This window comes from Oreochromis niloticus, linkage group LG17 (assembly GCF_001858045.2).
Source record: "Oreochromis niloticus isolate F11D_XX linkage group LG17, O_niloticus_UMD_NMBU, whole genome shotgun sequence".
Classification (NCBI taxonomy): Eukaryota; Metazoa; Chordata; class Actinopteri; order Cichliformes; family Cichlidae; genus Oreochromis; species Oreochromis niloticus.
Window position 1 is genome coordinate 8,503,454 of NC_031981.2, and position 202,635 is coordinate 8,706,088.

A 202,635-nucleotide genomic window follows, 5' to 3' on the forward strand; every position below is an offset into this window, starting at 1 on the left:
CATTACATTTGGCTTACATTCATGCACCGATTAATCTGTCATATTTGATTGCTTGTTACAAAGAACTATGTGAGAAATTGTCTTTGGAAACTATTTGACAAAGGGCAGGTGTTTTCACAAACAGATGACTGAATGGATCTTCTATTTGTAACCAATCAGCAGTGAAACATTGGGTGCAGAGAGCATCAAAGAAGAAAACCAAGCTGCAATCTAAGAATTCAAGAAAATTAACAAGCAGTTTGTGTTGCCAGCTGTGTATTTAGTATATAATCAGATCATTCTGCACTTGTCCATAAAAAGCAAGCAAGCCAATATATTCTACAGGTTGCTGAATGGCAAGAACCTGCAGCAGTTCAGCTCTAAACACATAATCTCGATTCAAGATGGGTTCTCTTCTAACACTGTCTTGCAAATTCTGCAAGAATCCCAACCACAAGTAAAGCTGCTCCATCTTGACTTCTAGCACGATTCTTACATTAAAATTGTAGTCAGTGTGTTAAAATACTTGAACCATGAATTTCTGGTAGAGAGCAGATTTCATGGTTCTATCAATAGCAAGTGATCCAGGCCCTGAAGCAGCAAAGCAGGCCCAGACTATCACACTCCCATCACCATGCTTTGCTACTGGTATGATGGTCTTTTTATAAAATGCTATATTAGCTTTACACCAGATGTAATGGGACTCAAACCTTCCAAAAAGTTCAACTCTTGCCTCATTGGTCAACAGAATATTTTCTCCAAACTCTTGTGCATCGTTATTTTTGGTCAGCAGTTGTTTTCTCCTTGGAAACCTGCCATGGATGTCATTTTTTCCCAGTCTATTTCTAATTGTTGAATCATGAACACTGACTTCAACTGAGGTAACTGAGGCCTGCAGTTCTTCAGATATTGTTCTGGGTTCTTTTGTGACCCCCTACATGAGTCATCGATGAGCTCTTGGAGTAATTTTTGTAGGCCGGCCACTCATGGGAAGACTTACTACTGTTCCAAGTTTTCTCCATTTGTGGATAATAGCTCTCGTCATGGTTCACCGAAGACCTAAAACCATACAAATAGCTTTATAACCCTTTCCAGACTCATAGATGTCGATAATTTTGTCTCTCATCTGTTCTTGAATTTCATTAGATTCTCATATAATATATTTGTGGCAGTGCGTGGTCTGTGGCGCTGCAGGGGAGGTGGACGCACCTGAGCTGCGTCCACAATCGTGCTGAAAAGCATTGAATTGTGGACTGGTCTGCAGTGTGTTTACTACAATATTGTTTACTCAGATCGTAATAAATAAAATCATCATTTAATAACTGCATTTTGCATTATCATCTTATCATCTTTGTCTAACATTAAAATTTGTTTGATGATCTGAAACATGTGAATGTGACACATATGCAGCAAAATAAGAAGCTTACACTTCTCCAGCACAATTCTCACATCAGCAAAAATAAATGGGCACAGACACTCTGCAGTAGGGAGTTCGGAGGGTGAAGACTATTTAAACTCTGATAATACTGCAATGAGCATCTACATTCTCACATGCAACTTAGGACTGCAGTGGATGTACAAACAGTGTATTTTTTGCTTTAGCACTTCTGTAACACAAGACTAAACGGGCATTTTTAATAATTTCTTTGATAAATGTTGACATTTTTGTTAAATAGTAAACATAGTAGCTTGACACACTTTGTAATTTGTTGCAAACATGAGTAAGAAAACAAAACAGAATAGTGTTTTGTTGATCTGTGAAGTTTAATTTAGTAGGAGACAAGTAATCCCTGATAGTCAACATACTGCTCAGCACTTCTGGTCTCTAGATCAACACTGAGTGGAACAGTTCCATATTAGGACCACCATTCTGCAGCTTCTTAAAGGGATTGTTTACTGCCAAACACTTCAAAAGGCCTGGGGGTACTTATAACAGAACACTTATTTTTAGTATGTAGGACAGCAGGTATGGGGACATGCAAAGTGTTTTTAGTTTCTCAAAAGGCTATATAACCTGTCTACTTAACAGTGGTAAATGAACATACACTGAAGCTAATTATATGCACACACATGCACAAAAGCAGGCATGCAGGACAGTCAAAAAACCTTTGCCTGAGTGTGTGTTTGTTAATACCCAGGAATGAGAAGGTCTGTTTGTGTGCCAGGCCAGCTGTGCTGCCAGTGGGGAAATGAAGGATGTGTGCCTTGTTAAAATGTCTCAAACATTCTTTGAGAGCCAGGTCGACCTGAGAATCCATTGCATCCATTTAAAACTTTTTTACAACCTCCAAACGGTGTATAAACTTCCAAAATAATCTTTGATGAAAGCAAAATGTGTGAATATTTAATTTTATTAGACAAGGCAGCTACAAGTTGTGTTTATACTTGGTTATAGCTCTAAAAATAAAGCAGTTAAAATAGATGGCTTAAAAAAACAAAGCAAAACAAAGCTTATAAAATCACTCTATATATTTCTATTCTACTCTATACAGGAGTAAATGGGAACTAAAGGCTTAAATCAGTGAAGAAATTCATCTAAATCAATTAATGTTTATTCTTTTCATGGCCTTTTGCTTAGCCACACAGAAACAGCTTTCTAATTAAGCTTATGTGTAAGTTCAGCAATTAAGATCTGTAATCGCTCATCTACCTGCTTTTCTGGGTGTTCAGCTGCTAGTCTCTTCTTCATATTACTACTTTCCCACGCTGTCTAGCTCAATACTCTGCTCCAATCATCTTCTTGCATGCCTGCTTTGAACCAATCAGCCTCTACGCTGCATGGTTTATGCTCTCTGTCATTCTCCCTTTGTGCAACTCATCTCCTACCGGAGTCTAATCTCCAAATACACTGATTAATTACATTTAATTTTTCCAAATGATCTCTCCTCATTCAAATGAAGTTAAAGCTGAATTTCATTCAGACTTTTCCCCTGCAAAATGGGGGTGTGAAAGATACACAGAGAAGCAGGAGCACTGAAAGTAATTAAAGAGTTGCACAAGGACACATATTGGATGTTGTTTTCTTTGCAACATCAGCAGAGATCTTGGCAAGCTTTTCGTATTGTACCACCTATGAGACAATCTTCAATAACCTGCATGTTTAGTCACTTAACTCTGCTCTCCTCTTCTCATTTTTATTGCCTGACTTTATTTGACCTTGGTTCTGTCTGTCTGTCTAACTCCCTCTGAATTTTTTCAGAGTCCCATGCTTCTCTACCTGGCCGCAATCCATAACAGTCTGGAAGCATGCTGAAGCAACACATGTACATGCTGTTCATGCGGATGCAACTATTTAGACAAACCAGATGACCCTGTATCTCCATCTGCTCTGGCTATAAATGTAGATCCAATTTTAATCAAAGCACTGCACACTGAATCCCTTCTGTTACACTCCGTCAGTGTACAGCAGTGATTCAACACAAACTCCACAGGTAATTGCTCACTTCAAAGACAAGCATTAATAACTCCTTTGCTCTGGAAATCACGTCACCTTCTTTCCCCCCCCTTCTTTATTTCCTTACTGTTTACATGCCCCTTTCCTCCTCTTTCCACTCCTTTAGGTGATTAATTTGTTTTGCGTTGTCATTTTTCAGCCGCTTCCGCTTTTCTTCTTCACTTTTCTTCTCCTGCTTTTTTTCACCCCCCTTTTGCTTTATTGTACCTGAAGAGCAGTTTAAGAGAGTAAAAGATGCCGGAATGGTGGAATATGGCTGTTTTACTCAGTGAAAGAGAGAGAAAAACACTGACTCGAAGAAGTAAAAAGAGTCATTCTTATACTTTTTGCTCTCATATGGGTAATTAACTGGGTGTCTATGACAGTGTGTTTCTCTGGATGTCATTGTGGATTAAAAATCATAACATTCCGCAAACAGACAAATGAAGGGTGGACCGAGAATTGAAGAAACAAATAGACACCAATAAGAAAATAACACAACTGCCTTCGGCTCAGTGCTCTCCGACAATTAAGACATTGCTTAGCTGTAACTGCGTTTAGCGTAATATTGACCATTAATCGAGGCTAACAGGAGGGTGGAAAGGAGATTGTTTGGATATATTTTCTTCATCAGCTGCTGTCACAATTTGTCATCCCGAGAGCCACGGCAGATGTGAATCACATCATGATGAACCATAAGTAATATTTTCTGGAATTTGGCAATGATTACTAAATAAGTGACAGTGTTGGTTTAAACCCTCGGTGGTGGATAATTCCAGACAAATATGAGCAATGTCTCCATGGCAGTACGTTGCAGCTCTCAATATAACTCCAAACCATGGTTCATCCCTAAAGTATTCCTTAGAGCAAGGTGAATAATGACTACTGACAGCATTTATGGGCTGCAGGCCTCATGCTCCTCTGTTCATTGTTTATTTGAAAAATTAATACAGTGATGTTGTGAGCCATCTAGCTCCGTAGCTCAGTTGGTATGCTATACCCAAATGGTAGGCGGTTGGCTGCTAGCTAACGCCTAGCTTTAACCACTATCTAGAGAACACAGTGGTAGATTTAGCAGGAAAGAGCCTTATTTTGTACCATGGATTTGATGGAGACCTAATCCAGAGATAAAACTAGAGAAATAATTATTCTTAATTATAAACTGTTCTAAATGTACGTTCTTTTCAGTGTCTTCATTATTCGTTATTCTGTGTTCTGCCAAAAGGTCAATAACAATGAAAAATTTGTAATTTGTAATAAAAATCAAACACATTATTTTCATAAACAACAATGTGCCTTGTATTGAATTCAAGATGATATGTTTTTATGAACAGCACTGTGCAAAATTCTTGAGCCACCCCATTTCTTTAGATTTTGCTTGGAAAATGGGAAATAGGTGATTTATTGAAAGCATGCAAAGAGATACAGTATGTCATGCAAAAGCAGAGTTTGTACAATTCCAATGAGCTTGAAAGTCAATATTTGGTTTGACCATCTTTTTCAACACAGCCTGAATTTTCTCTTTTATGTTTGGCATCATTGTCATGATGAAAAATGAAGCCACTGCCAAACAGACGCTTTCCAGATGGTATTACATGTGGATCATGTAATACCATCTGTTGGTACTTTTCTATGTTCATTATTCCATCATTTTTGACAAGATCCCCAATACGTATTGGGGCCTTTACAGATGGCTGTGGACACTGTTGTACGTCCCTTTTGACCTCCTCCACAAAATGTTGACACTGACTTGAACCAGAAATTAAATTTGGATTCAACTATCCATGAGACATGTTGCCACTAATTTACTTCACTGTGTGATTCATAACTCATCCTTTCTCCCTTTTTTTCTCTTGACAGCCAGCCTCCGACTGAGACCATTTTCTGATGAGGCTTCAGTGAACAGCAGCTGGAGCCGCTGCAGGGCCAGATGCATTTCTCAGGTTCTGTGTCAGGTCTTTGCTGGATTTATTTCCTATGACTTTTAAATACTGTTCATCTGTTGTAGATGGATTTTAGGCTTGACAATTCTTCTCTTTAATCCTCAATTTGTTCACTCTCCTGTTTTTCTAAGTATGCTCACCACCCTCTGATATGCCAGTGTAGCCGTCATTTTTGGTTGCATTAGTATTCTGCGTGGGCTGTGGGTGTATGGTGGGCTACAGTTTCTCTTAAAAGTATCACATAAATACCAAAAGGGCAGGACAGTGTCTACTCTACTCTAAAAACAGGCACTACTAGTTAGGAACCAAATTTACTGCTCAAAAGGGGCCATAATAAATACCCTAAATGTTACACATAAATTAATAAGGTGAGGTAAATGATAGTAAAGTAAGTAATTATATAATAATCTAGGATATGTACAAATGATACAATAATAGTGCAAAACATATTATGAAGCATACATTTATTTTATAATCTACACAACTTCAGTGTTACTAAAAGCCAAAACAACATATGCCAAAACTAAGGTTACACCAAGTTTTTAGCTAATAGCTCTCTGGGAATCACCGTTGGTGCAAAAAAGGTCTAACTGTTTTGGAGATGACAAAAAAACCCCTATTGCTCAAAGCCAAGAGTCTGGAGCCCAAGATCAAGAGTCTGGAAGTAAAATATCAAGAAATGAGGGGTGGCTAAAGACTTTGGATTAGTTTTTTAGATTAGCTACTGCAATTATTTCCATCTTACTACTTGAGGAGTTGATACATATCACTATTAGGTAGGCACAACTAAATAAAAACCAGACTGGACATAGTAATATAATCATCACACTGAGTTCTAATAAAAGTTCCAAAGTAAACCAGCATGCTTTCTATTGCTCCTAATGGCCATATCCCATTTCAGAGTTGTTACCATCATTTCAGCGCTTTCCTCCAATGAGATAAAATAACAAGCCAGAGAGGCAGGCATGGTTATCGACTTATCTTCCTTTCTGTTTTCCCTCAGGAACAAAGATTATAAAATGGGAGTTTGAACAAAGACAATGCAAACTTTAGTCAACCTGACAAAAGCTTAAACTAAGGACATACTATCCCTTAGGCAACATAGCTGCACTCCCTGTGTGGAGTGCACCATGAGGTCACCATGACAAGTTATCCAGGACCGGAAATTTCCTCTACCAAGCCAACATTATTCCAGGGAAGCTCAGTGTTTTCAGTGCTGAAAAAGAAAATATAGATACATTCATTTAAAAATAATCTGCACAAATCATTTGACCCCCTTCTAAGGAAGCTGCCAGATGGGTGGTGTTAAGAAAAGACCCTTGCAGATAATAAGGAGTTTAAAGTAGTATGTGCAAGCTGGGGGCAGATGTATCTTGTTGAGCTGTATCTTTCCCCAACAGAGATAAAAGCAGGAACATCCAGAGTAAATCATATTTAAATACAATTCTGACTGGCTGCAAATGTTTCTATCATTGATCACAATCTGTATTAGTAGTCTACTTTGTACTATGTTTTCTATTTTCAAGATTTAAAAGATTAAGACAACAATGCTGATATTGGCTGTGTCGCCATTTACTATTCCATATAGGGGGAAAACTGGGGAAAGCAGTAGAACGGTTTTCCACAAACCCCAAATAGCTCTGTCTTGGAGATATCAAGGCCAATTCCATAACTTCTTCAAGATGTCAAAATAAATTTCAGTGTTGTTGTGTAAAGCAATTTCAGCATATGAAACTCTTTTAATTAGAAGGACTGTGGTTAATTACTGCTTTGGTGTGTTGTTTTAAAAGCGCTTTACACTGAGCTGTGAATCTGAAAATATCACAGACTTTATTTATTTGCTGGGGTTTAATTTCCATTTGAAATGCTTCATCTTTTATAACTTGACTTCACTGAAAATGTTGAAGAAAATCCTGACGCTCACATGTGCCCAAACTCTACCTGACTTTCTATATCAGCTCAGTCTGAATATTTGTACGACTATGCCTCAAATAATTTGCGAACCATAAACTGCTCTCATTCCACATTACTTTATTTCACAGCTGCACAAGAAGCAAACCAAAAGTGACAGCATTCTGGAAAGAGTAGAAGGAACATCTTTGTAGTTTGTTCCAAGGAGAATTGCATTGACCTAAGAATCTCTGCTCCCTCTGCTCCTCTGCAGTAAAGATGAGTTCTTCTTAACGTCAAAGATAGATTGAATTCAAATAGAACACAGAGCATTTTATAAAAGAAATAAAAGCTCACATTGCCTCAATGCAATTTTTTTTGGTTGGTTTGGTTTCCTGTTCTCATGATTTTCCTAAACTTTCTGGATTTTTGGATATTTTGGACACAGTATCTTCTGGATTATTTTATTAAAAGTCCACTATAAGTTTTCATTTTGCCTGTTCGTATATAGGTCTGCATTTACTTATTTTAAAGGTCTTGTTGTTGAAGCTTGTGTCAGCTTATTTATAAGATAATGGTGATGAGTGTTGGCTGGAGATGCCCCCTAACAGACTCTAGAATCGCCACTGCCTAGAGCCATGCCATCAAATATAGATAATAATCTCCTTTTGACTAAATGATGAGTCATTCTGAACTAGCTTTGTCTGCAGAAATTTGTGGTGCTTGTTGTCTCCTGGTTGAATTTTTGTGTTGCTAAGCTATTCTATGTCTAGGAAAATGATAGAATGGGCTATTCTTACTCAAGTATAGCAAGGAGCTGCAGGCTATATTATGTACTGCACTGAGTACACCCAGATGTGTTCTCTGGCTCTCAACTGTCTTACATTTAACTTTAAATGGTTTCAATCACCTTAAACATTCAAAAGTTGCATCAGCCCGAGACCAGTAATGAATTCTCCACTGTGTTAACTATCTGGTTTCAGTGTTTCCACTCGTTTTTCTGATGTAATGGCCCCGTCAATAACTAAACCTAAGCATGAAATGGAAATCTTCAACATGCCCCCTTCAAAGAGTAAATTTGATTTAACTAATGACACAATAGCACATGCTAGATTGAAGAATCTGTGGAAGGAAAATAAACCTTCTAGGAGTGGGGTAGAGTCTACGTAGTGCAGCAAAGGGAGAAGGGTGTCACCTTTTGATAACAAATAAATATAAATATATGTATATCAGAATCTGAATGTTACCACTGATAGCTGGGATAAGCTCCATGGATACATAGTTTATGGATATTTACGAGTTTGAGGCAATGTGGGAAAATGTGACATTCACAAAGTTTAGGTTTTTGACAAATGTTACACAACAGGGTGATGAAATAGCATGCTGCTTTGCCTGCCGATAGTCCAACACAGATAAAAAAGAAGAAAAATAATCACTTTCACTTCACCATCACCTTCTGTTGTGACGTGGTAAAAATCCCACTTAATCCTGATGTTGCTAAAAGTGCTCACAGAACCTCTCTTGCACTTCCTTCTGCTACCAAGGAGACCATACTGAGGAGGCCAGCACTGTCCAAACATACCACAGCTGTTCATCTGTCTGTCCACATTACAAGGCTGCTCTGCCACTGATAGGCAGATGGGGAGGATCAAGAAAGAAGGAAACATGCTGTGATGAAGAAGAGGCGTTGTTACAAGAAGCGTTGGGTTCATTATTCTTGACCTGTAGTCTTGTTTGAAGAACTTAAAGCTGATCATCATGTTTTATGTATCTACACAGGCTAATGCCTGATAGCAGGGAGAATTCTTACTATTGTTAGAGGTTGTCCTTCTCTTGTTGTCTGACAGCTGAATTTAAGTGTAAACATATACTTTAATAATATCCTCAATTTATTGTCTACGAATTCTTGTCTCTCCAAATCAAGACCAATCATTGCATATGCAATCTGAAAGCAGTTTTAATTTCAAAACTACTAGTGCAATGTTACAAAAAGATGAACATAATTCTGATGTTTTCCTTTGAAGCCAACATTTCAAGCTGAAACACGAGCCTTGCAAGCTGCTATCACTATTGCTTTCATTGCCACTAAATGCTTTTTTACCCCATTTTCCTAACTAATTCCTGTTTAAATCAGAGCTGCCTTGTCCAGGTTTCATTTATCTCTTTTGTCTATGATGACATCGTTAAGCCTTTAATCCAAGGACACATAAAACAAGGAATATGCTCTGCAGAACCCAAATTACTTGTTGAAGATGTATCACATGTCATTCCATTTAACTGAATGTTTCAAGAATCATTGGTCTGTATTATGAGTCCACACATAAATACACGGCTCCAGAGGAAAATATGTCTAAATTATCTGCAAATGCAATAGATTTTAAAGGCTGTGGATTATTAATAAAAACAAAATTCAATACTTTGTATTTGTTGTTGTCCTTGGTCTGACTTCTTATTCCCTGTTTTCCCACTGCTCTTTTTCCTCGTCTATGTGGTTCTCGGCATTTCTTCCCTTCCTGCTTAGCTTAATTCAGGCATCATATAGGAAATCTCTATCACTGTTGCTTCATTTTATTCAGGTTTGCAGGCATTGCTAGTGCACAGCTTTCCCATAATACCATTTCAGGCTAAGGTCTGAGGCCTTTTACAGGACCATTGCAATGCCTTTCTTTATTCTTTGTTCACTTTCAGCTATTCTGCTGTAGATTTGCTATTGTGACATTTGACTCTAGAGTAGTCAAATGAGTACAGACTACTAGAAGTACAGAGGACTTCATTGTCAGCTCAATGACTGCAAGGTGCCCAGGTCCTGTGGCTGCAAAACAAGCCCAAATCATTATCCCTCTACCATTGTGCTAACAATCAGTACAGCGTGTTTATGCTGATATGCTGTGTTTAGATTTCTCCAAAAATGGTGTTGTGCCTTATGGCCAAGCATCTTCACTTAGGTCTTGTCTGTCCAAAGGCCATTGTTCCAGAGGTCTAGTGGTTTGTTCAGATTGAACTTTGTAAACCTAAGTTATGCTGCCAAGTTCTTTTTAGAGAGAAGAAACCTTCTCCTGGCAACCCTTCCAAACAAGCCAAACTTGTTCAGTCTTCTTCTAATTGTGCTGTCATGAACTTTAACATTTAACATGCTAAATGAGGCTTGCAGAGTCTGAGATGTAGCTTTTGGGTTTATTACAGTTGCACAGTCTGGCCTTGGGGTGAATTTGCTTGGGCTTCCACTCCTGGGAAGATCATCAGCTGCCTTGAATGTTGTCCTCTTGTGAATAGTCTTTCTCACTAAACAATGGACTGAACGATGGACTTTATGGAAATTATTTGGAAATGATTTAATAACCCTTCCCACACTGATTGTTTCTAAGATCAAGCACACTAATTTTTTTCCTCCTTGGCACTCTCCTAATGCACACCTGATGCACACAGAAACTGTCCGACAGTTTCTCAAGTACACTCTACACTCTGCACTGTGCATTTCATTTTTCATCTTTATTATCATGAAAATAAAAATGAAAAAGCTCTTACCCTGTGCAATATTGTACTAAATGCCACTTTAAATGTTGTACTGCTCTAAAAATTTGCACTGCTGCTCACTCTTGCCACTTTATCTCATGTGCAGTTACGTTAGTTGTTTGTTTTTAATAAATAATGTCAAGGTTTGTGATGTTGTATTTACCTGATTTGATCACCTGCTAAAGACCAGATTATATACCAGTATGTTCATGCACAATCTGTGATTTAATCAAGATCACAGGCCTGAACTGCTGTGGGAAGCACTCTGATTTCTGCCACCCAATGGGCCATTTGTCAATGTTGCCAGCCAGCTTTATACAGCAGCTGTCACAGTACAGTGGACAAAAACATAACAAAGAAGATAGAAATCATCCATATATACACACACTCATGCAGTCTATTTTAAGAACCTCAAACAGTTTAGTTTATGGGCTTACTCGCTGTAGTTTTAAGTAGAGTAGTCTTATAGTTACACCTTAGCTAAACTGCAGTTGTCATGCATGGATATTTTTGGAATAATTACTTCAAAATATTAAGTGTGATCTTTGGAAATAGTTTCCATGGGATGTAATCATCTAACATCGGTGTTCTGTGTTAGAATAAGAGCTCAGCAGAAGCCATAAAAGGAGGCTGTTTATGTGATTTTATAGTCTACAAATCATTCACCGCTGTAATAAACGTGAGTGTGGTTCAACTGTATTTGCAATATAGAAAAGAACTTGTAACTTTGCATGGTCAAACTGTGAAAGAGTAAATGGTCTGTATGTCTTAAGCCAAAGAGGATGTTTCTGCTGATTCCCATGAAAGTTTAAAATATGTCTGCAAAACATTCTCCTCTCTTCTGGAGGCTGTTTCTTCCCCCCCCCCCCATCCCAGCTATGTCCAAAAACATTTATTCAACCCACATCCCCTCTCATCACTGTTGCCATCTTTTCCCCCACTATTTTCACTCATCCAGTTTCCATTTGTACATCCTAGACTCTGCATGGATTTTATTTTATTTTTTTGTCTTTTTTTAAATCACTTTATTCCGTTTATTCTTTTTCTGACCCTTCATTTTAGCCTCTCTTTTCTATTCTTTCTGTTTACCTTCCAGATGTCTTTGAACATGTCAAATTTCTACCAATGGTAAGCTTTCATCATACTCCCCTGCTTCTTTTTTCCACAAAAAAGACAAAGTTTTCCAAGCCAAGCCTTTTGGGGGATAGAAGAGAAACTAGCATGAGGGGAATCCAGTCTACTTTTAAAACTCTATCATGCCGATGTCCAGGTGCGCATTATGTTGTCCAATAAACCCGCTCACATTTCTCTCAGACAAGCCAAATCTTTGGGGAGAAATGGGGGCTGACAGTTGTTGTCATGTCATTACTCTGCTATAACTTCTGGCTACGATACCATACATGTCGTAATGTGATCCAAACTGAGATTACTCATAATCTGAATGTTGCAAATGTGCACGGGGTGTCTTTAGTTTTAGTCTAGAAATGGCTGCTTAAACAAAAGAAGAGTAAATTATGACCAACATTATGAGATGTGTGAAAATGTAATAATGCGCCAAGCACATGTAATGTGCCACATCTGGCACATTAATTTAAGAGGCCACCTAAAACTATTATGCTTGAAAATCAATGTAGCATTTGCACTTTATTTGTGTTTCATTACATTTACAGAGATATTTTACAACTGTTTTACTAGCTAGTAATCTACAGCTTTGATAAGGCAGAGGTAAAATTGTTGATATTGGCTGGACTCTTGCAAATCTCACTCTGGTGATAAGGATAAGGAGCATTACTGCATTTCGGAATTTTTCTAAGTTTCTCTTACCCATGAAGCCCAAAGCTGTTTAAGGCATTATAAACCTGACTGCACAGTATTGTAAGTCAATGATGATCTGAAGCCTTAAAATATAGTCATTAGACTCTTTCCGTTAACTGGATGGCTGTTTACAACAGTGAAAGACCTGAACATAGCCGCGTTGAGCTGGAGAAAAAATTTCTCCTTTCAGATATTGCAGCACGTTTTCTGGTAAATTACATATCTGATAAACATGGTGGTCAAAACTTTAGCATTATGCCAAAGAGCCTGTGTAACAATTTCAAAGCCACAGGAAATACATGGCAGACACCAGAGGTCAAAAAACATGCAGCAGTTGCATGACAAACTGTGCATGTATATCGAGCAACACTGATGGAGTTGTTGGTAAAAGCATGTTCAAATATAAATAGTGAGCCTGTGGCATCGCATATGGAGGAATACATTTGCAGTGTGGTGTATTTATTTTTGTTTGATTGTCTGATTCCTGTGCAACACGCATTCTCACCTGTCGTCAATGTAGAGTCAACAGTTAATGAACTGAGGGCGGGATGCTGGGACAGCAAGAACATGCATACTCCACACAGAAAGGCTGCGTGGCATTACAAACCACTGCACCTAACCTTGATTTCCCGTGTGGTATAAACTTGATTCTTGTTCAATAATCCAGTTAAGGAAATCCCAAAAAGTTTATTCCATTCATCTGGACGTAGCTACATCCAGATTCTCCTTCCCTTATTCTGTTCATCTCTCTGGTTGTTACTACATTATTTCACTCCTATATATGAACATTTTCTTATATTTCCTCTGTCACTTTTTCACTTTTAGAAATGGAAAGTAGATCAAGCAATTTATTAAAAACATGTTCTCACATACCAGGTTTGTACAGTTCTAACATCCTTGAAAGTCAATATTTGATATGATGACATTCCTCAACTTTAATGTCATGCTAGAAAACCAAGGTGTTGCTGTTCTACATTTATAATTTGATCAGTTTTGACAAGCTCCCCAACACTAATGGCTACAGTGTATCCCCGAACCATAATAGAGCCTCCACTGTGTTTTAAAGTTCGCTTTAGACACTCACTCATGTACCTCTCTCCTGACTTTGTACAAAATGACAATTTGAACCAAAAATTTCAATTCATTTCAATTAATCACTCCATAAGTTATCACTGATTTCCAGTTCAGTTCTTGTGTAATTTGGGATACCTCAGCCTTTTCTCCCTGTTTCCCTCCCTTAAGATTGGCTTCATGACAGCCACCCTTCCACTGAGACCATTTCTGATGAGGATGAGGTTTCATTAAACTGTGGATGGATCAACTGAAGGTGCAGATGCATCTCCAAAATCCCGTGTCAGGTCGTTGCTGGTTTTTCTTTTCCTTAAGTGCAAAATTTCTAGCAGCTATGTTTTCAGGCCTACCATTTCTTCTTTTGCTCTATACTTTCAGACATTCAGATGTCAAGACTGGAGAACTATTGTTTGAGACGACTTTAAAATAATTACGAGAAAGTTCAGCTCCTTGGAAGAATAATATAAACGAATGAGGGAGACTCAAGACTTTTGCACAAAGCTTAATTTCATCTAAAAGACTGCAGCGTGTGTCTCTGTGTGTGTCAGCCACTGTGTATGAACCTAGATCCAACACAACTGTTTCTCTTACACACATCATTTGAGAGATTAACCAACTGTTTCTTGGCTGAGTGCATCTCCCACCGTCTCCATCGATTACACTCCACTTCAAAATAAGCCGGGTCAGCACCACAGACACTGCATAGTACGTTTTTTGTGTTTTTGCAAAATCTCCTTCAACTTCCAAAGAAACCTATCAGACAGTTTCCCATAGTTTTTATGTGTTCTGTGGGAAAATTCCCACTTTTTTTCTGTCTTCCTCTTACAGACAAAGAGTGAAACAGTTTAGGCATTAAGTAGAAAACTGTCCCACATTATTGTCTGTCTATACAAACTGCTTATACACCTCTGCTCACATGTTCTGTTCACTGCTGTGAGATAAATAAATCAATTTGTTATATGATATAGGATCTCTTGGTGTTTTTCTCAAATCTGTTTGTGATTTAGGGTGTACTCGGCCTCAGTATTTGCCAGAGTGTTTGCATGTTGGAATGAAGTACATTCATGGTGTGTCAAATGGTGATTTATAATCAAGGATAACTTCTCAATAGAACATCTGCGTTCCAACACTAACAAGCTAAAGTCTGCACATATATGTGCGCGTGTGTGTCCACTGTAAGAAAGCAGCAGCTTTGTGGCTTGCTTATTTTTTTCTTAAAGGAATATTCTGACAACTCAAAATTCTATAAAATCTGCCCTGAGAGATAAATAAGGTAGCAAGAAGAAACTAAAGCTTAGCAACACATTAGTCAAACTCAGCCCCCAATCCCATTACATCAATTTATAACAGCTGATCTCACAGTCAGAGCACACCAACTGAGGGCTCCACTCAAAAAAAAAACAAAAAAAAAACAAGATTTTTCACCCGCAATAAGCATGAAGCAATAACTTTGAGGACAGAGCTGTATGAGGAGCAAGCATCACAGGGGAGGAGTTCACTCAAAGAAGGGAAAAGCAGATTAATCTGGGGCATATGAACAGGATGTTGAGGACAGTATTTTCAGTGGTGTGAGTGAAATATAATGAGTGTCAGGGGGGAGGGGAGTAATGGGAAGCCGAGATGTTCGACCTTTTCCTTTTCCAGAGGATTGTTGCTAGCAGGATGGCAGGCAGTTAAGTCTCCAGTTAGGAGCGAAGTGGAACCGCATCGTGAAACCAGGTGAGCAGCAGGTCAGTAGCAAGTACTAATCTAAGAGTGTGGATAACTGGAAAAATTATGTTAACATGAAGAGCAACAAGAACATAAGATATCCATTAAAGCCAATTGATCTGGCGGAGGGTGAAAGCTTGGGCTGGCCTTAAATACTGGTAGGTGATTGCTGATGAAGATCTGTGGGTAAGGCGAGGCAAGAGCGGGAAAACTGGAACTCCGGCCAGGAGTAAAGTAAACATCAGTATATGTGACATAGGATAACTATTTAAGTTGCTTTAGCAGATATTGCTGTCTCTGCAAGCTGCTTTGCAACCTCTGTCTCAGGTCCTGTTTTCATAGTGAACCTAAAATGCTTCCTATGGTAATAGCAATATTTGTTTGACTAAAGTGGTCCTGACTGAAATGCAGTCATGGTCTCTGAGAATGATGGGCAAATATATTTCATTATGTGTACTCCAGAAAAATCTAAATACAATTGACAGAAGAGCTTAAGATATGAATAAAAATACAAGATTGCTAAATTGTAAAATGACTATATACATGTATCTTTCTAGTCTTCTAATGCACAGTTTTTGTACTGTATATATAACTGTATTGCTTTTAAGTACTATAATTGAACAATATACCCCAAATGACCCAGAATTTTTTACTATTCTGCTAATATTCTAATTAACTACGTCAGTATTCCATTGTACAGTGATTTTAAGGTATTGGTTGTCCATCCAGCCCGATATCATGCCAAAGTAATACTGTTTTATGGTAAGTGCTTTTGGTGATATAGCCTTTTAATTCAAAAGTCCCCGTTTCTGTTTTGTGTGGCTTTCAGTTCAGTGTAAGTCATGTGACATGCATATGGTGGCGGGCATATGGAATTACTGCAGCAGCAATGTAATGGATAGATCATGTGGACCGTTCCATGAAAAATCAGTTTGTTAAAAGACCTACAAAGAGAGGTGGCTTAAAATTTCAGCATTTCCTTATTTTTCTAACATTTTTGAGTCCCCATAAACTCTTAAATAGCTAGCCACATTTTCAGGGCTTGATAACCCAAATAACTTTTGACTTTTTTTTTTTTTCAGTTTTTTCAACACTCTTTTTTTGTATGTGTGCTGTTACTGTACTACAAACTCAGTCGTCTGTATTTAATTTGTGGTGGAAAGCCTGAACAACAGGAAGCATCTTTGAGTCACAGAAAGCCCAGTTCTTTATATAGTAATATACATGTCTCCATACACTAAACTGTGGTTCATCAAAGACACCACAATAAATAAAAATGATTGGTCAAAGGTTGTAATGATGTCAGTCAACATGTTTCCATGCAACATGATGGAAAACAGGTCAGAGAGAAACAAAGGAAGAGCAAGAGGACTTAAGTGACCCAAACTAAGTTTTGTAGCCATCATTGTTTCCTCTTGCCCTAACAAAAAGCCGTAACCAATCATTTCACAAGCAATTCCTGTTCTGTGCCATAGAGCTTGAAAATTCCATCCATCCACTATTTTATTTCATTGGATTCTGGGGGGAAACTGAAACATTGCCAAGATAGCCAAGATCACCTTGTTCATATGACGTGGGGAAGCCCCCTGAAAGGGCGACCCTGTCAAAAGCAACCGATTCCTGTGACTTTATCCTTACAGTCACTAACCCTATATCGCCAGTTTGTGCCCATAACTCAGGATTGAAACATTTTTACCCTTACAGTTGGTGGGCTGTTTCTATTTATATGTACAATATAGTACACATACATGTGAACTATAATATGTTTGTTTGCAAATGTCTTTGAACTAAACCAATACTGCAAAAAAAGCCATAAAATAAAAGCCATAAAGTGGAACCAAACCACTAACATTCCTTCATTCACATGTTTTCATGGAAGACTTTGAGTTATTTTTTTTCTTCTTCCAAATCTCTAATATTTTAATCAAAATTCAAGTCTTGTTGTCCTTCATTGAGCTCATGAATGGCTGCTAAGTTAAAAACTGAAACAAGGCCATTGTTCATGAACGTGTAATGACATTTTACAATTTAAGACTCAAATTACAAACATCAAACATAAAAAAAAAATTTTCCTGAAGAGACCTTTTGAGCTTCATTTGGGATAGCAACAGAGGAAACGTACAAACAAGCATAAACAGGACATTATAACGAGAGTGGTTAAAGATTTTTTCCATCAACTAACTAAAGGAAAGCAAATGAGTGATGTAAATAATGCAGCTATATTGTTTTCCAGGCTTTTCATAAGTTTCAAAATGGAATTGATAATATGAGCCAAGAATGCAAAAAGATTCTGCTATGCTTCATAAGGTGCAGTGTATCGAGCTGCATATTACTTTACAATAAAGGCAGACGTGTTTTTTACATGCATGAGCTTTGAATTGCATGGCCATAACACGTTCCCCAGATAAATAAGGGTTAAAGATTAGTAAGGGATCCCTTAGTTGACTTACATTGTGGACTTACATCTGTCACTTCAAATACAATTCTTCCTACAAAACGATTTCCCCGTCTTAACACAAGCTGGTCATTTGGTCGTCTGTTATATATTTCATGCTCTTGTTTTGCCATGGAGAGACCTCAAGAAACCGTTCTCAAAACAGTGGTGGCTGAAGGATTTGGGAATGCGCATAACAGCGCGAAGACATGGTCGTTGTGGGGGGTCGGTTTCCAGCTCAAACTGAGAGACAGACAGGCAGTGAGTCATAACCCATTTAAGCCTTAGTGTTCTCACTGAAGAGGTCACAGATACGTATAGAACCATTCACATTTATTAAGTCGTCTATTGGCTAGTTCTCTTTATCGCTCTCTGTTTAAAAGTTCAGGCTTCTCACAAGTGACTGATGATATATAAATTTCTTTAAATTTAAGAGCTTAATTGTCCTTTGAAGGTCAGATGTTTGCAGCATTGTAGCAGAGCTTTCTCTGTCTCCCCCTCAATCTGAGCACTGCAGTCTATAATTTTGGTTTTGGAGTGCAGGCTCCTCCCTGAGGGCTAAACAGAAAACCCTCCTTACTACCTAGAAACAGCTCCAGTATTTTTTTTTCTGACCGCAGGCAGGAGAGACAGAGCGAGAGAGAGAGAGAAAAAAACACATTTAAAAAAGTTGCGGATGGATCATTATAAACTAAACTGTGCCTTCTTCAAAATGGCACAGCTGACCATGGAAAATTATAGTCTGTCCCTGTGGTTTGTACATTTTTGCAAACTATATATGAAACAAAGGAGAAGAGAAGATGGTACTTTTGGGATGTAAAATAATTTACAAAAGTTTAAACAAATAAGAAACAGAAAAAACCCACTGGTTGCCCTGAAAGTTATTCCTTGTCAGTGCTGGAAAGGCTTTTCTTTCACCGTTGTGATTTAATACACTTCGATCATAGGATCGTGTATTAGTTTAAAATTCATCAGTATCATTATCTATTGAGTAGTTTATATTGTAGTTGCCAAACTCTGCAGCTCACCTCAGCTTGAATATTCAAACATCTTTCAGCTCATCATAATTAGCATTTTTTTAGCACTAGCTCATATTAGCACTGTGGTTAAGGCAGAAGTAGATAACTCCAAATGATGATGAGCGCAGCTAACACACAGCTCCAAATGCTAAAATTGTTTTATGTGAGCAGATGTGTAATTAGCCTCTATTAGCTGATATTGTGCTTTGCTTAGACTGTGTTTCCATTGCCTCTGGGTGGCCAAAAATCTGTTATTGCAAGTTGAAATTTTGGGATATCGGTCCCTGACGTTCCTGGTCCAATAAAAATCTTACAGCTACTTAATACTGCTTTACTGAAAAACCTCACTGCGTATAGTACTATATGATTTCATTTAATAAGAGGTATTACGGTATCACTCTGTGGCCACTGTGCTGAACACACATGCACAAATTTCCACAACAGTGAAGAGGTTTTCCAACATGGACCTGGAGTATAAGCCCAACTGAACCTTTTAAAGGAACATCTATTTTTCCTCAAGGGATTTTCCTATCGTCTTTTATATTTGGTGGTAGCTGTTGTGAAGGCAGGTGCGTACTTTCATGGTGTGCACAGTCACATAATCTGTATTTGCCTTCCTTTTGGGGACATAAAGCAAGTCCCTGTCATGTTACAAATGTAATTTTAGGTTGAAGATTTTGTTTTAGGTTATGACAAGTTCAGGTTAACCTTACACCTTATGGTGCAGGTTAGCATTAGATGAGTAATACTAGGGCTCAGTCTCTGGCAGGGAATTAATGTAGTGTAACATGTGTGGATAAATTAAATGGAGAGAGAGAAATGGATTTATCATGAGGGACATGAAGGATAAAAAATGAGAATTTATAAGGATAGAAATAGAAAACAGTAGGAGAAGATTTGTATCTTAGATGTTCCATAGTCTTAACCAACTTGACCAGCAAGGGCAGCGTTTGCGAGGATGTGGCTGCCTGTTGACGACTGTGGCTGGGATAAAAGGGAAGGAAGCCAGACGGTCCTGGAGGATTTCTCCAGTGGATCTGTGGGAAACACACACACACACACACACACACACACACACACACACACACACACACACACACAATTCTAAGACATGAACATGTATGTAAAGAGAGGCTATCCTCTAGATCTGGTGAACAGATGAAGCTAATTGTTTCCATCCTTGTCAGTGTGTCACACTCATAGAAGCCAAATTACGCTCCACAGACACACATCATATGGCCTTTCTTTCTTTCGCTTACTTTCCTCACAGGGCATTCCAGTGTTAGCAATAAAGGAGACTGATACTCTCAAGGAGGGGTCAGCTACAGATGTTAACAGGTCATTAAATTTCGCCTGTGGTGACGAGACATCAATTACTGTGTTTTTCCACTTTCTTCTGTCTGTTGTGATTTTTTTTTTTTATTACACTGCACTGTGAAAACTCGTAACGATTAAATTATGGCTACAATACAGCAAACCTATTCTGATTCCAACCATTTTTACATTTTAATTTAAGGTTTTACATGTATCCATTTATTTGGCTGTTTCTCTGACCCTTGCTTATTGATAAGGGTTATAAGAGACAAAACACAGTCTTTTATGTGTCCAGCAGAAAGAAGAATGGCAGCTGAGAGGAAGACAACAAAAAAACCATGTGCAGTGAATCTCCAAAAAGTTGATTCTATTCTGAGAATGCAGAACAGAATTCTGAGAATGCATCAAGACATGTGCAGTGAAGGTTTCACAAGATCAAATTCTGTCTGTGTATTTAAGTAAACCCTATACACACTATATCAAGCCATGGGTCATACTGTGGTTACAATGTAACATTCAAGGCTTCTCTGAATGAACAAAGGTAACTTGCTACATTGTAAAAGTGGCTTTAGTCGCACTTAGTTTAACTCGTCCTCAACTTGTCCTTGAATTTTTGTTCAACTTTACATATTTTAGTGGCCTATTTGCTATTAACTGTATTCCGATTTAACCTCCTTGGTTGTAAAATTTATACAGGTTTCTGGGAAGCCATAAAATAGATAGGGGACCCTTTATCCTTCCCTAGTGGAAACTGAAAGGTTGTGGTAATTTCACTCTAATCCCCAAGGCCATTTTGTAGTGTCCTGGAGGAAATCCACTTCAAAGGTCATGGGGAGTGGGGGGGTCCAGATACCTTTACAGACGAATGTTTAAACTGAGGATATAGGAGCTCATTATCCAGAAAAAGAAAGTTTTCTCTGTGGAAACTCTTTGCATTCCAATGAAAAACAAATACACTCCATGATTCAGTAGCTATTGGTAGTCAGTAGCAAGAAGCAGAAGTAATGACTTTATCAGTTTCTCACATGGTGGAGGAATTTATGCCCCATGTTCTTTACAATGTTTCTTTAGTTCATTGAAGTTTGTTAGCATTCATCTATGCACAGCTCTCTTAAGGTCCCATCACAACATTTCAATCACACTGAAGACTGGACCTTATAATGGGCCACTGAAACACCTTGATTATTTTCATTTTCAGTCCTGTTGCATGAGCCAGTTTTGGCAAAGCTTTGGCTGTAGCACAGATGGCCTCACATTCGACTCTAGAATATTTTGATATACAAGCCTAAATAATCACCCTTCGCCACCATTCTTGACAGTTGGTACGTATGACGTATTTGTGCAGAAACATGGTGCCGTCCATTATGGCCAACATTTCCACTTTGGTCTCGTCTGTCCAAAGGAAGACCAAAGTCTAAAGTCTTGTGGTTTGTACAGACTGAACTTTCCAAACCTAAGCCAGGCTGTAATGTTTTTTGGAGAGGAGCGGCCTTCTGCTGGCAACGCTTTGAAACAATCCGTTCTTCAGTTAACTCTTTTTCTGATTGTACTGTCATGGACTTTAGCATTTATCATGTTAAGCGAGGCCTGTGGCGTCTGAGTGTGTTAAATCAAACTTCGTTTTCCCCCTTGGTGCAGCTCGTTTGTGCAGGTGTGAACACAGTAATCGCACTCTGGTGAGGACCAAAAAAACTGAAACTGAGACCCTTTGGAGGAGGTGGCCTTGGTACTTTTCCAAACGAACTCCAGAGTGGTTCGTTTATGGCTTAAATGTGTGGAAAAGTAGAATAAAAGTGCAAAAGTCTGCGCTGGCAACTAGCAGTGAAATGAACATAAATTCTCCATTTTCTCACACAACAACTTCTCTGTATTTACTTATGTTGCGCCCACTCCAGATACATCTGGCCAATGAGTGGACCCAACATTCTCACATGGTTTTTAGTGAAGCATTTTGGTTTCCTTGGAGTTCAGCTGGATTTTTCTCTATGTGAAAACAAAACACATAGAGAAAAATCCAGGGAAAAGCTACAATTTCTCAAACTCATCGACTGATTTGGACCAGAGTAAGTGAAGTATAGGTGTGAAAAATCATCTGTACCTGGAGGTGAATTTGGTGGGACCTCCTCTTTGGGGAATGCCTTGTGTTAACACACACCTGAATACTCTAGATCAGCAAGCTGCCAAAACCTCTGCTTTTATAAGGATTTACTGACACATTTACTGATGATCAGTTAATCAAGTGCATTCGATTAGCAGAACCTGGCTGCTACTTCTTAATTCCTATTGAAGCAATGCTTTGTTTTTCAAAGGACTGCATAGAGTCCTGTGAAAACTCTCTTTTTCACACGACTGCATATAATGGCATGAACTACTTTGATCTCCTGTTGTTGATAGCAGGGTTTTTTTGCCACACCGTTCTCCTCTATAAAGACTTGTGGGATGAAATCTATTTTCTTTACCACACACGGCTCCGCTTACAATCCCAAAACCTTTGTGTGAACAAAGACAGTGATTCAGTAGACTCCAGTTTTATATATAATTAGAGTGGGCATTTAAAGTGAAAGGCAATAACTGAAGTAGATTCAGCCTTTCAATTAGTGGCAAGCTAGGCCGGCATTCTTTACCCCCAGAAAGATGTGTAATTATCGTTTAAACAATGCTTTTTCCATTGATTTGCTCCAGGAATTAACATTTATATGCACCAAGTATAAATACAGTCATTGTTTTATGCATTAAAGGTCAAAATGAGCTGGATTATCTAATTGAGGGAATTTATGTGGCGGGAGAAGGCATTTATTTATGAGGAGACACAACAGAAATCCAAAACACAAAATTGCTGATGTGAAAAACAAAAAAAGTGAAAATTCCAAAGTGTATCAGCAAAGTGTCTAATGATAGAAATGCATCAAAAAATGCATAAAATGCATAAAAAATGCATAAAATGCACAAAAAATTCCTACCAAGTATAAACTAACATGACAGTATGACTATATACTATATATATTTTGTTTTTCCTTGTTTTCTTGTGATATAAAGTTTATACTCTTAGAGCGGTGGATGCTCAATCCAAAAGGTTCAAAAAATAGGATCAGTGTATGTAAAAGCAATCCTTAATTGTCTCTAAAGGCTCTGTTTCAGATTTTTCTAATTTTGGATCTGCATGATGTCAGTGAAAAAGATTGTCCTACGTACGGCCATCTCTGGCACAAACGTCTGGATATTTGCCTGAAATGTCCGTCCCACTTCCTGCTCAAATCTGTTTGTTGTACATGGCCTGAGTAAAAGAAATATAAATGCATGTGCAAAGCGTTTCCATCAGACTCCAAGAATAAAAGTATGGCTGAAGACAGATGAGTCAATATTTGTTATATGTGCACCAGGAAACGTTAGCTAATTCTCTTAGAAGTGGAACAGGCTTTCTGAGGAACACACAGCAGCCTAAAATGGCAAAAAGACATCAAAGTAAGGAATAGACTGATACCATTAAAATTTTACTTTAACACTACCACGAAATGACCCTAAAACACGTTAAAACTAATATAATTCTATTTCTAACATGTCTTTGCTTGTAGACTTTCTGAATGAGGGAATCTACGAAGATATTACTTCATCCTAAAAGCCTGTAATAGCAAATCTCAGCAATCAAAGACCTTAAAGATTTGTGATCACAAACAGCAGATGTTGGTTAGTAGTATTAATAACTGAAGTATTCTCTTTAAAATGAACAAGCAAAGCACTTTGACAGGTTTTAATGGTGAATATTTTGAATATTTTGACACCCATACAGATCCAAGTAAAGATCCAGTGCATCCTGTAAGGCAGGGGTGGGCAATTCACTTCCCCACTGGGCCACATGATAAACTGGAACTGTTGTGAAGGGTCGCACCAGCAGACTTAAGATCAGTTTATTGGTGCGGTCCTCAACAACTGTCCAAGTTTCTTATGTGGTCCAATAGGAAAATTAATAGGTATGGTAAACTGCATTATGTAATCCAGCATAGTAAGGTAAAGCTGTAAATGAAAAGTGCATATCTGACTGATTGGACATGATAAGGACACCAGATGTAATTCTTCTGATATATTATACTTCAAAAACTACATTTCAAAGATGCAAATGATAAAATACAAATGAATGATTAAACATTCTTTAAAGATCATACTTGTGTCCTAAAACGTACACAGATACTGACTCACACATATGGCCTCAATTGCAAGTTCCTGTAGACATACTGAAAACACATTGAAGGTTGTCCAATATAGCTGATTTTCTTTTCTTTTTTTTCCCTTTTTTTCATGAGAGCCAGTGGTTCAAGCTGAAGGGGGTCTTACGGTTTGCATTACAGCAGAACAGTTTTCTTCTTAGCCTTCTCCCTGTTCACTGACTCACTATGGAACAATATCCCGGAATCTCCACAGAGATCCCACCGAGACTCTGAATAATGACATCAGCCTCACCATGTGCCAACAGCAGTTCTGAGTTCCTCAGTGATTTATGTTTTAAGTAGTCTGCTCAACCGAGATTTGATGCTGCAAAAATATTTACACTGAATGCCAGCTCAGCAGTATGAAGTTTGATCCAACATTAAAGACAAAAGGAAGCTGGATGAAGTTTAGATCCCGGGAGTGAAGCAAATTACAGTAATCACAACACCTCTATCATCTTGTGCAATATTGTTGCATCTTATTCTATCATTAACATTCAGGTAAAGATCTCTCATGGAAACAAACTTTATTTTAAAAATGACTCTGCACAAAAGCTGGTTTCACCGTCTGTTCAAAACTTGTCTCCAGTCGTTGTCTACAAGGCTATTGGACAAGAAAAAGCTAACAGCACACTAAATGTACAGACAACACACATTGAGTGTGTGTGTCTGTGTTAATTAAGTTATTTAGAAACAGTTTTCCAACAAGGAAAGCGAGGGTTGTGGTGGTGAAGGGTTTTGTAAGATTACACCAAATCCCCAAGTTGCATTTGTTGTGACTACAGTACTGCAATAAAACAGAGGTCTGGAGTCTGCATGTTGCATAAAAGTCACTTTTTCCTATGGCCTGATTTGTACGTGGGCTCTGGAGCAAACAAACACAGATGGGACATGCATGCACATTGTGCGACACCCACGGTAACATTGGTTTTTCACCTGTTTTACAAAACCGCAAGAGAGGAGAAGCAAATACCCCTGGTACCCCGACTGTGCTCGGATTTGCTGTCAGCATAGATTTTGTTTGAGTATTTCACATCTTATTCAGGTGGATGTTTATTTTCCTTCACACAAGACTAGCATCGATATCCATAATCCGATCTTGATCACTTGCACATAGTGTGTAATCCTTGTTTCTGCCTTGTTAAGTCCCCCATGTTGCCTGACACAACATGCATCATCAACATCTGTTGTAGATTGTCGAACTTTACAGGAGTTACTTTGAACTGTGGTGAAAAAAAAATCTAACTCATAAATCCCCAGCCAGCAATTATGGTTAGGTTGATGAGAAGACATGGTGGAACAGACTTTTATAACATGTGTAGTCAGCATATTTTGACACTTGAAAAGTTAGTTACATCAGCAAAATATGAACAAAGTCAAAGGAGCCCCCCCACCCCCAATGTAAAGCACTGACTAGCTCAACAGCTAAAGAAATGTCAGCTTTATGCACAAATATCCATCATTCCCACAATACACGGCAATCCTGATTTATTCATCCCAGAACAGATTATTTTTGGGTCATGTTTTATTTACCCAAATATGGTGTACTTAGGGACATTTTTTTTTTTAAATACCAAAATAAACTAAACCCTTCCAGGACTGGAGAGATAACATATCCAGACTGTTGGAGGCTTTTCAAGGTTAATTTGGAAATGTGGCTGTGTCAAACATGAGGGGGTGGTTATTAAGTTATTGACATGTTTGCTTAGCAAGTAAGCTAAAAAGAGAATTTTGTTCTCTAAGGGGCTGCAGGTGGTATTATCCTTCATCTCTCCAGCTTTTCACTTATATGGGCTATGCTGTTGTCACTGATCCTTTCCCCTGTTTTGTTACATCTGTAGCAGAAAAAAATGTCACAAATTGGAAAGATCTCATTTTAGCTGATGACTCTGAAGACAAAAAAACCCTTGAATAACCAACTTTTTATCAGTTGATGGGACATGATGTTGAAATGAGTAACAGGCAAATTTGCTGCTGTATTGATGGCAGTGAAAAGTCTAGTACATATCTGAATGTAAGTATTACTGCATAATTGAAGGGGCAGCTTCTGTTTGTGTGCATTCACTAACTAACACTTACAGGCTGCTTCATGAGTTATGCCTGTTCAACTGCGTCTTATATCTAATCAGCTCTGTCACATGGCAGCAACTCAGTGTGTTTGAATATGCTCAAGACGACCTGCTGAATTTCAAACTGAGCATCAGAATTGGGAAGAAAGCTGATTTAACTGACTTTAAATGTGGAATGGCTGTCGGTGCCAGATGCTGGTTTGAGAATTTCAAAAACTGCTTATCTACTGTCAATTGCTTGCACAGTCACCTCTAGGGTTTGCAGAGACTCATCTAGAAAAAAGGAAATATCCAGTGAGCAGCAGTTCTCTGGCTGAAAATGCCATTTGACTGCCAGAGATCAGGGGAGCTTGCCCAGACTACTTTGAGCTTGATAGGATGGCAACAGATAAGTACTCATTATAACTAAGGCATGCAGAAGAGCTTCTTTGAACACACTGCAACAGAAGACCACACTGCGTGGCATTCCTGTTAGCTAAGGACACGAAACTGAGGCTGCAATTCACACAGCATCGTCTATTGTTGCTGACCATTTCCATCACTTTATGATACACTGTACTCACCTTCTGATGGCTGCTTCCAGCAGGATAACACACCATGTCACAAAGCTCAGTGTTGTGTATCAGTTTTATGGTGTATTTTTTCCACTCTGGCTCCTGAAGCTGTCTTCCTCTTCTTACCTGCAGTCCATTGGCAGCAATCAGCCAGGCTGTACTTTGGGACCAGCTCAGTCCTCAACATTCTGGCAGATTGTTAGCTGATGGTGTCATCTTTGGCCTTGGATCAGCAGTCACACTCTTCAATCATTCTCCTGGTTTTCTCTGACACTGGTCTTCCTTGCCTACTGGCTACCTGTCAAGCACTCACCTGCTGGCTTTTGCTGCTCACTCCTCCTCGGCTGTCGGGAGCAAAAAGAAAAGGTAAGATACCTCACCTGCCTGCCCTTCTGCTCACTGCTACGCCCCATCACTCTGAGAAAGAAAAGGAAAGGTCAGACATCTTGTTTCACTCATTCAGTCACACTCTCTGACACTCACCTGGAAAACCACATCACCGTCAGGAAACTTGGCTCTCTGCGACCCCAAGTAAACAACCATTCATCACTCATCTTTGTAAATATTCTCACCTCAATCCTGTGTGCAGAAATGATTCATCACTGCCTCTGCAATAGTGGATCGCGCTCCTGTGAAGCCTCTCACTGCCCTGTTTTAACTCCAATGATCCCTGTGTTCAATAAAGTGTTGTGAATAAGAAAGAAACAGTCTACTGAATCTGCGTTTGGGTTCTCTTTTGAATTGCTGCTGTCTGTCTGACACTCAGATCATTTTTAAACTGGGGCCTTGAACATGACAATAAGTTCGCTGTACTCAAATGGTCTCCACAGTCACCAGACCTCAATCGAATAGAGCACCTTTGAGATTTGAGATTAGCATTATGAATGTACAGCCCACAAATCTACAGCATGTACATAATGCTATCATGTGAATATGGACCAAAATCTCTAAAGGAATGTTTCCTGCATTGAATCTGAAAGCAAAATGATGTCCAACCCTACTAGCAACATTTACCTAATAAGGTATATATGTGTGTTGTCAGGGCTTTGCATCTCCACTGGGTGTACACATGGCATTGTGAATGCACATGACTGCATTACTATTCCAAATTTATGACTTTTCTAGACAAAAAAAGAACTCACACTTAGAAGATGAATTGGTTTTTGTTTGTTTGTGGTGTGTGTGTGTAGCCAATGGACATGTTGGACATGCCAAGTAAGTGTAAAATAAAATTCAACAAATAACAAATGTTTGAGGATTGCCAAGCCCCTAAAGAAATGAAGTCCAAGAAGGTTTCTCTTTCCTGGTGCCAGTAAACTCACAACTTTTGTAGTAATATCACATCCTTTCCTAATGGAACATCTTTAACGGATCACATACCAGCATGCACACGCACATACATATACTGCTGAGACAACACATCTCAGCAGCTGTTGCCGGGAATAAGTTACGGGTCATGCCACCTCCCACAGTACAATGTGGGGAAAAAATTTTCAACACCACAGGAGAACAATGGCTTTGAATCACTGCCATCTTTCACCCTGGATATCATTTTAAGGTTTTCAACACTCACCAGTTCAGGGTGTTCAGCCAGCTGGCCACTGATGTTGTTCCATGGAGCCAATTTCATTACACACGGCGATTACGCGCTAGAGATAAAAAGGCTTAATTAACCTGTAATTTAACGCCATCTGCTGGACATGCGCTGCAAGTGTAAAATGAGTTGTTGTTTTTTTTAATTCTCGGATTGAATGAGGTCCGTTGGGATTTTTGTGTATTAATAAAACAGGAGAAAACGGTAGATAAGTAGAAAAAATAACCATAGCTTGCGCATTACTTTTCAGTAGAGGTGAAATTCGAGGCTTTCTCCTTATATTAAAGTGGACGTATAGCGTCGTTGTTATGGTAACCACAACACACCACGAAAGTGAAAAGTCGGTGATTGGGTTTTGCTGAGATTGGCTGTGAAATTATTTAAATATATATATTTTAAAAAGGCCTGTGAAGACTCCAGAGATATAAGAGTAAGGAATGTGTTTCCTAGTTTATCTAACAAACACCAAAAAACCGGACACAGCAAGTAAACTGGCTAATAAGTAAGTTTCTGCATGCTTTAATTGAACAACACACTCGTTGCTGTATTGTTATGTCGTATACACCTTTTTGTATCACATTAGCCCATTTTTTCTATTTTTATGGCCTTCTCGTGTGCTTTAACAGAATTTAGAAGCAGAAACTAAGCTGGAGTCGCTTAGCACCAGTTATAGCCGATAAGCTGTCATAATTTGGTCTTTTTGCGTTTTTCGAGAAAGTACGCTTTCTGTGTGACGTTTAGAGGTCAAATAATATACATCATCTTAAAATGTTTTGAATATGTTTAAGGACAGTGCTCACAAATTACTTTGTGGGATCTACGTTTAAAAAAATATTTATTGATTTTGATTTCCGGCGGAAGCGTAATCCTTCAGAATAAAAGCAGGCTTTTGCATGGCTAATTCGGTGTATTCCGCACATACAATACTTCTATTCATCCCTCCATCCTCTTCCGCTGATCCTTCTGAGCGTCCCAGTGGGGCTGGAGCCAATGCCAGCTATCATAGGGCAAGAGGCGGGGTACACCCTGGACAGGCCGCCAGTGTGTCGCAGGACTAACACACAGATATAGACAACCATTCACACCTATGGGCAATTTAGAATTACCAATTAACCTAACCCCATTAATTGCATGTGTTTGAACTGTGGAAGGAAGTCGGAGTACCCGGAGAGAACTCAAGCAAACACGGGGTGAAAACATATAAAAACCACACAGAAAGGCCCCAGCCAGATAGTGGAGTCAAACTCAGGACCTGTTTGCTGTGAGACAACAGTGCTAGCCATTGCACCGCTGTGCTGCCCACCTTTAGTCATATTATGTTTTATTTATTGGTAAGCAAGCATAGGGAAGGGCATTAAATGTTGAAACTGTGTGCCAGGACTTTGGTGTAACAAACATTTAGATATTTTCGGATTCCTGTCCCACGCAGCTTGTGGGATACTAATGTTTGTTTAGTGTGTTTCTGTCCTAAATATTATTATGTTTTGATCCAATCATTAGTGAATCCATCCGAGGAGGAGACAGAATGCAGGCCTCAGAGTGCAGAAGTTGAAGTGGAAGAGCAAGATGAGGATAAGGGAATGGAGGAGGACGCCCCTCTAGTGGCCGTTGCACCCGATGCGTCACTCCCAGAAAAGCAGCCCTCAACCTCCAGTGAAGTCTCTGCTAGTCCTGCCTCCCAGTGTTTAGATGAGGTAACAGTCATGTGCATTGTTGTGTTGTTATTATTTTGTGAATGGCATTTTTAAATTGTTTTCAGAAAGATAAACATCCCTATTTGATAGTTATAGTGAGAGATTTAACTCCCATAACTCAGAAGAAAAGAAAATAGTATCAGATATGATATAGATGCATGTATTTGCACAAGGCTAATGTTCAGGACTATTATTTCCTCCATTCTTTTGCAGTTTAATTGCTGATATCAAAGTATTGCACATACATAATGTGCGATAAAGTGTTTGTCATAAACATTAAGTGTAAAAAAAAAAAAAGTGAATATTTAGGACTTGAAGTCATCCTGTGAATGAGCACAACACTTTTATTAACTTTATCATCACAGACAGTAAACAGACAGTAAAGTCACAGTCCCACAGTTTTATCATCTTCTGTGAAGCCGATATGAAATCTGCCTTTTATTTAGTGGCTTTATTGGTTCAACACCTCGTAAACCCATTTGTTATGGGCATGCAGCACCTCATCCTGCATTTTTACAAGCCTCATTCAGCCTCGGACACTAGACGGCAGACACTTTCAAAGACACTCATGCGAAACTTGTATACAGTTTTTGTATACATTCATTTGAAAGGCGATTCCAGTACACAAGTGGAGCAGGCATGAAAAGGATTTTAAACCGATGGAACATTGAAATCTGCAACACAGCCATGGAATATTAATTTTATTTTTTTCCCCAATATAAAAATTGCATATCTTTTGGCACAAGAGCTGAATATGAATGATAGAAAAGATCAATCTGATACACACAAAGAATTTCAATTTTACGCAGATATTTACTATGAATGATCACAATTATGCCCAGTCCTTCTCATTACTCAAATGTCATCAATCATTAAACTCTGTACTGCATGACCATTGTATCATATAAAAGCTATCATACCTCTCAAAGTAAAATAAATACTGTACACATCCTCATAATGAAGCATTTCTTTCCCCAATCCTTCCCATTTACAGTGTGTATAAAATGAAATAAATGGTGCTATACAGTTTCCTAGCATTAGATAGCAGTATTGTACAAGAGGAGGATTTTACAGGTTATGGCAAAGAGAAGTGTGCAGTAATTCGGTGCATCCAAAGGTTGGAAACACATTTTTTTTCCTCACTGCAATGTCCTGCTTTGTGGCTGCTCTCAAGAAGAATCTAGTAAAACATCAATAATGCAGAATGCACACACATACATGACTAGAAATTTATTGGATGCTGCGTATTTATACTGGGATGTCTTCTGTGGTATGGGATAATGATAAATCAGCAAGCTGACCCAGAGCAGTGAGATAAATGCCAGAGAAGGGCCAAGTAAAGCTATACATTTATTACTGGCTGTAATTTTTCTAACAGTTTGACTCTCCAGCTTGAGGTCTTTCGTAATGATTATCGGACCCACTCAAAACTGTATCATCAGCTCTCGTATACCTCACTTGGGTGGCTGCTGTTAATTACAAAATCATTTACAGCAGAGAAAGTGATAGCTCATTAGTTTTTACTACTAGTATGTGCTGCGCTGTGTTTCTACGCTGGGTTTATGGCAGGAGGCAGCAGGACAGAAAGAGAAAAAAAAATGTCTAAGACCAGTGAAAAAATCTCTTCTGGTAACCCTCAGTTTAATGTTATGGCCCGCATAGGAGGCTGGCCTACACTGCATGGGAGTTTTTTTTATTTTTTTTATTAGTCCATCATTGTTCATAGTCCATTGTCCTTTATTATCATCATTTTAATCCAACATTTTGAAGGCCACACTCACTAGAGTGGAAAAGTAATAGCACACTTAAATTTTTCACAATTATTGTTATCATTAATGCATCCAAACTACTTATAGTCCTATCGGTGCACACGTACGCATGTGTAAATGTGTAAATGCATGACTACTCGTGAGTGTATGAGTCCTTATGTACTTGCTCTTCCATTTTCTTTGTCTTTGCCTGCATGACTGCACTCACAAATATTTACCTGTCCTCTTAAGGAGCATAGTTCTTGGGCCGTATCATCATTTTGACAGTTTTAAAGGCCTGCCTGTAGTTGGTGGGGTAGAACTCGGTCGACATGTTGTGCCACGTTCCCCAGAAGATCCCGTTCCTGACTCCCTTGTACCTCTTGTGATAGTACTTCCCGTTGAGGTTGGCTGACATGCAGGCGTCAAACCACCAGCCGGAGCTGTAGTAGCCACCGCAGTTCCCAGAGGGGTACATGTCGTTGTCGCGGTCGGGTGTGGAGAAGAACTTCTGGTCGTGGTTGAAGTGCTTGTTGAAACTGAGGGCATTCCCAGCCGTCCCACTGTAATGAGACATTGATATATAAGGTGTGCTGTTCCAGTTTAAGGTGTTCTAGCAGCAACTGAGAGTGAGAAATATTGCATGTACAGAAGTGAACCCTGTACCTGTATCCACTGACAGACAGACGGTAGCGTAGGTATTCATTGGCCACATAGAACTGATCATACTTTGCATACTCCCGGACACCCTCAAAGTCCTCTAGCTCGATACGCAGAATCATATCTTTTGCTTTTGTCAGCAAATGGATATGGTCATTGCCCAGCCAGAACTCACCTCTGCAGGATAGAAAGGAACAAAATGAGGCATGCTGATATATATATAAAGCTCACATACTGGGTTAGAATTTCAATATGGGTTTTTTTTTTAGCAAAATGCATGTGTACTCCAATAGAGGAAAATAGGAAAGGAGGAAAGGAGACATTCTTTTAGTGGGAGTTTAAGCCTGGATATTAAGACATGCTTAGAAGGTTGTTTTGAATAATTTGTTTAAATCTGCAACTTTATGATCAGTTGAAAGGGGATCAGATCATCTACTGTGGTCATCATTTCCCTAAGGCCTAGTCCACATGTAACTTGAGTCTTCTTTTGAAAATGGTGCCTTTTCTTCTTCCTTTCTAAGTAAATAAGTCTGCACAAAAAGATAAAAATGAAATGAATGGGGTTTAAGAGCATGCCAAACCAACAGGCAGTATTACCCTGACCTCAAAGCCATAAACCCTTGTTGGCTTTATGGCATGAGCCAAAAATGTTGTTTTTGTACTCGTGATCATTCACTACTCTCTACTCCCTGTATAAGGAGTTTTATGTAGAGAGCTAAATAGCGAGCCCATTAACAAAATGAAAAATGCCTTCTGATAATATTTGCCTCATTTTCTCTGTCTTGTTACATCAACGCTGTCACACAATTAGAGCTGAATAGATCAACATCGGTTAGATAAGTGACTAATGACATGCATATTTCTGATAAGTGCATTGAACAGAGAGTAATTCCTCAAGTTGATGAATCTAAATACTTTGTGGCAGTTTATTTAGTGTTCTGCTTTCTTTTGTTTCATTACTCTGTCTTTTTTTACTTCAACACAATGCATGATGGAATGCAGCACTTGGGTTTTCCACTTTGAATACTTTGAATGCACTAAATAGGGTATAACAGTCCTTCTGTACATACAACAGCACTACAAATATGGCAGACTCAGTGTTTTCATGTGGACCAAAGACCAAAACACAGAAAAAGTTATGATTTTTTTTAAAAATATCTCTATCTTTGCCCTTAGTTTTATTCATGACAATCAATCATTGATAATGAAAACAGGTGTTGAACAAACAGTGATATAGAGAACAGGTGTGCATCATTAGCTCCTAAGTACTGAGGGATTAGACTCTCTCAAGTTTTGGTAAAGGTATTCTGTAGCACATGACATTAAATGAGCTCTGATTCACTGGTAAAAGAACAGTATAGATGAACAATTTCCTACTAGCAAGACAAAAAATAAATACATTGAACAAACTGCTTGTTTTTGTGTATTCTTTAAAACTGTATAGCTTGCAGCTAGTTAGATGAGCAGGTGGTAGGCTCTAGTGTAATGAGGGTCCAGAAAATAGTTGAGTTTGACTCAATGCAGTGGTGTGTAGTGCTGACTTAAAATGATACAGGCTTGACTTAAAACAATGCATGCTGATTAAAAAAGTTGTCCAACCTTTGCTGGCACTGCTTAATGTCACTATGTCACATGACATTAAAAACTCGCAGGAGTTTTCAGTGTCAGTCGTTGCATTTGCAACCAGATACATTATGTAAGGAGTTTGGTTGCAAGCCGGCAGCGTAAACTTTGAAGCTTCTCTGTGAACAAAGAACCTTGCTCTCACTGGCTTAAGGCTTCACTGATACACATGATGCGTGGCACATTTTGTTATTCTAAGAATGTCTTTCAAAAGGGGATGCTTTTGTTTCTTTTATCTGTTGCTTCTGACAGCTAATGCTATTTCTACATATGGGAAAAGTATATAGATTAAGCCTTTTATTGGCTTTTTGAAAAGGTTTATATACATTCAGATTCAGACTGTAAACAATAACTGGACAGATTGCTGTACTAAAAAGCAGTTTTTGGACTTAGCATCTGGTAACTTCTGGTTTTCTGGCAGTTTGCTTCTTACCATTGTCATGGTAACTTGTGCTGCAGACCTAACCTGCTCCGCAACAGGTTATGGTCAAGATAAGAGGTCCGCGTGTATGAACTCACCATCTACTGACCAATCAATTCCCTGGAAAATAGGATCACCATTCCTGGAGGATCGCTTAGACCTAGGTGATCAGATAGTAAGAGGGCCTAAAGGTTTTATGATCTAGGCATTTAGGATCTTTTTCTTTACTCGATGAGCCTCAGTAATAAATCTAGATTCATAGAAGCAACATTGTTCCTTCATTTTCTTTTTCCTTTGCTGCAGGCCATTTTGAAACCATTTTATTGTTCTATAACCCTTAATATATGGTTGGGAAACATGGCTCTCAGACTGCTAGGCCTCCAGGTGAAAGAATGAGGCAACCACTGTAGTATATACACATCTAAACCCTAATTTGAGTGAATGTCTTCATATATTGGAAAGCTCTGGGTTTACTTATCCAGTTCATAACCACCGTTGCGTGACTGCTTAGGCTGATTGCTGATGTTTGAATAAGTGAAGCCAGATAAGGAAACGATATCATGGGTATGCTGAGCATGCTTTGTAGTACAGACCCCAGGAGTGCTTTGCCTGCCTATACGTTATCCTGATATCCGGTACAGCAGAAGCCATTGGCTGTTTCCTCTAGGAGCTAAATTATCAGAGGAATGCCCAGTTGTGGGGGAGGAGGGGTAAAGAAAATAACTAACCTGAGGTTCCCAAAGCCTTTCTTATACTCAGCCCAGGTGCGGTTGAAGCTGACGGACCCATTGAGGCGTTGCTGTATCACAGTCCAGCCACCTCCGAAGGACTCCATGTCACAGAATACCTCAAACGTCCCATTGCGGGCGTCAGGTGTCACGCGATATATACCGTTCTTCCTCACTTCCAGCACATTGTAGTCTGAACAGTCCCGAGGGGCTAAGATGACTGCATGGGTGGCAGTGAGAAAGAGAGAAGGTAGTTATAAGCAGATGTTACTGGATGATATTCAGTAATATTTTCACTCTGGTCTGGCATTGTTCCCTGAGACAGTAATAGAAACAGGCCCTGAGGCTGAGGAAGGCTGGAGAAAAGAAAATGAGATAGGTTAGTAGGAAATCCAATGTGGAAGTTCTCATCCCTGCCTTCATTTAAGAGGAATGCATTCAAACACAAAAACACCACTTCACCACATTCTTTTTGCCTGTCAGACATCTTCCCGTAACCATTTCTTATGTATAAAACGACATTAAAAACAAGCTGATTGTGAAATATGTATTTCACAATATTTCCATGCTTATCTGAAATATAGTATTTAGAACCATTGAAGAAACAGCCTCTGCCAGGGGATAAATTCCTCTAATCTTCCCACGTGCAATAGCACAGGTCCATTTTGTATACCTTCAATGCATTCTGAGCACTTTTTTTTTAACCTGGCCACTTATTCGTCTACCTCTTCCTCCTGTCCCTGTGTCGCACTGCAGGCTACCGAATCAATCCAAAACCAAGGTCCAAAGACTCCTGTCAGTTAGGATTTTGGAAGTGAATGGAACAGTCTTGTCAAAACGTGGGAAAGTGTAAAACTGGATTAGTGAGCCATACCCCCTCCATGCACACTGGCACCTTGGGTCTAAATTGTCCTGACACTGGGCAGGCAGCATGTTGGACCCCTTTTGAGTGTTAGATGCGCTCCATTGATGATACAATGTTCTCATAGTCCTTAATCTCTCTAGAGGTGCAGTAGATTATAATAGTGTTGGGGTAGGCGGTGCTCATACCCCAGCAGTAGTACTGGTATAGGAAGGAAAACAGGTGTAGGGAGTGAATAGTGTTTGTAGAGTGAAAAATACATGTTCCTGTGGATAGTTGTATTTCTATTTTAAAAGGAACTGAACTAGCAGATGGAGCGCAAACATTTATTTTGCTCACTAAATAAGCAACTTCGTTTTCTGACAACATTAGACTTGAATGCTTCAAGTGGAAAATAGCTGCAGATGGTAAATCACTCCATATGGGAGTTGATCGCAAGGTTGAAATGTATCCTTGTCACCTTAACAGCTCGGTCGGCATTTGGCAACAAAAGAATTGACCCGTAAATTCTTTCAGTGTCACACTCACTTTCAGCGTCTGACTGCAGTGTCGCCACTTCACATCTTCTTTTCTATTTGTCCCCATCTATCTGACTGGGCAGTCAGTGTCCCGAGACAGACAAGAGCGATCTCCATCTCAGTACCTCTGGCAATGTGCCTGACCTAAATAACTCTAATATCAGCCACTTACTCGTTCCTGAAAAACTCTTGGCTGATGGGCTGTCTATGTGACTGTTGAGGCAAATTAATAGCTAATTGGTCTGGGACAAGGAAAGTGATATCTGTCATTTCTGAAAATGATCCCAAAACAGTGTATGTTTACAGTAAAAGGGCAAAGCCCACTAGGGGATGTACTCATTTCTGAGTTGTTGTTTGTGGACAGCAGAGAAACAGCGTGAGGTAAAAGCCTGACTGGTACCCACATTACTATTCTAACCTTGACAACGAAGGCCCTGTAAACTCATCAAAGCAGTAATTTTAGCCTACATCATGATTTATCCCCCAAATCCCACAGCAGCGAGAAGTCAGAAGTCAAACAAAGCACTGGAACATGACTCATATGTTGTTTTGCTCTGAGGGGAAAGTTCAAACAACTTTACCAGAGCAAAGTTTCCCCCCTTCTTCTTCTTTCTTACTCACTTGTTTGACTGGCAAGTCGACTGACATAGGCTGATGAGTCCCACGACATATTGACTGACATGCTTTTTATAGATGACATTTTGACAGACTGATTTGACTCTTGGCGCTTTGCCTGTTTGACTTCAGACCACACAAGTGATTCTCATAAAAGGAAGACAATTATTATCAAGAAGTACGCCTCATGTCAACTGAGGAAATGTGTATCGAAAGTGATAGCATACTACTGCTTATACTACTTCAGTTTTGATGGAAAGAAACTCAAAAAAAAAAATGCGCTTCCCTTATGAAGTTGCCCGACACCAAATTTCCAAACGAGCAGTTCTTGATGGAGGACTGAACATCCATTCTCATTTTGTATGATTGAGTTAATGTAGCTGAACAGGGACATGAATTTCTATGCTTCCTGCAGGAGTGAAAGTGAAGATCAGTGCTCGCTGCAAAAATGGAAATTGGCAAAATGAGCGAAAATGAACGCTTAGAGCACTTTGAGTGATAACAGCATCTTGACAAATGTAGTTTTACTCCCTATTAATGGTGAAATTGCAATTCTACATTGGGTTAAATGATGGTTACGGTCCTCACAAAGTTGGCATTTTTTTAATTTGCTGTGTAGTTTGTGTAAAAGGCCTACAGCAATTTTTTAACCTGCCAGAAATGCCTTATATAGCTTTAGTTCGAATGCTAGATAGTTTATTATTTGCTTCACTAAACACTTTTGACATTGTGGTAAATAACCAGCAAACTCTTATCAGTGAAAGTCTATTTTGCTCTGCCCGTTAGGAGCTCGCAGAGGAACATGATCAGCATCTGGTTCTAACATGGACCTATTAAAGTTTTCAGACAAGAAAAATTCTAAAAGATGTTCATTTAGCAACTTTTGGAGAAACTTTTCATCACAATTTCTAGTTTGAGTGATCTTGTGAAACACCCTAAAACAACATATTGTTCGCTGTCCTAAGTAACAGCAGCTGTTTCTTTTCTGCTACATTTGGATGGAATTCAGACACCATTAGGCACAGTTTCCTGAGCTGAAGTCGGATACTTATCCAGTTCTTGACCTGAACAAAGCAGATAGATGTACAAAGACAAGTGCTACTGACCCTGGGTGCCATCCGTGACTACTGTAGTGTCAGGAAAACCGCCTTCATTATTACTTGTGGTATTGGCAAGAGATAATGAGAGCTTGTCTTTTTATGCAGTAATGAGCATCCAAGAGCATGACCTCCAGAAGGAGGCAGGGAGGGAAGCAGAGAGAAGGGACTAGGAAAGCGAATTAAAGTGGGTGAGACAGTAAGAGGTAGGGCAATAGAAAAGAAATATGAAATAGAGGAAAAATGAGTAGAGGGTATAGATGCTTTGAGGATAAATGCATAAGGGAGGGAAAAAAACGATCGGGTTTGAAGGAAAAAGAAGCAAGTTGGAGAAGCAAACAGAAGAGAAAGGGATGGGATTCCCTTCACACCACTGTTCCAGCTAATCTGCTTAGAAATAAGCTCACATCTGTTTTCCACATAAAAGCCCCAATATAGTGTAACATTCATACTGAAGTACTGGATAGTATTTGCTTTCTGAAAGTGCCCTGCATTTCTACTGTGCTCTCATCCAAAAGAGCTTTTACATCAATGTAAAGTGGGGTATTTGTTTTGCTTAGCTTGTCTGCAACCCCCACTGTTTCTAGATACAATATCACAGGCTTGTTTAAACGGTCATAAAACTTCCAAGCAGGGAAGCACTGATTAATCTGCAAAATATCGATATCAGCTAGTGTTGGTTTGTTGGCTGATATCTCAAGTACAACAGCATATACTGGTGTCAGTGATATTCATCTATTTTGCTCGAATCAATTTCATGCTGGCTAATTGTTCAAAGATAGCGTGATGCTGTTACACTTTAAAGCATTTTACTGTCGATCTGTATCGGCCCAGAATTTCACAATATTTGCATTCCTACTTTCAAGTGTGGGTCTTTTTCTGCCTTCCCTTTTTGAGTTTGTGCACATGGAGAGTAGTGAGGGGTCACTTCGGTTAGTTATGTAAGAGTTAAAGTGAATTCTCACTTTGAACCAAGTTCTATTGCTTCACTCCAGTACAGTATGTGCTCAACTTAAAGCTATTTCACTCTGTCCATTTGTGCACCGGCTACTCTGAACCAGCCACTCCACTCCAATAATGTAATGAATACAGTAACCTTTTGGTACGCATTAAGATGATGGAAAATTCCATTTCTCAAATCTAGACTACACCTAAATATATAATATTCTTCATATCAGTAATGGAGAAGACATGTTGCAACAGACCAGTGAGTGTGGTTGACAAGGACACTGGCAACATAGAAGATTTCACTTTTCATTTCCCAGGAAGAAAGGTCTTGCTGGGTGAAAGTAAACACCCTGACTCTGATTATTTTTGAAGTTGATTATAATGTCCACTCAGGAATGATTGGATGCAGCCTATGCCAGAAAATATATCCCCCTGCAACCCTGCTGCTAAACTTATTTAACCAACAGAGTTTTATTACAATAATAACATTTTTTGGTGATTTTTTTAGGAAATGAAAAATGTAAAAGTGCACGCTTGATCATGCTCAGAAGGATTACAAAAATGTATGAGAAGAACAGAAGAGAAAAGGGGGGGGCGAAACATGAAATGGCAAAGATATAACAGAATAAAACATAACAGAAAAACACATTCTCTTTTAACTGAAAGCCCTTGTCACTGGGAAGATGGAGAGGGCAGATCAGAAGATCAGAGGAAAAATAACAGGACTAAAGGAATGGAGGGTTAAGTGTAACAATGTAGAGAATATTATTATTAATTATCTTAATAAAAGCAAGCTTACACTGAGGGCCAGTCTGGGCTGGACATTCAGTGGTACAGCTGGAGCTGAGCTTGTTGACCGCTCCGGTGATGTTCTCCACTCGCCTGTCCACCATAGCCTGCACATTCTCCATGTTAAGGAGGTTGATTCCCTCCAGTCGACCCTGCAGAGCTGAGATTTGGTTCCTGGCATTGCGCAGGCTGGCTGACATCCTATTCAGCTTCACCTGAGAAAGGCCAGAGCAAGCGTGAAGGAAATTATTTTTGGCATGCACTACAAAGCAGGCAGATTACCGAAGTCACCAGCCCCCTTCATTGTTTCACCAGCCAATTTGAATTTTAGAATGGAAACAAAGTCTGCGTTACGATTGGCTGTCTGCCAAAGTGGCTGTGAGAGTCCATAAGCTTACCAGACGGCAGAAATTTACTGTCACTGGGCTGGTGTCTAACTCTGATTTTCCCACCCTGCTTATTGTACCAGAAATTTTCCCTGGCGGAGTGGCGCCAGGTAGGACTTTGCGCGTCTTTTAACATCTGGTCGGTTTGCATTCCAGCTGGGCGCATCTGACTGGAAGCATGAAGCACGCTTCATATCAGTGTCCCCTAACACTTTCACAAAGCTGCTAAAGATCTGGCTTTCTGACAATTTGCAGGGTTTTGATGGAAACAGAGGAAATGGTGCAGTGCTTCTATTTCACATGTTGTACACACCTCTGTGCTCTACAGATATAGCAGAAAATCCACACTGAATTGAACTATACCAAAACAATCTTAGATCAAGGTGAAAAAATGATAAATTTGAGCTCAACCAAGTGTGTTTGTAAGGTAAATGATTTATTCCTTGGTTCAGTCCTATATTTTTTCCTGTAAGTGTTAACTTTGCCTCTTACCTGCATCTCCTGCATGTTTTGGCTCGGAGCAGGTTTCCCAAAAATTGAACCCGGTCTTGCAGCATCCACAGTAACTCGAGGAACCATCCCATCTCCCCTCTCCTCTTGGCTGGATCCACCTTGCACCTCCTGCCCCGTCACTTTTTCCCCGGCATCCCCCTGAATCAGGATTTGGTCTGCCTGCTGGTGTCCAAAACCTCCGCTGCCCCGTGCCCCACGGCACTCCTGGCACCCGCTTTTCAGCTTGTTCACTACCTCCTTCAGGCTCTGCAGCTCCTTCATCGTCTTCTCCAGCAGCCTGAACTGCTTGGGCAGCTGGATGGTGAGGGGAGGCAGAGTGATCTGGTAAGGGCAGTCCTCCCCATCCTCTGCCCCAGAGCTCCCACACTGGCCCATAGGTCTAAGTTTGACAGGGCAAGAAGTGGGAGTGCCAGACTCAAATCCCAAATGGTAGGATCCTCTAGAGTCCCATCGCTGGTGAGAGTTACCAGGAAAGTCTGCTGCCTGGCTGATTCTGAGTAATAAGGTGCCTGTAAGCAGGAGACCAGCACAAACGCAAAGCCCAATTGTCCTCATTCTTCTGTGAGATTTTTAAATAAGTGTGTGTAAAGAGAAAGCGTCTGTGTCTGCCTCTGATATGAACTTGGAGTGTATAGTAGTGTTTTTGTATGTGTGTGCATGTGTGTGCCTGCAGATTTCCTGTGTAAGTGTGTGGATGTGTGTCCAGTATCTTATTTGGTGTAAGAGAGTGTGTGCATGTGTATGAGTGCAGTCTGCAGGAGGGAAAGAGCGCAGGGGAACTGCCGCTGCCTCAGATAGCTGTGTCATTAATATCAGGACAAGTGAGGGAGGGAGGGAGGGAGAGAGAGGTAGAGAAAGGGATGTGAGAGAGGGAATGTGCTGATTTTCAGAGGATGGGAGGGGCAGCACTATTGCGTAATGCAAAACACCATATCAACAGCACTGTAAAAAAAAAAAAAAGATTGGTGGTGGTTGGTAGATAGAGAAAGAGGCAGAGTCCTTTGCCTGCAGTCCGTGCCATTCTGCCTTATTCTCAAGTCAGCTCATTTCCCCGAAGAGCAGAATGACTCAGTCCACAGGAACTATTCACGCACTGTTCTGTTTTTTCATGCTGTGTTTTTTTTCACAGTTTTTAACATTTAAAGACCCCTCGTTGACCTGGTTCAGCTTCCAAAGCCTTACTGAAAACACTGGATCACATCCACTGTGCTAAAGTCTCTCAATTGTCTCCTTATATATATGGTTTAGTACCACAGAAAAGGTTTGTTTCAGTTTGTTTAAGCTGGCAATTTCTTTCATCTACTGAGCCTGCTTGGGATCTTGCAAATTGAGCATAACATTCATTAGAGACTTGTATAAAATGAGTTTCACCTGAATGCTGAGATTTTCTGAATATTGAGTGTGTACTGATACGCTGTCATGATAAGATTTAATTTTTGCACTATAATACACTTGCAGACTACAAACCTACATTAACATGAAGAAAAACATTTCAGTTCAAATAAGACATGGCACTAGAGAGCTTCTATAACCATATCTTAAAGGTGCCCTTTGGATTGTCCTTGGAAACAAATTCAAATACATATTCATATTTAACGTTTCTTACTAAAGCCCATTGTTTATACCTGTTCTGAACACTTGTTCGATGACTGGATAGCTGCAGGTTTAAACTTGTTTTTCATTTGTTACACAACTATTTCTATGAATGTGTGTGTGAATGGGTGAATGACTGGATATGTAAAGCACTTTGGGGTCCTTAGGGACTAGAAAAGCGCTATATAAATACAGACCATTTACCATTTACCATTCCCCAGTACTCTGTTTCCACCTTTCTACCTTTTTTTTTTTTTTTTTTTTTTTTGGTGTTCAGTTGCTGGTGATTATGAGTCTGGAGCATTTCTGACACAGTGCTTTTATGTGTCATGTCAGGAAATGTTTGGAATGGCTATTCAATTCTTTTTCTCTAGCGTGGCGAAAATATGGTAATGAAAAGCACGTTTTGTGTAACAGCAGGCACGTTACGCATGCAACATTGTACTAAGAATAAAACAGCTTTTTATAACCGAAGTAGCTTCACTTCCAGTCAGGGTGAACGTGATTAACTGAAGGTGCTCTTTATTTGACCCGCTTAATGATTCATCAGGAAGAAGGTCTAGTTTTTTAATGAAGGAAAATGGAAATGTTATAAATACAAAATCAGGAATTTGCAAGGCTTAAGTTTAATGAACAATGCTTTGGCTGGCACTTCAGCAATATGTTTAGGCATTTATTTTCTCATTGAAAACTTTACCTTGTCTCCTGTAGTGGTGGTGATCACAGAATAACTTAAGATACACTCCTACCATAATACATCCCTATGATAACGATTTTATGGCGATACAGTGATTCAGTAGAAATTGTCATTTTCATTGTCATTTTATTATTCAGTTTTGTGTAGATTCCCTTTTTACCTCTGACTTTTGTTTTCCATTTCCCTCCTGTGTTAATTACCCTGAGATCACCTTATTCTCATTCATCTAATCAGTAGCATCTCAAACTCGCAGAGTAAAGACAAAAGTCGAATCACCAAGAGAATCTGTTTAGAGCGTCTGTATGTTTGAATAAAACTATTAACAATTGCATATAATTGGCAGTATACCAGTTATTCATTGCCAGCTGAAAGATCACTAAGACAAAACTAGGCATGCTGTCTGAACTACAGATACTACAGTGAGTTTCTGCAAGTAAAAGTCCTGCTCATGTTCTCCATAGGGATTTTGACCACAAGCCATAATGTTGTAACCATCCAAAGCAGCATAACTTCGAGTTACAACATTGTGAAACAATGGGACGTGCTCCCATAGCAACCACATGTTTATGTGATAACAACCTTGTTTTAATCAAAGAAATCGTTTCATTCGTGATGTTGCGAAAAAGAACTACTCTGTCTACCAACCTAAATTGAAATTGCGAGGTCTCTGATTGGTGGAGGTCGCTGTTATCATGGAGATGTTTAAAACTGAATCGCTTAGTGAGTGTGAAACTTCTAGAAACTTTGATACGATGACTGCACACAATTCAATTAAATTGTATTTATATAGCACCAAATCACAAGAGCAGTCGCACTAATTTATGACATTACCAAATTATCATCTACAGAGGAGAACAAACTTTTTTATTAGACACCATCATAGTTTATTCGTTTTTATTTATTATTATTTATCTGGTGAAAACAGACAGCAGCTAGCTATCGGGCTAACAAAGCTTGCATTTGTGTGAAACACCATTAGCTTGCATGCCTAGTGCATAATTCAACAGTGTCAAAGCAAAAATTAGATTTAAGAGTTAGTCCTCATGAGGATTTATATTCCTGACAGCTGAAGAAAGCGAGTGAACTGCTATCCGTGGAGGTTTGATGTGTTGAGCTGTATTGGACTGTCACTTGCACTGACTAGTGAAGAATTGGACCATGTCAATAACTAGGTTATACCTTACTAGACACACACAACACTCACTATATTATAAAGTCTTTATATAAGGATTTCACTAGAGAAAATGAATTTGAAGTTCACCTCCAAAACTGAAGCCCTTAAAACAGCGGTCTGTCACTCTATTACAATAAATGTATAGGAATGGGGCTGAATGAATCTAACCAAACTGCAGTCACATCCATGAGCTTGCACATGGTTTATGTGTTTCAAAACTGCTATGAAGTCGCCAATAATGGATTTATGAATGTGTCTATAGTGTTTATTTAAATATGTTAACAGATAATGACGCCTTTCTTAATCAGCAAATGAACAATACACTTGTTTTTGTATGTAATGAAAAAGTGGTGCTGTGGTTATTTTCAGTGGTTTTTGTATGGTCATAATTAATATTGCAGTCATACTTCATCACAAACATTACTCATGTATGAGCCTCCCTCCTGGAGCATCTTATAGAAATTATTAAGCAATGAAAGCCATTAGCATGAACTCTTTAGGGCTCATAGTGACTACATGAGGCTGGAGGCTTGGAGGCTTCTTTTTGTGGGTTCATGAACTTGGCACTGATTGTTTGTTTCTGGGACGTAGCTATGGTTTCAATTTCTTATGTGATTCATAACCACAAGATGTGCAGTTGTTTTTTCTTACTCATTCTGGAGCATTTTTTGCCTCGTTACATGTCTTATTTCTGCAGAAGTGATGTCACATTTCTACAGAATAAGTTTAAAAACCTGGCACTCCAGGAAGGAAAATGTTCCTGAACAAAACTTCTCCTGACAAAGAGATCCAGCTTGGCCGTAGGCTCCACTCCAGTTCAGACAGTCGATATGAGGAGATGACGGTAGAAATAGAGAGCGACAGATCATGCCATGGAATTCATGGCTTTGCCTCGTAGCTATTGTCATTATTTTTCTCCCTGAGGGTGCAGAGTATTAAAGCCCACAGTGTCTTTTTGTTACACACTCCACATACCTGCTGCACTACACACTCATATTCCTGGAAGGTTTTACTGCTGTTCTGCAGCACAGATCACATGCTCGCTTATGTGTGCGGAGGTTGGGGGAAAGATGGACAGCCACTGGATGTGCGTCCGTATGCCTGAGTAAATATCTTCCAGTAATTGTCTCCACCTCTCTTCAGAGATGCTTTGCCACATGTGAGCCTCATGCACCCACCCCTTAAAAGCCTCCAGTACCCTCCGCTGCTCAAGATAAGTCTTGGCACCAGAATTAGAGAGTCTGCCTGGAAGCGCTTCAGGCTGCTTCTCTCAGATAAATGCCCAGTGTACAGCCAGGATGTTTGTTCCATCACTGGTGTCATCTGTGCTGCTGACAACACAAATGGCTGTGTAGAATTTAGCGTCAGATTCTTTTTTTTTTTTAAGTGAATTAGTTTCAATTTCGCAATTAAGTCATTATTAAAGAGTAGTTCAAGACGTATTTTGGGATGGTCCACCTGCCACAGTTATAGTTACACTGATATGACCTTGGGACTGACCCCACCCCTTTCCCCCCCAAAAAACCCCCCAGAAAAAAACAACATTGTAATAAATCATATTAACCAGAGAGTCCTAATCTAAATCATTCACAACATTCATATCTTTGTCCTTTCGGACCTTGGAACGTGGTTGGGTACTTCAAGCACTTTTGACAATAGCCAGATAAACAATATAATAGGATGAATCTGAAAACATAATGTTTGTAGTCGAGTTGAGATATCAGCCCACGTGCGTGTATATATATGATCAGAACGTTTGTGTGTGTTCATTGCCGTTAGATTACTTGCTACACAGTCCGACCTGAGATATCCTCTGTTCTGCAGCTCTTTGATACAGACAAGGCTATCCCTCATTACTCCCTCCTCTCCACCAACCTGGCTCTAAAGATAAGCCCGGAACAACACCTGTCCTCTGTTTCTATCACTGTTACACACACACACATACAACTCCCTTTGCGAGGAGAGAAATTTCACAACTCTTGCAGATTATTTCCCTTTTGCGGTGCTCTTGACCTGATGCGCTTTGTTTTGTTTTGCTGGTTTCCAAAGTTCCACAGCTGTGTATTTTTTTTAATCTTAAACCTTTTTTTAATCATTCAAGGATTGATTGTCTTCAATTGCTTATAGTTATTATCATAAATGGTCCATTTTCAGTGAAGGCTCTTGTTCTTTTGAGACTGGCCATAGTTGGATGTTTGTTTGTTTTTTTCTTCCTGATCTCGATAAAGTGTTCTGATTTTCTGATATCTGCTGCGGTGATAAAGGTTTATTCACCCCAACTCAGGATGAATCCTTTTACGGATATCGGGCGGTTGCGCTTTGTTGTGGTTGATCTCATTTTGTGTTTGTGCAAGTCCAAGCAGATATAGAAAAAAAATATTGTTCCTACAATAGTAAGTGATGCTTTTGCACACTGCAGCACAGAAACAAGTTTTTTTTCTTTCTTGTTTCATTTTGGACTACTCTGATGTTTGAAGCTGGAATCTCTATTGATTTAGCTTTCAACTTCTTGGACTTAATTTGTCACAAGATATATTAAAGAAAACTGCTTACTGGTCATAAGTTTTGTTTTTTGTTCTGTTTTTCTGTTTCCTAGCAGTTTCACCTTTTTGGATATTGAATCAGGGGGGGAAATGGGGACAAGAGGTTTCTGCAGTATGTGATATTCTATTAATTTGTCCTTTTGAACAGGCAGCTCTGGGTGCAACCAGATTTTCTGTGATAATGACAGCTGAGCTGGCAAACCCTAGCAGGAGGGTTTGAGCCCGAACAGTCTAAATGCTGTTGTAGCTCTGATATCTTTCTTCATTCTTAATTTCATGATGATGTTCAACTAATATTCTTTTTGTGTTCTTTAGTTGTTGTCAATGGGCAGGATCAGCCAGACCAAAGCTGACAAATTGAATTCCACCTACAAGCTCCTCCATGATACCTTGAAGAGGTATGTTTGATAAACCGTTTTTTTTGTGTTCTACTTTGGAATCATTTTTTGACTACAGAGACTTTTCCTTGAGCAAAACCAGCACTTTGTCAGATCCAGTTATGCTTCACTGCTTACCCTTTAAAAGCATCAATGCAGTTTCAGAAGAGAAGAGCAGGTGTGTTTACGTTTATAGAGAATTGGTGAATGCAGGTGAGGATGTGTGAAGACGTTACTGACACTACAACTGCTGTATAGGCTGAAACTCTTGTCAGTGAGAGAAAAAAGCCTTCAAGACATATTTCTTTTCCACTGTTATTGTATCCTGATTTGAACAGTAGTTCTGATTAAAACTAGTGCTGTCAGCATTAATCTCGTTAAAATGACGTTAACGCCATAACCTCATAATGCGGCAACACTGCACAATGTGAACGCGTCAGCGCAGTTTGCTCGTTAACGCGTTAGCGGCGTGCAGCCCCACGCACGGGTGGATCGGCATTAACTCGCTAACGGAGATTTGATGCATTAATGCAGTTATGGCGTTAACGTCATTTTAACGAGATTAACGCTGACAGCACTAATTAAAACATTTATAAGTTTAGTTTCTTGGGACAGGTGGTTATGCATGTTGAACTTTATTAGCTTAAAAGTAAATCAGTGGCAAAACTAAGTACGCCCCGGGATTCAACATCTTGTAGACCCACCTTTAGCAGCAGTAACTTGAAGCAGTCATTTTCAGTAAGACTTTATCAGTCTCTCACATCGTTGTGGAGAGATTTTGACCCACTGTTCTTCACACTATTTCTTCAGGCATTGATTTATGCATAGCTCTCTAAAGGTCCTGTCACAGCATTTTACTCATGTTGAAGTCTGGACTTTTACTAGGCCTTTTCAACACCTGTGCTTGAGATCGTTGACCTGTTGCCCTGGTCCAGTTTAAGCCAAGCTTTGGCTGTCAGACGGCCAAATATTTTTCTCTAGAAAATTTTGTTTTACAGAGGAGTTCATGGTCCACTCAATAACTACAAGGTGTCCAGTATTATGTACTGTAGCTGCACAAAAAGCACAAATCATCACCCCTCCACCTCCATGCTTGACAGACGGTGTGAGTTGCTTTTCTCCAAATGTGGCTCTGTACGTTTTGTTCTCATCTGTCCAAAGGGCATTGTTCTCATATTCATGTGACTGTTGTTCAGATTTAACTCTACAAACTTAAGCCATGCTGCCTGTGGTTTCCTCCTGGCAAGCCTCCCAAACAAGCCATGCTTGTTCAGTCTTCTTCTAATTGTGCTGTCATGAACTTTTAACAGGCCTGCTAACTGAGGCCTGAAGCTGTTCGGCTATTTTTTTCCACTGGATTCTCTTTATGAATGATTGTGTATAATAAATTCTGATCAGACCCATTAGGTTTATATGGATTTAAAGCTCACTTATTCACAAAGAGTCAGCACAGCAGGTTGCGTTTTGTGATTTGGCAGATACCCTTCCTGATGCAAACCTGAAAGGGATTTGTATCTCCTCCTGTGATCAAACTGAGGCTATTTTGCTTATTAGGTGAATATGTAAACCACTGCACTATGGACCTAGGTTTAGAAGGATTTAAATGGATTTTGCTAGCTTAAAACAAACAGCACTAATAACTGCATTATTAACTGAAAGCAGAAAACTTGGCATGTCCTCGTGGAGAATATGTGATACTGAACTGAAATGATACTTGCTATTTAATGACAAAATAAAACCACACATTTGAATCACTCTGCCGTACAACAGTGCCCAGGATTCTGAAATCCACCTTTTAGAAGAGGCAAAGAAATGTCGGGCTGAGCTGAAGAGGCTTCAGGTGGAGGTGGAGAGCATAGAGGAGAAGAGCACCTCTGAGGAGCCAGGAAGTGAGGTCAATGAACTGAGGCAACAGCTCCTTCAGGCATACAATGAACTAAAAGCTGCTGAGGAGAGAGAATATATGGCACAACACCGGCTAAAGTGGTGAGTGTATCTGTGTGTGTGTGTGTGTGTGTGTGTGTGTGTGTGTGTGTGTGTTCATTTACACACACTGTTACTACAATCAGCGAGGCTACACATTCAATTTTCAATCAGGTATTGAATCAAAAGCCAAATTAATCAAACAAAGATACAGAAAGTTACATATGCACACCTACGCAAAATAGTGACACACTGACAGGAAGCAAGAGCGTAAAAGGAAACACACAGAAGTGAAACTGCAGTGGTGGAGAGAGAAGTGGACACACAAACTGACTGAAGGATACACACAAACACGAGCGCGCTCACATGCACACACAACACACCCGCAGTAGCACACAGAGTCAGGTAACTGGGGACCAAACACTGAAGTGAGCTACATGAGGCAGCATCTTTTTATTGAATTTAGAAGGTGAAAGAGTAGAAGACACAAACACACTCAAATCAAATCGCTGCTGTGTTTGTGCAGCGCTTGGCCAACAGCGCACTTCCACACTAATAGAAATAAAAACATTGCTTTAGGACGGAACGTTATTGCATTTACATCATTTCTATTGCATTCCTCAGTGTTACCGCATGGTGAAAACTTGATGTACGCAATTACTGATACAAATACCAGCCTCAAGTGGATTTGTGTTCAATCCGGATGTAACATGGTTACTCATCTGAGCTCTGTACGCTGTTAGTTTTCTATTTTTTATTTTTATTTTACACCAGTCTGGTACTTTCTGTTCCTCATCTCTTATCCTTTTCTTTCACACCCATAAGTCTCTGTCCTTATCGCAACCAATTTTACTCTCACCCTGCTGGCTTCTCATGGCAGGCTTTCCTCCCAACTACTCACTCACTCAGTCCAGCTTGTGCAAAAGGTCAAACACACCCATAGAAATGGAAAATACCAGACTCGCTCGAGTATCTCCCCTTCCTCTGTACACAAACTCAACTTTTTTCAAGTGGCAAAGGGAGTTTAGAGGAACATTGCTAAGCAACATTATAACACTCACTGGTGGTTCCCAAACATTATGAGCATTAATCCTCAAAACAAAGTTAAAAATAAATGCCAGGCAAAGACATTCAGCATGATTAAAGAGCAAGAAAGGGGTATCTGAAATGTATATGAAAATCAGCTTACTAAAAAAAATAATGAAAACCTTAAACCTGCATTGAAGGATAAAAGTTGACTGATTAAAGTTTTCTGAAAAATCTAAAGAGTTTTTAAGTTTGAAGAAATAACTGTGTGTGGTGGAGACTGTATATAACTGGTAGTCAGATTTATGGTAGCCTCCCAGGTCGGCTATTGGCACCGAACCCCTCACAAATACTGTTAAGAAACACTGTATTTAGAAAGAACTCTGCAGAGACACAAATAAAACGCAGTCAAAGGTCAGACGAAGATGGAAAGCTCGTTGTAATTTTGCTAAAAGATCTCATTTACTCAATCCCCACACTTATTTTTCCTGCACTGCAGTGACTCTAGATCACCCCAGCAATATAAAACCACTCACTGCACATAAACTCACCACTCCGCGGCAAAGATACGATCTGTAGGATACAGTGATTTTTAGTGCTGACACCCAGGCAGAAAGTTGTAGTCCGGACAGTAATTGAAATATTAAATGAAAACCAATTGCAGAGCATTCTCCCAGGATGCAGTCATAGATATTATTACATTCTGACTGTGCATATTGTTTGTGACAGCATTTGCTGGTGAACTCTGTTGCACTCCCACCGTCTCGGTTTCTCCCGCCACCCTTCCTTTCATCGCCTCCAGCCTAAGATTTCCTCTCCCCCCATTCCCGCCTTTTCTCCTACTTATTCTCCTTTCCCCTAACTTGTCCACATGGCTATCAGTCTGCATATGACAAGCAGATGCTCACCATGCAAATATGCCTTTTAAAATCACTGCGTCCTTCATCTGTAGCCAAACAGATACACAGGAATTCAGCACATTTTTCTGGTCACATTTTGCAGCCTTCGTGCATTTTTCTCTATAGTTTTTTTTGTGTATAAGTTAATATCCAATATATCAGCTTGTCAGGAAGATTAATATAATTTACTTTGTGAGCTGTACAGTATGTGCTTTTGTAAGGTTTTTCATTATGACAGAGCTGACTTGAAATTATTTCATACAAAACTTTAATCAACTGCTAAAAAAAAAAACATCTGCCGCGGGGAGATGAAAAATGCAAAGAAATTATATTTTATATACACAGTCAAACTTTGCTGGACACAATTTATCTGTTTCTATAGGATGAAGCATATGCTCTAAGTGTTTAGCACTGTTGGTGTATTTGCCAGTATAGAATAAAGTGTTCTATATTAATTCACTAATGCAACTTATTTGGCATACTCTTTAAGAATATGTTGATTCTGCTTCATTTGCTTTTTTGGAAACTGCACATTAGTCAAGTTTTAACAATATAAATGCAGGTTTGTGACAGTGTGTTCCTCTTTTTGTTGAACTGAGAACTGAAAACGATTATTTATGTCTCTTGAAATTCCCAATAATTTTGTTTTCTTCTTCACATTCTCCTGTATTCTCATGTGATCTACACTTTTCACCTCCCCTCACCGGCCTGAAGTCTCTGGGAAGAGAAGCAGTATCTGGAGAAAGAGAATGAAATTCAGATGAAACCTGCTGTAAGTTTCATTATTGCACCATCCAGTTCTAGTTTCAGAGGTGTGGATTACTATTCCAACAATGGTCTTGAAAGAGGATAAATGTGAGTTTTACTTTAAGCCTCTATGCAGGCGTAATCCCTCCATATGAAGAGCTGGAACTGTCATTTCAAGCAGTATGAAGCCAAATCATTTTTATTCCAGTGTAGCAAAAAGGAGGGCAACAAGTGGAATGAGATTTAATCCTTGATAACAAATCGACCTAATAGGCCAAATTCTTATTAACAATTTCACCATAATGTAGCATTTCCAACCCTTAGATTTTATTTTAATCATAAACAATAACAAGCAACACTTTTGGTGAAGAACATTTTATCAGATGTTGCCAAACAAGCCCGAGGGTTACTCTCAAGGAGCGCTACATTTATAAATTTCATCAAACTTTCTAAATTTTATTGCTGATGCTGCTAATGGCAAAAGAGTCTGAGCTTTGCAAAATTTACTGAATAAATTCAGCAGCAGCGCTAATAACATTTGCATGTGTTTATATGCTACCATTTTAATTGCTGAGTGCAACACCAGATCATTACAAATGAGCCTGAACTCAAAAAGTGGTTTTAATGAGTCAAAGAGGCTCATGGGTAGTATTTAACCAACCAAACAAGTTATTAAAAAATATAATAAAAACTCTAAACTCAAAGATCATCAGGGCCAAAGAAGTAATCAATTCCATTGCTGGTGGCGTGCTTGCTGTTCAGGTAATTTGTTTGCTTAAGTGCTTTCTGTCTAACACTCACACTCTGATGGATGCATTAGAGAGCAACTTGGGGTTACTATCTTGCCCAAGGGTATCTGGCTTGCCTGGCTCCCTGGAGCCAGGGATTGAACCACCAACCTTCCAGTTTACAGATGACCTGCTCTACCTCTACGCAGTGATTTTAAAAATGTTGAATTTCAATTGGTTTGTTCTGAAAAGTTTAGATTTAAAAAAATCTGAAAAACTCTGGCTTTTTGATTTTGTCGGTCTGGGTCATTAACTTGAAATACTTAAAAACGTCCACTGTGTATAATAAACATTTTTATCCTTTCACCCATCCACCAGTTTGAAAAATATGAAGTGTGAGCTTCAATTCGTTATATTGTACCTGATATTCTGTATTATCAGTCTGTGGTTTACACGGTTTATGGGTCCTCTAGGAGCAGGAGGACAAGACAGAGGTCATGCAGGATCTATATGAGGATCTGAGGAGAGAGGTGGCACAAAGACAACAAGAAATCAGGTATTATATCATCAAGTTTTAACATGCATTAGCCACTATCTGTGTTCTGTGTGAGTTTTTGTTTTGCGTCTAACTGCAGATATTATCACTATTGTGCCTTTAATGAAAATTGTTCCAGAGGTTAATATACTTGTGTTTATACCTCACAGAAGTCTGATGGAAGATATAGAAACCCATGAAAAGCAGATATTGACAGAACAGAATGAGCTGGAAGATAAGAAGGCTCTCATAGAGCTCAAAGAGGTCTGTGCGAATGAGGGGGGAATAGCTTATAGGGTACCATCAATAAAATAGCAAATCATCTTCCTTCTTACATGTGAACGTCTCCATATGTATCACAAGGCTGAGAAGGCCGAGCTCATCAGAATACCCGGCCAGATTTTAAAGGAGACTGAAAGGAAACGCTCGAAGAAGGAGTAAGTATATTAGTAAACTCCTCCTAATCTTTGCTGGGGAAGAGCAAGGAGAATATAGTTAGAAATTCCAGGAATGTCAATGAGACTGCTAGGGTGCTTCAGAGAGACAGAAAAGAAAAGACAGCTGGAGCAACTTTCGAACAGCCACTGCTCTAATCTGCCTCCACCCCTTCATCTGGAATTCGTACACAAACAAAATAAAAGTATCTGGATGAACCTGTAAGATTCATAGTGGAAAGATTTTCTGTTTTTAATTGTTTATGCTCAGTGTAAATGTGTTTGGATATCAGTCCTTTTCTTTTTTTTTCCCTACTGAAAACCATTTTCCAGTTTACATTTCTGCAGATTCTCTGGCTTTTGATCTACAGTAGTCTTTTTGTGTCTCCATAAAAATTAATATTTTTTACCAAATAAAGAACTGAAATGAGGGTTACTTTTTGTTGTAAACCCAAATTGTCAAAATTTTTTAGGCATCAGTCTTTCTAATTTGGTTAAAAATAAATGACAGCCACATGTGTCAGGCCTCAATAATTTTTTTTTGTAATTCAAGTGCAGCTGCGGGATGGTTCACTTGCTGCGTCACTGCAGTTCCTTTTATGTTTCTTTTAAATTAATATTTGGCTTGCGAGTATTGCGGTGGAACTGTCTGTATAAGCTGTTTGAGCACTGACTTGTAATTTCAAATTCACAAAGCTGAGGGGTACTGTGGGGTGTATGTAAAAGATGCATGCGCATGCTGTTATTTCATAAGATATGCACTACAGCACACTTTTATCGTGTTCTCATACTTGCGTTCGTTCTTTATTTTTTACATTTCTTCCAATTCCTGAAACACAAATACCAGAGCTGCGATGAAAAAGATGAAAATACTAAATGTGGAGATTTCAGAAATTGAGCAGCAAGTAAAAGCGGTGGATGAGCGAAACCATTCTCTCAGGATGAAGGAGGAGGAGGTGATGCAAGAGCTGGAGGGTCTGAGGGTCCAAGTAGAGGCTGGTCAGAGGATTCAGAGGCAGCTGCTGAAAGAGCAGGACATCAAGAAGGAGGAGCTGAATGAATTTATGGGCAACAGGTACATGTTTGTTTGTTTTTTTTTCATTTAGTCTGAGCGACTTTGACTATTCTTAGGGAATTTGTAAGAAGTAAATTGAACATAGTGCTTTTCTGGTATTGCTAACAACTCATATCCCTTTAATTGACACAGTTAACCAATCGTAGGACCGGCACTAGGAGCACACTGGCTTGTGGATGCCCCCCATGGCTGGGTTTCTTCATTAGATAAATAATGTATGTTCAGATAGGATATTTGTCATGCATGTCACTGTGTTTTCCCATTACCAGAGGCATCTTGGAAATGAAACTGCAGAACATCATGTGTGACAGAAAGCATCTGTATGAGAGACGGTCTCTGCAGCTCAAGGAGAAAAACAGGTACAGAGTGATATCTCACCAGTAATCTTTTCCACATGGAAATTAGTTCGTACATACTGAGAACCTTGAAGTTGACCTTTTTCTGAACACAGAAATGCTATGTTTGCATTTAGCATTTGCGTTAGCGTCTTCACGTATTATTTCAGTAGTTTAAATCAGTCTTCTTTGCCACAGCTGGTGTCTATGTCATATATGTTCTAACATACAAGGTCTTGAATAATCAGGCCCCATCTTATCTTAAAGACCTCATAGTACTGCATCACCCCAATAGAGCACTTAGCTCTTAGGTTCCTGGCTTACTTGTGGTTCCGAAGGTATTTAAAAGTAAGGTATTCAGTTTGATTTATATAGTGCAAAATCTCAACAACAGTCGCCTGGAGGTGCTTTATATTGTAAGTTAAAGATCCGACAATATTAGAGAACCCCCTCTTTTAATTAACCAGCTCCCAGTTTGGACTCAGGAGACAGACACCCTCTCTACTTTTAGATTGTGCTTGAAACTTTCCTTTTGGTAAAGCTTATATAAGCCTGGGCTGCTGGAGCTTCTTCTGGAGGTGTTTCTTCTTCACTCACCTTTTTTCACTAACTATGTGTTTATACACCTCTCTGCATTTAATCTTGAGGTTATTATTAACCTCTGGCTCTCCTCCACAGCCTGTCTTTTGTCCTGTCTTCCTCCCCTAATCCCCAAGCATTTGTGGCAAGTGGCTGCCCCTCTTTGAGTGTGGTTCTGCCAGAGGTTTCTTGCTGTTGAAAGGGAGTTTTTCCTTCCCACTGTTACCAAGTGCTTGCTCACAGGGTGTCATCTGATTGTTGGGGCTTTTCTCTGTAAAAGGGTCTTTGACTTAGAATATATAGGCTGCTTGAGACGGTTTGTTTGTCAGTTAGTCATGACTAGGGAAACCTAGTCATGCTATAAATCGTTTAATGATACACCATAATGTGAAAGCTTTAGTGTTTATAATTAAACATCCTTTAAGTATAAAAAAATACATAGTTTTGAGCACTATTCAAAGAGGTGTGGTTTTACAGTTTTTCAGCATCAGTATGCATCAGTATGTAAATGTTTTAAAGTTTAACAGCTGTTTAACAAGAGGTGAGTCTTTAGCTGCATTTCAAACACAGTTCAAAACCATCATATTTGACAGCAAACCACATGCAGTGCTGTATAATTAGCTAGATGTGAAACAATAGATTTTAGTGTTGGAGAGTCGGTGTCATGATGATGAAATATTTAAAAGGTGCCTGTTTTTTATCCTCAGGCAGATGCAAGCCCTGAACAGGATGGAGCATGCACTGACTGCAGCCACGGAGCAGCTCGAACACACGCAGAATATCTACGAGAAGTTAAAGGCTCAGGTGATCTGTGAAATGTTGCTTTCACATGAAGACATCCTAAGCAGTTAAAGTGTCCAGTCCGCTTGCTGTGGTTCATTTGTACATGTAACACCTGTAATTGCAACTTAAAAGCTTCAGATTTCAGCTCTAACCTTCACAGTGCTATAAATAACTAAGTTTACTACTTTACTAAATATAAATAAATATTAATTCTCTTCATCTTCTTACTGGAGTTAACAGCGGATTTGGAAAATTTTCCAGGCTTTGACACAGGTGTTGTATTGTCACAGTGCCAGTAATTAGCACATAACTTGTCGCTTCCTGTCATTTTCCTGATGTGCACATTTTTTTACGAGAAAGTGGAAAGAAGAAGAGCGAGCGGCTGATTGGAAATGCATCAGCACATCTCAAAAGGACATAATAACATGAAAGGAAATCAATATGACACATCTGGGAATTTGCACATTGAGGAAACAAGGAAACAACGCTTCTGAACGATATGATTCATTCAGTTTGCTAATCAAGAATGGCTCACATGAACAGCCGCACGTAATAAAACTGAACTGTTTGGAGGAGTCTGTGGTTTTACCACAGAAATTCATCACATTTACATCGAACGTTATGTGATTGATGGGTTTAATATTTTCATACTGTTGTGCTCAAACTTTACCCAGCAAGAGGGCTAATAATGAATATTTATTGCTTTATGTATGCAGATGAAACTTAATTATGGTATTGCATTATCTTTTTTGAAGTACTTGAACTTACTGATGTAGTCTTCTTCTCCTTCCAAACTTTTATAAAATATGCCGCTGCGGAGATCAAACCACTGAAAACGAGACGGTCTTATAAGATCAAATAATGTAACACAATGATGTGTTTGTTTTGTAGTAAGCCTTTTTGTGGGATTGAATATTCACTGACCGAATTAGATATCGGGTGTAGGAAGATTAGGACTCAATCCTCATGGTGTTTTTTTTCTTTACAATGTGGTCTGAAGAACATTGCATTTGAACCCAATTCAAAGGATACTTGGCAATTTATACTGAAAGAAAACTCTCATTTTCTGAATTTTCAGTTAGATGCTGTCCCCAAAACAGAAGCCAGCATTCAGCAAAGGATGGAACTTCAGAAAGAGGTTGATGCTCTCAAAGTCAGCTTTGAAAAGCAGGTGGGCATGTATGGGCCAACCATCGATCCATTTTCTTCTGCTCATTGAATTCAGGGTCACAGTTTGAGCTGGAGTAGGACGAGAGGCTGCGTACGCCCTGGATAAGTCTCCAGCCTATCACAAGATGTGCTTTAAATACCACATAGATTTTATTAATCCGACACTGGGGGAATTCACATGTTATAGCAAGAATAAGTGTCAGCAAAAAAAGCAATAGAGCAATAAATAATAAATAGTGTTTAAATACAAAAAACAGACAAAAAAACTACACAAGAGTAATTTCTGTTATTCACAAATGGTTGCTACATTATAAACACTCACAAAGAAATTTTCATATGTACATTGTACTGTGGGAGTGATAATATTAAGTATAATATGCTATAATATTAGTTTGGTTTATTAGCTTTAATAAGAATCTCAGGCTTTTTTCCACTTCCTGTGTCTTGCACTTTTAATATTAAAGTTCTCTCTAACTCGTTTTTCATGTCCTTGTATCTTTATTTCAAGAAATGAGGGACAAAATGAGATTTCTGTTTACATATTTTGTTCATGACACACAATAAGAGAAAATTGATTCCAGTGATCCCCTCGGGGATCCATAATATCATTAGGTTTTTTTTGTTTTTGTGTGTGTGTGTTTTTAAACTGTGAACAGCCCCTAAATTGTTCCCCAACAGCTATCGGTGGCTGAAGAGGAAAGCGAGAGAAAGCAGCAGTATCGGGTCATTCAGGAGCTGCTCAGTGACTCAAACCGCCTCAGAGAGGAGGTCCATAACCTGAGATGTTTAACACAAATCAAAGCAGAGGAGAGAGGCCAGAAGCACCGTGAACTGCTCAGGGTCGAGGTGAAGTTTAAACACACAGACACGCGCACAGATTTATTTACATTTTATGTCATCATTAGTGCATTTTAGTGCATAATATAATCATTTATGCAGACACCGAGCAGTTCAACTAGACATGTGTGAGAATCAGTGGGTTTGTATTTTAGATACTTTGGGATGTTCACAGCCGAGAAACCAGGGAGCAAGAGCGCATCTGTCATCTACACTGATAATATTGGAAAACTATGTAAAGACTTGTTTCTGCTGAAGTGATCAGTCTGGGGGATTGAGGAAAAAACATTTTATAAATTCTTAAAGTTTTTTTTAATTAAAAAAAGATTCATGGACTCTTTCTTAATTAGTACATAAGAAAATCCTGGATCAACAGCAACCAGCTCGGAAATAAATGAGAAATTCTTAAAAATAAAAATTAAAGGAGGGACTAATTACAAAGAAAACAAAGACTGTTAGATCAGTTATCTGAATTTTTGTTTATCCATTTACTTACAGTTTAAAAATGGAAGCTATTTTAAAGGCACAAGGGAAGCTTGATATCTGGCACAAACACGCACACGTGCATACACACAGCAGATGATGATGCTGTTCCTTGTTAAATCTTCCAACAGCAACTGAACGAGCACATCCAGCACGAGCTCAAAGAAAAGGACCTGATCATCATGGACCATAACAAGCTCAACACTATGCTACAGCGCAGGTGCACCAATTTTTGGGGGGGGAAGATATTATAGTGTTGTTAATTATGTTGTCATTTTCAGAAATAAACTGTAAAACAAACAGTTTATTAGGGAAATAAACTGTTGTTACTTTCATTACATTACAACTCAGCAGAGGAAGACACTGTTAATGTTCATATCCTCTCACAAGATTTTTGGATAAATTTGACATTTTAAGGGCCATTTACTTCCATTAAACTAAAACAAATATCCATCTCCAAAAGCACAAAACTCACACCAAGTATGTAGATTTTGGTTTTCCGTGAAATATTCCTTTAATATAACCATTTTTCACGACTGATAATTGATTACATGTTATATGTTTGGCTCCTCTGATCTGCAAAATATCTGCAGCCACAATTAATTCAGACATCTGTGCATGTTGTCTGGGTAGAAAACCATTTCTTTCTAATTGGTCATACTTCAGTGTTCAGACACAGACTAATGCATAAAGCACCACCCAGTATAAAAGCAGATTTTTAAAAAATGCATTCATTAAGGTCAAAGCAGCAGAGTTCAGTTTGAAGTGGTTGCACTTGACATGGAATCAGACAGTGTATCTCCTCTCTATTCTCATATTTAGCTGTCGTTCGTCACAGCACACACGCCCTAACATGCATTTTAAACCACGTGAGACTTTGGTTCTACTGATCACTTATAATGATTATGAGTCACTGATATTAAGATTACTCTGTTGGGAGTATAGCATCTGTTAATGACAACATTTCTGTCCATACTTTACTTAACAAGCGCGCATAGACCTAAAAGTCTAAGAAGAATAAATACAAAACATCAGTGTAAAATGTAAAGAAGTTGTTCTGGATTGGGAGTGTGTGTTGTAGATAAATAACGTGTTCATTACTAATCTGTGTTTTGTTACCTTAGAATATTACAGTACTCTAAGCTGTGCGATATGGTTATGGAAGAGAAGAAAAAGTATGTCAAGCTGAAGCAGATGGCCTCACAGACGATCACGGAATTGACGGAGCAGATTAAGGTCCTGGAAAATGAATCGGAAATCCAGCGCACCATTGCCATCAACAAGGACAGGTGTTTAGGATTCGTGGTCATAATCAAATACTATAATAGCATTATAACAGATCCTGATTCTTTAAAAGTTACAATGTCCAGCTGTGTGCAACCAGTTATGTTTGGACATCATTTTTATTGAGTTCCTGTGTGTGACTTTTATATTTTTCCCTTTATATACGTCTATTTCAGAGGACTGTCAAAGGCTCGTATGAAGATCTCTAATACTTCGAAAACAAGGGACAAGCTACGCAATGACATTTCCAAGGTTCACAGACACACACACACACACGCTTTGCAGTATGGCGGTATCACAATTTAGACAGTTTAAACAAACATTAAATGAGCTGCAAGACATCCAAAGTTGTATACAGACACAGATAAGACAGGGGTGAAGTCACTGCTAGCATTTTATATTAAAAAGAGTAAAGATTAACGTGTGTTTTTTTGTTGTTTATCACTGTAAACAAAAAAGGTAAAAAGGTTTTTAATTTGCTGGCTCTCGCAGTCCTCTTTGTTAGGCATAGCTAAGAAGACATCAGAAAGCAGAACAAGCTGTATGTAGACGACGATGATGACAGTGATGGAACACCTGTGGACACTTATATTGATCATTTATTTAAAACATTTTAGAAAATAACATTAATTCCATATGTATAGTAAATATTTATGAAAAATGTGATTCCTGACTTTGATTACCCAAATGACATTTTAAGAAGGTTTCTCTCCTGGATGTTTTAATTGTACCATCTTTGCTGTTGCAGAATTCTCCCACAGATTTAGATTCAGGATTCTTTCAGTGCTATGTCTGTGTTTTGTGATACCTCTGGCCCAAAAAACCTTCATCGCAGAGCTGGCTTTGAGTTTGATGAGCGATGACCAGTGGATAACAGTGATGTGTTTTTGAAATGACCTGGGGTTTTTTGCGTTTCGGTTAGTCTTACTTCTGGTCTTTGTTCTGGTCTTCCCTGTTTATTTTTGTTAGATTTCCCTCCAATTAGGTGCACCACCTGTTATTTAGCTTCGTTTTGCCAGCTTGTCCTGTTACTTCTAATAGTCAGAGGACACTGACTAAATGGTCTGTGCTTGACCATGGCCTGTTCTGCATTTCTCCCCATCACACTAAAGGACAACACAAGTATCTAAGAAAAGGGCAAACATGGAAGAAATACTTTAAAAGAATGAATGCATAACATGTATTAAATGTATTAAATCTAATACGTCCAAAGTTCTGTCACACTGAACCCCACTGACCATTAAAATATAAAATAATTAGAACGGACTTGCTGAGGGTCATTAAGTGCTTTGTGCCGATCTTGTTTCTGATGCTGTGAACATGCTTATTACTTTCTCTTTCTCTCTGACTTGTTGTAGGCTGCCGGGAAGCAGTGCCAGATAAATCAGGAGTGTGAGGACAACAAACTGGAACTAATGAAGCTCACACAAATGATCAGCCATCAGCAGGAGACTCTGCTGGAAATGAACAAGAATCACGAAGCTGCCATACAGCGGCGCAACTTCCTGTATGTTCATAGCTTAAAGCTCAAGTAATTGCTACCCGAATGCTTACATGATGACCTAAAGCTCGTATATACTATATGCACTTCTCAAATCTACAGAGGAATCCAGCTCCTGGAACATGAAGAGATTTTGTGTAGCTACTATGAGAAGGTGAACATCCAGGAGGCAGCTATCACTAAAAGAAACTCGATTCTGGAGGCCCTGGAGAAGGACATGAGAGACTTGGAGTTAGCGATTAATGAGGAGAAGAGGCAGATAGACCTGAAGAAGAAAGACGTACTCCTCAAGAGGAAACTGGAGGAGGAGATTACAATGCTCCAAATAGAGGTAGAAAAACATTAGATAAACCTACACACTCATCCTCACACAGACGGTTGACAGTCCTTCCACAAAGGAAGCAATTACACCAAACTTGTGGAAATGCATACTAATTACCTGAGAAGTTATAGAGTAGGAGGAAAAATGTGTCTACTTATTGCATGCTTAACAGGTTTTGAGAATGCACAGATTTCTATGTAGATGTAGAAATCCTTCATTAAACTCATTTTTCTTGTGTAAACAGTGCTGACAGTGTTCCGGCAACAGTCTCACAACACCCACTTCTCTTTTCTCACTATCTTCTTTTATTCCTTATTAACAAGAAATGAAAACTGGAAATGAATCATACTGTACAGTTCAAGACAGTTTTGCATTGCTTAATGTTAGAGCCACCCATCAGGTATATAATCCTGAATGAGCACTGCATCCTATAAAATGCCCCTGCGCTTTCCATAGTGGCATTTTGCTGATATATCCGCTAATTGGTGCCTGAAGTGCAATACGCTGCTGCCCACATTTCTCCAACAGTACGACCATGACTATATCATGAAATGCCTTTGCTTCGTGGATTCAAAATCCTCTCTGAATGTAGTTAAACCTGCCAATTAGCATGAAAAAAAAAGAGATGCCGTGAAAGTACAGATTTTCCTGAGAATCTTCTGGCACATGTGGTGTCTGTAGGTGTGTTCGCGTTAGCATGCCTGGTCCATCTGCAAACCAGGGACTTTCTTCAACAGCGCTTCCATGCGTTGTCCAGCTAGGTGTGTGTGTTCCCATTACTCCTTGTCATAAAAATAATATACGTGATTTATTTTTTATCCGTAGAGGTCCGAGGGAGTGTACGGCTGCGGGTGTATGTGAGTTGAATGGTGTCAGAGATTTTACAGATTATTGCTCAACTTTTACTGTCTCTGTCAAGCCAGGGGAACTCCAGCAAGAACAGTTAAGTGCAGTGCTCTAGAATAAAACCCGTAGAGCGGTGGAGACACTCAGAACATCACTAATAAGCAGGTCCTTGTTTTGAAACACGTTCAGCATTTCATCTCACAATGAGACTTCTGAATTACTCTAGTAAACATGCTGTGTGGGAAGGCTTTCGCTTTACTTTAATGACAGGGCTCAGTGCTCATTAAAGTGTAAACATTCTTAGTTTGACCACAATCAAGACTGATTATGTTTGAGAAGTGTCTGCTTAGACAAACTAGTGGAAGTATGCATGCATCTATTCACAATTTAAAACAAAATATTTTGAAATAGCCACACAGGGATGAAGATTGGGGGGAATTTTCTTCCCTATTGTCAGATGAGAGCCTCATTTTGCTGAGCAGATCTTAATGGAGTGAAATTTTAAGGATGGACACTTGCCAAATAAAGTTCAAGACACACACGGATACTCAGAAAGAAGATAAGTATCTAAAACAAAGGGGAAAAACCCAAGCGATAACACTGTGTACACAGAGACGAAGAGAAATTTGAAACAGGCACACAAACATGCACCGAGTTCCCCTTCCAGCAGCTACATCATGGGACTGGGTGTGTTACCTCTCTGGATCAGAGTGATTGGCTTACAGTTGCTGCTGGACCAGACGTATGTTATCCGAGTCTTATGCTCTTTTGGATGAACATAGCGTTGGATAAGACTTCACCGTGTGCTGCTCATTTGAAAAACACCCCTCTCCTTTTTGTCCATCTGTTTACTCCTTCTGTTGTTTATCGTTTGCTACAAGTAGCCCTGATGATGCCATCTTTTTGCTTTCACTCATGTTTCATTAGTTTCTTTACTCTTTCCCACACTTTTTTTTACACAAAATTCTGAATTTTATTGTTTCCACCAGGATTTTTCTTTCACTTGTGTGCACAACTTCAGCCTTTTGTTATGTTCTTCTTCCTCACACAAACTATGTATTTGGATATTTTCAGCGATGTTAGGTCTCTGACTCTGAGGATTGCAGTGCAGCTTGCCTGGTCTATTTGGGCTAGACTGAAATATCTCAGCAACAGTTGGACTTATTAAAACTTCATACATATTTTTATGAGGCTAGAGCACAAATCCTGCTGACTTTACCTTGACCGGTACCATCAGGTTGGCATTTCTGGTTGTTAGTAAAGTTTAATTCTGAACATTGTGTCTAAAACATATCTGACTTTCACTTTCAGCACTTTTAGGGCGGGGAAGGTGATCTGGAACTTTTTGTTATTCCACTGCTGTTTCAACATGGTATTTATCCTATAAATATTCTTGCTGACTGTAAACCAGTTGCCTAATCAATTACATCATAATTTCCTACAAACTTGAATTCTGAACGTTTTTATTAAACTTGTTGAATTGCAGTTATGCACTTGGGCTGTTGTCGATGGCATCCTGCAGTTAGAATACCTGCCTATGAAGGGCTGTTCTGAAAAAAAATGATATGCACAGTTTGGAAGTTTTGCTGGAGATGCTATAATCGGCCAATAGAGAGGAACGGCCCCTCTTCTGTGCGGACAGCCCAACCCTGACCTGACTATCATTCACTGCATCATTCACACTTAAAACCTGTGACCAGCACATTACAGAGCAGGCTTATTTTCACACATCTATTGAGTCAAAACCAAAACTCCAAAAGTATGCTGCTGATGTTAATAGGTGGAACCAGCTTCCTCTCGTCCTGTCCAAAGATTTGCTAATGTGGGTACAGGAGCGTGACGCACTGCAGGTGAGCAGAAAACAAAAATCACACCCTGGGTGTATCTAACTGAGAAAACAGAGGACACTGTCTGCTCATAGGTTAGCATATGTCAATCACAAGGTAGCCACACTGTAATGCATACCCATCTTTCTCATGTATTTTACTTAAAATGGGTCTATCATTTTACAAAATGAACTTTACTATATCAAATAAGATTTGAAAATAGCAAGTGAGACCAATAAAGTGTTTCCTGAGGTCATTTATAAGTTTTAAAAACAGACGTGCTACTTGATAATAGCTAATATCCATCTTTCATATAAGGTCTATGTTTGATTCACAGGTTAATGAACAAATACTGTTTCCTTCAGCCTCAGATGTACTTTTGCTCTTTAGCAAATGTTAACATGCTAACATATTGAAGTAAGATGAGAAACACTGTAGTGAAACACCATTTTAGCAATGTTAATATGAGCATTTTATCTGAAGCCTTGCTGTAGCTGAGCACACATCCTCACAAAGCTGCTGTCATGGCTATAGACTAGCTTTATCACGTTTGAATAGACGTGCTTCTCCTGAAACTTTTAGTATCAACAGTTATCTCCTTGATTAGTTTATCAGTCCATGTTTGTTCCTCTCTCTTGCCATTCAGCCACCCAGTTATTTAATACTTCTCCCTCTCATCTGTGTGTAAACAGCAAATCATTTTCTAAATTACAGTTTTCACTCGTACAGCCGTCTAGCTCCCCCGGGTACAAAAAAGTGAATCATGGGGGTCTCTACTTTTGCAGGAGGCTCACCAGCTCAATTCATTCTCCCTGCAAATTCATTCTCTATGCGAATTCAATCTCCATGCAACTGCCTTGCTGTCGATTTATCATATATATTGTGTATTTGTATTCATCTGTGACCAGTTTATCTGTTCATTGCAGACAGACCCCCCCTTTCCTTTGATGGGAAATTTTGACAAAGATAGATTGGGCCATCTGTGAAACTATTGAAGTTCAATATACTCTGAGGCTTCCATTTGCTCTGAGGAATTTTAATTGCAGCAAAATAAACAGAGGTTGGGGTCGGAATCTAAATTTGCTGCTTGTTTATGAGATGCGTCGACGTCTCAAACGCGTACAGGTGCACACGCATCAGTGCGCACACCGAGATCTGCGCAGCGTTTGTGTAATCTAAATGTCGATGAACAAACAGTCATCTAATGACTGGTTACACTTCTGTTATGCACAGTTGCATGAGCAATCCCACAGACATACAAAGACACAGTCAGTTGTGGATTTATAATAGGGTGGAGCTGGTGACAGATAGCACTGTCCCTATGGTGGTGAGTCATATTCTGTCCCTCTTAAATCTTCGTCCAATCTGTCTGGAACCAATTACTACTGGGAAACCCTTTGCGAATAAAATCGCTTTGACAGTATGCGTGTGGAAGTTCATGTATATTGGATGGAGGGAACAGGTAGTGAGCAAAAAGAGCAAGAAAAAACCCTCAACTTTGTATAAATTCTGAAGAATAAAAAGTCATATGATACACAAAGAAAGATAAGTGGTGAAGCAAGTACTGGATTAAAATCAAGCAAAGACAATGTATAAATCAAACGGGCACATAAACAGAATAATGTAGTGAGGGTGAATCCACTTTCTGTGAGTGCGCAAGTGTACCAAAGCCTGTTCACATTAAATCAAACACTCGTGTGAATGTGAGAGAGGAAAATCGTAGTCAAGTATTAGCAGTTATGAAAATTCCGTTCACATGGATACCAAGTGTGTCATTGAAATTCATGAGGGAATTAGACTGAAATGCAGTGTTAAAGTGTTTTACCTTCTAGGTCTGGATTGTTTAGTCTCTTGAATGTAATATTATTTCCCAGTACTTATTATTTTTGATATCTATGTTTCTAGTTCCCTTTCGTACCCAGGCTGTCCTAGTCCCATTTCTGTTTTGTCCTTGGTGTGTCATATGTGAAGTCAGTGATTTCTCAGTATTTGTTCACCTTTCTGTCTGTCATCTGCTTAATTACTTCCTGTCTTGCTTTGGTGGTCTTTTACCCTCTGTGCTTTCATGTCTAGTTTAACTCCCTTTGTCTCATCTTCCCTGATTATCTGAGTTCCTTGATGTCCCAGTCTCATCTGTATTTTCTCCCCTGTCTAGTCTTCCTGCCTTCTTTAAGTTAAGCTGTCTTCCTGTGACTTCCTGTTTCATTATGATAACTGTTGCCTTCCGTGACTTGTGCTCATGTCTGTAGTTTTTGTAGTTTTGTCTATGTTCTCCCATTCTTTGTGCCTCATTCCCACTTGCTGTGTGTATGTTCCGTGTCTCCCATGTGGTTTCCTAGTTAGCAAATTCCTACTGTCTGCCCAGGTTAAGTTCCTTGCTGCTGCTTCAGAGTGGGCCTTGATCAGTGGTTGTTGATCAGTGGTCATGAGAATTTGCATATTATGATTAGGAACTGACCTCACAGCCCATTGTTCCTTCAGTGGTGCTAGTTTCAGTCATTATGCAAATGTACTGTTTATAAGATTGGGGAAACTTGCAGTCAGCTGAGACTGAAGAAGTCACTTGGATGAACGTTTCTCCCACTGAAAACGCTACGTCCCAATGAACAAAATCAACTTTTGGGGAGCTTCAGAGTCGTGCATATTTGGTTTTAATCTTGTCAGCCACACAGCAACACCATGAAATGCCACTCTTGAGAGTTGGGATGTACGTTAAATGTATTTCCGGTACAGCGATACAATAATTCAGCAGTGACATATTTTTGTGGAACCATCACGAGGTTAATTCATGGATCAAACAACAGATTTCCAGTCACAGTTTCTCCATCTGTTTTCCAAACACAATGAAAAACCCAAATTCTTTCAGTACAAATTAAATGCTTTTTGCTTCTTTTGTATTGTTACAATGTTATCAGGTACTCGCCACTTTACTTAGTTGGTTTTGCTTGTGGTTAAACCGTGGGGTCATTAATTCTAAATAACCAGTGATTATTTTAAGTTATGTATGGTTTTACTTCACCCTAGTTGTCTTTCTATAGCCTGAGGTTGTCTGCAGGCCTAACCCATACTTTATAACCATTGGTACATCTCACAGTGGAAAGCTGGGGCTTTTTCATTGTCAGAGTCTTCAAGGCTGTGGAATAACTTGCCTGATAAATGCATGCTGGCAGAGTTTGAATCGTCTTGTAAATCTCCTGTCAAAATGTACATCTGGCTTTTATCTCTTCCTTCCTAGTTGCATTATGTGACCCGGTCAATGTGGTGGCTATATTTCTTCATTTTGATTTCATTGTTTAGACATTTCAAAAAAAAAGAGAGAGAGAGAAAAGAAAAAACCACCTCTATTTGACATTGTTTTAAGTTGTACTTGTACTTGGTCCTCATAAATATATAAATATTCCTTTGAGCTGCTCTACTCCCATATTTTTCTAATTACCCTTACATCATCTTATTATATTAATATGATTTTCCTCCTGTTTTAACTTGCTGACCTTTATGCTTTACTGATCTGTCCCTTTGTCTCTTATCTAATTACAAGGCTTTTTGTAGACCAATCTGTGGATGTTGTATATAAATAAGGTCATTATTTGTTTTTTTATGGTTACACTTTCAGGCATTCGGTGTAGCATCTATTATGAAGCTTTTTAAGCCATCATGTTAATTTCAACCTGAGCTGAATTTATGTAAATGATATGCTAATGGTAGGCTGCTCGGATGCTGTCATATCTACAATGTTTTACTGCAGTCATGAGCCAAGAAAGCAGCTATTATTTGTGACTGTCAGATGAAGAATACAGAGGCAGGCAAGCAGGCAGAACAGAGACAGATGAATACAAAGGGAAAGACGAACGTCAGTGTGTATACGACTAGAAGGAAGAGGACGGCTATAAAAATGCTACAAGAGAGGGCACTACAGAGAAAAGAGAAGATTGATTGAAGAGTGGGGAGAGGAGAGGGAGGGTATCAAAGACACACTTTGTGCCATCCATCATGTACTGTTTAAGTGACTTAGGGTGGTTACATATGAGGGTGCAACACAGATTAATCAGTCAAGTCAGAATCGAGTACATATTTGTCGCAGTCGGAATTTGACAACTAAAGAAGTTCATTTAAAGCTCTGAGTTAAAAAAAAAACAACATTTCTTGAGTAAAAAACTTTTCTTTCATTCTTTCGTCAGCCATTAAACTGTAAAAAGATCTGGATTTATTTAGACAAAGACATTTTTACAGATTAGTTTTGTGTTTGCTGTGACTTGTGGTGTATGTGCTGATTTTGTCAATATTATTGTCGTGATTCCTGGGTTTTGATAGTTCTTTTCTGTTTACTTTCCTCGTCATTTCTTGTTCTGAGTTATTCTTGACTATTACTTGAAATTTCAATGTTTACTTCAGCCCTATTTTACCAAGTCAGTTCACCATACACAGGAAATGTTTCCATTATCTGGATTCACTCACCCTAACATTGGCAATCAGGATTAAGAGGTCACAAGAAGCTGGTTACGAACTGCTAAGTTATCCTTAGATATAAAATCACAGAGAGGTGTCAGCAGATGCTGAAGCACATAATGCGCACAGGTTGCCAACTTTCTGCAGAGTCAGTCGCTACAGACCTCCGAACTTCATGCGGCCTTCAGGTTAGCTCGAGAACAGTGCATAGAGATCTTCAAGGAATGGATTTCCATGGCCGAGCAGCTGCACCCCAGCCTTAGATCACCAAGAGCAATGCAAAGTCTCAGATGCAGTGGTGTAAAGCATGCTCCCACTGGACGTACTATATTAATTAAGTTTAGCCTATTTGAAAGCAGGAAGAAAAACTAGCTAAAATGCTCACTGTGTAAAATAACAGAAAGTATAAAGTTATCAGTGTCTGTCGTGGTAGCATCCTGCAGACCCGCATGGCTGTCAGTCTGCTGAAGGACACTTTCTGTGCTTGCTTGGCCATGGGGTCTCCTGAAGCAGTAGACAGGCATCAGAGAGACTGTGGCTTTGGCACTTGTGGAAGCAAAAGCTCAGTTGTGAGAGGAGTCCATGGGAGGCCACAGAAGAGGACTTTCAGCAGGTCTCCATGAAGAAAAGCAGGGCTTTTCTGCTGAACTAGACTGGGAATATCTTTGGGCAGTGAAAAGAGCACTCGAGGAACTGTTGAACCCAGCCAAAATCTCCTGTGTGGAGGAGACAGACCCTGAAGAATAAGGGAAAGCCTCACCGGTTGCACTGGCAGAGGTCACTGGGGTAGTTAGAAAGCTCTCTGGTGGTATTACACTGCTCAGCCTCCTAGGGAAAATTTATTCCAGGGTGCTGGAAAGAATGTTCCGACTGATTGTTGAGCCTCGTATTCAGGAGCAGCAATGCTTCCGTCCTGGCCATGGAACAGTGGACCAGATCTTCACCCTATGAGATGCTTATATAACCAATCAGCGCTCTCAGCTGATTCTAAACCCAAACTCTGAACACATAACCTGGTTGGGAGCAGGTTATGTGTTTATCATGAGTTACTATGGTGATACAGCCAGATAAAAAGAGAGCCTTAAAGCTTGGTACAGTTCACTGACTCATTAATATTGCTTTATAATACACCCCTCAGTAATCAGTGTGCATTTAACAACTCTAATTGGACCTCTTGGTGAAATTATTCCCAATAAACACAAAATACTGATTAGTGCAAAGACGTTGCATCCATGAAACAAAATGCAATAGGCTGTAATAGCATCCAGCTTGCTGACATTGCGAACGGAATACTCTGTATTCTGCCTCTGTAGCCATATAGCTGTTTCTTGATTCTGACTATCTGTGTTTTATAATCCCCAAAGTCTTCTTTTTCATTTCAGTAAAAGTAACTGTTGTTAATTATTTATTAGCTCCAACTCTTAACACGATCAGCTCAGCACTGAGAAAAAAAACTCAAGTGCACAGAAAGCCCACCACCAATCTAGTACTTTGTGGACGGTCTCATTGTGGATTCATCACATGTAAAAAATCAAGCTTAACGCAGTAGTCAGGATCCTGCCAGTGTAGCCATCAACCGTTTCCAGTCGCAATTCATTCCCTCTTTTTTTTTTTGCGGTGGAGTAATTTCAATTAAAGTAAAAGTCGTCCAGCATTTATTAGCTCCAATTCCAACATGATCTGCTGAGCTCAGTTGCAATTGTTTAAAGCAGACGAAGAACTTGAGCGTAATAATACTTCTGAAACGCTATTTGGCATTGGGTACTATGCGGTACTATATACTGCAATTAAGCACTTTATTTTAAGGTTTGTTTGAGAAGCCTGACATCAGAATTGATGGATTTCTAAGTCTTACTTCAGCTCGTATTCCCACTAGATGATTTGGTGACCTTCATTTGCATGTCGAGCTGGGAACAGAATCAGATATGTTGCTTAATTTCAGCTTTCAGATGATGTAATCACGTATTCAACTCCTCATACCACGAACAGGCTTTTGTTGTCAAAGTCATATTCTCTGTGAGAAGTGCACATTTCCCGGGTGCCTCTTGGTCAGCCCCAGTTCCTGTTTCTCAGCATCTCTTGTCTTTTTAATTCTGCCTTTCTTGTCTGCTTTCACATCCTATCGCTCGCTCCTTTTTCTGACTCTGGCCTTTCTTTTGCTCCTTCTCACTTTATCTTCCTCTGTCTGTCAGTCTTTTATCACTTTCTCCAAGTACATTTCCTCCACTCTTATCTCTGTCTTCGCTTTTCAGTAACTTTAACCCAGCTCACACCTTGGCTTATCACATGACAGCTTTAATACTAAGTTAAAACCTGAGTCATATGACAGTAGGCTTTTTAATAGGCTGATCACCCATGTCTGTTTTAATCAGACTCGCTGCCCAACTATAGGAGAGAAGCTTCATTAATCCCATCTATGAAGGACGGGAAAATGGGAATCATCACTTTGTTCCGGACTGTCTTTCTTCGCTCACATTAGATGCAGGCGCGTAAACCTACACTGCTGCATATATCCACACACAAACACACACACCTCTATACTCAGTATGGTTGACTGGGCTGAAACTGCTGTTTCATAAGGCAGGTCGTGTCAGGTCAGACCGCCTCTGTACTTTATTCCACGTGTTCTTTTTCTTTTTTCCAACTCTTCTCTCTTTACTTCGTACTGTATAATCAACCACTTCTTCTTCTCTTATATTTGTTTCAGTGTCCGCACGCATCTATTAATATTTCTCATGTATTTTCCTTTTTTCTGTCTTCTATCAACTGATTGCTTTTTTTTTTTCATTGTTTCTATTTTCTGCTTACATTCATTTTATTTTGCCTGTCATGGCTCCTTGATCAGCTGAGATTCATATTTTTTTTATTTGAATATATATATATAGCCTGCCTTTATCTTGCTTTAATGGGGCCCTGGGCATTTATATTAACTTCACTGTTAAGATACTACAGCTTTCTTAATTGCCCATTTCCATCTCAAGCCCCCGCTGAGGTTAGGTGGGCACCTGAGTTACTATTTATCTTTGTCTTAATAATCAGAACAGCCTTTTTCTCATGACGTTGACTGACCAGTCGTAGCTTTGAGGTAACATTGTGTCTTTATGATTTTGTTTCGTTCCTGGCTTGATCCCTCTTTATGTGGAGTTTGCATGTTTTCTCTGCACCTGTGTGTGTTTCCTGCAGGTCCTCTGGGCCATGGATGTAAGATGCATAAAGTGCTATGGCATTCATTTAAAATGCTTTGAGTGCTCAGTAACAAATCCGTAATACTTTCTCCTGAATTCAGTCTGGTTTATTTGGTATTTTCCTAAACTTTCCACTGTAATTTTTAATTCTTGTTAGCCTTTTTCTGCCTTCCAGTCTTTATGACATTGCTGCATTTCATGGTGCATTTCCAGTCCTGCATGTTACTCGAGTAGCGTTAAACCAGTGGCACTGTGTCCATGTGGACCAGACCAGAAAAGCAAAGCAGGCACCCATTCATTATTCTTAGACAGGTCAAAACTTTAATTAATGTTCTATATGTTAATTTTCTGTCATTCATTTAAGCACTTTGTAGGTCATGTGCACTTTTTTTTTTACTCTGGCAAACCTCTAACTCGCGTCTCCACTCGCTAATTGCAGCTGTTTCAGAATGAGCATTAGCTAAAGGCATTGATCGAACATGCCTGCCCTGCCCCTTCACTTAACTTTAACGCCTTGTCATCCTGTCTGCTTCTGAGCCTTTTGCCTCATCTTCTTTGTGTGTTTTTTCCTTTTGTGTGTATCCTTGCCTCCCCTTCTATTTCTGCTGTCTTTGGGGATGTCAGAGAAAAAAAAAACAGGCCCTTGGAGGGATGTTGTAGCTTTTTAAACTGTGGTTTCTCTTATCACGGTTTGCCACTGGCTTGTCATGTAGCAGGAAGTAGCTTCCATGTAGGCACTATGTTTAGCAAAGAAAGCCCTTAAATCCCCAGTGCAATGAGTACCTTCCATCCATGGAGGACAAAGCACTCAAACACACACAGACTAATTCTAGATTCTTACTGTGTATTTTCCGGTTATTTACCTTTGGAAATTACTAGATACAAGTGACAATGGCTTATTGACTTCTGCCACAGTCAATTTGTTGTCTGTTTTCGTCTGTAATTCTCTTATTTTCTGTCTCTCAGCTGTCAGAAGCCAGGGACAAGACACTTGAGGGTGTGAAGCGAAAAGTTGATTACAAAGAGCTAAAGGGCAAAGACCCATCAACGGCAGAACTGGCCAAGAAAATTGAACAGGTACGCGACACTTTTAAAATACTACTTTATTGCAAACGTTTTCAAAAGGAATACAAAAAAGGTGTGTCTCCGCTCTGTCTCTGCACTGTAGCTTGAGGTGAATCTAGCTGAGCGCGAGAGGCAGTTGCTGGAAAAAGAACTCCTGGTGGACCAGGTGACCCGGCTCTCAAAGCCACTCAGCGAGCAAGCTGAGAACTGCCAAGAGGACAGACTCTCACTGGCAAAGAAGGTAGACTCTTGTATATACATATAGAAGAAGCTCTGCTCATATAGACACAGATAGGATGATACAGAGACAAACACACACACTCCCACACAATGCAATATACTGTCAGATACAGAGAAACATATTATTCACCCGTTATCTGCAGCGTGGTCTTTTATCTCTCTCTTTGTCTCCCTCACGAACACACTGACACATTGTTTGAGGAGCATGTGCAGCCCATGTGAGGAGCGTGCAGAGTGAGCATTTGGGAGTTCACTGAGCATTACAGTTTCTTTGCACTCCCACTTGCTCCTCTTTTCCTCTTCGGCTATAAATACCCTCATCAAAAGCTAGTGGAACAAGCTTCGTAACCCATAATCATTTGTAGAAATAAGTACCAGTAGCACTGAAAGGAATTTAATTTGAAATGAAGAAAATCTTGAGCTCAAATGTCCTCACACGGCAGACAGGCAACTACTGTAGTTGCAGTTTACATCCTTGCTTGAAGACCTTAAGGGGATCTATTAGGCGGAGCACAGAGATTAGTGTCATTCATTCAGCATTCATCCAAATGTGAAATAAGGTCAATGGTCCTGGGTGGTTTTGCAGAACGTCATGGTGTCACATTGTAGTTAACCTAAAAGACCATCTCTTCATCATTTGTCATCTTCTCAGACAGTGCTGTTATATTTTGTTGAAACCAGTCTATTAATTCTTAAGTGAAGGGAAAAAATGTTTTTTGTATACATGATATTTGACCACCAACTTCTCATCAGTTCATCCTCGAGTCAAACTAACTAGATTTAATGAAATTCCCTCCAGGTGTACTGGGATGTTGCATTCCCAAGAACGTGACAGTAAAATTCCTTTGCTAAGTAAACGTTAACATGAGAAAATCTTGGGGTGTCATGTATTACTGTATGGCATGCAAGGGAGAACCCAAACACAGGACTTTGAGTAGCTCCTTTGCTGTGACTACTTAAACATAAGAGCACTAAAAAAGGAAAACTCAGAAACAAGAAACTAGGAACAAAAAACTAGAAATAAACAACTAGATATTTGTCACTAAGAATTAACAAGAGAGATGAGGGAAACATGGAAACACAGCAAACAGGGACGGCGTGACAATGATCAGAGCAAAACCACTGAAACAAGGAGCACAAGAGTCCAAAACAAAGACCTAGCAGTTCAGAAGGCAGGAGGTGTGCCCTGCGGCAGAGATGGACCAGTTCAGGAGGGCACACGAAGGAGCTCTGCAGGATGACCACGTGGTCCAGAAACTTAGAAACACTGGGTCACAGACCCAGTACTATGACATGGGGATTTCTAACTGGTGAGGTTTGAAAGTTAAAGAAGAAATTCATGAGGTCTCATTGACCCTGTTGTTTGACCTTAATCAACAATGAAAATCAGTTTTAGTTTAAATTGGTTTACTTGGATCTCTGAGAATAGGACAAATGACCTGAAAACATTATCCCAGAGGCAAGACAAAGTACACTAGACCTGTACACTACATTACACTCTCTGATTAGCTTGACACTGAACATTTATGAAGAATGATCTGCTCTGTGCCTTTGTCTATGTGTTCTCTGCTTCCAGCTGAATGAGCTCCGAACTAACATAATCAACACCAACCACCGTATGATGGCCATTTCTGCAGAACTTTCCATGAAGCAAGCCGCTGCTTTATCTCTACAACAACAGATCAAAGAGAAGGAGCTACAGGTCAGGGGGGGACACATGTAGCCACAACAAAGGGATCCAGAAATCTACACCGAGCTCTTGGATGTCCACCTCCACAGTGTCCCACTGGTTTTCCCATTATTTTTATTTCTACTCACTGATCATGATCGAAGGGAGCACTGGCTCATCATATCCAGTCTCAAAACAGCGTAAACTTTCAACTCGAGAGTTCATAACTAGACCTTACTCATGGGTGACAATGTCCATCTTTTATTAAGAATCTGTGGGATCAATATCTAGCAGTTCAATATTTACAGAATTTATGTATGTTTTAATCTATGGCTTTATAGTATACTGGTTTATATATTTGCTTGGCTAACAAAAGGTTGACGGTTCAATTCCAACTAAACATCACAAATCTTTTTGGTATATTATTGCAGGTGCCTGGTGTGAAACTGCCAAATCAAATCAACCGAATCAGACAGAAAATAAAAGTTTGCTGCCTATAGCCTTATCTTGCCTATGTCCTTAGAATAACCTTATGTCTTTCTAACTGAACCTCATGGGTGGCCAAGTTGCTTTTCTGTAAAGAATCTATGAGAACAATATTTAGCAGGAAGAAAATGCCTGAATAGATGGACGTATTTACACATTTGAAATGTGTAAATACACTTGGTGATCCACTTTAATTATTATTTCATTCCCTTTCATCAATTATTCATATTTTAGACCAAAGAAGGAGGTTTTCAATCAGGCTAACTGCAAGCTAAGTACTAACAAGTAGCAGCTAGCATTACAGTGTATTCTGTAACTATAGCAACCAAAGAGGCTTATTACATTTTTATGCTTCCATTAAGGGTAAGTAATGTGTATGTAGTGGCTCTGACTAACAGTAGCTCGACTATCGATTTAGTTATGAACTGCTGCTGTTTGTCATAATTTAGCTAAATCAGTCTCTACATGTTCACCAGGTAGAGGTTAATGTGAGTTCAACAAATGTACAACAAAAACTATAAGCTAAAAAAGTGAGAATACTACAGAAAGCTTACTCTTTTTTTATAGTAAATATTTGATCACATTATATATAATGTTGCTGCGATAGCCATCAGGACATTGTGGACTGCTACTTTGAAACCTCAACTTGACCATTTGATCATCAACATCTTGTCTACTCATATGTATCTATTTTAGTAAAAATGGTAGAGCGGTTTACAAAATGAGCAACATGTCGTATAAAATAGGAATTGAAACGGCATCCATAAATTATTTAAGAAAGTGTTTATTGAGGTCTTACTAATGAGTGAAGACAGTGTGTACTGAAGATGGAAGGAGTCCTTTGAGGAGCTCCTAATTGAGGAAATTGTGAGAGAACGGAGGACAAATTGGAGGAAAGTTTGTGAATCAGGAAATGCAGAGGATTAGTAAGGATGAAATGAGGGCAGCTATGAAGAGGATGAAGAGTCCCGATAACCTACCTGTGGAGGTGAGGAGTGGACTTTCTGACCAGATTGTTTAACACGATCCTGGAACGTGAGAGGATGCCCAGGGATGTGTACTGGTACCGATTTTCAAGAACAAGGGTGATGTGCAGAGGCGTAGTAACTAAAGAGTGTAGTCACTAATGAGCTGCCAGGCAGGAGGAAGACTGCAGAGACGATTCATGGGTGTAGTGAAGGAGGACACGCAGAGGGTGGGTGTGACAGAGAAGAATGCTAGAGATAGGGTGAGATATATAGAGATCATCTACTGTGTGACCGCTAAAGGAAGCAGCCGAAGTCGGAAGCCGTTTACTGAGATCATAGATCGCTTCAGGGTCATTTTCTTACAAATTTCATGAGAACTGGACTTTTTTTTCTTTTTTTTTGGAAACTACAAGAGCCACTCCCTGCTGGCAATTAGGGAGAATGCAAGTTTAAGGCACTTCTTCACAGGCTTTACTTTTCATACATGCTTTAGTGACTCAGCAATCAGTCCATTATCATAATTAGTATAATTGTTGAGCTTAAGTATGAAAATAATGAGGCACCATCGCGTTATTCAACCAAGAAATGCTGAAAATCAGAAACTGGTGTCAACAGAAACCCCACTGCTGTCTTTCTCAGTAAAAATAAATAAATAAACAGGTAAAAATGACTGGATTTCCCTCATTCCTTCTATATATTTCAGGAAATTTGTGTTAATAACCTGAAGAATCCCTGCAGTTGTCTGCCTGCAGTGCACCGCAGACACAGCTAGAAGCAGAAAATGCCAAGGCTTAATTTTGCCTGGATTCTGACACTAATACAACCATCTGTTTTTGGGTGCAGCTTAAATTGAATCAGGCCAGGAGAGTGCAGAGTGGACAAAGTGAAAGGAATACAAAGTGAATGTTCCTTGCATTTGTCCTGTGTTTCCAGATGGACAAGTGCCAGCGGCGGCTGGAGCAGGGCCTGTCACCATACCCTGAGAAAGAGGAGGAGTGGAGGAAGATGCTCCGGGACAAGAAGAGGAGACAGAGGGACAAAGAGGAGAAAGAGAGGGTAAAGAAACACACAAGACTCACAAAGATCACTGGTCAGAAATTGATTAGAGCACTGAGGGACAAGAAAAGAAGATAGAGTGGCAAAGAGAAGAGTGCAGCAGGGACACATTGCAGGGGCAGGAGTCGATTAAGACTCTCCAGAGCAAAAAGGCTGTGAGTGAAAGCGTGAGCGAGAGCTACCCACACACAGACTCGAACTAGAAACTGCAAAAAGACAGGAAATGACAGGCTGAACGGGTGACAAACAAAACTAGCGGCTGTCTACACAAAGAAGGAGAACATACACAGATCAGCTCTGTCTGAAACCAGTCCAGCTGCCTGCAGCCATTTGTTTTCTCCCCTTTTTATTATAGCTACTGATCAAAAAATACACCACAGTAAATTGCAAGCACATAGCCAAAACAAGTAACAGCAAGGAACCTGCAGATGTGGAAATATTAGTGTGTATCTGAAGAATTTTGGAGGGGTGTCATTGTTAGTTGTGCATTTTAAACTTCTTAAAATGTCTGCAGATATTTCTTCTTGTTTATTTTTTGGCAGTTTCTGATATGTTTTTCGCGGTCAGAGCCATTATTTCTCGCTTTGTGTGCCCTCCTCAGATCACATGCCAGCGGATAAACTTTATGCATGAGAAAATCGCCATCTCTTTGAAGTGTCCGTGAGATTTAGGCACAGTTAATTTGCATGCTGTGGTGTGGTGAAAGTCAAAGAGAGGACTGGAGTGTCGTGAGGATGCGTGTTCACTTGAACTTGATTTTTTTTTTTCTCTTTTTTCTCAGCAGGAGCTCACCATGGTTACAAATATGTCCATCAGCCACAATAGGATCAAATCAATTTTGTCAGCCTCTTAACAGTTTCAGTGACTTCACCCTGGTGCTAGTTTTTACCACAGTATGCAAAAAACTTTTAAGGTCATGTGTCATTAACTCGAATAGGAGGCTGTTGAATATTAACAGTACAGGCAAACAGCCTGGGTCTGTCCCTTTACAAAATATCCCAGGGAGTTATCTGAGGCTCACTAATAACACATTAAATCTTGTTGTTTAATCTGCACACAGACCCATATATAAAAACTGAACTTTTTGTGCTTTTTTCTGTTTAGCTAATAAGGTCACAAGTAACAAGAAAACAGTAAGTAGCTGTGTGGTGATAAACAGTCACAGCATGCACTGTAAATCCTCCCCCCCCCTACACAAAAACGAGAAATAAATCTGTCCAAGTGTCCTTGAGCGAAGCAGCAGACCCCCAAAAGCTCGTGATATGTAAAATGTAAGCAGCTTTAAAGGAAAGAGCTCCAAAAATATGCACAAGTATTTGCACAATTTGTTGTTTTACCAATCTGCATTTACTCATAGAAGTACTATGGGGTGAACACAGTACTATACCTAAACTAAGCCAACTCTCATTTCTTTATGTTTTGTTGGGAAAATGGGAAAAAGGTGCAGCGATTTATTAAAAAATGTCTGAACCCTCGTAGGCACTTTATTGTCTTTTCTTTAAGTAGTCTTCAGGAATAGTTCTCCAGGCTTCTTGAAGGACATTCGGGGCTCTGTTTAGGTAATGAGGTAATGTTGAGGTCCAGGCTCTGCGGATGCCAATGCATGACTGATAGTGTTTTTATGTAGGTATGTATCCAGTGTGTTTGCAATCATTTTCAAAATGGAAAAATGAAACTAGCTAATCAGATGCTTTCCAGATGATATTGCATGGTGAATCACAGTATGACTGTGCTGATCTGCTTTCACCTGATTTCACCAAGACCCCCAACGCCACTGGCTGAAGTGCAGCCCCAAACCATAACAGAGCCTCCGCTGTGCTTTACAGATGACCTCTCTCCTGCCCTTCTCCAAACACACTGGGGATTTAAACCAAAAATGTCACAGTTTTTGGCATAACTTAAAAGGTGTGGAGAACTGAAGACTGCTTTAAAAAGAAAAAGTTACAAGAAAGTCTGGCTCCTTGGGAAAAAATACAAAGAAATGATGATTGGCTCAAGACTTTTGGAAGAAAAAAATGCTGTTTTGATAGCAGAGAAGTAAGGGTGGCATATTTTCATAGGAAGGTAGGTAAACTGGTCTAAATTCCTCACTGCTCTCCACACATCAGTGCTCCAGGATGCACAACAAGCAACATCAGCAGCTATTCCTTTTTATTTTATTATACCTACTGTTATTAATAAGACTTTAAGAAGAGGTAAATAAAGTTGTTAACAGCTTGTATATCAAAGTGAATTCCCCTAAATCCATGGTTTGGTTCACACACTGTGTGCCAGGGCGCACAGATGGCCTCATGTCAGCTGTAGTTCCTGGTTTAAGATGAAAATGAGCAAACCAAAATGACTGTACTTTAGTCGGCACGACCACCTTTATTCTCAAACAGGCAGGCCTTGCTTTGTGCTTTTCAGTTACACAACATTCCTTTTGGTTTTCGTCATTTGAGGAAAGGTTCACAGGAACGTGCACTCAGTGATCCAGTGGAGGTTGTCAACCTCATTAATAACCAGAAATGTGGACCGTTTTTTCTTGATATTTTTTTTTTTGTTTAAAAAATAAAATCATAATATAATGAGTAAAATTTAAAAAATAGTAATAATTGCAAGTGCTGCTGTTCTCAGGATTTAATCCAAAATGTGAAATTCTGCACACGTCGTGTGTGTTTTCAATCACTGGAGGTATAATATGAAGAAAAACAGGAGGAAAAAAACGCAAATTAAACTTTTAATCAGCTTTGTTGTCCCGAGCTCATGCACTCGACTGTTCATCTTTGCTTTTGCATTCATGCTGAGATATAAAAAAAAAATGCAGAACTGATTATTCCATTTACTTGATTAAAATTCAGGATCATTTGAAATTGAAGTATTTACTCCAAGGTCAAGCAATCTTACATCAAATATTAAAACTGCTTCTGGTACATTCTTGCATGTGTGTGTGTGTGCAGCTTGCTGAAAAGGAGTGGAGGCAGTTACCTAATGGAGAGTACACCACAGCCGAAGCACGTCCCAACGCGTACATCCCGCTGAACGCTCGGCTGCCTCTGCCCAAACCCTACGGAGCCCAGGCCCCCTTCAAACCCTCCCAACCAGGGGCCAACATGAGACACTTTCGCAAACCTGAGCTCAAACCCATAGAAATATAGAAGACATGTCTGTGGACAAGGACGACATATTGATAACTATATGACTGTTCTGTTTTTATTGGCATACTTAAGGCACACACACACTAAAAGAACATGTGTTTCATTGATTTGTGTTATTTATTTCCACACTCCTTCTTCCTGCTCTCACTAACATGTGCATGTTTGTGTCCTGGCTGCTCTGAGCTTGTTCTTGTGGTCTGCATCTGGTTGTAATTTTGGTTCCTTTACTGGCACTTGGTTGTTTACAGTAAAGCTAAAAAGTGGAAGGGAGGACAAGGAGACTCGGTAATGTATTTCTGTATTCTTTTCTCCACCTAGCTAAAGCATCATCACACTTTTACCATCTTTCTCTAGAAGATAAATTCATTTCTCAGGGCCACTGGAATATTTCTACGTATTCTTCACTCTTGTTGTTTCATCCCTCATGCTTGTAATCTCCGAATAAATTGCAATGGGTTTAAGCTCTATGCAAGGCTGGGAGTGTCTCCTTTAATGCCTGAAATGATAAATGTAAATACGGAGAGGAAGCTCAAGCACTGAAAGAGCATAGAGAATGACAAAGAGAGAGGAGAATTTAAATGAAGGGGGAAGGCAGCAGAGGAGAGTCAAAGGAAAAAAAGGGATAAAAGCGGGGGATCTAAATTGGGTGGAGAGTTCAGAGATGGTGACTAGTGACCGAAAACAAAGTCAACTGCCTTTGAAACTAAAAAGTTACCAGAAGTTTTCTTCGATCTTAGTTTGAGATTAAAGCAGTTCTGGTATTAGCTTGTTTTGCAGATTGTAAGCATGTGACTGCCCTGAAAGGGTCTAAATTGGTTGCTGTTGCCAGACAGACTGGTCTGAGTATTTCGGAAACTGCTGATCTTCTGGGATTTACCCACACAAGCCATTCCGGGGTTTACAGAGAGTTGTCCAAAAATGGGCAAAATGCCTTGTTGATGCTGGAGGTCAGAGGAGAATGGAGAGATTGGTATGCAGAAGAGCATCTCGTAGCAGCAGAAGACCACACTGTTTATTTGCCTCAACCTACCTGAGTATCACTGCTGGAACGCTGCTTCTTCCAGTTGCTCCCTTTAGGGGTCAGCACAGTGGATCATCTACATCAGCGGTCCCCAACCTTTTTCGCGCCACGGACTGGTTTATGTTTATGTTTATGTTATGTTATGTTATGTTTTCACGGACCGGCCTTTAAGGTGTCATGGATAAATACAACAAAATAAAACCAGTAACAGAAACAAAAAAAGAAGATTTATTCATAACACACGGGAAAAGACCCAGGGAAACCGAGTTAACGATAAAAACCCTGAAAACCATAAATTTCACACCCGAGCCTCAACTCTCGCCGCCCAGTACCAGATGAGTCATGGACCAGTCCATGGCCAGGGGGTTGGGGACTGCTGATCTACATATCCGTGGCATCCTCCTGTGTCACACCAACCCTCCGCATGCCCTCCTCCACGATGTCCCATGAATTGTTTTCCTCCTCCCTGGCAGCTCCATCTTCAACATACTTTGCCCAATATATCTACTCTCCCCTCCAACCATCTCCAAATCATCTCAGCCTTGCCTTTCTGACTTTGTCCTCAAAGCGTTCAATATGAGCCGTCCTTCTGATGTACTCATTTCTAATCTTGTCCAATGTGGTCACTACCCGTGAAAATCTTAGCATCTTCTGACACCTCTAGCTTGTGATCGCCACCATCTCCAAACTATACATCACAGCAGGTCTCACAACCATCTTGCAGACCTTCCCTTTCGCTTCTTCTCCTGTCCTGCTGTCACACTTTTTTCCACCCATTCCCCCTGCCTGCTGTTGAGATTTATATATATATATTTTTTAATGCGTATTTGCTGATTAGATTGTTTAATGAGAGGCCCAGACTTGACCAGGTCACAGGCAGACAGGAACTTCATGTTTTTTCTTCAGCTCTCTTTTGGACTCTCCATTGCTTTTGATAGTTGACACCAGGTATTTAAACCTGCCTGCTTTCACCACCTCTCCTCCACGAATCTTCACTGTTACACCAGTGTCCCTCTCAATCACACACATACTGTATACCGACTTTCATTCCTCATCTCTCCAGTTCATACCTCCACCTGTCCAGTGTCTCTTCCACCTGTTCCCTACTCTCAGTATAAAAGCTTAAAAAAATGCTAAACAAGTGGTTTTAATGAACTTGAGCTCATTTGACAGGAAATGACTGGCATAAACCAGCTTTGCGCTACACTCTGCGTGAGTCAACTTCCGAAGGAGGTGACCTGCTGATGTGATGTGTGTGTGTGATCATCCATCGCACGCTGACGCTGAGGGCTGTCAGATTAACTTAGCCCCAAACTGTTAGCTGCCTACATAACACTGACTGCATAACAGAGTGCGATAGGGGCAATCAGGTGAGGAGTGATCACATTTAAAAGAGGAAATGCCCACAGGAGAAAGGACTGAAGGTGAAGCAGCAAAAGTGATGAAGCTGAAAGCTGCTAATAAAACATTGTGGGTTATGTAACGAAAAAGGGGAAAAAAAGCTTGATGGGTGTGTTCCTGATTAAATGTGAGTCAGCGTGTGATGACTGACGCTGAGATTATTTCCTGACTTCACTGGAGGTCTGCTGAGCCTGTCCAAAACACTCAGATATTCTCGAGAATCAGAGTTCACTTCCACAGAGTCTTTCATGCTACAAATTATTTCACTGGAAGCAGACATCTTTTCCTAATTTATCCCTGTGCTCCAAAAGTGCTAAGTTCATCCCATCATCAACATTCATTGGGAAACAGTGCACAGAGTGCCTACCTCAAAGCTTGTGACTCTGCCATTTTCTTTTAAAGTGAGGCAAAAAACGAGAAAAAAAACACCATTTTAAAAAGACAAAACATTTATTTACATTTCGGTGTAAACACGAGCGATTGAGAGATCCCTTCTTCCAGAGTACTGGTTTTGCAATCAAAACACAACATGTAAATAATCTGTGGAATGCAGTGCTGGATGATGCGCAGGGTGCAAACATCCAGGCACTGAAAGGATTAGGAACATTTACAGCACGATTTTTCAAAGCACACGTCTGAACATGTGTGTGGAAGCAGACTCTTACTGCCTTCTATGGAGTGATTTTGTATAAGGTGCCTATGTTCTCTTTATTTAGGTTTGGTAACAGGAGCTATTAAGTGTTACAAACAATGAACATATAGATATGTAGTTGTGGTGTCAGAGAGACAAATCATTCTGCATAAATCAGCATTAAAGGGGACCTATTATGCTAATTTCCAAGCTTATATTTTATGTTATATTCTTCATTTTTGCATGAGTCACAGTTCTGAACAATAATAATTTCTTATAGTGGGCCTTTAAGAAGCTCTTCCGATTGGCTGCTCCATGTACACAAAAGGTTTGAACAGCAGGTGGGTGGGGCTAAACCTACGTTCGCAAACTACTCTGATGGCTGAGTTCTAGTGATCTTTGTACCACGGGGTAGCTATTCAGGGGAATCGAACCTCCGACCTTCCAATCATGGGGCCACCACTCTACCTATTGAGCTATCCCTGCACCTTACAGGGCAGAAAGCGGGAACTCCTAGTGTGGGGCCAGGGGCTCTTATAAAGGGGGTCAGTGGGGGCCCAGTCTCTTTGAAGTGATTAGGCTGTGCGTGGTAATAGTGGAGCTTACATGATGGTCACAGCAGAGGGCGCTTCCCATAGGGAGATAGTGAATGATGCTTGAAACAGAACTGCATGTATACAAAGACCAGCCAATCACAATGCTTAAAAAGTTCTGTTAATTTTCTTATGTAAGTTGTATTTGAAATTCTGAATTCTGAATTTGAACTTGGAAACTGTCTGAGCTTTTGACGCTTACAGAAAACTTGCACATATGCTGACTTAATCATTCGAAACTCCAGCCATGTTTGATGTGAGCATCCACCACTGTAACAGCACATGCATGACAGACAATAAGGAAAAGCATAATAGCTCCATTTTAAAACCAAACTGACCACATCAAACCACTGTGTCTGCAAAGCTTTTTTCAGCATATAATCAAGTTGATGGGGTGCAGCAGCATTACAGGAAGCTTGGCAAGTTAAACAAGTGATTTATAATTACCATTCACAGCATTTGACATCAATGTTCATAAATTGTATGAAAGCAAGAGGAGAAGCTGAGGAGACGATGCAAATAACTGCCTGCAGTTATCGATTTAAAAAAAAAAAGTTTCCCAAAGTTTAATTAAACCGTAAGTGAAGGTGTACCCGTCTTGGTTATTGTATTCTAATTTCTGCTGTTGCCAACAATTTGTTTGGTTTGCGTAAAGCTGCAGCTGTTCCTCGCACATCGCAACCCATCTCAGCTCTTTCCTGAAAAGCAGGTGGGAAAACTGGGGTGATGACTCTGCCTCCTATTCTGAGCATCTCCATCCATCTACCCCTCCGTCCCACCCTAATTCATCATCGCACTGTGAGAACTTGTTTATGTCTACGCCTCTGCCTTTCAATCCCGCCGCTCATTTTTCATCTCTCGCCCTCCCTCCTTCCATCATCCATCCATCCGTTACTTGTCCTCGAGGCCCCTTCGATGATGACTGGTCTCTCAAACACATTTTCCTCCCCATCTCTTTCCCTCTCAATCCATCCGCCCCGCGTCCCTCTCCACCTCTGCGCGTTTATCATTTTCTCTCGAAGCCCAGCAGAATTAGCGTCTGTTTCAGAGCCGTCTCCTCCACAAACCTGGCGTCCACGTTCTCCTGCTCCTCGAAGGGGTTCGGAGCTGCTCAGAGTCAGAAAGAGACAGAGATTCTTATAGAAAACAGAACAGCAGACTCTGTGATACACAGTTGCTTTCTGGCCAGGCATGCACGCACACATGCACACACATTCTGTTTTAATCCTCGAAAGGCCTCTATCTAAACACAAAAGCGCGCACACACACACACACACACACACACACACACACACACACACACACACACACACAATACCTTCTTCCTCTATATCAGAGAGTATTTTTGCCAGGTAGGTAAGAGGCACAAACTCAGGTCTGAAGCCAGGCTTGTCTTTGCCGGTGAATGCAAGTCCCTAAGGAGGAAGGAAAAACAAAAGCACAACTTCAGGGTTTTTTTATGCCTTTTTTTTTTAAGAAAACAGTCAGACAAATCTGCAGCAAATCCAGAAACTGAGTCACCTTAGCTCTTCTCTAAGATAAACTTGGCTGCAGTTTAACTTTTAAGACATCAACAGACTATCATTGCACCAAATGTCACAGGCTCTCCACGCCTTCTCTGTGAGCCAATTAGCTGACTGAGACTTGGCAATAGCATCACATCCGACTAAATCAGTGGGTGACTGCTTTAACACGTTCAGTAATGATGTCTTTTTTTTTATGTCTGTGCAGAAAAAAATGAACCAAAAAATAAAACTTTCTGGTAGTAGTTTATTTTTTTAAAAATGAGAAAAAGCCTATTTTTCTGTATAATTATTTGATTAATATAAACAAAGATAGACCTGTGGGTCTGAAAGATGCCTGTTCAGTGAGGGTTTATAATTGATAAGACCATGCCCTAAGCACTAAAAACTACTGATTAAGAACATACAGTCATGGTGAAAAGGAAGTATACCTCTCTCAGTTCTAAGGTTTTAGACAGGAGGTGGTAAAAACAACCTCAGATGACTGACAACATGTCATTGTTTATTGTTCCAGTGTTGCTTCAGTTCACGGAGGTTTGTGGGCATCCATTCATGCACAGCTCTCTTAAGGTCCAACCACAGCATTTCAATCTGAGTGAGGCCTGATCTTTGACTGAGCAACGGCAACACCTTGTAGATTTGCGCTTGTGTGCTTGTGATTGCTGCTCCACTGCATGAAGCTAAAGCTTAGCCCAAACTGGACTCTAGAACACTTTGGTATACAGAGGATTCGTAGTTCAATCAGTGGCTACAAGGTACCGAGGTTCGGTGGCTGCAAAATTAGCCCAAATCTACATAAAACTATCCCAAAGCTACATAAAATTAAACTGAATTCAACTTCCCCCTACTGACCCTTAGCATGAGTCTATATTTATGTTCAAAAACCCACAAAATTGATGGTATTTCCCTAAAGTAAAGGTCAACACCACCCTGTTAGCACAATCGCTTTGAAGCATAAAACAACAGCCTTACATAGCTCCTGGTATGGTTACATATTCCTCATTTTGGATGATTTAAAAATGATGCATCTATTAACAAAATCAAATCATGGCACATTCCAGCGCAGACATTTATCTCCGTGTTTTGTATTTTTAAATGCCTGAATAACTTTCTAAAAATGTTTGTGAGATTAGGGTGTGTATGAGAGTTGGCATGTGTGATACACTCTTCTGTGTTACCTTATTTTTGTTGTGTTTCTCCAGCAGAGTCTTGACATAATCTCTGGAGATTGAAGCAGAACTGACAGGATGATCCCACATATGGTAGATCCTCTTCACCATAGGCTACGCATACACACAGACACACACACGCACACACATAACCGAGTTTATATTTTAGGCATGTAGTTCATGCTGTCAAAATAAAAAATATCCCCGGAGCTTATGAACACCTGTCCCTTTCTATTTTGCCAACTGGAACACAAAACCATTATTGAGGAGTGAACTGCTAATGAGGGGTTTCAGAGAAATACGCATCTGTAATTTTTAGTGTTTTTGTCGCAATTTCAACACAACTTCTTTCCACACAACTGCACTCATTACTTAATCACAAAATAACTAAACAGGAGGCTGCACTGGGCAACTTACAAACTTCATACCTGACTGGAATATATGACTGAACTTAGTATAGGGATTATTACACCTATAGAATACTTCAAACTGTGAATATGAAGAAATTAGTTTTTCAGGATGGAAATAACAAGAGGCTGTTAATTCTGCTAGGGTAGTCTACACTTACTGACCACTTTGTTAGGTACACCTTACTAGTACTGAGTTGAACCGCCTGTTGCCAGGACTGCCTCAGTTCTTTGTGGCTTAGATTCAACAAGGTTATGCTGCCAAATGGCGCTGCTGGCGTGCACTCCATGGGTCAGAAACTTTGGACATCGCAAACGTCAAGGGTTTGTGGTCCACATATGCAGTAAAGTCACGACCCTCAAGAAAAAAACGAGAATGACGCATTGCCAGGTGGAGAACCAGTAGCTCCCTGTCAAAAGAGCTGTATTTTCACTTGTTGTCATAGCACTGCACCCACCGCTATGTCCGACGCATCGGTGATCAATGCAATCTGCGCCGATGGGGACGGGTGGGCCAGTAGGGCAGCATTAATTAATGCATACTTAGCATCAGAAAATGCCCGGATGTGTCTGGCAACGGAACTGCACCCTCAGCAAAAATACAGTGCCCCAGGAAATCAAGAACCGGTGTTCTCACAAACCATCCTACTTTGGCAAACCGTCCTACCGGTAGGATCATTTTACAGTGATGTCTGACAAACCATCCTACTTTGGCAACCTTCCTACTGTACATTGTTTATGCACATTTCTGCTGTCACACAATAATTCCAACATAAATTTAAATTGGTAGGACAGTTTGCCACTTATCTTGACCCATCAGACTCTCTAGCTCATCTTCATAAAGGTAGAATGGTTTGCCATCCACCATCCAGTCTCAAATTGTAGCCTCTGTTTCCTGTTCTTAAGTGAGAACAGTGGCACGCAGTGTGGTCTTCTTCTGCTGCTTTAGATCGTGTGCTCAAAAGTTCAACATCTTGTGAGTTCAGAGATGCTCTTATGCGTAACTTGGTTGCAAACAGTGGCTAATTGAATTACGTTTCCTTCCTATTAGCATGAAGCAATCTGGCCTTTCTCCTCTGACCTCTGGCGTCAAAAAGGCACCTCTCACAAAGAGAAATGCTGGTCACTGGAGATTTTCTCTTTTCTGGACTATTTTCTGTAAAAATGTCATTGTGCTGGAAAATGAGAGTAGATGAGCATTTTCTGCAGGGTTTTTGTGGCTCGAGAGATATGGCTGAGTTGTCTGTCAGTCAGGTTGGTGGCTCGATCGCCACATCCTCCAGCCTGCATGTCAAAGTATCCTTGTGTAAGATACCGAACCCCAGGTTGCCCCGATACATTCGTCTGAGTGCGAATGTGAGCTTACAGAAGGCGCTTAGGCACAGAATAAAGCACTTTATGAATGTGGGTGTTTAACTGGGTGAGTGAGGCTTGTAGTAAAAAGGTGAGCGAGTAGTAAAAAGGGGCTTTGAGTGCTCAGAGTAAAAAAGCTGCATCTAAGCACTAATCCATTTACCATTTTTCTGAAATACCCTGAAATACAGCCCACCTGACACCAACAGCCACTTTCAAAGACACTTAAATCACCTTTCTGTTCAGTTTGAACTTCAGCAGCTTGTCTTAACCATTTCTACAAGCCTAAACGCTTTGAGTTGCTGTCTTGTGAAATTTGCTTTAATAAGCATTTGAATTAGTGTACCTAACAACGTGGCCAGTGAGCATATTAAAAAAAAAAGTAAAAAGGTCATAAGGGAGGAAATTAGCAGCAGAGCAAAAACATCGCTGTACCAGGCTGTAAACATGTTAATTTCTGCTGTTAACAAGGGAGCCTATTTGGACTGACTCATTTTTGAACCCAACCTCAGGAGGCTATTTCAGTAAACGTAGGTTGGCTTAATTTTTTTTGTCTCTGAACCTCTCTGACGCGTGGCATTAGGTGAGACGTGTCGCCACATTTAATCTTGATTGATGCAGCAACAACTTTATCAGTTAATTTTAGTTAGCCAGGCCACAATTACATCTGGCAACTGGAGCATTTCATTAAAAATTAATTCTTGCAATGAGTTTCTGTGGTGTATCCTGTTTTAGTTTAGTCCCACCACAATAACTGTAGTAAGCATTTATAATATACCTGCATGAATTGACAAAAGAGCTGGTTCAACTGCATTCTGATCCCTGGTGTTCCTCTTACAGTGCAAATATTGCTTATAAACATTTAATGGAAATCCTTGGTGGTCGGGGGTGGGGGGTCAAGCACACACAGGATGGGAGTCATGAGAGGTGTTGGGCTTAGTCAAGGTGAAATCTCCTACATCTCCTGTTTTCTAACTCAGTGTGTGTGTGCTGTACCTGCTAAATCTCTTCTGCCCGCCAAACCCAACCAGCAAAAGTGTAACAGGCAGGAAACAGAACAGAGAAGCTAAACACTGAACATTCCTGTGATCACAGTGCGGACGTAATGCACACACACACACATGCACAAACACACACGCAGCTACAAAAGAAATATACTGTACCCACACAGGAACACGTGGAAGTTACACAAGGGCTAGAACATAAACAGACACAGACTCAGTAGACAGCTATCTATGGAAACCCTCTCCCCAACCCTCTGCGCTCACATGCGCCTTCACTCTCGTACCAGCTGGTTACACAAGTGCTCTGTGATTGGCTTGAGGGGAGCTTGAGGGAGATGAGACCTAAAATAACTTCAAAATCCTAATTGGACCGGAATGGGAAGTCTGGGTAGAGAACCATTCGAGAAAAGATGACAACTCCCCTCCACCCCCACCCCACTAATAAAAGGGATGAGAATAGCCTGTGCATCGTTATATTCTTTTACTCCTTACTCCTTTCAGGCTGTAACTTCCTAGTTTGCAGACTTGGAGTTGTAACATTTGTTTGAATGTACTGTTTTAGGAATTAAGACCCTGGAAAAAAGCCTTTGCAGAGATGCACATACCTCAGGAAGTCTCTTAAGGATGCTGAATTTCAGCCTCTCATTGGCATCACTGTTGTCCAAATCTAAACACACAGAGGAAACAGAGAGATGACATGGTGCTAATTAGTCTACTGAAGACAAATCCCAAATGCTAGGAGAAATAACACAACACCTCACTTGAAATAAATGCAAATATCACCATCAAGATTTCCACAATCCTCAGCAATCAGTCTAGACGGCATGTAAAACTCTTCTTAATGCTCCTTCAAGTGCCATATTTATTGCAAGTGATTAAAACGAATAGAAAATATGAATAAATAGTCAAATATCTTGATGCATGCTCAATTATCCAGGTAAGGAAATCTAAAAAAGCTGATTCTGTTCATATGGATGTAGCATTTTCAGCGGGAGAAACGTTTCTTCAGTCATCCAAGTGGCTTTTTTAGTCTCAGTCGAATCCAGGTTTCCCCAACCTTAAAAACAGTAGTGAGATCGCTCATAGGGGACATTTAAAATTTGATGTGTACCATAAACCAATGCATACAGATCAGTATCAATGGTTTTTGATCAGTGGTTGATCAGCTGTCATGACAACTTGCATATTAATGATGAAGAAACTGACCTCACAGCCCGTTGTTTGTCAGTGGTGCTAGTTTCAGTCATTATGCAAATATACTGTTAAGGGTTGGGGAAACCTGGATTCAGCAGAGACTGAAGAAGTCACTTGGATGAGAGATGAAACGCTTCTCCCCCTCAAACCGCTACGTCCAGGTGAATAGAATTAACCTTCTGGGTAATACTAAAATATATTTTAATTTTAAACAAGCAGACAAAGCTTCACACGTGAGTACTAATTACTAAGGTAATTCTTAGAACCACTTGCGACAGCAGTTTCAGCACAGACATAACACCACACATTCCAAGCAGCAAAACAATATCAATATCTAATAAAGTTAACGATACATAAATAAATAAAACAGCCAATAACTAATGTGAAAATATGCAAACATGTGGCTAAAATTAGATTATTATTAATGTGCATTAAACCTTATTATAGCAGCTGTTATAAAGGAGCTCCTGAAGCACTCAGACTTGCACTTTGGAGCAATCAGTCTTTGACTGAAGGTTCTGCTGTTGATAACCTCCAGGGCCTGGAGCAGGTGTGTAGGGTTGATCATAACTTATTTCAGCTTCTGGAGCATTTTTCTCTCCACCACCTGCTGGACTGTCTGAAGTCCAGCAGGATCCAATTATTTTACACATTGCTCTTAAATGGCACGTAGAAGTGGGACTACAGAGCTCTGCACTGCACCTAGAGAGTACAGTACCATGCCAAAGCTTTCAGGGGGCTGAAGTTGGTGGGTGGTCAACCCACCATTTATGGTTTGAGCTAAAAACCACTGGATGTACTACCACTAACTTTTATATATGACCCCAATTGAACATTTATGTGATGAACTGCCTTGAAATTGGGTAAAAGTGGCATTAATAGCTTTCCAATGAGCCTCAGCTATAATTCTTGGTTTTATGCTGCTTTAAATTAAGATGGTGAAACTTGCTTAACAGCAGGATTTTAGCATTGTTATTCTGAACACACAGCATGCTAATCTTACAATGTTGTAAATCTAGAACATATATACAGTATATTGATTGAATGGGGAGAACTTTCAGTAAAAATATACTAAGAACATGACGCAGAGCCAATTACAACAACTTTGAATACATTCAGACTGTTTGAAATATTTCATCTTCAGATATTTTTGGGTATGTTGATCTTTGTGACAAGTCTAAAATGTTTGGCCTTTAAACAATGCACTCTTCATGAAGTCAGATACCTGCAGCATCTTGCAAACATGCTCCCTTAATACCCACATCTCTGTGGTGTGACCTCTTTAACAGTTTCAGTGGTCTCGAGCTACTTTACTTTACATTTAGGTGGCATTCTGACATAACAGGTGTGTGTTTGTCCAACTATTCCTCATTTCAGCTTTTCCTCATAATAGAATCAATCATTTAACAAAACCTGCAGCATGTATACGTAGCTGAAAATGATTTACTGATTACAGATATAAGTTGACGCCTATCTGGTTTGAGTCATTATCTTTGATTGAGCTTCAGTTGGCTTGCAGCAGCAGGTAGCAGCAGGAGGTAGGTTCATTAAACACACCTCGCTCAGGAGTGAAAAACACACAGTTTGTCCCAAACCAATACTTCATACTGATCGCGAGAAAGGTTTATGATTAAATGAAAAAACACAAACAAACATAGATCACCCACTTTTGAGAGCGAGTTGTTGTACTCGCAATGCAAAGCACAAACTAAGTTTTCTGTTCACAGCACTGTGAGGGGTTACAGTAACCTGTGGGAACATACAGAAAACCATCAGTACTGAAACTTTAAAAAGTCATCTTGTTTCTGTTTGCAAAGGTTAGCTGGCAGTGACAGTTCAGTAAAGTGAAGTGAAAGTCAGTTTTAAGAACATCTAAAGGTATTTCGAGGCACTAGTTGTGTCAGTTCCTTTTACTATAAAGCTGTTATGTCATGTTGATTTTTGTGTTATACATACACACTTTTATAGTTTTTATACAGTGCATTGGTGCGTATAAACATGGTGAAGACGCTTCAAGATGATAGGAAGGCACTTGTTACATCTAAGGTATCCAGAAGAGCATCTCTGAACGTACAGCAGCAGAAGACCACACACCATGTGAAACTCTTGTCAGCAAGGAATAGGAAACTGAGGCCACAGTTTGCATAGGCTCACCAAAATGGGACAAAGAAGATTAAAGCAGAAACGCTGTTTAGTCTGATGAGTCTCGATTTCTGCTGCAACATTCGGACTATATAAACATGATCATTCCTTGTATTAACAGTTCAGGCTGCTGCCGGTGGTGTAAAGGTGTGGCGGATAATTTACTTCGAACTCTTTGGGCTCCTTTGTACTCACAGAGAATCGTTTAAACACCACAGTGTACCTGATTATTGTTGCTGACCATGTTCATCTCTTTTGACAATATATTCTGATGGCTGCTTCCAGCACGATAATGCAACAAGCCACAAAGCTCAAGCTCTTAAACTGGTTCCTTTAACATGAAAATGAGTTCACTGTACATAAATGGTGTACCTTGTTAAGTATATATATTAAATGCTAAAAATGCTGTGATGACTGCGATGTAGTGCATACTGTGTAGAATTAGTATTATGGATTTGGACATATCCACAAGTCCTGGTTAGTGCTAGTTTAACTGCTAGGAAAAGTATTTCGCAAATATATTTTATCTGCATGAAAGCTGGTCTGCATGTACATCTGTTTGTCACTGTATGAATATTTTCTAGGTTTCTGGGGTAATTCAGAACGTAGTTTACAGCAGCTGTGATCTGTGGTGACAGTGGTTTTGAAAATAGCAAATATAATCAGTTGCTGAAGTGATCGAAAAGACAAGCTTTTTATTTCAGGTAAAGAGAATTAAAAATGTGTAGTATTTACAGTAAAACAGTTGGGTATTAGATGAAAGAAAATAAACACAGAAGCTTACTTTCACAGATATGGATTAAAACTAATCCTAGAATAAATACTTCTTTTTCTACACTTAATCCATGGCTGGCAAAACACCTGCAGAAATCTACAACCACATTAAGAACTCTGAGAAGCTGTGTTCCTTCGTGCTAAATGCTATTGTCAACACACGGAAAAGCAGTCGTTTTTTTTTTAAAAAAAAAGCAAACTTTTGTTCCTCAAAAAAAATACACTGCATAAAATGTAAATTATGTCATCATTCCAAACTTTCATTGTCACCTTCAAATACACCTCGTCACTGGGGTTTCTACTTAGGAGTGTCTTTCGTATGGATGCTTGTGGATTTAAAAAGCTCTCTAATTAATTTCAATCTGAATGAATTTGCCACAGACAGATTCAGCCTGTGTGCAGACTGTCTGGCGTTTGTCTCTAAGAGATTTCTTCCCAGGATCTGCAGGTGATTGTACTGCAGTAACAATTTTGACCCACATGGGAGACCCACACTAGAAGAAATAACCCTAAAAGTTTGGTAAAAATATAAAGACAAGGCCTTGTTGAATAATGTACTCTGGACAGACAAATCAAAGATAGAACTGATAGAAAACATGCAGGAGGAGACTTTCAGGAGGATAAACTCATACCAACTAAAATGTATGGAGGTGGTGGTGGAGGTGCTATGTTTTGGGTCGCTTTGCTTCCACTGGGAGCGGACCTTGAATGAACTATGAATTCTGCATCAGATCAAATACTTTTCAAGGGTAATATGTAAAAAGAAAAAACTTTCCTTTTTACATAATTTGTGGTTGTATCGCTTCTTGTCACTAAAAATTGCTAAAGGACACTGACTTGTGACTGGAACATCCCTTCGACTGTCTTCTTGTGTGCATACAGCTTAACTTTAAATATCCCTTGTGAAGTATTACACATAAACAAAAGAAGAAAAAGAAGAAAAAAGGTCTTGTTTACATGTGTTTTTTTCCCCCTTAAATATACCTCAAGACCACAAACCACTAGGGTGTGTGCAAAACAGCATGTAGGTCACACAGCTGAGCTGGATACAACATGGGCTATACCTCTTTCAGATTTAATTAAGTCTCACTATTGCTATATCTTTCTCTTTCAACTTCACAATGAATACCGAAGACCATTCCAACATCTCCTCCATCCTCTTCTTTTTACCCACATTCCACAACTGCTTCTTCCAGGAATCGTGCCTCGATCGCTGGTACATTGCTGCTGGTGTGGTTATTCTATTAAGCTCCATACTTGGCATCTTGGCAAACATCAATGTGACATGGAAACTCATTCAGAATTTGCACGGTTCCTCCATGTCGCAGCACCACATCTTCAACCTGGCATTGTCGGACCTCCTCTGTCTGCTCATCCTGCTGGTCGGCAGCATCGTTTTCTGGACCGGGCTACATTTAAACCATTCAATCTGTCAACTTCTCATTTACCTCTTATTTTTCTGCAACACCACCAACTTAAACGTTCTGGTGCTGATAAGCATCCAGAAGTACTACCAGGTATGTATTTATCAGTCTTTTAAATATGTTGTCATTTTTTCTGAAAATAAGATCACAAGTAGTACTTTTGTTTGAGTCAATTAAGAGTGTTTCTTATCTTGGGAAATAAAAAACAGATGTACAGTACTGTCTATAAGTACTGTCTAAAAGAGCCACCGCACATTTGTTTATATTTTCCTTCCAATGAGCCAGACTTTCCTAAAGTTTTTAAAGTGGTCTTAATCAATTGTTTAAGGCTTTCTGAAGGTCTTTCAAAGTTTTGCTTTGGATATTGGCAGCTTTTCATTTACTTTCAGTCCATTTGCAGACGATTGTTTTTGTTTTGTTTTTTTAAATTTAGCCTCTTAACACTGATCTTTGAATCATTCAAGCATATGAAAGTTACTGTTATTGCTGTGTCTACACATCACAAAAAACTGAGCAAAGAACCAGTTTTTATCTTTGGGTACTTTGTTACAAGCAGCCTATCACAAAAATGCATCATTTATTCCCATTCCTCTAGCTGAATCTATAAAAAATACCAACAATAACACAGTTTGACAGGCATAAAATAGTAATATTGCACCAACAATGTGATTCCTAAAGATTTGTTAGATGAAATCTATATAAACTGAAAAAGTGGAGCACAAAAGTAAAAGTGCTAAAAACTATCTACAGATGATATTTGAAAGTCATGTCTTTAAGATATAGGGGAAAAAATCCAGCAAAGACCTGACACAGGACCTGAGAGATGCATTTGGCCCTTTAGTTGATTTATCCACTATTCACTGAAACCTCATCAGAAATGGTCTCAGGTGGCTGTCAAGAAACCATCCTTAAGGAAGGGAAACAGGGAGAAAAGCCTGAGGTATGCCAAATTACACAAGAACTGGGCTGAAAATCAGTGGCAACAGGTCCAACCTTGGAATATTTTTGTTCAAATCATCCTCAGTATATTCAGAAGAAGAGGTCAAAATGAAGCTGTAAAACGCAGTGGATCCCTTATCCCCTGGTTTGGAGATGGATTTTTTCAAAATTGGTGGATTGAAAAATACAAAAAAGATACCATCAGATTTTGATCCATCATGAAATACCATCTGGAAAGAGTCTGATTGGCAGCAGCTTCATTTTTCAGTACGACAACAATCCCACACCCACTGCCAATGCAGTAAATGCAAACCTGTATCAGTCATGGATTGGCCTCCCCAGAGCCCAGACATTAGCATTTTTGAAGCGGTGTGGGATCATGTTGACAGAGAAAAGAACAAAAGGCAGCCAACATCCAAAGAACAGCTTTGAATGTCCTTCAAGAATCCTGAAGAACTATTCCTGAAGACTACTTAAAGAAATTACAAGAAAAATTTCCTATGAGTATTCAGGCTGTGTTGGTCATCTATAATATGGACTTTCAAGCTCATTAGATTTGTAGAGCGTCTGCCGTTGTTCACATACATTAACCAATTATTCTAAAAAAAGGAAAGAAAAGAGAAAGGTAGCCAAATAAAAACAGTAAGAGAAACAAATAAAGATCTACTTTGGCATGCTTAAGCCAAGCCAAGCACCTCCTTTGGCTCACATACGCGTAAAATTATTTCCAACGTGAAGCATTTGTCATGCTTCCTACATGACAGACTCAATAATATTTACTCTTCCAGTTCCACTACTGCAAATGCACCAAAGAATAATCTTAATCTCCTCCTGGTTCCAATATACTGTACATACATTCTAATAAAAACCCCATTGAGACGAGATAAACTTTACAAGAGAAAATAATCCCTGCCGCTCAGTAATGTACCTCACTGGTCCCGCCGGCATTTTAACCAGATATGGTCTGTAACAAATAAGCCAGCAAGACAAAGCTAAACGAGAAACCCAAAAGACTCCCCAGTGGGGCGCAGGAAAGCTGAACGAAAGGCGAAGGGGAAGAGCTGTATTGCATTAGGTGAACATCATATTCTGAATACACAAACACTGATATCGCTAAATGCGTCTTATATTCCCCTGAGGATACTATTATACCCAATTTCCATTCATAAACCCACTTTAAAATCGTAGGAGCTTGTCTTTGTATCATTATTAACTTTTCTTTCTTAACATCAGAGTTATCCAGTTGTTTCTATATCCATGCGCACAATGCAAACAGAAACGCCTAATATTTAATCCAGCACAGTACTGATGATGCCAATTTGATAAAATGTATATAAATGTAAAAAGAAAAGGTACAAGCTTAAAAAATAGAACAATACCCTTTAAAATATGCCACTGCAGGCAAGATTTAAATAACAGTGACTATAATTCTTATTGGTGTGGGGATTAAAACCGCTGATCGCATAAAGGTAATATTTAATATTACACCAATTCTTCTAGAGAATGAAATCCAGGTTGAATGGGTCGGCGTGGGCTCAATACCCACGAACACATCAGTGAAGAAAAAATGCAGCAAACTTTAATCTAAAAATGTCCTTTTCATTTGCCAGATTCTGCGCCGTGAAAAGTGGATCAAAGTGACCCCGACACAGCAGAAGATTTTTTTGTCCTCTGTGTGGCTACTCGGAGCCCTGCTCGGTATATTTTTCCTAAGTGAGGTGAAAATTAAGGGGAAGTGGACGGATAAGGGCTCCTGTGAGAATTTCAGCTTCTCACCGGTACAAGAATGTATCTACATCGCATTCACAGTTATCAGCCATGTCGTCTCGTTGGCCTGCTACTCACTACTTGTTAGAGGGATGAACCGAATTCAAATCTCTGACAAGAAAAAGCTGAGGATTACCAAGTTATTTCTTCGCATCATCGCTGGCTCCCTGGTATTTGCTGTTATTGCTCTGATATTTCGCACAGCGTATGTGACTGTGCGTCTCGCAGCACCGGAAAAACTGCTTTACATCAGCAAAATGTTCATATTTATGGAATGTTTTTACTTTTTCAAGCACTCTCTGAACCCATTACTGTATTACTTTGCCTCTCTACATGAAAGCACCGATAAGGAAATCCGCTTCTTCATGTCTCTTGATGACAGCTCCTAATATGTTCTCCCATATTTTTGGCCTCCTCATACTAATGTGGCTTGATAGCCATGAAAACTGATGGAAAAAATATGGATCCTTTTTCTGGACAAAAGAATTTGGATCTTTTTTACTGGACTGTGTGACTAAATGACTAAATGTATCAGGTTAAATACTAAAGTGACTCATTAGCTCATTTTCCTGCTGTGTGATTATTCTGCCTTCATAGACATTTTATCATCCATTAGGCCCGAGCCTAAATCCAGGGTACACCCTGGACAGGTTGCCAGTCTATCGCAGCGCTAACACATAGAGGCAGACAACCATTCACACTCATATTCACACCTACAGCCAATTTAAAACCCAGTTAAGCTCACTCATCTGAACTGTGGGAGGAAGCACGGAGAAAAAACACGCTACCACAGGGAAAACATGCAAACAAGCTAGCCAGTGGATTCAAACCCAGGACCTTTTTGCTGCAAGGCAACTGGACTGCCACCATCCTGCTCTACAGTTTATTACATAATATATAATAATGTAGCAATGTATGTCATTGCATGGCCAACAGAACTGTACCACATCCAAAACTAATATATAGATCTGCTATTTTGGTTCTTTAAATCTCAAACTTAGCTTTACTGAAAATATGGGCACATAAAAAAATAAAACTATCTAATAAGGAGATCTGTTTGGAGATGAGACTTATTGTGTTTTGAGCAAATAAAATCAGATTTTTAATGTTTATAGTGCATTTATGTGCTGTTTAATAAATGCGAAATCTCCAAACACGTCACGTGAACCCTCTCTAACTGAGTGAGCAACTTAGAAAGACTGTAAAATGTTTTGTTTGGTTGATAATCAACTTTTAATTTTGACTGGTACAAATTCATGTCTAAATTTTGGACCAGTATTTATTTTCTAACGCAGTTTTAGGTTGTAACTGCCGCACTAGGCACAGACAAGTTGTTTTTAACAGCAGCAAGTAGTGCAGCAATATTTATTAATCACAGGCTCTAAATAGCTAACATCATGTTGTTTAAAATACAAAACATCTTTGTAGCATTAATGTAGTTTCCACATTATGACACGGTAAACTTCCTGACTTCAAATCTCATAATCCCATATTTTATTTACAACAGAACATCAAAACATGTCAAACGATTATTTAACAAAAATGTGTATTTATCTGGGAACTGAGGAGATCAGCTGCTGGAATTTGGGGAGAAGAATATTTTTCATTTCATAATGCTCCAGATGTTTTCAGTAGGTGAAAGTTCTGGACAGCAGGCAGGCCAGCTCGGCACCCTGACTCTTCTACTACTAAGCTATGCTGTTGTAATAAATCCAGCATGAGGCTTAGTGTTGTATTGCTGAAATGTGCAAGGCCTTCACTAAAATAAATGTTGTGTGGATGGGAGCATATGTTGCTCTGCATTTGTGGATGGCACTGTGACAGCAAAAGCTCTTTTTTGGGGGATGTGTTGCTGCCATCAGATTCAAAATGAGCTAATATTTGTCATGTAGTAGTAAAACGTTCTAGTTTAAATACTGTCTGTGATTCACTGTGAACAAAATATGGTTTCATGAGGTTTGCAAATCATTGCATTCTGTTTTTATTTGCATTTTACACAGTGTACCAGTATTGTGAGAATTGAGTTTGTGTGACAATCTGAGAAGAATGAAAAGTTACATTTATAGTGTTAGTTTGCAGGTTAGCGTGTTAACATTAGCACTAAATGCAAACTGCACTTGAGGCTAATTCAAATGCATTAACTACACTCAGCAGTCACTTTATTAGGTACAACTTGCTAGGAGCAGGTTTGACCTCTTTGTCCTGATGGTTGGATCTGTTGGATCTAATTCTAGCGACTGTGAGTTCAGCAAATTCACTGTTATGCTCAAGAAACCAGTTTGAGATGATTCAAGCTTTGTGACATGGAATGATATCCTGCTGGAAGAAGATGGGTGCACTGTGGTCATAAAGGGATGCGCATGGCCAGCAACTATATTCAGGTAGGTTGGGCATTTAAATGAGGCTCAGTTGGTACTAACTGTGCCAAGGAAATATCTTTACACTGTAATCAGCAGCCTGAACTGTTGATACACGCTGGATGGGTCAGTTCAAAACAGTTTGCCCATTTCTCTTCTGACCTCTGACTTCAAAGAAGGATATCTGCATAGCTTCTCTTTTTTACGAAATCAGTGCAAAATTAGAAACTTTTGAGCATTTAATACAAAAGAGAGCAAGCACCTACCCGTCATGAGGCGAGACACAAAGGTCTCGGTGAGCTGCAGGAAACCGTGGTCAATGTACTGCAGAAAGGTGTGATGAGGGAGGCAGCGCACAGCAAACACGGCAAACAAGGTGTGATAGCCTGGAGAAACACAAAGGAGGCATCGGCTTTTTATGTTCCTAAATGCTCCTGCATGCTGACTTTTTAGCCCATTTTCATGTTTACCAGTTTTATGTGTTCAGTCTTTGTATTGTATTGTAAAAAGCCTGGCATAAAACAAATGGAACAAAGCATTCAGCTGACTGCTCAGCTTCAGAGTGCATTTCTTACTTTTATTTACCAAAGGGATACACGCTCAGTATGCCTGCTGCGTTACACCTTCACTTCATTTAGACGCATTTAAACCTCCAGCCTCAGTGTTAAGGGTGTGTTGACATCTCGCATTCATCATCTCCTCCCCCATTCCCCTACAGTTTATGATCCCAGCGCAGAAAGCATTCGCTGGTGCTTAGGCTCCAGAAAATTCGTCCAAATGATTAAAATGTATTCACACTTTCTTACTCATGTCTGCATATTGTTAAGTGTTTAACATATTTTTGGTTACATTAGCGCAGAGGAAAAACACACACATTGTTATGCTGGCTGAGGCAGAGGCAGACCGGATTATAACAGCTAGTTTAAAAGTGTGTGATACCGGGTGGGAGAGGCAGGCAGAGACTCCGGGTGGATTCCAGGATCCGTAACATGAAGTGAAAGACGGACCACTCGGCCGGACTGCCCTGCTGCGTCCTGGAACGCATGCACACACACACACACACACACACACACACACACACACACACACACAGAAAATTCAGATAAGAACGTTACATAAGGTGAGTACACATGTGATGAGGGGTTAACACAAATTCACACGTGGGCACACACGTGGCGGGGAATGATGGTGCACACATACCTCGAAATGATTGCACACCTTCAGTCTGCACTTTACATTACATTAGTTAGGAAACATGACTGATTTGTACTCACAAGCACAAAACACGGGGGCCGAGTTTGTACTTCAGCCAGACTGACTCCAGCATGTGTCTGATGAGCTCCAACTAAACACACAAACACACACAGATACACACCTTAGCACTTGAGCCGCATATGCCCGATTAGGTTCAAATGAAATGAAACTCGGATGACTCGCGAGCCTGGAAACTTGTGCACAAAGTGGGGTGTTTTATCTGAAAACAGTTTCGACATGTTTTTCTGCTGTGACGACAGTGATGTTCGCTTCATGGAAATTTACATTTGTCCTATGATCAGTTTCCTCACTTCTCCCTTTTCTTTCCTACTTCCCATTTTCATCGCGAGTAAACAAGTGCAACCCCGGTGCACCAGGATGTGAACACATGTTTCACACTCGCCCATATTATTTCGCCACACGCTTGGGATCATATGAACGCACTCGACCCGTCCTCAACGTGTCGGCCCGTGCTGAAAGATCCACGGGCTTCTTTCCACAGGTGACCACTCTCCCACCTCTGGTACAATAACAGGAAAAACGATCTGCCTCATCCATATCCTGGACACCAGTTGGAAACCTTCCGCCAGCCGCTCCATGCCAGCAGCCAACATCCTCCACTCACCTCAGGGTGGGAATTAGCTGCACTTATGTAACAGACTAGCCCAAAAGTCAAAAAGGTGTTCAGGATAAACATAATAATAAGCTCCTCTGGGCTTCTTCCCCCACTTCTTGACGATGCTTTATTAAGTTTTAAATAATGTTAAACTTACCACTGCACCGTCTGTGCTAAATAACACCATAAATCGCCCCCAAACCCTGTATCTTTAAAAGCCATGAAAAAAATGAAACCCCACTAGGGATGATAACAATTTTAAATGGAAACTATGACAAAGGAAAACTATTAATTTTTTTTATCTCTTTAGGTGTTTTTTTCTAGTTTCCATAGTGGATTTAAAAGTTTTGAATGAATTCTGATTTAAAGTTGCAGGGGTGTAGAGTGAGGTCACTTTAACAAGCCATTAAAAATTGGCTTACATCCACCAAGGTCTTCAAGGTCAACTTAATGATTTATTGGTTGAAAACTGACAAAAAGCCTTACAAATGTGGTGTGTATTGTCAACATATATCTATACAGATTTAAAATAATATGTCACATTTGACCTCTAACCTCTCCTTCAATGTCAATAGATTGATGTAAAGGCCAAAATGGTAATATTACTATATACAGCTATATAAAACTGTGTCTTACTGCCATTGTTTGACAATATGGAGACATAAAAGGAACGGTATATGTGGATTCTAAGTATCACATTACTTTTGACCTCTGACCTCTTCTTCAAGGTCAAATAAGGTCAACTCTTCAGAAAATGTCTTTTATCTTTAAAACTGTTCTTATAAATTCTACTGCCTTTGTTTGTAGGGGCAACATTTTGGAAACAACACTGGTGTATAAGGATTCTAAATATCACATTATAGTTTGCATCCAAATATGAGGTCATAATTGACCTTTGACCTCACTTTTACGTTTCGCATCTGCCTTTCTTTCATGCTGCCTAGTTAGTTAGAAATTATATGATAAGCTCCAGTTATTCGTGTCCACATTATTTATGAATCAATACCTATTATCTACACTTACATAATGTTTGTGTAATTAAAGTAAACATCTGTCATGCTACCCTTATTAAAGATCATTTAAAAAGAACAAAGAAAACAAAATGAACATATAAAAATACAATATTATCTGCTTTAAAGTAAATACTGCTCAGGGAGTGAGCTGCTTTGGTGGAGGGCTGAGCTCTCAGAGTGCTTCTTGTTTGGGGATTTATTTCTTTATTATCTTTAATTTCTTTTAAATCCATATTGTTATTTTTCTCTTGTTTCCTCTCCGTTTCCTTTTGAATTTTCTTAAAGCCCATTTTGTCAGCACTGTAAGCACAAATTAGGAAAGGAATGCCCCAAAAGACCATTGCATTCATCACGCCTTTTAAAGTATTTTTCTGCAAAAATTAGAAACTGTAATCGGTTGTCAACCTTTCAAACAAAACAAATTCCTAGAAGCTTAAGCAGCTCCTTGCTGATGCAGTATGCAGGATGCAGGAGCAGCGTTTTTGTGGAGAAAATGGTCAAACAAAAGGCAATCAAGTGATTTAAAGGCACACACAAACACAGTTATCCCTCTGTGGCCTTCTGCTCCAATTTATAAAGTCGCCAATTTGTCTTAATGAACCTCAGCCCAGACAGGAAGCTGGATTTACCCGTGTGGGTCTCCTGTTAGCAAAAAGTTTAGTAACCTTGGGTAGAGAGCAACTTTTCTACTGCATAGTAAGTATATTCCAGCCTATTAGTTGCAATACTTTTTTTTTTTAGCAATTCATATTCGGCTATTAGCGAGGTTGTTCTTTGCCTTGACATTGGCTGTGTTATAAAAAGGAATGCATCTCCGTTGTCTGTGGCAACGGGGACAGGAAATAAATAACTATGACAATAATGTACTGCCGAGCTGTAATCTATCATAACAGAAGTTCCCCGGCTCTTAAAAGCTGTAATCTTTTTCACCGCCAACTTTTCCCCTGTGTCAATGCAACCATTAGTCTCAATAAGCACCAACAAGAAGGGGAGATGTTCTGTTTTGTAGTACCACCCTGAGTTTTTCCACATGAGTCAGCTTGATGTGAGTCAGTCTGCCCAAGAGTTAGTGAGCTTAAAGTCAAATGTGGCCCCCTGTTTCTCATAGGTGTTTGAGCTTCTTTTAAATAAGTCCGTCATCCAAATTTTCACTTTCACGCAACCAAAGAAAATAAATAATTATTTAAAAAATCATTTTCAGTCCAAAGGCGCAGGTTAAAGCTCGCGAGCCTGCCGTACCAAGCTGAGCCACTGACAGATCCAACTGTGAGCAGATGAACAGAGAGGATTTCTCTGCTCTTCTTTTTCTTTACTCTGTCATTTGCAATTCCACAATGCAATGTCCCAAAACATAATGCATCCTGCTTTCTATTTAATTCCCGCCTTACCCTTGGCCTGATTTAACACTGTTGTGTTGATATATGCCGTATGTCTGCTTTCAAGGGGCTCCTAACTGTGAAGGGACTCACCCCCCAGGAATACTAAAAACTGACTTTACAGAGCCGAGAACCTCTATTTGATACTGAAACAGAGGTTGAGAAAGTCTTTCCACTTGGATGTGCAGATCCTATCTGCACGAGCTGAACATTTTAATGAAAATTTTGTTTGTGCTTTGTGTAGCAAGTCACAGTAAAAATGGGGAAAATGTTCTAAAACTCTTCTAAACCCCTATTCTATTCCCAGTAGAACATAAAAACACATCAAATGGTTAAATTGAATATATACTCCATGCAATTATCCAGCAGCTACCCCCGCAGGTTTGCGCAGTGCTCACAGTGACGACTTCATCATGGATAAATTTCCCAGTAATACTGATAATTGCCATTATGTCAAAAGAAGTTGTTCATACTATTTCAGAAGTATCAGTTATATTTAAGTCTGTTTTTCCTGGGTGCAAAGAAAAAGACCATGGAAACTTGTTGTTATGCCAAATTTGAGAGATTTTACTGAAATCACCTTTTTTCCCCCCAGAATACCAGGAGAGCGATCACTGGAGTTTAGTGATAATGAATAAAAAACAATGCATAATAAATAAATAGCGATTTTTGGATTTTTTTGTTTTCAATGCAGTGACATTTTCAAAATAAAAGCCTCAAGTTATTTATTTGCTGCTTAGAAGTTGTTTTAGAAGAAGCATTACAAAATTAACACATTCTGCAAAAATCAGATTTTCAAAATAAAATATCTGATTTTCAGTTGATATCAGTTTATCAGCGTGCCTTATGGTTGCCAAACAACAGTATAATAGTATGCTTTTTTAAATAATAAAAGACTACTATTTAAATTGGGGTTTTTTATTTTAGAAGTACCTACTATTCTATATTTACTACTATACTTGCTACTATATTTAACTTTTTACAGTAACTAACAGTTTTCTTCATAGAAGATCTCAGTTACAAAACATACCAAACCCCACAACAGACAACGTCCGGCAGTAGCAACAATTACACTGCAATTACTTCAGAAACTGCAGAGTCTAGTTTGAACTGTTATTATTGTGTTTTTAAGACCTTTTAAGAATCTGGTACTTTTTCTAATGAAATCAGCTGACAGATGTATTTTGCTGACATGTCACATTTAAAAATGTGACTACTGATCTGCAAAATAAATGATGACTTTCTAGTAAAGTGGCTTTTTTAGTAGCTTTACTCCTCTGAACTATATTTCTAACACTAGAAGCATTTCAGCTACTTCCAGTGGGAAGCAAATGGTATTTTGTAAAGCTAGTTCAAAGCAGTTTTTCCATCAGTGCCTGTTGAGCGCTGATCTCTTGATATGGTTCAATGTCTTTAAAAACACACATCAGACACAATAGAAAGTCCCATCAGTGGTTTCATGTAACTCCAAAAATCAACAGGTGTCTGCAGTGCACAAAGAAACACCAGAGCAAAAATTTAGTCACCCCTCAACTTCTTCCTGGAACATACTGGCTGCAATTTGCCCCTTGGTGGATACATGAAACAAAAGAAAAGAGTGGATTTATGGATTTAGCAAGGGGGTCTTTAGAGAGAACTGATGGCTGCTGAGAGGACTGTAAGTGCGACCTGACAGATTCTAGAGCGGTTTTCTAAAATGGATAGTCAAATATTTAGTTATAGTGACAATTTTCTGACTTATACACTGTGTAATCTTTGCTGTGAGTGTGACAAAACATCACCCGAAAAAGATTAAAATTATGAAATAAGAAGAATGACAAATCTTTAAAAAAAATAGTTCAAAAAGGATACACAGAGCTCCTGGACCTCTCTCACACACAAACACACGCACGCACGCACGCAAACACACACACACACACACACACACACACACAATGTGTACCAACCAGTTTGGCTACATAGTTGACAACCAGCGAGTCAATCTTTTTCTTCCCCAGCCGAGGAAGGTGTCTGCTGAGGTGCTCTCGAAGCTTGTCAACTGTCTGGGATGCAAAAAAAATACACAAATTAACTTCTGTGCATGTGTGTGTGTGTGTGTGTGTGTGTGTGTGTGTGTGTGTGTGTGTGTGTGTGTGTGTGCGAGCACCGTCAAGTGAAACTTTGTGTGTTTTAAGCATACTTTGCAGTGCACTCAGCAGGGTCAAAATGAGTTCACCTCAAAAGCTTCCCTCAACTATGTTATGAAATTGATTTAAGCATGGAAAGGAAAGGAAAGGAAAGGAAAGGAAAGGAAAGGAAAGGAAAGGAAAGGAAAGGAAAGGAAAGGAAAAGGGTGAGCAGAAACGAAAAGAGTGAATGGAAAGAAAAAGAAAGAGATGTTGAGCTAAAAAATGTGAAAATGGAAGAAGAGATGGAGGGCAAAAGAGAGGAAGATAGCAAGACTGGGTCATTCTAAGAATAGCTAAAAGACTGCTTGCATCTCTACAAAACTCCATTAAATTGAAGCTATCTGCTCTTTGGAAACTATGCTGAGCACAGGGAAAACTAGGGGATATGAAATTGTCCATCAAACGATGTACTGTGGGAAAAAAAAATGCAGGACAGGGACCTTAAGATGGCCCTTTTTTAAAGTGTTGACTCATCTGAAGCAGAATGGGAACTTCACCTTAAAGATGACTATGGAGGAGAATAATCGGTTGTCAGCATTTCACTATGGATTTTTGGTGGCCTGTATGTCAACCAGCAGTGTAGGAAAAAAAAAATACTACAAGGAGATGTTAAGCTGTGGGAAATAAACAATCTGAGACTTTCACATGCATTTTACAATCAACTTGTTTTTACTATACACCAGTATAGTTAGTGTTGGCAGGGAGATAACACATCTATTACACATCTGAACAGCCCATCAAAAAATATATATATGTATGCAATTTTTAAAGACTACACGTAGCCTTTCCTCCTGTCTGCAAGGATTTGCTCACAGGCAGGACCCTAATGCTGTATTTGTGTCCTATTAGAATCAGGCTTGAAAGTTCCTGAAAACAAGGACAAGGAGGACAAGGAGGACAGGCTAATCCCACTGTCACTTAAAGTCACTGTAAACCCAAGAGATGGACCTACTGGGACCATCTCTTGGGTTTACAGAAAAGGTCCCAAAAAAAAAAGCAGCAGTTCTCTAGGTGAAAATGCCTTGTTGATATTAGAGGTCAGGGAAGAATGACCAGACTTCTTTGACCTCAAAATAACCAATAACTCAGTTAAGTAATCAAGACATGCAGAAGAGCACATCTTAATGGACAACAAGTCAAGCCTTGAAGCAGATGGGCTAAAGCAGCAGAAGACCACACCAGTGTCGTCTAAGAACAGGAAATTTAGGTTATAATTTGCACAGGCTCACCAAAATTGGGCAATGACTGTAAAAAGGTTTTCTGATCTGATGAGCCTCGAGTTCTTCTGCAAGGATTTAGTGCAAACAACAGGAAAGCATGGATCACTCCTCCCTTGTATAAGTGGTTCAGCCTGATGGCGGTGGTTTAACAGTGTGGTCTTATTTGATTTTAGAAATACACTCCTAAAACCTCATAAAAAGATCATGAAGAAAGAACCAAGGAAAACGGATCTCCCCGAACTGTTTCCTCAAATTTGGAGACACACTTTTTTAAACATCACTGTCTGCGTAGTAACATTAAGCTTTTTTTTGGTAGTAACTGAAACTCCCCAGCCAAAAATAAATGAAACATGCTTCTGGACATGAAGTCCACTTTATTTGTGTGTCTGCCAAGATGCAGCTATTGAGCGCTCACTCACCAGGCCTATGAGTGCCCTCTGTTGATGATCCTCCTCCTGGAAAAGCGGCACCAGCTTCTTATCTAGAAGAGAGCAGGCAATAGTGAAAAGTGCGCGCATAAAAGGGGCGTTTGAAGATAGCTTTGATGCTGAAGCTATGCCAAATTAATCAAGCGCAGGTAGGCACGTATGTGAGTCCTGGAACATCATTAAACAAGCCATCAGTAGAAATGTAAGAAACCAAAAAGTCTGATTTCTTTATGGATTTTAAATTTAAAATAAAAAAGAAGCTGAATATAAGATATTAATAGATTCTTTTTGAGCATTTTTTGCTTTAAAAATAAATCCCAAACCTTTGGGGGTTACGAAGCTGCAGTCCCGCCGTGTGTGTGTGTGTGAGAGAGTGCGAGAGTATTTTGGCATGGTGAAGTTGTTTTATGTCAATCTCACAAAAGTGGACCACACTGCAGCTTTAGATGAATTATTACATGCGTGCATACACAAATACACACATCTTTTGATCCCTTTCACACATGCAAGAAGTGAACTTTTTGATGTTACAGCAAAAAATGTTTTTTACAGATATGAAAAAAAGTGCTTGCAATGCACAGCGAACCTGCAGACTGTGCTGCCAGGTTCAATGTACGCCTTTTATCAGTTCAAAGCAATCAGCTGTTTTACATGTAGGTCGTGACCCTGAATTGAATAAGTGGATGAATGGATGGTTTAGATGGGGTCCCATAATAAACTATACTGCTGACATAATCATCAACAATACTGACAATGAAAAATAAATACGTGAAGAGTCATTTGAATTTAGTCTCTTTGGTTTTGCATCAGTTAGTGATCTCACTACATTATTTTGTATTTTCTTTGAGATCATCAAATTTTAATATAACTTGATTAAATATAAAACACCAATTTTAAATGATGATTTCATTTATTAAAGGAAAAAATCCAAATCCACCTGGCCCGGTATGAAAAAGGAATCACGACCCGACCCATATGGTGTTAAATTTTCATTTCTTGACTATCATGGCCAAAAATAATTCTTTAAAATTATAATATTTTAATACTGATAGAAAGTTTGGAAAAATGAGCCACATACTATCATATGTGTGTATTTAATTTCTATAAATATTTGATATCATGACATCCCTGCTCACAAGGAAACTGTAAGAGTCCAGCCAGATCAACACTGCCATCCCTTAAACCACACTTTAGCATGAATCAGATAAAGAGAGGTAAACTGGAAAATAGTATCTGTGAGCATAAATCTGCATCACTAATTCAATGCAATAAAATTACAAAGTTTAAAACGTCTTCTAGCAATGCAACAAAATCCAGCAGTCATGATCGCCCACATAACAAATTTAATAAAACACCAAATCATAAACTATTTACAGTGAAATTAGCTTCTTACAAGTATGCTATTATTTACAAGTTAAAACAGGAATGCAATCATATGTATGTTTTTAAAATCAATCTGAGGGAGGATGTGGGCATGAGATCATGCGTGTGTGTGTTTTTGTGTGGGGAATGTCCTGTGTTGTGTCTGACAGGTAACAGCTGCACTGGAGCTACGTGCGTCATACTGCATATGAGAAACACGTGAAAAGGGAAAGAAAATAAGGGAGTGAGCGGGATATGCAAGTACCAAGCTCCTCGGCGTTATGTAACCGCGTATAGCATTCTTTCTCTTGGCTTTTCTTTTTCTTTCTTTCTTTGCTTTTCTGCCTCCTTTCTCCTTCGTCTCTGTCTCATTCCAAGATAAATTAGTGAGGTAGTTTTGTTTAGCCACACACTCCAGTGAGCGTGAAGAATAGAGCCTCATAAGAATACACAAGCCCAAATATATTAACACACAGTATAGAGTTACATTACAAGTCTAAGTTTGAGTATTTATTATGTTCATGCTACAGTATGTCTGTGTACTTGTGTGTGTTGTGTGTCTGTGTGCCACATCAGTGTGCTTATGCCATCTTACCAAGACTCCAGGTGTCCACCATTGATAGAACTCTATAAAATAAGAAGCAAAGCTTTGTGTGAAAACAATCCCTCAAGCCAGCATTATAATAAGAGTCTTACATTTTAAGCTGTAAGCTGAGGAGGCAGTATAATTCTACATTTGCTGCAGTGTGCAGCAAAAACTATGAAAGCAAAAAGTTTGTAAGCAGGTTCCAGAGTTTTGCCTGGAGGATGCTAATTATAAACCAGAAAGGTGTTTGGTTGGCTCTCGGAAACAAACAGAGCAGGCTTTTAAACTATGGTGCATGCAGGTATGTGTCCATCATCAAGTCAGTCATCATCAAATGGTAAAGGGCTGTAGTTATGATTTCACTTTTCGGCTATGCAGACTTCTTTTATTCCTGCTAAGTGGTTACATTTGTGCCAAAAATAACTCAAAAGCTTGGATGCTGTGTGCTTGAAGTTTGAAGCTCGAAGAGAGGTTGATTAGTAGGCTGGACATTATGATCGGTCAACTAAATGTTTTCTACAGCTGTCTCAGAACCGTATCGATCACACTATTACTGGTGTTACTTTCACATAGAAAAAAAAGCACCACATCAGTAACCCTCTGAACTGATTCATTAGTTTTGGCAGTAGGAAAACAGAATAGACGTCGGCTAAACTAATTGAGCCTGTGTAACAAAGTCAACAGTGTGATTCGATTTTGTTAAAACACAAAAGCCAAAAAGCTGAGTGTAAACTTTGCACCAGCTTGTATATCAACAGCTTAACCACCAAATAGACATATCATCTAAAAACAATAAGCTAAGTTAGGATGTTCTGCCAACTTTTGTGTTTTTAATGCTTTAACTTTGAAAGTGAATCTATCAGGTTTGTTATTCCATACTGAAATACAGCCCTGGGGTTTTCTAGTTTACTCTGACTTGGATTATAGCAACTAAACTTCTCACATCAAATTCTGAGAAGAGGCTCCCAAGGGGTCCTAAAAGTTACGAAAGGAAAATCAGATACAACCCTAGTTCAGAAAATGTTGGGACATTGTGTAAACTGCAAATAAAAACAGAATGCAGTGATTTGCAAATCTCACAAACCCATATGTTGTTCACAAGAGCACACGGGAAATATATCAAATTGTTAAACTGAGAATGTCAGTTGCAAGAACATTTTGCAGCTAATTAGGTCAACTGGACGAAGTCAGTCAGATGATTGGGTATAACAAGAGCATCTTAGAGAGGCAGAGTTTATCAGAAGTGAAGATAGGCAGAGCTTCACCTATCAGCAAAAACCTGTGTTTACATCTTATGGAGCAATTTCAGAATAGCGTTATTTAATGTAAAATTGCAAAAAACTTCGAGTATCTCATTAGCTACAATGCATAAATATTAAGATTCAGAGAATCTGTAGAAATCTCTGTACGAGCCAGATGCAGGTTAAAGCTCTATCATGCAAAGAAGAAGCCATACTTGAGCATGACCCAGAAACTCTGTTGTCATCTTGGGGCCGACGCTCATTTAAAATGAACTGAGGCAAACTGGTAAACTGATTTGAGGTCGGACAAATCGAAATTTAATTCGTCCTCAGCAATCAAGCAGAGAAGGACCATCCAGCTTGTTTTCAGCCCTCAGTTCAAACGCCTGAATCTCAGTTCAAAACCCTGAACTGATCATGGGGTATAATAGTGATATAGAATTGGCAGCTTGCACATCTGGAAATGCACCATGATGGTGAAATGTATATACATGTATTATAGTTACATATGCTCCCATCCAGTTAATGCTTTTTTCAGGGAAGCCCTTGTATGTTTCAGCAAGACAATGTTAAACTACAACATACTACAACAGCATGGTTTACTAGTAATAGTTTCACCAGCTCATAAATGTGATAAAGAACACCCAGGACTGTTGAGCAGCTATAATCCTCTATCAGAAAAAATGGGATAACATTCCTCTCCTAAAAGTCGAGCAGCTGGTCCTCTCAGCTCTCAGATGTTTACAGGCTGTTGTTAAAAGAGGGGATGCTACAGAGTGGTAAACATGGGCCTGTTCCTGCCATTAAATTTGTGGTTTCTTTTTTAAATTTGTACATTTTGGTATGTTTTCTATGTTCTACTGTGAATAATTTGGAAATCATTGCATCCTGTTTTTATTTACATTTTACTCAGTGTCCCAACTCATTCACGATTGGATTTGTTGTTCTATTTTACTTCTTCTCTTTTATGGACGAGAGATTAAGCACCGTCAACAATAATTAGAAACTGTGAATTTCCAATAAAACATAATATGTAAACAGGCTGATACAGGTAAACACTCTGTGAATATAAATATAGAAGACCAACCAGGCATGCATCATAAAACAGGAAGGTTTTCATAATCTGGCAAAGTATTCCAGAAGTTGGAAGTACAATGTTTGTTGTACCTTTCTAAACAAAGGAAGACTTAAGCTTTCCCATATGTTAATGTTAAGTGAGTAGATCAGTGAGATACTTTTACAGGCAAGTTATCTGCTTTCATAGTCTAATGTTAAAACAACAGGGTTGTCGATGCAGGGATCTTGTCATGGAAAAAGATGCTGGGTGAGAGCACAACTCTGGCAGAAAAGGCTTAGCACAGACTGCTTGTCCTATTTAAGTGGGATACATTTGTGGGACTATAAATTGTTTAAGTCTTTAATAAATTAGGCCAGCGATCTGATAAGAGAGCAGTCTTTAGGGGTTGTGTTTGATTGGAACAAGTGGGCTTAGAGCTAACTGGCACTGAGCATTGATAGGGACCTAAATAAACATTGTTTGTTCAGGTCGAATAAGCAATTATACCAGCCACATCCTTGAAAAATGAGCACATTTCAAAGTTTTTTTGTTTTTTTGGCAATAACCTGGAGCTGTGTGCCAGTTTTGCAGCTGCTGTGACAAGTGCTATAATTTGAGACAATTTCAAACTGGATTTTAACAACCAATAACAGCTACCCCATCAGGCCAATCAGCCTATGCTTGTGAAAACTAAGGGCACGGTGCTGAAAAACATTCATTACAATGAAACCACCGGTGAAACTGCTGTAAAATGTTGACCTGGGAGCGGCTCATTAGAGAAAACTGTGCCTAATTTCAAAACTCATTGTTAAAAACACTGGAACATAATGTAGAGGTGCATTCGCCCCCCTCCTCTCGTTTCAGGACTGTGAGTCTGCAGCATATTTCTTAACAAATCTCATGTGGGAGGCAGACCTACTTCTTTGTGTTCTCCTCTATGTGATTCAGCTGGCTGGAGGGTCTCCTCTCGGACCTCTGAAACAAACACCCATCATGAGAGACGCCGAAAATACGCTTCCATTGTTTCACAAAATACCCCACCGGTATTTTGACAAGGACATACACATTTTCTCACATGCGTTCCCACCCCCACATCAACAGTTACCAGAGATCAGATGCATTTCATATACATACAGATACATGGGTGATTAACGGTCAATCAATACATGGGATGTTTTGACATGCACATACACCCACACTCACCATTTTGTCCCAGTCGGCCTGCATGTGTGAGGTTCTGTATCGGGGGTTGGGATCGGCATCAAGATATTTTGTCCTCTCTGTGTTCCACTGCAGCTCTGACCAGAAGCCCTGGAGACTCCTGGCCTGCTCACAGATGTACACAGAAGCAAGCAGCACCGCAACAGCGACAAAGCAAGGGCAAAACAATCGAGGATAATTACATCGGAGCGGTGCACGCTGTTTTACATATAAATGTATTATGGACATCTGCATTAATTTCAGTGATTTGTATTTGCATGGGTAATATTTAATGCAACACACAATCTCTCAATTTAATCGCTTTTTTAAAGTTTAGTTTTATTAAATGTTTCTCAAAACAAAATTGTGCTGCTCATTGTCACGTTGTTTCAAAATAACTCCAGGACTTCAAGTGTGAGAAATGTGTTATTACCTTCCCTTTGAAGGTAGATTCAGTTTGAATCTCTGTGGTACAAAACACACCAGGAACCTTCAGCAAACATTCTGGCACCTCCTAAAGCACAAATACAAAAAAAGTGTGTGGCTCAAAAGCAAGTGCGTCCACTGCATTTAAATCAATACTAACAGTACTGTCCAAAAGTCTTGTGGCTTGGAATTTTGGAATTTTGCTTCCAAGGAGCCAGGCCTTCTTGGAATTTTTTAAAAAGTGATCTTCTTTGGACATTAGCTGCTTTTTCACTCACCCAGTCCATCATTTTCAGAGAAGTGGGTTTTTTGTGTCCTAAAAAAGTTCAGGAAACCAGACAAGCGGCAGTAGATAGTATCAGAAAATCATGTCCTTAAGAATTCAATCCTATGTCACCCGAGACTTGACATGGTTCCAGTGAGATCCAGAGATCAAGAGAGGTCTGGCCCTTCAGTGGATCCATCTACTGTTTGCTGAAGCCTTAACAGAAATGATCTCAGCTGACAAGAAGCCATTCTTAAGAAACGGAAACAAGGAGAAAAGGCTGAGGTATGCCAAATTACACAATCAGTGGTGAAAGCAGTGTAGAGTAGAAAATCAGTGGAAACAGATGTGTAAATAAAACTGAATCATTTCTTTCCCAAATCTTTATCAGTATATACAGAGAAGTTCAGGATAGAGGTACAACAGTGAGTGTCTACGATCGTCTGTGACACACAGTGGAGGCTCTGTTATGGTTTGAGGCCAGAGGTGTTAGGTATCATGCCAAGACTGATGGGATGATGAACACAAAAAGTACCATCATCATTTTGATCAACCATGCAATACCTAGAAAACGTCTGATTGCCAACTGCATCATATTTCAGCATTGCAATGATCCCAAACACACTGCCAGTACAGTAAATAATGTAATACCTGGGTAAAAAAAACACACTAACACTATCAGTCAAGGATTGGCCCCACCAGAGCCCAGACCTCAGCATTATTGAAGCAGTGTGGATCATCTTGACTTGTAGAGAACCGAACAAAAGGTAGCAAACATCAAAGAGCTTTGAATTTGAAGAAATTACAAGAAAGCTTGCCGAGGAGAGTTCACACTGTGTTGATGTTGACTTTCAAGCTTGTTAGATTTGTACAAACTCTGTTTTTACCTTTTCCATCTATGTTCACGTTTCAATAAACACCACAATACAAAGAAATTTGCAAAAGGGTAGGGGGATGCTCAAGACTTTTGCATAATACTGTACATTGAGTTGCCACTTTCAATTGCAAATGCCAAGGTATTGCTTGCGCAAAGATATGTATATATGTGTGGTACCTTCTTGTCGAATACAGAGGAGTAAGGCAGGATTTTATCCAAGCTGAGAGCCTTCTCGTAGCTTATTCTGTACAACGAGGCTGTGTGTGAGAGGCAGATAGACAAGCCATCAGAAACAGAACAGACAGACTGGCTTTTAAACATGTAGAGTGTTTTATCTAGGCATAGTTAGAAGGTAAATGAGGCACTTCAGCCCATGCCTCACCCCTATCACTAGGATATATGAGTGATGACAATGTACTAATGTATCCTTTATTAGGTCACAATTATTGTCTTCCTATACTGTATGGTAACACCTAAGTTAATATTACTTCTTAATACAATAGCAAGGTGAAATAGTTATTGCAGTGCCAATTAAATGCAAATGTATGCAGCCAGCTGCTTACAATCTAAGGCAGTCGTTGACTCTCTGGGTGATGTTTTAAATATGAAAATATAATCACGTACTATTCCAAGGATTTCTTTACAGGGAATGCCAAATGCATTGTTAGTCAGCTTGGACTTAACCATATTTGCAGTAGTCTGTACAAACTATGTGTCTGTGAGGTTTCAGAGAAGCCAAAACTATTTTCAAACTCTACATATCTGCGTGTGGCGCCACTGGCACCAAAGCCAAACAAAACTGATGAAACCATTCATCTTAGTGCAGATAAGATGCAAACAATCTACAGTCACAAACAGAAAGACACACAAAAAGGCAAGAGAGCAGTGAGACTCAAAAAGAAAAAGGAGAAGTGATACTCAGGAGAACTGTGTACCCATTCTCCAGCTGCCACTGACCTAAAATAAACTCCTGGATCTGATCAAAAGATTCAAAGGTGTTCACGTTGTCACACAGCCATTCAATAACCTAGAGACATGATAAAAACACAAGGAGACGATACCAGTAAAAGATTAGTTTATAGTCGTGCTATTCATGTACATTTCAACAGTGACCTCAACAAGTGACTGGTAATTTTCTCATATCCCCTAAAGGAATGGTTCAACATTTGTGAACAGTAAATTAATGGGATTGATACCGGAAGCTAGCAGAGAGGTTAGTTTCGAAAGTTATTTTAAAAGTAGCCAGCTTGTCCTAGCTTCTCATCGCTCGTTAGCTGATTACTTAAAAAAGATGCAACCTCCAGGGCTAAAAATTAGTCTAAAGTAGTAACCGCCCATGTTAAAATGCTCAAATTTACAAAAGAAATAAACATGTTCACAGTGTGATTTAAAGTTTATTAAGGTACAAAATGTGCTATTGAGGTCACAGCCCTCACAAGAAGCTGTTAATTGTCTGCTTAGGTGTCACCTCTGCTAATTCTCTGCTAATAAGTCTCTGAACTGGGCCTTCTGGAGTATATTTAATACAAATGTCTGGCAAAAAATATGCCTTGTGGTTCACTGTAACAGCCAGTTTGTTTTTTGGTGAGGTAGATTCTAATATTTTATCTGTATGCTACTAATAATTAGCAAGTACCTCTAGCTCTGTGAAACACCCATATGGTGTGTTGATGCACCATGCTAACCAAGCTATGCCGTGTTAGCTAACAACTTAAAGTAAGGTGAACTGATAAATAGCTTCTCAGGTAATTCAGAGTGAGAACGCAAATTAGATAAGCATACTTCCAATGTTTTTTATAGCTCCAAAACCTGTGGCACTGTTACAGGAGAGACAGCTCTGTTACAAGAAGAGGCCAAAATGTCAGTAGACATAACAAGAGCTAATTTACAAATGCTAGGAAGTTAGCGGTAGCGGTGTGCAATACTGCAAATTTTAGTGTCTATTCCCTGCCAAGTAAATACAGGGGCCAGTATTACCGATACCGATACCAATTCTTTTAACTTGTAAACGCAGCTTATGTATGAGAGAGCAATGTGTCATGATATGAATTGCCATCAATTTGCAAATTCTGAACTCATTTTATTAAATCACTGCAATTTCCACAATAATTAGCTAACACAACAAAACAGCTTTTAATGAATTCTGAGACTGCGTTTTTCAGGAATGTAAAGGTTCCAGTCTCTAAAGCAGTTTGGACCAACTACTGTTGTTTAATTGTGTTATAGGCTATAAATAAAATAGAGGTGACAGTCAACACAAAAAGGTTCTGATATCTTCCATAGTACATGATTGAGGTCCGTTTTTTTCATTTCCCCCCCAAAAATTGAATTTCAGTGACCTACATATTGAACTTGGAGGACAGACCAATGTTACTATTGGTCTGATACCAATCACACATTGGTATCGATAATATCGATATTTAGATCAATCCTTTAGTCAGTTAGTTTCATTAACACACCCTATGCTGAAGAGGGAAGCAAGAACTTCAGCATTTTACTTTTGTGAGCATCCTGATGTCAGCTGGGTACCGTGTTTGGTAATAGCTGGTGAAGGCTGTAATCACAGATAATAATTTTTTGTATGATCTTGCTTTGATGTATAAAGACCCTCGCCCTGTAGCATAAGTCAGAGCTGAAGTAGAGTCAGAAGACAAGTTAGAAACAGAGTAACTTCATTTATGCAGTATTCCCAGTATTAAAGTTTCAAACTCTATGAACATTTTGTGCCACTTTATCAAAGCCTCGACTACACTGGTGCAGAGTCTACAAAGGATATAAAAGTTCTGTATGGTGTCCAATTTCCCACTGATAGCTTGCACTAATGAAGCTGGCGACTCATTTAACCTCTAAAGAAAGAATTTATGACAATCTAGAACATCTTAATTTAGTAGTAACACTGATACAGTCTGAGTCACAGCACCGTGCCAAAACAAAACACTTTCTCCCTTTCTCTCTGTCTTTAACTCTGTTTGATCTCTGCCCACTTCTCTTCTCTCCTCTCCCATTTCATTACAGCATCCCATCTTTTCTGTCTTTCTCTCTGTCTTCTTCCCTCCGGCTAACCAGCTTCCAACTCAAGGTTGACACCTACCGCATTTACACAAAAGTGCAGAAAGAGCGCTTTTTCCTACATTTATCTACTCACTTCTTCTCAGTTGTACATCTTTAGTTCTTTAGGGAAATTGCCTAACACTGACCTTGAATGTTTACTTATTCAAACAGTTGCATTCTCCACTTTGTTGCCTATTTATCTTGTCTTTTTTGTGCGTTCTCCACTTCAAGGAGAACTTATTGATCTTGTAAGTTTGTTTAAGACCCAATAAAAATCAATGACTATTCTCCTCCTGAACTTGTTCTACAAAAAGACAGTCAATTTGTTTTGAATGTGCTGGAAAACAAAGATGATGTTCTGCAGAGCAGTACATTTCCTTTGAAGGTAAACATTTTTGTCCACGAAACTCAATTATTCTCTGTGCATCCGCACCTTTAGCTCCAGGTTTGGGTCAGTTCCCATGTAAACCAGCAGGCAGTGGAGGGCAGCCAGGCGCTGAGGGTCAGCTTTACTGCTGGGACACCTTGAATGCAGGTGACATATAATAAATACACCATAATATAGAAAAAAGCATATACAAACACACAGGCAGAGGCACAGGCAGAGAGCCAGCAGTCAGGTACTACATTGTGATATATGCATGCTGTTAAAAAAGTGGATTTAAGTTTCAAAAGTGAACAGAATGAAAAATTGTCCACTAAACAAAAAGAGAAAAGAGCCATTGCTGCATCTTTATCGAGCTAGGAGGTGACTCCTGGCGAAAGTTCAAGTAAATGCTAAATTTATTTCAGAAAGACACTGCAGGTGTACGCACACCAAAGCCTGTCTGCTCCGTTCCTGCCTATATCTTCTCCTATGCACTCTTCTTCCTCTTCTAAGTTTTGAGTCATGCCCACCTAGAATTTGTGTCTGAACGCAGGATCTTCAGCAGGTAGGCGGGGCTGAGCTCGGCACTGTGAATCCTGCCGGTGGCCTGGTCCAGCAGACAAGGGCTGGACTCATCCTCTGCATGCAAAACTGTGATGTTGGCTGACTGACACTGCAGGCCCAGGTTCACATCACGACCTGCATGTTGTGGAGTCAGACAGACAGAGAACAAGGCATGGACACCGAGTTAAATCAGCTCATTTTGAGGCGCACGTCTTATTGACAGATAAGGCAGCTTCCTCGTTTAAAAGTCATGTGAGAAATAAACAAGTATACATTACAGAGGGGAAAGAGGATGAAAAAAATGCTATTTCTGCCACTGCTTAGCAGAGGCACTATTTCTTTTGACAAAACTTGCCTTACCAGAGAGAAAGAGGGAGTGACAGAGCATCTCCTGCTGCCTGGTGTTGATACAGTGGAGGAAATAACCCTGCAGGTATACCAGGATGTAGTAACCTATATAAAAAAAGCCACACAGCATCACTGTCAGTTAGTATGCTTCAGGCACACCAGGCATTTCTTGGGCTCTGTGCAGATAAACACATTCATCTATATTTGGTGTGCCTGTGTTTCTATTTGAAATTCAACCTAAAAACTCACAAATATTAGGATGCAGATATGTGTGTGTGTGTGTGTGTGTATTATATATCTGTGTGTGCAATGACCTATGGGAATGAAGAGCGGATGGAGCTGGGTGGCTTTCTGTGGCGATGCATCACTGCCCAGAGACACCCTGAACTTCTTGCTGCAGTCTGCAGGAAGTTAAAAAAAAACACATTTGTCTCCTTGTGCTTGAGATAAAAACTGTAAAAGAGGCAGTAACAGATAGAGGGGAAAAAAATTAGGAGCTAGCACAGACACACCTTTGTGAACTAAAACCACAGTGTAGAGAAGTTCGTGTTTGTCTTGAAGAGGCTGGGTATAGCAGATGCACATGCTTCCTAAGAGTAAAGCACAGAACAGGGAAGTTGCAGATCAAACCATGGCATTATTCATGATAACCAATGAAAAAAATTAGATCAGATTTATCGTCATATACTATTATACCATATACTCTATTCATATTGTTAATATTTAACATTACTTACTTTTTAATAGGACAAGCAATAAGAGTGAAATACTGAGATTATATTCAGAGGTTATAGAGTCAGCCATATAGTAATTGTAAAAATTACTCATGCCTTGTTAAAGGTTGGAATTCTGATTTGATTATATTATTTTGAAATAATTCGACCTCTTTTCCTTCACAGCACATTTCTTTGTGTAAAAAAATAAAAAATCTAAATGAGGAGAGTGCTCACTTAATCCAAAAAGTTAAATGTATTTCTATGGATGCTTTTAAAATTCTACAAACAACATTTCAGTGCATATGCATGCCATTACGAGCTTCTTACGGTTGGCAGTATATAAAAATATACTGAAAACTTTATTAGGTACACCTTGCTAGTACGGGTTGGACCCCATTTTCACCAAGATTCAACAAGGTGATGGAAATATTCCTCAGAGGTTTTGGTCCATATTGACACGTAGCATCACATAGTTGTTGCAGATTTGTCAGCTGCACATGAGTAATCTCAAATTTCATCCCAAAGGTGCTGTATTGGACCTAGTGACTGTGGAAGCCATTTGAGTACAATTCAAGATGATCTGAGCTTTGTGATATGTTGGAAACAGCAATGCTGAGGGAGGCCATGGTGTTTAAACAATGCTCAGTGTGCAACGAAAACACCTCCCATGTCATTACACCACAATGTTACATTTTTTCATGTTGTTTAACCAATGGGACACTCATCAGGCCCAGCAACATTTTTTCCAATCATGATGACGCGCCATCAAATAAAAAAAATGAAAAATGTTTCATCATAAGGTGAAGGTGATCACTCAGAACAACTTTTTTGTACCCCTTTAGAGTGACCCCCCCGACAAACCATGGCCCACAGTATAGCTGGTACCAGATTGGGTTGGTCAAGGGTTCCAGACTTCCTTTAATTTATTACCCACCTATATACACACAAAGAAATGTACTGTTTACTACATATTCATGCTTAAGAGAGAAATGTGTTGACCACTTTATATTCATGCTTGAGTATGAATACAAGGCTTTAACATGCAGAACGAGTCTGCAGTCTGATTTTTCCCTAATTAATGGTAATGGATGAAAGTCAGTATAAGAAAGTAAATCCTGAAAGATTTACAAGCTGCTCGAGGCAGATGTTACTCTTGTATTCACATTAAAGCTCAAATAAAGCAGTTTCATTACAGTGGAGCTCATCTATAGTCAATGCGATTCTGTCCCTCTTTCTGTATGCCATTAAACCGTCTATGTTTAATCATGCAGCACAAAAAAGTAAAAAAAAATACAGGACAAAAATCTGAGGAGTGTGAATATAACCAGGACAGCAGCATGAGCCAGAACAGATAAATATTAAGTGAGAAGGATGACAATGATGAGAGGAACTGACAGATCAGCTGAACAAATCGGCTTGTGAATTAATCACTGGCAAAAGCATCATCAGTTGTGATGCTACTGGAAAACACCTCTGAAGCTTAAGGAGGCTTGTAAGATTTGCAGTCATCTCAGTCTCCAGATGTTGATGGTAATTGGTCAGAACCTCATTATAAAGTGATCATCTCCACAAATCCTTCAATCATCACTGAAATTGTGAAATGGCCAAGAAGAGGTCAGCTGAGGCGGGGACTTACCTTCTTGTTTTTACAAGAGGGATAGAAATCGCACAAATGTATCAAATTAGTCTCATGATCTGACTTTTCAATGTGAGAGTATTAAGCATGTGAATAGACATCCGGTGCATGGATGTGTGTGAGGACGTCTTACCTATTTTATTTGTGAATACTTGCAACTTAACAAGCTCCTGCTCCGACCTTTCAGTGTGATAATGGTCGAAACCCAGATTTGCAAACCTGTCATCGAGACAAACACAAAAACAAAAACAATGTTCAAAGGAATGCAGAATATAGAGCCGACATATTTCTATTTTATACTCTGCTAAAAGTTGCCTTACTTGACTGTGCGGAAGGAGTTGGCAGGCAGTTCTAAAGGGAGCTCGAACTGTTATCAGAGCGGTATGTTATTTCAAAGTAAAAGCATAAACAACAAATACAGAGCACAAAGAGTGGCATGTATTAAAATATAAGACACAAAGATAGCATACCACAATTTCACAGTTATAGCTTGGGTAAAACTGAACGCTTCGGAGCAGAAACTTTTCCTGCAAAAGACAAGCCGTACATTTTGCGTTAATCAAACAAGTCCCGGGGTATCTGTTGCCATATTTGAATGCGAGTTTGTATGCATTGCCTTAAATGTGAGATAGTAGAGTCTTTGCGTGTGCCTGTCCCACTGGACCCAGCAAAAATCCTCCACGATTCTCACTGCCGTTTTGGACAAACGTTCGGGGTTCATTATCACCTGGTCAACACACAAACAAATGAATTCAGCCACACTGAATTGTTAATGCAAGTCTCTGGCAGAAGACATGCAGTGTATTTTGAGAAGGAGGTTGCAGCAGTATATTCTTTTCACCGGGTTATGCAAATACACCCCAACTGTTTTGCTTATTAATTACTAAATTCGTGCACCCTTGGAAAGAATTTATGTCTCCGCAGAACTGCACAGAATCTACCAGCCATGAAATCCTGCATGCAATTTATAGCTCAGATGAGTCAACTATCTGCAAACACTTCCTTCACAAGAAAAAAAAAAGCAATGTGTAGCATACCACTCTATATCCCTCCTGCTTCGTTAGCATCACGTGGTAGAGATCCACATCTAGATCACACAAAATGATAATTATGCAAATGCAAGAATGTACGGTAGAATATACAGTATGTATTATTTTTATTCATTATCATAGTTCTCTCTGGATTCTTGTTACACAGGCAGGCCAGCATAAGGACACAGTTGCTTACATCTATCTTCAGTTAGCAGCAGCAGATGGCTCTCCAGCACTGCTCTCCTGTCAGTTTCATGATGGAGGAACTAAGGGGAAAAAAAGCCACGGGAAAACTAAATGAGTGGTTTCCAACAATTTGCCAGATGAAGCTGAAAATTTGCTGCTTTTTATTCAAGGCTATGAACAAAATTGATGAAAAGGCATGACTGTAGAAGAGAAAGTGGAGAAAAGGGGGTACACTGACTTTAATTAATTGATAGAACGTAAACTAGAGGCCATAAAAGATATGTAGTATGACAGTCATGCCCCTCTGAGCACTAACGCTTCATAACTGCGACGTAAGCGCTTGTTTGCAGTAAAATGTGAATGAAACACTCTACCTGCACTTTGACTCTGAAGTCCACTGCCTTGAGGACTTTAGTGTTGTTAATAGGATGGATCTCAATCAGGAGAGTCAGGCATTTTGATACTACAAAGGTAGACAGGCTGAGGTTAATATATTCACTGATTGAAAATGCTGTAGAAAAACAGTGTATTTAAACTGCTTTAAGGAAGTGGTTCCCAACCTTTTTGCAACTCAAGTACAAAAACTTCAGAATAAACCATGCATAATAATTTTATATTTAAATTTAAGATCAAAGATGATCTTGTTTTCAGTATAAAGGAACATGTTTATGCTTTCTAGGGAAGATTCTTTGACTTAAAACTAAATGTCTCTATGCTTATCTTCATTAGAAACTTTATCTTTGAGTTATTCTTAAAAGGCTATAGCAAAAAGGAGCATATCTATATATAGGCTTCTTTTTGAATTAGTTAGGCCTAATTAAGTCAACTGGACTGTTTGAATATTTTAAGAGCTGCAATGACAGCCTGCCTTATTTTAAGACATTTAATCAAGTTTTCTTACAGCCATAACTATTCTAATATTTAGAAAGTTTTGATTTAAATTTAATAGACTATTTTATGAGGTTTCCCCACTAGAGGTGGGTTAAATAATCAAATATCGATAGTATAGACACCAATGGCATATTGGTACCTATATATTGGTATAGTGTTACTATTGGATCAATACTAGGAGCAATACTTGTGTCTGTTTTTTAGTATTAAAAAAAACATACAGCACATCCCTGTGCAGGTGGAGGCTGCTGTGCTTGCAGCTAGAACTGCACTATATAGCTATATCTAGCTATATAGTGTTATATTAGAAATACAGACAAGAATGGGATAACTGTCTGAAAATGTTACTATTTGACATCTTTTTTAAATCAGTTTTATCCATTTCTGAAGTGCTTTCAGCTTACCATTTGCTAACAGATGAAAAATAGTAAAGGTAACAATAAAAACTGCAGTAGTAATAGTTGAATTTTAGTTAATAAAGTTGGCTGTTTACTGTTTGTTTAGGAGGTTTGGATCTTAATCTTTCCTAAGTTTTAGCGTCTGTCTTTCTGTTTGTCCGTGTTTGCAGTTCATTTTTCTGTTTCAGTCATTTCCTGCTTTATTTTCTTTGAAAAATCCGCCTGTTTACTGACACACTCATCCAAAACACGGTGTTTGCTATGTAGCGAACTAACAAGGGAGCAAGTCCAGGCAGCTGTTGATACACTATGGACACTTTTTGGATGCACTGCTGCAAAGTTATGCAACAGATGTTCCTAATTATCTCTGGTGCAAAACAAAACATCTGCACTACAACATTTTTGCTATTTTTGGATACAATACATGTTGTAGTTGAAGCAAAAACAGAGTTTGTACAAATCTAACAAACTCGAAAGTTTATATTTGGTGTGACCACCTTCATTCTTCAACAGTCTCTTAGGCAAACAGTGTGGTTTTTAGGTTAAGATTTTTAGCCAGATTTTAGGCCTGGCTCTTCCTTTTTTGTCTTTCACATGTCCTTTTTCATCACATTTGACATATGGAAATATGTCAAGTTTCCTTTTGGGGAATCACCATGTTAATGTCTCTCAAACTGTATTATCTTGGTTCTTTCCTGAGTTCCCTGTTATGTGTTGATAAAACACTGCTCCAGTTAGATAGCTTTTTCTGTTTAAGTGACTCATAGGTCAGTGTTAAGTGTCTCAACAAAGACAAAATTCCTCTGAAAATGAAATGTACCAGAGTTGGACTGAGAATGAATAAACAAGCAGCTAATGTCCAAAGAAATACTTTCAAAGAGCTTTAGAAAGCCTGGAGAACTATAGCTCAACTTAAATATAAAAAGAAAGAAAAAAGAAAGAAAGTCTGAAGTGAAATATAAAATGTAAAGAAAGTACTTTTGCACATTACTATACTTTGGGTACACTGTAATCACTAACAAAATGAAAACTGTTACAATGCTATTTCGTACTAGTCATGCATGTTTGTTACTCCTCGCAAACACTACATAAGCAAGCCACTTCACAACATATTGCACAGAGCATATTTCATTCTTTGACACAAACACGCCTCGGTGCACGTGTCCCAGTCAGTGGAGTGCAGTGCGCACTGCTTCTGCACACTACTTTATGGTGCATTATATATTAATGCTGAAATTTAGAACGGCAATGAAAATGTCTGACAATTTATCTTGTGAATGAGTCGACAATTCAAACACATTTTTTCCTATTTTTTTAGTTAGTTTTACCTCCTACTTTTGTCCCTCTTTTTGCAGTTGTGGTATTTCCAAGTGTCTCCATAATTCCCTGTTTTTGTCTTGGCTTTTTCTCAGTTGCATGGTTCTTTTTGTTAGGCTTCTAGTTGATGATCCTGCTATCTTCTGCAGGATAACGTTTTCTTCTCATTGATAACTTTTCTAATTCAGCATCCTGAATTTGGGCCCAAATCAAATATTGTTCAGTTGTCCATACTGCTAACAATTTCAGCTAGTATCAATTAGGCCACACTTAAGTTTACTACTTTAAATGTGTACTTTTAAGCCCTCTGGCTACTGCCAAAAATAACCCCTGGGGTATTTGTACCCCTGGTTGAGAATCACAGTTTTAAGAGAGGTTTAATGTCACAGTCTATGGATAAAACAGAAAAGGGATGTTACTTGGATTGAGGCGCTCCTCTCCTCTGGTATTCTGTGCCAAGCTGACAGCTAGGAGAGAAAAAGCAAAGTTGGCATGTCACATGACTGAATTGGAACATATTTCCCACAATAATGTCTCCGGTGGTTCTTCAGGCACTAATCAGCATCCGAACAGCATCATCTTGTCTTGTACTTGTGGGTTCATGCGTTGCAAGATCTGAAACTGCTTTCTCGACACGGGCATTTAAACTTGATCTGAGTTCAAGAAGCCGGTGTTGTTGCTGATAATTCATTATCTGCACAAGACAGAGGCTCACCCAGCAGTGTCTCCTCTTTGTTCAGGGAACAGCTGCTGACACACACCTGCTTGTCAAATGTGTACAGGAGCTGTTGGGGAAAACACACATGCGCACAGTCGCATGAGAATGTGTGCATGATTGCAAAGTGTGCAAAACTTAATGGAATAATATAGGGACACACACACACACAAACACAGTACCTTATTCTTCTTGATGTTCGGGTCATATTTCCCAATCCTGGTGGTACCTGTTGCTCCCTATGAGAACATTAGTACATTAAGTAAAATATTACATTGTACAGTCTTAATCTACCAAGAAGAAGTATCTACTTTCAGTCTGGCATCTTCACCGCATCAGCATGTACGGAAAGTCATCCTTGACTTCTTTATTGCCTTGGCCGACCCTACAGATCATCCAGACAAGACCTGCCCCACTTCAAACCATCGATTCATTTTTCACATTTTTGCATTCAAAAGGTTTTCAATAAAAGGGCGTCTGCTCTGAAACCCAAGGTGCAACCAGGCATGCATAAAATTTCAAACCTTGCACTACAAAAAAAAAAGAAAAAAAGAGAGAGATTATTTTCCCTTCGCAGGCTGCACACTGTCTTTAACCTCCTAAACCCACACAGTCTTGGAGGGTCCATCATTAAAAATTTATGTTGTGCAGAGGAGCGCGGTTCAACACAGAGAATTATATTTTACATTCTACTGAGGAGCCCAAGGTTTCCACAAAAGTACCAAATGTGTCAAGCTGATACATGGCGAAATAAAACAAATCTAGATTTCTTTTTATTCTTTGGGTATTTTCCATTTGAAGATGACTGTTAAAGCCATTAAAAAAATGACTTCTGAGATATAAATATCTGACTTGGTACGACTTTAATGAAGAACTGGCACAAGCAGCTTTGAAACATATGCATAAAAATGCTGTATTTAACAGAAGAGCCACTTAAGAGATGTGGTAACCCACGCAACAGCGTGTTATTTTTCGTGTGCTGAGCTGACAAACAGGATGATTATTATGTGTGTTACGATTACTGCCCTCTCTATATACATATATCTGGTGAGTTCAAGACAGAGCATTTGACATGGAAATGCAAATATGTTATTAGCCAGTCACATGGCAGCAATTCAATTCATTTAGGCATGCAGATGTGGTCAAAGCAACCTGCTGAAGTTCAAACTAAGCATCAGAATGAGGAAGAAGAAGGTGATTTAAGTGACTTTAAAAGTGTCATGGTTGCTTGTGTCAGACAGACTGGTCTGAGTATTTCAGAAAAATTGTACTGATAAATGAATGGAAGTTTATATAGAGCTGCTCTATTCTAATTGAGCACTCAATGCACTTTGTACTAAAAGCCTCATTCACACAGTCAAGCATCCACATTCATACAGTACTTTACTCTGTGCCTAAGCATCTTGCCTTGTTTTGACAATGACTTCACTGTGCTCAAACTGCTTCCAGTCACCAGATATTAGTTCAACAGAGCACTGTTGGGATGGGGTGAAATGGACCATTAGCATCAATCGTGTCAATACAGACCAAAACTCTGAGTAATGTTTCCAGCAGCTTGTTGGATGAAGGCACTTGGGAAGGCAAAAATGGGGTCCAGCTCAGCACCATTAAAGCATACCTAATAAAGTGTCCAGTGAGTGTATGTAACATGTGCAACACATAATATGCAATGCCTTCACTGTGGGCTTACCTTCCAGGAGTAAAGGATGCCCCCATCTCTCTCAAAATTCAGAATACGAATGTCGACGGCTCCAGAGTATTCTTCAGACACAGAACACACACTTTATTGCCTGACCTGTTTTTATTATCTCATGCACTGCTTATCCAGAACATACTAAATAAGTAGTAGAATTACCCTCTATAATAGATTGTTATTGCAAGCTAACGAGTTTTTTGTTTTTGTTTTTTTTAGATGTTTTCTGTTGATGTTTTGAGTTATGCTCCAGTTACTGAGTCTAAGCACACGGGTGGTTGTTCCATCTCACCGGCATTTAAGTCCGCGGTAACTGATGAAATAGTGCCATCTAGTGGTCGAAATTAAAAAAAGAAGAAGTAATAAACAAATCACAGGAACTTTGTTTTACCACTGCTAGCTAACTGCCTATGGGGGGAAGGCTATAATAACAGTAAAGTTGCGATAAAGGCACAGGAAGAACGAAGAAAATGACTTGGTTTGAACCCGCTACGTTTATGTGAGATATTCGTTTATCTGTGAAAACAGCTAAAACCTGGCCGTCATCGAAAAGACGCTGACCGTTAGCACCTGAACGCCTCACCTTCTACTCTGCAGACCGACGCCTCCTTCCTGAGGATATCAGACACCACATCCCTGTGCAGGTCGAACTTTGGCTGTGTCCTCAACATATCTGCTCCTACTGTCCCTTGGTTTTTAGGCCAATAAAAATACTCTCTGCAGTTAGTTCCCTTGAATAGAGGCAGCAATTACAGCCCGGATCTGCTCAGGCTCCATATCATGTGACCGAAAGTTGTTACTAGTTGAAAACTGAAAGTAGAGTAGAGCACTCCGACAAATATTACCTTTAACTATCTCTTCGTCTTGACTTCAGAAAGTTTTTATTGACATGCGGAAACGTCACGTTAGTCTAAAGGTAGCTCCTCCCTCGAGTGGGATCACAGAGCCGGGATATCGCTGCCATAGGCCGAGGAGAGCATCAGTCTGGCGGGTTGGAATCTCACACACCGCTGGCAGCAGGGCCTGCTGAGCAAGGGACTTCACAGTGGTGTGTCATACATGTGTCCGCTTTTCTGTACATTAGAGCCCAAGGGGTTGACTTTTTACGTGTATTTTCAATCCAATATGGCAACATTTTAATGTAAAATGTAATATGTATAAGCAGTAATTGCTCGCTGCACTCCAAAAACAGAAAGCGGAAGGAACAACGGCGTGGTAAAAAATCTGTAAAAGCGGGAACAATCAGAAACACCATGCATCCTGTAGTTAGAATTTTCAAAATGAAAAACAGTTAAATATTTATACATTCTGGCTTCAGGCGTGGCTGGAGGGGATCTTTAAAATGCAGCTTTGAATCAATTGAATTATTTTTAATATTCTCTAGGTCCATCTTTTTGATTATTATTTTAAAACTTAAAACCACTCATAAACTCGAAATAGATGAACTTGGTGTATTCATGCTTATAGAAACTTCTCAAAGACCACCTTATTCCTTCATTTTTTAAAACTGAATGAAATTAATATTTGAAATACCCCAAGACCTCCTGGTGAGACATCATTAACCCATGAATGAGTTTTTATGGTCTCTTATAACCTTGAACAGCTGTACAGCAAAGTGATAAAAGGGGTGAATTAAACTAAAAACAGCTCATATCAGCCTATAGGGAGAATAAAGTTGAAGTGAAAAATCAAACAAAAGGTGGGAAAAGAGCAGGTCCAACACATTTTTTGATATCAAGATAAATCGAAAAAAAAATGTTTCTACCTTTGTATCATCTTCTAAAAAAACATAACAAAACAATCTGTACGTTAGTGATATCTAGACCTATTCAGAAGATTAAAAATAATGAGCATCTGCCTAATAAGGGGAATAAATCAATCATCTTCTGAAACCAGACTTCTGTGTACAGTTAATATGCTGTTGTGATTTCCACATCACTAATTCCACAGAGGTACTCTAGGTGTTTTCACTCACTTTTGCTTCTTCACGTTAAATATGCATGGTGTTCGTCACTATTCAACATTGACCTGCCTTTTTACTTTCACCTGTTGAAGGTGAGACAACTTTCACCATTACTATTCTTACAGGTGAAAGAACCTAGAGCTTATGTTGGAGCTGTATTTGATGGCCAATACTGATGACCAATACTGCCCTCATCTGCTCATCTTGAGAACTGCATGTAAGAGGGCCCAACGCGCAATCCAGCCGAGTGATTCCGGATATACACGACGAACGTCGGAATTTCGGTGTGACGTATGCGCCCGCCCCCGAGTCCCCGCCCCTTCCCCGCCCGGTTCTCTCTGCCCGTCCTTCCCCCTTCCAGGCTACACACAAGGCTGGAGAGTCTCCGGCAGCACGGCGCGTAACACAACCTACTGACAGCTGCGACTCACAACCAAGGGGGGAAAAGATGGAGCACAGAGACACCGACTTCAACATATTGTTAGCGACCGATTCATACAAGGTACGGTACCCGTGATCGTCTCGGGCGAACGAGGCATTAGGTGAAGGGAGAGTCGTTAAGAGTGAAAATTGACAAAGTCAAGGTGGTTTCATCATCAGTCCCAAGGCCATCACACTGTTCTGTGTGGCCGGTATCCATCGGTTCACCGCAGGCCAAATTAGTTGGGGGAGGGAGAAGAGGGCTGGTACAACAGAGACGGTATACCACATTCACAAAGCAGGCATCCTTTTTTTTGCCTAGATTTCATGTAAGATCGCTGCTATTACCACACCAGTCCCCCCTCGGATTGCTAGTCATAGTGGTTTGCAGCTAGCTGAGTTAGCTAGCTAACGCATAGGGAGCGCAAGAGAGAGATGAAGGGTATTGATATAAAAAAAAAAAGCTAGTATTAGCCCCTAGCTAGCAAGTGCTGTATGAACCGCACATGGGCAAAAGCTCAGTCACACTAGCTCGACGTCGTGTTAGCCACTATAGGGCTAGCTCGCACCACTCATAATGCAATTCATGACTTACGAGAAAACAAAAGCGAAAGTTAAAAATGAATCACAAGGAACAGACTTTCAAAGCGGGTTTTTAATGATGTTTGGCAGTGGGTAAGGGTTTATACACTGGCTAACAACAAGAAAAAACCCGCTGATAACCAACAATATAAACAGAGGACAAATGATCTTAGAGTATTGTTTAAGCTCACGTAGCAAGTGGTTGCCGGGACGGCTGCCAGGTCAACTGCCATGTGACACCATTCAGCAATTCGGTGATGCTGATGATAGGAAAGTAAGTCAGAAATGACAGGAGAGGAGAATATGGGGCTACAGCAGTACACCAGTTGAATGAATGAACAAAAAACTTGGAAATGCAGTCTCATGATACAAACTAACATCTTGAATGTATGTGTACATGGATGTACTTTCATTGTGTTATCACTTTTTAAAATGTGTATCATTTACTACCACTGTGTAAAAGAATCTCTGATTAACATACTGTCTTTTGCAAGCCTGGCAGTCTATCTGCCATATTCATTTTATACAGGAAAAAACCCAAAGAGGTGTGTTTTCATTTTTTTTTTTAAATCCTTTATTAGCTAGAAAATGTCAGAAATATACTAATGTTAGTGTGGTTTAATTTGCCTACAGCATATCTCTTAAGTGTGCTGTTCAGTTATATTTCAATATTTCATGTTCTGTACCCATATATATCAGCTGCATTGCCATATCATAATTTTTTTCACCAAGGAAATAAAAAAAATATCTTCACTTAAATACCTCCAAAATCTCCCGTCGGTGTGTAATGCACAGTCACACCTTACCTTTCATTTCATCCAAATGAGTGGTTTTGGTTTCGTTTCATTTATATACATTACAGTTTAACTTTCACTATAGGAAAAAATGAAAGTAAGCGTATACCTGATTCTGGAAGTATTCATCAATTGGGATTATCGATGAACAGCCAGTACCACTGCTGACTGGTGTTAAGTGGATGTATATGTATATTATATAGTGTGGGTGTTTTTTATGAGCTGAAACATCCCTTTGGAAGTGGTGGCGGTTTCATGTTGAGTGGTTTCCAGAAAGTCTTAGCTTTCTGTCACCTCCTTTCATTTTAAACTAAGTGTAAAGTATTTGGATTGACTATTTTAATAAAGGGCTTATGTAGTTAACCCCTTTATGAGACATCTACAGTGAAACTCAGTCTAGAGTATCGGATATTTCCCGATGCAACAATTACATTAAGTCCATTAAATCCTCCCACAGAGCTCATATTTCATTGATTTGACTTTATTCAAGTTATTGGAAAACAAAAAGTAGATTTCAAACAAAGACCCAGTATTTTCTGCTCTGCTTCACCACAATGTCAAAAATCAGAATACAGAATACACATTTCCATTCATAGAAAACAGTTTTTCCTTGTAACTTAAGAAATGTCATGAAGAGCTGCATAATGTCAAATAGAAGGCTACAAATGTTTTTGTTAGATAGCAACAAAGTGTGTTCATAGTAAAGCACAGCATTGTGTGAGAAGTCGTGTTTTCAGTCAAGTAGTGATAGTTAAAGCCTAGAGAGAAGCAGCAAATGACAGTACAGATAAATGTCTCCTCACTGCAGCGCAGGCAAGTCCTACTTGTGTTGCAACACCTGTCACCCATCTTTACCTTGTATGTGTAGCTTGGCCGTGCATGACTGCAAGAGAAAGGTTAATTCAAAGAAACGCTCGGTGGTCTCTCAGAACAACTGAAGGCACACACAGGGCATAAAAACAAACTCCACCTGAGCACCTTTGTGTTTTGTGTGCTTGAATTCAAAAGAGAAGCTCTCTGTCCCAAAGGCACGCCGGCCTATTGTCTGGAAGCATGCATCCAAAAAATCTCTGCATGTTCGACAGGGAGGAGTTATATTGTGTTCTATTATTAGCACAGATTTTTAAAGAAAAGCCACATTAGTTTGTCACCATGTGACCACATTTACATATTACACTCTTCTGACCCTTAAATCCAGAGTGAAAGATGGTGAGAAAGTAAGCAGGGATCCAGGGTCTTACATTAAAGTATCTGGGGATTCATTTTAGCTTTTCTTTTTTTTAATGCATCCCCTTGCTCTTATTTTGAAAGTTCGGGTCCTACTGTCCGGCTAAACCCGGCACTTCCTGCTTTGTGTTTCCTAATCGGAATTGTTGATACCTTTCACCTGGTTCTCCAGCGTGTCTTTCGTCCCGTGATTGGACAGACCAACTGCACGTGTTGTTTGCGTCTTTGAAAACTGGCTGCAAGCTGAAAAGCCACTTCGACAGAGAACCGTTTCACGTGCCACTACAGAGAGGTGATCAAGCCCGGAGTTGCAGAGTTGGAGTTTATCTTTGGGACCAGACTAACTGAACTTTCAGTGTGTATTGTTCCATTATTTGTCTTTGAATTGAACTGTTAACTTCAGGTAATGGGGCAGTGCCCTGCGTGTACTGCATTTTAGGCGTGGTGATGATGGAAAAGGTTGTGGTAATAGATTTAAGGAACTTTTGTGAAACGTCCAAGCGTTTTCACAAGGCTGCCTTCATCATCTCCTTTCCAGTCTCGAAAGAGCAAATAGAAATTACTTGATGTTTATAGATGGCAACTTGTGTGCGAGAAAATTACTGACACTGCATTGACTTTCTGCGCTGTCATAGACGATCAGCGTCAGTGTATATGTTTGGTGTTTTTGATTTTAAGTATCGTGGAATCATTACACCCTCAGTTACCTCAGTATCATCAGGGTTTTAAAGGAGGAAGGAAGGAAAAAGAGGAAGCAGATAACAAGCCCCAAACCTTACTTCAGTTGCGTTTGTGTCTGATCAGTTTTCTCAGTACAAAACCCAGACTGAATGAGCTTGTGATTGTATAATGAGTACTCAAAATATCATATCCTCAAATTTATGAACCTAGAGCCTGCTTACGAGTTATTCATATATGAAAATAGTAAGATTTACTTAACAAACATCTCCTTATAGTTAAGAGGTACTGGTAAGTGATGGCACTCTGTGGTTTTACCACTACATGCACCTCCTTCCATCCACACTGTTACTGTAAAACTGAATTGTGTAGCTCAGTAGTTGGTCTTGTTTGTCGTAATTAGGTTCATGTTACAATAGATGGATGTTTTATAATCAAATATTCATATGTGTGTCCTCTGCTGACATTTAATAATATTGTTGGAGGACAATATGGACGTACTGCTCGTGCTTTGAAACTCTCTGATTAGTTTTGTCATTCTAAAGCCGTGTGTGTGTGTGTGTGCGTGCAGTGGGTGCCAGTGAATATGTACACACGTGGTTGCACTCAGTGTCATGTTAAGTGTCTTGACTCTATTTTGAGTCCTCGAAAGCCCAGAGGAAAGGACACATACGGGGGTCAGAGTAACTGAGTGGTTCATTGACATTTATCTCATCTATACTCAATGTGGGTGTTAAGCAGTTTTGTATCTTAATGTCTTGATGCATGCTCAGTAATCCAGGTAAGGAACGCCCAAAAAGTTGATTCTGTTCTTCTGGATGTAGCGTTTTAAGTGGGAGAAACATTTTGTCACTCATCCGAGTGACTTCTTCAGTCTCAGCTGACTGCAGGTTTCCCCAGACTTGTAGCATAATGACTGAAACTAACCCAATGAATGAACAATGGGCTGTGAGGTCAGTTCTTGAACTTTTATATGGATATTGTCATGACCACTGATCAACACCCGCTGATCAATAGCCATGAGTACCATTCACAGAGAGTTGGGGAATGGCTCCAATCACAGCGTTGTAAGATGGTGAAGGATGTACCCTTAGGCCCCCTCCTCGATTCAGAGATACCCTTTCTCTTTTCACGTAAATGGCCTCTTGACTCCGCCCTCAAACCAGCATTCCTCCCTGTCCAGGATGTGTGTACCCTCATCACTGAAAGAGTGGCCACTGGCCTGTAGGTGTGAATAGACTGTAGAGTCCTGGCCTGACGAGTTAGCTCTTCTGTGTTGTGCCATCCCCTTAGCCAGATGTTGTTTGGTCATGGTCATGACCCTTTGCATATTAATGATCAAGAAAAAGAACCACCAAACTTGGAAAAAGTGGGAGTCAAACTGGAAATGGAGAACATTCTTTCAAATTTTCACTAATGCTTAGCAAGTAGTTAGTGTTTGAAAAGTCAGCGTTTTCCATACAAACTGCAGGCAAGCTGTTAGTGACCAAAACCATCGCAAGGTGTTTTTTGGTGCAGCGCTGTAAACTTCTTTGTGAATCAATTTCACATCCTAGCGAAAGCAAACAGCCTACTGCAACCACTTGCCAACCTGTCAGCAATCAAACTTTTCCCTAGCAACTGAAGGTTACCACTGAGTCTCTGCACTGTCTATGGGTTTTTGTGACTGGGCCTTAGCAATCAGTTTCATAGCAACAACTCGCCAACTGGTCATTGAGTACTTATTTTTCCTTGGTGACTAGTGTTTACCAAGGCGGTCACCAGCCGGTCTCTAGGTATGTTTGATCAGAGTCTAATGTCTAACAATAATAAATGACTCTTGCTTGTACTGTGACTTGTACTTTGACTGTGTACACATTAGGTTCTCATGTGAGACATGATGAGGCAGGAATATAATTTCTAAATGTAATTGCACTTCAGTTGTGGTAGGAGCATTGCTGGTAGGAGTTAAACCTTTAGTTCACTCTGGAAATCCATTAGCTCATTTAGGGATTTAATTAATGACTGATGGCTACCACTGACTATGTATCGTCTCCTTTTTGTGAGACTGTATCATACGGGTATGATAGTAGTCTGTTATTGAAACATGTCTGGACTTGCCTTAAGCTGTTGACTTGATTGCAGACACTCTGGATTCAATTTTCACTAGAAGTGCACATAAAGCTCCAAACAATTGTTTTCCAGAGAAAATGTGTATGTGTGAGAGACAAATTTGACTTCTTTCTCCCTGAATGTGATTTTTTTTAATATAATGTTTGTTTGTTTTTTAATTTAATGCATGAAATTGAAACACTTTGATGAACTGAAATGTTTCATGCAATCACAGATAAGTTGTGAAAATGTGTGTTTATTTGGTAACAGGCTACTGATTGTATGGGATTTCTTCATTTCTGTGGAAGATAAGTTGTTTTTTCAGTTTGAAAATGCTGCTGTTTTCCTTTGAAATCCCTTCGACGCCCTGAAATCAAGCAGGGTGTCGGTCATATTGCGTTGGTCCAAATTCTGTGTACAATAATATTTTTTTAAAGACTTGCACAATCTTAAAACGCATTCAGATAACATCAGTTCCTTCGAAAGGTGGGATTGTGCAGTATTGTACAGTGCAAAATGTACAAGATACATTGTGAAACTGGGCTACAGTGCAGGCCCATTTCCTCCTAACACTAATGATAAAATCTAGATGAGTCAATTTGCACAGTTGGCATGTTAACACGTGCATAATAGATAAAAAATAAAGTAGTTAGTGATCATGTTGGATGGGGTTTGACTCAACTTAGAAGTGAGTACACCTTCACCAATGTATGTCAGACTGAAATAAGATAAATTGGACATGTTGTCTTAGTGTTCCTGGATCCAGAAATTTATTCATGCATGGTGTCTAGGGAATTTTCAGCTGTGGCAATGGTATGCAGTATCAGACTGCTCTTGTTTTAGTTTTCTCCTAACTCTGTTAAACTGGTTAGTCATTGTTTATAGCCAGTCTAATTTGTCTTATGCTCTGTTTTGGCAGGTAACGCATTATAAACAGTACCCCCCCAACACGAGTAAAGTGTACTCCTACTTCGAGTGCCGCGAGAAGAGGACAGACCCCAGCAAAAACAGAAAAGTCAAATATGACAAAACTGTCTTTTATGGCCTACAGTACATCCTGCACAAATATCTAAAAGGTAAGTTTGGCTTTCATTTAAGTAAAAGCTCTGTAGCCAGACTAAACGAGTCAACATGACCTGCAGCTAAGTCCAAGCTTCTCAATGGCAAATAAACACAGACTGGAGGGAGTCGGGTCACATGCAGCCACCGCGTTGTGATGTTTGCATAAATAGAAGTGCTTCCAGTCCACTTAAATTAAATAAGGGTAACAGTTCAATACTTAAATCACATAACCAGGACATGGAGGCATTTTGAACCAGCTGTGCACATTATGTTATGATTCTAGTGCTGTTAATGCAGTTTACCCAACCGCTATTTTGCTGTGGTCTAGCAATCCTCAGTCTCTAGTCAGGCGAAAGATTTTTACTGGTTAATAAAAAAAAATTAAGTGTAGCTGAAAAAGTCGACATCCAGACTTTGGAGGGCCTTTTACAATACTTGATTGGTCCCTGTGGGAGCACACTATTGTTTTGGCCGTCCCTCTACAGGGCAAGGTCAGCATACAGGGTCAGTTGCAGAGCAGCGTGCCCAAGGCTCTTCAAAGTCATTGCTTTGCTGAAGGACACTTCAGCAGGGCAGGTGGTTTCTATCAAGTCCTGCAGCAACAGTTCTTTTATTCATTCGAAAAACAGCGAGGCCGCAGCGTGCTGCTTCACATTGATTAGGCCGTACAAAAAAAACATACAACAAAAGAATCCAGGTTGGGAAAGAAAGGAGAAAACAAGACCAGCCTGAAATAAGCCCAAAACACTCTATGCCCTAATTAACTCAAGATGATTAACGCTGACGCTCACGTCCTGAGAGGCAAAAGAGAGGGCAAGAGAGAGTGTCGAAAGAATGCATCTCGCTCATGTCTGTTAAGCGGATTTCATGGTGTGGTAACAGAGGTGTGGAGAAAGTGCCACGGATAACAGAGAACAGAGACAGAGAGGACAAAAGCACAGCTGCTCTTTCGCTGTCTGAGGGAGAAAAGCTGGCTCGGCAGAGCGTCGCTCGGAGCACAGTGATTAGGCCATCTACCAGTGATGCATCCTCGATCCTCTAACCGAACTAATTTCATGAAGAAGTGCAAGTAAAAAAAACAGAACCTCTGTTTACCCAAAGCTACAAGAAAACCCTCACCATTCAGAGATTTTAACCCGCTAATGCATTGTTGAAAGAGGGTTACATTAAAGTAGCTTAGTATAAAATCTAGAAACCAAAGAAAGCAGCTAGCTCCACTTACACCTCATGGTTTTATAAATCACGATAGAGATGATTGCACACACATGTAACACTGTCAGACCTTTCTTTTGCATTTCCTAATAAACCACAGTATCCCCTTATAGCGCCTTTCCCATCTGTGGTATGCTGTGTTTAATAGTTTCCATGAACTAGAAACTAGTCAGACTTAAAATGAGACAAGGATGTAGTTGGTGTCACATGTTTTCCAAACAAAGATGCCTTCTCAGCAGCTTCAAACTTGATTATCGTGGTGGACAGTAGAGAAGCACACCAGTGCTGCGGTGTTTGTTTCACCAACCTCTTCGTCTGTACTGTCTCCCGCTTCCTCCCTTATTCCCCACCTACTTCCTGCTCTCCAGGAAAAGTAGTGACTCCAGAGAAGATTCAAGAGGCAAAGGAGGTCTACAGAGAACATTTCCAGGACGATGTTTTTAATGAGAAGGGGTGGACTTATATTTTGGAGGTAAGAGAGTACTGAAAGTGCTTAGAAAAATGTTTTTTTTGTGTCTTTTTTCCTATATGATGAAACATTTTTTTAGGTATGTTTGTAGATAGGTTTCCTAAACAATACAGACTGTTTCAGGAAATAGTTTATTAAGGAAAAAAACTGTGTGTACATGTACACAAGCACATCGTAATGTTACCACATGAAACACTGTGGTGTTGATGTTTCGGGTGTCAGAGAAGCTAGAGGTCTGAGTGCACACCAGGAGATTCGGCGTGTTCCTGGAAAACTGTTTTAAGGCAATTTTTTATCATTAAAAACTAGAGTTGTTTAAAAAATCATTACTAAAAAGGACGCCTCTATCAGATGCTCGTTTGCAGCGGTACAGACACAAAACTCCTGTCATGGCCTCCTCCATTTGGCACATATCACAGTACCAGACCAACAGGCACACACACTCAGCCCCTCCCCTTACTAGCAGCACTATATGAGGAATTCTGAGGGGTCAGTAAAGCATCAGTTTCAACAACATTTATCTATTAAACAGTTAATTTGAATGGTACGTGTTAGCCTTAGCCAGCTAACTATTAGCAATTATCAGTTAGTCACATTAGTCGTTGGTTAAAGTAGTGGCTACGGCTAATAATGAAATAATATCGTTAGTGTTGTTGCTAGGAAGCAAACATTAAATCTCCGTGTCTGTAATGTTAATACATTGTTCATTTCACTGGATACTGTCTAAAGTCTACGAACAAATAGACAAAAATAGTAACAGCCTACTTTACCGATTCCAGCAATTAAAATATAGTGCTGAGTCAAGTGCAGCACTACTACCCCAGGCAACCAAAAATACTGTTTTTTGGCTTCTTTTTTTTTCTGATAGAAATGTGTACCTTACTGCTATGTTATGTCCTCGATGGAAATTGTGTTTTGTTTTGTTTTTTGTTTTGCAACCAAACCTAATCGGCAATTAAAAACTATGGAAATGAATATAATGCTTCCCACTTTAACTTACCTTTCCTTCCGAATCAATGGTTTATCTCTGAAAATCTTTTCTGCAGCTTAGATATAAATCCTGCTGTGCAATATGACCAAAATCTCTTATCCAAATGTCCCGACAACGATATATATCACAAAAATGTTACATCTTCTGTAAATTCTGTGAATCTTGGGGAACTCGACTTGCGTTAAGTGTTTTCAACTGTGCGTCGTGTAAATGGAGTCAAGTGTTGCATAAGTTGAAACGGCTGCAATTTTCTTTGTATTTATTACACGGCGGGCTGCGGGGAAAAGCCTGTTCTAAGGTTTATTTTTTAGCACCTGACGGCTCTTCTTGGCTTCTCGTCCGTAAACTCTCTGCATACTATTTCTCGTGATTCAGTTTATTTTGAAAAATCTCAACAGGCTCTTCAGCTTTATTGTGAAAGGTTTATGTGGAAAATAAACAAGCGGACGGCGGAGCCACGCGATGGTTTTACCGTCGTTGTTGCTAACGACAACGCATAAAACAGTCGCGTGTCCGTCCGTAGTGTGGTTTATAAAAAAGAGAGAACTTTAAGAAATTCTACAGTGACCATCAAAACGATGAAAAAATATTGCCGTAAACAGTTTATTTTGCGACACCACGAAACAAACGATAGCATAATATGAAACGATAGACGTTTTTATCGTCATCCGATATATATCATTATGTCGAACAGCCCTAAATCCGTTAATATATCCAGGAAAGTGATGCTGGTAACCTTTAAAGCGGTAAATATATTTGTGTGCATTTCTTTGTCTTTACAGAAATACAACGGACACCTGCCCATTGAAATCAAGGCAGTGCCAGAGGGGAGTGTCATTCCTCGAGGCAATGTTTTGTTCACAGTGGAGAGCACAGACCCCGAATGCTACTGGCTCACTAACTGGGTGGAGGTACGTTTGGTTTATGGACACGGGTCGGGGTGGGATCTGAGAGGGCCCTGACATGACGTCTTTTATTCATTTATGGATTTGAGGTGTACGTTTTATGTGTGATCTATAACAAAAAACTGAATTTTGACTGTTGTTTAGATCTGTCTTGTGGATTTCGGTTGCTTTTCAGTGTAGTGCTAAATCACAGGAGAACCCCTTCACAGTGTCACTACTGGAAGAGCTCTATCAAGTTAAAAGCCCTCGTAAATTTCATACCCCTGTGCCCTCATATGGCATTGAAATTTTTTATGTGCTCATCACATTGCTACTAAAACTACATTGCTAGGCTTAGCGATACCATTTAATGGTTATTTGATAATTAATAGAAGAAGGAAGACATTAGCAACGTTTAGGTCCCATTTATTACAATAGAGAGGTAATAGTTTTATAAAAGCCATAAACAATTTAGTTTGGCAGCATGCCCTGCGACACTTCATGACTTCTTAAATCTCACTGAGTTGCAATTCTGCCATAGTTTATAGCTTAATACCCACTTGGAGACGTACTTGTGTTACAACTGCAGCAAAAGGATAGTGGCAGGAATATCCTTACTTGTTGCTTTTTATTAGACCCTTTCTTTCGGAAATTATTCTAAGAATGTAGTAGTAGTAGGTTCATATGGTCATTGTTGTACACTTACACTTATTTGACACCAAAAAAGAAGTGTAAATTGAGTTTTGTGTGCTGCAGACTGAAACATACACTTAATCGCTTCTTTGTTGAGATCAAGGTGAAAATATTGATACCACTTTGGTGGCTCTGTAAAAGGCATACAAAAGCCACCTACCAGCCCATTTTAAACTCATTAACTACAACATAATGCATGATCCCTTTTATTTAAAGGTCAGGGTGAGGAGCTAGCTCCACTCGAGACTATACAAGACTGCCGTGAACTAATATACTGCACATCAACAGAATAACCTGAGCATATACTGTTTATGTGATTATTTACATCTTCAAAACAAATCTACAGATGCCAGATATATGGTGTCTAGTTCAGTTAGAGCTAGCTGGCTAGCCAGGCCTGCATCACTTTTGGGTATTATTGCTTTGTATATTTACAGAATTTATTGCTGTCCAAAATGAACATGACTTTTTGCTTCATGACTTAGTATCATGGAACTATGGCCACTTAGTATTTTATCTAGTAGTATTGTTAGCAAGAAAGCTAAAGTTAGCCTTGGGGGATTAATATTGAAATTATTGATTTGTTATCTTACTGTACTGATTGTAGTGCATATATGAATATATGTCTGTATCTAACCCATCTTAGCTTACTCCCTGGCTAAAGTTGTTTCTGGCAAAATGCTATCACGCAATATCTTGTCTTTCTGTTCAGTGTTTGTTGGCGGTGAAAGCTTGTTGATTTGCGGACTCCATTCATTAGCTAATGTTAGCAGGTCATTGACTTCAAAGTCAGTAGTCTTTTTAAATATCAGGGAAGGTCTAGTTTTTTGAGGTTATATTATATTTGATTTTGTCATGTTATGATGTCATATTTTACCTTTCTTCACAGCCATACTACCTGTGCTTTTCCTGATTCTACTATTTGTTCTAAGATGATCTAATTATCTTTAGTTTTATTTTTCACTACACAGAAGAGTGATGTCACTATTTCCATCTAATAAATAAGCATATTTAGCAGATATCTTTTAACCATACTGTAGATTTCACATAAAATTCCAGAGAAAGTTAAGCAGATTTCAGTGACTTTATTCTGGTAGTTTGAGTACTGCATTTTTACACTGAGCTGATCCACAGTATGACTCCTCTCTGAGATCAGGATTATCATGAACTTAATGCTGCATGAACAGGCTGTCCTCAATGACTCGGCAAAACTAGATTCATTTACCAACCACTTTCTTCCACTTCACTTTCACTTTCTGTTCTTCTAACTGCTGTCTTGTCTCCTGCTGTTTCTTTTTCACCATGTCAAACCACTTCATAAATATCACGTTTGACTGTTCCTACAAATGAATCACTCGTGATTAATCAGAAACGGCACGCTTTTGTTTATGTCTGTTGATGCAAAAAGGCTTTTTATAATCTATATGCACACACTTACCAGCGCATTAGTATGTTCAAAAATTCTAATGTATCCTGAAAGTGGTCTGCGTTTGGAGCTATTATGTGATGCACACACTCTCGACTCTGTAATGGCATAGTACTTGGAGGTCACCTACAGCCAAGAGCGCTGTGACGACATGTCCACAAACCCATTTACACACACTTGGTAAGTTTCTGTGGCTGATATAAATACACACATAAACAGACACACACGGGGGGGTCATTCTTCATGGCTGTGAGGTAAAATTAGCCACAGACTGGTGTCCTTGAGCTGCGTCATTAGGTCATACTCTATTTATCTCTTTCCCTTTCAACCTTGCTGTCTCTTCTTGTTTCGCTTTTCTAATTTTCTTCTTTGTCACATCATTTTTTTCCCTTTCTTCTCTATTGCTTTCTCATTCTTTTTATTTATTTATTTTTTGCTATTACCTTCCCCATTCTCATCCCGCTCTGTTGTTCCTTATCGCCGTCCATTTTGTTCTGGGACATTGACAGAGTAGTTGTGTTGTTGTGTGTACGGTGTGCATTCCTTCTTAGTGTTGCTTTTACTGCCCCTCCATTTTACCGTGGCAGAAAGTATCCTTTACAAACTGTCGCCTGACAATGATAGAAAAATTGCAGTGTAACATTGCTTACACTGTACTTAATCTGTTACACACAAATGTAGAATTGGTTATAACTACTACATGCCCATGCTACAGTGTTGTTTGATCTGTTTGTGCAGTTGGCAAACCGATACACTTAATCACATTGAGAAAAGTTGCAAAAAAGATGGCGTTTGTATGCTAAAAACAGGCATTTTAGCACACCGCTAGGTGTGTATCATTTGGCTTTTGTAGATAAAAATGACATGGTATTGACATAGGATGCTTTTATAAGGTATAATATGTGTATAAAGGCTCAAAACAGGGTGATTAAGCCTGTTGCCAGGCAACACAATGCCATGTTGACATCATAAAATCTCATGCATAACTCAACTTTTCTAAGATATAAATTAGATGTTACTGTTGTGAAATAAAAAATGATACGGTTCTTTTAAACAGTGTATAAATGCTACCAGTGGGTCACTTTAACCTGTTGCGACCAGGCAACAAAAGGACATGATAATGTGTGATATAAATAAGAACTTTCAGCGGCCTGTGCAAAGTTTGGTTGCTCAACTTCTTATAGTCCAGAAGGAGTTTGCGGACAAGGAAACAAACACGCACATGCGCACAGAGTTTTTGTTTTATTGTAAGAAATTTACAGCCTGCAAAAGTAAAATAATAACTATCATTTGAAAAAAGAAGACAGCTGGGCTTCTTTAGGTTTGTGAAGACCTTTCAAGTTTGTATCCAAGAGGCTTCTTCAAGTCTAAAAACTAATGGTGGAGAGTCCCAGAGATTTAACTCCATGTGGTAGGTGGTGCCCTTTGGAGGCGGTCCTGAGGGTCCACCGCCATTTGTTTTTAGGAGTGAAGAAGCCTGCTGGATAAGAGCTCAAGCTCTCAAGACTACCAGGTCCTGGAACCTACACAGAAGCAATAAAAATTCAAAATTTAATTTTAATGCTTATCTGATTTCATAGATTTTTGATTTCCAGGAAAATGATACAGAGCCATCATAACACAGTCAGCATTTAGATAAGTTTAAAAAAAGCCTATGTGTTCCTTTATATGTATCTCTATGAGGACATGAGTTCCAGAGGTGGTGAGTGGGGATATTTTGGCCTGCCAGAAACCCCTACAAGAGCTATTTAAGTGCTGAGACTCGTTTTAAAGGTTAAGGCTAGCATTAGCATTAAAGGACAGGGTCAGGGGCTAAATGTCAGTGAATGTCCTCGCAAAGATAGCCTTACAAACGCGCGTGTGTGCGTACACATGGACTTTGGACTTTCTTTGGCAGTCACATGAGTCCATATTATGGAATTATAATTAGGCTGAGGATGCATGTGACCTGCTCAGTGTTATAAGGTAGAAACACACTGCATAGTGTTAGGAGGCACAAAGAGTGTGAGCTGGGTAAACAGAGAATTTTTATAGCCTTAGTTATATTTAGAGTTTTAGTCTTGCTTGGTCTCTGAACCTCATTAACAGCAGATAAAATCTACATAGCATAGTACTTGGTTGTCATTCCTAACATGAAATGTTTAAATCGCAGTATGCGGTTACATATTCTTAGTTTAGTGCTCTTGTTCATAATCCTCTTGTCACCATATTGCACAGGTTTCTCTTTTTATCAAACTTTTTCTGCATTATCTGTTCTTACCGCAGCTTAAATCTGATGACTGCTTTGACAAAATGGATTTTGAATTTACAACGAGGAGAGCTTTAGAAAGCGAGGGCAAAACACTGACTGGCAGATCGTCACAGAATCACGCTCTATGCTTCAGACTGCAGAAACTATGTATTCCTAAAATTTCCCAGGTGGCGGAGAGTACAGATAAGCCACTTGTTTTCATATTAAAGTCATTGACTGTGGTCCAGAGTTGACATGAAGCAACAAGGAATGTACTTTTCCCAGAGTTTGTCTTTGGTGAATGAGCAGGCCGCTGTGATCCCTCTGAGCCTGTTAGTTTTGGGTTTTAGTTCCATTTAAATATTGGGAAAGCAGAAGAATTGGGCCAGACATTCACCGGTCTGTTGCCTGCAGGGGAAAAAAACTTGACTACGCTTGCTTTTTTCTTTTTCTTTTTTGCTTACCATTAACTGTTATGAATATTTAGTCTGATAACCTGGTTTGCTATAATAAATGCACATGGAAAAACTCGGAGCATAATGACACCCTGAAACAGTTATAAATATCCAGTAAAGTGAACTGAACTCTCCTTTCTTTCTCCGTCAGACCATCCTGGTTCAGATCTGGTATCCCATCACTGTGGCGACCAACTCTAGAGAGCAAAAGAAGATCCTTGCCAAGTACCTCTTAGAGACTTCGGGGAATTTGGAGGGGCTGGAGTATAAACTACATGACTTCGGCTACAGGGGCGTTTCCTCACAAGAGGTATGAAGAAAGCTAAAGGATTTAAATCTGGTTAATTTAAGGACAAGGACAATAAAGCTCATCAGAGATTTCAAAAACAAAGAACATTAAGACTTGGTCTAGTCCACATTTTGCTATCCCTTGCAAACGTAAGGTTTGAACAGGAGGTGGGCGGGGCTTCTGTGCACAAAGCCATCAAAGAGCATCTGCAATTGCAAATCTATAAATGAGAAAATAAGGGGAAGCGTATTATTTCCACTTTAAGGTTGTTTAAAGCACCTCAAGGTCCCTAACCACCAACCTATCCTCTTTATTCACAGACTGCTGGCATAGGAGCCTCCGCCCATCTGGTCAACTTCAAGGGCACAGACACAGTCGCTGGCATCGGAGTCATTAAGAAGTACTATGGCACCAAGGACCCTGTGCCAGGCTTCTCAGTGCCCGCTGCCGAGCACAGGTACACACACGTTTTACTTTACTGGCCTTATTTATTTAGTGTTAATCTGTAAAGGACTTTATGTTCCTGCTTAGAGATGGAATATTTGTCTGTGCAGTGTACCGTTCTGAGCTGTGTTTTATTGCAGATACGGCCGCACAGTTTACCGTGCGGTTTCACCACCTGCTTTTAAACTTTTGGAGATTTACTTCCAGACTCATGTAATGACGGGTGTCTGAGAAACGCTGCTTTCAAGGGACTCCAAAGATTTGCACAAACTTTAAGCAGCTCATACAGGTTGCTAAATTACTGCACACAGTTTTAATTATCTGCATTTAGGCCACACATTCACCTGTTCTCTAGGAAAATCTCAGCTGTCTTCATCTGTATTGCTGCTTTTGATGAAATGGTGCACAGTTTGGCCAAGATCCCGCTCTGGAATCCAGCTTTTCATCCACAGAGAAGGAAACTTGCTTCTAATAACACCTAATTATGTGCCAGAGCTGTTGATGTAGAGATTTTTGTCAGCCAGAGTGAATATTTATTCAGCATTTGGCTCATGATGGTGTTAATTTTCTCTCCTGACTTGTGCTTGGTCACCCTCGCAGTCATTATCTGGTTCGTCTATTTCATTCGGTGAATGGTGCTGTGATTAGCTGGAAGTGAGAGTTTTGATTGGCTGCTGCCCCGGCGCACATCCCTCTCCATTTATCCTGCCTACAGACACCTCTCCCTTTCTGTTTCGCTCTCATGCGCACACACACAGCAGCTTCATACTGGCCGCCAGCGCTGTTACTGCTGCACCAGCGCACCCTTCTTCCCCATACCAGTGCATTGTGGGATAGTGGCTGGAGTTGTTATAGCAACTGTTATGCAATGGCCTCCCTCCTGAAATCGGTTTCGTTTCTACCTCCTCAGTGGGAGGAGTCGCAGTGATATTCCAGAGGAAAAGGGAGGGTTGATTTTTAGAGAGAAGGTGTGTCACCCTCAGTTTGAAGAAATCAGTGCCAGCAGTGTGTGCACACTGCACATGTTTCATGTATTGGGGTTGTGCCAAGAATCTCAGGAGCTGCAGCGCATAAAACTAAAATTATCTTCAGGGCCAGGTTGGATTCTGGAACAACACGAAGGAGAGCACCAAATCCTAAAAACAAAGCAAAATGATCATAATAAGCATCTGCTGTCCAAGACCTAATAAGCATAAAGTCCAGATCTTCATATTTTGCTGATGGCATAGAATTTGCCCTTCTCCATTTACCTTACCTTATTATCATGGGGCGTGATGCATTAATATTAATATTTGATGTATTCATCAGGAGCTATGGCCTTTTTTTCCTTGTCTGACTACACTGGTGATGCTAGGTGATGCAGAAGAACGCCAACATCAGAAGTGCACACAGCTGTTGTACAGTACTTGTAAGATCATATTTGGGCTCATCTTAGACTAAAACCTGGAGTGCAGCGCCCTCTTCTGGACACTCTGGGACATTATCACGCGATCAGTGTGTTTGGTCTTTTCTGTCTTACTCTTCTTCAGATGTATATTTAATAGCTCTGCCATTCTCTCTCCAGTACCATCACAGCGTGGGGGAAAGACCATGAAAAAGATGCCTTCGAGCACATCATCAAGCAGTTTCCCAGCGTGCCTGTGTCCATAGTCAGCGACAGCTACGACATCTACAACGCCTGCGAGAAGATTTGGGGAGAAGACCTGCGGGCGCTGATCGAGATGCGCAGCGCAGACGCCCCGCTCGTCGTTCGACCAGACTCAGGAAACCCGCTCGATACGGTTTTGAAGGTGCGGTCACACAAACTTTACTTTCTTTATCTTTATCGTTAACCCAGCCAGGAAACTCAACTTTTCCTCTCTGTACCTCCTCCTCCATCCTCTCTTCTTTGACCGTTTACAGGTTTTGGAGATTCTAGGTAAGAAGTTTGCACCAAAGGAGAACTCTAAAGGGTTCAAAGTTCTCCCTCCTTACATTAGAGTCATACAAGGAGATGGAGTGGATATCAACACACTGCAAGAGGTACAGGCACATGGCGCCAGATGATCAAAGTTCGAAGTCAGCGGCAAGGTTTGATTGTGTGTATTTGTTCTCCAGATTGTGGAGGGAATGAAGGAACACAGATGGTCCATTGAGAACATTACCTTCGGGTCCGGAGGGGCTCTGCTGCAGAAACTGACCAGAGATCTGCTCAACTGCTCATTCAAATGCAGCTACGTGGTCACCAACGGACTAGGGGTGAGGACCGGGTGAATGGGTCTACATTTTTTATGTGGCTTTGTAGCTGTTAAAGTGCACTTTGTGGAAATCATCATTTATTCATCCATGATCACAGACAGACTTTTCAGGGATGTCCTTTCTGTTTCAGTGTGACATAGATCTTTTTGTGCTGTATCTCAGGTGAACGTGTTCAAGGATCCGGTGGCAGACCCCAACAAGAGGTCGAAGAAAGGTCGTCTGTCTCTACACCGGACCCAGAGCGGAGACTTTGTCACTCTGGAGGAGGGCAAGGGCGATCTGGAGGAGTATGGCGTGGTGAGTTCACACAAACCCTTTTCTCTACTCAATTGTTTTGATTGTTCACATGTAATTTGATTTCATACGAACGCTGCCATTCTCACTTTTTTGTTGTTGTTGTTTTGTCTTTACTCTTTCTTCCAGGACCTGTTGCACACTGTCTTTCGTAATGGGAAGATTGTGAAGACGTACACATTTGACGAAGTCAGAGACAATGCTAAGCTCAAAGAGAGCGAGCTTGAAGAGCTGCTGCACTGAGTGCAGTCCTGCTAATCCCCACATAATATCCAAACCCCCCGCCCTCCAAAAAAAAATATCCTTTTCCTTTCAATCTTTCACCTGTAGGCCTCCATTGTCACCCTAGAGAATGGAGGTAGTGTGCACTGTTGATAGACCCCACCTTTGAAGCCCGAGAATCTGTCAGAGTGTCCCTAAAAACTTCAGATTTCCTTAAAATTCCTGAATTTTCACCCTCTGTTCTCCAGCCGAGTGGGGAATAAGAAATTTTAAAAACGCCTCAGATCAGTGACAAAGCCCTGTAGAATGGGGGGGTGGGAGTCGGGGACAGAAAGAAAATGTGTTGTTGTGAGCAAAAGAAAAAGATGTGAGAGAAGTTGTGATTGTGATAGAACATTCAAATCCTTGTGCTACTGCCCTAAGTTGATCACCAGCGCGTTGCACTGATAGGCCGGCTACATCGCAGCTTAACGAATATGTTGGTCCGGCTGCTGGTAGGAGGCGCGGCGACAGACCTTTGCCGTGACGCCACACGCGCGAGGGCACTTGAGATGATTGTAGGTTTTTTGAATGAGCTTTTCGACGGCCGCGTGCCGAATGAACCTGAGATGAGTGATAAAGAACCTGGCGGAAGCCACACCCACACGAGTTAACATTCTCCATGTATCCTGTACAGAACTGTTTAGAAAAAAAAAAATACATGTCTGAATCTACTTAGCGTTGTCTTTTATGTGAAGAAAGAAAACGATCACGGTATATCACAATGCACCGATTACACTTGGACTTACGGAAAAATCATGAACGCTCGGACTTGGAGCACGAGTAATGAAAGGTTAATTTCCTCCACAGTTCTTGCTTTTTTAGTAGTTACAATAAATAAATAATACTAATTATAATAGGCCAATATTCAAGTCAAGTACTCCCACTGTCCCACCACAAAATTATTGGTGCATCTCTGGAGGTATATCTGATCATTTACTTACTGTTATGTTGCCCACAGTGCGTTCCCATCATGAAGGTTTGATCCACAATCCAAATCACACCACAAAAATCACAAATGGAGGAAGACAGAGCTTAATCAAGCACATTTTTTTTCTTTTTTTGTAATTCTCATTGATTTTTCAGATTCAGGTTTGATTACATTCAAATAAACATTCAGTAATAGACATTTAAATCAATCGGAAATTAAAAAGGTGCAGAGATTAGATGGTTCCCACTGAACTTTAAAGAGTGGGGGTTTTTTTGGATTAGGTCTTCATGATGGTGAATGGCCAGTCTTTGCTGTTAATCAGACCAAGAGTTGATGTGAAAAAAATACATTGCAGAAATCGCCTTCACTGGAATGAAGAGGACAAAAACCTTATGTGTTTCTGAAAGATGATGTGCATATATATGGCGCCTTGGCTGAGATGTTTGTTCATTGTTGGTTCTGATGTCTTTGTGTGTGTGAATGTGTGTGTGAGTGTGTGTGGGGGGGGTGAGAGAGACGTTTTCTTCCTTTAAACGACTGTGTGGTATTTCCCTTTTCTGCAAATGTGCTTGTTTGTCGTGGGGATAAAACAACATTCTTCCCGGCCTTTTATTCTGAAAGGAGACGTTGTGACAGTCTAGTGGTGACATGCTAGAGAGTTAGTTTAACTTTTTGGCAACCCAGAGGCTTAAAAATTAAAAAATTAAAAAAGCGAGAATACTTTCTGACACTAACATGCACCAGCCATGCATTGGTAGTCGGTGGAGCATAGTTGCTGGTCAGCAAAGCATTGCCCCTTAGTATCACTGCCTTAACTTTTGAAGGGGAGGAATGGTTGTTTGGATTTATTGCCCTGGTGTAAATGGGGGTTTTGCTTGCTAATGCCTTTCGGAGTTGATCAACTTTCCATTCAGAGCATCTTAGCCAGATTGTGGTGGGTGTCATTTCCTGAGTTGACCTTTTTCAGAGTGAAGGGATTTTTTTCTAGTAGAGCGCTAGGAGCTGGTGACATCACAGGACAAAGAGAGTTGCATTTCTTAATGGCAGTCACCAAGTTGTGAAAGTACCAGAGTGACTTATCTAAGTACAGTCCACAGGAGATAAAGCTTTTGGTGCTCCTCATAATTCACGTAGCACCACCAAAAGGATTACATTTGAAGCTCTCGGGTTTGTGGACTGCCATTTGTGATTCGTTCCATGGGGTTGATTTAGTCGTAATCACATGATACTGTAATCGTGAGCGTTGCTGGTAATTCAGGCTCAAAGGCACCCTCACGGAGCTGCTGCACCGGCTGTAGGCTGTCTTGTTTAAACTTTAAAGCCTCCAGGTGGTAATTTATTCCCTGTCCGTACACGCTCTTCAGACGCTCAGCTGCTTCACATTCATAACTTCACACGCTACGCCCTCTGGGAGCTCCACAGAGCCGCCACAGCCTCACCGGAGCTATTAGAGCATCAGCGATATTCTTTTTTTTTTTTTTCTTCTTCCCCCCCACAATGTAACCAACCTTGATAACGCCTGTGATGTCACCAACTCCCATTCCTCTCCACTGGCTCAGACCCATCGCGCTCAAACACAGACAAGCTGAGCAAATCACCCACTGATACAACATCGGACCGTTGTTCAATTTTCCTTTATTTTTCCCCCCCCCTTCTTTCCGCTGCTGTTATCTGTAAGGTCATATGTCATCCAGCTGTAACAAGTAATGAACCTGTAGTCCTTTTACATTCAGAAAAATTTTCATTTTACTATTTTGATACTGTCTCGGTTCTTACCTCAGAGAAATATTATTTTGTATGACAAAGGAAAAAAAAAACGAATAATATGCCAGAAATCTAGCAGTAAATATCCTTATTTACAACTGATGCGGCCATACTGCCTTCTCACTTGTACATAAAAACAAGTAGTTTGACTGAAAGGGGAGAGGGCAAGTTAGGGGAGGCAACCACACTTGATGAAATTATTATTTTTGTCAAAACGATCATTTTTGTACCAACAGAAGAATATCCAAAACTGCTTGACAGACCTAGCAGTGCGACTGTCGAGCTTTTAGCTTCTGTTTGTGTGGGCGCATGGTCCGGTGGGAGTGCTCTGTGTGTGTGTGCGTGTAATGAATGAAAGTGTTTGTGGATACTATTTTTTTTTTTTCTCTCTCTCTCTGTTGTTGTTGTTTTACTTGTATGTATATGTTGATTGTTCCAAATTCTCTCCCAGCACAAATGATATTTTAACTAACATAACATGCTATGTTGTCAACAATACATTGATTAAAGATGCCACCCTGTCAGTTTGAAGTGCTTCATTTATCGCGCCCCTTTTTTGTTTTTCGATTGATAGCATTGGCCTTTCCAACAAGTGCCTTTGAAATTACTTAACAGCCCTAATGCAGAAACAGCTGGGAGGCTGTGTGAGATGTACATAAAAACACAAAGTAGTGAATATGAACTCTTATAGAGCCGTTTTTATTCACAATAGAACAGGAAACACATCAAGTGTTTAAAAATGAGCAAATATACCATTTTAGGAAAAGTATTGGCTCGTCACATTCACTGAATTTGATGGCAGCGTTACAAAATACTTGCGACACGGCCATGTTTACTGCTGTGTAACGACAGTCTGGGAACTGAACAGACCAGCTGCTGGAATTCTGGGAGAGGAATGTTGTCCTATTCTTGTCTGGTATACTGAAGGATTCAGCTGGTAAGAGGTCTGGACTGCAGGCAGGCCAATTCAGCACCCGGACTCTTCTACTATGAAGCCACTCTGTTGTAATTGATCCAGTATGCAGTTTGGCATTGCTTTGTTGAGATGTGCAAGGCCTGCCCGGAAAAACATGTCTGGATGGGAGCGAATGTTACTCTTAAACCAGTATATACATTTCAAATTGACGGTAGATGTGCAGGCTGTTAATTCCACAGGCACTAATGGACCCCAATACCAACATAGATGCAGGCTTACGAGCTGGATGGTCCTGCTCCTGTACTCCAGAGGATGTGGCGTTCATGTTTTCCAAAAAGAATTTCAAATTTCAATTAATCTGACCACAGAGCAGTTTTCCACTTTGCTTCAATCCACTTTAAATGAGCTTTGGCCCAGAGAAGACGCCAGTGTTTCTGGATCACATTCACATATGGCTTCTTCTTTGCATGCTAGAGGCTTAACCTGTGTTAATAAACCGGGATTTCTGGGAGTGTTCCTGAGCCCATGCAGTGATGTAAAGGACAGAATCATGCCATATTTTTAATGCAGGGCTTCCCAAAGCCCCAAAGATTGCAGGCATCCAGTACTGATTTCTGGCCTTGTCCCCTCTGCATAGAGATGTCCTCAGTCTCTCAATCTTTTTCAAAATTTTCCTCCAGCTGCTTCTCTTTAGTCTCAGTTTAAATATTTGCTGTTTTCTGTGTTATACTGTGAATAAACTGTGGGTTAATGGGATTTGCAAATCAGTGCATTCTATTTTCATTTACATCTTACTCAGCATCCCAACTGTTTTGGAATTAAATGATAAAGCCTTAGTAATTTTTACAGCAGCAACGTAGGAAGGCATTAAACAGTGAGCCCACATTTGGAGATTTAATGGTCAACCAAGCGTCAGACTAACACAGGAGCCTGCTCTTTGTTTTCCTTCTCCAAGTGACAGCAGCCCCTGAATCATAATGTTTCTTTAAACCTAGTAAATCTTTAATCACAGGTTGGAACAGTTTGTATATTTAACGAGTTAAAAATGCTGACTTTATAATGTTTATTTGAGAATTTAAAATCCTGATAAAGTTAATAGTATAAAAGATGGCTGCAGCCTTTAGTACTGAAAAGTAAAAAGCAGTTCAAAAGTGCCTTAAACCTGCATTCGCTTTAATCACCAGCAGGGGGGTGCAAGAACACTGCTGGATGTTCAGAAGCCTTTGGGAAAACATCCCTCTGCTCCCTCTCTGTGACCTCAGAAAACACTTTCCTGGTTTCATCCCAAACTTGAGTTTAATCACAAGTTGAAAGTCAAATTGAAGAGGGCGTTAGTATCATTTTGTAAATTATGGTCATTCTAAGAGTCCGGAAAGAAGGCTTAGGCAGGATATTCTCACTGGCTAACAACTTGCCAATTATAACCACTCCTCGTCCATCACACATGGTTTCACAACAGAAGGCCCAAGCTCAAGGCTTCATAACAGAAATTCACTAACTAATGGGTGACATCATGGTGGTTATGTCCAGCTTTTATATTATCTGTGGTACAGATTTGAAAATGGAAATTCCTTCTCCTGCAGTTTCCTCCTCTAAATGAGCACAGGCAGGCTTTGTGTCCCTCACACTCCATTCATAAACTTTTCAGATGGATGGATTTGAATGTAGCTCCTGTGACGGCATCAGTTTGTTTTGGATTTTTTTTTCTTACAATTTTAATGTTGTAAAGTTGGACATTTTTGACAGGAATCGATCTATGTGAATCTATCTGCTTGTAGAGCCAACCCCGAGTGGTCATTACAGGAACTGCAGTTTTCTAAATTTGATTAATTTTATAGCTCTGGTGACTGCTGCTTGGCTTAAATGAAAAAACTTTTTTTTTTTTTTTAAAACGCCACGAGTATGTTACTCATTATAAATGTTACTGCTAGAGAATAACTTGGGTCACCTTATAATCTAACACATTTGCCTTATATCAGCCTAATAGCTTGAGTATGATTTCAGGAACCACACAGTTTCCAGTCGCTTTCCCATCCCGTGAATTTTCCCAGTCAGACATTCAACCTTCCAAGAAAATTTGAAAACCCCAGCTTTATCTAGAAGTGCACCGCTACTCTGGGTCCGCTACTTTTAAAAGTCTGAAAAGTGATCTGAGATGAGGTGCAGGAGTCTAGTCACCTCCCAGATCACTTGAAGAATAATATGATGAGAAATGGATTGTTTTGTCCAGTGATTCCAAACATATGCTGAACGCCTTAGATTTGAATCTTGCGGTAGAAAATGTGGCGTAATATCCCTTTATTTTCACTGGTCCTTGCAGCGCATCCTTAATAGTAAATAAATGTCAAGAATTCTTCCCTTGCGCTTTGCTAAGAGTCATATGACCCAGCCAGCACCAAAGGGGCGGTGCACAGTTGGTGCAAACGGCCCAAGGGGCGGCAGCTTTCTGGAGAATGGATCCAGTGAGAACTCAGTAGGACACTTCCGATAGTTTTTGGGACTCAGAAGTGAGTCAACGGTAACTTTCGTGCCTCTTGGTGTGAATTTGCATTGGTTTTCTGCGGTAAAACCCCAGTGCTTACCTCGCAGCTGTAGGGTTTTCCAAGTTGTCTTTGCGGCTTTTATTTTTTAATTTCACCTGGCTCGGGGGAAAGCACGCTTCTCTCAACAAAACCCCCCCAAAAGGCTAAAGAGGTTTTCTCTTTTGTTTTAGCCTTGATTTTCCTGTAACCAAATACACGGCACGCGTTCTGTTCAAAGGCAAAGCGAGTTTTGGCACTCTTTACGCGCGTATCCGCGCCATCTGAGCTTCAGCACCAGTCCAAAACGGATCTACACTGGAAATTAAAAAAGAAAGAAAGAAAGACGAATAAGGAAATTTAAATTAAGATTTGTTGTTTAAAGTTTATTAAACGAGTGGAACTTTTTATCTTCCACGCTAGACACACTAGATCTCCTTTTTGGGGGGTAAGAAGTTGGACTGTAAAACTCAAAATCTGCTCCCTGTTTTTTTTTTTTTTTTTTTTTTTTGCAGCGTTAGCAGTAGAGACCACGTCACTCGGTCTACTCCCCCTTTTCCTTCCCTTGTTGGAGCAACATCCACAGCTTAGAAACAGCTGGATAAAGATTTTGGATCAGAAAAGCGCAATCATGATGACCGGATTTCGACTAAACCTGTCGCCCCTGAAGGAGCCCATCGGCTTCGTCAAACTGGTGGAGTGGGTAAGTTGGACGCAAATTATTGTACGCGTATTTTCTGAGTTTGCAGGGAGAGTGTGGGTCCTACCCACAGGACAGGACAGGGAGGTCCAGTTCTTCCTTGATTCTTGGGTTTCCCCTTCTCCCTACAGAAGAAAGAAAAACACTAGTTAGAACGTTATAGCAGATTATTAGATTAAGCCTCAAAAGCATGACCACAACTTGATTAAACATTGGTTGAGGTTCAGGTTTGAACTTGAGCCAAGAAGAACGTATATATATGTGTAAAGTTAATTGTTGTTCATTATAACACTAGAATGAATATGATAACACACTAACATGGTTAGCATGAAATAATGTAAGGCCTCTAGACAAATGTGGACAGCATTTTTCTAGGACACTAGAAAGTCTGCTGAAGTGGTGCAGATCAGTCCAGCTGGACTTGCCTGCCCTTCAGACAACACAGTTACATATTAATGCATCTTTTACCAATAATTCACCTCCGAGTGACTGCTGGTGGCTGAAACATTTCGGTTACATTTACACTCACTTAAACATGCAGGAGATTTCTTGCGGAAAGTCCAGCGATCAGTTGTTCTCTGCATAACTGGGTCAGGAATCCAGCCCAGCAACGCTTTCCCTCAGCTGTTCTGTTTTTTTATAACACACACAGGCTGGAAGAGCTTGGAAGAGCAACAGTAACGCTCAGTCATCTGACTCAGAAAGTGTTGGTTTTATACAATCCCTTTGCGTTTCTCATTTACGCGGGGCTAGATGATGAAACGTGCAGGTATTCACACAATAATAAAGAGGTTTAACCGACATGATGGTACTAATACTCCAGGAGAGGACATGGACACAATATAAAGGTTATTCTGTGTAAGGTGTTTCAGAGGAGCTCCCATGACAAGCGGGAAAGATTTCGTCTCTTGGTTGACTTTGGAATGCCCCCCCACCGACCAATCCCCGGAAGAGCCGAAGGAGTTGGCTGGGGCGTCTCTGCTTGGACTTGGACTCTACAATCCGGACTCTGATTAGCAACGAAGAATGGATGGATGCACTTTTTGTAACAAACACTACATCATAACCAAATGTTTCCCACTAAAAGATATTTTTAACATGAAACTAGTGTGTGTGTGTGTGTGTGTGTGTGTGTGTGTGTGTGTGTGTGCATCCCCAGCAAACTCTTAAACACACAATCCTACAGACAGCCTACAGACAGTATCCTGCCTTCAGGTGATAGCACGTTCAGTAGATCTAGGGACAAAATTTAATGTAACATGAAAATTGAAGGTTATCAAAAAGTTTTGGGGGTTTTTATCCAGTGTCCATCTCCCTTATAAATTGTTTAGTGAATCAAAAGCCACTTTACTTGTACTCATAACTGGCATGTCCTGAACAGTCGCACCGCCCAAGATGTTATCTCCCACACAGTAGGACACAGGGAGGAGTCTTCAGCATAACAAACGCTACAAGGATGCCCCCAGTCGCTCATCGTTGTTTAATAAGAATGATAATAAAGCTTTTTTCTCTCTTTATGGACTCGTGACTCCACCACATTTCTCTGGCTAAATATGGAGAGCCAGTTTGTGCAGGGCCTCTGGAGGGAAACACAGTGACACAAGTAGGCGTGCACACACTCAAGTGGATTTGGGATTTGTGGTCAGACTGACCAGAGCTCTGCGACTTCTGTGTGAGAAATGAAGGGAAGTGCTGATTATACTGCTTTTCTGCCACTGTTTCTAACTTTTTGGGAAATTTATCTTTCCTTAACAGCTTGTCAAAGTACAGACCCCTCCATCTGCAAGCACTTTCTCTTTCCTTATCAGTTCAGGTCTTTTTTATAACATACAAAAAATAAATAAATGGTAGCTTCTTCTACGTATTATGAATAGGTGCTGTGTGTGTAATTGTTTATTCTCCCTCATAGCTCGATTATGAGCTCTAGTTTCAGGAATGTCCATAATTTGGCACTGAGGGGTTTGCAGATGTTTTGGATGCCAAACAAATGGAGACTAAGGACTGATAAGGTATTGCTGTGTTGCCACAGTTTTTAGGGAGTCACAGGGTTTTAAGAAGATGCCAATGTGTGTTTGGTCTATGCTGGCCCTTGCAATAGTTCATAAAGGCAGAGAAAATTTGAGAGAAGTACATTATTGTAGCCAAGAAAAAAAGAGAAAAAAACAGGAAGTGGCAGTCAGTGACATCTGGAGAAACATCTGGAGAGAAGTCTCGAGGTGTGGGGGTTTGTGGTGTACATAAAGCGTTAAATGACAGCTGCCCCTGTTGAAAGCACTTTTCAGCGTGACCGTGTGTGGTACAGTTTGGCTGACAAAACAGAATTCAGGAAGTGAGCTTAAAGTATTGTAAAGGTTTTAGTTGGTGTGTCCTCCTAAATGGGCCGATTTTTTTGTATGTTTTTCTGTATAAGGAAACATTCTCTATGTGCTTTGAGTCAAAGGCCATTTCTTTGTTTTCATGATGCAAACCACTTCCTGGCCTTCAGTCTGTAGACTCCCTGTACAAGGAGATTCAGAGCCAGTTCACATCCACCTTTATCTCAGGGAAGTAACTACAGTATTATTAATTGGACAGTTCTCTTTGAGGAAGCACTTGGTGATGGTGGGGAAGAAGAACTTCAGTTTGTTTTACGTCATATTCTGTTTCTTTGGGTTCTCAGTTCTGTAGCTTCATCTGCTTATCCTTATCCTTTAAAAATTCCTCATAGTCCAAGGAAGCATGTTGATGAACATCTGTGGTCAAGAGGGTTAGCGAACTGCATCTGTAACTATATGGGATGGTAATTAAATACATGCCGGTTATAAATCAGGGAGTAGGGAATTCCAGGCCTCGAGAGCCGGTGTCCTGCAGGTTTTAGATCTCACCCTGGGTCACCACACCTGAATCAAATGATTAGTTCATTACCAGGCCTCTGGAGAACTTCAAGACATGTTGAGGAGGTCATTTAGCCATTTAAATCAGCTGTGATGGATCAAGGACACATCTAAAACCTGAAGGGCACCTGCTCTCGAGGCCCTGCTATAAATCATTAAAAAACTGAATATCCCACTCCTTAGAATATATTTTAGTGCAACTTCACAGTAAACAAGCAAGGTGTGGATGTGAGTTAGAAATTGAGGACACTGCACACTCAGAGAATCATGGGGTATCCAGACATGGAAAGAAACCTGTAGGGAAGTTTTATGTACTACATCGTCCAGAGTGACAATGATACTTTGTATCAGAAGGAAATCAGCAATTTGTAGCACAGAGCACAGAAAACAACCTACTGCTTAACAAAAAACAAAACTAAGGATCTGACTATTGATTTCAGCTAAAAGAAAGCAAATTGATATAGATTAGTAGAGCTGATGAACCTTTTTCAATATGTTTTTACTAACAAAGTTTTATAAATGTAAATTAAATGTGAGAAGAAAAAAAGAGTGTGTCAGGAGTGGGATTTGAACCCACGCCTCCATTTGGAGACCAGAATTCCCTTTTGTGAGGCAGGAGTGACTCCTTGAGTCTGGCGCCTTAGACCACTCGGCCATCCTGACAGTTGTGAAGTACTGATTAACAAAATCACTCATGACATCACAACTACACCTAAAGACTTGCCCCATCTCAATCTATTTTATACTTTGCTGTGACTAAGGATGTAGAGGGCTGGTATAAGAGTTAATCTAACATTATTCTCTATCCTTTCTAATTATGGTCAGTTTTCTGTAGCAGGGATATAAAATGAATAAGACTCAGAATCACTCAACAGATTGAAATCAGAAACTGCTGTGCCTACGTATTTACAGAAGCTGGGCTCAGTTTTCATTCAAAACTCAACAAATTCACAGAGTATGCCATTTCCCTCCACTACACCTAAATCGGAATGTTTGTTTTTTGCTGATTTTACCTAAGCATTCATCCATGTTTCTCCATGGAACTAAGTGGCACATTCTAGTTAAGTATCACACTTTGCAGTTGGATGTCTTCACAAACAGACTTCAGACAGTTTGGATAGGCAGTTAAACCTCCTCCACCCCCTCAGGGTTGTATGCTCAGCCCTCTTCCTGTTCACTCTGTGCACCCTTGACTGCTTTCACAGACATGGAAAGAAACCTGTGTTGAAGTTTGCAGACTACATCACCATCTTCAGGAGGAAATCAACAGTGTTGCATTATGGTGGACAGAAAACTTCTCAAAGTCCACGAAACAAAGGAGCTGATGATTGATTTTAAGAAGAGTCAATCATTCCATGAGTTGTAATCAAGCAGCTTGATTGAAATTGGAGAGTAAAAGATTTTGTCAGGAGTGGGATTTGAACCCACGCCTCCATTTGGAGACCAGAAGTCCCTTTTTGTGTGGAAGGTATTTATCCTTGAGTCTGGCGCCTTAAACCGCTCGGCCATCCTGACAAGTTAGCTGATGGTGTCATCTAAGTCAAGACTGACATTACAAAAACAAGCCAACAATTCCACCTTTAGCCCTTTTCTCTTCTGGGGTTGTATTGATGAGCAATACAAAACATGTGATGTGAGGGAAAATGGAAATGTTGACATGCCTGTCTTTGTCAGCTAGAATTCATTCCATTCATTCCATTCCAATTCATTCTCTGATTATAGTGATAGAAAAACATCAACATAGTGACAAGTGATATACTGCCTGACAGCAACATAGTTTTGAGTCTTATAATGGAAGCAAGAATTAGTTCTTCCATTTCTTTGTCATTCAATTATTTAAATTTGCTTTCACCCAACATGGGGCTTGAACCCATGACCCTGAGATTAAGAGTCTCATGCTCTGCCATCTGAGCTAGCTGGGCTATGAAGCCAACTTACAACACTGGTCTCAAAGCCAAAAAAGTTGCTAAACAGACTTGGAGCGGAGCATAGAAAACCTGAGGCAAAGTTTAGCTAATGGTAGTATGCCTCCTGCTTGCATACTCATCTGGACTAAATTATGGATTTAAAGGGTTTGAAAAAATGGTATAAAAGAGATCAAAGAGTGAGTTGCATACCTGAAGCAGCAGGCTTTTGTGTATCATTCTATTGTAGTTCTTTAATAACACTAACACAGTGGTCCCTCGTTCATCGCGGGCGTTACTTTCCAAAAATAATCCGCGATAAGTGAAATCTGCAAAGTAGCCAACTTTATTTTTTACAATTATTGTAGATGTAATGCTGTAAAACCCCTCACTACACACTTTATACACTTTTCTCAGACAGGCATGAACATTTCCACAGTTTTCTCTTAGGACAAAAATATGGCTGCGTAAAAGATTACCACAAGAGACAAGCAAAGTTAGTAACTAGATAATAATTTTAGTGTAATATTTAGTTGCCAAAGAAAGACCCACAGATTTCCATAAGGAGTCGGTGGAGACCAAAACAGAGGAAAAAGGAAATTGAAGTTTACTTCAAGATTACCGTGCAGCCATATACAGAATTCCAAATGTAAGTTACTATTGCATATCGTTGCAGCATGTCTGCTAGATGTGCAAACATGGAAGCCTCTATTTGCTTCGATCTTCACCATATTAACTGTTAAATGCAACATTAGTGGTCACAGGGCAGTCATAAATCTAAGAGCTATTTATTTTTTGCAATAAAATACGAAGCTTTCCGTGACACATGGTGCCTATCAACAACTCTCTTTCCGGTCTCCGTTCCACCTCCACTGGCTCCCCCCAGGGCTGTGTGCTCTCCCCCCTGCTCTTCATCCGCTACACTGACGACTGCAGATCCACACAGCCCAACTGTCACCTGGTTAAATATGCTGACGACACAGTTCTCCTGTCACTGCGGTCAGGCCCCTCACAACACCACGGGCCCTCTCTTCAGGAGTTTGTAGAGTGGTGTGACAGCTCCAAACTTGAATTGAACGTGAGCATAACCAAAGAGATGGTGGTGACCTTCTCCAGTAGGCAGAGGGATCTGGCTGCTTCAGTCACCACCACCATCCACGGGAAGCCAGTGGAGGTAGTTGACAAGTACAAATACCTGGGAACCATCTTTGACAACCTCCTGAAATTCTCTGCCAACACAGAGGAGATTCTCAGGAGGTGCCACCAACGGCTATACCTCCTTAGGAAACTCAACTCCTTTGGAGTCAACACACCCATCATGATGACTTTTTACTATGCCTTCCTGGAAAGCATCATGACCTTCTCCATCACCTGCTGGTTCCACTCCCTCAGCTTTCAGAACAAGAACAGACTGCATCAGTGTGCTCTAAAATCATTAGCCAACCTGTCAGAACTCTGGCACAGGTTTTCAGCCAACAGGCCCTCAGACAGGCAGCCAAAATCATCAACGACCCCTCTCACATTCTTCACCCCGCATTTCAATGGCTCCCCTCTGGGCGACGCCTCCGCTGCATTTCCTGCAGGACTGAGAGGAGGAGAGCCACCTTTGTCCCCAAAGCCACTCTGCTTTTTAACTCCAGCCGATAAGACCATTTCCCACACCCATAAACATAAACTACACTCTTCTTATACTACCGACACTTTATTCACTTTTAGTCACTTACAGTTATTTATTCACCTTTCACTCACTTTAATTTTAAAAATGTGTAATTTTAAAACTGTATATTCTGTGTATTTATTATTTCACTCCTATTGCCTGTTCTTATTGTCCTTACCTTCAACATTATGCTCCTTGGTTGTTTGTTAATTGCCCCTTGGGGATAAATAAAGTCTTCTGATTCTTTTTCTGATTTTCACTTGAAATCATTGTTACCCATCATGCTGCTCGATGATTTCTATTATCATTGGTTAACCTTGTTTAAAGGTTGAGCTGAGTGGCAGCCACCCTCACTAAAAGAATTCTGTTTGTGTTGGTTTAAAGGGGAGCATTAGTGTCACATGGTCAGCAGGCTGAATCAGATGCTTTTCTGCAAGAAAGAATTTAAGAGCTGAGTGGCAGGATTAGTGAAACCATGCAAGTCACATTTTTACATTTTGAAAAAATGATGTGGTTCTTTAAAGGAAATACTTGATTTGTGCTGTCATGGTTTTTTTCTGTATTTTTTTTCAATAGCAAATAGAAAGTAACTGACCCAATATTCGATCCTCTCTTTCAAATTCTTGAAACTCTTCTTTTATGATCCTGTAAAAATTGCTCAGTTGTTGTGTGTATTCTTTTCATGCGGTTCTTTATATTGAACATACTGAGCATAATCCCACCACTTAGAAACTCTCCAGAGCCTTTGCTTTCCTGGTTTTGATGTTATTAATAACATTTTTCTCATGAAACATTTTTCTCTTCTTACTGTCCAAACAGCTCACAGCCATATTTGCTTTTGGCTGCTGCTGTGGATTTTCAGGGAAGAACGTCATATCTATCCTCTGTGGCGATGGCAGTAATGAAACTCTCAATGCCATGTATCAATACCCATTTAGGTGAGCATTTCAACATATTTAATTTTCACATACATTTTAAGTTAATTATATAAGAAATTACCCATTTATTCTGTCTATTCTGTATCGTTCCCAGGTTAAGCCAGTTCCCGCTCATTGATAAAAATACGACTCTTTGTAACCAATCTGTCACTACAACACACATGATGGGAGACTCGGCCTCCTCGGCGGAGTTCTTTGTAGGTGTTGGGATTATCTGCTTCCTTTACAGCATGGCAGCTCTGCTGGTGTATTTAGGCTACATGCACGTCTACAAGGACTCTGACTTTGGACCCATTTTTGTGAGTCTTGATCTTGCCTCATGTAATCATCCCAGTTGATGCAAGGCCTGATTTGAAATGTATTGAAATTGTTCATGTATTTACCCTCCTCTCCAGGACTTTGTGATCACAGCGATCGTGGTTTTCCTGTGGCTGGTGTGTTCATCCGCCTGGGCTAAAGGCCTGCAGAATGTAAAGAGTGCCACAGACACTGAAGGCATCAGTGGCACGCTGGCACTCTGTAAGGGTAGCAACATCACCTGTGAGGTCACAGAGTTTGCTAACATGCGGACCCTCAATATCTCTGTGGTGAGATGAAATACAAAGCAAAACATTTCAGTTATAATACTAATAATAATAATAGAAATAAAGCTGAAAAGAACAAACAAACAAATAAAAATACAGCAGTGCCAACATACAGCTTCACAGAGCATGCTCATATGGCTTTTGCCTTCTTGTTTTTTTGCTTGTTTGAAAGTTTGAAAATTTTACACATTTACAATAAATTATAAGAAAACTCATGCTTTAGTGTAGATGTGGATTATTAATAGAGCTGATAAGATAAGAGCCAATAAATGAAAATTTGTAAAGCATTGAATACACAGGAGCAGCACTTTTGATTGATGTTTCATCGTTTGTCCACCAGAGGGCATGTTTGGAATGGCAACAAATGTTCAGGAAATCTGTTTCTGCTTTGTGTGTTTGAAAGATAAAAAAATACCGGTTTTTAACATTACCAAATATTGCATTGATATAAAAAATATTTCTAATTATTATTTTTTTGTCTGCATTATCCAGGTGTTTGGCTACCTTAACATGCTTGTGTGGGCCTTCAATGCTTGGTTTGTGTACAAAGAGACTCGCTGGCACTCCCGGAAATTTTCATCCCAGCCAGGACCGGGAAGGCACCAGGTCCCTGCGCCAATTTAACATACAGATACACACAAAGACTCAGTACAAAACACAGAAAACGTGCACATGCCACATACAGAAAATCACCCTTAAGTGCACACACATACACACACATACACAAAGTATGCATGCATGTTAAGTACATGTGGAGAAATGAAGAGATTTTAACACATAAACACACACACACACACACACACACACACACACACACACACACACACACACACACAAATACTCTGTGAAAGTGATGAAGACACACAAAGTGAAGGATGAATGGGTAGCTCATATTAAAATGCTGACTGCAGTTAAGTTTTGCAGCAGTACAGATTTGCATTGGTGTTTTGTAACCCAATATGACCTAATGTGGTATCAGGTGGTAGACAAGAAGCCATCCACACACAATAGCAGCACCAATGCAGCAAGCATGCCAAATCCTTTTAAATGTGCCTTTGTTCTATTATTCTTAAATGGCTTCAGATGCTTTGCACACAGTGATCGAATCCTATGACCTGATTTGGCCTTTATAGAAGTATTGCAGTTTATGAGGTTTTCTGCCTCATCTGGTTTATTACACTTATTTTTACACAGATGAATGTAAAGTGCTCAGCCCTTTCTCTGTGACACCACACTTGGACATTTTATTTTCTAAGATCTAAGATCAACTGCTTTAAGGGCAGTGTGAAAATCAAATTTTATGACCCCTTGTTAGCCCTAACTAAATGTGTTTATTTACAAAAGTGAGTGTGATCGATATTGCAAAATGTAATATACATTTTGCCTTGTATTTGCACATTTTTCAAAATATTTGTAGATTAAAAAGATATGCCTCATTCCAAAACCACTTATTTTACATCAGTTAACTGACTCCCTCATACCCTCTAGTGTCAGAAAGAGGGAATCAGTGAAGTCTGGATGAAACTCGACTCATGCCAACCATTTATCCTTACAGATTTTTCTCAGTAAGAAACAGGCAAGCAGCCTGACCTAGTTTATCTCCAAGGTTAAAATAACTGTAGTCTAGGACCTTTTTTATTTTGCACTGATGAGGTGCTTGTGTAATTTCATCAATGTCGCATTAAAGGAACAATTCACCCTCAAAATCAAATATACATTTTTTTTTCTAGGCGTACTACTATGTGTCCATCTTGGCCCCCCCCCCCCCCCCCCCCCCCCCCCCAAAAAAAAGTATACATCTAAGATTACAGCTGACAGGGCGCAACCTGTTTGTTCACATCCTGTCACGGTGTCAGTCAGCTAAGCAAATATGTAAATTTGATTTTTGGTGTGAATTGTCTCTTTAAGCACTGTGAGCATAAATCCATAAATACTTGAGAGTTGCTTACTTTAATCCAAATGCAGTGCAGTCACACTTTTCTTCAGAGGTACCAGTTAAAGCATTTTCAACTTTTTATGCTAATTTCATCACTTTTTACATGAGCAAAAATATTCAGCCAAAGCGCTATTTTCTTTTACCGTGGTTTAAGCTTTCTACATATCTCTGTGTGATTTTTAAGCCTGTTATTGTGCCGTTGTTTAAACTAGTCCATCCTGTTCTCCATAGTTGTTTTGGGGTTTTTTTTTCCAGACCAAATGGTGAGCTGGTATTGTGTTTTAAGAACTGTGTCGTATTTTTGTATCATTTCTCATTTTCAGTATATCCAGATGTGTTTTTTGATTATTATTATTTTTTCTTCTTTTCCTTTCTGTTGTGTTTTGATAAAGTCTGTGTGTAGGGTGGTTTCATTCCTTCTATTCCTTTAACTTTAAAGTTCAGTGAAACAGCAAGTGTCTGGTGTACTGGTTACACCACTGCACTACTGTTATCAGCTATAGCTTTTTTTAAATGACTCCTATACATTTAACCTGCCGATTTGTCTTATGCAATGCACTCTGTCACATGCACATTTTGGATGTACTTTTTTCCAATAAAAAACAAAATAATGATGACATTCCTGTTAGTCTGTGTATGTGTGCAAGCCTACATTCATTCCCACAAGAAAAGCCATTTAAAATAAAAGAACTATTTCACTTTTGTGTCACTAAGTTTTTTGTTATATAAGAAAAAAAAACACAAAACCAGTAGCATGTAACACAAAACCAGTAGCATGACCTCAGCTGAGTGTAAAAATAGCACTCTGTGTTTCCTATATTGTCCTGTGACCTTCTGATCGGCCGCGTGACCTCGATGTGGGGAAATAAACACAACACTGTGACTGAGTCATCCTTTGTGTGTGTGTGTCAGGAAGCAAGACAGGAAGGATTGTGTTTAAGCACAGATTATAATGTAAGAATGCACAGACTCGGTGCTTGTGTCTGTATTTCATCTGATTGACACATCAGCGTAAACTAATCAAGTCAATTTCCTTGCCCTCATTTTTGGGCTGTCATTTCCTTGTAATCTCCGCCATTCTCTGTCTTTCTCACGCCCCCTCTGATTCGCCTAAAAAGATGACTATATGTTGTGTCATGTGTGATCTGAATCCATTTGTTCTGTTCAGGTTTCAGAACACAAGACCGATTTGCAATCAAGTGGGAGTGGAAGTGTGACAGAGAGTACTTAATCCCTAATCATCGCTGTCATACTGGAAATGACGAACACATTGTGAGAAAAGGGACAAAATCTTGATTTATTTTTCTTTGACAAAAGATGTGTGTGTATATATACCTTAAAATAAACTCACAAAGAGCATCTCGTCTCTGAAGTCATTCAAAATCATTAATAAATAAAAACATGATTTACTTCAGAAGATATTATACATTTTTTAAAAGTAGACCAGTCCATTGGCTTGGTACTTCTTTGCACAATGAATGCAGCTTCTCTTTTCAACCACAAGAGGTCATTGTAATGCCATGAGCTCAACATGCACAAGCCCTGCTGTGCATCCTTGCTTTCAGTGAAACTGGCTGACCAGGAGAATTCAAGAGAACTTAATGATTAAGCCTCCCACTTTGGTAACGGCAATGGCTATTTTACTTACAATGCACATTTTATAACATGTAAACTCAATGTGCTTGACACAGAAGATCAAACATCAAAACAATGACTTAAGGCTGTAAAAACAGCAAAATATAATAAAACAAAAAACCCCTATTTCATTGAGCTATTAGTGTTTTGAGCAATTCGGGTATATACTAGAGGGTGAAAGCATTGAGAGCTTTGTGAACTAATCAAAGAATTTCTAAGGTAACTCTATATTGAACTGGAATAAATAATGTAACTTGATTACTGGGGTAAGGTGGTCAAATTTTTAATGTGCATTTTTCATTTTGAATGAGCTGAAATCATCCTATGAATGATTTGGAGAGAGCATTACAATAATTGAACCTGCTTGATATGAAAGCAATTTCTCAGAGTCAGTTTGAGGTAAGAATTTTTTAACCATAGATATAGATCTTAAGTGATAGACATTAGTTGTGGTAATCCTATTGATGTGACTGTCAAAACTGAATTCAATATCCAGAAATAATGCCAAGGTTCCTGACTTGTTCACTGTGTTTCAGAGAAGAGGAGGATAAATAATGAATGGCCTCTGGAGATAAAACATAAAAAGATCTCTTCTTCTTCTTGTTTTGGTTGCTCACTTCAGGGGTCACCACAGCAGATCATCTTCCTCCATCTGGCCCTATCCCTAGCATCCTCTTCTTGCATGAATCTTTTCTGAGGTCTTCCTCTTTTCCTCGTGCCTCTTTTCCTCCATAATCAACATCCTTGGCTGAATATATGAATATATCCACCACCTCTCCTCTCAACATGTCCAAACCACTCAACTTGAGCTGTCCCTCCAATAAACTAAGACCAAGGATCTTTCCCCAGATATCATCGTAATATTAGACAAAGATAACCCGAGTAAACACAAAATTCAGCTTTTAATTCAGCTTTAGTTTGCATCTTTTAATCCAAACCTACTAGGCCCTATGTGAAAAAGTAATTGGTCCATAAAGCTAATAACTGGTTGTGCCACCCATGGCAGCAAGTTCTCCAGTCAAGCATTTGTGATAACTGCCAATGAGGCTTTAACATTTTTCAAGCATGGACAGCTTGTTTAAGGTCACAGAAAAGCATTTAAATCTGCATTTTAAGTCCGACTTTTGACTCCAAAAGCAACTCACACTAGCAACACCATTTTTGCCTTTTGGTGTGATATTATTTTTATGAAATGCTGTCTTGGGGATCATCAAGAGTTTTTTGTGTTCTTCTTGCTCAGCAGTTGTTTTCTCCTTGGAACTCTCCCATGGATGTCATTTTTGCCCAGTCTATTTCTAATTGTTGAATAATAATTGTGTATATAGCTTTTCTGCTTTAGCATCGAGGTAATTTCTAATATTTTCCCCCATGAAGAGAGTTTTTCTTAGCTTTTTAAAGGGCAAATATTCCTAAAACATGCTACTGCTAAAATACTAAAAAAGGCATTTATTTATTTTTAATGCAGCCTAGTGTAATCTTTAAATTATGGACATTGTGATGATGGGTTTTTGGCTTTACCTGAACTACGCTGAACTTTTGAACTCGTGAATAACCATACTGTACCTGCCTTTCAGCCCCTCAACCGCCCCCGCCGAGAGTTGCCGGACAAAGCCGAACCCTGACGAGAACGACGTCAGCATATCTCGTTCTTTCGTTTTTCGCCTGCTGCGTGCGAAGGAGAGGCAGAAAAAAACGGCTCTCAGCAAAGCAACAAGAAGGAAGAGCAATGGCGACACTGGATCGCCAAATACCAAGTCCGGATACATTCCTTTGCGAGCCTTGGTCTTCCTTCGTCAGTGCGGCTAAATTACGTTTTGTTGACAGTAAGTTCGCACGACGGGTAGCGTTGTTGTTTTTGCGGACAAACTGTCGGGAAGTGCGTGGTCCAACTGTCTGTGATTGAGTTGAGTAAGCTCCTCCACCATGCAGGGTGTCTGTCAGAGCGCAGCAAAGTAACTGTCAAATAATATTACTACGAAATGCAATATTGATGTGTTGCTTTGACAGTCGTGCACATATGCGCGGGAGCAAAGCTATCGGTTACCGCGCGGAGTTTGTGTCGTTGTCGCGTGCAGTAATGCTATCCCCCAACTGTCCAGCTGTAAGTTTGTTAGCTTTGACAGCTCCACTTGATTTAGGAAGCCAGCGTAGGCGCTAGCAAGCTAATGCTAGCCTCTGGTGGTAGCCAGTCTGGGAGCAGGAGCAGCGGCAGTAGGGCTCCACGCTTGCCCCCCCCCCAAAGTTTCCTGAAAGCCCCTGCGTGTTTCTAAGTGCTTGTTTTGTTTGTTCAGACGCAGACCCGTCCTTGGATAACAGCGAGAAAGAGCTTTACTGCCTTGGTGAAGCCGTGAAGCTCCGCAGAGAAGGTAAGGGAAGTTAGTCTACTAGATACTTAACCGCTACACGGTGGTGGTTTGTTATTGTTTTGTTGCACATGCTGTGGAGCATTAATGGTGCCATCTTTGACCACTTCTCTCAGGAATTACATTTATCCTGCATGGCTGCTGCTATGTACTTTATATTTACATACTTTAGAGGTCAGGTGTGTGTTTTTCTGATTGCAGGTGTGTTTTACAGTAATCTGGCACTGAAAATGATTATTTTTGTCTGCTTTAATCGATTAATCGCTTCAAAATTAAAGGTTCGAATTGTGAAAAATACCGACACAAATTTATTAGAGACCAAGAAGATCTATTTAAATATTTAACTGAGACTGACATATAGTTCAGAAGCGAAGGGAGTTGTGTTTACTTGCATATAATACAAGAAAAGGCTCAAGTCTTCAGATTTGAGAAGCTATAAACACATTTGTTGGATTTTTAACTTTGAAATGGTGAAATCATTAAAGTAGTAGATTCCATTTAATTCCCTATATTGTTCTGGATCTTCCAATATCAGGTATTCTTACCCCAAACAAGGCAAAAGAAGAGACTGGATTGATGATGTCTTTGTAGAGCTTTTAATTGAAACATTATGGAAGGTATATAATTGAAAAACTGCTAAGTGATCTATAGTGTCTTGGCAAAGCTATAGTAAATTATAGGAGCAATAACTTTGCTTCCTGTGTCACATATTTACATGGCCTAAACCATCAACAGCAAACAACTATGCTTGAATGTGATGGGCTATTATTCGTTGTATTTGTATCTATGGGTTGGAGGTTGATGATTTCCATCAGTGACTCATAATCTGTTAAAATGGCTTAGCTTGTGTGCAGCCGTCGGTTTGTGCATGTGAAGAGCATTGTGGGGGTGCCCCTGAGCAGGCAGTATGTGCCTCCCTGCTACCCTCCTTAGGGACAGAGCCAGAGGGCTTCCTTCACACCTCACCATGTATAAATACCCACTGGAGCACGCGCTGCACACTAACACAGTTGAGTCATCCCTGAGAGTTTAAGCGTGCTGTAGCCCTCGTAGGAGCACACTGACGCACATGCAGAGCCGGGGAAACTCTTCTCAGTCTCACTGGTCAAATACCAAAAGCCCCCTCCCACATACACACACACTCTATCAAACACACTCTCACATGCCTCCTCTTCCCCTCTCTCAGAGCCAGACTAGAGCGGTGTTTCCAGAATTGCTGGTCTGTTGGCAACATGACACTGAGTGCTGCTGAGAGTGATATGCAGACACACGCTCACGAGCCTCACGAGTCTCACGAGCCTCACAAACACAGGGAAGCATAGCTTTAATGTTTTATTTGTAAATTTGTATCAACTACTAAGTGATTCATCATTGATTCATATATTATGTGTTAACCCACTTGACTTCATCTGCATGTGTGCAGATTTCTAAATACGGAGGCCAGTTTGGCAGTGACTGATGTGTGGTGCAGGTCATTATGGTTATCTGTCTCTTTTGTCTCTCTTTCATTCTCACACTGTGTGCAGTGGAGATAATGCCAACCAAAATCAGCTTAGTTTTATTAGTCTAGCAGCCTCTGCCGTCCTTCATCTAGAAATAGGCAGTACTTTAATGTTGCTATTTGTATGTTTACTACTCACTTTATTCAAAATGGGATTCGCCTAAAATGTGACATTACTATGGCACTGCTTTGGGTGATAATTTAGTGTATGTAGGTGTTCTTTGACTGTATTCATTGCTATGAAAAATGATTGATTACGCTGTATTATGATTTAGACATCTCTGTAAGCATGCTTTAACAATTATACCTCACCAAACGTACATGGAATGGGAGCACTATTATTTGCAGCATTCTCACCCACAGGGTGACTTATGACATTGTGCAAGCTATGGTAAAATACTGTGAATTATCTGTGGCGCTTCCTCTGATGTTTGAAACTTTTAAGTTGAGTTTAAGAACAGTTGTTTCCAGATGTGCTGTTGCAAGGCTCAGTGGTGTGCCATGAGTCATGTCGAAGTGTGCCGCTGGAGTTTCTGACAGCCATGCAGGAATTTATGAATCAAGTTCATAAAACAGAAACAAAAACAAAAAACTTCAAAAACCGTTTGTACAAGAGAAACTCAGTCTAGTCACACAGTTTCTAAACAATTTTCTAAACAACAAATTTTCAGTGTTTTATTTTTAGTAATAAATGTCAATAACATGAGCTTGAGGAAAAAAGCATATAATGAAATGCTGGTAAAAAGGTCTTTTTTTTTTTTTTATATACATTTAATTTTTTCTTTTTTCAATTTTTGTGGGCTAGACTGATTGTCATGCCTTGGAATCCCTTCTACCTTAAATTCATTTATATTTTTATTTATGTAACATTAAACTTTTATGTATAGTCTTTTTGGTATAGTCACAAACTTTACTTCAGAAGCTATCATGCCTAATGATGTATAGTAATACTGATACTGTAAACCTCACAATCAAAAATAATCAATATTTGCTGAATTAGATGTTATTGTTGTGATAGTATTACAAGGTCTTATAAGTGCATAAACACTACAAATAAGTCATTTTAGGAATGTGATGACGCCATATTGTCTGATATAGATGAGAAGTTTCAGGCCTGGGATGTACTTGTATTAAAAAGCTGGGTTGCTCAATTCTTGGTTATGTGTCTTGCAGACAAAAACCAGACAGAGAGATTTTGTGTGTTATAGTAAGAGACGTCAGTATTTAGCTGCCTGTTTTATGGCTTCATCTGTACTGGGGATGCCAGCAGGTCTCAGCCCAAGTGCAGATGGTTGAAAGAAATGGTTACTTGGTGCCAGGCACACTAAAGAGGTGCTTGGAAACTACATATTCCCTTTAAGGGAACCTTTATTTACCTTAAAAGAGCACTGGCTGTGAAACCGAGACAGGAAGTTGTTGGTTTGTGTGAAATGGTTTGATAAGGCCATAGAAGTAGGGTATATGCTAGTGGAGTAGTAAAAGGTTTGCAAAAATTAGTGATAGGTCCTTGGTATATTATCCTGTCATACCCGGATTGCACAGACACGATGCATGCTCAAATATGCTTGCAAATGTTATTTATAAAGCCAAAATATTAAAAAGTCTATATTTAACCAGAAATAAAGGTTTTTAATAATTTCAGAGCAAAACTGTGAAAGAAATCATTGATTAACTATAAAAATCAACCTTGAGATTGAGATATAACCTTTAAAAAAACACCATGGAATAGAAGCATCATCAAAATGAAAGTCTGTAAGGATGAAAGAAACAAGTTAAAAACTTTGATTCCTCTGTTCTTAATTAGAAAACTTTAAAGTTTTAGTCTAAATGGCAAATTGTAAATACACTCTGACAACATTGATTTTCTAGTAAAACCATCAACTCTGCTCTTACATTAAACCAGACTTTTTAATGTTCACATAATTTTGGCTTTAAAGCGAGGAACGGTCTGAATTAAACTGTATAGTTAGGTAGAAGTGGCTTTCAGTAGCGTTGGAATCATAAAACGTTTAAAACTACTATTTAACCTTTCCACAGCTCATTTGTAAACACTTTTCGTGACATTATGTCTTTACAGCTTTATTGTTGGCGCCAATCAAATGTTTAACCAGCATGTTGAACTCTAAAACTTTAACAAGATTTGTATCTGGGACATTTATAAAAGAGGTGAGTTTGGCTGTGCGGTTGTGTGCGTGTGTGCAGACTAAGTTCTGCAACATTAGCTGCCTGCCAACTGCTAGTCAGTTTGTTTACACTATCAGAGCTTTTGGTGCCGGACCAATAATTATCTGGTGTGGCTGTTCACAGAACAACTTAAGCTGAATTTGTCAATCTCGCACATTGCCTCCTCTGGAATGGTAATGGTGCAAAATGGAAACGCGATCCAGAGATAAGTTAATTGATTTATCCACAGAGCAGACTTGCTGCTTGTTACAGTTGCCTTATTACTTTGTTAGTCAACCAACCCTTCCTTAGTAACTGCTTTTGTTTTGTTTTTGATTTTTTTAATTGAATATTGTGTAGGATTCTTTCCATACACTCATTCTGCAATAGTAAACTGATTAGCTTTACTGATCACTGCCCAATGATGGATCACTTCAGTTGCGCGAAACATACTCATTCACTACTGAGTGATGTTTTTGGAGTCTGCTTTTTTTGGCCTGTCAGTCATTTGGCAGACTGTGGCAGTTGGCTCAAGATACACAGTCACACAGACATAATTCAGACTGAAGAAATATGCGCTTAGTTTGCATTTGACTTGGCAGTCGCAGAGGAAATTACTTCCTTTTTGTCGTTGTTGTTGTTGTTGTTGTTGTTGTTGTTTTTTTCTTTTTTTAAGTGCTCTGTTAATGTCTTTTGATGTTGCTCTATACATTGGAATTTGCGAAATGCCAAAAAACAAAAATCGAGTCATAGTTTTACATTCTCTTGGCAAAAGTTTCCTAATAATGAGAGAATGTGCTCATTTCCTCTGAAAACGATCACAGGAAAGACACAAACTGCGCTGATCAACTTGTAAACAAAAAAATGGTTCACTTCAACTGCTTATATTACAGAGTTGTTCATTTTTACCTCGTATCAATGTGTTGACAGCACTCACATTATTTAAAGGTTGCTTTTCCACATGGAACCGCAGGTCTGTTAACATACTGTGGTATCAATCAAGCAACTCTTTGAAAAAGCAAACAGTATAATTTATTTGTTGGTGAATGAAATGGAGTTCTTTGTTTGTCAAACATTAGGAGTAGAGAGTTTGAATTGTGGCCTAAATCCAAGAGCAATGGTTCGATTTGTGTGTGGGAAATATTCTCCTCTTCCAGATGAGCTTGTTCAAAGCATCTGCTGACTACTTTACTGCAACTGTTGAGCAACAGATGTGGAGCTGTTTTCCTTTGCAGTGCTCATCAGATTGAATAGACATTGCTTGGAATTTATGGTCAGTTTTATTTGCTTAATAGTACAATATCCTAGCTTTCATTCTGCTTTATCACCAAATATGCTTCCCAGTGACTTTCAAGCATTATTAAGCATTTCAAGCATTAATTGATTACTCTGAAGTAATCACTTAATGACAGCCTCAGTATGTTGTATGTTATCCTTGAAAACCTATTGAGTAATGACCTTTTATGCAAATGCACAGAGGCACCGTCAGTCACCAGAGTGACATGTTCTGCACCACAAATGACAGAATTAAAAGTCATACTCAACCCAAAAGTGACTCTAAAAATCTTTTTAGTTTTTTGGCTTTGGTAATGGAACTAATTTGTGTTTATTAGTGTCAAACAAGTTTTTAAATGAGGCATAGGCCTGGCTGACATGTTCTGTAGAGTTCATTTCCAAGCATAGTATTTTTCAGTCTCAGACTTAATAGCAATAGCCATGCTTTTGTTTTGCCATGTATTGCTGAGCAACCCGAGTCTGGGCCCCGTGTAACTTTTTTTCACGTTAACTGGCGTTTCACCTCGGAAATAAAGACACTACATCATTTACAAACTGGCTTAACCACAAATAGATGAGCCAAACTGGAAAATTCACAAAGGTTTAGCATCAGTCAGTAATATATGTGTCCTAAATGTAATTTGCATCAACTATCTGTGGGATAAATGTTCAAGCATTGTGTGTTGGAGAGCTAAAGCAGGGTATAAATAGCAATAAGAATAAAAAAATATATATATTAGTTATCAGTATCAGGTATTTAAACATCAGCATTGGTATCGGTATACAGTAAATATACAATAGTGACAGGGGATTTGTGCACTGTGTACAAAGGTTTTTGCTGCTGCTAACATTGAAAATAAATTGAGTACTGCTTCAAGCTCTAATTTTTAGGCTGCAGAGTTGAATTATTTTTTCTTATCAACTGTAGCATATAGCCTGTATCCAGCAAAGACTAGCCTGGCCCATTAGTTCATCTGTAATGTGCGTTCCATGTTTGAACCACCATTAGTCCCAGCTCATTTGTCTCTTGAGGTTTTGTCTTGCTGAATTAAACACAAGCTCCTCCTTTGTGTGTGAGTCTGTGCTTCAAAGTATAAAGTCTTGAGCGAGCGGCAGTAGGTTCTAAACACAAACTCTACACATTGATAACTTTCGCCCTGTCTCCCTGATGTGCAATAGTACCAAGTGCAGTTTCCCAATATAACAAAGTATTTTATTCTATTTTGTATAGTATGTTATTCTATCTCATCTTATTCTATTCTACTTTTTTTCTTAATTTTTACTGCTCTTAACTTGTACTTTCTCACGTGTGGGACTTTATCTTATCTTATCTTAAAACGACTGGCATGATTCTGAAACCAAACAAGTGCAAACGGGTTAAAGGAAGCACAGGCCTGCTAGAGGCCTGTGGTTAACATAGCCTGTATGTGTCATTTGGTAGTAACAAAGTTCATCAGAGACTTTTTAAGCAAAAATGCATGTATATGTTTAACATAATAATATAATTGCAACATCCAGGGCGGGGAAGAATGTGACACCAGTCAGCAATGAAACCCACTTGCACCACCCGCACATAACATATAATGTGGTCTTCCGTGACCTTAAATAACCTTGTCTTTTATACATCACACACACACACACACACACACACACACACACACACACACACACACACACACACACACACACACACACATACTCTGACATGTATTAAGCATGACATCCTGTCTGAGCTTTTCTAGATGGCAACAAACTTACTAGCAACGTAAGATCATGACGACACTCCCTGTCAGACACCCACACTTTTAAAAGATAAATATATATTTTCCTTTGCAACCTTACACAAACACACACATACATCCATCCAGCCTCTGCTGAGTGATTCTGGCTTAAGCCCCTTGCTAATAAAAAGCTGTGATTTCTGACAGGGGAGCTTGTTTAGGTTCAGAAAGATTAGCTTCTCAAAGCTTAGCCAGAAGAGATAATAGATGTTTTCCATTGGACATATATGGGGGAGGGGGGTTCTCAATATTTAATTTAATCTTCAACTTTCGCTGAGCGGGTGGGGTGTAACCTACGGTGTTTTGTTCTAGCTAGTGTGTTTGAAAGTCTGTCTGTGTAGTAATTAGAAAAGACACTAATTATCCATGTGCCTGTGGTAGATTGTTGGTTTTGGTAGTATTAAAAAAAAGATGATTAGTATTTGGTCCGAAGATGCGTATTTTAAAGCCTCATATAGTATTGAAGTCTATAGATGATATTAAACACAGTGCCACTAAATGTGTACATAAAAATGTGACATTGGCTTTTTTCTCTTTTTACTATTTAATATAAATTGTAAAGGTATTCCCATTATTAGCCAATAGTCATGATGACTGACCTGTAGAAGAGGCATGAGACTTCTACTCTTTCCATTGGATTGGAATGTGCCAGGCAATGGGACGTCTGATCTGTTAAGATGAAGCCAATGACAAGTGATTGTTCAGCTTAAGTGTCTCTCAATATCCTGCATGTAACAATCCTGACTTTATCTTTATTATTTTTACATACATCCCTGTTCTGCCAAGATATGTCATATTCATTTGCTCATTCTGTCTCTGTGTCTGTTCGTTCGGCCTGCTTCTGTCATTCTATAATGTGGCACCTACTTTTCCTGTCTCTTTCAGAGATGCTTGTCTACAGCCAGTTCCCAGCACTGGAGGATTTTTCTCTTGTTGTCTGCCATGTCTGCAGTAAGGTGGTCACTCCTCAGGGCATTCTCACACACTATGGTAAGCCACACACATACACAAACCCCTTAGAGCAGACTACACGCACATAAAACTTCAGGGCATAATCATACACTTGACTAAGTTGCACGCACATGCTTGGGAGTATGGTGTTGTCCCACAAGAAGCCCGAAACAAACGTATGCATACATGGACACACACACAGAGCGGTTTAGATCAATAAGTAAATTCTATTAATCCCTGCAAGGCACTTTCAAACATGACCTCCCTGCTACTTTCCGTTTGTGCAAATAGACATCATACAGTTTTGCCCTCTAACACTCAGCAGATGGATCAAAGCTATGATACACTAAATTATTTACAGAAGCTGTGTATATGCATTTTTATCTAAAACAATAGGCACATGCACAAAAGATTTAATGGGCATCCCCACTGTTAAAACAATAGTACTTCAAGACTACATGAGGCTCAAAAATACCTCCACATCTTACGTGAAGTGAGTGTCTGGATCCAGACCATGATGCATACATCATATGTATCATAGCAACATGATGTATATATGTGGTGCTAAGCTGCATATGCTTCTTGCACAGGCAGGCTTACTGTCAATTAAGGACATGCGACCATAGCATGTGGTCGCTATGGAGACTGCAGCCCAATGAGAGTAGCTCACAAAGTTGCTCAGCTGCTGTCAGTTGTTGTCATATTTATTAAATAAGATAGATAGATAGAACTTTATTAATCCCTTGGGTAGGTTCCTCCGGGAAATTCAGTTTCCAGTAGCAGAAGACCGACAGGAATTTGCATAATTAATTGTTAATTTTTTTTTGTTAATTTATTTCAAACATGTAAACAATATACAGGTACATTTAGTAAAGAAATTAAGAGAGAAAAAATACTATACAAAAGTCAATACATTGCAATATTGCTACCGTTCTGATTCATTTACATGTTGAAAGGGAGTGGGAAGAAGTACACACTTATTTAATCCGACCCTTTTGCCATAAGTTATCAGTTAATATTTAGTCAGCTTCCTTATTGATGTAATCTGTAATAAAAATAGTGAACAGTTCTGTAGTGAATAGTTCTGATATAATATATACTATAATATCACATCATGAAATTTTTTAAATAGAGACATTCACTTAATTTCAATATTAAGTAACTAACTGTTGAAACTAACATATTGAAAATAATTGTTAGTCTCTCTCTCTTTTTTTTTTTAACATTCTTGTTTGTTCAGACCTCATTGGCCCCTCACACTGTCCAACTACCTCTTGTTTGTTTTTGATTGTGGCTCAACTGAGCTCACTCACATCTGCCCGTGAGCTGTTGCTTCCTTCTAGCCTGAGCTTTCTGTTTGTGCGGAAAGTGGGGGGGCATGGTCATGCTTAATATACACACACATACACTAACACACTTATTTCTTCCTGTGAGTAGAGAGGCCTGTGAAGTTTCATGCACACACACATTCTCACTTTCTGTTTCTCAGCAGAAAGAGGTCAGTGGTATTGTGAGACACACATGCACACACTCTCTCACAGACTCCTGGCAGCCAGTGTTGTTTTGTCCCTGCTCCTGCCCCCTGCAGGCCCCCTCCTCTCTCTCATTGGCAGCATTTCTACTTGCTGACACACACACGGTCGGGTGACAACAGGTCTGAAGCACACTCATGCACACACACAAAAACACAACACACAGTCGGGAGTGGGAATCTCCTGAGAGCTCCCCTATAAAACAAAGTCATCCTCCAGGCCACAATACCATAATAGTCAGGCACCAAGCAGACCAGCAGGGCAGTTCACATACTGACTAGTTGGAGACTCTGGTTTTTGAGGAATTCAGTGTGGATTTCATCATGTACTATTATTTTTAGTTTTGCAGTGACCTATAAGTCTTCCAGTCCAGTTACTGTAGTTAAGTCACTTGCTGCATACCTAAATAAGCTTTATATACGCAACTGCTGTGTGTCATGGCGTGAAAAATCCTCTTCCTGACCTCTGTTGAGTAGATTGCCTCTAGGAGCTCACGCTGTCAGGATATTCTTATGATATTTTATGCATTTCCTCCCATTGTTGTAGATCCTAATCATGTCACTGCAGTATCCTCACAAGCACGGTGCCATTGTTCCCTGCCGGGGATTCTGCTTTAAATGTTGTGACCCTGTAGTAGTATCTTTTTTAGTCATCGCAGTTGCCTTGTATTTGATTTTGTGTGTATCCATCGTGGGATTAACTTTCATGCTTGACCTGTATATCAAAACGGCACTAAGGCCTTACATAAACCGAAATGCATGCATGTGCACACACACACTCATGCACGGAGAACGAGGAGGGGATTGGCTGCCTCAGGGGTCAGTGGCTCCTAGTTATACATGCCCAGTTTGCTGCTCATTTCTGATGTGTTTGAAGAGATAACTTAAAGCTAGAACGCGCACTGAATGCATTTAAATATATGCAGAGTCTTCTGTGCTAAAAGGTTAACATATACTTTCTTTTATACATCAGAGGCTTGCTCTATTTAGTGGATTTGTTTATTTAAATCTCCTTAGAGTAAAGCAAGCATGTATATTCTTAGCATAAGTGGCCCAGTGGGATATCAGCTAAATCCCTTACTCTGGCAGTGTTAGCAGCATGTTCGCTCCAGTGAGTTTGTAAAGACAAAAATGTGCAAGTAAACAATATTTAATGCTTGTGAGTGAATCTTAAAGCTTTTTATAACCAGATCACGATGTTCGTATGAACCCTTCCCAATGAAAAAAGTATGATTTCATAACTTTAGTCTTATAATCTTATAAATGTTATCTCTACAGTGTCTGTGGGCAATATTTTGGCAACGACGCTTGATTATCTTTGATCGCGTGCCGATAAAAGTGCACGTGGACAGCAAAAAAGAAACACATGGGTGGGAAAATAATGGCGTTATCTGATTGTTTATCTGCATTCATAGTTTGGCTCTAAACAATAACCTGCACGTGGAACAGGAAGTAAGTCTGGGCTAGATTATTTGTTGTCTCTGGTATGCCCTGCCAGTAATGCCACTATCAGTAGCTGATTGATGCCTATATTATGGTAATTATAGTTGTATAGTGTTTCAAACAGCATGTAATTTTCACCTCTGAGTCTTAAAAACCATTCGAAACTACAGAATGCAAGAGTCACAACTACTTGTTGTAACGAATGAGCTGTGCTTTTGAAACCACGTCGCTAAATAAATCAGGTCTCCACAGTATGTTCAGATATTTCTTTCAATTCTCATTTCCTACTGTTTCCTCTCTTCACTCTTCTGAGCGTCTGTATTCTAACCTTGCTCCTGCTTGTGCCCTGCTGTGTGTGCTTGTGTGTGTCTGAGTGAGTTGAGTGCATGATTTAAAGGTTCACGTTGTTTCTGTTGGTTGCTTTACTCGCTTTCCAACATTTCTCTGTAGTGGTGAATTAATTGAGCAGCAGATCACAACGCAGATCACAACCATTTCGTTTCATTTCTACCTTAAACGGGTGTATTGGCTGCTTCTGTGTTTGACGTCGTTGTTGTTAAAACGCGTGTTCCTGGGCTGTGGCGCACATGTTATTTGGCTGATGGTGGAAAGTTTTGCCCTTAACCACAGAATTTCTGTTGAGTTTCGTTCACGCCACAGTTGTGGTATTGTTATTGTGGCTTGGCTGTATGTGAGCCATTAGCTGAGGTATGGACCAATTAAAATGCCAACCGAGAGTGTACATCTGAGGAAGTGTCTTCACATATTTTTTTTGTCTGCACTTTAGAGAAGAGAAGGACATGACTTTGATATATTTTTAACTTTATCTCAGATGCTAACAGAGACTTTTCTCAACAGTCAAGAGTTTTTATAAATACATATCTATAGATACAGAAAGTAATATCCCCCCTAATAGCTGAAGGGCCCATTAGTGAGCTACTGACTTTGCTCTTAATGCAAGAGAGAAGTCAATCCCAATTTTTTTATATTTACAGAATAAAAAATGTACATGAGTGTCTAACTGGCTGCAGTGCTTAGTGTAGCAGTTAAGGTACTTTAGCTGCTTGGCTACAATAAGAAGTAGAAGTTTAAAGTATAAAATAAACTTAAAAAATATCCACTGAGACAAGTGCAACATTATGATAGCTAACTTAAATCATTCTTTGAAAACCAGCAGTGCAATTTAAGCTTTGGAACTGCAGAAAATCATGCCCCATTTTTCTCTTCCTGTTAAACACAGAGGATGTGGCTGTCTCATTTGTAAAAGCTTCTGTTTGTAATGTCAGAAGTCAATGTGAGAAGGGGCTTGGTGTCTCCGTCCAGGAGGCAGATAAACTGCAGGACTGATTTAAATTTTTAATCTAGAGGTAAAACTTGGCACATGTTAAATATACAAAAACACTTGTTTGCCCATCTTCGAAGACAGACACCTGATCGTGTGCTGACAAAATGTTCAGCTGTGGCATGTTCAACAGAATATTTGTTCCACAGTGATATTTTTTTTTTCCTCCCAGGTTAGGCTTCTGTCTATTTTTGTTGTTGTCGTTGTTGTTTGGTTGTTTTTTCAGACTCTGTTTAGGGTTAAGATCAGCATCGACAATAAGAAATCTTACCATCACTTGCTGTGACAATCCGTCTTTCTCACTGCTCTTTTCTTGTGTATTACTATGACAGCCCATAACTGTGAGCTGCTGTTACCACTCTCTGATGCAGTACAACTGTGTATCCATCATGCTTACTACTTGTGATTGTGATATGTTTGAAACCATGCAAGTTCTGCCTCGGGTAGATGGTTTCTGGTAGATGAAATATTTTAAAAATATCCTTTTAAAAAAAAAGAAAAGAAGAAAGTGTTTCTTCAGTATGTCAGTCTGTCCGTATTCCTGGGAACTTCTTCAGTAGTGGTATTTTTGGAAACATGCTCTGTATACATCCATAATGCCTTTTTTAAATTCACTGTTTATCCCAAACAACTTGCTCTTTTTAAAATTCCAAGTCCAATGCCTTTGACTCCAACACACTCTGAGAATCTTCATCTGTATTTCAGATTTTTCTCATGCCATTCCTCTCTCTACTTCTATTCCCTGCTCCTCTGTCAGTGTAAACAAACCCAGCTGAGCTCTGAGAACTTGTGCTTCCTCATCATCAGCTGGCTCCTCCCACAGGATGAGTCAAGAGCCTATCAGCAGCCGTTGGGGCTCTCTGCATTGCCATAACAACCAGCAGGCTGAGAGTGTAGTAGGGAGGGTGCCCTTGTGGTTGAGTGGCTTAGTGACCTTGCCTGGGCACTCGCCCATGTATTGTACGGTAAATTAGTGTGGTTAACTCCCAAACGACTCCTTACTCCCTGGATGAGTTCTGATATATAAGATATAAAATATATATCTGAGGCTGTTCTGGGGGGGAAAAGTTGATCATTATGTCACATACAGCTATAAAAGATTTTAAAAGTCTTGCAACTTTTTGTTAAGAATTATTTTTTAAGTTCTATATCAGGTTATTTTGTTGTCTTATCATAAGCTTTTTGTATAATAAAGCAAATAAAGTATAGTATACACATCATATAAACCAGATGAGTCACAGAGTATTGGGGGTGTCTGGCTTGGCTGAATAATCACAAGAAATCTGATATCATATTTCTTCAGATTTATGTTGGTTTTTGTTTTGTTTTTTTTACCTTTTTCATTCCTGGGAAAATGATAAAATGCCTAAATCGGAGAATAACCCTGAATTACATGCAAGGTTTCCCCATCTATTTCTGCAGCGCAGCTTCATCGAACCGTACAGTGGAGTTAACTACTTAATATGGCAAACTGTAAAATAATGAGAGATTTAATGTGCAAAGTTTGCACTGTTGTAACTTAGGGCTGCCACGATTAGTTGACTAGTCACGATTACGTCGACTATTAAAATCGTCGACGACTAATTTAATAGTCGACACGTCGTTTGAAGCTTTGTAAGATCCCAAAGACGCAGGAATAAGTAGTAGGATTTAAGAGTGTAATAACGGACTGAAACAGAAGATGGCAGCACTGCATGTACAAGGATGCCAGCTGCCGTTAAACCCCGAAGAAGAAGAAGCTGTGTCCCAGAATTCATAGCGCTGCCCTGCTCAGTTTTCAACAATGGCGGCAGCTGGTTAGTGTTAATATCACTCTTATTATTCTTTCTGGGTCACAAAATAAATGTTTAACATATTTTCAGGCGAGAATGTAGCTGTGTAAACCTCAAATATCTGCTCAGTTTATCAAGACATATTTTCAAAAGCGCGCTGACGTTTTCGGAGACGTCTGTTACCCACCAGCTCGATAGCTAGCCGGGGTTGAAGGCTCACTAGAGCCGGTGAGAACACCGGACTCCCGGCAAATCGTTTTCAAACCCACCGCCGTCTTTCGCTACTCAGGTTAAACATGATATATAAGTCACTTAGATAACTTAAAAATGATATTGTTTGGCTTTTTTTTAGTATTTTATTTGTTCCTGAGTAAATCGGTTTGGCTGAGATTAAAATTATAGTTTTTACACAGCTGAATAAACATAAAGCAGACAACTGATTATCAGAAGTGTGAGATGCTCGAGAATATACTCCGGTGTCCTGTTATATTTTAGATAGCAAGGAGCAGACGGCTGAGTTTTTTAAACTCCACCAAACAAACTACAAATGTCATTAAAATTTAATAAACTATCATCTTGTCTTTATTTTTGGTTAGCACATACCTTAAACACTTAAAGCTGTAAGCTAATGATAGTTATATCATAAGAGCAGATGCATGCTGGTGAAATAAGCTGTACGTTTTACGTCCAATGGATGCATGATCTGATTAGTCGAATAATCGCAAAAATAATCGGTGACTAGTCGACTATCAAAATAATCGTTTGTTGCAGCCCTATTGTAACTGCATACCTGTGAATGTGTCTCTGGACTTTGATCCTACTACTCTGAAGACAGCTGCCTCTGTGGATGTCTGCCTCCACTGGCTTATTTACACACCTGCCACACGCACACACACCCACGCATGCAAATTATGCTCTCACAAAGTAATCATAATATATTTCGTGGATGCCTGACTTTTGAAAACTTTATATTTGCCTCCACATCCGTGCCTCTGCACAGTAGTCTGTTTGCAAATGCGTATGAACAGGTGTAGTTTCAGCTGTTTAACAATGCTAGTGTTCATTTAATGATAAGCAGAAGGTAATGATTGAAGTCACAGTAAAGCCCGCCAGTGATAGGATCTCAAACTATTGTCATCCCAAAATTAACATCAGCTTTTCTCCAGCTTATCTGTGAGCCAAGTCTTGCAGATGTTGGTTAGGTTTAGTTAGCTCACTTGTAGAAGTGACGTGCCTTAAGGGAAACAGAAAAAGAGGATGACATTCCACCTAATTTGTATACTCTATTAGCTATCCAAAGCACCGTTTTACTGTTTCTGTCTTTTCCCCGCCTCGTTTCTCAGTGCTCACGATGTATTCAATCCTCTGTTTTCATTCAGGTAGCTGGGGTATAGTTTCCCTGTGAGACAGACACAGAGACAGTCCTGGACCACACACCCCCACTCCCCCACCCACCCTGATCCCACAAAGACATGCATAGCAAAAACCGTAAGTGTAAGCTCCTCTCCTCTCCGCCGTGTTTACTCCCTGCTGCTTTGTGATTTACTCCCGTCTGTTTCCTTCTGTGTCCTCAGCATCTTACTTTTTTCCAACTTGTGTATTCTGATCAAATCTGGGTCAAAAATATTGCAATTGTTGGCTATTGTGGTGGGGGGGGTGATCACGAAAAGGACACTTCAGATGGTATTAGGCATACTGCTAATTAGTGAAAAGCATCCTTGGTTGATTTGAAATTTCTTTTTGTGGAGAAGTTCAGCCACAGATTTGCTCTCCCCTGTGTTACAACATAGCCATCTGGCAACTAAGCAGGGTAGAGTTGGTTTAAAAAGACTAATTGAAGGCAAATCAGATCCAAAGTTACCACTAGCAGTGCATGCTCTTGTTGGTCTGTCTTGATTGTCATAATGTGTTTATGATTATTTTTATTATTCATATTTTTGTCATGCATGAATAAGAGCTTTTTTTCCCTTTCTCTCTTTTGGGCTTGATCTGTTTTAGAGAAGCAGCACAGCTCCTCAGTCCCCTCCAGGAGTCCTTTTTTGCCCATGAAGCCCAAAGCATCCCCAGTGCCCCCCGCTGTGGCTCCCAGTCCTGGGGAGACACTGGCGTTCAGGATACCTAAAGATTACCCTCACTCCCGTTTCAGCAAGGCCCCACTTGCTGTGTACCCGCCCAAGGGAGCGCGGAATAAGACCTGGTGGGTACACAATATGATAACATTGTTACTTAGTCCGATAAAATCCCACATTTTATTCATTAATTGCAAAAAAAAGTTGCCTGCAACTCTCTTCCCACTATTCTCCAGTGTGTCGCTGCCAGTCGTAAGCCTGGAGAAGATGCCCTGCCTCAGCCGAGGCGATTCAGCGGCACACGTGCGCCTCACCTCTTCCTCTTCCTCCCCTTCCTCGCATAAGCCTTCATCCCTCACTACCCAGGCCTCCCAGCGATCAAGCGAAAAGCTCACAAATGGTCGTGGCAGCAGCGGCCCATCCACGCCGCGATCCATCACGCCTCCATCCTCTCTAGATAAGCGGCCCAGTCCAGCTCGCTCCCCGCTGGACAGAAGGGCGGCGTCAACACCGTCTCCCTCCCCACTGGATCGGAAATCCTCCCTGTCACCCTCGCCTTCTCACCGAGCTGTTGCTCTCCCAGCTTTGCCATCAGTGTCACCGTTGGAGAAGAAGCAACAGAATGGGACTAAGACTCCCTCCAGGAGTCACAAAAGACTTTCAGGTCAGTACTTTCTTTCTTTCTTTCTTTTTTTTTTAGGAAGGGGGGGATCCAGCAGAAGTCTTACCGCATGTGTGTATCACTGTGACATATTGAGTCATTTTCCTTCCTGCCTTTTTTATGTTTGATTTAGGATTTCAGTCCATCAGCCTGCAGCTCAAGAAACTGATTCTTGACGCTTCAGACGATTGACATTCCTGTGCTGCAAGAGTTACATAATTCAGCCTTTGCTCATTTAATTCCTTCTACTGAGCTTTACATTAGAATTCCTACATTACCGCACGCGTGCACCCAGATAAGCTTGTGCACTTTTCCTCAGTGTTCTTTTGACAGCTTCCAGCCTGAGTGTTTAGCGGCACACAGGTCAGCAGCGGGTGAAACTGTGAGCTTCGGAATTGGTCAGACACCTCCCTACATTTAATGGATTTCTCTCTCCTTTTTTTCCCCTCCCCTTTCTTGTTATTCACTGCTTGCCTGCCTATCTCAGCTTTCTTACTAATTCTCAATCCCAAACTTTTTTCCTTTCATATTCACATTTAGGCACAAGTTAACTGAATATATCATTCTGTATAAGAAGGTGTGAAAACATATGTGGCAATAAAGTTAAAAAGATTTCCTATTGATATTTCAGGGTTTGTTTTTTTTGTGTCGCATCTCTCTATGCTGCTTTTCCTTCTCTTCCTCTTTTCATTTCACTAATCTTTCTCTCAGTTTGCACCGAGTGCCTCTATGCTCTGAGCCTCTGATTTACACCCTCTAATTCACGAGCTCCCACTGCCAAAAAGCTGCTTGTCTTCTTGAGAGATTTTCCCCACCTCCTGTGTGTCTACATTTTTTTTTTTTTTCCTTCCATCCTCTCACTCTACACCGCCTGCCTCTCGACCTCCTTGTTTCCTCCTCTCTCGCTTTCACAAGCTCATGCTCTATCCTAATTTTTCTTTCGCAGGCTCCTGGCTGCATCTTTTTCTCTCTGCACGTCACTCGTCTTGTTTCTTGCTCTTCTTGACCTTCTGCTTTTGGTGTTGTTTGGGTTGTCTTGCTCGGGCTCTGTTCACAGCAATCGTCTTCCTTTCTCTCTCGCTCTCTCTCTCTCTCACTTCCTTTTATCAAGTTTGTGAGAACTGAGGGAGCGTGCATGTGAGTTTGTTTATGTCTGAGTGCGTGTTTGTTGCTCTGGCTATATCCACTGGAGCTGCTGTCTCATACTGCAAACACAGAACGATTACAGGGATTATAGGAAAGGCCAGCACGAGATTACAGCCCTGTGATAGTAACACTGTTCAAGATAACCTGCTGACTGGAGGCTGCTGTTTATTTGCAAGTCTGTGTGGAGGAAGAAAGGTCTGTCAGTCTGCAAATGTAGGCAGAGTAGAGAACTAACTGCTTTTTCTTTCTTTTTTTTCCTTTCTAAATGTCAAACCCAACTTAAATAGTTAGGTTTGACATTTTCAAGTTTACAAATGATAGAACACTAATTGAAAGGCTGATTTAAATTTATTTATTCCAAAAATAAAATTCTGTTTTGCAGTTTAAGACTCACACACTTAACGGCTTAAGTTTTACAGACTCCTCAACTAAGCACAACTGTGTAATTGATGCCATTAACAAGTAAAATCATTTGTCGGGTACCCTTTTTTGTCGTGTCTCCAATGTTGTCACCCCAGGCACACTGCTTTTTGTTTTTGAAGGGCTGCCAGTCAGAGAAAGTTGACTTCAAAGGTGATGAGCCAAATCAGCTATTTTGGCTGTAATAATAAGAATAAAACCAGAGAGAAAATTAGTATAATTAACATCAAGTGAGTAAACAACAAAGACAGAGACTTAAAAAAATGTTAAAACTCAAGCCAGAAGAAACTGCTGTTATGATAGGGAGTTGAGTCCTCATCATAACTGGCAGACCCTCACAAACTACATATATGTATTTCATCCATTCTTACTAGAGTTATTTCATCATATACATTTTAGCATTATTCCTACAACACACATCAGAGACTCGGGTTAGAAATTGACCTTAACTTTTAGGGGTGGAGATCATTATCAAGTGCAAATTTTCCCTCTGGATACGATTCGTTAAGGCTGGAGAGAATGTGCTCGGCTGTCAGTCACTAGTGACTCTTGTCAGGCTTGACAATATGTTGTGTCAAGAATAATTTGTCACAGTATGAAGAGTCTTTCTTTGTTTTTTTTCTTTGTTTGATACTGGAAGGACTGCTAATAATGTCACACAGACTGGTACTATTAGAGTAGCCTCAGACCACAACTGAATGATCAAATGAATATAGCAACATGCGAACAGACAAATGTGAGCGAGGACGCCAGCGAACTGCTGTCTCAGAAGAGGAAAATTGATTTCCTCGTGGTGTTGCAGCACTCCCACTCCCATCAAATGTGATTTGGTACTCGAAGGAAGGAAGGAAGAAATTACCAGATGACTCCAGTGTGTGTTTCTGTGTTGTGTTTGTTTTTGCAGGGAGAGTGTTTGATCCCAACAAGCACTGCGGAGTGCAGGACCCCGAGACTAAACGACCCTGCACACGGTCTCTCACCTGCAAGGTAACGCAAATAAACGCATGAATGCAGGGTTACCCACACTCTCAACCTCTGCGTGTTTTCTGTGGAGATGATAGTTGCATCTGACCCTCCTGCTCTCTGTCTGAGGCTGTCTGACCACAAGAGCAGCTCTTTTTTTCTTTTCTTTTTTTCTTTTTTTTTTTTTTTAAATTTATGAGAGTAATAGCGTTAAAGGGCATATTAACGTCGCTACTGAAAGACGCCGACCACAGCTATGATCATATCTAGCTCTCTGGCTGCCTCTCTTGTGTGTACACCCTTTCTCAGTTAATGCTGGGTAGCATTGCTCAGGCATTACAGGGCCTACACTTCCCCTGATGAGGTAATTATAGATGTTGGATGAGGCTAAAACATCTTAAGAAGTAATACTCTCTTTTACTGCCCTATAATTACCTCTGCTGAGCTTTACTAATCACTGCAAACTGGTTAAGTAATTAAAGATGTATCAGGCTAATGTGTTGCCATTTTTTCATGTGGGAGTGGTTTGTCAAAGTAATCTTGTTCAGATCTACTATCTCCAGCATCACTAGACACATAGCATTCTGTCTTGATAAACTAGAGGGCACATGCCAAACTATCCACAAAACAAACCAAAAAAACCCCCAAACATATTTACAACATGTAAAATTTAATATCGATCGGCTTTGTGCTGTTTGTGAAGCATCCGAGGCTGTAAGAATTTGTGAATGTGTCCAGTATGGGCTGATGAGTCACTGGAGCTCATTTCAGATCAATGATGGTGATATTGCCAGTGTTACAAAAAATGTTTTTAAATTGGATTTTAATGTTGTCACACTCAGGCAATTGGCAAATGAACTCTCACACAATGTGAGAATGTAATCAAACTGTTTATCAGAGGGACATTGGCTTTTAACCAGCCAGCTCAATGTCAGCTATCCGGAGGCAGGAAGGTCACATGTCTAATCTGGAATAATCTAATCAGGAATAAATAGGCATGTTTCTGGACATTTTCTGATGTTAGAGTCCTGATTTCAGGTCAGGAGATGAAGCTTCGGGTGACAAGGAAGAGGATGAGGTGGAGATGGGGGAGGAAAGTGCAGTGGTGGTGAATCTTTAAATTAAAATTAAGTTACATTTGACACTTTTCAGTGTTTTATTTTATTTTTTAAAGAAAGTTCAGATTTCCCTTTTCTTTCTGAATTCAGCATTACTTCAAACTGTAGAAAACTTGTTCAGTTTTTAAAAGTTTCATTTTCTTTCAAATGTGTTTTCAATAGTCAGGATAGTTAGAAATGTGATACATAAATCTTCCAGACCTTGTGGTTAAAGATGCACAGACCTTCACTGATCCCTTTGAATAAGTGCAGGAAGCAGTTTTCTTTCCAAACGCCACCCTGGCAGTCTAAAGGAACCTCCCTGACTCGTTTGGTAAATATCTATTGGAAAACCAAATGTTTGATGGCTGGTTACCTTCCAAAGTTCCTGGAAAGGTATATAGGCACAGGTAATATTTACCCGTGTTTGTGTGGTGTGACGTAGACACATACAGTGTGAGGTTATGGAAACTATCATGAAACCAAAAAGTCAGGTCTTGAACCTCTCTCAATGCCGCATTCAAGCCCAGTGAAGTGTGTTTGTGGTACAGTCAGTTCTTCACAGATCAATATTTTCATTTACAAAGTCTCTCTGGAAATAACCCAGTATTTCTAAACGGTCAGAGGAACAAAAGAATAAAATAATTGGTTTTTCTTTTGTGTGTTTTTTTTTTTTTGCTGCAGACTCACTCTTTAACCCACCGGCGGGCTGTCCCTGGCCGAAGGAAACATTTTGACATCCTCCTGGCTGAACACAAGGGGCGGGCGAAGGAGAAGGATGGAGTGAAAGAAAAGGAGAAGGACAAGGACGGAGCGCAGGGAGGGAAGGAAGGCTCCAGCCAGAGTATCACATCTAAAGAGAGCTCGTCTCCCAGCAAGTCTCACTGCCCCAATGGACGACCTCTCTCCACGCTGAAGCTGCGGCTGGCAAATGCACACATACCAAGGTACAAAGGATGTGAAAAGTATTAAATATGCATAAGCTTTAGGAATCTAATCAGCTTTAAAAATGAGGAGTGTTTTTCAGGAGCATTGTATAATATAATGCCTACTTTCTATGGTTTTCTATGTACTTCTGCCATTTTTATGTTGTTAAACTTTGGCCACTGAAGTTAAACTGCTCTTTTAGAGAAAGGGAATGCTTTCTAAACAGAAATAATGGCTTATTTATTTTAGTCTTCAGTATGTTTACTTGTCATTTTGAGAAGATTGTGTTCACTTACATACTTCAGCATTTTTTCTTCAGACAGATGCACCCTTTTCCACCAGGGGATGCTATAGACACAGTTTGCTAGAAGGGCGCAACAGTAGCAGAAAAATCACCCTATGTCAAATTGTTGTGAGAAACATATATCCTGTTTCTATTTAAAGCACAAAACCCTTCTTTAAAAATGAACTTATTGGGTGTTTGCTTCCTTTTTCCTTCTTTCTTTGTTTACACTCTTCATCTTCTGCATTCACATTTAAATTTCCCTGTCACGGCTCCTGTTCTGTCTCTTTTCTTTAATTTTCGTTTTTCTATCCCATATGTTTCCACTTCTTTAATCCTTAACCCACTTTGTCTCATTACTTTATTCACCCCTTTGTCTCAGGGTTCCAGGAGGCTCCTCCACTTCCACCTCAGGTCCTCTGCTCACAGCAGCATCTCCTGTCCAGGCCCCTAACCCAGAACCAGCTCCCCACAGCTGGGTGACCGCTGCTGGAGAGAGCAGTCGACTTTCCAGCGATGAGGGCGATGCAGATCCAGAGGATGCTGACAGACCTGCTATTCACTACTCCAGTCATCACCCGCAGCCTTTAGGGGTAAAATAGAAGGACCAGTAATGCTACACTACCATGCATTTTCTTATTCCATAACCTCAGGGCATTCAGTAACCCATTCACAAAAGTTTTAGTCATCCTATCTCCTGTCTTATCCCTGCAGGGTCTGCTTTTATATGTCATTTAGTGAAAATATTTTTGTTGCAGTTCAGCCTCAGGTGTAGCTTGATAGTATGTGTTAAAGGAAAAGTTGGCTATTTTGGAAAAGAGATTCTGTTCTATGTTAAATGGTTGATCTCACACTCTTATCCAGTATGTGTTATCCTTAGAGCTAGAGCAATGAGCCAGCATAAAGCAGGGGTCTCAAACTCGCGGCCCACGTCACCCCTATGTGCGGCCCGTATATTGACGTGAAGAAATCTAATGCTATTTGGCCCTTGAAGTTTGGGGTATTTGTTTGTTGTTGAGTGCAATGTTAAAATAGGTTCTTTAAAAAGCAAAACATTATTTAATATGAAGGCAATATTAGCAGACAGTACAAACATGTTAAGCGAATTGCTATGTTGGTTCAGTGAGAGAGTTATTTGTAAAGAAAACAATTTTGAGTTTTTTCTTGTTATACAATATTTGAAATTTTAAGAAAAAACACTACATTTTTGGAAATATTTGTGGGTGTTTTCTCCAATTAGATGACAGGGCCAGCAGTAGCCCACAACTCATTTAAGTTTGAGACTCCTGGCGTAAAGATTAGAAATGAGATTGAGGTCTTTAAAATAAAGTGTGTTGCCATTTTTTGCACCACAGTTTTTGTACAGGCTCACTGGTAGGGAGTATTAACTTGCTGAAGTTATGCTGACATTGGAAGTTTGCCAGGCATGTCCTCTTGTTCCTTTTAAAATGGCAGGTACTAAGTGCCCGTAATATTATTAAAATATATGGAAAGCTGATGCAGACATGTTTGCATTTTTACTCCTGAATTCTGCATTTAACTAAATTTAAAGAAATGCTTGATATTTATACTTCTTCAAGTCAGAGCTCTCACGTCATAGTCAGTTTCAACCTGAACGGTTAGATTAATGGGAGGTTCTAAAAGTCATCATACTCGATAACATTTGTACACTGTACTGTATATTTCCTGTTAAAAGTTCCAGTTATATTTTTTTATTTTATCTGAAATTCTAAAATATTTTAACATTGCTTACAGGGAGTGCAGAATTATTAGGCAAGTTGTATTTTTGAGGAATAATTTTATTATTGAACAACAACCATGTTCTCAATGAACCCAAAAAACTCATTAATATCAAAGCTGAATGTTTTTGGAAGTAGTTTTTAGTTTGTTTTTAGTTTTAGCTATTTTAGGGGGATATCTGTGTGTGCAGGTGACTATTACTGTGCATAATTATTAGGCAACTTAACAAAAAACAAATATATACCCATTTCAATTATTTATTTTTACCAGTGAAACCAATATAACATCTCCACATTCACAAATATACATTTCTGACATTCAAAAACAAAACAAAAACAAATCAGCGACCAATATAGCCACCTTTCTTTGCAAGGACACTCAAAAGCCTGCCATCCATGGATTCTGTCAGTGTTTTGATCTGTTCACCATCAACATTGCGTGCAGTAGCAACCACAGCCTCCCAGACACTGTTCAGAGAGGTGTACTGTCTGTGAAGGTTCTCAGTCATCCAGGTCATCGTAGTCAAAGGAGTTTGCAAAGAAAAGCGTCTGGACTTCTTTAAGTTGCTTGAAGACGTTTGACCTCTCATCCGAGAAGCTTCTTCAGTTCTAAGGTCAAATGGCCGAGAGTCCCAGATTTAAACCCAGTGGGAGTATCCCCCAAAAGAGGGACAAAGGACCCCCTGTTGATCCTCTAATCACATGAGCCAAGGTGTGAAAGCGGGTGTGGGACCTAATCAGCCAGGGTTTCGGGTGAGCTCATTGTGAAACCTGGCCCCACCTTGTCATGTGAATTCTTGAGGTCAGATGGCCCAGGATGTGAGTGGGCGTTAAGGCGTCTGGGGAGGGATCTCAAAACTAGAGGTTAACTGTTGTACTGTTTTCCCTCCTTGTAAATCTCACATTTGATGATGGACCACAGGTTCTCAATGGGGTTCAGATCAGGTGAACAAGGAGGCCATGTCATTAGTTTTTCTTCTTTTATACCCTTTCTTGCCAGCCACGCTGTGGAGTACTTGGACGCGTGTGATGGAGCATTGTCCTGCATGAAAATCATGTTTTTCTTGAAGGATGCAGACTTCTTCCTGTACCACTGCTTGAAGAAGGTGTCTTCCAGAAACTGGCAGTAGGACTGGGAGTTGAGCTTGACTCCATCCTCAACCCGAAAAGGCCCCACAAGCTCATCTTTGATGATACCAGCCCAAACCAGTACTCCACCTCCACCTTGCTGGCGTCTGAGTCGGACTGAAGCTCTCTGCCCTTTACCAATCCAGCCACGGGCCCATCCATCTGGCCCATCAAGACTCACTCTCATTTCATCAGTCCATAAAACCTTAGAAAAATCAGTCTTGAGATATTTCTTGGCCCAGTCTTGACGTTTCAGCTTGTGTGTCTTGTTCAGTGGTGGTCGTCTTTCAGCCTTTCTTACCTTGGCCATGTCTCTGAGTATTGCACACCTTGTGCTTTTGGGCACTCCAGTGATGTTGCAGCTCTGAAATATGGCCAAACTGGTGGCAAGTGGCATCTTGGCAGCTGCACGCTTGACTTTTCTCAGTTCATGGGCAGTTATTTTGCGCCTTGGTTTTTCCACACGCTTCTTGCGACCCTGTTGACTATTTTGAATGAAATGCTTGATTGTTCGATGATCACGCTTCAGAAGCTTTGCAATTTTAAGACTGCTGCATCCCTCTGCAAGATATCTCACTATTTTTGACTTTTCTGAGCCTGTCAAGTCCTTCTTTTGACCCATTTTTGCCAAAGGAAAGGAAGTTGCCTAATAATTATGCACACCTGATATAGGGTGTTGATGTCATTAGACCACACCCCTTCTCATTACAGAGATGCACATCACCTAATATGCTTAATTGGTAGTAGGCTTTCGAGCCTATACAGCTTGGAGTAAGACAACATGCATGAAGAGGATGATGTGGACAAAATACTCATTTGCCTAATAATTCTGCACTCCCTGTAGAGTTTCTCTTTTCCCTTCGACATCTGTTCTTCTTCATCTATGGCATTTTTTACACATGTACTGCAGTCTAGTTCATGTTTAGAAATTTCCCAACCTACGTAGACATGAAAACACAAATATCTGATGTAATTGTATCTAAAATTACATTATTTTTAACCTGACACCTACTTTTTTAGTCTTTATGATACCCGATGGACAGAATTCATGCCCTTTGCCCTGCCTCGTATACGTTGTATCCAGTTAGCACCTTCGCCTAAACCAAAAGAATTATTTCCAGGATTGAGAACATCTGAACCAATCTGAACCAGGCTGCCTCCTGCTCTGCACAGTGTCCCAACCTAATTCCCCTGATGTTGTCCAGAGCTGATGTGTGAAAACAGCTTATCTCTTTGGTTCCATCATTTGATGCCTCTTTTACTGCTTTTTACTCCTCCACTCTTCCTTTTTCTTTTCAGAATCGTTCGCCTTGCCTCTCTTTATCATTCTTTTACTTTCATAACATTCTCACCTGAGCTGTCTTCTTTCTCCCCCTTACAGTTTTGCGTATTCAGCAGCAGGCTGATGGGACGAGGCCACTATGTGTTTGACAGGCGATGGGACAGGATGAGGCTGGCACTCCAAAACATGGTGGAGAAACACCTCAACGCCCAGATGTGGAGGCGAGTGTATTCTTTAATTATTCTGCTACCATATTTTGCTTAAAGGTTAATAGATTTGGGTGAGAAATGGTAAAGGTGAGCAAAATGTAATGTTTTAATGGAAAGATGTGAGAGAAAGGGATGAACTCCTCAGCTGTGGGAAGCAGAAATTCTGTTTAATGTTTTAGACGGAAGGTTTTTTTTTGTTTTTTAAACATTAGTAGGTGAAAAAAAATCAAACATGAAGCCTGCAAGTTTTTAATCAAAGATCAAAACTAGCAACAATAGAGGAAAAAAAGAACAGGTTTGCATGCAGTTAATGATTGCACAATTCACAATAGATAAATAATTTCTGAGTTTTAATCGTGTGAAGAGAAGTAAGAATAGCCGAGGAGGCTGATGAAATGAGGGGAAGACACTAAACTGAGCTCAGAAAACCATTGTTCAGTAAAGTACTGCACATTGATTGTTACTTAAGGTTTCCTACAAGCTATTCTGGCAGTAAAACAACTTTATTGGTACATTTCTCTTTTGAAAGATTCTCTTCTTCATGTTTCAGGAAGGTGCCTCTGGCTGCTGAGAGCCTCCTCTCCCCATCTGGTACATCCTCCATACCTTCACATCAAGCCCCTTCTCCCACCTCTCGTCTGCTCAACTCCCTCCCCAACTCCCTCTCGTACACCGCCACGTTTCCTCAGTCTGCATCCACAGCTGGGGTATTTAACATCCGAGATTCCCCGCAACCCCACACCCAAGTCTTCGCACAGGGCAAAGCCCGTAACGGCACGCATAAAGCGAGTCGTCCATCCAAAGACGTGGAGGAACCCGTAGCGGGAACTAAGAAGAGAAAAAAAACTTCCTACTCTTCCTCCTCATTTTCCTCTTCTTCCTTTTTTCCCACTGTGGATAATTACAAGAGGAACGACAGGGGCTTTAATTCACAGTTACAAAGCTCGGGAGGGACAGCTGCCTCCCCAGCCAAGAAAAAGGGACTTGGTCATGGGGATAGCGAACTTTGGGCAAGCTCAGAGGACTGGCTATCTAAAACTGATGGCCCTCAAAGCCACATATCACAAAACAGGTGAGTCCCCAGTAAAATTAAAAAAAAAAAAAAAAAAAGTTTCATGAAGAGGCCACAATTTTGAAAACTTGTAAAAACTGTACTTTTGATATTTAACTTTAGAAGTAAATGTTTTATTTCCCAAAAATATTTGATTATACCTACATGTTATGCCATTAAATTCTCTTTTAGAGGATAACAAGTTACTTCTTTTGCTTCTCTCCAGTCGTGAACTTGGCAGCACCAGTATACCCTATTCACCTAACAGGGAACCAACCTCAGCTGCCCACCAGCCAATGGCTCCTCCCACAGGACCCTTAGCTTATGGGGGAGGAGCAGAAGGGAGGAAGAGGCGAAGTCCCAGCTCCTACAGAGGGAAGGGCAACAAGCTGAGCAGACTGGGTGGGTTAGATAGCCTCTTTGGGAATGGAAGCGATAGTGGGGGGATACTAGCTTCAGGGCCTGAATCCCCAAGACAGGTAAGCAGTCATCTACTACCTGGAATATATTTTAGTGTGCTCAGTTCTGAATTCTCAAGCTAGTCTGATAGTCGGCTAAGAGCTGGTTTGTAGGAGACCTTCAGCATTTATTAGAAGACTCTCCAGTCATTGACCCATGATAGACAGTGAAGACATACTTCACCATTCAGTGGTGAATAGATGAGCAGGTGAAGTTTGCGCAGTTGTTGTGTGACCACTTAAAATTAGGTGGTCCTAGACATAGTGAGAGATATAAGATACAGAGATGACAGCTGAGCAAATTAAGTCCGGACCACCTTGTTTTTGAATGACAGAAGATGCAGTTTTGTGTAAAAGCACAAAAGAAGAGGTGTCAGGCCTAAAAACTCTCTACAACATCTGAGCAGTATCTGAGAGTCATGTCCTTAAGAAACAGGAAAAAGAAACAGCAAAGATCTGACACAGGGCTGAGAGATGCTTTTGGCTCTTCAGTTGATCCACCTCTTGTTCACCGAAGCCTCATCTGAAATGGTCTCAGTGGAAGGGTTGTTAGAATTATACAAACTCTACAAACTCGTTTTTTTGTCTTATATACAGCATTATGTATTCAAGTGTTTTGGACATATTTCAATTCATTGCTCTACCTCTTTCCCATTTTCCTAAAATAAAGTAATAAGAATAATGATTAAAAAAAGGTATGAGGGGTGGTTCAATACTCTGTATGCATGGTCAAAACTTTATTTATTCTAATTATTTTCAGAAATTGGGAGACCCACCAGTTTAAGTGATGTCTCTGTGAATCTGAGCGCCACACCTATGTTTCTCACTTTTTGATGCATTAGACTTGGATTTTGGTTCATTGTCCTCAGAGGATGATCCTAGACTTTTACCACTGTCACTGCCTCTACTAAAACATAAACTGTTGCAGATTTTGATTAATGAGCAAAAGTTGCAAGCTAATAAGTGATTTTTAAATATATGCTTATTATAAAATTGGTATCATCATCAGCTCTAAGAATGAATGACTGTGTTGTGCAAATAAATTAATAAATTACAAATTAAACTTCCATCTGCTGTGAAACTGCTGCTGCTTTACAGGCAAGAAATTAAAATCACTAGACACGTGTGCGTTTTTCTCCGCAGGCCAAGTTGCATCACTGACAGAAACCTGTTTCATGGACAGAATGTTGGGCAGCTGTTCAGGCCACCACCGTTTGTGACCTTTGACCTCACCACTCTTCCAGTTACAGCACCAATCAGACTGCTTCATCATGTCACATCTGTTTTATCCAAAAACAGTTCAGTTCACCTGCTGTGACAGCGGGACTCTGAAGTCTTTGCCCACAGTTGGCTGGCAGTGGCTTCCACCACTCATCCCTCAGTACGGATCATTTTGATGGAAAGCTGCTCCGCGTCGCTGTGGTTGTGGTCTTTACAGAACAGGATTTCAAAACCTATTAGCCTCCTGATAAGGGAATTTTAAGGCACTGTTAATGATACCACCACTGTTGACTTTTGCAGGGGGATAACCAGAGTTTATTTTCAGAAATCTGAGTGGAAAGACAACTGTGATTTCTTTGGGGGAATTTGATGTTTAAAGGACCTACTGACACGACTACTGTAGGACTCAGACTTCAGCTATGCCACCTCAGTGGCTCCACAACCCTTTTTTTTGTGTTTCTCTGTTTTTTGTTTTTTTTATTTTCCTTTTGCTTTAAAAAGAGATGAGCTGGGTTTTATCCAGCATTTACCTTTTCTTTAACCTCTTTCTTTCTGTACCAAACAACTTTGTCCATTTCTCTATTTACTGTCCCCCTGCCTCCCAATGCTCCCTGTTCATCCCAGCATGCCTGTGTTCAAAGTGCACTTACTGCCCTCAGTTCACCTTCCTTCCTTGTTCGCTGATTCCAGAGCCATCTCCAGCAGTGCCACACAAGAACCTGTTCAGACAAGGGAAGAAGAAGACATCTGTGTTACCAACAACGCCACATCAATGCATTGTATTTCAATATAGGAAGAAGTCAGATTTAACTTAAGAATGTTTTTGTTTTTGTATGTTTTCCCTTCGTCCTGGCTTAAACATTGCAAGAAACTCCCGGACTTGCATCCAAAAATGGAATTATTGTTATTAATATTAAGGTGTTGGATGGCGCTTATTTTGTATAATAATTTATCATTCTTTTGTTTTTGTTTGTTTTTTATCTAACTGACCTTTGAGGTTTGAGACTTTTTTTCAGCAAAAAAAAAAAAAAAAGATTTCTATGGCATTTTGAAGAAATGTTGAAAGTATTATTATAGTTCATATTGTTAAAAATGTGTACATATCTGTTCTTATTTTTGTATTTATTCATAATTGTCCCCTTTTCCTAATTATGAGGTAGGAGAGAGGGTATTTTTTAGCTTTCCTGTCTAGTCTGTGTTTATTAATGATAATGAGCTCGGCCTGGTTTCTCAAAACTTTCAATAATTTGATCATTAGTTAATAATCACACAAACCAATTTGAGCCATGGCTGCTGTCTATGTTTACTGTCAACAATAGAAAACAATACATGCTTTTTCTGTTCTTTTTAAATTTCTAATATTAGTTTTAAATCATTATTGTAGTCTGACAGAAATCTTGATTTCTGAAACTTTAGAACCATATCCCATATGTTGTTTCTCATACTACAAATTATGTGTATACACTTTAGATGCAGTACTGTGCAAGCATTTAAGTGAAGTAGTGTGGTTCTACTGTGTTCTCGTTTAGATCCTCCTTTGTCCTGTCAAGAGATAACAGGCCAGGAGGTCACAAGTATTTCTTCCTACTATTGCAAGACAAAAGGCTGGTTAGGTTTTGTTTTGTGAAACCAGGCCCTTATTTGTATTTTCATATAAAGGGGCACCACTTTCCCGATTTCCTGTGGTTCCACCCTTTTTCATAATTCTTCCAGTGTTCAAAACTATAGCTATATTTTTAAACTATCTTTATCTTCCAAGGCTGGTCGGCCTCATCTCAGTGCGATTACGCTTGGTTTGTTGTGTTATGTCGAGTCAGAACTGGGTCAAAATGTATCCGCTTGCTTCACAGCTGCCCAACTCAAGCTAGGTACCATTTCTTCTCCGGTAGCTCAGTAGTCATTGATTTGAGCCTTCAGTGTCTTTTATTAGATGCAGCATCAGGTGTAAAAAGAAAAAAAAAAAAGCAGTGCTGATTTAAAAAGACGACACTTACATTTTCAAGGGAAACTATATGCTTTTGTTTTCTATAGCACTGTGTGCCACAGGTTAAATGTTTAAAGTGTTACAGAATTTAACTGAGGATATCAAAAAAGTCGATCAGAAAATGTGAAGAGATTTTTCTTATTTCAAAGGGGATCTCCTATGCTTGCTTCCACTAATAATTCAAAATAATTCAGGTTTTCCTTATACTGACTTTTAGCTCCTCCCTTTGAGGCAGTTTTCATTTGATTGGTGGCCCTTCCCAACCGCATAAATAGAAAAAAAAAACTGTCTAAAAAGGGATTATATCAGTCTAAGGCTCAAGCTTTTGGCTTACAAAGATTACTTGTTAAAACTAGACTTTGACAGCTAATGAAGAAAGGCATAACAGGTCCCTTTTGAAGTGCAGCAGATGTCGTAATCGGTCAAAAAACAAATGGCATAAACCTTTAAAATGTCAGAGAAGTACCCCCCTCTTTCATTCATTGCTGCTGCCGATAGAGCTAACGTAACTGAAAGCATTTAAATTTGCTGTTTAGCAGTGTAACTCTCAGAAATGCACTCACCTGGTACTTGCCAACTGCTTCAGTGGAAACTAACTCTTTTTGGACTCATTGGTTGTTTTGTTTAAGCACTAATGATGAATGAATTGTACATAATCATTTGTATTTGTGTTACGTTTTTCCAAGTACTCAAAGTGCTTCCTATGACTGTCCATCAGCGCGTGAGATTGTCTACCAGTTTAGATCAGTTTAGTAGAACCTGCATGGTAGTCTTTGTTTCGCTGTAGATACACATGGTTTAACTGGGTACTCGCTGTGTACAGTTAAATGGCTAACATCGCTTTTATGACAAGATAAACAAATCTTTTAATTTTTCTTCAGTTTTCTTTGCTGTGCTCACACGTTTAAGTCAACAGACGTTTAATAACAGATCAACGCATACACTACTAAAGCGATGGTTGATACTTCTTTTTTTTTTCTGTTATTTACTGGTTACAGATCTTGGTATCATTGGATAGATTTCAGTTTTCTCACCCAGTACCTTCTCACATGTATCTACTGATCAAAGATCAAGTGTTTGTTGGGGAAAAGAAGCCAACCTGGGTTACTGTTTGAAGAAATAGAAATGGGAAGTTACGGTCTGTTGCAGCTAAAATGAAGACAAGGCTCATGGTTGCTGATTTCAGAGCAGTTGTATATTGTCTTTGCTGTTAAAGTTTTTTTTTTTAAAACCCTCCCTGTTTCTTTTCCTTTTTTTTTTTTTTTCCTGTTTTGCACTTTGTCATTTTGCCCAGATCTTTAATTACCTTCTATTTATATAAATATTTTAGATATTAAAAAAATCTTTATATTTGTGATAGTGTTTCTGGCAACTCCAATAAAAGAAGATGAAGAGTATATTGTTGGTCAGTTGGCCCCCTAAACCAGCACACTGTTGTTATTATCCGATCCAAACTGTGGTGAATGTTGAATGTCTGAAAAATGCCTTGTTAAGATTTTGGGGGTTTTATTCACTCTTACTGCAGTTGGTTTAGAAAATGGATTTTCCACCAATACAACTTAACACATGCTGTAAAAAATGGAAAAAAAAAAAAAAAAAGCTCTTGTATCCAAGCTTTTATTAAATGATTGAAAGTGGATTTGTGTTGTTTGTAAATCAAAGGTGCAGCTTTTGAATTGTAAAGAAAGTCCCACAGCTCTTTATTACAGCTCTGTTTTTTACCTTCTGAAAGTATCTCTCGCTATCATTGACATCTGACATATTTTTGAATTGCTGGAGACGAGCAAACGCCTCTTATGTGGTTGTCGGTATTTCACAAGGAAGCTTTTTATACTTTGTGCAACATTTTGGTACATTTTAATGCTTTTATCTTACCAGGTCAGTCTGTAACTGTACAGCATAACTATTCTTTCTGTCTTGCAGTATTTAACTTTTTAAATATGTAGCAGCAGTAATGGTAATTATAGGAATGAGCTTACCACTTTAGTCCATCTGAACAGTTT

General features: G+C 39.7%; 7 protein-coding genes, 1 long non-coding RNA gene and 3 other non-coding genes across 18 annotated transcripts; 5 read left to right on the forward strand and 6 right to left on the reverse strand.

Annotated features, from left to right (window-relative positions):
* Window positions 1–24,297: 24,297 nt before the first annotated feature.
* LOC109195221 (uncharacterized) lies at window positions 24,298–28,672 on the reverse strand. Its single transcript, XR_002056910.2, has 3 exons — window positions 28,520–28,672; window positions 27,519–27,616; window positions 24,298–27,363 (listed from the first exon to the last, which is right to left on the reverse strand). It is a non-coding gene; the product is annotated as an uncharacterized LOC109195221 (long non-coding RNA).
* A 183-nt stretch (window positions 28,673–28,855) lies between these two features.
* ccdc146 (coiled-coil domain containing 146) lies at window positions 28,856–81,578 on the forward strand. 3 transcript variants are annotated; one of them, XM_013274672.2, is made up of 23 exons: window positions 28,856–29,042; window positions 30,041–30,234; window positions 47,465–47,547; window positions 49,297–49,512; window positions 52,089–52,146; window positions 53,323–53,405; window positions 53,555–53,648; window positions 53,748–53,821; window positions 54,666–54,893; window positions 55,163–55,252; window positions 56,515–56,611; window positions 57,669–57,761; window positions 58,439–58,606; window positions 59,212–59,300; window positions 60,205–60,369; window positions 60,541–60,616; window positions 61,723–61,871; window positions 61,968–62,196; window positions 73,457–73,567; window positions 73,659–73,796; window positions 75,372–75,497; window positions 77,852–77,974; window positions 80,914–81,578. In XM_013274672.2, coding segments are annotated over exons 1-23 (2,883 nt in total). In that variant the 5' UTR covers window positions 28,856–29,041; the 3' UTR covers window positions 81,112–81,578. The 3 variants fall into 3 exon arrangements, with proteins under 3 accessions (XP_013130126.1, XP_003450790.2, XP_013130127.1); XM_003450742.4 differs by having other exon boundaries at window positions 54,759–54,893; window positions 80,914–81,127; XM_013274673.3 differs by lacking the exon at window positions 28,856–29,042 and adding an exon at window positions 29,722–29,871 and having other exon boundaries at window positions 80,914–81,127.
* On the reverse strand, window positions 30,561–41,943 carry fgl2a (fibrinogen-like 2a). The gene is made up of 5 exons (XM_003450741.5): window positions 41,122–41,943; window positions 40,254–40,458; window positions 35,415–35,634; window positions 32,649–32,819; window positions 30,561–32,545 (listed from the first exon to the last, which is right to left on the reverse strand). The coding sequence occupies exons 1-5, from the start codon at window positions 41,695–41,697 to the stop codon at window positions 32,230–32,232; spliced, it is 1,488 nt and encodes a 495-aa protein (XP_003450789.1). The 5' UTR covers window positions 41,698–41,943; the 3' UTR covers window positions 30,561–32,229.
* A 2,386-nt stretch (window positions 81,579–83,964) lies between the features above and the next one.
* gsap (gamma-secretase activating protein) lies at window positions 83,965–130,343 on the reverse strand. 2 transcript variants are annotated; one of them, XM_005455638.4, is made up of 33 exons: window positions 129,396–130,343; window positions 128,810–128,880; window positions 127,302–127,358; window positions 127,120–127,189; window positions 126,824–126,871; window positions 124,173–124,261; window positions 123,809–123,878; window positions 123,619–123,668; window positions 123,198–123,308; window positions 123,052–123,108; window positions 122,902–122,948; window positions 122,715–122,800; window positions 122,582–122,584; window positions 120,742–120,819; window positions 120,544–120,630; window positions 120,242–120,334; window positions 119,848–120,016; window positions 119,384–119,474; window positions 116,857–116,926; window positions 116,077–116,156; window positions 114,765–114,845; window positions 114,335–114,457; window positions 114,051–114,106; window positions 110,843–110,874; window positions 108,877–108,938; window positions 107,016–107,111; window positions 102,085–102,155; window positions 101,750–101,844; window positions 101,077–101,196; window positions 90,819–90,880; window positions 87,459–87,563; window positions 86,076–86,172; window positions 83,965–85,864 (listed from the first exon to the last, which is right to left on the reverse strand). In XM_005455638.4, the coding sequence occupies exons 1-33, from the start codon at window positions 129,481–129,483 to the stop codon at window positions 85,764–85,766; spliced, it is 2,616 nt and encodes an 871-aa protein (XP_005455695.1). In that variant the 5' UTR covers window positions 129,484–130,343; the 3' UTR covers window positions 83,965–85,763. The 2 variants fall into 2 exon arrangements, with proteins under 2 accessions (XP_005455695.1, XP_005455696.1); XM_005455639.4 differs by lacking the exon at window positions 122,582–122,584 and having other exon boundaries at window positions 129,396–130,342.
* On the forward strand, window positions 94,877–101,027 carry LOC106098636 (delta-type opioid receptor-like). The gene is made up of 2 exons (XM_013274684.3): window positions 94,877–95,840; window positions 98,297–101,027. The coding sequence occupies exons 1-2, from the start codon at window positions 95,445–95,447 to the stop codon at window positions 98,840–98,842; spliced, it is 942 nt and encodes a 313-aa protein (XP_013130138.1). The 5' UTR covers window positions 94,877–95,444; the 3' UTR covers window positions 98,843–101,027.
* A 774-nt stretch (window positions 130,344–131,117) lies between the features above and the next one.
* On the forward strand, window positions 131,118–152,734 carry nampt1 (nicotinamide phosphoribosyltransferase 1). The gene is made up of 11 exons (XM_003450710.5): window positions 131,118–131,277; window positions 137,487–137,643; window positions 139,210–139,313; window positions 141,084–141,212; window positions 146,141–146,299; window positions 146,599–146,735; window positions 148,287–148,512; window positions 148,625–148,744; window positions 148,820–148,960; window positions 149,123–149,257; window positions 149,384–152,734. Exons 1-11 carry the CDS (start codon window positions 131,224–131,226, stop codon window positions 149,495–149,497), a joined length of 1,476 nt encoding a protein of 491 aa, XP_003450758.3. The 5' UTR covers window positions 131,118–131,223; the 3' UTR covers window positions 149,498–152,734.
* Window positions 152,735–155,079: 2,345 nt separating this feature from the next.
* On the forward strand, window positions 155,080–166,854 carry sypl1 (synaptophysin-like 1). Of its 4 annotated transcripts, none has more exons than XM_005455640.4 (6): window positions 155,494–155,633; window positions 156,161–156,348; window positions 163,599–163,717; window positions 163,812–164,016; window positions 164,113–164,304; window positions 164,794–166,854. In XM_005455640.4, exons 2-6 carry the CDS (start codon window positions 156,277–156,279, stop codon window positions 164,923–164,925), a joined length of 720 nt encoding a protein of 239 aa, XP_005455697.1. In that variant the 5' UTR covers window positions 155,494–155,633; window positions 156,161–156,276; the 3' UTR covers window positions 164,926–166,854. The 4 variants fall into 4 exon arrangements, with proteins under 4 accessions (XP_025755542.1, XP_005455697.1, XP_025755544.1 ...); XM_025899760.1 differs by having other exon boundaries at window positions 155,558–155,644; XM_025899759.1 differs by having other exon boundaries at window positions 155,549–156,348.
* trnal-caa (transfer RNA leucine (anticodon CAA)) lies at window positions 159,771–159,881 on the reverse strand. Its single transcript has 2 exons — window positions 159,844–159,881; window positions 159,771–159,816 (listed from the first exon to the last, which is right to left on the reverse strand). It is a non-coding gene; the product is annotated as a tRNA-Leu (tRNA).
* Window positions 160,622–160,733, reverse strand: trnal-caa (transfer RNA leucine (anticodon CAA)). The gene is made up of 2 exons: window positions 160,696–160,733; window positions 160,622–160,667 (listed from the first exon to the last, which is right to left on the reverse strand). It is a non-coding gene; the product is annotated as a tRNA-Leu (tRNA).
* trnak-cuu (transfer RNA lysine (anticodon CUU)) lies at window positions 161,068–161,140 on the reverse strand. The gene has a single exon. It is a non-coding gene; the product is annotated as a tRNA-Lys (tRNA).
* A 2,652-nt stretch (window positions 166,855–169,506) lies between the features above and the next one.
* atxn7l1 (ataxin 7-like 1) lies at window positions 169,507–202,269 on the forward strand. Of its 2 annotated transcripts, none has more exons than XM_019346662.2 (12): window positions 169,507–169,695; window positions 170,164–170,238; window positions 177,841–177,945; window positions 185,993–186,191; window positions 186,300–186,727; window positions 189,195–189,277; window positions 191,035–191,297; window positions 191,943–192,153; window positions 195,809–195,930; window positions 196,469–196,990; window positions 197,196–197,448; window positions 198,571–202,269. In XM_019346662.2, exons 1-12 carry the CDS (start codon window positions 169,599–169,601, stop codon window positions 198,586–198,588), a joined length of 2,376 nt encoding a protein of 791 aa, XP_019202207.1. In that variant the 5' UTR covers window positions 169,507–169,598; the 3' UTR covers window positions 198,589–202,269. The 2 variants fall into 2 exon arrangements, with proteins under 2 accessions (XP_019202207.1, XP_019202208.1); XM_019346663.2 differs by lacking the exon at window positions 169,507–169,695 and adding an exon at window positions 185,374–185,482 and having other exon boundaries at window positions 170,201–170,238.
* Window positions 202,270–202,635: the final 366 nt, after the last annotated feature.

Excerpts from the sequence above, each read along its gene's own strand:
- nampt1 (XM_003450710.5), top strand. The coding sequence starts at position 131,224 with ATGGAGCACAGAGACACCGACTTCAACATATTGTTAGCGACCGATTCA. Across the intron at positions 146,300-146,598 it reads GGGGCGTTTCCTCACAAGAG|ACTGCTGGCATAGGAGCCTC; the intron begins GTATGAAGAAAG and ends CTTTATTCACAG. Across the intron at positions 146,736-148,286 it reads GTGCCCGCTGCCGAGCACAG|TACCATCACAGCGTGGGGGA; the intron begins GTACACACACGT and ends TTCTCTCTCCAG.
- atxn7l1 (XM_019346662.2), top strand. The coding sequence starts at position 169,599 with ATGGCGACACTGGATCGCCAAATACCAAGTCCGGATACATTCCTTTGC. Across the intron at positions 177,946-185,992 it reads GGGCATTCTCACACACTATG|AGAAGCAGCACAGCTCCTCA; the intron begins GTAAGCCACACA and ends GATCTGTTTTAG. Across the intron at positions 186,192-186,299 it reads GGAGCGCGGAATAAGACCTG|TGTGTCGCTGCCAGTCGTAA; the intron begins GTGGGTACACAA and ends ACTATTCTCCAG.
- ccdc146 (XM_013274672.2), top strand. Across the intron at positions 54,894-55,162 it reads AATGAATTTATGGGCAACAG|AGGCATCTTGGAAATGAAAC; the intron begins GTACATGTTTGT and ends TCCCATTACCAG. Across the intron at positions 60,370-60,540 it reads ATTGCCATCAACAAGGACAG|AGGACTGTCAAAGGCTCGTA; the intron begins GTGTTTAGGATT and ends CGTCTATTTCAG.
- gsap (XM_005455638.4), bottom strand. The coding sequence starts at position 129,483 with ATGTTGAGGACACAGCCAAAGTTCGACCTGCACAGGGATGTGGTGTCT. Across the intron at positions 126,872-127,119 it reads CAAAGAGGAGACACTGCTGG|CTGTCAGCTTGGCACAGAAT; the intron begins GTGAGCCTCTGT and ends TTTCTCTCCTAG. Across the intron at positions 114,107-114,334 it reads AGGCCGACTGGGACAAAATG|AGGTCCGAGAGGAGACCCTC; the intron begins GTGAGTGTGGGT and ends TGTTTGTTTCAG.
- sypl1 (XM_025899757.1), top strand. The coding sequence starts at position 161,949 with ATGGTGCCTATCAACAACTCTCTTTCCGGTCTCCGTTCCACCTCCACT.
- LOC106098636 (XM_013274684.3), top strand. The coding sequence starts at position 95,445 with ATGAATACCGAAGACCATTCCAACATCTCCTCCATCCTCTTCTTTTTA. Across the intron at positions 95,841-98,296 it reads GCATCCAGAAGTACTACCAG|ATTCTGCGCCGTGAAAAGTG; the intron begins GTATGTATTTAT and ends TTCATTTGCCAG.
- fgl2a (XM_003450741.5), bottom strand. The coding sequence starts at position 41,697 with ATGAGGACAATTGGGCTTTGCGTTTGTGCTGGTCTCCTGCTTACAGGC. Across the intron at positions 35,635-40,253 it reads AGCCCAGACTGGCCCTCAGT|TCATCTTAGCCCCTCGGGAC; the intron begins GTAAGCTTGCTT and ends CCACCCATGCAG. Across the intron at positions 32,820-35,414 it reads AAAGGCTTTGGGAACCTCAG|AGGTGAGTTCTGGCTGGGCA; the intron begins GTTAGTTATTTT and ends TCTATCCTGCAG.